The 246,740-nt window shown below is 37.8% G+C and overlaps 1 protein-coding gene and 1 pseudogene across 1 annotated transcript; one reads left to right on the forward strand and one right to left on the reverse strand.

Annotated features, from left to right (window-relative positions):
* Window positions 1-93,620: 93,620 nt before the first annotated feature.
* LOC114199706 (large ribosomal subunit protein uL23 pseudogene) lies at window positions 93,621-93,977 on the reverse strand (annotated as a pseudogene).
* Window positions 93,978-101,069: 7,092 nt separating this feature from the next.
* On the forward strand, window positions 101,070-241,904 carry TYR (tyrosinase). Its single transcript, XM_028091717.2, has 5 exons — window positions 101,070-101,891; window positions 110,675-110,891; window positions 158,932-159,079; window positions 229,880-230,061; window positions 241,678-241,904. Exons 1-5 carry the CDS (start codon window positions 101,073-101,075, stop codon window positions 241,902-241,904), a joined length of 1,593 nt encoding a protein of 530 aa, XP_027947518.1. The 5' UTR covers window positions 101,070-101,072.
* The last annotated feature ends 4,836 nt before the right edge of the window (window positions 241,905-246,740 follow it).

The raw sequence follows: 246,740 nt of genomic DNA on the forward strand, positions 1-246,740 counted from the left end.
GATTCTCCTTCCTTCCCTCTGCACCTTTGCTTCTCCCAATTCAGAGCCCTCCGGTGCTTTGGGGCAGCACAATCTGCATTCTAAACACGCACACCTGGCCTTAGGGAGTGAGAACTCGGATCCAAAGGCATGCAGGATCCCTTTCTCAATCCTTGCATTCATTCCCTCCTTTATACCCCATTGCTCTCGCCTTTTCTCCCAACAGGTTTAACTAAGGCCATCAGCAAATGGAGCGGACTTCAAGCTCAAGGTCTAGCCAGCCCTGCTCCACGCTCTTCCCACTCCCAAACCAAACTGTGAGCTACCCAGAAAGCTGATAGCTCCTACATCCTTCCCGGGAGCGGGGACACTTGGGCACACAGACCCTTATCAAGCTTACCCCCCTGTTGGCTGCGCAGCGGGCAGTGAGATGCAGTCTAGCTAGCTCCCCATAAAGTTGGGCTGTGCTGATCAGCGGGGCAGAGCCGGCCTCTCCATTCCCGGGCTCCCCACCAAGAAGATCTTAAGCTCATCTCCTGTGCTCAGTGCGCACAGAACAGCAGAGCTGAGGGTGGCGTGTGCAGCAATCTCCCTGCTACTGAGAAAGGGGGAAAGGGGGGAAGGGGAGCTCGAGGAGGAGGGAGGGATGGTAGTTTGTATTTATAGAGAACAGAGTTCTCAGCGCAACTTTTTGGTGCCACCAAGTGGCACAGTGAGTTCCTTTAGGAACACAGACTTCGGGTCGAATCTGGATGGGTGAACCAGCTCTGAAGCCAGATGCTCATATGATAAAAGGATCAGGGGCAGCCCTAGGACTGCTGTACAGGACATGTGCACCTTCATATCTCAGCACCTGGGATGCAGATCCCTGAGTTCTAGGAATGAGCTTGCATTGAGGGGAAGAAGAACCTGTACCCGCCTCGGACAAGTGGCAGAGTTGTCAAGGACAATGAGCAGATGCCAGTTGCCTCCTAGGAGTCTAGGAACCCTTGTCTCAGGAAGAATAGACATTCTCCTTTCCCTCCTAACCCCTCTGCCCAGATTACAGTATTCTCAGATCTCACTCTAAAACCTTCCTGCCATCTGGAGTGCCCAACCTTTCAAGTAAGATGCCATTCATTTTCGTTGTTTTAGAATCAATTCCAGATTATTTCCCAAACCCTCAGATTCAAAGAACTTCACAGCTTGCCACCAAACCTCCTTCTTTATTTGATACCTTAAAAAGCAAGTGACTTTGAATCTCTCCAAACAGCACTCAGAACTCTAGGTTCCCTTGGTTATAGTCTAGGTGTCTGATTGTCCTTCTCAACCATTTCCACAAACCTCTCAGCATGCATTACACCAACAGTACAGCCAGGAGCTTGCAAATGTCTTTGATACTTTGAGGGAGAATGCCCTGAAGCTTCATTTTATCTGGATTTTCTGAGTGCTCTTCCTTCCTTGTATGCAGATCCAAAAACCCATATGCTCACCGACAGACAATACTGCATGGAACTTTTGTGCCCTCAAACACAGAAGAATCTCTACATTTTACAGAAATGGAGGAAATGGAGAAACTGAGTACACAAAGGTTAAGGGACTTTTTCAAGGTCACACATTTTCCTAGAGACCAACCCAGGAACTACCCAGGGTGGGACTAAATGAACACAATGATGCCAAACCTGACTTCCAGGCTTCCGCTCCTTCTACCACCCCATCCACTCATACTCAACTCCCTTTCCTCCCCCACCCCCACCCGTCCCTCTCTCTGACCCCATCCTTTGCCAAAGTTCCATAAAGAAACCTAGTGTAAGGATGTTTCCTTATCCCCATTGGGAGTATATGAACCTGAGCTTATAGGTCCAGAGTTACAGTTGTACCCCCTTAAAAATGGCCCCCTGTTCTAGAAAACCTCTCCCTCCTCTAATGCCGTCATGGAACTGTCATTTTAGAAATGGAACACTGGCATTCACACCCAACCAGGGTACTCTTTTCAGGGTAAAGCATTAGCAAATGCTCTTACTAGCCCCCAAACACCTAATGGTCTCAAAGATAGATAAGCGCCCCCCCCGCCCCGTTATGCACCCTTTTGTGCACATGTATCGGTATGCTAGAGAGGGAGAGAGATCGAAATCCAAACGCCTCCTTTGGCTCAGATCTCTATTTTCTCCTCTGATTTTTTTTTTAGTTCGTTTTCTATGGAAACAAACCCACTTAAGTCCCTCACTTATGCAAATAAAAGCAAAATTATCTTCATAAACCTTTCGTTGGAGCGACGCCGCGGTAGCCTGGGCTGCCGACTAGAAATTCGTGTCTGATTCACACAGCACACGTCCTTGCAGGGTGACTTTTCTAAACTTGCAAGGACCTCGCAGCGTCCCTGGCTCCACCAGTCCTCCACCTGCCCACCACCTGCCCTCCTGGGTCCCTTTCGCCCGCGCTCCCGCCCCTCGCCGGAATGCTCTCAGTCCCCGTGCTGGGGGAGGGGCTCCGGCGGTATCCTACATCCGTGGTGACTCTCGAGCTGAAAGAAAGAAACGGCGCTGTGCTTACCAGGTGCGCGCCCTGAACCTGGCGCCCCCCAGCCAGCCTCTCCTCGCGGGCTTCCTGTGCTCGCGTGCCGGCCTGGGCTGCAGCTGGAGCGCGAGTGGCGGCTGCTGAGGCAGCGGCGGCAGGAAACTGAGCGGCTCCGGGGCCCGCGGCGGTGGCGTTCGCTCTCTCGCTCCAGCGCCGGGAGCACGTGCCGCGCTCGGGCAGACGCAGCTAGAAGCGCAGCGCAGGGCCGCTTCCTACTCCTGCAGCGCGCGACGGGGGGGCGGGGGGCGGACCAGAGCACAGACTCTGTGGGTAACCTGGAGCCTGGAGCCTCGTAGTCTCGGGGTGCAGGCGACAGTAGCCTCGGGCTCCCTCTGCAGCTCTTCAGCTTCCCTCTGGGAGCCGCGGAAGGAGAAGAGCTGTGCGTGGAGGCGTCGGTGGTGTGTCACTCAGAGAAAAACCGGGGAAGCAGGTAGATAATAAGCTTCATCCTGACGATGACACTTAAACCCCTGACAGTGATTGGGAGAAGGGGCGTCACTGCTGGAGGGTACAGAGAACCAGGAAGTCAGGGAACCCCAAGATGATTCGGAGGTGTGAGTGCTTAGAAAGAACGGTCTCTTTAATGGCATTACTTATTAATAATGCCATTTCACATTTGTCTGCACTTCTTACAAACGATTATTTCTACATCCATTAAAATTTCTCTCTCCGTAGTAGTTAAGTATGTTTTACTTATTCAAATGACTTTCCTTTCCCTCCCCTCAACCCCCATAACTACCAAGACTGCAAAAAATGCTGAAGTTATCTTTAAATTCCAAAAACAGACTTCATTTCTGCCTCTGAAAAAGAGATTGGTATAAATTAATTGCATGGCATAATTTAAAGAAAAGAAAGACATTGAAGTAATAGGATTATTACTATTCCCATTTTATTTCCCTAGCTGAATTTTAGGAGCCAGGTGCTTGCAGCAGTTGGATGAAAGACTGAAAGCTGAGGACACTCAAGTTGAGGGGGTTGGTCCTGATGAATACATTACTAATGTAGATTCCCACCAGACCCTTGAAAACAAAAGTTGTTCTTTGATAGCTTCGGGATTCAACAAGGAAAAGATATGTTATCTACCACACCTTGTTGATGTTCACAATGGCATCTTTCTTCTCCACATTTTCCTGTGTACTCTGCTGGTGGCATTGTTAATTTCTCAGATTCTTTGATTGCAATCCCGGAAGCAAGCTTTAGTACTTTGTAGACAGGCTAGCAAAGTTGTGGTTGATCTTCCTGAATGAGAAAGATGAGAAATGGTGAAATACAAAATACAAAATATAAAAATAGTGAGAGTTCCTAGGAAAATAATGGGGAGCTAGTGGCTAGCTTAATTCTGCAGATGTGATTAAGTTTGATGTACAAAATGATTTGTTAGCCCAGCTATCTGGGGCATTGATGATAAGGACAAGGTCACAAATTTGATCCTGGCCTGGACTACTTAACTTTGAGTAAGCATAGGACACACTAAGTTCCCCAACCTTCTTCATCAGTTGGAACTAGCTCAAAGCACATCAGTGAGTGAGCTCAAATCTAAGTAAGAAGGGGTTCTCATGGTGGCTACTCAGTTACTTAAACTCTTCAATTTCCTATGCATATTTCCTGCCCAACTATCTGCCAGGGTTGTGGAGAGTATGGGATGAAATAAGACATGTCAGAGCATGTCAGAAATGATAAAGTACTCCATAAATGGAATACATAGTTTACCAAGACATATCCACTTCTAAAAGTTAAAATGCAAAGGACATTCCCCATGTTGAACAATAGTGATATTTTCAGCTGAGAAGGAAAACACAGTTATATAATCATGAATTGCTCAGTGACATTTTACAATATAGCTTTACCTCATAATGGTAATGTGCTGAATTAGGCAAAATAAAAATTTAAAGAAGCAAAGAAACAATGTTTTAAGTCCCCAAAATAAGTTTTTATGGCAAAACGTTCAAAGGTGTTTCTTTTGCCTTAGGATGAGCTATTAATAATCAAAATATTGTAAATCTTATGTAGAATAGTATAAAGGAATGAAAAAGTTATTTATACTTATAACTGATTAAGTATAAAACTTGGAATTTGCATTCATTCCTTACTTTCTCTCACACATGATAATTGGTCAGAAAATAGCTCTACCTTCGAAATGTATCCAAGAATGTTATCACTTCTAACTACCTTCAGAGATACTGTGTTGAATCAAGCCATCATCATCTTTTACCTGCTTACAGCAATAGCTTCCAAACTGGTGTTTCAACTTCTTCACTTTTTCTCTATAGACACAGCAGCCAGAGTGGTTTGTTTGTTTGTTTGTTTTTTAAGGAATTTAGCTTAAATCAAAACCCTCCAATAAATTTCCATTTTACTCGGAGTCAACACCCAAGTCTTTACCATGACTCCACATAATCTGTCCCTGCTTCATTACCTTTCTGACTTCATTTCCTAGTACTCTTCCCTTTTCTTTGCTCCTTCTGCTCCAGCTGCCAAGACTCCCTTGCTATTTCTTAAACATGCTTGACATGCTCCAATCTAATGGTCTTTGCATCATTAGCTGTTTCTTCTGCTTGGAATGCTCTGTTCACAAGTAATCATTGAGCTAAATTCTCTCCTTCAAATCTTTGCTAAAATCTTATCCCAAATAAGTCCTTCCCAGACTACCCTATTTAATACTACAGACTATTTTCCCTCATGATCTCAGTGTCTCTGATCCCCTTTACCCAATTCTGTTTTCCTCCATAGCTCTTAATACAGTCCAGTATACTATATAATTTCTCATTTGTTAGGATTATTCTTTATTGTCTGCCTATTCCCCTCCCTCCCATTAAATGTAAATGCCTCAAGAAAAGGAATCTTTGTTATTGATATATTCCAAACACTGAGAAGAAAATTCTAGCACATAGAAGCCACTCAATAAACATGTTTGAATGTTTAAATGAATCTGTAAATAGAGGTATACATTGCACACACTGCCCTTCATTTTCCTAGTAGGCATCACTGATAGTAAGTCATGGGAATGTTTGCAGGAGATCTGCAAGACTACTGAGGGACAGCCCTTGTGCCCAACCTGGGCACACTTCACCTCTTACCCTCTTCTGTCTTTGCATTTGTGCTTCTTAGACTTAGCCAGCTCACGTTCTAGACTCCAGAAGGATTAGTGTAATCCTAAATGTTTCACAACTATCTGGTTATCTGAATCCATCAACTAACAGATCATTAAGTAGCCTTTTAAAATAATTGGTCCAAGTGAATTTATTTTCATTCCTTTAATGGTAACTCATCAAGCATCTATTTTTTTTTTTTTGGACTGTTACTATAAAAAAGACTGCAATAGAATGATGAACAAAATACTGGCTTGACTTTAGAAAACCTAAAGTTCTTAAGTATGTGTGTATGAGCAAATATATGTTTATTGATTTGTTCATACCATTTATTGTATATTTATTAAACTACAATGTACCAGGCATGGCTAAGTGTTAGAGATGCAATGGTGAATGAACTAGAATGGGTCTTTGTCCTTATGGAGCTTAAAGTCAAGTAAGGGTTGGGTCACACAAACAACCTAATATGTCTTGCAACTTGTGGGACAGGCAATGAAGAATTGAACAAGGTAAGTTATAAAGAATAGCATGGCATGAAGAAGGGCCTGGCTATCTTTCTATAGAACATTAAAAAATAAATGAAACCTAAAAAAATTCTCTCTGAGATAGTAATATTAAAGATCCGAAAGAGTCATCTATGCAAAGAATGTTGCATGTGTGTTTGTGTTTGTGTGGGTTGGAGGTAAGGGAGAAATGGTTGACCAGTGAGAGTGAAAAAAGGAAGGGGTTTATAGGCATAGGGAACAACAACTGGAACTTCTGAGGCAGGAGAACACTTGCCATGTTTTAGAAACTGAAAAGACATTGGTGTCAGTGAACTAGAGCTTGGAAAACCTTCACTGTATCTCAGTATGCTCAACTGCAAAATGGAGGTTGTTATTTTATCAGATTTTATTGAATAAATTTCAACTATTTTCTTTTTTTAATTTTGATTTAAATTTAATTAATTAACATATAATGTATTGGGTGTTTCAGGGTACAGGTCAGTGATTCATCAGTCTTATATAATATGTAGTGCTCATTACAACACATACCCTCCCTAATGTCCATCACCTAGCTACCCCATCCCTCCCACCCCCTCCACTCCAGCAACCTTCAGTTTGTTTCCTAAAATTAAGAGTCTCTTATGGTTTGTCTCCCTCTCTGGTTTCATCTTGTTTTAATTTTATCCTCTCTTCCCCTATGATCCTCTGTCTTATTTCTTAAATTCCACATATCTGTGAAATCATATAATTGTCTTTCTCTGATTGACTTATGTGAACGAGGCAATTATATATAAAAGTCATTAGAAATAGAAAATGAAAGCCATGCAGAAAGAGGAGGTGACACACACTCCAGTATTTTTGACTAGTGCAGGATCTGTGGTCTACCAGAAAATATTTAATTATGAGTTCACTAGGAAACAAAAAGAAGAGGGCAGATGTCTTACCTAATTATTATTATCTAATGTAAGAACATGAGTTTGTTCTTCGAAAAAAATTTTTGTTAGTGAATGCTAATATCATTCCATAGACACTTGTATAAACTGTCCTTAAAGACTCAAGGCCTTCAACAAGGATTTTACAACAAAAATACAAACCTTTTTCGTATTACATGGTCTTAATATAAAACTCCAATCTAGGTTCCAGGCAAAATAGGGAAATTTAACTCAAAGAAGTTGTAACTTATGGGTCTAGTGTTACTTATCTATTCTCTAAGCAGGCCAGATTTAGAATATGGCCCCAGGAATTTTTTTTATTTGTCTGATACTGGGTAAAAAAATAATAAAAGCTTTATTTCTCAGTACTTGAGAAACTATAAGTATTTCAGTCAGTGTTTTCCAGGACAAAGTCCTGTCCAACCAGTGTTCTTGGAAACATCTCCACTCTGTGATCATTGGCCATGCTTCACTCTGTCATCATGATAGGCAAAACACTTTCTTTCCTGGAAGCCCAGAGTGAATAACCAGATCTAATTAGACTTTGAGCCTAAACCGAAAAGGTGTTTCATAGTGCTTTCTGGATTTCAAGCCTAACAGATTCACACTTGAAAACTGGCTCTGGCTTTTTGGGCCAGAGAGGATTGGGCATGCTACTAAACCTCATTTCCTAATGTGGAAATGAGAAAATGGAAAATATAATTAAAAAAATACCTTGTTCTCTCGGTTATATATGTAGTCACTTTGCAAACCAAAAAGTATTATAGCAAATCATGGTTCTTTTTTCTCACATTACTTTACAATCTGACTTTATTGTTCCAGGACAAAAGTATGCATAGGCAAGATTTTTGATAATGATGTTGGATTACTAGGGTCTTAAATAGCAAAATAAAATTCCTCTCCGAGTTATCTTTTTATATTGACTAGAAATTTCTTATTTCCCCTCTCTATAATATAGATAATAATATCTTTCTAGTCAGGTTGCTGCTAAGATATTAGCAATATTGGGGTAAGGCGATTGTACAGTTCCCGAAACATGGTAAGTACATGGTATTTGGTGATGTAATGATACAAATGAGGATTCATTAATTTTAATTTCCAGTTATTTACATCCTGTACATTAGAATGGGCAAAGCAGTAGACATATCGCTTGGAACTTGAGGCTCACTCTTGAAGACACTTGGAAATTTGAAAACCACTTTCTAGTCTGGTGGGGTTTGTTTCTTTGTAAATGCATTTAAATTGCAGGGCAAGGTCTTGTGGTAACTCTTATTAGTTAATACTTTTGGCAAAGGAAGTGATTTGTTTCAACTACAATCAAAAATATATTAAATATAATGGCAGCATTCTCATTCTGTTTTGCATTTAAATGACCAAGTAAAGTTACACAGATTTTATCTTTCAAAACAGGGTTTGGAATCATTGCTTAATAGAATCCCTGGAAACTTTGCACCATATACATAAAAGACAATTATGCTCTTAATGGTATGCATACAACTGTTGCAATTATTCATAATACATTTAAATATAAAGAGTCCTAACCACTTAAAATCTAACATTATATCTAACATTCACCATAGTGATTTAGGAGTTTTCTGTTGTTTTTCAATGTTTCATCTTCTTATAAGTAGTTTATTGAGCTACAATCAATAATTTAAAGTTATGTAGTAATCAGTGCAATGCCAGAAACTTGAAAATTGATGAACTGACACCTTCTTTTATTCTGCTAAATATTTGGTTTTTGTATCTCTTCAAGATTTAGCAGGAATGTTGAGCTGTGCTAGGCATGTGGATCTATCAAGAATATTGACTGATGGCCCAAGAGCCCATGTGCTAGAGTTGAAGGAATAAAGCATTCACTTCTGCTCCTTAACTTCCGCAATCTATAAAATGGGGAAAATACAAGTTCCATGGGTTAATTGTGAAAACTCAATATGCTATACTTGTAAAGCACAGATCTTGGCACATGGTAAGCATTCAACACATTGTTAATCATAAGTACTGAAGATGAGAAGCCAGATAGGCACTACCTGAGTAAGAGCACAATCTCTGGTTTCAATCTGCATGGATTTGACTCTTGATTGTGTTGCTTACTGGCTGTGTATAAAGTAATTATTTAAACTTTCTGTGCCTTAGTTTCTTTATCTATAATGTAGTAAGAGAGGAATGGTGACTATTTCATAAGACCATTGTTAGTATTAAAGGAATTAACTACCGTTAAGTTTTTAGAACAGTGCCTTGCACATTAGTTACCATGTAGTATTCACTATTGTTGGTATAATTTAGTAAGCATTTTAATCCATAGTTACTCATTTAGGTTCCCATCTTCTCTGATATAATGCAAACTTTTGGGGGTAGGCATCATATTTTATGAATTCCCCAACCTTAGTATTGTGCCTAGCTTGCAGTGGTTACCAAACATATTTAATGAATAAATTAACAAATACGTTCTATCAATCCATCCAGAATCTCATAAGCTAGGTTCTAAAGCAGCCTAAAGTGAATTCAGATCCATATACTTTCGAGTTTAGGGGTTCACACATTAGAACATAGGCTACACATTAGAATCATTTAGGAGAGCTTTTTAAAGCACTGATTTAATTAGTATCATGCGGTGGGGACCCAGGGAATTCGTTTTTTAAGAGCACCACAGATGATTCTAATGTTCAGCCAATATTCAGAATAACTGCCCAGTCTATTTAAGCCCTTTATGTTCATTTTAAATTAATATGGCATAAATTATATCATAAATAAGAGTAATAAGAGTATAGGTACCATATTTTAAGCAAAGCATAATTTGAAAATAAGTTCTATGAGATTCATGGCCTGTTAGCCCTTGTTGAGAATGGGAATCTTTTAAAATAAACTCCTGAATTTCACATTTATAAAGACTTTAAAGGCATACTTTATATCAGAAACACATATATCATCTCCAGATATTCTTCATACCAATTGTGGGAAATAGATGGTAAAACCCAGAGAAGTGAAGTAGCTTGCCCTTATCACACAAGTTTAAAATAGCTACCTGAAAAAATAAAATAACATCCTGAAACCCAACACTTGTGCTATTTACAATATTTCATGCTGCCTCTTATCCCTGCAAACACCCCTATACTTGGACATATAAATTGTGTAAATTGTGGATATTGACATACTTGTTTCATATATTCTAGAACAAAATGTTTTTATTATAAAATCTCAATTAAAGGGGTACCTGGATGGCTCAGTTAGTGATGGATCTCACTCTTGATTCCAGCTCAGGTCGTGATCTCAGGGTCATGGGATCAAGCCCTGCTTTGGGCTCTGAGCTGGGCTAAGAACCTGCTTGGGATTCTCTTTCTCCCTCCCCCTCTGTTACCCGCCCTCCACACACACATGTGCACTCACTCACATGCTCTCTCTCTCTCAAAAGAAAGAAAGAAAGAAAGAAAGAAAGAAAGAAAGAAAGAAAGAAAGAAAGAAAGAAAGAAAGAAAGGAAGGAAGGAAGAAAGAAGGAAGGAAAGAGTCTCAAACAGGTATCACTGCACTTCTAGGAAAATAAAAGAAAGCAAAATAAAAACATATTAGCAATTCATTTTATGAATGTACATTCAGGAATAATTGTGTTGAAAATATTGCAAGATCATTGATTCAATGTTGTATGTAAAGACAAAGAAACAAAGAAAAATATTTTTATTGTCCAGTAACTTCAAAATCAACTAGCTTTATTTATTTGCATTTTATTTTCAACTTTTTAAAATTATATATATGTGTGCACGCATGTGTGTATATGTTTTGATGTATTTATAGACTCTCAAGCAAATATTAATTGAGCAGTTGTTACATGTCAGAATTTGCACTGTGTACAAAGGTTACATGGTACAACAACCTCTAGGTTCTGAAAGTCTAGTTAGATTTATATGATACATGAATATAAATTTTATTCTGGTTGTCTTATTTGAAATTTTTCTAAACAATTTCCTGTATTAGTAATTATACTGGATGACAATTATTTTTTCACTATATTCTATTTGTGATCATATGTAATTATATAAGGAAATCCTCAAGAAAGGGTCAAAATTTTAGAAAAACTGTGAGTTCACTCTTACTAGCTGGAATATTCACTTAGAATATTAAATGATCTATTTTCTAATTATTGCTCTCTTTTTAGATTTTAATGTTGTATTATTTTTCTTAGTTCTTAGTAATATTCTTCAGTTAGAAAAGCCAATGGAGGGCGCCTGGGTGGCTCAGTCATTAAGCGTCTGCCTTCAGCTCAGGTCATGGTCCCGGGGTCCTGGGATCGAGCCCCACATTGGTCATGATCCTGGGGTCCTGGGATCAAACCCCACAATGGGCTCCCACATTGGGCAGGAAGCCTGATTCTCCGTCTCCCACTCCCCCTGCTTGTGTTCCCTCTCTTGCTGTGTCTCTCTCTGTCAAATAAATAAAATCTTAAAAAAAAGAAAAAGAAAAGCCAACGGAGTTTTGTCCTACATTCTTTTTTTCACATTTCCCACCATAGATCTTCACCCAAAAAATAAGATGAAAAAAACGGAGGAAGAGAAGAAAAAAAGAAAAAAGAGTAAATAAAGAAAGGAAGAAAAAGAGCTAAGGAGAGAGCAAAAAGGAAGGGATGGAAGGAGAGGAAAAAGAGAAAGAAAACAGTACAAGTAGAATTTCACAAAAATTGTCAAGTCTCAAGACTGCATAATCTAAAATAAATCATATAACTTATAAAGAAGTTATCCTCAAATGAAGGTTAAAATCTATGTCAGCATTCCAAATTTAAGACTCAGCTCAAGACCTCTCTTCTTGATCTCTTAATGTTCCATGGACTCATGTCTGGTTTCCATGGTGACCATTTTCATGAGTCTTTTAAATAATAAGAAAAATTTCTTTTCTCTCATCATTTATTTCCAGAATCTTTGAATTAGAATCTTTCCTCTCTTCCTGGCATCCCAAGGAAGACTGTCTTTAACTTAAACATTAAATTATCATCTCAAGAAAGAAGTGCAAGAAAGAGAAATAAACATGCATTGGGCATTACAAATTAAAGTTTTAGACAGATAGATGATAGACAATAGATGAGTGGACCAGCCTTATCTTTATTTCTCTGATGAAATGCATATAAACATTTATCTCCTTCCATGGAAACATAAGATCTGTAACACCAATAAAGAGCTAGGGAGGAAATAGAACTTAAGGGCATAAGCTGAGCTTCAGGGGAATTAAGTTAATAACCTATAGCTGATTTCCAAGTTCAAAACATTCTAAATATTACTTTCTTGCACCAAATAATATGCAAAATATAATTAAGAAGTTCCCTAGAAACCTTGGCATTTTCTGCTATAAATATATTCTACCTAAATTTAAGCTCTCAATTTTGTCAGATCCATTATTGTTACTTCAAAATTTTAATCCAATCCTTTTTTATTTGATTATATTATGTATTTTATTATGAATTATTGATTTCCAATTGGAAACAAATAATACATTGAATATATGAATATATATGTTTTTGTAGTTTTATATATATAAAACTATATATATATATAGTTTTTATTTTTATGTATAAATGTAAGTATAAAGGCAGAATTCCCAGACAACAATATTTGATAATAGGATTGGTATAATGTTGATTTTTAAAATTATCATTGCTAGTGATTAAACTGTATCCTTTAGTTAAATAACATTTAAAGACAGAATTATAAAACCTTCAGGTTATAAGACATCTTTAAAGTAGTGTTATCTGACAAAACACAGGAAACCAACTTAAATTTGAATTTCAGATTAATGAATTATTTTTTCTAATATAAGTATGTGCCAAATATGTCATGGGACATACACTAAAAAACTGTTTTTGTTTTCCTAAAATTAAAATTTAACTGGGTGTCCTTTTTTTTTTTATTTGCTAAATCTGGCAAACCAATTTTTAAGCCATATACTCAAACTGCCCTGTGTTCTGGGAATCTCACAGTGGAGTGGGGAACATGGGGGAGAAAACAGTGACAAATGGTTGGATGAGTGCTAGGATAGAGCATTGTATAAGCTGCTACTTGAGGGCTGTTTATAGGGGCTTTGAAAGCCCCCAGGAGACACAAATTTAAGATCTGGCAATCAAATGTTAGAAAGTTACAGTTATACACTGTTACATGTTCTAAAAATCAAATACGTGTACCTGGGAAGCAAGAGCAGGATCACAAAGGAAACAGCCCTTTTTCCTCTTGAAGATGCCTCCTGGGCCTACAGTTCATGATATCAAAGAGCCTCCATCCTGCCTTAATTACTTACAGTAGATATCAAAGAGGCATCATCAAAAAGCAACACCCAGACTAATACAATGTAGCTGTTGATGATTTTTTTTAATGCATGTAAGTATCAGTTATGAAGCCTCTGACAGTTTCTATGAAAATCTGAAACTAATTTTGATAAAAGTTTAATATATCTGAGTGCTTGAGAACAGCAACTGGGCCTTACTCATGTCATATTTCTAACACAGCACAGTGTCTGGCAATCAAAACATATTTTAGAATAAATAAATTAATACTTCTTCACTCCCCTAGTGATTCTGCTTATCCGTTCCGCTTTATCTAATTCTTGGCCTGCTTCCTTTCTTATGTTGGCTGGTATTCTTTCAGCCAAGAGGCTAACTCAGAGACTGTAGAAGATGATCATGTGATAAAGCTTGCCTCAAGGAGTCAGTACGACTAGAATCTCTTTCTACCATGACCAGAGAAGGGTAACAAAGTAATGTGGGATTTGGGTGGGCATCACCATCTAGCCATACCTGTCTGGCATGTATATAAGGGCCACCTGAAGTGTCTGATGATCCTTGATGTAAGGTAGATGGACACAGTCTAGTGTCAGATGATCTACTGGGGCTCCGAAGAGAAGCAAACATCCTGTATGCCTCTCCTGAAAATGGTCGAGCCAGGGTTACACAATTGTCACTATTAGACAGGTGTAGTGGGATTCATGGCAAGACTCAACCTAGCAAGAAACTTCAGTATGGATACTACATAGGTAATATGACATGAAGGTACAGGGAAAGAATGTCATCCACTGGATACTGTGTGTGACAAGTTACTGCAGGATGAATTAAGACCTAAAAAGGGTCTCCAGAGAATAAAATGATTAAGGTGTACACCCATAAAAGACTCAAAATAAGATCAATAACTATCTGTAAAAACAGTGTGAAAAGTCCTACAGAGTTCCTATTTATTCCAATGATAGCTGCCTCAACATTTATTTTCCTAGAGCAGGTATAAAATATAAAATAAATTTTAAAGAAGGGTAGATATTTGCCATGTCCCTGAAATGTCCATAATTTGTTTTCCATTTGAGTAACATAAGACTGGGTCTAAGATGACAAAATTAATTTTATCTAGTAAGTCCCTTCCTACTGATGAAGTGACGGTAGTAAGATGACCCCTCCATTGGTTAGGGATGACTCTGAGACAGGTGACTCCAATCAGAGGGTCAGCAGAACAGCCACACTGGATATACTCAGTTTGCTGACTCTGGATGATTTCAGCTACTATGCCTTTATTGCATTTTAAAATTGTGTGTACTCATTTGGAATATTTTTAAATGCATATGATATACCATTTCAAAGGTATGATGAGTGAAAGTGATACATAAAACTAGGTATCCCTCCTCTTATTCATGTCCTTTCAAATGTAGTCTGAAATGCTTGTGTTATTTTTATTTTTACACAGAGTACAGCATATTAAGTGCACTGCTTTGCGCCATTTTTTTCTTTATCAGTACAAATTGTCCTCTTTGACTTTTTTCATTGCTGCATAGTATTTCTTTGTATAAATGTACTATAATTTTTAACCAGTATCTATAAGTAAACAATTAAGTTGTTTACAGAATTTTGGTATTGCCAATCAGATCATAAAAAATACTCTTATTGAACCTAACGTTTCACACAACTGTGAATATGTATTGAGGATATACCCAAAGAACATTTTCAGTTATAATTTTGAAAGATATTCCTAATACTCCTTCTAGTTCTAGTTAATACTTCAGAGGGATATATATATTTTTGAAATCCTCTTAATTTTATCCTCTTCTTTTCCTAATGGGTGCATCTTTATCCTTCAAGATAAACTTGCTTCCCTACACATTTACTAAGATAGTATGTTCATCACACGTACGATCTTGACAAATACAGTAGAAGAAAAAAATGACATCTCAGTATGGTTCTAATTTGCATGTCTCTTGTTACGACTAAGACAAAGTATCGTTTTGTATACTTATGAGTCAGTTGTAGTTCAATCAGCCATCCCTACCCTTTGCTTCCTTTTCCCTTGAGCTCATTATTCTTTCCTTATTGATTTGTAAAAACTCTTTTCATAACAAGAAAAGTAGATCTTTGTGATATGAATTGTAATTATTTTTCCAGTTTTTCGTTTGTCTGTTGAATTTGTTTTTTTGTGTTGATTCAATGAGATTTTTTAAAGATTTAAGGAATCAAATTTGTCAGAATTTTCTAATATCACTTCTGGGTTTGTATCCTATTTTGAAAGATTATTTTTATTTTTTTAAGATTTTATTTATTTATTTGACAGAGAGAGACACAGCGAGAGAGGGAACACCAGCAGGGGGAGTGGGAGAGGGAGAAGCAGGCTTCCCGTGGAGCAGGGGGCCCGATGCGGGGCTCGATCCCAGGACCCCAGGATCAAGACCTGAGCCGAAGGCAGATGCCTAATGACTGAGCCACCCAGGTGCCCCAGAAAGATTATTTTTATGAACCAAACTTCTCCTTTATTTTTTTCTTGTACTTTTATGGTTTCTATTCTATTTCTGCTTTTATTTTAAGCTTTGGATTATCAGACTTTATTCTGCTCTATATTTTTATTTTTTGCTAAATCATGAGGTAGACATCCAATTTTATTTATTCCAGAAAGCTATCCAGTTGTAACAACCATAATATTTAATATCTATCTTTTCTCCACTGATTTGAAAGGCCACCTTTTTCATATACTAAATAAGTAGTCAATTTTATTTGGATTTATTTTTATATCAATAGTTTTCAACTAATGGCAACTTTGTCCCTTGGGGAATATTTGGAAATGTCTGGAGATGTTTCGATTGTCATAACTTGAAGTGGTACTGGCAGGTGTTGCTTAGAGGCCACATTTGTTGCTAAACGTCCTACACGACACCTGGCAACAATTATGTATCCTAAGAGGTCACTAATGCAGAAATTGAGAAACCCTGTTCTTGATTTATATTCTAGTCCATTGAGCTGTCCACGAACCACTCTATCAGAGAAAACTATCACAGTTTTCTGATGTAATATCTGATAAAGTTAATTCCTTTTCAGTATATATCTTTCCTTGGAATTTTACTAGTTATTCCTGATTGTTTATTTTACAAAAAACAATCTGTTTCTCTAAACTCCCCTGACACCCAATAAATCTCAAGGCATTTTTATTGGCATTGTGTTAAATTTTAAGCAACTTGGGCAGAATTGCTGTCTTTATATTTTGCTTTCCTTAAAAACCTAATCCCTTAATTGTCCTCTAATTTTTTTTCTTATCGAAATCGTCTCTGTTGAAAAGTTTACTTTCTTTTAATTTTTATTTGAAATGGGAGTCTTTCACTATATATATGTACATATATATATAGTGTCCTTTTTTTGAAACTAATGGGTTTTTATAAAGTAATTTTCAGGGTGCCTGGGTGGCTCAGTTGGTTAAGCAACTGCCTTCGGCTCAGGTCATGATCCTGGAGTCCCAGAATCGAGTCCCGCATCGGGCTCCCTGATCAGCAGGCAGTCCGCTTCTCCCTCTGACCCAACCCCCTCTCATGCTCTCTCTCTCTCTCTCTCTCATTATCTCTCTCAAATAAATAAACAAAATCTTTAAAAAATTAATTAATTAATTTTCAGCTTAATAAATTCTCTTATTTTTTGTAAATATTTTTATTTGACTTTAAACAGTTCTGCAAAATTGATTTGCTTTTACATAAACAGTTATATGATATCCAGAGAATAATAATTTTATAGCTTTTCTAATTTGTATACCTCTTCTTCCTGCCTTTTTCCAACTGCACTGCCTAATAACTTGCAATGATGCTACATAATAGTGATAACAAATGGTGACTTTGTTTTATTTCTGATTTTAACGAGAAAATGTTTTCCAGCAAACATGATGCATGCCTATCTACTGCTATTCCATCAAGAATAGATGTTGAATTCTGACAATTTTGCAACATTTTTGGAAATTATTTGTCACTCTTGGTAAAATTAGGTAGTGTTACCCAAACATAAGACATTTTTTTATTTCTAGAATAAGCTCCATTTGGTAATGCTTTCTTTTACTATTTTGTGGAATTCTATTTATTAATCTTTTATTTAGAATCTGCGTTAATACTCTATTGGATTTGACCAAACAGAAAAATATTGTTTTCATTGTACTATGCGGGCATGGTACAGCATTAGGTCATATGTTACTAGCAGCATTTTTTCCTTATGAGATTTGAATTCTAAATGGTCCCATCCAATAATGCCATTGCTCTGCAAAAGACCAAGAATCTACAGATAAATTAATTTGTGTTTGCATAACTAACCCTAGCTCCTGTAACAGATAAATCCGTAAACCTCAAAAAATCTTATTGTTTGTTCGAGTTAGTCAGCAGGGGTTGAGAGGCAAGAAGTGGTGTTTTTTCTGCTACATATTAATTTAGGGAGCAGGTAGTTTCTATCTTGTGGCACTGCTATTTTCAATACATAGTTTCCAAAAGTCTATGGAGTGGGAAAGGGGAAAGTGAGGGTTTTATGATCCTAAATATGGTGTGTATCAATTCCACCCACATTCTGTTGGCCAGAATGAAGTCAAATGGCCCAACTTAATTATGAGGGAGATTAGAAAACATAATCTTCCTTTACACCCAGGAGGAAAATGAAACAAGTTGTTGAACACATTGGCAATGGCAAACAAAGCAAAACAAAACAAAACTTTATGATCTAATCCACAAGAAAAGTGAGGGATCTGAGAGTCAATGACAAAACCAATAACAACAACAAAAATCATACACCTTAACTTTTTCTATGTCTGTTCATAATATAGCTTTTTAAATGCTATCTTGACCGAATTTTGAGGCCCCAGCTGGTAAAAATGTACTACCAAGGGACAGGTTTCACTTCAGTACTCAAGTCCATTCCCCAACTAGCTCCGTATCAGATTCTCATGCTCCAGACCACTAACGCCTGCCCTAATTGTCCCAAGACTAGGTACCAGGTAACCAGGAACAGCCCCTATTCCTCAGAGCATGCTGAAATTATCCAAAGTAGCTCATCCCAAATTTGTTTCCCCATGGAAACCACATTAAGGCACTTGCCCACAGTTCTCATCTTTCCTTCTGCTTTGTGGCCAATCTGGTGTTTCCCCTGAGTAGGCCTGTTCAACATGCTGTGTTCTCCCCAGGGAACTGTGAGAAACAAACTGTAAAACTTTCAGTTTTCTCTCTCCTGATCTGTGGTTGGTTTCATGATACCTCACCCAAGATGATATGCTTAAAACACTCTTAAAAGGGCATACGGCGTGGATGGAGCTAGAGAGAATTATGCTAAGTGAAATAAGTCAGAGAAAGACAAATACCATATGATTTCACTCATATGTGGAATTTAAGAAACAAAACAAATGAGCAAAGGAAAAAAGAGAGAGGGAAAAGTCAAGAAACAGACTCTTAACTATAGAGAACACACTGATGGTTACCAGAGGGTAAGTGGGTGGGGGATGGGTTAAACGGGTCATGGGGATTAAGGACAGCACTTATCATGATGAGCCCTGCGTAATGTATAGAATTGTTGAATCACTATGTTGTACACCTAACACTACTATAATACTATATGTTAATAATACTGGAATTAAAATAAAATAAAATGAATTTTTTTTAAAAAGGTCATATAAATATTCGATCCATTTTCAGGAAAGCATTATTCAGTTTCAGAGCCTAATCAGCTGAAATGTCTCACAGCATCTTATTTGTCAACATGACACTATTAGTTAGTCTGGGTCCAAACTGACAAAGGAAATTGAGATATTTACTTCCATTATCCAAGGGAGAAAGCCCAAAAAGTTGAATTAGTTGAATGCCTCTGTCCAAGCCAGTTCTCCAGTGAAAATCCATGCAATGTCATCAGCCTATAGGAGGATTGTTTACAATTCTGAAAAAGAAAAAGGAAATATGTTTCTAACTGACAAGAACATTTATGTTTTGATAGTTTCAAAACTATATAAGAAAACTTACCTCAAATTTGTTGTAAGCTATTTCCTCTAAAATGTGCAAGTGTATCAAACTAAGAAAATATACCACAAACTAAATGAAATAATAACTGTCTAGTTTATAAAACTAGCTGAAGGTTGGGTGCTGGTTCATTTAATGGCTATTTTTCATTTCTTGTTTCAGTGCATCGTTTCCTGAGGTTTTTCATTTATTTGTTTATTTATTATTTTTAGAGAGAGAATATGCAAGCAAGAAGGGAGAGGCAGATAGAGAGGAGAGAGAGATTCCTAAGTAGCCTTCACGGTCAGGGTGAGCCCCATGTAGAGCTCAATCCCCTGAGATCATGACCTGAGCTGAAATCCAGAGTCCAACGCCCAGCTGACTGAGCCACCCAGGCGCCGCTCCTGAGGTTTATCTTTGAAGTGACTTAAGACAAAGGAAGGAAAGAGGGACAGGACATAATTCTTTCCTAGAGCTCTCCTTCAACCTCTTCCGTAGCAGTTGTGTTTCCGAGGCATTGATGTGGTTTCAGGTTTGACATCATAACACCATGAATCACTGTTAAATGTAATTATCAAATTGTGTTATTAACCTAGATCTAAAGGTCTCAGTAAGAAAGTACTACCAAAATAATTTATAATTTGATTTGAATTCTACTCATAACCTGGGTATCAGGTATTATGGATTCCTTACTCTACTAGATAAGCCATATCTTGGTATGTCTAGCACATTTTTGTCAAATATTATTTAGCTACTTTTGTATTTATAGGAATGCTACACCAAGTTCCCTGGAAGAAAGAACAAAGCAGAAGACCTCTAGATTAGTGTGTGGTTAACATCAAGGATCTGACTTGAATTTGAATTCTAGTTCGTAGATTTAAATAGCTCTTGCAAGCTTGATCTGATCACTTAAAATCTATCAATAAGTTTCATATCTTTAAAATATCAACAATGATATCTTTCTTCTAGCCATGTCAGAATTTAAAGAGCTAATGCATATGAAATACTTCATATAAAGTCTTCCAAGCAGGAGGTGCTGGATATTTGAAGGAATTGGGCGCACCCAGTTTGTACATGTCTACATTCTAATGTCAATTTAAGCATAAAGGAAAGATCTGTCTATCAATGCCTGACCTTCAATGATATCCTAGGCCTAAATATGCTATCTCAGACACCCTGCAGACCATGTTTCCTGATACATTGAACATAAGTGCTTGCCCAAGTTTTTGACACAGAAGTAATTGTTGTTAAACAAAATAAAAAATAGTAATGTTACCATTGATTGGGCATACAATAAGTGCCAAGCATTTTACTAAGCATTTTGCTTTCATCTCCATAACAATCCCGTGGTTAGGTATTCATGAGTCAATTCTTTCCCTTTTTCCCTTTCTCTTTCCTCCCTTCCTTTCTTTCTTCCTTCTGTCTTTCCTTCTGTACCTATACCCCATCACCCCCTTTTTATTTTCCATGTAGTGTTCCCACAGAAAAGAACACCTGGCCCTCCTTGTGCACAAGTTAGAACTTGGTTAGAAGCTACTTACCTAATTAACAATCTATGCAAGCTAAAGCACATGGTTCATAGATTGTAACTTTAAAAATGAACAAATTAAAATAGTAAATAGTAAATTTTTCCATTTAACACACCTTCAAAGGAAAGCTGTGCATGTTCCATGAAATAGTTGCCTAGGAAACAAATAATTTCATCTTATTTTCAGCATAGAAGTGTAGGTGTATAAATGCTCTGAATCAGTCCCCACACAGCATGAAAGCTGGTATTTATGAAGCCAGCAAAACAGTAAAGGAACTTCTACCTTGTGGTACCTTAGGAAATCCAGAGAGGAAATGAGGTCTAAAATTTTTCTAAGAATTCTTTGAGAGATCAACTGGACAAAAACATCCCTTCAAGTTACTCAGAGAAGGTAAGAAGGATTACAATAGATATTTCTCCAGAGAAGATATACAAATGGCCAATAAATATATGAAAAGATGATCAACATCACTAATCATCAGAGAAATGGAAATCAAAACCATAATGAGATATCCCCTTTAACCAATTAGGATGGCCAGTATGAATAATAATAATAATAATAAATGTGTTGATGAAGGTGTGAAGAAATCAAAACTCTTGTACACTGTTGGTGGGGTGTAAAATGGTGCAGCCACTATGGAAAACAGATGGAGGTTTCTCAAAAAATTAAAAGTAGAACTTCTTTATGATTCAGCAATCCCACATCTGGGTATTTACCTAAAAGCATAGAAAAAATTCCTAAAGAGGTATTTACACATGCCAGTCTCATTGCAGTATGATTCACAGTAGCCAAGAAGTGAAAGCAACCTGAATATTCATTCTTGAATGGATGGATAAAGAAAATGTGATATATACATACAATGGAATATTATTCAACCTTAAAAAAGGAGGAAATCTTGTCATCTACCACAACATGGATAAATCTTGAGAACACTGTAATGAATGAAATAAGCCTGTCAGGAAAAGACAAATATCACATGATTCTATTTATAGTAAGTATCTAAACTAGTCAAACTCTTAGTAGAATTGTAGTTGCCAGAAGCTGAGGAGAGGTGGAAAAAGGAATAATTAAATGAGTATAGGTCTTCAGTTTTGCAAGATGAAAAAGTTCTAGAGATCCATTGTAGTAACATATGCATATAATTAACATTATTGCACTGTATAGTTAAAAATGGCTAAGAGGGTAAATTTTATTTTATTTTTTTTACCATAATAAAAAAATTATAAAACAATTTTGGACTATTCAGATCCTTTGCCTTTTCATATAAATTATTGTCTCTTAATAAGTGTGGTGTCTTTTTTATTCTTAATATTGATAATTTGTATTTTTTCAATCTGTCTAGTGATTTATCAAGTTTAATCATCTTTTCAAAGACCTAACCTATGGTTTCATTGAATTTCCTCTATTATTTTTCAGATTTCTATTTCATTGATTTTTACTTCATTGATTTCTTCCCTTACACTTATTATTTCTTTCTCTCCAGTTGTTTTGAGCTTAATTTGGTCTTCTTTTAATAGTTTCTTAAGTTGGAGTCTTAGAACTTTAATTTGAGGCTTTTCTTGTGTTTTAGTGCTATAAATTTCACTGTAAGCTGTATCCAACAAATTTTGATATAATATACTTCCATTTTGACTTGTTTAAAATGTTTTCTAATTTCCCTTGAGCTTTATTCTTTATCCATGAGTTATTTACAAGTGTGTTCTCTAATTTTTGAATACTTGGAAATGTACCTTATTTTTCTGTAGTTTAATTCCATTGTGGTTTACATACATACTCTTATGATTTCAAACCTTTTAAATTTGTTGAAACTTTTTTTAGGGTCAGAATCTGACCTATCTTGTTGTGTTCTGCACACAGTTAAAAAAATGTATTTTATGTTTTGTTGGTTATGGGATTCCATAAAAACAATCCTAGGCCAAATTTGTTGATAACTCAGTACGGGTCTTACAAATTTTTGTCAACTTCTTTTATCATTATTATGGGAGAAGCACAAAAGTCTACAGTATAATTGTGGATTTTTCTATTTCTCTTTTTGGCTGTATTAGTTTTTTGCTTTTTGCATTTTGAATCTCTGTGTATGCATACCCATTTCAGATCATTATATATTCTTGTTGAATTGACCCTTTGTAATCATATCATGCCCATCTTTGTCACTTAATTGTGAAGTCAATTAGCATCAAATTTGGCTAATATTTTCCTGGTGTATGAAAACAAATTGAGTCCATCAATATATTAAAAAGCATAACATATGATAAGTAGGTTTCATCTCATAAACAAAGCATTATGTCAACACTGGAAAATAATTCAGTATATGAACAAAATATGAAAAGAGGAAAATTTTATAATGGTCTCAAAAGATGTATTAAAATATTTGACAAAAATTAAACATTTATTTATAGTAAAAACTCTCAGTGCACTATAAATAAAAAGGAATTTTCTCAACCTGAAAAAGAGCATCTATGAAAAACTTTCCCCTAAGAGCAAAGGATTAAATGCTTTCTCCTTCAAAAATCAAAAACAGGTAAAAAATGTCTTCTGTTACTAAATCTATTGAATATTTTACATAGATCTTAACTAAAGCAATATGACAAGATAAAAACAAACAATGCATATGAATTGAAAAGGAAGAAATTAGTATTTATAGATGACATTATAGTCTACATGGGAAAATCACCAAAAATATACCCAAAAAAGCTTCTAGAAATAATAAGTGAGTTTTACAAAATTACAGGACATAATTCAATATATAAAATTTGGTTGCATTTTACATACAATTCAGGGAATATTAAGGTGAGGCAAAAGAGTCACCTAGGATATAAAATTTAAGATGGCACTCATTTTTAGGATTGTGGGACTAGCAATAAAAAATATGAGATTCAAATAAGGAAATAATATTCATAATAGCACCGAAAGTCTGAAATACTTAGTGGTGAATCTAATAATATATATAAGATTTGTATGCTAAAAATTGCAAAACATTGCCAAGAGAAATTAATAAAGATTTAAGTTGAATAAATAGTGTTGATCAATTAGAAGACCCAAATTCTCAGATTGATCTATAGATTAAATTCAAGCTACATAAATCTCTCAGCAAGCCTTTTAACTTCTGGTAGAAATATATTAGCTTAATCTAAAATTTGGAAAGTGAAAGAACTGGAACAGGCAAAACACTCAATAAAAAAACAAAGTCAGAGGACTGAGACACTCTCTGATTTCAGTGTTTACTGTAAAGCTACAGAAATCAAGACACAAAAGGCAACATAAAGCATGATTCCATTTATATAAATTCTGGAAAAGGCAAAACTATAAGGATAGAATCAGATCATCTTTTGGCAAGGGCTCGTGGTAGGGGAAAGGGAATAATTGCAAAATCACACCACGGAATGTTTTGGATGATGGCAAGTTTCTCTATCTTGATTGTGGAAGGGTTTACACAACTACATGTAGTTGGTCACATTATATATGTACTACATGATGATCACTGTGAATAGTAGGTAAACCTAAGAGCAGTAGAAGAATCATGGACTGCAGATTCAGGATTTATTTTATTTAAGTAACAGCTCACCTCTTTCCTGTCAGTGTAAGCTCAGGGACTTATATAGTGGGTGATTCTCATTTTTCTCATCTGTAAAATAATGATGGTAATAGTAACCTCTGTGTAAAGATCTCGTGGCACAGTGCCTGGCACATGCACGTGATATATATATTTTAATTTCCCTTCACTTCCTTTCCTTTTATGCCAGTATTTCTCAAAGTCTGACTTTTGAGCTTCTGACATCAGAGTCACTTGTATATTAAAATGTAATCTTTGAGAATAAGATTGCAGAAAGTATATTTAACAAGGGCTGAAATTGAGCAGGCAATGATGCTCTGCCACCCTCAGGCTTCACTTGTTCCCAGCCTCTGCACCTCCTCTTTTCCATAGGCAAAATTCCCACCTGCAGGATCTTCCTCAGTCTCTAGGAATGATTTTAATCTGGAGCCATGAAGGATTTATTTGTTTTCTCAGAGTGTCATCTGAGGACTTTATGTATCAGAATATCCTGAGGGTGCTTGTTAAAAATCCAGATTTTTGAACTCCAATCCATACCTACTGAATTATAATTTCTAGGGATAAGGATTCAGGAATCTGCATTTAAACAAGCTTCCCAGGCGGTTCTTGTAAACTGTAATATTTAAGAACTCTAGCCAAACCACCAATCGCACTTACTCAAAGTGTGACTAATATTGGGTTCAGTTTGGGTAACTCTATTCATCTCTACTGTCCTGTGGCTGGTTCTCACTTCCAAGCAGCGGGAATGGAGGACTTCTCTGTATTTGTGTTGGGCAGATTCTGCCCCAACCTGCACCCTAATGATCAGGTTCTGATTCCTACTGATATTTCTTTATTCTGCAAGTGTTTGTTGAGCAATTAGTAAGTGTCAGGCCCTAATCTATGTGTTGGGGATACAGCAGTGACTACAAAAAAAAAAAAAAAAGAAAAAATTCCTAAAGAGTATTCTCTAATGCATATACATACAATTAACAAAATTAAGCAGTTAAGGATAGCCTGTTAGATGATTAAACATTACTATGGAGAAAAATGAAACAAGGATGGAAATAGAAGTGTGATGATTATAATTTTATTTTTTTTAAAGACTTCATTTATTTATTTGAGAGAAAGAATGAGATAGAGAGAGAGATCATGAGGGTCAGAGGGAGAAGCAGACTCCCCGCTGAGCAGGGAGCCGGATGCGGGACTCGATCCTGCGACTCCAGGATCATGATCTGAGCTGAAGGCAGTCGCTTAACCAACTGAACCACCCAGGCGCCCCATGATTATAATTTTAAATGGGATGATCAGAAGTCTCACAAGAAGGTGCTGCTCTACCTGCTTCTTGTGCTTCTTAATATGGCCTAAGAAAAATAATCTTTTCATTACCAATGTCAAGCTTACCCCCTTTTAGGAAACATTCCTAAAAGAGGTAACACAGAGGTAACGGTTACCATCATGGGTCACTGGCCCGTTCAGGACTCTTTGGCCAGCCCACCATCTAAAGTCTCTTACCATAGCCTTCAGATGTCAAATTCTGGGACAGGACTTGGTTGCCTAGAGCCTGGAGCTGGGTCTGGCTATAACATCTGCCCCAGGTCATTTTTCCTAATTCAGCCATTGCGAACCACACCTAGAGATTCACCTAGATTTGAAGGACTAGTTGCAGTAATAGACTCCCACCAGAAGAGGGTAGCAGAGGGTTGCAGAGTAAGAGCTTCTGCGGTCATAGGTCTTCCCCCGCGGAGGCTATGTTCAAACAGCGTTAATGTAGTCAAAGTCAAGAGGTGAGTTCACAAAGTAAAGCACTGGCCTGAGAAAAACGTCATTTGTAAGAGCTGGGTCTAATCTGGAATTACACATGCCCTGGAAGAAAGGGAAATCAAAGTGTATCACAGCGACAATTTTAGAGCAGTTTTCTAATAAGATCTCTTACCTGCTAATAAAACTTTGATTTTTTGCTAGATGAAGTAAAGCCCATGACATAAATGTACTGCGGCCCTTATTTATTCAGGTTCCGCTCCTGCCACGCTCACATACTCCACTCCTGTAAGTTCTACCCCATTCTACCCACAATGGCCTCTACACATGCCATGAGATCTCAAGACTCAAACTTTCTTTTCCTTTTCCTCTGTGATAAACATTTACTTCAGTTCTTTGCTTAAGCTGATCATATAAAGGATTAAAACTGAAGGCTCAGAGAGTTCCCTTATTTGAGAATAACCTAAAAAAAAGGAACAAAATCTCCTATGGGGTTCTTGTCTACAACTCCAGCAACTAGCACAGCGCCTGTACATTATAGACACTCAATATTTTTTTTTTATTGTAAGCATTCATTGTATTATTACAGATGGCAATTAATTGAGATGGCAATTTTTACAGCCTTCTTCTTAAGGGGTTGGCAGTATGATGAATTTCATTTCTACCTTATGCTCTACAGAAAACAGATATAATGCCTCCTTTGTCAGCAGTACCAAGCAAAAAGCCTGTCACCTACTGATCTCTTTGGGTAGTAAGCTGACAGTGATATCAAACAGATGAAGCTAAAAAGGCATCACCGGAAGGCAGAATGTTCTTACAACGATCATTCCCATGAGAATTGGTCCAAACAAGGCCAAAGGTCAGTACTATCCCCTGTGCTTCCAATGGCCAGGACACTAACACCTGTCAGCTATAGCAGATTTACCAACATCTCTCTCAGGACTTGAACTAACAGATAATATTCTTGACTCCTAGAGCCAAATATATGAGAAAGGAAAAGGAATGGGATTCACTGAGCTTGTTCTTTTCAACAATGCTGTGAAAAAAATATTCAAAAGCATTATTTTTCTTAGATTTTTTAACAGATCTGTAGAAAGCTATTATTATTTGCCTCATTTTTAGGAGGCAGGGAACTAAAGGGGGGGTAAAAGGACTTGCTTAACATCACCAGTTTTATTGACGTTAGTGTCCATATTTTTTTCTATTCCGCCATGCTTTACCAATTCAATTCAATGTAACCCATGTATCATGTTTTATAATTTACAAAATATGTTAATATTGATTTTCTAATTTATCCGGCATGAGCACCATATTGGAGAGGTAAAATATTTAGTTGTCTCTTTGGATAGATAAGGATATTAAGACCAGAATGGGGATACATGAATTTTGACTCTAAATCTTATCTTCCTTAAACAAATGGCTTGTCCTTGTAAAATAGTTCAGGCTACTCAAATTATAATGAAGAACAGGCAAAAATTTCAAGATAAGATCTGTCCTTTTCATCTTAGATAAGTGCTTAATAATAATTCAACCTATCCACACATAAGGTGATAAAAACCTAAACAAAATTGCTTCTCCCTTACTCAAAATGCTGGGGGGAAAATCAGAAATAAACTTTGTCCTTTTAAACACAAAATAATCATGGTCCTTGCTGTTTTCTTACATGGGTAAGATGGGCTGAGAGGGCAGGGGCAGGTGGCAGTGACATAACTATAATTAGAAAAGGAGGAGAGAGACAGAAACCAGGTAGGGTCAGTCCAGTTGTTTGGCGGAGTACATTAAGGAGTTTTTATGATATGGTTATAAAAATACTGAAATTTAGGGCTAAGTTGGGCAGTAGAGTCTAGTAAGAACTAAACTTGTTATATGAGAAAATTAGGGGAATGTGCTTTGTTTTGCTAAAATTACCACTAAACAGCAATAAAGTAAAAATCCTGAAATTAATACCAAAGGGCAATGTTTAACAGACATGAAATCCAGAGCGAAACATGACTATGAGAATAGACCTCCCTCAGAATTTCAGAAATATTGGAGAAGAAATTTGGTATGTAACCATACCAAATAGCAAGGGGAACTAAACTGATGTCTATATTATACTTGCCATTCACAATATGATTAACCAATGTTTATTGAGCAATTATTACATGTCAGCGTTGTTTAATGCATTTTCATACATGGTTTTATCTAATTCTCACAGCTCTATTAAGTGAATGTGATGATCATCAACATCTCACAGATGAACAATGAGACTTAGAGGTATTATGCAATTTTTCTCAAAATCCCATGAGAAATAGAATCAGGATAGATCAGATAGGTGTATTTGATACCAGTGTCTATGACCTTAAAAACTCTTCCATGACATAACTTCAAGAACCTGCAAATTATAGTCACAGCAGAAACTTCTTATCTCTAAATTATTCATTAATTTAGATTCAACTCTGTCACATAGAGTTAACAAGATTTCTAAGAAATGTGCTAATAGAGCCATTACTTAGGATGCTTCCTTATTATCACCATTTAAAATATAATCAAAATGAGCTATTCTGAAGAAACGCTCACAGTTTGCAAACTTCTCCTTATTATATCCAGGAAATAAATGTATATGTCAAGGAAAAGCTTTGGTTCCTATCTAACTTTTAGAAATGTTAACCCCTAAGAATAAATTAGTGTATAGAATTGTTTAATAAAAACCCCTCAGGTTTTTTGCACTTATATCATGGAAGTGTGATGCAGCTTGACATATGTGAAGGGATAAGGGATGGGGATAAGGCTATGTTTTATACTTGAAGGTAGTTTGGAAATAATTCAATAAGCATGTTCTCTGAGCTGGGCTCTTACCGATTGGGAGGTGGGATTGGGGGGTAAGAGAAATTGAGTAAATAGAAGATTGGGGCCCTATCCAAAAGGGATTTATATTTCAAATAAGAATACTAGTTCATTACATATTAAAATAACTGGGAGGGGGAAGGTTCAAGAAAATCCACTAGGAAATGATAATACAATGCTAGAACACATAAACAGCTACTAATGATGAGTGATTTCTCTCACCAGGCACTATGGAAGAACATCTTTATACATGGTTGTGTTTATTCTTCACAACAGCTTTATAAAGTCATTGTTATTTATTTCCATTGTACCAATGAAATGGCGACTCTCATGAGAGTGGAGATAAAGGGAATGGAAGGTACAGGCTTGCAGTCTGTCCAGGAAGCTGCTGTCTTCTTCCTTACTCCCAATCTGTAATCTAGTGAGCCTTGGAGGTATTATCTTCTGAACCAAATATGGTACTACTGCCCACTATCAAAACCATCATGCCATGTAATGTCTGCTACATCTTAGCCATTCTGGAAAGGCTTTGTTGGGTGGTTACCAGATCATCTAGGAATATTTCTGGATACAAGTAAATAAAACTTGTTAAATAGTGACTTAAGATACATGGATACATGGAGTATGACTCTCATATAACCTGCAGTCTTGCAATAAGATACTGCTGGCATGGTTCAAAGACTCAGTGAAGACAGGGTGGGCGTATCTATCATCATATTTTTCTCTTGGCCTTTTCCCAAAATCACATGGAGGCTCTCCTAACTTCAGATATCATGTTGGCATTCACGGCAGTATAAAGCATAAAGGACTAAGTTCATCTTTGTGGGTCTCCAGGTAGGTAAGAGTAGTAACAATAATAATAACTATAATAGGAGCAGTAATTATAACTTCAAAGCATTTGTTGCTGCATTTGTGCCAGGCTGTATAATATTTCTCCATAGATGGTCGTACATAATCCTTATGACAACCTAGGCAGTATTAGTATTACCTTCATTTTATATATGATAACATTGAGACCCAGGAACTAACACCATATATTCAAGGCCACATAATTAGTAAGAAGGAAAAGCAGGATTCCAGATGTTCTTCTGATTCTGACTGATGTGCTTATTCCTACGCTAGCTACCTTGATGCTTATAATCAATGAATGAGTGATTGAATATATGTGTGTGTGTGTCTACACTTCAAAACCTCTTTCAGATGCCACATTCTCTATCATGCCTTTTATGACCCACAATTCTTCTGAAGTCCTCTTTCTCAGTTTCTATTTATTTGTTATATCTCTTACACCATCTTATTCATCCTTCTATCAAAGTCATTTTCCACATTTCCTTATTTTTGTATTCAATTGTAAGAACCTAATGGGCAGGGTCCATGTCCATTATTAAGCTCAAGCACATGGTAAGTGTTTAGTAAATGTGTGTTGAGAAGTCAACTGAATCCCTCTCCCTGGCCATGCTATTTAATGAAGCATGCTGGAATCAGGGATTCAATTCAGCTAAGTCCAATTGCTTGGACTCTCTTTGGTCATTGCTAAGTATGTCAGTCATGAAACAGTTTATGATCTCTGGAAATATAAATAAGGACCCAACAGTTTTATAACTATTACACTCAACTAGTCCTACCAAAAATCTCCAGAATATAAAACACAGCTCTCCCCCACCCCACAGGAATAAAAGTCCAGTTCTATTCCATAATAAATCAAGTGGTCTGTATTTGTGATATGTTAAATATTTGTAATTTTTAAGGTACTAATATTTTAGAAACAGTATAATAATAATTGCCACTACCGAGTTGCATATTACATCTCTTTATTCTAGAACTTCAAGCTATTAAACCTTTATTGTATATTTCATATTCTTCAGTTATTTTCAGAGTGTTGTCTCATCTTTTTATCTCTGTTTAACCCAGAAAATACTTTATAATAACGCCTTTCCTGTGCATAGCACTATATGAAGCACTGGGAATATAGAGATATAGTATGATAGACATTAGGAAGAATTATATTCAAGGTGCATTAATAGACAAAAGAAGGAGCCAATTTTCTTGAAAGCATTATAGAAGGTGTTATAGAAGAGGAAATATTGGGACAAGGTCTTGGAGGATGAGAAGTTTATCAGCTGGACAAGAGGACATTAGGGTAAAAGAAAAATCAGATACAAACATTGGGGAATTATAAATAAAAGAAGCTTCTGGCTTGCTCACGTTTTCTCTCTCCCTTGCTTGAGTCAGTCACTCTGGGAAAGCCAGCTGCAACTATATTATCTTCAGAGGCCTAAAATTTTCAAAACAATCAAATCTCAGTTTTGCCTTCCCTTCCTTTTATTTACCACTCTTCTTTTTCACTATAGCTACAGAGAAAAAAGGAGGCATTTATAACATTTTGCCCAGAAAACTCCCTAGCTGGATCATCCAGTTTAATAAGCATATTTTCTGCTTTCCATATTACTGTAGACAAAAATGTTCCTCAAATTTCAGCTACCACATAACTAGGATCTTCCTTCCTCTGTTTTCCAATGTTATCCTCACATCCCTTTAAGCCATCACAAGAAGCATTCTCAAAGTCCATCATGTTTGGCAGACAGTTTCCTCATTGGTACTCTTCCTACTATTCCAGCTTCGACCCACTGCCTGGTCCAAAGCCACTCCCATGTTTTTAGATATGTGGTATGACAGCATTCCCACATCCAAGTACTGAAGTTATCTAGTCTGTGTAAAAAAATCACTCCAAAATTTGATGATCTAAAACGTGAAACATTTGACATCTAACACAGTTTCTGAATATCAGGAAACTAGGAGCATTTTACCTGGATGGTTCTGACTTAAGATCACTCATGAGGTTGCACTCAAATGTATGCTGCAGAGGCAATCATCTAAAAGCATGACTGGGGCAGGAGGATCCACTTCCAAGTCACTCATGTGGCTGTTGGCAGGAGACCTCTCTTCCTTGTGACATGAACCTCCCTGTATGACTTCTCAAACAGGTGTAGCTGGCTTTTCCAGAGTGACTGACTCAAGCAAGAGAGAGAGAAGACATGAGCAAGCCAGAAACTTCTTTTATTAACTATTGTCTCCATAGTTACAGGCTGTCATTTCTTTATTTCTGCTTTCCTCTCTTGAGCATACAGACAAACCCTGATATATTGTTGAAGGCAGATAAGCAGGGTCATGAGTAGCAGGAGGGAGGATCCATGGGCTCCATTTGGAGGCTGGCTACTACACATGGACCTAGTTGCACACTCTCTTTGTTACCTTTATATGTGAAGGGAGCCCACTTACATGCGATGTATGAAGCATGGATAAGTCATTCACTACTCTCATTCTGTTTAATTTACGTGCAATTTGGGGAGAAGGGTAAAAGTTGTGAGTCCGGTCCAACAAAGCATAGTGGAAAGTATGTCTTGCTGCTACATTTTTAAGATGAAGATTTTAAGGGAGTGAATTATGCTCCATTCCTTACCTCTAAAAATAATGGCACCCTATCAGCTACAGTGCATACTCAAATTATCCTAATTTATTCTTGAGTAAAGGAAAGGAATAGAGGACAGAAACAAACATTTGTCAAGCCATTAATAAGTAGAGACATTATACCATGTTCACAACATGGTCAATCTCATTTAATCTTCACAAAAACCTGGTAAGGTATCCCTTCATTTTACACTTGAAGTCACAATTTGGGAGGGACACGTACCAGAGCAAAGAAAGCCACACAGAGTAGAGAAAACTATATAGAGGGCTGAAAAAATCTACAGAGAGTTCCCCTTGAATCTTCAGCTAAGTGTGGCGCTGTGTATGAGTGTGAGGAATTCCTCAGGGTCAGGGAAAGGACCGCCCTAAAGGTGGAAGGGAAGGTGGAAGACTCTGTGGAGCTCACAAATGGCCAGAAATTGTTTGTCTTCACTAGCCAGAGCAGAAAAGGTAATCTTCAGGAGGCATCAGGTAGAGGACTTAGAATGATAATACCCAAATAATGTTGAAAAACTTGGACTTGCTCAAGACCAACTCAACAAAGATAAAAAGCAAGTCTCACAGGATGAGACTGATCTTAAGAAAATTAATTGCACCCCAGAATAAAAGTTAGGAATATTTTAAAAATCCAGTTACTCAACCAGATCAAACCTATCATACCTGCCATCTAATAAAAAAAAATAACAGGTATGAAAAAAGCAGAAAATATACACTAATAAGGAGAAAATTGATAGAAACAAAAAAGACAGGTAATAGAATAAATAAGGACATAACAGAGAGTTATAAGTATATCCCATATGTTCAAGAAAGTCGACAAAATCATGACCATGTTAATATGCAAAATTGAATTTCTAGATGTAAAAATATATTGTCTGAGATGAAAACTGTACTAGATTGAGCTAAAAGCACAGTAAACCTTGTAGGGAAAGATATTAGTGAACTTGATGCATAGGAAAAGAAAATACCCAAATGAAACACAATGGTAAAAGTAGTTTTCAAAAAATGGACAAACTAATTCAACCTAAAATTATGCATAAACAGAGTCTTAGGAAGAGGAAAGCATAAAAAGTATTTGAAAAAATAATGGTTAAGGTGTATCAAATTGCTTCAACAGTAGTAAAGAGAAAACTTTAAGAGCAGCCAGATATAAAAGAGACATATTATGTACCGAGACACAAAGAGAAAAATGACAAGGAACTTATTTATTGTCAGAAACAGCGTTAGTCAGAACATAAAGGAACAAAACCCTGAAACAACTATCCAGTGAGAATTCTGTATCCAGTACAAATATCCATCAAGAATGAAGGTGAAATGACAACTTTTTCTGACATACAAATGTTGAAAGAAACTATCGTTAGCAGACCTGCACTACAATGTACAGGAACTTAAAGGAAGTTACTCAGACAGAAGAAAAAAATAACAGATGGTAAATACATGGGCGATTATAATTTTTCCTTTTATTTATTTAATTTTAAAGATTTATTTATTTGATAGAGAAAGAGCAAGAGTGCAGGGGAAGAGGACAGAGGAGGAGGGTGAGAGAAACTCTAAGTAGTCTCAACACAGAGCATGGAACTCGACATGGGGCTCAATCTCATAACCCTGAGATCACAGGAGCTGAAATCAAGAGTCAGGTGCTTAACCGACTTGCTCCTTCCAGGCACCCCTATAATTTTTCCTTTTAAAAAATTCTCTTTGAAAAATAGTTGACTGAATAAAATAAAAATGCATTATAAAATTTATGACCTATTTAGAAACGAACTGTATATTAATAATATAAGGATGAGAGAGGAGAAATGGAGTGTTCTGGTGTTATCACCTCACATATAGTATATTACTAAAATAGTTAAGGAAGTTAAAGATGTGTAATGTCAACCCAAAAGAACAGCTAAATATGCAAATAAATAGTTAAAAGTAATAAGTTAGGAAAGAAGGTAAAATGGAATGATAAAAAAATACTGAATTAATACAAAACAAGGCAGAAGTTGAGAAAAATTGTGATTAATTACAAAGAGGACCAACTGAAACAAATAGCAAGATGGGAGATTTAATCCAAACCATATCAACCAACATTGAATGTAAATGATGTAAACACCCAATCAAAGAACAGAAAAGTCATATTGAATTTTATAAAGAGGCCCAGCTCTTTGCTGCCTAAAAGAAATTCACTTCATAAGGACACAAATCAAATGAAAGGACGGAAAAAGATATATCATGTTAATGCTAGCAAAAGAAAGGTAGAACGGCAAATTTATTATCAAAATCTATTTCACAGTAAAGATTATTACCAGGAATAAAAGGATCATGTTATAATGATAAAGGAGTTAATTCATAACAATTTCTGTTACTAAGTGAAGAAGATATAACAATTTTCAATGCTTTTGCACTTAATAACAGAGCTTTAAAGTACACATGAAGCATAAATTTATACAAATAAAAAGAGAAACAAGTCCACAAATATATTTGAGGATATCTCTCAATTTTTATGGAACAAATACACATAAAATCAGTAAATATATGGAAGAATTTCACTTCCTTATCAACTAACCAAACCTATTAGACATTTATATAACATTCTATCCAATGCCATCAGGAAACACATATTTTATAAGTGCACATGCAACATTACTAAGAGAGACCATATCCTGGTCCATAAGACAAGTCTTATTAATATAAGCATGTTTTCTAATTACAATGAAATTTAAATAAAAATTAATGAGGGACGCCTGGGTGGCTCAGTCCGTTAAGCTTCTGCCTTTGGCTCAGGTCCTGGGATCAAGCCTCGTATCCAGCTCTCTGCTCAGTGGGGAATCTGCTCGTCCCTCTCCCCCTCTCTCTAGCTTTCTCTCAAATAAATAAATAAAATCTTTAAAAAATTGCAGGCATTCTAGCAGCTGTATAGTATTAATTCATTGTGCTTTTAATTTACATGTTCCTAAGGACTGAAATTGAGTGCTCTTTCATGTATTTATTTTCCATATATACATCTTCTATGGAGTGTCTGTTCAAAATTTGCCTATTGTAAAATCAGCTGTTTATTACTGATGTGTTCTCTCTATATTCTACATATAAGTTCTTTGTCAAATGCATGTTTTGCAAATATTTTCTTTCAGTCTGTGACTGACTTTTTTCCCTTTCATTAATGGAGTCTTCTAAAGCGTAAAATTTTTTAAATTTTGATGAAGCTGAATGGATCCTTTTATATCTCTTGCTTTTTCATGTCCTATTTAAATATCTTTGTTGAATCAAGGTCTTCTATGTTTTCTTGTGGATGTTTGATAGTTTTTAGTTCTTAAATTTTAGGTCTGTAATCCACTTCGAGTTAATTTTTGCATATGAAATGAAGAAAGTGTCTCCATCACACATGTTGCAAATATTTTCTTTCAGTTTGCTTTATAAAAAAAGTTTTCACTTTGTTTATAATGGTTTTGTGGATCACAAAAAAATGTACTTTTTAGTTCAGCCAAATTTTCAATCTTATTTTTTATTCTGGATTTTGACTTATAGCTGGAATGCCTTTATCTGCACCTAGGTTAAAGAGGAATGCATTTTAAGTTAAAAAATTTTTTGATAGGGATGAATAAAATCTTTTAAATCATATATACCTCTAGGATTTGTATGGCTTGCTGTTTACTATTATATTGCTGATCCATTTAGAGCTTATTTTTTTGTGTAAGGTGAGGGATGGATCCAAGTTTATAATTTTTTTTTCAAATGGCCACCCAGTTGTTCTGGGCCCATCTTTGTCTTTGAACCAGCAATTTGAGCTGCCACTCTTCTCACGTATTGGAGTTCCACATTATTTGGGCTATATTTTTATATTTTATTTTTCTATTCCACAGGCCTCTTTACTCTTGTTGCCAGTACCACACACACTTAGTCAATTCCCATTAACGCATGATTTGATGTTTCATATATGTAAGATTTACAGTCTTTCCACCAACCTGCAGGAAAGTCTTTGCCAAGTTGACGCTCCTTCCTGGATTACTGCTATAAAACTACATCCAAAACTTAACTTTGTACCTGTTCCCTCTCCTCATTTGCCATGTGAGTCTACAGATTTCCTCTTTAGAGATCCTGAAAAATAGCAGTCCTGTAACTTCACTACTTTACAGTAAAACCACTTACCACAGAAGGAATACTTCTCCCAGGTGAGGTGGCCTCATCAGTAATTAGTGTCTCCTAGATACTCTTCTCTTCTTAACATTGTCGCAGAGTTCCCAGTGGTTTAGCTTCTATCCAGCAGGTTTCTGGAACAAAAATTCAGGGCTGGTGCTTGATGGCAAGATGAAATTTGGAGTGGTGACCCTATCGATTTTGGGCATGTATAGATGGAAAGGGTCTGAAAATCCATACACATCATTCAAAATGACTTTTGTCTGCTTATTCACTGATAGGTGTTACAATTGCTTCTTCAGTTGTTAGCACACAAAAAGGGAGTGGCCAATTCAGCCAGACATTAAGCAGCAGAGAAAATCTTAGATGTGGTATTATTTTCTGCAGTATTGGTTGGTCTCACAGAAGAAATACAGATTACTTAGATTAAGGTGTTAGTTATTTTCTATTTTGTTGTTCAGTGTCTAGGAACCCATGTATTAAATTCTTTTTGAAATTCAGTGCCGGAAAAAAATATTTACTCTTCCCAAGACCAAATAAATACATTGCATCTAAATAGATTATTTTCTAAGATTTGCCAAATCTTTTTTTTTTTCTTTTTTGGAGTGGGAGTATGGAGTATAAAGGAACTAACCAAATAAATAAACTGTTCTTATGGTAACGGGAAATAGGTTAATATTCCCTTGTTTAACATTATCACTGAGAGGAGTACCATGGTAGCAGGACAAAGAGAGAAATCTTCCAAGAGAAAATTAAATGGACCATGAGAGGTAAAATCAGGCAAATTAATTATTCTGACACTACAAAGCCAAGCACACCTAAAGGCCTATATCACTAAAAAAAAATAAATCTTTCTCATAAAACAAAATTGCTCTAGGTTTCAATTCACTGGAAAAGGATTAGTCAAAATGTTAAATGACAAGTATATTAAACTTATTTATGCTTTCCACAATGGTAGAAGGTAGATTTTCAAATTGTTGCATACAGTATCAAGATTAGTGTAAACACAAGAAGCAAAATGACTAATTATGTAGACTAGCTACTTTAGGACTAGACATGTCACTCGATAATTAAAGTGTCAGTGAAATCAAGATTTATAAGTCTTGTGTAATGAAATAATAACCTGAGAAATGTTGATTTTCCATATAAATGGTGTCTTAGAATGACACGTGCATTTGCCACATAAATTTATTTAATACATGTTAATATTTATACTATCAGTGTTCTATACTACTTCAGGATCAAATCTTTAGAATAGAGAGGATAAATATTGTAAGAAATGTTATACTATGTTATCAAAAATGGGGGTGAAGGGGCCAAGATTCTACATCCATATATTTATTCTACGCCCTTTTCATGGAAAAGCTTACCCATTTAATATTACCTCAATCCCATCTTCAAAATTGATATCTTTTGCCTTCATTTTTTGTGCGTGAACTATCAACACCAATTTTCAGTTGTCTGATGGATATCTGCAATAGCGTGCAAAGTAACTCCTGCAAGTTTCACTATAGCAACTTCCAATTTCTGGTCTAGCATGTACGAAGCTTGGAAATCACTCCTACATCCCTACAACCTGTGAAAAACTGAGCAACCTGAAAACTCAAGAACTCCTTTTATATCCATAAGAAAGTGAGGTCACAGGGAAAACCATTGTACCCAGAGTTAGATGGACAGGCAGGCAGGACAGAGAATCACAACTTGCTGGAGCAGAAACCTTTAGAGGAACCAGTACTGGAATAACACCTTCTGTCCTCGGGAGAAACTATTTAACCAGAGTCTAATGTAATGGGGGTTTTTTTGGAGCCTAACTGACCCAGGAAAAGGGAAATACTTAACTCCAGCAACTCTAGCCTTCCAGAGAGAGGAAGAGAAATACACACATCTAAACACTTCTAGCCTTATGTATGGGATAAAGGAAATACACAGCTCCAAACCATTCTAGCCACCTTTTCCCATGTAGGGGGAAGAGGAATTGAGAAGCACTTCTGAAGTTCACAGTGCCATGGCACAAACCAACTAAAAGACCAAGACCTACTCCTAGGACTATAGAATGTTTCCCCTCCCCCAACAACTCACCACCACATTACTAAAACCCTATTTACAGCAGTTCCTAAACCCAGTACATCATGTCCAGCTACCAAGAAAAAAGTACAAGGTATACAAAAAAGGCAAAAAAACCCACAGTATTTTTTTATTTTATTATGTTATATTAATCACCATACATTACATCATTAGTTTTTGATGTAGTGCTCCATGATTCATTGTTTTCCTATAACACACAGTGCTCCATGCAGAATATGCACTCTTTAATACCCATCAACAGGCTAACCCATCCCCCCACCCCCCTCCCCTATAGAACCCTCAGATTGTTTCTCAGAGTCCATAGTCTCTCATGGTTCATGTCCCCCTCCGATTCCCCCCCATTCATTTTTCCCTTCCTGCTATCATCTTCTTTTTTCTTTTTTTTTTTTTAACATATAATGTATTTTTTGTATCAGAGGTACAGGTCTATGATTCAACAGTCTTATACAATTCACAGCGCTCACAATAGCACATCCCCCCTCAATGTCTATTACAGAGCCACCCATCCCTCCCACCACCCACCACTCCAGCAACACTCAGTTTGTTTCCTGAGATTAAGAATTCCTCATATCAGTGAGATCATATGATACATGTCTTTCTCTGATTGACTTATTTCACTCAGCATAAAACCTTCCAGTTCCGTCCATGTTGTTGCAAATGGCAAGATTTCATTTCTTTTGATGGCTGCATAATATTCCATTGTATATATATACTACTTCTTCTTTATCCATTCATCTGTTGATGGACATCTTGGCTCTTTCCACAGTTTGGCTATTGTGGAAATTCCTGCTATAAACATCGGAGTGCACATACCCTTTCTGATCCCTACCTTTGCATTTTTGGGGTAAATACCAGTAGTGCAATTGCTGGTCATATGGTAGCTCTATTTTCAACTTTTTGAGGAACCTCCATACTGTTTTCCAGAGTGGCTGCCCCAGCTTGCATTCCCACCAGTAGTGTAGGAGGGTACCCTTTCTCTGCATCCCTGCCAATATCTGTCATTTCTTGACTAGTTAATTTTAGCCATTCTGACTGGTGTGAGGTAGTATCTCATTGAGGATTTGATTTGGATTTCCCTGATGCCGAGTGATATTGAGCACTTTTTCATGTGTCTCTTGGCCATTTGGATGTCTTCTTTGAAAAATATCTGTGCATATCTTCTGACCATTTCTTGATTGGGTCATTTGTTCTTTGGGTGTAGAGTTTGATAAGTTCTTTATAGATTTTGGATACTAGCCCTTTATCTAATATGTCATTTGCAAATATCTTCTCCCATTCTGTTGGTTGTCTTTTGGTTTTTTTGACTGTTTCTTTTGCTGTGCAAATATTTTTATCTTGATGAAATCCCAATAGTTCATTATTGCCCTTGCATCCTGGCCTTTGGCGATGTTTCTAGGAAGAAGTTGCTGCAGCTGAGGTAGAAGAGGTTGCTGCCTGTGTTCTCCTCTAGGATTTTGATGGACTCCTGTCTCACTTTTAGGTCTTTCACCCCTTTTGAGTCTATTTTTGTGTGTGGTGTAAGGAAATGGTCCAGTTTCATTCTTCTGCATGTGACTGTCCAATATTCCCAACACCATTTGTTGAAGAGACTGTCTTTTTTCCATTGGACATTCTTTGCTGCTTTGTTGAAGATGAATTGACCATAGAGTTAAGGGTCCATTTCTGGGCTCTCTATTCTGTTCCATTGATCTATGTGTCTGTTTTTGTGCCAGTACCATACTGTCTTGAGGATGACAGCTTTGTAATAGAGCTGGAAGTCCAGAATTGTGATGCCGCCAGCTTTGCTTTTCTTTTTCAACATTCCTCTGGCTATTTGGGGTCTTTTCTGGTTCCATACAAATTTTAGGATTATTTGGTCCATTTCTTTGAAAAAAGTGGTTGGTATTTTGATGGGAATTGCATTGAAAGTGTAGATTGCTCTAGGTAGCATTGATCTTCACAATATTTGTTCCTCCAATCCATGAGCATGGAACGTTTTTTCATTTCTTTGTGTCTTCCTCATTTTCTTTCATGAGTATTTTATAGTTTTCTGAGTACAGATCCTTTGCCTCTTTGGTTAGATTTATTCCTAGGTATCTTACGGTTTTGGGTGCAATTGTAAATGGGGTCAACTCCTTAAATTCTCTTTCTTCTGTCTTGGTGGTGGTATATATAAATGCCAGTGATTACTGTGCATTGATTTTATATCCTGCCAATTTACTGAATTTCTGTATGACTTCTAGCAGTTTTGAAATGGAGTCTTTCCACATAAAGTATCATATCAACTGCAAAAAGTGAGAGTTTGACTTCTTTGCCAATTTGGATGCCTTTTTTTTCTTTTTGTTGTCTGATTGCTGTGGTTAGGACTTCTAATACTATGTTGAGTAGCAGTGGTGATAGTGGGCAACCCTGACATGTTCCTGACCTTAGGGGAAAAGCTCTTAGTTTTTCCCCATTGAGAATGATATTCACTGTGGATTTTTCATAGATGGCTTTTATGATATTGAGGTATGTACCCTCTATCCCTATACTCTGAAGAGTTTTGATCAAGAAAGGATGCTGTACTTTGTCAAATGCTTTTTCTGCATCTATAGAGAGGATCATATGGTTCTTGTTCTTTCTTTTATTAATGTATTGTATCACATTGATTGATTTGTAGATGTTGAACCAACCTTGCAGCCCAGGGATAAATCCCACTTGGTCGTGGTGAATAATCCTTTTAATGTACTGTTGGATTCTATTAGCCAGTAATTTGGTAAGAATTTTTGCACCCATGTTCATCAGGAATATTGTCTGTAATTCTCCTTTTTGATGGGGTCTTTGTTTCATTTGGGGATCAAGGTAATGGTGGCCTCATAAAATGAGTTTGGAAGTTTTCCTTCCATTTCTATTTTTTGGAACAGTTTCAGACAAATAGGTATTCATTCTTCTTTAAATGTTTAGTAGAATTCCCTGGGAAGCCATCTGGCCCTGGGCTCTTGTTTGTTGGGAGATTTTTGATAACTGCTTCAATTTCCTTAGTGGTTATAGGTCTGTTCAGGTTTTCTATTTCTTCCTGGTTCAGTTTTGGCAGTTGATACATCTCTAGGAATGCATCCATTTCTTCCAGATTATCTAATTTGCTGGCATAGAGTTCCTCATAATATGTTCTTATAATTGTATTTCTTTGTTGTTCGTTGTGATCTCTCCTCTTTCATTCATGATTTTGTTGATTTGGGTCATTTCTCTTTTCTTTTTGATTAGTCTGGCCAGGGATTTATCAATCTTGTTAATTCTTTCAAAGAATCAGCTCCTAGTTTTGTTAATCTGTTCAACTGTTCTTTTGGTTCTATTTCATTGATTTCTGCTCTGATCTTTATTATTTCTCTTTTGCTGGGATTCAGCTTTATTTGCTCTTCTTGCTCCAGCTTCTTTAGGTGCAGAGTTAGGTTCTGTATTTGAGACCTTTCTTGTTTCTTGAGAAAGGCTTGTATTGCTATATACTTTCCTCTTAGGACTGCCTTTGCTGCATCCCAAAGATTTTGAACTGTTGTGTTTTCATTTTCATTGGTTTCCATGAATTTTTTAAATTCTTATTTAATTTCCTGGTGGACCCATTCATTCTTTAGTAAGATGCTCTTTAGCCTCCATGTATTTGAGTTCTTTCCGATTTTCCTCTTGTGACTGAGTTCTAGTTTCAAAGCATTGTGGTCTGAAAACATGCAAGGAATGATCCCAATCCTTTGGTACTGGTTGAGGTCTGATTGTGAACTAGGATGTGATCTATTCTGGAGAATGTTCCCTGGGCACTAGAGAAGAATGTGTGTTCTGTTGCTTTGGGATGGAATGTTCTGAATATACCTGTGAAGTCCATCTGAGCCAGTGTGTCATTTAAAGTCCTTATACCCTTGTTGATCTTTTGCATAGATGATCTGTCCATTTCAGTCAGGGGGGTGTTAAAGTCCCCCACTATTATTGTATTGTTGTCAATGTGTTTCTTTACTTTTGTTATTAATTGGCTTAAATAATTGCCTGCTCCCATGTTAGGGGCATAGATATTTACAACTGATGCATCTTCTTGTTGGATAGACCCTTTAAGTAGGATATAGTGCCCTTTCTCATCTCTTATTATAGTCTTTGGTTTAAAATCTAATTTGTCTGATATAAGGATTGCCACCCCAGCTTTCTTTAGGTGTCTATTAGCATGGTAAATCGTTTTCCACCCCCTCACTTTCAGTCTGGGGGTGTCTTTGGGTCTAAAATGAGTCTCTTGCAGACAGCATATCAATGGGTCTTGTTTTTTTATCCAATCTGATAGCCTGTGTCTTTTGATTGGGACATTTAGCCCATTTGCCTTCAGGGTAACTACTGAAAGATAGGAATTTAGTGCCATTGTATTGCCTGTAAGGTGACTGTTACTGTATATTATCTGCATTCTTTTCTGGTCTATGTTACTTTTAGGCTCTCTCTTTGCTTAGAGGACCCATTTCAATATTTCTTGTAGGGCTGGTTTTGTGTTTGAAAATTCCTTTAGTTTTTGTTTGTCCTGGAAACTTTTTATTTCTCCTTCTATTTTCAGTGACAGCCTAGCTGATATAGTATTCTTGGCTGCATATTTTTCTCATTTAGTGCTCTGAATATATAATGCCATTTCTTTCTGGCCTGCCAGGTCTCTGTGGATAGGTCTGTTGACAATCTAATGTTTCTACCATTGTAAGTTACAGATCTCTTATCCTGAGCTGCTTTCAGGGTTTTCTCTTTGTCTCTGAGACTCATAAGTTTTACTATTCGATGTCGGGGTGTTGACCTATTTTTATTGATTTTGAGAGGGGTTCTCTGTGCCTCCTGGATTTTGATGCCCGTGTCCTTCGCCAAATTAGGGAAGTTCTCTGCTATAATTTGCTCCAATATACCTTCTGCCCTCTTTTTCTTCTTCTCCTGGGATCCCAATTATTCTAATATTGTTTCATCTTATGGTATCACTTGTCTCTCAAATTCCGCCCTCATGATCCAGGAGTTGTTTATCTGATTTTTTTCAGCTTCTTTATTTTCCATCATTTGGTCTTCTATATCTAGAATTCTTTCTTCGGCCTCACTTATCCTAGCAGTTAGAGCCTCCATTTCTGATTGTACCTCATTAATAGCCTTTTTGATTTCGACTTGATTAGATTTTAGTTCTTTTATTTCCCCAGAAAGGGTTCCTCTAATATTTTCCATGCTTTTTTCAAGCCCAGCTAGGATATTTAAAACTGTCATTCTGAACTCTAGTTCTGATATCTTACTAATGTCTGTATTGATTAGGTCCCTGGCAGTCCGTACTGCCTTTCTTTCTTTTTTTTTTTTTTTTTTGAGGTGATTTTTTCCATCTTGTCATTTTGTCCAGAGGAGAATAGCTGAATGAGAGAACAAAATGTTAACAGGGTAAAAATGACCCCAGAAAAATATACACTAAACAAATCAGAAGAGACCTGAAACCAAGGGAAAAGAAAGGGAAAGAAAGAAAAAAGAAAAAAAATTAAAAAATTAACTATCAAAGACTAAGTATTCATGGGAAAGAAGCCATGAATTCTATGTGCAGTATTCCCCTAGTCCTGGAGTTCTACTGTTCTCATTGACTGGTAAAATTGATCTTGGGGACTGTTCTTGCTGATCTTCTGGGGGAGGGGCCTGTTGCAGTGGTTCTCAGATGTCTTTGCCGGAGGCAGAATTGCCCCCCCCTTGCCAGCTTCAGGCTAAGTAATCAGCTTGGGTTTGCTCTCAGGAAGTTTTGTTCCCTGCAAGCTTTCTGTACAGCTTTGGAGGACAAGAGTAAAAATGGCAGCCTCCCAATCTCCACCCCAGAAGGGCCGAGAACTCGGGGCCCCACTCCTCAGTGTGCCCCCAGAGAAAAGCATTCAATCACTCCCATCTCTCCAGTCTCTGGCTGCACTCCGTGCTCATCTGGCCTGTGACCGAGCATTTCTATCTCCGGCACACGACCCGTGTGGAGTCTCCAAACCCCGCCGATCCCTTTGGTGCCCTCCCGCGCCGCTCCTCCCGGGGAAGGAAGGGGTATCTCTCTAGATCTGCCTTTTTGGGTCCCTGCTGGAAGAGCAGTGGCCTGACTGTGCCGCAGATCACGGTTTATGGCAACCCCGAGCTGAGCGCCCACTCCTCGGCTCCCTCTCTGCAGCTGACCTCCCTGCTCCAATACCTGTGAGCTCTGCCGCTCTCAGTCACCCTTGGTCTTTCTGTGACTCCAAGGGCCCTGAGACCACACTGTCCCACGAGGGTTCCACCCCCCCTTAGCCACTGGAGCGACGTCCCTCAGTGGAGCTGACCTCTAAAAGTTCTGATTTTGAGCTCTGCTGCTCTATCACTTGCCAGTAGTGGCCAACGGAAGCCCCCTCCCCCACCATCTATCTTCCTGAATATCGCCTCGGATTCACTTCTCCTCATATCCTACCATCCAGAAAGTGGTCGCTTTTCTGTTCAGAAAGTTGCTGCTATTCTTTTCTTCGATCTCCTGTTGAGTTTGTAGGTGTTCAGGATGTTTTAAGAGACAGAGCGGATAATACAACCAGATTACAATATAGCACACATTACAGAATGATCAGACTAAGAATTTAAAACAACCATGATTAATATGTTCATAACTCTAATGGATAAAGTAGACAGTGTTCAAGAATAAATGGAGCAAGATAAGCAGAGAGATGGAATTTCTAAGAAAGAATAAAAAATAGTTGTCGTAGAGATAAATGAAAAAATAAAGAATATCTTTCGGGGTGCCTGGGTGGCTTAGTCAGTTAAGCATCCAACTCTGGATTTCACCTTAGGTCATGATCTCAGGGTCCTGAGATTGAGCCCCACGTTGGGCTCCTCGCTCAGCTGAGAAGTCTGCTTGGATTCTCTCTTCTTCTGCCCCTCCCCCACCTGTAGGCACGCTCTCTCTCTCTCTCTCTCAAAATAATAGATAAATAAATCTTAAAAAAAAAAGAATGTCTTTAGTGGGTTTATTTGTAGAATGGACAGCTGAGGAAAGACTCTCTGAACTTGAGATAGCTAAATAGAAACTACTTAAACTGAAAACAAAGAGAAAAGAAAGACTTTCAGTTATATCCCATAACTGTGGGACAACTATAAGGGTATAACATACATGTAATGGGAATACCAGAAGGAGAAGAAAGAAAAGAACATAAAAAAATCTGAAGCAATAAAAACTGAAAATTTCCCCCAATTTAATGTCAGACATCAAATCACAGATCCAGGAAGCTCTGAGAACAGCAAGCAGCATTAATGCCAAAAACTTTCACCTAGGCATATTATAATTAAATTACATGGTGCCTAACTGGCTCAGATGGAAGAACATGAGACATTTGGGGTCATGATTTTGAGCCCCATGATGGGTGTAGAGATTACTTAAATAAATAAATAAATAAATAAATAAATAAATAAATAAATAAATAACAACAACAACAAAAATTTAAATAAAGAAGTCTGAAAGAAGCCAAAGACATAAATATCCAACTTCTCATCCAAAACCAGGTAAGCAAGAAGAGAGTGAAGGGAAATGAGAGATGAAGTGAGAGACTTGATGAGAGGAAAAAAACCTACTAATTTAGAATTCTTTATCCTGCAAAATGATCCTTCAAAGGCAAAAAATGAAAAAATAAAGACTCTTGTGTTTTTCAGTATGATGTGTAAGGCAGAGAATGGTGGGAGACGATGCTAGTGAGGCAGACAAAATCCAGATTAAAGGGGGTTAGGCAAGTCATGTAAAAATTCAGCTTAATCCCGGGATGCCTGAGTGGCTCAGTCAGTTAGTGTCTGATGCTTGGTTTTGGCTCAGGTCATGATCTCAGGATCCTGAGATTGAGCCCCACATCAGGCTCCATGCTGAGCATGAAGCCTGCTTAAGATTCTTTCTCTTTCCCTCTCCCTCTGCCCATCCCCCCTACTTGTGCCCTCTCTCTCTCTCTAAAAAAAAAAATCAACTTAATCCTATAGTAAATGGTACTAGCCAGTACTTATTAAGTGCTTATCATTTCCTGAGTATTGTGGTATTTTTTATATATCTAATCTTATTTAAATCCTCACACAACCCAAGCAAGAAAATTGGGACACAGAAAAATTAAGCAATTTCTTAATAACAATGCAATGGGGAATCATTAGAAGTTTTTAAGCAATAAAATGATGTTGCTATGCATATATTCTTTGCCTCTATTACTGACTCCTTAATGGATTCAGGAAATATTAAAGCTAAAATGGATTTGAGAGACTATCTAGCTCAACTAGTTTAATTTACCCAACAAGGAACAGAAGCCCAGAGAAGCACATTAACTTGGTCAGGCCCTGCAGATTCAGTCGTAGAGTATGATTAGAATCTAGGACTCCAGGCTGACTCTACAACTTCATGGCACATTCCTTCCATTAACAGTCTCTCTTTGGACTTTAAAGGTCATCGATTCAAACCAATAGCAATGACTGTTACCCTAACCCTAATAACATCTTCTTTCCTTCTTTTTCCACATTTACCATATCTGAAATGTACTGTAAGACAGAGAATAAGCAGACATTGGTTTTCTATCATGTGGAATTAGAATAGTTGAAGTTCTTTAATGCTCACTTAGTCATTTCAAAAAGAATTAATTTCATTTTATTACAGCTTTTAGGCTAAACTCTTGATAATTGCCTCATTAAATTTCACTCCTCCAACATGCTCCCTGGCAAACTGTGGAGCAGTTGTCTCTGAAATGGCATAGAGAAAAGATTGTGGACTTAGGAGCCAAGATAACAGGGCTCATGATCAAGTTCCATTATTTGTAAGTCAAGTGATCTTGGACAAATTACTTAAATATTTTGGTGAATTAGTGGCAGCATTAATAACAACCTTGCCAAATTGTTGTGAGGATTAAATCCTATCATGATAAATAGGCATATTTTTGATGTTCAAATGTTTTAGGAAAAAAACTAATTTTTATTTTTCTTTCTTTCTTTTTTTGTAGTCCACTAACTTGCTGAAAGCTAGTGGTAATAGAAGCAGATAATGAGAAAGGATAGCTGGGAATCTGCTAGTTTAAAATCTTTTTTTAATTTACTTTTAAGTTAGAGAATTTGTCACTTTAAAGCTATTAGCTACACAGTGTACAACTTTAGAGTGAGTCAGATAAAATCCAAAATGTGGAAATAACACAAAAATATGTTTTAGATTTTTCAGTGTCATATTCAGGCATGTGTAACAGACCCATCTAAAAGTTCAAAGACTATTTGAGAAATAAAGATGTATCTAGTCAGTAAGAAAACTAATGCAGAAATAAGTTCACTAAATTAAAGGCAAAACCCAGGATTATTTTATTTCTTAGATGAATGTATATTTGACTTACTATTTACTATTGATTAGGGCCCTGTTTACAGATTCTGTGTAGTTGTAAACTTTTTAAAACTTTTAGAAAATTGCTGAATTACAAATATTTTTTGGTCCAGAAAAAATTAAAATAATTCTTATCTAGGAGAAAAGATAACCCCAAAGGTTATAGTTTTATTGACATGCAGGGTATTAGCCACTTTTGTATCTAATACAGCAAATGTATTTATACATTTCTCTTCCAGCTGAATAGATAAATATGTTCTGCACATGTTCTTTGTCTTTGAGGGGAGGGGAATTATGTGTAAGTGTTAGATCAATGAATTTTCACAAATTGAACCTACCCAATGGAACCGGAACTCAAGTCAGGATGCAGACCATGACTGCCATTCTAGAAGCCCCTCCAGTCACAGACGAGACATAAAAGGGTAACCACTATCTGACTTCTAATCACATAGATTAGTTTTTCATTTATATATATATAAGTATTACATGCATTTTATGTATATGTGCAATGCAAAACTTATCTATGTCATATATATCATCATATATACACTATATTTGATTATAGTAATCATACAGTATGTGCTCTTTCCTTTCTGACTTCTTTAAAAATTCAACATTAAATTTGTGCGATTCATCCAAGTTGGTGTGTTTAGTCATAGTTTGTTCATTCTTATTGCTGTATAGAATTCCATTGTATGAATCTTTTTTAAAAGATCTATAATTGATATATAACCTTTTATTAATTTCAGATGACAACATGATTCAATATTTGTATATATTGCAAAATCATCACAATAAATCTTGTTTATCACAATAAATCTTAACATGCATCACCATACATAGTTACCATTTGTTTATGATGAGAATTTTTAAGATGCACTCTTTTAGCAACTTTCAAATATGCTATGCAATATTATTAATTATAGTCACCATACTGTATATTACATCCCCAAGACTTTTTAATCTTATAACTGGAAATTTGTATTTTTCATTTGCCTTCATCCATTTTGCCCACCCCCACTTCCTATCTCTGGCAAACAACAATCTGCTCTCTGTTTCTATGGGATACAATGAGTAAATGTTCTTTGAACCAGCTTTACTATTTTGCTGTTTCCCTTAAATAATCAAATTTTTGAAATGTGTTTGATATATATTTATACAAGAATCATCATTTTTTAACATTTAAAAAATATTGTTTTGAAGGAGTGGGCCTTTTTGATGTAAATATTTTTCTAGGAAGAATCCCTTGAATGTTCCCTCCAGCTAAGGTCACAAAAGGAAAGGAGGCCCTTGCCACTCCAGCAAAAAAGTGGACTGAACCATTGTTGGGGAGTTGTTGTGGTTGATTGATAACCTCTATCCATTTTATATCATTACTATGGGGGTCAACATATCTACATAGAAGCAAAGAGACTCAGAGACACAAATGTAGGCCAGAGCCTATATTGAACCCCTCTCCTTTTGCAGCTCAATTTTATTAAAATCTCTCGATTCCATGGCTTGAAATCAACCAGGTGAGGAATGCTGGCAGAAAGAATATTAAGGTCATACAAGGGATACTCACTTGGAATAGTCAGGATGAGTGAATCAGGCTCACTTCCAGGGCTGAATGACTGTGGAAAAAGGTAGTGTCACAAAGGAAAAACTGTGTGGAAAGGACCAAAAAACCTTCTGCCCTCCTCTTGTTGCTCCCCCAATTGCTCTGATACAGAAGCAGTGCTCTGGGAAGAGTCACTCAGCATATAAGGCTAAATAAAACATAGTAATCCTGGAGACCCAAATGCAGAGTGCTTCTGGCTATTCTCCAGCTCAGCATTACCACAGACTGTGAGGGGATCTACATCCATGGCTTGTTCAGGGACAGTCAACTTGACAGACCAAACTGTCTATACGGCTACCACAGGCAAACATCATACTTAGACAAAATCCTCTCTTTCTCCCATTTCCTATAGCCTTAGAAACTCCTGCCTGACCAGCCACTGGAGTAGTGGACAATGAGAATATCCTGCCTATCTGGGACATCTTACAACAGCAGACTGAGAGCCTGTGACAGAAGAAATGGCAGCAGGAGAGAAAGGCCATTATTAGACTGACTGAATTCATTAGCTTTCTTGCTCTGAATATTCTCAGGCAGTCCCTCTGGACTGAATAAATTGTGGGATCCTGAAAATACGCAACACAAGGGAGGAAGCCTCATAAGAAAAGATCGTACATTTTCTACTAACAGAAAGGGTGAAAGAAGAGTGGATTATTCAGAAGAGATAGGAACTTTAAGTATCTGCAGCTAAAGTTTCAGTGAGACCTATTCTAGTTGTTATGGGTCAAGTTGTGTCCCTCAAAATTTCGTATGTTGAAGTCATAACCCCCAACACCCCAAATGTACCTTATTGGAAATAGAGTCTTTACAGAACTAATCAAGTTAGAATGAGTCATTTGGGTGAAACTTTATCCAATATAACTGGTGTTACACAAAGGAGAAATTTGGACACAGACATTTAAGTGCACAGGGAGAATTGCATGTGAATACGAAGATGGCTATCTGCAACGCAAGGAGAGGGGCCTGGAACCAATCTTTCCCCCACAGCCCTCAGAGGAAACTAATCCTGACAACATGCTGATTTTAGAAGTTCAGACTCCAAAACTGTGAGACAAATTTCTGTTGTTTAAGCCACTCTGTAGTATTTTGTTATAGCAGCCCTAGCAAACCAATACACAAGTTTTTATTTGAACAAGTGAGTTATCTTGATCTGTAAGAAGACATAAATGCATACTGTATAAAATATTAATGTCTAGGGACACCTGGGTGGCTCAGTTGTTAAGCATCTGCCTTCAGCTCAGGTCATGATCCCAGGGTCCTGGGATCAAGCCCCGCATTGGGCTCCCTGCTCAGCGGGAAGCCTGCTTCTCCCTCTCCCACTCCCCCTGCTTGTGTTCTCTCTCACGCTGTCTCTTTCTCTGTCAAATAAAATAAATAAAATCTTTCAAAAAATCTTAACGTCTATTTTTTATATCATTAATATAACAAACTGTATATGTACAAATGTTATCCACTTAAAGTGGAGGGAGCTCACTTACACGAATATGCAGCCCTTTAATCAAAACCGTTTGGGGACTTAGTGTTATCATTGGCATCGAATACTCTTCTTTGCTGCTTCTTGGATCATAGAACAAGACTCAAGCACAAGCACAAATGTGAATATGTGCCCAAGACTAGCCAATCATATTATCCCCAGAACTTAGCCATCACAATCTATCTGGTCATGAAATGTATTTAAAAGTAAATGCCTCCAGGGACACCTGCGTGGCTCAGTCAATTAAGCAACTGACTTTTGATTTTGGCTCGGGTCATTGTCTCAGGGTTCTGAGATCAAGCCCCAAGGTGGGCTCCATGCTTAGCGGGGGTCTCTTTAGGATTCTCTCTCTCCCTCTGCCTCTGCCCTTCCCCTGCTCTCTCTCTCTCTGTCAAATAAATAAATAAATAAATAAATAAATAAATAAATAAATAAATCTTAAAAAAAAAATAAATGCCTTCTTACCTTCCAAGAAATTCCTCCTCCACCTATTTTATTGATTTACTTTAAATTGTGTTTCTGTCACTTACAACTGAAATTACAAAGTTTTATTCAATGCATTTTTTTAAATTTCCTTCAGATTAATACTCCCACTGATTAAGTGTAGACTATAAATCTTAGATTTTTAGAGGGGAGTCATTTGGCTTTATAGAATTAGACATTTGGATGACTCAGCTATGATCACACAGTTGTAAGTGGAATCAAAACAAAAACATAGGCCTTGTAATAGATAAAATAACAAATTAATGAGTTTTGGGAGCTGAAAACAGCAGTGAAACTCACCTAAACTAATTCCATCTAATACTTGAATGTTCTTGATGATATTTCTAATAAGTAACAAATTAAAAAGTGTCATGTTTATTATAACACATTGTTTTTCATAACGATGAGAATAATAAATTGTATTTAATTCTAAGTATACTAAATAAGGGATATAGTAATGTTATTTGGCACCGGACATATGGTATGTCTATAAAATAATGGATTTGCTTTCCTATGGGGTTATAAATAGATTTTATGAAGTTCAGAATCTTCAGAGATGCTGTATTTTCTTGATTGGATAGCTAACTTCCAAGTTCCTCATGTAGAAATAATTAATATACATAATTATAATGATAATGATACTTACTATATCTGAGGCTGAAGCCTCACACAGATGGAATACTTTTCACTTCTAACAAACTAAGTTAGCACACTGTAATTGTGTCAACTAGCAAGTCCTTTATTGCATACCTAGTACTGTGGGAGAAACAGCTATGAATTCCACTTTATTAGATTAGATAATTCTTACCAATGCAGAATTCAAACAAGTTATTTATAAAACAAAGAAAACAATGTTACATGGAATAGTTAATTTATAATTGTGTTATATGTGTATGCAAATCTGAAAAGTAAAATGTAATATACATATATTCATACATCTACATTTAATCAATTAAGTTTGAGTTGAGAACTATACAAAAAAACCTTAAGTAAAGCATAAATTGTACTGTAAATCATTTCCCAAATTGTAATCTGATGATCTGATAGTAAATATATAAAATCTCCTGCAAGTTAGAGATTCTACTACCTGAAATTACTTACAATTTATACCCTAAGCATGATCTACTTGAGGTCTTTGTACATAGCTCTCAACTCAAATCTAATTGATTAAATGCATGTGTGTAGGTATGATTATATGCAGATATAATGTTTTTATAAGGTTAGGTGTGCAACAAAAATTAAGGAAAATGCCACGGCATGTGTATACAACATTAATAAGTTAATCAGGGTTAGAAACATTCAGACACTAAAGAGAATTATTGAATTGCAACTAACATTTCCATGAACAATAGTAATAAACAAAGTACACATCCAGCCACAATCTGCAATTGCATTCACCACAGACACCACAGACTCCCTTTTGCTTGGAGCAAACAGACCACAAATCCATCCCACCAGACCATGTCAGCCTACAGTGACACTGATAAGGCCCCTGCAGTGACTGCTCAGCATGCCTGGTATTGCAAGAATGCACCAGATAAAAAATTTGAGACAGTTGTTCATCAATGTGAAAGAGAATTATGATCTTAACAATTCACAATGTATTTTCTCTTAGGGAGTGAGTTATACAGGCATTTCATATTTTATTTGGTCTATCCATACCTGATTTTAAGTAATTTGTGTTGCTTTAGAGAGAATCTGAGCAGCTTACATTCTCATACTCATAATTATCCTCCTTATTGACAATGAACTTAGCTTGTCAAATGGCCTCTCTGCATTTGGAGTAAGTTCTTTTCCAAAAGGTTCCTCAATGGATCCCTGGTGGGCTAGCTACACTGGCTGTCCAGAAAGTTTAATTACCTTAAATTCTCTAAGGGTAAGCAACATGAAATTCAATCTGGGCTCCCAGTTTGTTTGTTCCCAGTTCCAAAGATGGCCCATGTTTAATTTCTAGAGATTAATCTCATGGAGGTTGAAGAAGTTGTTTTCCTTGTTAATCATGTCTCCCCTTGTAATAGTACTGGGGAGATAGGGATTCAAATTTAACACTTTCATAGAGCAATTGCAACGTGACAACATGTCCAGGGAAAGCAGGCCAGGGGAAGGGATGGGAAAAGGATGGATCGAAAGATGAAATGAGTGTGGATGTCTGTAACTAGGGGAAATCAAAATCAAGGGAGGAAACAGAGATGAAAGTCCGTTGGGTGACGGCTCAGGCGAGATTACTAAAGCAGAGAGGGGAATCCAAATAAGACATCAAAGATGAAGTCAGGACCAGATAAACACAAAAGCTGTCTAAATAGAGATCAAAAAATAAATTTATCAACAGACAAGTTAATTCTCACTTATCCCAAAAGGTGGGATTTCTGGAATACTGGTTAGAGAGTGTGGATTTAAATTGGTATGATAATGAGCGATCTCACTCCCTTCCTAAATCTATAAACCTCGGGGCTTACTGATGGGGACCAGGGATCTGTAGCATAAGCTTTGCTTGGGAACTGCTCATACACTAAATGGCCTGTGAAATGGAAGTTCAAGAATGGCAGGGCAAATTTTAAGGGGAGGTAATATAGTCAGGAGATGGATCTGTCCTTGTCTTATAACATGTTTATTGCATGAAAACAATGCATATTTGAGAAGACAAGAGCACATGAACACTCAGTGTGCCTGAGAGCAAATACAGTTCAAGTAAGAGACCATGTGTTGCATGAGTGGTGAGTTCAAATAAAGAACACCAACTGGTAGAGGATATGTGGCCTATTGAATGACAAATTCTCACCAGTCCAACTATTTGCTCTTATTGCTACAGGGAAGAGTGAGCGAGGGGAAAGGTGGGGTAGTAAAACAGAAATTCCTTTATAGAAATTCCAAAGGAGCTAATGTGAGAATATCAGAAAAACGAGGTTTCTTCTGACGTTCCTCAGATTTTGTTCTTTCATCCCAAGGGCCATAGTTATATCTATTAACCAGGCATATTTATAAACCCATCAAGGAGAAAGACTAGCAAACAAATCATGTTTGATCTGTACTTACCTTCCTCATGCTGCTTCCTAATCTCTGTTACCACTGAGCCTTTCTGTTCTCCTAGGAAAAGACATGGGTAGTTCAGTGTTTATGTTCAGAGGAATCTAAAATAAGTAAAGAAATAATATGAATTATACTTTATTCCAGTTTAATTTCCCATCTTCCATTTTCCTTCTCACGCAGTCCAGTGTGTCTCACCAGGGCATGGAGGACAGTGAGTGCTATGGGACAGATTAAGATTATTCAAAACAATAAAGATTTTGTAATATAAAAAAATCCATATTTAAATAATATTACTTCTGTCCTCTGTAAGAAAAGTTAAATCCCCAAAATGAAATCATCCACCCTTTATAGTTTATAGAAATCCAAATTAAAATTTTCAATGACTTATGGGGCATCTGGGTCATTAAGTGTCTGCCTTCGGCTCAGATCATGATCCCAGGGTCCTGGGATCAAACCCCGCATTGGGCTCCCTGCTCAGTGGGAAGCCTGCTTCTCCCTCTCCTACTCCCCTTGTTTGTGTTCCCTCTCTCGCTGTCTCTCTCTGTCAAATAAATAAATAAAATCTTTAAAAAAGTTTTCAATGACAATATCTTAATATGCTCTGTTTCAACTCAAAGAATTTCTCTCAAGTAATATCTGGATTCCTCTGCATAGCTGTGGCTCCTTCAGCATCTTCAGAGTTATATTAATCCTACTCTAAGACTCTCAGGAGCTCCACTTTTATAAAGAATCCAAAATTCAATAGGACCCAGAAGAATATCACACAATCAGCTCTACAACTACACATGCTCTTCCTCTCTAAGAAAATGCAAAAATATAGGACTTTCACAAATCATGCTAAGCAAAATTGTGTTTCTAGCAAGTAGGCCTTAGTATAGCTCAGACTGTCATTACAAAGAACACAACAAAGACATCCAGACAGTATTTGGGGGGATGGGAATTAGAGAGGAAGAGCATGTGAAGAGTCTCAAATGCTCTTGTATTCTTTCAAAACCTAAAAATTTTCAATAATGTCGCATCTAGAAACCAGCTCTTACTGAGGCTGCCTTCTTCCCCATAGTGTCTTCCTACAACAAGCCCAGATGTCTTCCAACACATCTTAGTTTTCTTGGTCTCATCCTAGGAGTGTCTTACTTAAATGGAACCTGTCTTCCTTTGTGATAGTTGCCTTCTGAAAACCCAAGCTCTCTTATTTATTTATTTATCTTATTTATCTTATTTATTCTGCATTTCTGAAGAATCAGAATCAGTATAACCACAAGATAGCTGCTGCCATTCTTTTTTCCCAGCACTCCCTGTGACCATCACCCTCTAAAATTCCAACATGCTGGAGATCAAGTCAGAGGGTTCTCTACATCTAATGGAAAGTCAAGAATGAAGAAAATAAAACAAAAGTGAAAAACTTTTAATCAGTCAAGCAAGAGACCAGCAACTCCAAAGTACAAGTCTCTCAAGGTAAAAGCAGATTGAAGAATGTGGTTTAAATTTAAGTCTGATAGAATCCTTTTACCACCCACCCATGTTTACAGCTTGGAACATGCACCTAAGGGAGGAGTTGACTTTACCAGCTAAAATAATTCAGGCCTTCTATACTTACCAGTTACTCACAGGGAAAAAATGTAGGAAGACAGAGTCAGAAAGCAACAGAGAACATGTGCATATGGGCAAGGAGAAAGAGAAGACAAAGAGAAATATGGACTCAGAGGGGGTCAGATGGACCAGACAGAGAGAAAGACAGACAGAGGGAGATTGAGGTTACTGTCTTTAGAAGGCAGTTTTAGGACCCTGACTCAAAGATTCTCACCACATAGTAGTAGGAAACAGAATAATCTTTCCATTGGTCTTCTTATTCATCTGTGAGACAGGAAATAGAAGGAAAAGGTAAAATGCATTTCCTAATATTTAGACAAAGTAACCCCACAGCTAGTAGAACAATGCTGCTCATTATAAGCCAGTCTCACAAATTAGATTAACTATATTTGTTCCTATGAGCAGGGACAAGTAAAGCCATTCATAGACAATGAAAGCTGCCTTCTCAGCATGATGCCAGAGGACAAAAAGTCTGCAGAAGTGCTCTCCTCAAAGAGCCCAAAGGCGAATGTAGGGAAGGTAGGAAGATCTCTACCACCATACTTACCACTCATTATAATTCCAGGTGGATTGCTGTCTAGTGATAGGTAGAAATGTTGAGGAATTTTTTGCAGAGAAGGTGACATTTGTAAGATGATTTGAAAGTTAAGTAGGATTTTTATCAGTCAGTCAAGTTGAAAAGGGCATTCCAAGTAATAAGAGCAAAAACTTAGAGATATAAAGCATATATACTTCATTTGGCAGAGAACTCAGTCAGAAAAGGCTCATGTTATTGGAATTGACAGAGAAATGAAGAAATAGAATGTGAATGTGAGTGTACACGTATGTGTGGAAAAGGCAATTTGCTCACATATTATGCCACTTTTTAAATGTCACATGAAGGATCTAGATTTTAATCTTTAGCAATGGGAATTCAATAAAGGATTTTTCAATAAGGGAATTACATAATCTGATCTGTGATTTAGGAAAAAATATCTTTGGTGGACATGTGGAAGGTGGATAGAAGGCTAAACTTGATGTGATCTCAAGGTCTTTCTGGTCCAGGCAATCCCATATACATCATTGGTGCAATGCTCTCCATCAGGCATGAAGTTTTGTGATCTTTGCATAAGACAGGACCGTCTGACAACCTTGGGCCTCAGTGTATCTTACAAATGCTCTAAATGAGGGCTTGACCAATCTAAAATAATGGCATCAGGAGCTATCAATGTTTTAACATAATGGGCCAAAGACAACAAGAAAGATCTAGACCAATATTAACATGGCTGAGAGATTTGCAGTGAAAACCTGATTGGTAAACTTAATCTCCCCTAATCTTTGTGTCTAATGACCAGCTACAAGATGGCTCATAACCTGGGGAAGTACCACCCTCCTGAGAGTGTTTGGTAATTTAGGGGGTATTTTCAATGACCAAAATCACCAGAAAGTGCTGTTTTTAGTGAACAGGGCTCTGGGATGCAAAACTTCCCAAAATGTGTAGGAGAGGCTCTTAAGAATAACCATCATTAACACTGTCCCACATCCAAAATGCCAATAGTTCTCCTGTGAGAAACATTGTTATATCAATATTTACTAAAGTGTGTTCTGTGGAACATTTTAATCTGAGGAAATTCCATGAAAAACAAGACAACAACTCAAAAACAAAACAAAAAACAAAACAAAACAAAACTCCAGGGTATTGTGATAAGTGAGTTTGGTCAATTCTGAATACCCCATCTCTTCTTAGAGAAACTTTTCATACAGTTGCATATTAAAAACACCGAACAGTTCTGTTTAACTTTATGTAATCCAATGTTTCTGTCTTTTTTTTTTCCTGTATAGAAACCATCTTCCTAATCCAGTGTTTCTTAAATATATTTCTCTGTAACATCCCATGGACCACTTTCAGAAATGGCTTGAGAAATACAGAATCCCAGAACACATCCCAGGTTTTGCATTTCTAACTAGCTCTGAGAGTAACACTGTTACTACTGGTGGGAGGATCACACTCTGGGTAGCAAGGGAGACTGTTGGTTCCCAGCCCTTTCTGTGATTAGAATCGACTAGGGATGTTAATATACATATTGGTGTCAGGGTCCCATTGCTGGAGATTCTGGTGAAGCTTATGCATCAACATTAAAGAAAAAAAAAGAAAAAAGCCCTTAACAACTCCTAGGTGATTTTAATATCCATCCAGGTTGATAATCAAATTGCTTTGAATTGTTACTACTTTTTATTTAGTGGGTACCCATTTATCATGACAGATACCAATGGCTTTTATTTTTTGTTACTTCACTTATTTAGAAGAGGTCTGAGTTTGAATAAGTATAGTCAGCATGATAAGCAGAAAAAAATCTGGATTATAATATTTTCAGATCTATTTTCAGATCTAAGAGCAACCTCAGGCTTTTGTCTCTTAAGTTTCACTTTTCTCATTAAAGAAATGACAAAAGAAGCTGGCATTGATTTATCACATGATGATAATGATTTGAAAGAGAAATAGGTCTTATGTTTAGTGGAGCACATTTTGAAGAGCCGTTGCAAAGAGTCTATGGGTAAAAGAATGACATGTTTAGGCCTGTGTTTTGAAAGACTACTCTACCAAAATATCTGTTAGAGAATTGAATGGAGCAAAGAGAAAGTGAAGGTGTGAAGGACAGTGAGGAGAGTGTTTCACATGTCCAGACAAGACATTATGAAGCTTTAAAGAGAAATGAAGCAGTGTATGCAGGTGGACGGAAATGAATCAATTAGAAATATTTTGAGTTAGTCTTGCTTAGATGTTACAGGAGAGGAAATATAATTTTTCTTTACCCTTCTAGGTTCTTGGCTGAGACCCACTCTATAACAAAAAGATTAACAGGAGAAAAGCAAATAGAAGTTTAATAATGTGTACACCTCCTCTATACATGGGAGAGACACAGGAAAATTGAGTAACTCTGAAATGTACCAAGCTACCACCTTAAATATTATCTTCAGATAAAGATAGAAATGCCCCGTTGATTGGGGAAGCCAGTTATGAGAGGCTATTGGGGAAAAGCCCAATAAACTGAAACCCCTTAAAAGCATAAAGTTGAACAAAAATAAAAATAGCTGCACTCATGCTTTAGGGAAGCTCAATTTTAAACTAAGTAACTCTTTTCCTCTCTTCTGAAAACCCCCCTCCTCCCTTCTTAGCCTTTGTTTCAAGAACCTGGTACCACCCTGAAGACATGATCAATGAGGCTGGCAGCAGTACACAATTCCTGTTGAAACCAGCGAGATTCTCTATTTCCCTTATAAACCCCCACCCCCAGCCCCTTCCTCTGAATGGCTTGAAGTTTTTGAAAGCCATAGCCAGCTGCAGCCTCCTTGGTGCATCAAAGCAATAAAGCTACTGTTCCTCTTTATCCTAAACTCTGTCTTCAAATTATATTTTGGCTCCCAAGCAAGGAGGTAAGTTTTCAACAACAAAACAAGGGTATGGTTATCACATAGCTTTTAGAACTTGTCTTCTTCATTGATAAGAGTTATGAGAAATTTAGTCATTCTCCTCTTCCTGTTACAAGAGAAGGAGATACACTTACAAATGGAGATTGCCTTATAAATGTCAATGTACCTTACAAAATGGTAACTTCTACTTGGTTTTCAGAGATTTTTCTGTTTTTTTTTGTTTGTTTCTCAAAAACTAATCAGCTCAAGAGGCATATTTTAGGGTGATAATTCTGCTCCCCTTCAATGTTTATTGGTCCAAATGGAGAGACTGAAATAATGGACAATTTTACAAATAGCTCCCAGATTTTTTTTCTTGGAAAGCTAAAATACAGAAGGAGAAATAATTGAGGAGATATAGATTTGGAAGTATATATTTTTTAAGAATAAGTACTTAAAAAAATAGGTATGTAAGTCTATGGCCATACCACCCTGAACATGCCTGATCTCCTCTGATCCCAGAAGCTTAGCAGGGTCCAGCCTGGTTAGTACTCGGATGGGAGACCACCTAAGAATTGCAGTTGTTATTGGCAAATAAATAAACAAACAACAAACAAACAAATAAATAAGGTAAGTAAAACTATAAAAGTTTAGATATCATCCCAGGGAGAGAAAATAGATTAAAGGAAAACACTAAGAATGAAACCGACATGTTAACAAATGCTTAACAGTTCTACCCTAAGAAAACTCTCTTAACCTGATGGATTCATGACCCTGTCTTACAGACACTGAACATGAGTAAGACCAGCTAGGAGTGGAACTGGGAAGAATTCTTGTGCAGAAGGGAGCAAGAGTGAACGAAAATAACCTCTCTGATAACAAACCCCAACATCTCTCTGCATTGGTCATAATTAACACCACCATTCTTTGAATATCTGTCCTAAGAAGAGGCATTATTTCTGAATGCACATGCCCCAAAAAGGGGCCACCTCTCTTTGTCACTATAGCCAGTCAGCATATTCCACATTCTGACCCTTTGCCCTTAAATACATTCAACCCTAACCCTTTGAGGAGGTTCAAGAAATCTTCCCTCTCCTTGCTTGGTGCCTTGCAATAAAACCCCTTTTCTCTACTCCAAAAACTGGTATCAGTGTTTGTCTTACTGTACATTAGGCAATAGAACTGTGAGAATCCTCCACATAAGTGATGAAAAGCAAGTGAAGACAAGTAAGTAGAATAATCAAAGGAGGAGGAAACCACAAAAAACCAACATGGAAAGATTTTTCAATACAGAGGAGGAAGGTAACAGAATCAGTGTGCAGAGAGATATCAAAGAATGAGAATAAAATTTATTGTTGTAACTATCACGAATCTACTCCTGACCTGTGAGACATATATTTCCTACCGTGAAGGAAACTATAGTCAGATTAAGGGGTGAAAGAGAGTGGGAATCAGGCTGCAAAATGAAGGCAAGGAAAAATAATCCTGAAAGAGTCATGAGAAGGTTTTTCTAGGGAGGAAATACTTGATATATTTAAGGGCAGAATGAAAGGCTGGTTGTAGGGTGTGATATGGCATTGGGGGCAGGGCTTGGGAGAAGATAACAATAGAACAAGTTGCAAGAGAAATCAATGGGAAGAAAGGTAGACAGTCCCATTGTTCTGGAAAAGGACGGATTTTCTAGCTAAAGATCAGGTCATCTGCCAAGAGGAAGAAAGTGTGTAAAAAAAAAAAAAGGTTTGGGGTATCTTTTGTAGGAAAGATGAATAGGAATGCTGAATACTGAAGGCCCAGATGAAATTTAACAAATTCAACTTGTATTTTGACCAGAGGGTCACAGGCCTCTTATCTTTTTTTCCCTAATGGTGTCACCTGGGAATCTTGGAGAGAAATAGTACTGATTAATCTAACTAGATTTCCTGCTTATTTTGAGCATAAAAGAATAGGGAGGAAACACTTATGACATTAATAAGAATATGTTTTCTCTGATTGTGTATTAAAAGATATTTTAAAAAAGAATCCCAAATCTGGGGCACCAGGGTGGTTCAGTTGGTTAAGTGTCTGACTTCAGTTTAGGTCATGATCTTGTGGTCCTGGAATCAAGCCCTGCATTGGGCTCCCTGCTCAGCGGGGAGTCTGCTTGTCCTTCTGCCCCTCTTCCTGCTCAAAATTTCTCTCTCTCTCTCAAATAAATAAGTAAAATCTTTAAAAAACATCCCAAATCAACACCTTCAGCATTCCATCCTCTTCATGACCACAGAACAGATGACAAGAAATATTATAGGCATTCAATTAGAATTGGGTCATTAGTTCAGTAACCAGTCTACAGTTGGTGTGAGTGTGAAAGCTCTTGTCATCTGAGGGAAAAAATAATCCCTGTCATCAACTTGCTACAAGAGTGATTTTGACACCTCCTCAAATACTTCAAAAGAATTTTCAGGTGATTTATTACCTGTCATAACAAATTCAAGCTCAAACTCTGAATACACCTTACTCAGTGTCAATCCAATCTGTAAAAGAAGTTTCATGGACAGGGAGGGAGAAAATCAGGAAAGGGGAAATTAACTATAAATATGGTAAATTTGATTTCTCACTATAGCATGCTTGAATAGAAGTTCAGAAAATAGGGTAGCCCAAGGAGAAAACATTATAGTAAATAAAGGAAACAACATGCACAGGGTAATCATAAAGTCTTCTATGATAGATTTGGGGTATATCAATCTTTAAACTCTCAGACTTCATTTTGAAGTCTTCAAAAGCCTCCATTCCAATTTGCAATTCTTTCACCTGATGAGATTTTACTAAAAATAAGATGAACAATTAAATTTGATTTCATAGTAATGATTGATGCTGTAGTGTCCCTATAGTGAGTAATCACTTGTTTATTCCTCTAACTGGGAATCAATTATAATTCCATTATAAGTACCCATTCCATCCCTTTCCTTTTTAGTAGATGTAGTCTTTTTGAAGGGAGGAGGGACATCCTGGGGTGAAAAATAAATCATATAGAAAGAAATGGAAGCCATTTGCCTTTAGGATCGTTTTTTGATACATGGCCTTGTCTAGACAAAGAGAATGAGAAGATTTCATGAAGAGTTGGTATGTTGAAATAGCTAAAAAGTACCATTAGAATCCCCCGCGTTCCTTCATCTTCCCATCATCATGGCAATTGACATAATACAAAGGATGAAGAGCACAGTTTTCTAGCCTTAACTTCCCCAATTGTCTTCTCTTGCCTTTCTAAGGCTTACTCCCTTACCAAAAATGTGGGCACTGGACTTTGAAGAATAAAGTTACTAAATTTTATTTCTTTGAGGAGTTGATTCTTGTGGAACGGTGGAGGTTAAAAATATGACAAGGGTTTTCTAAGGCAATTTTTTAGAAAAACAGAATTGTGGGACATTCAGATAAACTATGGTTTCAATAGTAGTATTCACTTCTATCTCTTGAGGAATCACGGAAAACTTGAGGGAAGTCAGCTAGCCAACATTAATTCAGAACATATTTCTTTAATATTCTTTAAAATGTATTTGGAAATCATGTTAAAAGGTGATGCTATAATTCCAACACTTATATTTTAGTTCTATAAAGAAGTTAAAGTCACCCTTTCCAGTCCTCTATACCCAGGAGCAAATACAATTAACAAGTTGGATGCATATTCTCAAATTTTTTCTTGAACTCACAGAGGCATAGTTATATTTGTAATATACTTGCACTTGCTAATCCTCCAACAAGATAGAGAGTCCATTTCTCTATTCACTGGAATCAGGGAAGCCCTAAGACTTTTTTTAACCAAATGATTATAAATGAAATAATAGTAGTCTAGTTACAGGTCTGGCCCTTAATTAGATTGGCAGCACCTACTTTGTTTTTCTGGGACACACTTTGAAATACTCCCTCTTTGAACCCAGTTTCTATGTTGTGAGAATCACCTGCCATGTGGAAAGGTTATGTGTGGGCAGTCTATTCACCAGGTACAACTAAGCTTTCATCCAACAGTCAACATCAACTGCCATCCATGTGAATGAGCCGTCTGGGACATCCATCCCAGTGATGCCTTAAATTACTATACTCAAAACTCTCATTTGAATGTAGTTATTTGAGAAAATCCAAGAAAGGATGGCTCAGTTGAGCCCAGCCAACCCACAGAACCATGAAAACTACCAGTGAATTTTTATATTAAGCCACTAAATTTGGGAGTGGATCATTACACAGCAACAGATAACCGAAGCAGCCTTTTTCACATTTTAACATTGCTACTATTCAAATTATAATGAATGTGGTAATAGAAGGCATCATTAAAAATTTTGCAATCGTAAATTTCTCTCCTGGTAGTACATAAGCTAATGGTGCTACTGATAATGCATCTGATAGTGTTTTAGACTTACGGAAATATTCTTTAAGGTGCCATGAATTAGAAAACAAAACAAAAAAACAAAAAACAAACAAAAAATGATGCCATGAATGAACGTCCTAGTAATTGTGATGGTTGAGATGTGTTGGTGTGTGTGAGGAGGATTAGTAAATAGATCATGCAGACCCTAAATATCTAGGGTTTCAAGATTGAACATGCACAGGGAAAAAGAGAGGAATACAGAATAAGGTATCCAGAAGCATAAAAATAAATCATCTATGCCAAAATATCTAGATAAACTTATAAGCCAAATTGTTTGTAAGAAGGTAGGGGAAATGTTAAGAACACTGACTTGAAATTTAAAATGTTATATTCCAAAATAACTGCTATATTGAAGTGTAGTCCCCTAGTTATCAATGAAAGTTTATAAACTGTGAGAACTAGAACTTGAGCAAGGTACTTCATCTTCCCAAATTTCAGTTGCTATGTCTGAAAAATGAAAAAAAAAAAAAAAAGAATATCCCTCCACAAAGTTATCTTATGAAATAATGCTTATGAAGGATTTCACAGTGTAAATTGATAATCAATGCAAGGGATTTTTATTAATATTATTAAAGTTAACAGCAATGGCTTAGAATGAATCATATTCCACATTCTGGGCCAGAATTTAGTCCAGAACTCAATCTTCTCTTTATTCTAAAACACTTAGCCTATAAACTCTACTATCATATTGAGATTACAAGGATGCAAAAATTCCTAGGAAAATATAAGCATATCAAATACAGTATATATAAAAAGTGTATATATATATGTATACATATATATATACACACACACACACACAAAAGTGTGTATATATACACACAAAAGTGTGTGTGTGTGTGTGTGTGTGTGTGTGTATAAATACATGTAAAATGTGCCATGATTAAATGGAGTTTATCTCAGGAATAGTTTTTCCCAGAAATTAATCAAATTTCAAAAATCAAACATTATAATTCACCATACACACCAATTTAAAAAGAAAAATTATATGATCATCCCAATAGATGCAAAAATAAATATTTGACAAAATTCAATATCTATTCATGACTAACATCCCGCCCCTGAAAAAAATTTTCCAATACCTAGGGATAGAAGGAATCTTCCACAAACTAATAAAGCATATCTACAAAAGTCCTACAGCTAAAATCACACTTTATTTTCCCCTAAGATCAGGAACAGGGAATGACATCTATTCTCACCACTCATATTCAAAATCGTATTGCATATCCTAGTCAGTTCAATACAACAGGAGAAAGAGATAAAAACATAGACTGGAAAGGAAGGCATAAAACTACTTTCTCTTGGGACACCTGGGTAGCTCAGTTTGTTAAGCTTTCAACTCTTGATTTTGCCTCAGGTCATGATCTCAGGGTCATGAGATTGAGCCCTGCCTCAGGCTCACTGGCTGGGTGTGGAGCCTGCTTAAGATTCTCTCTCTTGAATGTACAGGAAATCCCAAAGATGCACAATAATATTAATTGAATATTTATGTAATTTGAAAAATGAAATTAATTAAATGGTACCACTTGTAATTGTATCAAGATGCATAAAATCTTTATGGATAAATGTAACAGACTATGTGCAAGAATCACACAAAACTTGAATGCCCCAAACTACAAAATATTGATGAGAAAAATCAAATCTGGCTTCAAACTGCTATGAAAGTCATCTAGGGAACTTCACAAAAATAGTTTCCTGACTTCTCCCTGGGTCCTTGAATGAGAAACTTTGAAAATGAAGCCTAAAAATCTGTACCTGTAGGTGATTCTCCTACAGACAAGTCTGCATTCAGATATGTTATTACATCACTGAACTAAAGTAGGATTATTTTTTCTATTAGTTTGAAAAGAGACTTCTATTCCCTCTCCCCATCAAGTACCTCTTCAATATGTTTCTTGTTTCCCTGAGCATTTATTTATTTTTTAAGATCTTATTTATTTACTTAGAGAAAGAGTGAGGGGAGGGGCAAAAGGAGAGGGAGAGAGACTCCCAAGCAGACTCTGCACTGGGCACAGAGCCCAATGCGGGGCCCCATGCCAGGCTCGATCCCATGACCCTGAGATCATGACCTGAGCTGAAACCAAGAATCAGTTGCCCAACCGACTGAGCCACCCAGGAGCCCCTCTTGTTTCCCCAAGCCTTTAGCAGATGCCCAGATCCAATAAATAAATGCTGACTTGAATAGAGTGTTTTCACAGTAAGCACTAGTAAAAGGGTAGGAACTAAAAAGAAGAGGATATTTGGAGGATCCTGGTATTCAGGATGTTCTATTTTTTTGTCACCCTAAAATTATATTCTGATTTGCAATCCAGAGTCCTACAAACTTGTTGAGAGTGGCAACGCAGTACCCACTGCATGAGGAATCAAATTTTTGCCAGAGCAACATCTGATGGTGAGCAGAGAGGTCTCTGGGAAGAGGTAAAACGACTGCATGGATAGCCGTCACGCTGTTAATTATCATTAATGGGTTTGAGGGAGAAGTAAATGGGGATGGAAGACAATCTTACAATGGCATGGGCTCTGGGGTGGTTCACGAAACATTCACAGAGAAGTTGCTCTTGGTTGGAGAGAAAAGAGAGACGGACAATTTTCAAAGGCTTCAAATCTTGAAGACTTCCAAGTTTTTCACAACAGGTGGGGGGGGGATGAAGAGTTTAAAGAGTATTAAATCGTACACCTAAAACTAATATTATACTGTATGTTAACTAACTGGAATTTAAAGAAAAACTTAAAAAATAACAAAAAATAAAGAGTATTAAGGGTCTAGAAGACTGGATTTTGATGCTCGTTCTGCTTCTATATGACTGTAATCTTGGCTATTTCATTACACCTCTTTTGTCCTTATTTTCTTGCTCTATAGAATGAGTGGATAGCATAAGTGGAAATTATCTTTAAGTTCTTATACTGGTCCAAAGAAAAGTCTGTACTTCAAAATATGGGATGTTTATACCAAATGAAAGGTACACAAAACTGAGATTTGGGTGAATAAGAAATGTGTCACTTAGGGCGCCTGGGTGGCTCAGATGGTTAAGCGTCTGGCTTTGGCTCAGGTCATGATCCCGGAGTCCTGGGATCGAGTCCCGCATCGGGCTCCCTGCTCCTTGGGAGCCTGCTTCTCCCTCTGCCTCTCTCTTGCTCTCTCTCTCTCTGTCTCTCATGAATAAATAAATAAAATCTTAAAAAAAAAAGAAATGTGTCACTTAGTCCTTGAAAAAGGGACACTAAATCTTAAGAAAATTCTTTTAACCTGAATAGGCATAAACATTTTTCCAAGAGAGATGCAAGAGACACAGAGAGACAAAAACAGAGCGACATAGAAACACAGTGTCATAGTAGTGATAATCTGTCCTGTGGCACTGAGAAAGATACAGTGTAATCTAAATCTTAAACAGCTTGAAACCCTGGTAACAGACAACTGAACAAGGAGAAAGAATTTGTTCTCCACACAGCACTGACTGCTGTTTTTATTCTCTTTACTATATCGCTGTTGGTTCATAACTGGCCCCCATAGACAGGGAACAAGGAGAGATGGAAGAAAGAAGCAGACTACTCCAGATTAGGAGGAAGTAAGGTGTCATAGCAAGGAAATCTATGAGGCATCTCTTGGGCAGTCACAAGATGAGTTGATCACTGCACCTTAGTGCCTGAGTCTTAAAAGTTTATATAGACACGTTGATGAGGTTGAGTCATGTGTACCATCCGGACAGTCTCAACAACACATTACCCTCTCAAGGCTACATCCCTCAAATGGCTCTGGCTGTGGGAACTGTGAGCAGAACATCCATTCCAAGTGCTGGGGAGGGGGGAGGTGAAGTCCTGCTGCAAGTCAACCAGCGGTCATGTCCTCTAGATGACCTCCCCCAACAATCCCCATAATACCTCTCATGGTGTGGGGGTGGGAAGGATTGGTGCTCAGCCAGTTTAAATGGAGAGATTTTGTTTCCTCTTTTGAATGAAAGTTGCTCTTGAGTTGTTTATTTTTTTTCTTTTTTAAATTTCTCTTCAACCTGATAGGCCTCTGATCTGAGAGACTCTTTGGGAAGATTTTGGAAGGAGAATGAAGGAGAGTGTGTGTGATATTGTGATTTATAAGAAATAAATATTTGGTCTTTTTCTATGGTTCCAGTTCCTAAACCCCCTGGAATTTCTGAAGTGATGAAAATTTAAAGTTGTCCTCTATACTATATTAATGAGGACTTACGGAACTAAAGTTGGGGGCTGGTCACCAGAGGAACCAACCATGAGATTAGAGGGTCAAAAATTTCGGTCCCACCCTCTGACCTCCAAGGAGAGGGAGACAGGCTGAAGGTTGAATGCTTCTTCAATGGTCGATGATTTAATCAAATATGCATATGTAATGAAGCCTCCATAAAAACCCAAAAGGATAGGATTTGGAGAGGTTTTGGGTTGGTGAAGACATGGATGTTTCGGGAGAGTGGTGTGCCTGGGGAGGGCATGGAAGCTCTGCACCTTTTCCCCACACCTTGCCCTATGCATCTCTTCCATCTGGCTTTCCCTGAGTTATATCCTTTTATAATAAACTGGTGATCTAGTAAGTACAATGTTTCTCTGAGTTCTGGGAACCGCTCTAGAAAATTAATTGAATTGGAGGAGGAGGTTGTAGGAACCGTTGATTGATAGTTTGGTCCAAAGTACAGGTAACAACCTGGACTTTCCATTGGCCTCCCAAATTGGAAGGGATCCTTGCAGCCTCTACTTTGTAACCAGTCAGTGAGAAGCCAGGTAACAGCTTGGGCTTGCTACTGACATCTGACGTGGTATGGGGGTGGCAGGGGCACAGTGGCAGTCTTGCTGTCAACCTGTAGAATCTGATGCTATTTCCAGGTTGAGAGTGTCAAATAGGAATTGGGTCTAGGAACTTCATTTAGTAAGTCCTGTTGACAATGCAATTCAGACCAACAAGAGTTGGTGATAATTTTAATCCTAACCTGTTTTACATCTCTCATTCTCACCACCTCAGAACACAGGTAAAGCAGCTTGAGGAATGTAGCCATGTATCAGTACATCATTCCTTCTTATGGCTGAATACTATTGCAATATAGGGATATGCCACATTTTCTTTATGCATTCATTTGTTGATGGACATTTGAGTTTTTTTCCCACTTTTTGGCTATTATGAATAATGCTGCTATAAATGTTCCCATGCATGACTTTGTGTGAACATATGTTGTCATTTCTCCTTCCACATACCTAGGAGTATGATTGCTGGGTCTTATGGTAATTCTATGTTTAGTGAAAACACTATGCTAAGTGAAAAAACCCAGTCACAAAAGAGCACATGCTCTTTTATATATAACTCCACTTATTCGAAAATACAAAATAGGAAAATCTACAGAGACAGAATGTATATTAATGGTTGTGTAAGGCTGAGGGTAGAGGGGAGGGTATAGGAGAATAATAGCTAAAGGGTAAGGGGTTTCTTTTGGATGTGACAAAAATGTTCTAAAATTGACTGTGAGGATGCTTACACCTATTTGTGAATGTATTAAAAACCAATAAAATACACATTAGGTGAATTGTATCTCAATAAAATTATTAAAGAATAATTGGAAAACACATTCATATTAAACCCAAATGAAAAAAAAAAGTATGTGGGAGCCCTTTGTCTTACCCAGAACTGTCTATCCATGCTTGATTATTCCTTGGTTATTCATTCCAGGCAATCCTAGGTTGGTGTAAGTGAGGCTACTCTGCTTGCCACTGTCATAGCTCCTTCCACTCACACCAGATTTGTGTGTTTCATGGCTATCTTTACATTAGATTGTTATCCCTTTTGGAGGTGAAGTGATATCATACCAATAATTATTTCCCTAGGGCCAGACACAGAGTCTTGAACATAATGGATAAAAAATCAATATGTTATATGGATGAATACCCCAAATCATTTTCTCCATTGGAGAGTTAGAGTTTTCATAAGGAAGCATAAAAAGAAGGTTTCACTTGGAGTTACCAATTCTGTTAAGTGACAACTTAGACTTCTCATTTAAAGTGGTACTCGGCTAGCAAGCTTCAGACACAGCCTCTTAAACTTACCACCAAAATACTTATAAAGACATGGATAAAGACAAAAACTCACACCATCATTTAAATGGATACTGACAGTTTAAGAGCTAAGAATTTCCACTAATTATGACTGAGAGAGTGGGTTAAAATAAACCAATACCCAAACAAGCAGACATCAGTAAGTGTCTGGTTCTTGAATCACCTTCTCAGGTAGAAGAGTCCTATCCACATGAAAGAAGTTAGGGATTGAGGGTTTTAGAGGGGAGGGGGTGGGGGATGGGTTAGCCTGGTGATAGGTACTAAGGAGGGCATGTACTGTATGGAGCACTGGGTGTTATATGAAAACAATGAATCGTGGATCACCACATCAAAAAATAGTGATGTACTGTATGGTGAATAACATAATAAAATAAAATAAAAAAAAGAAGTTAGGGATTGATTTAGAATTCTTTTATTGAGAGGTCCAGGATTTTGTCAACAGGAAAATGGGCAACCACCTCTGCCATCTTTTCAGGGAGGCCATGTTTAATGGGTAAGATTACCATTCCATGCCCTACACCTCCAAATATGAAAACATCCATAAAGATATAGCAAGTCCAAGGACACATAAGGGACTGCTAGTACTTACATGCATCTGTTACCCAAATATAACTGTTTTAGACAGTTTTAGAGACCTGGTATTCCATCACCCCAACTAAAGATTGATGTCAAAATTTCATGAAAACATTATATATCTTTAAGTATTTTAAAGAGGCAGCAAAAGGGAATTACTTTGCAAGACTTCATAATCACCGTTTTTACCAAAAATTCCAAAAAGTCCTTCTAGCAAATCCTCAATGATGTTTCTTATTTTCTTTCTTTGGCAAACTCTTTATTTTATTTTATTTTATTTTTTTATTTTATTTTAATTTTATTATGTTATTTTAGTCACCATAAAGTACATCATTAGTTTTTGATGCAGTGTTCCATGATTCATTGTTTACATATAACACCTAGTGCTCCATGTAATATGCTCCCTCCTTAATACCCATCACTGGGCTAACCCATCCCCCTACCCCCTCCTCTCTAAAACCCTCAGTTTGTTTCTCAGAGTCCATAGTCTCTCATGGTTTCTTTCCCCCTCTGCTTCCCCCACTTCATTTTTCCCTTCCTTCTCCTAATATCCTCCATGCTATTCCTTATGTTCCACAAATAAGTGAAACCATATAATTGACTTTCTCTGCTTGACTTCTTTCACTTAGCATAATCTCTTCCAGTCCCATCCATGTTGATGTAAAAGTTGGGTATTCATCCTTTCTGATGGCTAAGTAATATTCATTGTATATATGGACCACATCATCTTTATTCATTCATCTGTTGAAGGGCATTTCGGAACTTTCCACAGTTTGGCTATCACGGACATTGCTGCTATGAACATTGGGGTGCACATGGCCCTTCTTTCACTACATCTGTGTCCTTGGGGTAAATACCCAAGAGTGCAATTGCTGGGTCATAGGGTAGCTCTATTTTTAATTCTTTGAGGAACCTGCACACTGTTTTCCAAAGTGGCTGTACCAACTTGCATTCCCACCAACAGTGTAAGAGGGTTCCCCTTTCTCCACAACCTCTCCAATATTTGTTGTTTCTTGCCCTGTCAATTTCTGCCATTCTAACTGGTGTAATGTGGTATCTCAAAGTGGTTTTGATTTAAATTTCCCTGATGGCTAATGATGATGAACATTTTTTCATGTGTCTGTTAGTCATTTGTATGTCTTCTTTGGAGAAGTGTCTGTTCATGTCTTCTGCCCATTTTCTGACTTGATTGTTTGTTTTTTGGGTGTTGAGTTTGAGTTCTTTATAGATTTGGATACCAGCCCTTTATCTGTAGTGTCATTTGCAAATATCTTCTCCTGTTCTGTGGTTTGCTTCTTTGTTTTGTTGACTGTTTCCTTTGCTGTGCAAAAGCTTTTTATCTTGATGAAGTCCCAAAAGTTCATTTTCCATTTTGTTTCTCTTGCCGTTGGAGATATATCTTGAAAGAAGTTGCTGTGACCGATGTTGAAGAGGTTACTGCCTATGTTCTTCTCTAGGATTTTGATGGATTCCTGTCTCATATTGAGGTCTTTCATTCATTTTGAGTTTATGTTTTTGTACAGTGTTAGAGAATGGTCGAGTTTCATTCTCTATATAGCTGTCCAATTTTCCCAGCACAATTTACTGAAGAGACTGTCTTTTTTCCAATTCATATTTTTTCCTGCTTTGTCGTAGATTATTTGACCACAGAGTTGAGGGTCCATATCTGGGCTCTGTATTTTGTTCCATTGGTCTATATGTCTGTTTTTGTGCCAGTACCATGCTGTCTTGGTGATCACAGCTTTGTAATATAGTTTGAAATCGGGCAATGTGATGTCCCCAACTTTATTTTTCTTTTTCAACATTTCCTTGGAGATTCGGGGTCTTTTCTGATTCCATACAAATTTTAGGATTGTTTGTTCCAACACTTTGAAAAATGTCATTGGAATTGTGATTGGGATGGCACTGAAGGTATAGTTTGCTCTGGGTAGCATAGACATTTTAATAATGTTTATTCCTCCGATCCATGAGCATGGAATATTTTTCCATCTTTTTGTGTCTTCTTCAATTTCTTTCTTGAGTATTCTGTAGCTTCTAGAGTACAGATCCTTTACCTCTGTGGTTAGGTTTATTCCAAGGTATCTTATGGTTTTTGGTGCTATTGTAAATGGAATCGATTCTTTAATTTCTCTTTCTACAGTTGCATTGTTAGTGTATAAGAAAGCAACTGAATTCTGTGCATTGATTTTGTGTCCTGCCACATTACTGAATTGCTGTATGAGTTCTAGAAATTTGGGGGTGGAGTCTTTTGGGTTTTCCACATAAAGTATCTTGTTGTCTGTGAAGAGAGAGAGTTTGACATCTTCTTTGCCAATTTGAATACCTTTTATTTCTTTCTGTTGTCTGATTGCTGTTGCTAGTTCTTCTAGTACTCTGTTGAAGAATATTGGCGAGAGTGGGCATATTTGTCGTGTTCCTGATCTTAAGGGAAAGGATCTCAGCTTTTCCCCATGAAAGATGATATTCACCGTGGGTTTTTCATAGATGGATTTTATCAACTTGAGGAATGTTCCCTCTATCCCTATACTCTGAAGAGTTTTAATGAGGAAAGCATGCTGTACTTTGCCAAATACTTTTTCTGCATCAATTGAGAGGACCATATGGTTCTTCTCTCTCCTCTTATTAATGAGTTTTTTTTTTATTTTTTTATTGTTATGTTAATCACCATATATTACATAATTTGTTTTGGTGTAGTGTTCCATGATTCATTGTTTGTTCATAACACCCAGTGCTCCATGCAGAATGTGCCCCCTTTAATACCCATCACCAGGCTAACCCATCCCCCTACCCTCCTCCCCTCTAGAAACCTCAGTTTGTTTTTCAGAGTCCATCATCTCTCCTGGTTCGTCTCCCCCTCTGACTTACTCCCCTACATTCTTCCTCTCCTGCTATCTTCTTCTTTTTCTTTTTTCTTAAAATATGTTGCGTTATTTGTTTCAGATCTGTGATTCAACAGTCTTACACAATTCACAGCGCTCACCGTAGCACATATCTTCCCAAATGTCTATCACCCAGCCACACCCTCCCTCCCACCCCCGACCACTCCAGCAACCCTCAGTTTGTTCCTGAGATTAAGAATTCCTCATATCAGTGAGGTCATATGATACATGTCTTTCTCTGATTGACTTATTTCACTCAGCATAACACCCTCCAGTTCCATCCACGTAGTTGCAAATGGCAAGATCTCATTCCTTTTGATGGCTGCATAATATTCCATTGGGTATATATACCACCTCTTCTTTATCCATTCATCTGTCGATGGACATCTTGGCACTTTCCACAGTTTGGCTATCGTGGACATTGCTGCTATAAACATCGGGGTGCACGTACCCCTTCGGGGCTCTACATTTGTATCTTTGGGGTAAATACCCAGTAGTGCAATTGCTGGATCGAATGGTAGCTCTAATTTCAACTGTTTGAGGAACCTCCATACTGTTTTCCAGAGGGGTTGCACCAGCTTGCATTCCCACCAACAGTGTAGGAGGGTTCCCCTTTCTCCACATCCCCGCCAACATCTGTCGTTCCCTGACTTGTTAATTTTAGCCATTCTGACGGGTATGAGGTGGAATCTCACTGAGGTTTTGATTTGGATTTCCCTGATGCCGAGCGATGTTGAGCACTTTTTCATGTGCCTGTTGGCCATTTGGATGTCTTCTTTGGAAAAAATGTCTGTTCATGTCTTCTGCCCATTTCTTGATTGGATTATTTGTTCTTTGGGTGTTGAGTTGGATAAGTTCTTTATAGATTTTGGATACTAGCCCTTTATCTGATATGTCATTTGCAAATATTTTCTCCCATTCTGTCGGTTGTCTTTTGGTTTTGTGGACTGTTTCTTTTGCTGTGCAAAAGCTTTTTATCTTGATGAAATCCCAATAGTTCATTTTTGCCCTGGCTTCCTGTGTCTTTGGTGAGGTTTCTAGGAAGAAGTTGCTGCGGCTGAGGTCGAAGAGGTTGCTACCTGTGTTCTCCTTTAGGATTTGGATAGACTCCTGTCTCACGTTTAGGTCTTTCAACCATTTGGAGTCTATTTTTGTGTGTGGTGTAAGGAAATGGTCCAGTTTCATTCTTCTGCAAGTGGCTGTCCAATTTTCCCAACACCATTTGTTGAAGAGACTGTCTTTTTTCCACTGGACATTCTTTCCTGCTTTGTCAAAGATAAGTTGACCATAGAGTTGAGGGTCCATTTCTGGGCTTTCGATTCTGTTCCATTGATCTATGTGTCTGTTTTTGTGCCAGTACCATACTGTCTTGATGATGACAGCTTTGTAATAGAGCTTGAAGTCCGGAATTGTGATGCCGCCAGCTTTGCTTTTCTTTCTCAAGATTCCTCTGGCTATTCGGGGTCTCTTCTGGTTCCATACAAATTTTAGGATTATTTGTTCCATTTCTTTGAAAAAAGTGGATGGTATTTTGATGGGGATTGCATTGAATGTGTAGATTGCTCTAGGTAGCATTGACATCTTCACAATGTTGGTTCTTCCAATCCATGAGCATGGAACGTTTTTCCAATTCTTTGTGTCTTCTTCAATTACTTTCCTGAGTATTTTATAGTTTTCTGAGTACAGATCCTTTGCCTCTTTGGTTAAATTTATTCCTAGGTATCTTATGGTTTTGGGTGCAATTGTGAATGGGATCAACTCCTTGATTTGTCTCTCTTCTGTCTTGTTGTTGGTGTATAGGAATGTCACTGATTTCTGTGCGTTGATTTTATAGCCTGCTACTTGACTGAATTCCTGTATGAGTTCTAGCAGTTTTGGGGTGGAGTCTTTTGGGTTTTCCACGTAAAGTATCATATCATTTGCCAAGAGTGAGAGTTTGACTTCCTCTTTGCCGATTTGGATGCATTTGATTTCTTTTTGTTGTCTGATTACTGTGGCTAGGACTTCTAATACTATGTTGAATAGCAGTGGTGAGAGTGGACATCCCTGCCGCGTTCCTGACCTTAGGGGAAAAGCTCTCAACTTTTCCCCATTGAGAATGATATTCGCTGTAGGTTTTTCGTAGATGGCTTTTATGATATTGAGTTATGTACCCTCTATCCCTATACTCTGAAGAGTTTTGATCAAGAAAGGATGCTGTACTTTGTCAAATGCTTTTTCTGCATCTATTAAGAGGATCATATGATTCTTGTTCTTTCTTTTGTTAATGTATTGTATCACGTTGATTGATTTGCGGATGTTGAACCAGCCTTGCAGCCCAGGGATAAATCCCACTTGGTCGTGGTGAATCATTCCTTTAACATACTGTTGGATCCTATTGGCTAGTATTTTAGTGAGAATTTTTGCATCCATGTTCATCAAGGATATTGGTCTGTAATTCTCCTTTTTGATGGGATCTTTGTCTGGTTTGGGGATCAAGGTAATGGTGGCCTCATAAAATGAATTTGGAAGTTTTCCTTCCATTTCTATTTTTTGGAACAGTTTCAGGAGAATAGGTATTAATTCTTCTTTAAATGTCTGATAGAATTCCCCTGGGAAGCCATCTGGCCCTGGGCTTTTGTTTCTTGGGAGATTTTTGATGACTGCTTCAATTTCCTTAGTGGTTATAGGTCTGTTCAGGTTTTCTATTTCTTCAAGGTTCAGTTTTGGTAGTTGATACTTCTCTAGAAATGCACCCATTTCTTCCAGGATATCTAATTTGCTGGCATAGAGTTGCTCGTAATATGTTCTTATAATTGTTTGTATTTCTTTGGTGTTGGTTGTGATCTCTCCTCTTTCATTCATGATTTTGTTGATTTGGGTCATTTCTCTTTTCTTTTTGATCAGTCTGGCCAGGGGTTTATCAATCTTGTTAATTCTTTCAAAGAACCAGCTCCTAGTTTCGTTGATCTGTTCTACTGTTCTTTTGGTTTCTAGTTCATTGATTTCTGCTCTGATCTTTATTATTTCTCTTCTCCTGCTGGGTTTAGGCTTTATTTGCTGTTCTTTCTCCAGCTCCTTTAGGTGTAGGGTTAGGTTGTGTATTTGAGACCTGTCTTGTTTCTTGAGAAAGGCTTGTATTGCTATATACTTTCCTCTCAGGACTGCCTTTGCTGTATCCCAAAGATTTTGGACAGTTGTGTTTTCATTTTCATTGGTTTCCATGAATTTTTTTAATTCTTCTTTAATTTCCTGGTTGACCCATTCATTCTTTAGTAGGATGCTCTTTAGCCTCCATGTATTTGAGTTCCTTCCCACTTTCCTCTTGTGGTTGAGTTCTAGTTTCAAAGCATTGTGGTCTGAAAATATGCAGGGAATGATCCCAGTCTTTTGGTACCGGTTGAGACCTGATTTGTGACCTAGGATGTGATCAATTCTGGGGAATGTTCCATGGGCACTAGAGAAGAATGTGTATTCCGTTGCTTTGGGATGGAATGTTCTCAATATGTCTGTGAAGTCCATTTGATCCAGTGTGTCATTTAAAGTCTTTATTTCCTTGTTGATCTTTTGCTTAGATGATCTGTCCATTTCAGTCAGGGGGGTGTTAAAGTCCCCCACTATTATTGTATTTTTGTCAATGTGTTTCTTTGCTTTTGTTATTAATTGCCTTATATAATTGGCTGCTCCCATGTTTGGGGCATAGATATTTACAATTGTTAGATCTTCTTGTTGGATAGACCCTTTAAGTAGGATATAGTGTCCTTCCCCATCTCTTATTACAGTCTTTGTTTTAAAATCTAATTTGTCTGATATAAGGATTGCCACTCCAGCTTTCTTTTGGTGTCCATTAGCATGGTAAATGGTTTTCCACCCCCTCACTTTCAATCTGGGGGTGTCTCTGGGTCTAAAATGAGTCTCTTGCAAACAGCATATGGATGGGTCTTGTTTTTTAATCCAATCTGATAGCTTGTGTCTTGATTGGGGCATTTAGCCCATTTACATTCAGGGTAACTATTGAAATGTATGAATTTAGTGCCATTGTATTGCCTGTAAGGTGACTGTTACTGTATGTTGTCTGTGTTCCTTTCTGATCTCTGCTGCTTTTAGGCTCTCTCTTTGCTTAGAGGACCCCTTTCAATATTTCCTGGAGGGCTGGTTTCGTGTTTGCAAATTCCTTTAGTTTTTGTTTGTCCTGGAAACTTTTTATCTCTCCTTCTATTTTCAATGACAGCCTAGCTAGATATAGTATTCTTGGCTGCATATTTTTCTCGTTTAGTGCTCTGAAGATATCTTGCCAGTCCTTTCTGGCCTGCCAGGTCTCTGTGGATAGGTCTGTTGCCAATCTAATATTTTTACCATTGTAGGTTACATATCTCTTCTCCCGAGCTGCTTTCAGGATTTTCTCTTTGTCTCTGAGACTCGTAAGTTTTACTATTAGATGTCGGGGTGTTGACCTATTTTTATTGATTTTGACAGGGGTTTCTGTGCCTCCTGGATTTTGATGCCTGTTTCCTTCCTCACATTAGGGAAGTTCTCTGCTATTATTTGCTCCAATATACCTTCTGCCCCTCTCTCTCTTTCTTCTTCTTCTGGGATCCCAATTATTCTAATGTTGTTTTGTCTTATCGTATCACTTATCTCTCGAATTCTGCCCTCGTGATCCTGTAGTTGTTTCTCCCTCTTTTTCTCAGCTTCTTTACTTTCCATCATTTGGTCTTCTATATCACTGATTCTCTCTTCTGCCTCTTTTATCCTAGCAGTTAGTGCCCCCATTTTTGATTGCACCTCATCAATAGCCTTTTTGATTTCGACTTGGTTAGATTTTAGTTCTTTTTTTTCTCCAGAAAGGGTTTCTCTAATAACTTCCACGCTTTTTTCAAGCTCAGCTAGTATCTTTAAAGTCATGATTCTGAACTCTAGTTCCGACATCGTACTAATGTCCGTATTGAGTAGGTCCCTGGCTGACGGTACTACCTCTTGTTCTTTTTGCTGAGGTGATTTTTTTCGTCTTGTCATTTTGTCCAGAGGAGAATAGATGAATGAGAGAACAAAATGCTACAACGTCCCCAGCAAATATACTGTATACAAATCAGAAAAGACCTGAAACCAGGGGAAAAGAAAGGGAAAGAAAGAAAAAAGAAAGAGAAAAAAAAAAGAAAAAAAAAGATAAAAACAAAAACAGAACAATACAAAAAAAGCAGAATGTGATCAAATATGATCAGGCTAATGCATAGATCAGTGCCACACACTAGATTTTGGGCGTATTTTGGTCTGTTAGAAAAAAGTACCTCCTAAAATTTTAAAGGAAGAAAGACATATATGTACAAAATAAGGGTTGATACAATGAAGGGATAGAAGATGACTGTAAAGATGAAAATTCTAAAAGATTTTATAAAAGGACTTGTTAAGATAAGAAGTTGTTTGAAAAAAGAAAGAAGATTTAAAAAAGAAAAAAAAAGGGAGATAATGTGATCAGGCAGGAGACTAGAACAGAACCATACACTAGCGATTTAGCGTATATTTTTATCTGTTAGAAGAAACTGTATCTCAAAATTTTAAAGAGAGAACAACTTATATATATATGCCAAAAATAAGGGTAACTACTATGAAGGGATAAAATATGACTCTAAAAATGAAAAATAAAAAATGTTTTTGTTTTTTTTTTTATAAAAAGAGATTGATAAGATGTTGGTTGGAAAAGGGAAAAAGAAAAAGAAAAAAAAAACAGTTAACAAAAATTAACTTTGATGAACTAATGAATCATGGTATAAAAAAGCCATGAATTCTATGTGCAGTATTCCCCTAGCGCTGGAGTTCTCCCGTTCTCCTTTATCGGTGAACTTGGTCTTGGCTTGCTGGCTGTTCGTGCTGATCTTCTGGGGGAGGGGCCTGTTGTTGTGGTTTCCAAATGTCTTTGCCGGAGGCTGAAGTGCCCCGCCCTTGTCGGTCCGGGCTAAGCAAGCTGCTCGGGTTTGATCTCAGGAGCTTTTGTTCCCTGCAAGCTCTCCGTACAGCCTTGGAGGACCAGGGCAAAAATGGTGGCCTCCCAATCTCCACCCAGAGGAGCTGAGAAATCGGGGCCCCGCTCCTCAGTGCGCCCCCAGAGAAAAGCAGTCACTCCCTTGTCCCTGGTCTCCAGCCGTTCTCCGTGCTCACCCAGCCTGTGACCGAGCGTTTGTATCTCTGGCACCCGACCCTGTGTGGAGTCTCCAAACCCAGCAGATCCCTGTGGTGTGTTCCCGCGCCGCTCCTCCCCGGGAAGGAAGGGGAGTCTCCCCGGATCTGCCACCTGTTGGGTCCCTGCTGCAGGAGCAGTGGCCCGACTGGGCCGCGGATCACAGTTTATGGCAACCCCGAGCTGAGAGTCCACGCCTCAGCTCTGTCTCTGCAGCCGGCTTCCCCGCTCCGATACCTGGGAGCTCTGGCGCACTCAGGCTCCCCCGGTCTTTCTGTGACCCCGAGGGTCCTGAGACCCCACTGTCCCGCGAGGGTTCCACTCCCACTTAGCCACTGGAACGACGTCCCTCAGCGGAGCCGACTTCTAAAAGGTCCGATTTTGCGCTCCGTGGCTCTATCACTTGCCAGAAGCGGCCGGCGGAGGCCCCTCCCCCGCCGTCTATCCTCCCGAATATCGCCTTGGATTCACTTCTCCGCACGTCCTACCTTCCAGTAAGTGGTCGCTTCTCTGTTCAGATAGTTGTTGCTACTCTCCTCTTTGATCTCCTGTTGAGTTCGTAGGTATTCAGAATGGTTTGATCCCTATTCAGCTGAATTCCTGAGACCAGACGAAATCTAGGTCTCCTGCTCCTCCGCCATCTTGCTCCGCCCCCTTATTAATGTGTTTTATCACATTGATTGATTTTCGAATGTTGAACCACCCTTGCATCCTGGGGATAAATCCCATTTGGTCCTGGGGGATGATCCTTTTAATGTATTGTTGGATCCTATTAGCTAGGATTTTGTTGAGGATTTTGGAATCCACATTCATCAGGGACATCGGTCTGAAATTCTCCTTTTTGATGGGGTCTTTGCCTGGTTTGGTGATTAAGGTAATGCTGTCCTCATAGAATGAGTCTGGAAGCTTTCCTTCTGTTTCTATTTTTTGAAACAGCTTCAGGAGAATAGGTATTATTTCTTCTTTGAATGTTTGGTAGAATTCCCCGAGGGAATCTATCAAGCCCTGGACTCTTGTTTTTTCAGAGGTTTTTGATCACTGCCTCAATCTCATTACTGGTTTTTGGCCTATTCAGGTTGTCAATTTCTTCCTGTTTCAGTCTTGGCAGCTTATAGGCTTCCAGGAAGGCCTCCATTTCATCCAGATTGCTCAGTTTATTGGCATATAGTTGTTGATAATAATTTCTAATAATTGTTTCTATTTCCTTGATGTCAGTCGTGATTTCTCCCCTTTCATTCATAATTTTATGAATTTGGTCCTTTCTTTTTTCTTCTGGATAAGTTTTCCCAGTAGTTTATTGATCTTATTAATTCTTTCAAAGAACCAGCTTCTAGTTTCATTGATCTGATCTACTGTGTTTCTGGTTTCTAATTCATTGATCTCTGCTTTAATCTTAATTATTTTTCTTCTTATCCCGTGTAGAGTTAGTTGGTGAATTCGGGACTTCTCTATTTTTTTGAGTGAGGCTTGGATGGCTATGTATTTCCCCCTTAGGACTGTGTTTGCAGTATCCCATAGGTTTTGGACTGATGTGTTTTCATTCTTATTGGTTTCCATGAATTGTTTAAGTTCTTCTTTGATTTCCTGGTTGACCCAAACATTCTTGAGCAGAGTGGTCTTTAGCTTCCAAGTGTTTGAATTTCTTCCAAATTTTTTCTTGTGATTGAGTCCAACTTTAAAGCATTAGGTGCTTGAAAAGAATAAGTATTCTGTTGTTTTAGCGTGGAATGTTCTGTATATATCTATGAGGTCCATCTGGTCCAGTGTGTCATTCAAAGCTCTTGTTTCTTTGTTGATTTTCTACTTAGATGATCTGTCTATTGCTGACAGTGAAGTATTGAGGTCTCCTACAATTAACGTATTGTTATCAATATGACTCTTATTTTGGTTAACAGTTGGCTTATGTAGATGGCTGCTCCCATGTTGGGGGTATAGATATTTACAATTGTTAGATCTTCTTGTTGGATACACCCTTTAAGAATGATATAGTATCCTTCTGTGTCTCTAACTACAGTCTTTAGCTTAAAATCTAATTTGTCTGATATAAGAATTGTACCCCAGTTTTTTGTTTTTGTTTTTGTTTTTTTGAGGTCCGTTGGCATGGAAGATGGATCTCCATCCCTTCACTTTCAGTCTGGATGTATCTTTAGGTTCAAAATGAGTCTCCTGTAGACAGCATATGGATGGGTCCTGTCTTTTTTCCAATCTGCAACCCTGTGCCGTTTTATGGGAGCATTTAGGCCATTCACACTGAGACTGATTATTGAAAGATATGAATTTATTGTCACCATGTTGCCTGTGAATTCCTTTTTTCTATAGATTGTCTCTGTAAATTTCTGTTCTCTATCACTCTTGGGGACTTTCTCCTTTTATAGGACCTCCGTTAATAATTCTTACAGGGCCAGCTCAGTGGTCACATATTCTTTCAGTTTCTGCCAGTCTTGGAAGCTGTGCATCTCTCCATCCATTCTAAATGACGGCCTTGCCTGATAAAGTATTCTTGGTTGCATGTTCTTCTCACAATTACCTGAATATGTCTTGCCAGCCCTTTCTGGCTTGCCCCTAGGTCTCTGGGGATAGGTCTGATGTTATTCTGATGTTCCTCCCTCTGTACGTAAGGAATCTCTTCCCCCTAACTGCCCTTAAGATGGTTTCCTTGGTTCTAAGATTTGCAGGTTTTACTATTACATGCGGGGGGCATTGGTCTGTTTTCCTTGATCTTGGGAGGGGTCCTCTCTGCCTCTAGGACAAGAATGTTTGTTCTTTCCCCAGATTAGGGAAGTTCTTAGCTACAATTTGCTCAAATATATCTCCTAGTCCTCGCTCTCCACCCCTCAGGGATCCCAATAATTCTGACTCTGGAACGTTTCATGGCGTCACTTATTTCTCTAATTCTGTTTTCATGGATTATAAACTGTTTTTCCCAGGCCTCCTCTATTTCCTTCTTTTCTATCAATTGGTCTTCTAGGTCACTAATGCATTCTTCTGCTTTGTTTACCTTAGGTGTTAGAGTATCTAGATTAGATTGCATCTTATTGATAGCATTTTCAAGTTTTGCCGGTTCAGCTTTCATTTCTGCCCTTAGAGACTCTATGTTGCCATTAATTGATTTCTCCATTCTAGCTATCATCTTCATAACTTTTACCTCAATTCCATTTCTGACATCTTGGTTATATCTGTATCCATTTGTAAATCTGTGGCAGAAGTCACAATCTCTGAGTCATACCTATTTTGGGGGTTCCTCCTCCTAGTCATTCTGCTGACGGTTGGTTGAGGGAATGTACAGAGTGCACATTATTGACCACAACCCAAGCAAGATGCACCTGTTTTGTAGTGACCTTAGGGTTGTCAGATTTTGTTCTCCCAGCCTGTCTTCTTGGGGAAAGGCCTTCCACGCTGTTACTCAGGCAACCCTGTTTGGGCAGAGTTGCCCTGCCCCCTGTGCATGGGGTGGAATGGACTCAGTGAAAAACAGTTTTGGAGGGCTTTTTTTCTTTGGCAGCTTTCCATGTCTCTTCCAAGAGTCAGAGTAGAAGAGACCATTTCCAATCCTCTGCCTCAGAGCAGAGAGATCACAGTCTGTTCTTCAGTGAGCTCTCCAGGCCACACTATCTCCATTTCTGTCTGTGCTACTATAAACTGCAGTGTCCTAGGTTGTGCACCCCTCAGCAGTGCTCCCAGCCCTTTCTTCCCAGTCAGGGCATGTCTCTGCCCTTTGTGCTTATAAAACCACAAGCTGCCCCAGTTCGCACATGCAGTCCCGCAGCTCCGGGTTTCCATCCCGGGGGCTGCCCTAACGTTCTTTCCCCGGTGCTACCGGTCTGTGAGTCTGTGCACTGTCCCCAGCATGGGAGACTCACCAGGAGTGTAGGATCCCCACAGCCAGGCTCCTTCCCACTGCCGTTTATCCTCTGATATCTGCCCATGGAATCACAGCTCCCCACTTCATACCTCAAAACCAACCACCTGCGATATTCTGTTTGTAGAGATCCAGATCTATATTCTTACATCTCAGGCTGACTTTGTGGGTGTTCGGAGTGGTCTGGTAGATATCCAGCTCAGTTCTGGAACTGGTTGGATTAGGGTCCCCTACTCCTCTGCCATCTTTTTTGTCCTCCTCTCCTGCAAACTCTTACAAAATTCTGATCTTCCCTATAAAGACCAAAAGAACCTTGAATGAATCCTAACAGATAAAATGAGTTATTTGTAAAGAAATAAAAATGAAGCTGACCTCACTCTTCTCTGTAAAACCAAATGTCTGAAGTTTAATGGATACCTATCTTTACATTTTGATGGCAAAAGCTTCAGACATTAAAAGTTTATGGAAAACAAAATTTTGTTTCTATCAGTTAGGATCACAATTACCATTCCCTTCTTGCTTTTGTCTGTTTCACATTAGAGATTTCTTCAGGTATTGTGTGATCTTGGCACACGCACACCTCAACTTGAATTATTAAAAAGCTTATTGGAAAACATGAGCACCTGGGAGGGGCCTGTAGACTGTAGGCTTAAACATAGGGAGGTCTGAAGAAGCTGTTTCATTTGGAAACACCAGGTTGTTTTCTAGGACAGGTCAGATTTCTCAAAGAAAACTTCCAATTCTCCTTCCCAAAAGAAAACAACCAAAACAGCTGCTAGAAATCTAGGAACCAAGTGGGAGATGAGAGTTGGTATTTGGGGGCTCCTCTTTCAGTATGTAGATGGGCTTTTCCCCAGTCCCTCCATTTTTAGTACATTACTCCCACCATCAACTGTGGGCTTCATCCCTTAATGCAGATGTGCATGGGCCCTTCTCAGAGAGTGGTCAGTGCTTATGCAGGCAGGGCAGCGGAGCCCAGAGAAGACATTCTTTCAGAACTGGCTTAGAGATCTTGGATTTAGACTACTTCTTCAAAAGACTCTTGATTAATCATACTGTTTTCCTTTTTCCCTCCCCATGCACTTCCAGAGATAGACTGTGCTATCAGTTACTGAGTCTTCCAGAATTTCTGCAGTATACACTGTGTAGTTTTGTTGATTTCCACTCTTCCGATTTAGGATTCAGCTTGGTCTGACTTGGTCAGACTGTTGCCTTGACCGTCCATCCTTCACGTTGCATCTTCCCAGTCATGTTTCTGTCTCTTCTTTCAATCATGTCCTTGTGATTTTATTCATTTAAGATTCCCCTTTATCACTTATTTGTTTAATCTTAACAGGAAGTGAAATTAAGATCTCTAACCAAATCTATTAATGAATTTATAATTTTAAATTATATATATAATTACTTTTAAATGACTAAGATGAATCCTATTTGGTCATAATTACTTTGCTAATTTTGTTTGCTAAAATTTTATTGAGATTTTTGCATTTTGTCCATAAGTGATATTCCCCTATTGATTTCCTTTCTCATATTGTCTGGGTTTGGTTTTGAAATAGGGTGAATGGGACTCATCAAATTAGTTAAAGCACTGTGTCCCATTTTTATTATCCATAAGGGATTAATATGGGAATATGTATTTCCAGATGTTTTGATAAAACAGAACTGTAAAATCACCTGGGAATGTTGCTTTTTTCAAATACATAGATGTTTCATTACTGATCAAGTTTCTTTAGTAGTTCCAGGGTTTATTTAGATTTTCTATTTCTTATAAAGTCAGTTGTGTTAATTGTATTTTTCCCTAAATGCATATATTTCATTTAAGACTTTAATTTTTTAAAAAAGGTTTATTTATAAATTGAGAGAGAGAGAGAGCATGGGGAGGGGCAGAAGGAGAGGGAGAGAGAAACTTTAGCAGACTCCTTGCTGAGCCTGATGAGGGGCTTGATATCATCACCCCAAGATCATGACCTGAGCTGAAACCAAGAGTCAGAGGCTTAAGTTTCTGCACCACCCAGGAGCCCCTAAGACTTAATTTTTTTTTTAAGATTTTTTATTTTTAATTAGAGAGAGGGAGAGGACAAGCAGAGGGAGCAGCAGCTAGAGGGGGAGGGAGAAGCAGGCTCCCCACTCAGCAGGGAGCCTGACATGCAGCTTGATTCAAGGACCCTGGAATCATGACTTAGGCCGAAGGCAGCTGCTTAACCAACTGAGCCACCCAGGCGCCCCAAGCCTTTAAATTTTTAATGATATTTTTAATAAAATTCTTCTTATGATTTTGTTTAATGCCCTTGCATCAGTAGTTATGCTACCTTTGTAATTTAATAGAGTTACTTTGTGTTTTGAGTTTCTTATCAAGCTCCTCAGAAATTTAACTATTTTAGTTCTCCAAAAAAGATATTTATTGTTTCATTGTCCTAAAAATCACTAATTGTATTTTTTTCTTCTACTTTCTTTGGCTTCTAATTTTTCCTTTAACTTGAACTGAACATTTAAATTACTGTTTTAGTAATACCTCTATTTGTAATGTATATATTTTGAACCATAAATTTTCTTTTTTTTTCTTTTTTTTAAATTTTTTTATTGTTATGTTAATCACCATATATTACATCATTTGTTTTGGTGTCGTGTTCCATGATTCATTGTTTGTTCATAACACCCAGTGCTCCATGCAGAATGTGCCTTCTTTAATACCCATCACCAGGCTAACCCATCCCCCTACCTCCTCCCCTCTAGAAACCTCAGTTTGTTTTTCAGAGTCCATCATCTCTCCTGGTTCGTCTCCCCCTCTGACTTACTCCCCTTCATTCTTCCTCTCCTGCTATCTTCTTCTTTTTCTTTTTTCTTAAAATATGTTGCATTATTTGTTTTAGAAGTACAGATCTGTGATTCAACAGTCTACACAATTCACAGCACTCACTGTAGCACATACCCTCCCCAATGTCTATCACCCAGCCACCCCATCCCTCGCACCCCCGACCACTCCAGCAACCCTCAGTTTGTTCCTGAGATTAAGAATTCCTCATATCAGTGAGGTCATATGATACATGTCTTTCTCTGATTGACTTATTTCACTAAGCATAACACCCTTGAACCATAAATTTTCTTCTAAGAACTATTTTATTCCTGCATCCTCCAAGTTTTGTTACATAAAACTTGTGTGTTTAATTCTAAGTATATTGTAATTTCTATTTTGATTTCTTCTATAATTTAAATATTGATTAGTTTATGCTGTGTGATTTTGGCTTTTTGTAAGTAATTACTACTTTTATTGCAATATGGTCAGAAAAGACATCTGTGTAATTTTGTCCACTCAGTATTTGTTGAGATTAAATTTTTGGCCTGGTTGATAGTCTATTAAAATGTTTCATATTTTATTAAAAAAATGAACTTTGTTGTAATGGTTTCTCAGAAATCCCTGTTATACTTTTGGACATTTCAGCCTCAATGTTCAATTCTGGCAGTGCTCATTTCATAAATTTGGGGGAATATAAAAGTACAGAGTGGGGACCTGGGTGGCTTAGTCAGTTGAGCATCCAACTCTTGATTTTGGCCGAGGTCATGATCTCGGGGTCCTGGGATCGAGCCCTACATTGGGCTCTGCACTTGGTGGATAGTCTGCTTGAAATTTTGTCTCTCCTTCTGCTCCCCACCAACTGAGTGGGCACGTGCTCTCTCTCAAGGAAGCAAATAAATCTTTACAAAAAAAAGTACAGAGAATTTGTATGTTGCTATAAAGATTTAGAATTAAGCAACATAAATGCTACAATTAAAATTTATATTATCAAATAAGATGGTTCTAAATCAAACTGAGGGTTTCAGAGGGCTCGGGGTGGGGGCATGGGCGAGCTCATTGATGGGTATTAAGGAGGGCATATATTTATAATCCAAAAAGGGAAAGGAAAATAATCACACATATCCCGAGGAATCTAATAAAATAAAGCTTATATCTGACATATTCTCTTAACTTTTTTTAATTTAGATACTTAAAGAAAAAAATATGACTTTCATTAAGAAATAAGTCTGCTAATACAAATCTTGGCTGAAAAGATTCTAAGCCACTAACTAGCAGTGTAGACATATAGGTTGACTGAGGTAGGGTCTAGGCTGTCAGATAAAGAAAATCTCCCCTTTCTTCTGTCTTTCTGACACAGCCCTGATGTCCTTAGTTCACCCTTTGTAGAGTATGACCTTCTTTGGACTTTACATTTAATCATTATACCTCAGTGAACTGAACTGAGTCATACAATTGGCATGAAAGACAATCTGAAAGCTGTCAGTGCTCTGCATATTCCTAGTTTATAAAAAAAGAAAAAAAAAAAACAAAAAACTGTCATCTCTTGACAGCGTGAAAGAAGAGAATCAGGTTGGTTTTGTAGTTAGGCTATTGAGAAGACACAGTTGAAGTTGTGTATAACATGGCATAGCTGGAAGTTCCTGCTTTGGGGGAAAACTAGCAGAATTTTCCAGAGTTTCTTCTTCCCCAGAACTACTTTGCAAAATGAATTGGATGCAGGGCATTTGCTTCATCTCCAGCTTCTTTCATGGAAACAAAAGGCCAGTAATTTCAGGCTGCTTCAGAGTTGTTTTTCTAGCATGAAGCATATGTTTTCTCTGTGTGTCAATGCCTCTGATCACATGATATAAATATGCCTTTGTGCACAGCAGCAATTTTCAAAGGGTTTTACAAATATCAAATCTTTGAGGAGTAAGTGATCAGAGAGAATGAGGACTTCAATGCTTGGGAATTTAGTTACAACTATAAAATACTCAGAAGATCAGGAAGAAGTTTCTTAATCCCTTAGACTGTCTGATCCTCGAACATATGAAATAGAAATATTAGGGTGTAGAATCTTAGTAGCACAAAGATATATTTCTTCCTAAGTTTAATGGTTTATAAATTGAGATAATGTGGGATGAAAAAGAAATTGATAACCTGAAATTCTGTATAATTCTTTCATATTCATTGTCTAACATTTTTTTAGAACTGCTTAATATAAGGAACAAATTCAATATATATGAATTCCATTTTTTGAATTTTATCTTTTAAGTAATGGCATGTCCTCCAGGAAATAGATGTGTAAAACACAAAGGGAAAAGGGTATGGAATTTTTGAGGGGCTGAGGATAGAAACCTCTTGTTTTAAAGATATCTAATTTAATTGTCACAGTACTCTTGTTAACTAATTTTATTATCCCTATTTTATATAACTAAATAAAAAAACAAAAAACAAAATAAACTGAAGCTCAAAATGAGGTCAATGGCTGGTATAAAACAAAACTTTGGTCTTGAATGATGGACTCCCTTATTTTAAAGCCTATTTTGGTTTGTTTGTTTTATTTTCCTATGTATCATGATTGACTCTAGATAAAAGGTTTTATTATTGACCACTGGATAAAAGGAAGATGTTTGACAAAAGTAATAGAGTTCACATCTAAGTGGTGAAGGCACCAAGCTATAGCAAATGTGCTATCATGGAACTTCCCAGGCCAGAAGTCTTGCTAATTCCCTTATAGACTTGGCATTATTGATTGATTCTTTTTCACACATGCAATATTTATCATTGATTTAGGCTGACAGCCACTCAAATAGCACAAAATCACTATACTGTGTCCATAATAAGGATTATATATTTTATAATGAGAAAACTTCTGCAAAATGTTCGCTTAGTCCTCAATGGTGATGAATCAAGGGCTAGTGGTGAAGGAACTGGGTTGCTGTAATGAGGAAGCACCTTTTCTTTGTTTGTCATGACCTTGCAGTATCTCCTTTTCTCTTATTTTCACCTAAAATAATCCTATCCATTTGTCCACATGAGCCCTAATATCTATGCACCATGAAGTGTATAGCATGCAGTCTTTAAACTCATTCCTAAATCATGTCAGTTTTTCACACTGCTAGTAGAGAAGTCATATCTTCTCATTAATTCTACTTTTCAACCATAATCCAATACTTGAAGTACTAAATGCATCTTGTCATCTCTGTATTTTGCTGCTCCCTTACCTGGGCTATACTCTCTTCCCCTTCACTTGTGTACTCTTACGATTCTTCCTTCAAAGCTCAATTCAGGCATCATCTCTCCGCAGGAAGCTGCCTGACAATCTTGTCTCCCCAGACCCCTTCACAGGTGAGATGGTGAGATATGAGATGGAAAGCATGTCTCCACCATGTTCCTCTAATTCCCTGCATGTAAATCCTGACATAGAGAGATCTGGTGAGAAGAACAGAGGTACTGTAACTACACTGGTAAGTTCAGACCCTGGATCCATCAGTTCTTAGTTGCATGCCCTTGGGTAAGTCATTCAAACTTTCTGGACTTCATTTTCCATATTGGCAAGATTAGAATAAGCATTTTACTCAGGTTTGCCCTAAGGATGAATGACAATGCAAAAGGCACAGAATAGGGTTGATGCTGGATATCATTCCTTTGGCCTCCTGGCTCCATTCTTTGCCTTTCTACCTCATTCTGGGACACATGAGGCTGACTATAAGAACTGTGTCAATGGGCACCTTGCCCCTCTGGCTTGAGGTTGGCTTCACTCACAGAGGTGCCCAGTCATAAAGATCAGAAGGCAGAAGGCAAGTGAAGTCAGGGGTCAAGGTATTTAGTCCCCAGATCCTATTTTGCCTTGTAGCCAGGGGTTGCCTGTATCCTTCTATAAGGCCACAGCTCCTGTCAGCTGGCTCGGTCAATACAGTGACCTTCTCTGTGTTCCAACAATTGTTCCCTCCCCTTGCCCTTCATGCCCAGGATACTGCATCATCCCTTGTTCATTTCTTTTGACTCTTCTTCCCAAATTGTAAATAGTTCCTTTATTAAACCCTTCTCAAAAAGCTAGCTTGAGTATGTCAGCTGTTTTCTGCCAGGGCCCTGACAAATATCACATTCAATATTATTAACAACGTGCACTTAACGAACTGTTCTGTAATTGTCTCTTGATTTTTTTGAATCTCTTGCCAGACCATGAACTACTGCAGAGAAGGGATCATGGTTTATTTCTCACTGTTATTCTCTGTTGTCACCTACAATGCTTGGCAAACTACAACCACTCAGTAAATGTTTGTTGATTAATTAGATGAGGGAAGGGATGCATATTATTCTGACTCCTTAAGAGTAGACAGTGCCCATTATTCTTCTGAGCAAGGTGCTTCAAAATGGGTGAGATATATATGTGTCTGCTATAATGAATGTGCATTTGTCCAGAAATCAGAATTTAAGATGATTGAAAGGAAAGTTTCAAGGCAAATTATTCTTGGGAACACTCAACGGACCATCAGGGTAAGTGCCATATGAAACTAGCTTAAAAGAATAAGCAGAACTGACTGAACTCTGGAGAGGACCCAAGAGTTGAGTTTGGATGAGTATCTTCATAAATCTATACTTAGTTTAATAATCAATGTAACCATTTGGAGAAAAGGGAGTTGAGAAAGGAAGCATTCCATAGATTATTTAGGTAAACGTTTTTTCAACTGTTGTCTTGCATTGAACATTACTGTGGCTCATCCTTTTGGGAAGATACCACTTGAAGTAAAATCACTAGGTTAGTTTTTTTTTCCCTTCACCATAAGAGGTATGGTAATTATGTTTATTTAGTGGGGGTAGGAATAATTATGGGAATTACATTTTTAACTCTGTTCATCACAGGGATCATTGGGTACCCAGGAACAACTGGAGCAGCTCAGGAAAAGGTAATGGGTTTCAAATGGCCAATTAGAAATTCTGGGTTGTGTTGGGGGCGCTGATTCAGGATGAAATAGTTTAAAAGACAAGGAGATTGAGTTTGTGGATGTACTTTGTTGTCTAAATCTATCAGGATGCCTGGGTGGCTCAGTCGGTTAAGCGTCTGCCTTCGGCTCAGGTCATGATCCCAGGATACTGGGATCGAGTCCCACATCGGGCTCCTTGCTCAGTGGGGAGTCTGCTTCTCCATCTGCCTGCTGCTTCCCCTGCTATGCTTTCTCTCTCTCTCTCTCTGACAAATCAATCAATCAATCTATGAAAAAAGTAGCATCATTCTAACAGACTTTGGCAGTAGACCAGGCAGGCATTATTACTTTCATTTTATAACTGTGGAAGGTTAAAATCAGAGAGGTTAGGTGCTTTGCCTGAAGTCACACAGAGCATGGCAGTACCAGAACTAATATGAACTAATATGTGGCTCAGTGCTTTCCACCTTGCCGGGATGACTCATCCCATCCAGAGTTGACCAGTTGTTTACTGGACTTTATTGTAGACCCATTTATTGTAGGCTTTTTACCCAAAGCTTTTCTTCTAAGAGTTCTATGTGTTTATTTCTTATTATAATGAATTTAACTTATTTATGTTGTTTTTGGCACTTACATGAGATGCTTTTAAAAAAAAAGATTTTATTTATTTATTTGTCAGAGAGAGAGAGAGCACAAGCAGGGGGAGTGGCAGGCAGAGGAAGACTCAGACTCCCCACTGAGCAGGGAGCCCGATGCAGGGCTGGATCCCAGGATTCTGGGATCATGACCTGAGCTGAAGGCAGATGCTTAACTGACTGAGCCACCCAGGCATCCCATATAAGGTGTTTTTTGATAATAACAGATGATCCTTACTGATAAAACACTTAGGGGTTGCTCATGTCAGCTCTCATTTTGTTTTGTTTTGTTTTTTTTCCTTAAAGATTTTACTTATTTATTTGACAGAGAGAGAAAGAGAACACAAGTAGAGGGAGCAGCAGAGGGAGAGGGAAAAGCAGGCTCCCTGCTGAGCAGGGAGCCCAATGTGGGGCTCAATCCCAGGACCCCAGGATCATGACTTGAGCAGATACTTAACTGACTGAGCCTCCCAGGTGTCCCTTGGTTTAAGTGTTGATGTCTTCCTAGAGCCACCCTTGTTCTTAAAAGCACACCCAAACCATTGGATGACATTGCTTTTCTGGTGACTCCCAACTCATTAGCTGCAGAGCCCTTAGGGAAACTAGTTAACATATGGGATCCTGAATGTTAAATTACAAACGATGTTATGTGTAGACGGAGTAATTTCTGAGACTTAAACATATATACTTAATGTTTTACAAATGCATGTACTCACTGCTATAAAAAGAAAATATGAATTTATATGAGAGAATTATTAAACCAATAGGTTTGTATCATTAATTATGTTTAATAAAAACTGAAAGAAAATGTACTTTCTCCCAGAGGATCTGCACTATCTATTGATATGAAAACAAGTTTTTTTCACTTACAAAAGTGCTGTGCATTTTAGTTCTACATATTGGTTCATTAGCTAGGTTTGCTTTAATGTCATCAGAGGCTGTGCTGTCTTTCAGTGGCCACTCTGCAATTGTGTCTTTGTACTAACCCATTTTCTTTTCTTTTCAAGATTTTCTTATTTATTTGAAGAGAGAGAGAGTGAGAGAGAGCACAAGAGGGGAGAGGGTTAGAGGGAGAAGCAGACTTCCTGCTGAGTGGGGAGCCTGATGCGGAACTTGATCCTGGGACTCCAGGATCATGACCTGAGCCAAAGGCAGTCGCTTAACCAACTGAGCCACCCAGGCACCCCCCATTTTTTTATGTGTCTTAAATTATACCCTCTCTTCTTATAATGCAGGTTTTGCTTTTTGTTAATGCTGTTTAGATAATTTCTAATAAAAATTTAATTAAAAGTGGGGTATGCCTTAAGGAATAGCTAAACTAGCTTTACACATAGTATTGTGCACAGTCAAGAAATGGACCCACAAAGATTAAAACCCTATGCCTTTAGGACAATTTATAGACAGTTCGATTGAAGCAAAGAAAATAGGAGTCATTTTGTATCGTGGTGACCATGATTTACCTAACACCCAACAGTTTTATGAGAACAAGTTTTGAAGGGAGATTTAGTGTATGATTGAGGTACTCTATCACAAAAGACCACCTTCAAACTGGAGCAGAGGATGGCTAAGTTCCATCTCTACTCTAGAAGCTTATCAAGGATATGGTCAACATAAAAATAGAATATCTGTGAGATTTGGAGTTATACAGATAGATATGGCCTCTGAGATTCCCTAGTAGTTTGAAGTTAAGCACTCACCTTAATTTTCCTAACTATAGAAGGCTGATAATATGTTCCTTGTAGGCTTGTTATAAGGATTAAATTTTGGAGAAGATGAAAAAAATTATATTTAATTTAGCCAGCTGGACTATTTAGATGATCCCACTTTTATTGGCAACATCCAAAACATCATAGGCAGTAGCACATTGAACATATGCCTTCTTGTTTCCTTTGGGGCTGATCAGCGTGATTACCTTGGCCATGTCAATGTGTCATAGAGCTTCTTCAAAGCCTGTTTGATCTGGTGCTTGTTGGCCTTGACATCCAAAATGAATACAAGTGTGTTGTTGTCTTCTATTTTCTTCCTGACTGACTCTGTGGTCAGGGGGGAACTTGATGACGGCATAGTGGTCAAGCTTGTCTCTCTTGGGGGTGCTCTTTCCAGAATATCTGGGCTGCCTTTGGAGATGCAGTGTCTTGGGTCATGGGAAGGTAGGTGATATGTGGATCTTTTGTGACTCAGTACACCTTTTGGCACCACTTTCTTGGCCTTCAGTGTTTTTGCTTTGGCTTTGGTGTTGGCTTTGGGAGGGGCAGGCGCTTTCATTTTCGCTTTTGGCACCATCTTCATGAAAAGTGAAGATTAAAAAAAAAAAGGTGTGTAAAAAGCCTAGCCCAAAGTAGATATTTAGTAAATACTGTTGCATGAAAATGACTGTTGAATAAATCCTAGGTAAATGCTAATTCTTTCTCTTCAGCTAGGAAGACCTCTGTCAGGATGTTGGCAAATGTGTCCCTACTTCTCCCTGTCAGTATCTCTTCACAGTGGGCCTTCTCACCTTCCCTAGTCTATAATGATATGGCATGATGTGATCTTAAAAGTTCATCCATTATCCTAAACTGCTATGATTTATTAACTCAGTGTAGTGGATTTATGGTTGCTCATTTTATTATTTACCTTTTCTGTATGTTTGAAATATTTCAGAACTTTAAAACACACTTCACAAAATAAGGAAATAAGAGAAGAAGAAATAGATCTACCCATTTTTCAATCCACCCATTATCCCTCTAATAAAGTAATATGTAAAGTGCCAGGAACTATACCAGGTACTTGGTATGAAATCATTATTTTTGCCCTCAAAAGTTTCATGGTCTAAAGGGGGCATGAGACAAACTGACAGATCGTTACAAGGTATTCTGATGAGTGCAATGCCAAAGGTGAAACCAGGGTATGATGGGAAAATAGAAGAAAGTCCCCCCACCTATCCTTGGAGGAGTCCTGTAGAAAGCAAAGGCTTAATTGACATCTGGGCTAAACGTGTACAGTGTGACTAGATTATGCAAGTGAATAGAGAGAAGCATTCTTAGTAGGGAAAAGGGCATGTACTAAATTCAGAATTCTAAGGAAAGCAAGACATCTTGGTGTAATGACAGAAGCTGAGTGTCTTAGAGAATAAGGCTTTAATTAGAGGAAAAGGGCAAATGAGGATGCTGGTTAGAGAAGAAGGGGCAATTTATAATAATGATATCTAATTATATCTAATAAAATAGTTATTTCCTCGCTCTTAACACTGCAAAGTCCTAGACATAATGAGAATCCTGTAGTGATGAACACCATAAGCACCCAATTTGTGGTTTCTAATAGTAACATTTAACATTTATTGAGTACTTCATACATGTCAGAACTTGTATTGAAAGTTTAACATATATCATATCATTTAAAACTTGAAAGAAACCTGTGTGATAGGGCTGAGTCCACTGAAGCCATGATAAGTGAGATTGTTGAACAAATCATAAGTATATGCCTGTGTTTCCCCCTTTATTCTTCCCATGAGGCCTAAGACTAATAACTGGCACTGCTTGGATAAAAACTCAGTGACTCCAGAGCATCAGATCACAGCTGAGGCCTGTGACTTACACAACTTTGCACCCCCCAGGCATCTAGTATATATTCTTGGACATAGTGGAAACTGAACATTTATTGAATGAATGAATGAGTTACATGTTTTTCCCTTCAACTCTACACATGCATACACATAAACACAATGATAATAATCATTACACAACTATCATAATGTAGGTTGGCTGATGTTTACTAATCAAATACATAAAATTCTAGAAGTCTTCATAATAGTTAAAACAAATGTGTAGGTTATGTTTATAGATTGTTAGGGCACTGAATCATTATTGTGAAAATTGATAAAGAACAAGAATTGAGCACCTACCCCACCTTCTTGTATAGAATGTATTTCAGAGTAACCAAATAATTGATGAGGAAAAGTTTTCTTTCAAAAGAATCACAGTTAATAAATGCAAATAGAATTACAAAACTCACTATTCTCATAATCTTGTTTTTTTTAAAGATTTTATTTATTTGATAGAGAGAGATAGTGAGAGCAGGAACACAAGCAGGGGGAGTGGGAGAGGGAGAAGCAGGCTCCCCACCGAGCAGGGAGCCTGATGTGGGGCTTGATCCCAGGACCCTGGGATCATGACCTGAGCCGAAGACAGACACTTAATGATTGAACCACCCAGGGACCCACTATTCTCATAATCTTTAGTAAAATAATGGATATAGGAATTTATTGTCAATGAATGATAAAATTACGAGGTAAAAGTTTGTCAGAGAACTATATAATAGACATGATGGTCTGATATCACCTCAAACTACTGTTCAATTTGTAAAACTAAGAGTGGAGTGACTGGGTGGCTCAGTGAGTTAAGTGTCTGTCTTTGGCTCGGGTCATGGTCTCAGGGTCCTAGAATCAGGCCCCGCATCAGGCTCTCCGCTCAGTGGGAAGTCTGCTTCTCCCTCTCGCTCTCCCTCTGTGCTCTAATAAATAAGTAAATAAAAATCTAAAAGAAAAAACAAAACTAAGAGTGCAAAAAGCAGACAACATGTTCCTCTAATGTCTTTGAAAAAGTAATACATGACAACACCTGTGAAGAAATTCTTAACAAAAACAATAACAAAATTGATCCTGAACGTAATCAAATCTCTAAATCGAATTCCCTAATTATAGAAAATCCAAGAGGTTATTATTGAAAATCCATGAGGTGATAGAAAATACAGGATAAAGAAACGTGTTAGATGATACTACAAGGACAAAATTAGTCGTCCTTGAAGAGTGGATAATTCTACTGAACAAAATCCAGTTTCTTCCATAAGTTTCATTAAAAAAAAAAGATGAGAGGGCACCCGTGTGGCTCAGTCAATTAAGCGTGGGACTTTTGATTTCAGCTCATGTCGTAATCTCAGGATCATAAGATTGAGCCCTACATCGGGCTCTGCATTCAGCATGGGGTCTGCTTGTCCCTCTCTCCCTCTCTCTCTCTTTTTCTCTCTCAAATAAATACATAAAAACCTTTTTTTAAAAAAAATATGTGAAAAGTAGTTTTTTTTAAAGACTTTATTTTTGAGAGAGAGAGAGCGAGCACATGAGCAGTGGGGAGGGTCAGAGGGAGAAGCAGATTCCCTGCTGAGCAGGGAGCCTGATGCAGGACTTGATCCCAGGACCCTGGGATCATGACCTGAGACAAAGGCAGACATTTAACCAACTGAGCCACCCAGGTGCCCAAGAGAGATAGATTTTTAAAAACAAGAAATATGTTAACCAAAAGCAATTTATAGACCTATATATAGACATATTCAAAAAATATGTTTAAGATGATTAAAGTAGATTGAGCATAGACTTGAAATCAGATGATATTAAGGAATTATTGTTCTTTCTTTTTATCTGAGATGTTATACTAGCATTGTAGTTATATTTTTAAATCCTTAATTGTTACTCGTGTATACTGAGACATTACAGAGAATCTATGTTATCTGACATTTATTTTAAAATATTAAAAATGTTTTTTTCTTTTTATGTTGATGGGACAGAAGAAACAATGTCTACAAAAAGATGACAGAGGGTGCCTGGGTGGCTCAGTTGGTTAAGCGACTGCCTTCGGCTCAGGTCATGATCCTGGAGTCCCGGGATTGAGTCCCACATCGGGCTCCCTGCTCAGCAGGGAGTCTGCTTCTCCCTCTGACCCTCTTCCCTCTCGTGCTCTCTCTCTCAAATAAATAAATAAAACCTTTAAAAAAAAGATGATGGAGGTTAAAGTGTGATGATGGGTCATGCTAATTAATTATATTATTTTTTTCTGGTTTGAGTATATTTAACTATCTCCAGAGTAAAATTTATTTTTAAAATGGTAAATGTTCAAATTGAGCTCATTATGTTACTTATATTCAATAAATGGTAGCTCCTATTAAAACTGAGAGAAGGAAGGCTAAAAAACAAAGCTGGGCAAGAGGGTTCAAACTATCATCAAATAAATGAGCAAAGACAAATGATCAGATTAAGGGAAAAGAGCAAAGTTGACTGGCCAAAACCAACGAGTGGGTGAATGATCAGTGCAAACACCAGGAACCAGAGGACAATTGTTTATGGCTAGATTAGGCCTTAAAGTTTCAAATTCAGCATGTCTAAAATTGAACCCATACTCAATTTCCACAAACATTTTACCCTCAATCTCTCCTCGTTTTAGTTAATGACACAAGCTAGAAACCTAGACGTCAGCCCAAAATCTCTTTCCTCTTCACCTCTCACTCCTTTTGAATTCATCACCCCTATATCTTTCAAATCCATTCACTTCTGTCCTTCTCAAGGATCACCACTCTGGTCCCAGGCCAAATTTCTTGCCCAAGTTACTGCAATAATCGCTAACAGTGATTTCTAGATTTAGTCTTGCTCCCATCCCCATGTCTGTTGTCATCTCAGCAGCTTCAGTGAAATGTTTTCAATTCATGTGTGAGAACATCACAACTCTGCTTCAAATCCATCAAGGACTATGATCTCATCCTTATGTACACCTCCATACTTAAATCGCATCTCCACAGTCTCTGGGGTTATAGCTACTTTAACTGTCTTTAGGATCCTTGAACGTGCTATGCTCCTTCAACTTTGTAGTCTTTGCCTGTAATATTCCCTCTGCCTGGGATGCACTCACATCCACTGTTGTCCTTTTCACCAAACAGACTTCTAATCTTTCAGATGTCACTTGTAATGTAACTTCTTCCAGAAAACCTTCCTTGACTATGCTTCATGACTAGATAGGTCCCCCTGCCATCTTCCCTAGTAGCTCTTTTTTTTCTTTTATAGCAGCTTTAAAAGTCATTTAACCAGGAAAAAATAAATTAAAATACACAGTTATAAATCTTATTTAAAATTACTAAAATTAAAATATTTTAATAGACTATATACTTTATGAGGGTAGAAACCATTCTGTTGTGTTTATCATAACATCCCCATCTCTCAGCATATGCCTGATAACTGATAGTCAAAAAATATTTGCAGGGTATTTACTAAGTTCTAATTCTGGCTAATAGAATATTGCATTAGCTTAGGTGTTAACTCATACGAGAATCTCTTAGAATAGGATAGGATACTCTCAAATTCTATAAACTAGAGATACCTAGAGAATGTACATCTAGAGTTCAGGGAAGAACCAGTTTAAATGGGGTTTGCTATGTAGAAAGTTTGTTTCGACAATAAGACCGTTATACATGTGGGCCAGTGTAGATAGTGTTCTATATTTAAGAGTAATAAAGAGGTCTGTCAAGTTAAAGAAATCACTTTTGTGAAGGAAATTAGAGGACAAAGTTCATTTTTGCCATTCATCTAAGCATGCTTGGAAGGCTATAAAAAAACAGACCTAGGAGAATAGACACAGAAGCCCAGCGGAGTGAAGGCTTTATATTATTCACTGGGAAGCCTGATAGGGGGGCAAGTGTAAAGCAAAATTTTTAATTAAATTGAACATTAGAAGTTGAATTCTGTCTGCAAGTAGATGGAATAGAATTAGAAAAGTCCACATGTGGTTATAAGTAATACAGAACCAAGACTCCCCAGGGGCAAGGAGCACTGTGTTAATCTCTTGGTGGCTCTGAAAGGAGGGAGAAAAAAGATTAAGCCTCCTTGTGGAGATCATGTGATGACTTCCTGATCCCAGCCAAAGGCAGCATTTCCATGGAAACTTACTCTTCTCTTCCTCTTCACCCACACACTGCTCCTTCCACCTAAAAAGGCTGCTTTTGAGTCCCAAGAGAGGGATATGGAGACACCTAGATGTTTTTCTAAATAATGAGACAAACTCCAGCAGAAAAGGGAAGAAAGCAGAGGCGGACACTGTGATGTCACGTGGAAAGTGATGGTCTTCCGCAGAACCTCGCAGCTCAGTGACCAGACACAGCTGCCTTCTTCGGAGCTTTCCCTTGTGCTTGATTGTTCTGTATTGTAGGTGGACCACCCAACTTCAAGTCTGGAACAGGATAAAGAAGGAAATCTCACAGGGACAACTGTGGTTTGACTACTCTCATCCTCTAATTCTTCAACTCACCTTAGTTTAAACTACTTAGCTTTTAGGCCCCTTCGTGGACGTGTCCTGGGTTTCATTTCTGCTAGTGTGGGGAGCCTACCTGAATCCAGTTCTCCAGCTCTGCCTCTGTAGTTTCTCCCTGTCTGAAGGATTATCTCCAGTCTCTTTGTCTTTCCAACTTATAGCCACTGCTAAGGTTTTATTCAAGGTTACTAAAAGGTTAGTAAAATTTGAATACTATTATCCAAAACTATGCAATCCTTTTCAGTATCCTCAGTTCACAAAGATGTGCCCTCCATTAAAAGTCTGATGTACATAATATCTATACTGCTCATTTGAAAACTAGCATATGTGGTAGAATTAGATTTTTACCCATGCATTTCAATTTTCTAGCTTTACTATACACAGGGAAAGAGTTCCTGAATGTAGATGATCAATAAATACCTGCTGAATAAACATATTGAAGCTATTCATTCACATCCTAAATTGAGAATTCTTTTATGAGACCCTATGGTAGACAAAATTTCAAAATTTTGATTTCTAGAACTTATGGGTGAAACAGGGTGGCTACAGCATTTAAATAAAAAGAGTTTCCCTTGGGATAGTAGCTAGTAGAAATCTCCACAATAAAGCAGACCACCCACCTATCCCATCCATAGGAATAATCAGAAAATAAATGGTTAGTTTGCTAGCAACTAGTCAACTGCATCAAGATAATCAGGGAGACATAGCAGAAAGATTTCTTTTTCTTCAGATACTTTGTATGAAATAAATAAGCTGTAATATAACCAGAGATAAGATATAATCTCTAGGCTCTGAAAAGCATCTCTTTTTGCAAAGCTGAGTTTTGCAAATTCTGTGGCCTACTTACGGTCTTAGAAACAACTATCTTGCACCCATAATCCCTAACATTGCCTGAACTCTTTTAATAAGAGAAGCTCTATTCCTGACACTACCTCCTATTTTCCAATTCAAATCATCATTAATTTCCTAGTCAACTAACTGCATTTCCTTAGATCAGGCATTATTATTATTATTATTATTATTATTATTATTACCATGTGAATTAAACTACTAATGGTGAATAGTGTTTCTCACTTTAACACAGGCCTGTCCCACTGGTGGGATTCATGCCAACTCCAAAGAGAAGTTAGTCATGTGGTTTTCAGAAGATGAAAGCTTAAGATAAAGCCCGAGAGTGTTTGATGCTGGAGGTAGGACTGGTATTATATAGGTCTTAGCCAAAACATGTGATAGTCACTGTAGGGGTAGCTGGAAAGAGAAGTGCGTGGCTCAGTTAACTGGCTCAAGCAGATCTGTGAGGACTAGAGGAAGAATGCTCCTGGCTGCTTTGTACTGCCTGCTGTGGAGTTTCCGGACCTCCACTGGCCATTTCCCTCGAGCCTGTGCCTCCTCCAAGAGCCTGATGGAGAAGGAATGCTGCCCACCGTGGAGGGGTGATGGGAGTCCCTGTGGCCAGCTTTCAGGCAGGGGTGCCTGTCAGGACATCGTTCTGTCCAATGCCCCCCTCGGGCCTCAATTCCCCTTCACGGGGGTGGATGACCGGGAGTCTTGGCCCTCGGTCTTTTACAATAGGACCTGCCAGTGCTTTGGCAACTTCATGGGATTCAACTGTGGAAATTGCAGGTTTGGCTTTTGGGGACCAAACTGCACAGAGAAGCGACTTTTGGTGAGAAAAAACATCTTTGATCTGAGTGTCCCAGAGAAGAACAAATTTCTTGCCTACCTTACTTTAGCGAAGCATACCACCAGTCCAGACTATGTCATCCCCACAGGCACCTATGGCCAAATGAATAATGGATCAAACCCCAAGTTTAATGACATCAACATTTATGACCTCTTTGTCTGGATGCATTATTATGTGTCAAGGGACACACTGCTTGGAGGGTCTCAAGTCTGGAGAGACATTGATTTTGCTCATGAAGCCCCAGGTTTCCTGCCTTGGCACAGACTCTTCTTGTTGCTGTGGGAACAAGAAATCCAGAAGCTGACCGGGGATGAGAACTTCACTATTCCATATTGGGATTGGCGAGATGCTAAAAGCTGTGACATTTGCACGGATGAGTACATGGGAGGGCGCAACCCAGCAAACCCTAACTTACTCAGCCCAGCATCCTTCTTCTCCTCGTGGCAGGTAAGGAGTCCTGGACATCCAATATCAGACCCTAAAAGAAACTTAGCAATTGCTTCTTCAGGCAGGTCTTCATACACCTCCCTCCCCATCTCTCCTGCCAAGAGTAGAAAAGATCCCCTATTAAAAATCCTCAAAGTACCTTGTATTTTTTCCTTTATAGCACACTTCATAATTGTAATTACATAAGTATTTGTGTGTTTATTTGTCTAATATCGTCTACCAGGTTCCTAAACTCTAATAAACAAAGAGCATCTGGTTCATCACTCTATCTCTCAGCGCCTAGGATGGTGCCTGGGAAGTGGTAAGCGCTCATTAAGTATTTGTTGAATGAATGGGTGAATGAATATTTAGATGATTAAGTTAATGATCTAGGTCAGTGTGTCTGAAATTTTCTTCACAATAAAATTCATACAGTGTACAAATTACAAATCCCTGGTCCTAACCCTTAGACCCATTGATCAGAACTTCAGTGGGGGTGGGGGTGGGGTCCTTGGGAAGGCATCATTTACTAAATGTCTATGGTGATTATTATCACCAGGGAAATTTGGGGAATATTATTGAGAATAAATCTTTTTAAAAAATATATATGATGATCCTGGGGCCCAAATAGGTAAATAATGAAAACAGCTAATTTACATTGAGCATTTAGCCTGTGTGAAGCCTTGTTGCAAGTGTTTCTGTGTAGTTAACTCAGTTAGTACTTTTGCTATCTCTTCCCCTTGCTAAGGTTTAAAACACTGAGCTATAAAGATAACCTGTACAAGATCACAGGATCACTAGGAACTAGCAGAGACAAGTCAGGCTTGGCTGCCTGACCACCTATACTATTCCCAAGGACATGACTGCTATGTTGTCTTCAGCCAAAGAATCTGGCTTACACTGTCTCATCTTTTTTCATTAAGCTGCAGAAGAAATTAGCTTTTTTTCTAAATATGTGCAAACTTTAGAGGTACAAGATAAGGGATTGCAATTCTGAAATTTAATTTCTATTTCTCCTATGCTGAATTTTTCACTCTGGATTAGGGGCAAAATGTGTCCAAAGAAATATGCTTTTAATAATTTATCATTTTAAAACCATAAGGAGGAAGAAATGTTTTTCTGTCTGTATTCCAGACATTTCTAATACAGCACTTTTGACTAACAGTGCTTTATGGAATGAAGCCCAATGTTTAAATGGGATGGGAAGAATCTGGCATTCGCATCTTGTGCTCTGCAGGTTTGGAGTGTGAAGGGCTTCCTACCCTCCACACTAAGTTCACACACCTTCCAAATGGCAACTATTGAAGCTCATTTAAAAATGGTCATGGTGTCATATCTGGTATCACTAATGTCAGCTATTTACCAAGAGGAATGAGTGTATTTATGCACGAAAGCCTGGAAAAGATGAGCTTGAAAAAAAAATCTATTTCAATAAGATTTCAGACCTCCTACCTTAATCTATAAAGTGCAAAACTCTCATCCTCTGTTACTGCTTAAAATACTGTTAAGCGAGGACAGGGATTTTCAGTCCATTATAATGCTTTCCTTAACTGTACAGCCTAGCCTCACTTGACCCAGAAAGCCTGGTGACTTACTAAATTACCAAAAATGTTACAACATCCACATGGAAGCTTAATAGACAGATGCTAATTGATATTTGATTACCTGAGATATATGCTAGTTGGTGTGACTAGAATTATATGTGCATTTTTTTCTAATCATTTATTGAGTGGAAATTCCCTCCCCATCCCCTCTTTTCTTTATGATTGTGGCCAATTTTATTTCTAAATAAATCTTTTTGGGTCTAGTGGGTAAACACTGGACTGAAATTATGACATTAGGTTCCATATTATTCAATGATTAAACTGCTGTGTAGTAATTGGTGTTAAAAATCAAATTCAGAAACAGAGTGAACAAAGACCATTGAAGAAAAACCAGCAAATTATAGTTTAAATAAAAAAGGGGAAATGAAAGAGAATTTGTGGGGGCGCCTGGGTGGCTCAGTTGGTTAAGCGACTGCCTTCGGCTCATGTCATGATCCTGGAGTCCCGGGATCGAGTCCCACATTGGGCTCCCTGCTCAGCAGGGAGTCTGCTTCTCCCTCTGACCCTCCGCCCTCTCATGCTTTCTCTCTCTATCTCATTCTCTCTCAAATAAATAAATAAAATCTTAAAAGAGAGAGAGAGAATTTGTGTCTGCCTACTGTGAGTGGTGTCAATGTGTGAGGTGAAAGTTGCTGTTTCCATTTCTGGTTACTGTCCTTTAAAAACGAAGATCAGTTGTTTATATACATTTAATTCAGTAGTTCTTAGTATCTAAACCACTTAGGGGGCTTAAAGAAAATTGCATGGATCCACCCACCTAATTCCTGCTGGAAAATCCTCTTTAGGTGGTCCACTGGAAAGTCCGGGCATCTGCATTTTTAAACATTTTTAAAAGGATTTATTTATTTATTTTGGGGGGAAGGGGGGGCAAAGGGAGATAGAGCAAGAGAATCCTCAAACAGACTCCCCACTGAGCAGGAACCCCACATGGGGCTCCATCCCACAACTCTGAGATCACGACTCTAGCCAAAACCAAGAGTCTGGCACCCAAAAGACTGAGCCATCCAGGCGTCCCCAGGCATCTACATTTTTAAAACCTTCTCTTGTGGGATGCCTGGGTGGCTCTTGTGGGGCACCTGGGTGGCTCAGTTGGTTAAGTGTCTGACTCTTGGCTTCAGCTTAGGTCATGAGATCCAGGCCCACATCAGTCTCCACGCTCAGCATGGAGTCTGCTTGAAATTCTCTCTCCTTCTCCCTCTGTCTCTCCTGCTCATGCTCCCTCTCTCTCTCTAAAATAAAGAAAAAAAATCTTTAAAAATAAATAAATGAAACCTTCCCTTGTGATTCTAATGTGAAGCCAGCATTGAGAATCACTGATTTAATGAATCTAGAAGTTGTTTTGGTATCTATTTCACTTTATAAACTCAGGTTCTGTAATAAACACACCCCTAGTTTAAATGTTTTCACCTGAATTGTACACTCAAATTGAGAAGTGAGCTACTTTCTGTGAAGTGAGAATCAAATAGCTTCCAGACTCAGTGAACTCATAGAGACCTTCAAAATTAGCTAGACTGCTAGCCCTTTGAATGCCAAGCCTCGATTTCTTCCTCAGTCTCAGATATGTTTTACAACACAAAAACAGAGGTTTTAGAAATTCATAGCATTTATTAACTGTGAGCTAAGAGAAGAGACACTCAGTGGTGTGTGGTGTAGTGCCTTTATTTTGTAAAAGAAGATAGAGGCTCCAAAAAGATATGATTTGTCCAAGGTCACATAGCTGAGGACTGAAACCTGGTGCTTCTGACTCCAATGTTGTTTCTATGTTAATATGGAGCCATTTAGGCTCAGAAGAGATCAATTAAGTCACTAGTTTATGGATATAAAATTTGACTTATAGCCACTTGGACTCCCTTAAAATTCAGTTGCATAGACAACTGGGACAGACATTCTGATATAGTCCTTTTCATTTATTTTATAATAAAAATATTCCATTAGACTCTTACTGATGCACATTCCTTACTAAGGTAGAATTGATCCTCACACCTTTGAGCTTTGTACAGATTTATATGATGGAACCTATAACTCTTCAGTACATGTCATTGTTTTCAAACCTGTTTTTGTCTATCAGACTGTCAGCTGCTCCAAGGAAGAGACCATTTCTAATTTATTTTTGTATCCACAGAGCTCAGAACCATGATATATGCATAGAATGGGCTTTATAAATGTATGCTGAATTGAACAAAACTAAAAATCATAGAAATGTTAGCTCTAATAATAACATACATCAAAAATTAAACTCTGCATGCCTGGATTTCTAGAACCTTAGACCATACTTCTTTATAGTACTGGATTCCCCAAGGCCAAGGACACAACAATGTAAAATAAGCAGTGATTCACTGAACATGTAGAATAAAGCATTTTATGTAGTTCTCTCTGGGCTTCTATATATGTATGTTTATGCATGCAAAAAAATAAGAATATACAATAGAGAAAAAAAGCAAGTTACAACATATCTGAATGTTATTTAAGTGAGATTAATAATATTTACTGATAGGGTTTTCTATTAAATAAAATAATATGTAAATCAGTGTTAGTATGTTTAGAAAACTATTTTTCTCATATTCAGAATGCATGTCTTTTTTGTATATATTTTTTCATTTAGTTCTTTAATGCCAAGAGCTTTTAATGTAGAAGCATGTTTGTCATCAATTAAAACAGTCCAACATTTTTGGAGATGGGGGTCCTTAATAACAATAAAGTACAAATACCTGTGCTCAACACAATTAGATCCAATGTTATGCAAGCAGCTGATAGACCAGCCATAAAAAGCAAAGGTAGATCAGGGTAGCTGTCATGATGGATCAAAATAAAGATAAATAAACATTCTTAGGTGATAGACATGACTGAAATGTGGCCAGGGAATTCACTCATCAGGTGAAAAGCACATCACATGGAAGCGAACAGTGGGAAGAAAAAAGAAAAAATCACATTTCAGCAGAGAGTCATGGGTTTTAGGTAACCATGGCAACAGCTCAGTGAAATAACAGCTTCTTTTTTTTCTTTATGGAAAAGATTCTGTGGAATGTCATATGGTTTACTTTTTTTTTTCCCCACAAATAAATCTCTAATGCCCTAATAGAATCTTTGCTCCTGACAGCTTCTAATAACTGGTAGTTTGTTGCTATTTACTTAACTTTAAGAGAACACTATCTAGGTTCACCTCAATTAATACATCTTTCTTCTTTCTATCTCTCTTTTTTCATTTGACTTGGGACACTTGATTTCCCCCCCCCCATTATATGTTATAAATCACTGGTGTTCAAATAGAAAAAGAAGAACTTCCTCATCAGAGGACCTCTGCCACTTACCAGATGATATTGAACAAATTATTTAGAGTCTTTGACCTTTGGTTTATCTCAACAGAAAAAAATGGAGTGCAGTTATATATGCTTGTTTTCTGTGCTAATGAAAGCACTAAATGCAATGGAAAGCAGAATAATGTACTGGAAAGTATAGTCTTTTGAATCACAGAAACACGAGTTTCAGTGGACTTTTGTAACTTACTTCGCTACAAGATATTGGACAAGTTACTTATTCTGGAACCTTTTCCTTTAAAATTAGAATAATATATCTTAAAGCATTATTGTGGAGGGATTCAATGAAATCTGTTAATGTAAAATGACTGGTTTAGTATCTGACATATTCTTTGAGTTCCATGTGTGCAAATTATTACTATAACATATCTTTATATGATATATCAATGTTTGTTATTACAATAATGAATACTCAATCAGTATTATAGAGCCAGAGTTAAAAACAAATTGGTGGCCTGCCCAATGGGCTTGTATTCAATAATAGTATAATAGCTGTCATTTTTTAAAAAAGATTTGTTTGGGGGGGCTAGGAATAGAGGGAGAGCAGAGAGAGAATCTCAAGCAGACTCCCCGCTGAGCTCGATCCCACAACCATGAGATCATCACCTGAGCAAAAATCAAAAGTCAGACACTCAACCGAGTGAGCCACCCAGGTGCCCCAAAAGCGATTATTATTAAACACTCTATAACTGAAACTGTATACTAAGTGCTTTGCATATGTTAAATTATTTGATCCTTCATTAAAAGCTGTTATAATCCCCATGTACAGATGAAAAACCTTAATACTCAGAGAGCTTAAGGAATTTGCCCAAGGTCATGTAGTTAATAATAGTCAATACCAGAAATCATGTCTGACTCTCAGCTCCATGATCCTAACCATTGTGCTTAACAATTTCTCCTCCCTGACTCTCCTTCTGTATCAAATACAAACATGATTACTTGGAACTAAGTTTTTCAAATTATTTCTGGAACCAGGGTAGATTTCTTCCTTGTTATTAATACATCCAGTCATCTGAACACTTAGTCAATTGGCAGTTGGCATTTCAGCAAAAATAGTTCCATTCAAACCTCTCTAATTTAAAAAAGTCTGCTATAGGAGTTTTTGAGGCAGTAGGATCTTTTGAAAATGTCCTGAGGTGGTTTATTATTCCAAAAGGAATGAAAATGATTTTGTTTATGTACCTGCCATGATGTCTAGTTAATCGACATGATAAAGGAATCCAATATATTATATTCAATGCAAAAGCTAGGTTAGCTTTATTCAACCATTCCTAAGCCATTTACAGGCAGTAATAAATGTAGTGGATATATACATTTGGAATCAGCACTGTGTATTAATGTTCTAGCTCCCGCTCTAAGCATCAGATGACCTTAGACAAGTCACCCAACAGATCTATTTCTCAATTATGCGTGGATAAAAGGATTGAGGAATGTTGTGAAGTGTGAAGAAACCTGGAGAGCGACATTTGCTGGGCAAAAATACTGTGCTACTTTCTATTACTATTTTATTTCATTATTAATATAGTAGATGTGAATTATACATTACTGTGTTACATAATAGTATATTTTTATTATATCCTATTATATTTAATATGATTTCATGTTACATTTGAGAAAATTGAGACTTATCAAGTCTAAATAACGTGATCACTGACACATCGCGAGTTAAGTAGCAGAGCCGGAACTGACGCCCACATCTACCGGAATTTAGCATCCAGTTCTTTTCCAACACACAACGCTTCAATTCATAAGTGATATCTTAGTGACCCAAAACTGAAAGCTTCTCTACGTGTCTCTCGTTGAACATAGTAGCAGCTATTCCTGGAGGGCACGGCTCATTCAGTTCCATCTCATGATAATTGAATTTACTTTTAGTTTCTCTACAGGGCAAACTCACTGCAGCAGGAGACTGATAAGATTGTCTTGATTATTTTTAACTGTGATGCAAACAAGTGACCAGGAAGGCTTTTCACTTTTAAAATATTGTTCCATGTGCCTTGCCTGTTGTCCATAAAAAGTAGTCATCATAATACAGGGTTTTAGATGCTACTAGCCCTTTGTATTCTTCCCTACTCAGACTGCATTTCCTCATCATTAAAATAGGAAAGAAAAATCATATAAACCTACAAGGTGGTTGTGTGAAATTTTAAAAATGTACACAGCGATGCCTTCCTGATGGTCTGGAAAGAATAGGGCTTCAATATATGTTTAAAAAAACGATACATTTAAAAAATACCTTCTAGGGCAGAGGTTGGTACCAATTACAGGACGAGTTAAAAAGTCTGCTTAACACGTTTGTAGTTGAAGATTCATTGGTTCGTCCATTGATTTGTTTTTCATCCATCAAATATTGATTGAGCCTCTATTCTAGATTAGGTGAACAGTAATAATAATAAAGTCCTCATGGAGATCACATTTTCTAAGGGAAGTGATACTGATTGTTTATCAAGGGAGTCTAAAGTAAATGAAGTCTACATTTGACAAAGAATAATATCTGCTCAGTGGGCACAGGCCTCCTGTGGAAGTATGTGCCTGTTATGAACAGTCAGTCATGGCAGGGTAGTTCTGTGCACTTTTTGTTTTGGGTTAGGATTGATATCTTGCTACTTAGTTCATTGCTCTCACTGAATCTAAGGCATCAGTGATTTTAAGATGAATTAATTTCTATAGCACCGAGACCAAAAAATAAAGATAAATTGGCTTATTAAATTATGGGGTAATATTTTTAATCTTTTACAATTTTTATTTTATATTTATACTGAAAGAGCTCCTTTTGACTTCTTTAGTGAAATATTTTTATTGTAGTTTATTCTTTTGCCTACCTATAAATGAAATTATAAGCAAAATAATTCAGTGAAGAATTCCTCAAAATTCTTCCTATTTAGAGTCAGATCCTTTTGAATTACTTTCAAAGTCAGAGTTAACAGTGTCTTTTTTTTCTAAGATATTGCCTTGGCCTTGAAGACGAGGTCAGAGGTCAGATCCATGGCAAGGAGTGAGCATGCTTAGGCATGAAAAAAGTCGTGGCACGGAAAAGAACAAGTAATGTTCGGAGAAGGGTAGCCAACCTGGCTTTAGCAGTCAGATCACATCATTCGTAAACAAATTGAAGAATGGTGCCCAGATTCAAGCTATATTCTGGAGGTAAAATTGACAAGACTGGTTAAAGATTTCAATCATAAGCAAAAGACATAAGAGAATAAAATACAAATGGAAAGTCACCAGTTTCTGGCTTAAAAAGGATGACTCATAGGTTTGAGCTGCAGGACGGTTGGTGTGATAGGAAATATGGGGAGAGGAACAGAGTTGGGGGAGTTTAAATGTGACATGTGAGATGCATGGGAGATAAGACTGAAATAAGTAGTCAGAGATGGATATACAGGTTTAAGGTTCAGAGAAGTGGTTTTGAACTAGAGATAGGAACTAGGGAGTTCTCACCAGGTAGTTGGCATGTAAGCCATGAAACTTGTGAGAGCCAAAAGAGAAGATATATAGAGAGAGAAAACCGGAGATGGCACAGACGTAAACTCGGGACCAGGGCTAGCTTCGTGGGCAGACAACTAGCAAAGTCACACGATGGATGTTTAACAGATGTTCTTCAGGCTAATGTTCTCATCAAATAAACATTTGACAAAATTATATGAAGTCGTTTTTATTATCCTCCTTCGATTGATGAGGCCTAGAAAATTTGACTCATTTTCTTAAGTAGATACAAGACGAGAATTCTGTTCTAGATTTTACCTTTCACTGCTTATTCGGCAACCCTCAGAAGACTGCTTCCTTCAACAATTTCCTTAAAATATGGAACTCTTGGTGAATCTCCCTGCCTTCCCCACTTTGATGTTGAGGCAGCCACAACTCCTTTAACATAAAGGTTTTTGTGTAGATCATCTGCACACGCCTGGAGGAGTACAACAGCCAGCAGGCTTTATGCGACGGAACTCCAGAGGGACCACTACTGCGCAATCCTGGAAACCATGACAAAGCCAGGACCCCGAGGCTCCCCTCCTCTGCAGATGTGGAATTCTGCCTAAGTCTGACCCAGTATGAATCAGATTCCATGGATAAAGCTGCCAATTTCAGCTTTAGAAATACACTGGAAGGTAATCCCCTTTTATCACTCATTTAAAATTTCCTGTTTTTCTGAACTATTTGTAATCTCTTATCCAAAACCCCAGATATGTTTAGGAATTCAGAATTTTGTGAGTAAAGACAAGTGGCATATATGCCTATATGGCCAATAATCCTCACAGAGTCTGAGCGGCACCATAATCCAACGCATACAACTCTTCAGCAAGAGGTACGAATACACCCACCGTCACAATAAAGAAAGACAATTGGCAGCCTAATGGTGAATAAGGTCAGCTTTTTCCACTGATAGAGTATTTTTTTTAGAGTATTGATGCTGAACAAAACATTTCAGACCAATTAGTATTTTGGAATTATAGATAAAAGACTGTGGATCTATCATATTTTGCAAGTTTTAGTATTTTACCTAGTTTAAAATACTTTGAACACTAGGCTTTTTGAGCCAAGTCCATTCTCTTACCTATAATAAGGATTAAATCTATATGTCAGGTTAAATCGCCATCTCATTATCCCTCGAAGTTTCTGTGCTTTGTCAGAGATTCCTTCTCAGAGGCTCTTCTAGGTCTTACTTTTCCTACAAAGTTCTCAGTCCTGCTTGCTCTTCCCTTCAGCACCTGTTGATTCTTCTCTGCTCAGTGCTGTCCTAGTCATAAAACTCACTTTTTTCACCTCAATATGCATTATGGAAACAAACTACAAACAAAACAAAATCAAGATCATTCACTCAAGTCATAGGTTTAATAAGAAGTTTGGGAAGACAAGGGCTAACTTGTTGCAATGTCAACAACTCAACATTTAACACTAAACAGTCCACCTCCTACAAAACTCTTTGGCACCCTACTGTGTAGACAAACCTTTCTCTTATTTCTTTCTTCTTAACTTTCTTGTTTTGTTTTCTTGTCATCGTGGTTGATATTGTATCCTCTAACTTCTGTTGCTCAACTATACAGAGAAGTTTTACTGTCTCTTTCATATCCCTGGGTCCTTCCAACCATAACCTTTGGGCCTTTCTCTCCTCGAGAAGCAGTTTAAACAAGGAGTATATCACCTATAGCACCCTAAAGAGGAATCCTGCTTCCAGCCATTAAAATAAAAATTGTGTTTATCTTCTGAAAGTAATTTTAATGATTAACATTTTCCAGCCAAACACTATCTCAGTTAATTCTTACAACTATCCTCTGAGAAATATAGCACCATTATTTTGAGTTTAAAGAGAGGAAACAGGATTAGAGATATAATATAATTTGGCTATAAGCATTCACTCAGTAAGAGACAGAGCTAAATCTGTTCCGAGAATTGTCAAGTGCCAAAATCCAAGAGTGCTTTCCATTGTATTCTGATGACCCAGAATGGGTTGAGAATTTCTTGAGGGTGAACAGTAATTATATCAAGATGAACCCTCAATAATATAATAAGGCAATGCATGGTGTCAGGAATCTCAAAGCCTATATGCTGAGACAGTGGGGAACACACAAGTTGACAGTCACCATCTGGGAGGATTGGATGTCTCATTGGACTATGCAAGGGTTAACAGCAGGACTCCAAATTCTGACTTAATGACACTGCAAAGCTGCGCCTCATCCTTCTGTTTCAGAAGTACTTCATAGGTTTTTCAGGCAGATTTTCTAGCAGGAAGAAAGCATGTACTTTGAAACTAAGGAACATGGGCTGGTCACAGAAATAAGTAAGGGGGGGCCACAAGTTTCTGGGCCTCAAGGTGAAAAAAGAAAATGGCTGGAGCTGTGTCAACTCAGCCAATGGCTTTTAAATGAGTTTCGAATGCACAGAGGTGGGTGGAGAACGTTAGATTTATCACAAATAATTTGCTGCTACTAATAAATTATGATTGTGAATTATTTTCTACTTAATTTTATTCTTTATTTTATTTTTTCTTTATTATTCTCATTCACACATAGTCCAGTATACTTTCTTGAGGAGGAGAAAAAAGCATATCATAGCACATTATCTGGCACATGATAGGTGTTCAATAAGTTTTTTTCTTTAAATTTTTTATTGTGATGTTAATCACCATACATTACATCATTAGTTTTTGATGTAGTGTTCCATGATTCATTGTTTGTGCATAACACCCAGTGCTCCACCCAGAACGTGCCCTCTTAAAGCCATCACCAGGCTAACCCAACTGCCCACGCCCCTCCCCTCTAGAACCCTCAGTTTGATTTTCAGAGTCCATCGTCTCTCATGGTTCATCTCCCCCTCCAGTTTTCTCCCATTCATTCTTCCCCTCCTGCTATCTTCTTCTTTTTTTTTTTTTCTTAACATATATTGCATTATTTGTTTCAGAGGTACAGATCTGTGATTCAACAGTCTTGCACAATTCACAACGCTCACCATAGCACATACCCTCCCCAATGTCTATCACACAGCCACCCCATCCCTCCCACCCCACCTCCACTCCAGCAAACCTCAGTTTGTTTCCTGAGATTAAGAATTCCATATATCGGTGAGGTCATATGATACATGTCTTTCTCTGATTGACTTATTTCACTCAGCATAACACCCCCCAGTTCCATCCACGTCATTCCAAATGGCAAGATCTCATTCTTTTGATGGCTGCATAATATTCCATTGTGTATATATACCACTTCTTCTTTATCCATTCATCTGTCGATGGACATCTTGGCTCTTTCCACAGTTTGGCTATTGTGGACATTGCTGCTATAAACATTGGGGTGCACGTACCCCGTTGGATGTCTACATTTGTATCTTTGGGGTAAATCCCCAGTAGTGCAATTGCTGGGTCGTATGGTAGCTCTATTATCAACTGTTTGAGGAACCTCCATACTGTTTTCCAGAGTGGTTGCACCAGCTTGAATTCCCCCAACAGTGTAGGAGTGCTCCCCTTTCTCCACATCCCCGCCAACATCTGTCGTTTCCTGACTTCTTAATTCTAGCCATTCTGACTGGCATGAGGTGACTGACCTCATTGAGGTTTTGATTTGGATTTCCCTGATGCCGAGCGATGTTGAACACTTTTTCATGTGTCTGTTGGCCATTTGGATGTCTTCTTTGAAAAAATGTCTGTTCATGTCTTTTGCCCATTTCTTGACTGGATTATTTGTTCTTTGGGTGTTGAGTTTGATAAATTCTTTATAGATTTTGGATACTAGCTCTTTATCTGATATGTCATTTGCAAATATCTTCTCCCAATCTGTCGGTTGTCTTTTGGTGTTGTGGACTGTTTCTTTGGCTGTGCAAAAGCTTTTTATCTTGATGAAATCCCAATAGTTCATTTTTGCCCTTGCTGCCCTTGCCTTTGGCGATTTTTCTAGGAAGAAGTTGCTGCGGCTGAGGTCGAAGAGTTTGCTACCTGTGTTCTCCTTTAGGATTTTGATGGACTTCTGTCTCACGTTTAGGTCTTTCAAACATTTGGAGTCTATTTTTGTGTGTGGTGTAAGAAAATCGTCCAGTTTCATTCTTCTGTATGTGGCTGCCCAATTTTCCCAACACCATTTGTTGAAGAGACTGTCTTTTTTCCATTGGACATTCTTTCCTGATTTGTCAAAGATTAGTTGACCATAGAGTTGAGGGTCCATTTCTGGGCTTTCTATACTGTTCCATTGATCTATGTGTCTGTTTTTGTGCCAGTACCATACTGTCTTGATGATGACAGCTTTGTATTAGAGCTGGAAGTCCGGAATTGTGATGCCGCCAGCTTTGCTTTTCTTTTTCAATATTCCTCTGGCTATTCGGGGTCTCTTCTGGTTCCATATAAATTTTAGGATTGTTTGTTCCATTTCTTTGAAAAAAGTGGATTGTATTTTGATGGGGATTGCATTGAATGTGTAGATACCTCTAGGTAGTAGCATTGACATCTTCACAATGTTTGATCTTCCAATCCATGAGCATGGAACGTTTTTCCATTTCTTTGTGTCTTCTTCAATTTCTTTCATGAGTATTTTATAGTTTTCTGAGTACAGATCCTTTGCCTCTTTGGTTAAATTTATTCCTAGGTATCTTAAGCTTTTGGGTGCAATTGTAAATGGGATCAACTCCTTGATTTGTCTCTCTTCAGTCTTGTGGTTGGTGTATAGGAATGCCACTGATTTCTGTGCATTGATTTTATATCCTGCTACTTTACTGAATTCCTGTATGAGTTCTAGTAGTTTTGGGGTGGAGTCTTTTGGGTTTTACACATACAATATCATATCATCTGCAAAGAGTGAGAGTTTGACCACTACTTTGCCAGTTTGGATGTCATTGATTTCTTTTTGTTGTCTGATTGCTGTGCCTAGGACTTCTAATACTATGTTGAATATCAGTGGTGATAGTGGACATCCCTGCCAACTTCCTGACCTTAGGGGAAAAGCTCTCAGCTTTTCCCCATTGAGAATGATACTCGCTGTAGGTTTTTCATAGATGGCTTTTATGATATTGAGGTATGTACCCTCTATCCCTATACTCTGAAGAGTTTTGATCAAGAAAGGATGCTGTACTTTGTCAAATGCTTTTTCTGCATCTATTAAGAGGATCATATGACTCTTATTCTTTCTTTTGTTAATGTATTGTATCACGTTGATTGATTTGCGGATGTTGAACCAGCCTTGCAGCCCAGGGATAAATCCTATTTGGTCATGGTGAATAATTCTTTTAATGTACTGTTGGATCCTTTGGCAGTATTTTGGTGAGAATTTTTGCTTCCATGTTCATTAAGGATATTGGTCTGTAATTCTCCTTTGTGATGGGGTCTTTGTCTGGTTTTGAGATCAAGGTAATGGTGGCCTCATAAAATGAGTTTGGAAGTTTTCCTTCCATTTCTAATTTTTGGAACAGTTTCAAAAGACTAGGTATTAATTCTTCTTTAAATGTTTGATAGAATTCCCATGGGAAGCCCTCTGGCCCTGGGCTTTTGTTTGTTGGGAGGTTTTTGATGACTGCTTCAATTTCCTTAGTAGTTATAGGTCTGTTCAGGTTTTCTATTTCTTCCTGGTTCTGTTTGGGTAGTTGATACATCTCTAGGAATGGACCATTTCTTCCAGATTATCTAATTTGCTGGCATAGAGTTGCTCATAATATGTTCTTATAATTGTTTGTATTTCTTTGGTGTTGGTTGTGATCTCTCCTCTTTCATTCATGATTTTGTTGATTTGGGTCATTTCTCTTTTCTTTTTGATCAGTCTGGCCAGGGGTTTATCAATCTTGTTAATTCTTTCAAAGAACCAGCTCCTAGTTTCTTTGATCTCTTCTACAGTTTTTTTGGTTTCTATTTCATTGATTTCTGCTCTGATCTTTATTATTACTCTTCTCCTGCTGTGTCTAGGCTTTATTTGCTGTTCTTTCTCCAGCTCCTTTAGGTGTAGGGTTAGGTTGTGTATTTGAGACCTTTCTTGTTTCTTGAGAAAGGCTTGTATTGCTATATAGTTTCCTCTTAGGACTGCCTTTGCTGCATCCCAAAGATTTTCAACAGCTGTGTTTTCATTTTCATTGGTTTCCATGAATTTTCTTAATTCTTTTAATCTCCTGGTTGACCCATTCATTTTTTAGTAGGATGCTATTTAGCTTCCATGTATTTGATTTCTTTCTGACTTTCCTTTTGTGATTGGGTTCTACTTTCAAAGCATTGTGGTCTAAACATATCCGGGGAATAATCCCAAACATTTGGTATCAGTTGAGACCTGATTTGTGACCTAGGATGTGATCAATTCTGGAGAATGTTCCATGGGCTCTAGAGAAGAATGTGTATTCCGTTGCTTTGGGATGGAATGTTCTGAGTATGTCTGTGAAATCCATTTGGTCCAGTGTTTCATTTAAAGTCTTTATTTCCTTGTTGATCTTATGCTTAGATGATCTGTCCATTTCAGTCATTGGGGTGTTAAAGTCCCCCACTATTATTGTATTGTTGTCAATGTGTTTCTTTGCTTTTGTTATTATTTGCCTTATATAATAGGCTGCTCCCATGTTAGGGGTATAGATATTTACAATTGTTAGATCTTCTTCTTAGATAGACCCTTTAAGTAAAATATAGTGTCCTTCTTCATCTCTTATCACAGTCTTTGTTTTAAAATCTAATTTGTCTGTTATAAGAATTGCCACTCCAGCTTTCCTTTGGTGTCCATTAGCATGGTAAATGGTTTTCCACCCCCTCACTTTCAATCTGGGGGTGTCTTTGGGTCTAAAATGAGTCTCTTGCAGACAGCATATCGATGGGTCTTGTTTTTTAATCAAATCTGATAGTCTGTGTCTTTTGATTAGGGTATTTAGCCCATTTATATTCAGGGTAAGTATTGAAAGGTATGAATTTAGTGCCATTGTATTGCCTATAAGGTGACTTTGAATGAATATTGTCTGTGTTCCTTTCTGATCTATGCTGCTTTTAGGCTCTCTCTTTGCTTAGAGGACCCCTTTCAATATTTCTTGGAGGGCTGGTTTCGTGTTTGCAAACTCCTTTAGTTTTTGTTTGTCCTGGAAACTTTTTAACTCTCTTTCTATTTTCAATGACAGCCTAGCTGGATATAGTGTTCTTTGCTGCATATTTTTCTTGTTTAGTGCTCTGAAGATCTCATGCCAGCCCTTCTGGCCTGCCAGGTCTCTGTGGATAGGTCTGTTGCCAATCTAATATTTCTACCATTGGAGGTAACAGATGTCTTCTCCTGAGCTGCTTTCAGGATTTTCTCTTTGTCTCTGAGACTCGTAAGTTTTACTATTAGATGTTGGGGTTGACCTATTTTTATACATTTTGAGAGGGGTTCTCTGTGCCTCCTGGATTTTGATGCCTGTTTCCTTCCCCACATTAGGGAATTTCTCAGTTATAATTTGCTGCAATATACCTTCTGCCCTTCTCTCTCTTTCTTCTTCTTCTGGGATCCCAATTATTCTGATGTTGTTTCGTCTTATCGTATCACTTATCTCTCGATTTCTGCCCTCATGATCCTGTAGTTGTTTATCTCTTTTTTTCTCAGCCTCTTTATTTTCCATCACTTGGTCTTGTATATCACTGATTCTCTCTTCTGCCTCATTTATCGTAGCTGTTACTGCCCCCATTTTTTATTGCACCTCATTAATAGCATTTTTGATTTCTACTTCATTAGATTTTAGTTCTTTTATTTCTCGTTTTTCTAATAACTTCCATGCTTTTTTCAAGCCCACCTAGTATCTTTAAAGTCATGATTCCGAACTCTAGGTCTGACATTGTACTAATGTCCGTATTGAGTAGGTCCCTGGCAGACAGTACTACCTCTTGTTCTTTTTACTGAGGTGATTTTTTTTTCGTCTTGTCATTTTGTCCAGAGGAGAACAGATGAATGAGAGAACAAAATGCTAACAGGTTAAAAATGTCCCCAGCAAATATACTCTATACAAATCAGAAAAGACCTGAAACCAGGGGAAACAAAAGGGAAAGAAAGAAAATGATAGAGAAAAAAAAGAAAAAGATAAAAACAAACAAAAGGAGGCGGAGCAAGATGGCGGAGGAGTAGGAGACCTAGATTTCGTCTGGTCTCAGGAATTCAGCTGAATAGGGATCAAACCATTCTGAACACCTACGAACTCAACAGGAGATCGAACAGGAGAGTAGCAACAACTCTCTGAACAGAGAAGCGACCACTTACTTGAAGGTAGGGCGTGCGGAGAAGTGAATCCGAGGCGATATTCGGGAGGATAGACGGCGGGGGAGGGGCCTCCGCCGGCCACTTCTGGCAAGTGCTGGAGCCGCGGAGCACAAAATCGGACCTTTTAGAAGTTGGCTCGGCGGAGGGACGTCGCTGCAGTGGCTAAGCGGGGGGTGGAATCCTCCCGGGACAGTGTGGTCTCAGGACCGTTGGGGTCACAGAGAGACCGGGGGTGCCTGAGTGCGCCAGAGCTCCCAGGTATCAGAGCGGGGAAGCCGGCTGCAGAGACGGAGCAGAGTCGCGGGCTCTCAGCTCGGGGTTGCCATAAACTGTGATCTGCGGCCCAGTCGGGGCACGGCTCCCCAAGCAGGGACCCAACAAGCAGCAGATCCGGGGAGACTCCCCTTCCTTCCCGGGGAGGAGCGGTGCGGGAACGCAGTGCAGGGATCTGCTGGGTTTGGAGACTCCGTGCGGGATCGGGTGCCAGAGATAGCAACGCTCGATCACAGGCCGGGTGAGCACGGAGTGCAGCCGGAGACAGGGGACACGGAAGTGACTGCTTTTCTCTGGGGGCACACTGAGGAGCGGGGCCCAGAGTTCTCGGCTCCTCCGGGTGGAGATTGGGAGGCCACCATTTCTGCCCTGGTCCTCCAAAGCTGTACAGAGAGCTTGCAGGGAACAAAAGCTCCTGAGAGCAAACCAGAGCAGCTTCCTTAGCCCGGACCGACAAGGGCGGGGCAATTCCGCCTCCGGCAAAGACATTTGGAATCCACAGCAACAGGCCCCTCCCCCAGAAGATCAGCACCAACAGCCAGCAAGCCAAGACCAAGTTGATCGATCAAGGAGAATGGGAGAACTCCAGCTCTAGGGGAACACTGCACATAGATTCATGGCTTTTTTTTTCTTTTGTTACCATGATTCATTATTTCATCAAAGTTAATTTTTGTTTACTGTTTTTTTTATTTTTCTTTTTCCCTTTTTCAACCAACATCTTATCAAACCCTTTTTAAAAAAAAAAATTTATTTTTCATTTTTAGAGTCATATTTTATCCCTTCATAGTAGTTACCCTTATTTTTGGCATATATATATAAGTTGTTCTCTCTTTAAAATTTTGAGGTACAGTTTCTTCTAACAGATCAAAATATACCGTAAATCACTAGTGTATGGCTTTGTTCTAGTCTCCTGCCTCATCACATTCTCTCCCTTTTTCCTTTTTATTTTCTTTTTTTCTTTTTTTCTTAAATCTTCTTTCTTTTTTCAAACAACTTATCTTACCAAGTCCTTTTATAAAATCTTTTATAATTTTCATCTTTACAGTCATCTTCCATTCCTTCATTGTATCAACCCTTATTTTGTACATATATGTCTTTCTTCCTTTAAAATTTTAGGAGGCACTTTTTTCTAACAGACCAAAATACGCCCAAAATCTAGTGTGTGGCACTGATCTATGCACTAGCATGATCATATTTGATCATATTCTGCTTTTTTTTGTAGTGTTTTGTTTTTGTTTTTATCTTTTTTTTCTTTTTTTTTTCTTTTCTCTTTCTTTTGTCTTTCTTTCCCTTTCTTTTCCCCTGGTTTCAGGTCTTTTCTGATTGGTATACAGTATATTTGCTGGGGACGTTGTAAACCTGTTAGCATTTTGTTCTCTCATTCATCTATTCTCCTCTGGACAAAATGACAAGATGAAAGAAATCACCTCAGCAAAAAGAACAAGAGGTAGTACCGTCAGCCAGGGACCTACTCAATACGGACATTAGTATGATGTCGGACCTAGAGTTCAGAATCATGACTTTGAAGATACTAGCTGGGCTTGAAAAAAGCGTGGAAGTTATTAGAGAAACCCTTTCTGGAGAAATAAAAGAACTAAAATCTAACCAAATCGAAATCAAAAAGGCTATTGATGAGGTGCAATCAAAAATGGGGGCACTAAATGCTAGGATAAATGAGGCAGAAGAGAGAATCAGCGATATAGAAGACCAAATGATGGAAAATAAAGAGGCTGAGAAAAAGAGAAACAACTAGAGAATCACGAGGGCAGAATTCGAGAGATAAGTGATACGATAAGACGAAACAATATTAGAATAATTGGGATCCCAGAAGAGGAAGAGAGAGAGAGAGGGGCAGAAGGTATATTGGAGCAAATTATAGCAGAGAACTTCCCTAATGTGAGGAAGGAAACAGGCATCAAAATCCAGGAGGCACAGAGAACCCCTCTCAAAATCAATAATAATAGGTCAACACCCCGACATCTCATAGTAAAACTTACGAGTCTCAGAGACAAAGAGAAAATCCTGAAAGCAGCTCGGGAGAAGAGATATGTAACCTACAATGGTAGAAAGATTAGATTGGAAACAGACCTATCCACAGAGACCTGGCAGGCCAGAAAGGACTGGCAAGATATCTTCAGAGCACTAAATGAGAAAAATATGCAGCCAAGAATACTATATCCAGCTAGGCTATCATTGAAAATAGAAGGAGAGATAAAAAGCTTCCAGAACAAACAAAAACTAAAGGAATTTGCAAACACGAAACCAGCCCTCCAAGAAATATTGAGAGGGGTCCTCTAAGCAAAGAGAGAACCTAAAAGCAGCAAAGAGCAGAAACGAACACAGACAACAGACAGTTAACAGTCACCTTACAGGTAATACAATGGCACTAAATTCATACCTTTCAATAGTTACCCTGAATGTAAATGGGCTAAATGCCCCAATCAAAAGACACAGGCTATCAGATTGGATTAAAAAACAAGACCCATCAATACGCTGTCTGCAAGAGACTCATTTTAGACCCAAAGACACCCCCAGATTGAAAGTGAGGGGGTGGAAAACCATTTACCATGCTAATGGACACCAAAAGACAGCTGGGGTGGCAATCCTTATATCAGACAAATTAGATTTTAAAACAAAGACTGTAATAAGAGATGAGGAAGGACACTATATCCTACTTAAAGGGTCTATCCAACAAGAAGATCGAACAATTGTAAATATCTATGCCCCGAACATGGGAGCAGCCAATTATATAAGGCAATTAATAACAAAAGCAAAGAAACACATTGACAACAATACAATAATAGTGGGGGACTTTAACACCCCCCTGACTGAAATGGACAGATCATCTAAGCAAAAGATCAACAAGGAAATAAAGACTTTAAATGACACACTGGACCAAATGGACTTCACAGACATATTGAGAACATTCCATCCCAAAGCAACGGAATACACATTCTTCTCTAGTGCCCATGGAACATTCTCCAGAATTGATCACATTCTAGGTCACAAATCAGGTCTTAACCGGTACCAAAAGACTGGGATCATTCCCTGCATATTTTCAGACCACAATGCTTTGAAACTAGAAGTCAACCACAAGAGGAAAGTCGGAAAGAACTCAAATACAAGGAGGCTAAAGAGCATCCTACTAAAGAATGAATGGGTCAACCAAGAAATTAAAGAAGAATTGAAAAAATTCATGGAAACCAATGAAAATGAAAACACAACTGTTCAAAATCTTTGGGATACAGCAAAGGCAGTCCTGAGAGGAAAGTATATAGCAATACAAGCCTTTCTCAAGAAACAAGAAAGGTCTCAAATACACAACCTTACCCTACACCTAAAGGAGCTGGAGAAAGAACAGCAAATAAAGCCTAAACCCAGCAGGAGAGAGAAATCATAAAGTTCAGAGCAGAAATCAATGAACTAGAAACCAAAAGAACAGTAGAACAGATCAACGAAACTAGGAGCTGGTTCTTTGAAAGAATTAACAAGATTGATAAACCCCTGGCCAGACTGATCAAAAAGAAAAGAGAAATGACCCAAATCAACAAAATCATGAATGAAAGAGGAGAGATCACAACCAACACCAAAGAAATACAAACAATTATAAGAACATATTATGAGCAACTCTATGCCAGCAAATTAGATAACCTGGAAGAAATGGGTGCATTCCTAGAGATGTATCAACTATCAAAATTGAACCAGGAAGAAATAGAAAACCTGAACAGACCTATAACCACTAAGGAAATTGAAACAGTCATCAAAAATCTCCCAAGAAACAAAAGCCCAGGGCCAGATGGCTTCCCAGGGGAATTCTATCAGACATTTCAAGAAGAATTCATACCTATTCTCCTGAAAGTGTTCCAAAAAATAGAAATGGAAGGGAAACTTCCAAACTCATTTTATGAGGCCAGCATTACCTTGATCCCAAAACCAGGCAAAGACCCCATCAAAAAAGAGAATTACAGACCAATATCCTTGATGAACATGGATGCAAAAATTCTCACCAAAATACTAGCCAATAGGATCAAACAGTACATTAAAAGGATTATTCACCACGACCAAGTGGGATTTATTCCTGGGCTGCAAGGTTGGTTCAACATTCGCAAATCAATCAACGTGATACAGTACATTAACAAAAGAAAGAGCAAGAATCATATGATCCTCTCAATAGATGCAGAAAAAGCATTTGACAAAGTACAACATCCTTTCTTGATCAAAACTCTTCAGAGTATAGGGATAGAGGGTACATACCTCAATATCATAAAAGCCATCTATGAAAAACCTACAGCGAATATCATTCTCAATGGGGAAAGGCTGAGAGCTTTTCCCCTAAGGTCAGGAATGCGGCAGGGATGTCCACTCTCACCACTGCTATTCAACATAGTATTAGAAGTCCTAGCCACAGCAATCAGACAACAAAAAGAAATCAAAGGCATCCAAATCGGCAAAGAGGAAGTCAAACTCTCACTCTTTGCAGATGATATGATACTGTATGTGGAAAACCCAAAAGACTCCACCCCAAAACTGCTAGAACTCATACAGGAATTCAGTAAAGTAGCAGGATATAAAATCAATGCACAGAAATCAGTGGCATTCCTATACACCAACAACAAGACAGAAGAGAGACAAATCAAGGAATCTATCCCATTTACAATTGCACCCAAAACCATTAGATACCTAGGAATAAATCTAACCAAAGGGGCAAAGGATCTGTACTCAGAAAACTATAAAATACTCATGAAAGAAATTGAAGAAGACACAAAGAAATGGAAAAACGTTCCATGCTCATGGATTGGGAGAATAAACATTGTGAAGATGTCAATGCTACCTAGAGCAATCTACACATTCAATGCAATCCCCATCAAAATACCATCCACTTTTTTCAAAGAAATGGAACAAATAATCCTAAAATTTGTATGGAACCAGAAGAGACCCAGAATAGCCAGAGGAATACTGAAAAAGAAAAGTAAAGCTGGCGGCATCACAATTCCGAACTTCCAGCTCTATTACAAAGCTGTCATCATCAAGACAGTATGGTACTGGCACAAGAACAGACACATAGATCAATGGAACAGAATCGAGAGCCCAGAAATGGACCCTCAACTCTATGGTCAACTTATTTTTGACAAAGCAGGAAAGAATGTCCAATGGAAAAAAGACAGTCTCTTCAACAAATGGTGTTGGGAAAATTGGACAGCCACATGCAGAAGAATGAAACTGGACCATTTCCTTACACCACACACAAAAATAAACTCCAAATTGTTGAAAGACCTAAACGTGAGGCAGGAGTCCATCCAAATCCTAAAGGAGAACACAGGTAGCAACCTTTTCGACCTTAGCCGCAGCAACTTCTTCCTAGAAACATCGCCAAAGGCACGGGAAGCCAGGGCAAAAATGAACTATTTGGATTTCATCAAGATAAAAAGCTTTTGCACAGCAAAAGAAACAGTCCACAAAACCAAAAGTCAACCGACAGAATGGGAGAAAATATTTGCAAACGACATATCAGATAAAGGGCTAGTATCCAAAATCTATAAAGAACTTATCAAACTCAACCCCCAAAGAACAAATAATCCAATCAAGAAATGGGCAGAAGACATGAACAGACATTTCTCCAAAGAAGACATCCAAATGGCCAACAGGCACATGAAAAAGTGCTCAACATCGCTCGGCATCAGGGAAATCCAAACCTAAACCTCAATGAGATACCACCTCACACCAGTCAGAATGGCTGGAATTAACAATTCAGGGAACGACATATGTTGGCGGGGATGTGGAGAAAGGGGAACCCTCCTACACTGTTGGTGGGAATGCAAGCTGGTGCAACCACTCTGGAAAACAGTATGGAGGTTCCTCAAACAGTTGAAATTAGAGCTACCATTCGATCCAGCAATTGCACTACTGGGTATTTACCCCAAAGATACAAATGTAGGGACCTGAAGGGGTACGTGTACCCCAATGTTTATAGCAGCAATGTCCACAATAGCCAAACTGTGGAAAGAGCCAAGATGCCCATCGACAGATGAATGGATAAAGAAGAAGTGGTATATATACACAATGGAATATTATACAGCCATCAAAAGAATGAGATCTTGCCATTTGCAATGACGTGGATGGAACTGGAGGGTGTTATGCTGAGTGAAATAAGTCAATCAGAGAAAGACATGTATCGCATGACCTCACTGATATGAGGAATTCTTAATCTCAGGAAACAAACTGAGTGTTACTGGAGTGGTTGGGGGTGGGAGGGATGGGGTGGCTGGATGGTAGACATTGGGGAGGGTATGTGCTACGGTGAGTGCTGTGAATTGTGCAAGACTGTTGAATCACAGATCTGTACTTCTGAAACAAATAACGCAACATATTTTAAAAAAGAAAAAGAAGAAGATAACAGGAGAGGAAGAAAAGGGGAGTATGTCAGAGGGGGAGAGGAACCATGAGAGATGATGGACTCTGAAAAACAAACTGAGGGTTCTAGAGGGGAGGGGGTAGGGGGATGGGTTAGCCTGGTGATGGGTATTGAGGAGGGCACGTTCTGCATGGAGCACTGGGTGTTATGAACAAACAATGAATCATGGAACACTGCACCAAAAACTAATGATGTAATATATGGTGATTAACATAACAATAAAAAATTAATAAAAAAAAAACAAAGACAGAACAAAACAGAATATGATCAAATAAGATCAGGCTAGTGCATAGATCAGTGCCACACACTAGATTTTGGGTGTATTTTGGTCTGTCAGAAGAAAGTGCCTCCTAAAATTTTAAAGGAAGAGTTATATATGTACAAAATAAGTGTTGGTACAATGAAGGCATGGAAGATGACTGTAAAGATGAAAATTATAAAAGGTTTTATAAATGGAATTGATAAGAAGTTGTTTGAAAAAAGAAAGAAGATTTAAAAAAAAAGAAAAGAAAAAAAATCGGAGAAACTGTGATCAGGCAGGAGACTAGAACAAAGCCATACTCTAGTGATTTAGGGTATATTTTGATCTGTTAGAAGAAACTGTATATCAAAATCTTAAAGAGAGAAGAATTTATATAAATATGCCAAAAATAATGGTAACTACTATGAAGGGATAAACTATGACTCTAAAAGTGAAAAGTAAAAATATTTTTTTAAAAAAGGGATTGATAAGATGTTGGTTGAAAAAGGGGAAAAGAAAAATTCAAAACAAAAAAAACACAAAAAAACAGTTAAAAAAATTAACTTTGAAAAACTAATGAATCATGGTAAATAAGCCATGAATTCTATGTGCAGTATTCCCCTAGCGCTGGAGTTCTCCCGTTCTCCCTGATGGGTAAACTTGGTCTTGGATTGCTGGCTGTTCATGCTGATCTTCTGGGGGAGGGGCCTGTTGCCATGGTTTCCAAATATCTTTGCCAGAGGCAGAATTGCCCCGCCCTTATCAGTCCGGGCTAAGCAAGCTGCTGGGGTTTGCTCTCAGGAGCTTTTGTTCCCTGCAAGCTCTTGGTACAGCTTTGGAGGACCAGGGTGAAAATGGTGGCCTCCCAATCTCTGCCCAGAGGAGTTGAGAACTCGGGGCCCCGCTCCTCAGTCCGCGCCCAGAGAAAAGCAGTCAATCACTCCCGTCTCTCTGCCTTCCGGCCACACTCCATGCTCACCCGGCCTATGACCGAGCGTTTCTATCTCTGTCACCAGACCCCGTGTTGAGTCTCCAAACCCAGCAGATCCCTGTGGTGCACTCCCGCGCCGCTCCTCCTGGGGGAGGAAGGGGAGTCTCCGCGGCTCTGCTCCTTGTTGGGTCCCTGCTGGAGGCGCAGTGGCCCAACTGGCCCGCGGATCACAGTTTATGGCCACCCTGAGCTGAGGGCCCGTGCCTCGGCTCTGTCTCTGCACCCGGCTTCCCCACTCTGATACCTGGGAGCTCTGCTGCACTTCAGGCACCCCTGGTCTTTCTGTGACCCCAAGGGTCCTGAGTCCACACTGTCCCGCGAGGTTTCCACCTCCTGCTTAGCCACCGGAGTGACGTCCCTCAGCGGAACCGACTTCTAAAAGTTCAAATTTTGTGCTCCACGGCTCTATCACTTGCCAGATGTGGCCGATGGATGCCCCCTCCCCCGCCGTTTATCCTCCCGAATATCGCCTCAGATTCACTTCTCCGCACGTCCTACCTTCCAGTAAGTGGTCGCTTCTCTGTTCAGAGAGTTGTTGCTACTCTCCTCTTCGATCTCCTGTTGAGTTCGTAGGTGTTCAGAATGGTTTGATCCCTATGCAGCTGAATTCCTGAGACCAGACGAAATCCAGGTCTCCTACTCCTCCGTCATCTTGCTCCGTCCCTTTCTCTTTTCTTTTTGATAAGTCTGGCCCGGGGTTTATCAATCTTGTTAATTCTTTCAACGAACAAGCTCCTAGTTTCATTAATCTGTTCTACTGTTCTTTTGGTTTCTATTTCATTGATTTCTGCTCGGATCTTTATTATTTCTCTTCTCCTGCTGGGTTTAGGCTTTATTTGCTGTTTTTTCTCTAGCTTCTTTAGGTGTAGAGTTAGGTTGTGTATTTGAGACCTTTCTTGTTTCTTGAGAAGGCTTGTATTATTATATACTTTCCTCTTAGGACTGCCTTTGCTGCATCCCAAAGATTTTGAACAGTTGTGTTTTCATTTTCTTTGGTTTCCATTAATTTTTTTAATTCTTTAATTTTCTCATTGACCCATTCATTCTTTAGTAGGATGCTCTTTAGCCTCCATGTATTTGAGTTCTTTTCGACTTTCTTCTTGTGATTGAGTTCTAGTTTCAAAGCATTGTGGTCTGAAAATATGCAGGGAATAATCCCAATCTTTTGGTACCAGTTGAGACCTGATTTGTGACCTAGGATGTGATCTATTCTGGAGAATGTTCCATGGGCACTAGAGAAGAATGTGTATTCCCTTGCTTTGGGATGGAATATTCTGAATACATCTGTGAAGTCCATTTGGTCCAGTGTGTCATTTAAGTCTTTATTTCCTTGTTGATCTTTTGCTTAGTTGATCTGTCCATTTCAGTCAGGGCGGTGTTTAAGTCCTCCACTATTATTGTATTGTTGTCAATGTATTTCTTGCTTTTATTTATTGGCTTATATAATTGGCTACTCCCATGTTAGGGGCATAAATATTTACAATTGTTAGATCTTCTTGTTGGATAGACCCTTTAAGTAAGATATAGTGTCCTTCCTCATCTCTTATTACAGGTCTGTGGTTTAAAATCTAATTTGTCTGGTAGAAGGATTGCCACCCCAGCTTTTTTTGGTGTCCATTAGCATGGTAAATGGTTTTCCACCCCTTCACTTTCAATCTGCGGGTGTCTTTGGGTCTAAAATGAGTCTCTTGCAGACAGCATATTGATGAGTCTTGTTTTTTAATCCAGTCTGATAGCCTGTGTCTTTTGCTTGGGGCATTTAGCCCATTTACATTCAGGCTAGCTATTGAAAGATATGAATTTAGTGCCATTGTATTGCTTATAAGTTGACTGTTACTGTATATTGTCTGTGTTTCTTTCTGGTCTATGTTACTTTTAGGCACTCTCTTTGCTTAGAGGACCACTTTCAATATTTCTTGAAGGGCTGGTTTCATGTTTGCAAATTCCTTTAGTTCTTGTTTGTCCTAGAAGCTTTTTATCTCTCCCTCCATTTTCCATGATAGCCTAGCTGGATATAGTATTTTGGGCTGCATATTTTCTCATTTAGTGCTCTGAATATATCATGCCAGTCCTTTCTGTCCTGCCAGGTCTCTCTGGATAGGTCTGTTGCCAATCTAATGTTTCTATCATTGTAGGTTACAGATCTCTTCTTCCGAGCTGCTTTCAGGATTTTCTCTTTGTCTCTGAGACTCGTAAGTTTTACTATTTGATGTCGGGGTGTTGACCTATTTTTATTGATTTTGAGAGGGGTTCTCTGTGTCTCCTGGAATTTGATGCCTGATTCCTTCCCCAAATTAGGGAAGTTCTCTGCCATAATTTGCTCTAATATACCTTCTGCCCCTCTCTCTTTCTTCTTCTGGGATCCCAATTATTCTAATGTTTTTTTGTCTTATGGTATCGCTTATCTCTCGAATTCTGCCCACGTGATCCAGTAGTTGTTTATCTCTCTTTTTCTCAGCTTCTTTATTTTCCATCCTTTGGTCTTCTATATCACTGATTCTGTCTTCTGCCTCATTTATCCTAGCAGTTATTGCCGCCATTTTTTATTGCACCTCATTAATAGCCTTTTTGATTTCTATTTGGTTAGATTTTTGTTCTTTTATTTCTCCAGAAAGGGTTTCTCTAATAACTTCCATGCTTTTTTCAAGCCCAGGTAGTATTTTTAAAATCATGATTCTGAACTCTAGATCCGACATTGTACTAATGTTCATATTGATTAGGTCCCTGGCAGTCGGTACTACCTCTTGTTTTTTTGTTGAGGTGATTTTTTTCCGACTTGTCATTTTGTCCAGAGGAGAATAGATGAATGAGAGAACAAAATGCCAACAGGTTAACAAAGTCCCCAGAAAATATACTCTAAACAAATCAGAAAGACCTGAAACCAGGGGAATAGAAAGGGAAAGAAAGAAAAAAAAAAAAGAAAAGGTAAAGATAAAAACAAACAAAAACAGAAGAAAACAGAAAAAACAGAATATGATCAAATATGATCAGGCTGGTGCATAGATCAGTGCCACATACTAGATTTTGTGTGTATTTTGGTCTGTTAGAAGAAAGTGCCTCCCAAAATTTTAAAGAAATAAAAACTTATATATACAAATTAAGGGTTGACACAATGAAGGGATGGAATATGAGTGTAAAGACGAAAACTATAGAAAAATTTTATAAAAGGATTTGATAAGATAAGAAGTTGTTTTTAAAAAAGAAAGAAGAGTATTTAAAGAAAAAGAAAGAAAAAAAAAGGGGAGAGAATGTGATCAGGCAGGAGACCAAAACAAAGCCATACACTAGAGATTTAGGGTATATTTTGATCTGTTAGAAGAAACAGTGTCTCAAAATTTTAAAGAGAGAACAACTTACATATATATGCCAAAAATAAGGGTAACTAGTATAAAGGGATAGAATATGACTCTAAAAATGAAAAATAAAAATGTTTTTTTTAAAGGGATTGATAAAATGTTGGTTGAAAAAGGGAAAAAGAAAAATCAAAAAAAAAAATTAACTTTGAAAGACTAAAGATTCATGGTAAAAAAGCCATGAATTCTATGTGCAGTAGTCCCCTACTGCTGGAGTTCTGCCGTTCTCATTGATCGGGAAACTTGGGTCTTGGCTGGCTGTTCTTGCTGATCTTCTGGGGAGGGGCCTGTTGCCGTGGTTCCCAAATGTCTTTGCTGGAGACGGAATTGCCTCGCCCTTGCTGGTCAGGGCTAAGTAATGTGCTCAGGTTTGCTCTTGGGAGCTTTTGTTCCCTGCAAGCTTTCGGTACAGCTTTGCAGGGTAAGAGTGAAAATGGAGGCTTCCCAATCTCCAGCCTGGAGGAGCTGAGAACTTGGGGCCCCACTCTTCAGTGCTGCCCCAGAGAAAAGCAGTCAATCACTCCAATCTCCCTGGTCTCCGATCACACTCCGTGCTCACCTACCCTGTGACTGAGTGTTTCTATCTCTGGCACCTGACTCGGTGTGGAGTCTCCAAACCCAGCAGATCCCTGTGGTGCACTCCCATGCTGCTCCTCCCGGGGGTGGAAGGGGAGTCTCCCCAGATCTGCCACTTTTTGGGTCTCCACTGGAAGAGCAGTGGTCTGACTGTGTCGCGGATCATGGTTTTTATGGCAACCCTGAGCTGAGAGCCCACACCTCAGCTCCGTCTCTGCAGCCAGCTTCCCCGCTCTGGTACCTGGGAGCTCTGCCACACTTGGGCACCCCCGGTCTTTCTGTGACCCTGAAGGTCCTGAGACCACACTGTCCCAGCGAGGGTTCCACTCCCTGCTTAGCCACTGGAGCGATGGCCCTCAGTGGAGCAGACTTCTAAAAGTTCCGATTTTGTGCTCTGCTGCTCTATCACTTGCCAGAAGGGGAGGACGGAGGAGGACGGAGGCCCCCTCCCCCACCATCTATCCTCCCGAATATCGCCTCGGATTCACTTCTCTGAACGTCCTACCTTCCAGAAAGTGGTCGCTTTTCTGTTCAGAGAGTTGTTGTTATTCTTTTCTTTGATCTCCTGTTGAGTTCATAGGTGTTCAGAATGGTTTGATCCCTATCCAGCTGAATTCCTGAGACCAGACGTAATCCAGGTCTCCTACTCCTCTGCCATCTTGCTCTGCCCCCTTCAATAAGTTTTTGATAACTGAATACATAAATAAAACCTAATGCACTTCAAACGGCATCTAACCTACCACTTAGTTTACTTATCAATGTTGTGTGTTGCCAACGTACTGTTGGAAAAATCTTAGCAAACATTGATCTGAGCTATAAGGGCTTTCTCTGATCAAGGGCACATTTTTTTTTTTTTTACTCTTTTATTTCTTTTATTCAGAAATAATTTTAAGCCTACAGAAAAATTACAACAATAAAATAGTACAAAAGACATACATACCCCCAGATTCACTTACTGTTTACATTATATCTGGTTTGCTGTTTCTCTCTCCCAAACTGAACCACTTGAGGATGAGTTGTAGAACTCTTTATCCCTGGATATGTCACTGTATTTTTTCCTTAGAGTAGGAATATTCTCGTACATAATCATAGTTATTAACTACAGTAAATTCTATATTGATATAAAACTTTATTCTAATCTAATATTTCTATTCTATTTTTTTCAATACGCCTAACAATATATTTTATAGCATTTTTTTCCCTCCATAACAGGATCCAGACTAGGGCAGGTAACATTTAGTTGCCATGTCTCTTCAGCCTTCTTTCATCCAAAATATTTTTACTGATCCCTTTTTTTTCTTTAGTGAGATTGACACTTTGGGGGAATACAGTCCTTCCCACCATTTTTTAATAGAGTTTCCTTTTTTTTTTTTAGTTTGTCTGATATTTCTTCATGATTGGATGCAGCTAATGCCTTCTTAGCCAGAATTCTATGTAGGTGGCTTTGTGTCTAAGAGTGTATCCTGTCGGGAGGCACAGGACAACCATCTGTCTCACATTGATGATGTGCATTTGATCATCTGCTCCAGATGTGGCCCAATTTCCCCATTTCATAGTAACTTATTTTCTCTTTTTCAAAATAATAAATTGAGTACATGTAGATATTTTTTAATACTATGCAAATATTCTGCTTTCTCCTGAAGTTGCCATCCATTACAAAATGATGTTTCCAACTTTAGCACTCCCTTTACATTTATTAGCCAGCACTCAGAATTCTACTGTTAGCAAGAGCCCACCTGCTTGCCTGCCTTCTTTCTTTCCTCCCTCCCTCCCTATCATCTATCTATTATCTATCTATCATCTATCTATCTATCTATCTATCTATCTATCTATCTATCTATCTATCTATCTATCATCTATCTATCTATCTATCATCTATCTATCATCTATCTATCTAATCTATCTATGGTATTGAGTAAAGACTTACAGTTTTTTTCAATGGTATATAATTCTTTAAGGTGCTCGGGTGCCTGGGTGGCTCAGTTGGTTAAGCCACTGCCTTCGGCTCAGGTCATGATCCTGGAGTCCCGGGATCGAGTCCCGCATCGGGCTCCCTGCTCGGCAGGGAGTCTGCTTCTCCCTCTGACCCTGTTCCCTCTCGTGCTCTCTATCTCTCATTCTCTCTCTCTCAAATAAATAAATAAAATCTTTAAAAAAAAATAATAATTCTTTAAGGTGCATAATTACCTCAGTGCTCAGATGGTCCCAGATTCCATCGATGGGCACCCCTTCAAGCTGGCTCTTATGTCTCTGTTTCACATCCCCATTATTTTGTTAACATTTTCTTTCTTTCTGGTATAACAAAGTATTCTAGAGTCATCTTATACTTGCAGTGCCTCGGGCCTGAATCAGTCATATTTTTTCAGAAACAATGGTTCCTTTCTGTGGGGAAGGATATTAGAAACAAAGATCTGGGAACAAGTCTTGCCCACTGGACACATTTTAAAACCAGATAAGGTGTGGTGTGGGGTGTCTTGACTACAAGGAGTGCTCAAGCAAGTATAGCTGTGAGGAGTGCAGAGTGGGAGAAGCAGGAGCAAAGGCAACCTATTGCCTTCTGTTCTCAATAATGCAGGTGGAATGGAATGGTCAATTTTGATTGAACCTCACAGTTATTGTTGCCCTTTGATTCTTTCCAGCCTTGTGAGAGGTGTGTAATGTACATCCCACTGAACACATTCTCACAGCCAGTCCTGGGATGGATGATCTGTGGTGTTTTCGTCTGCTGAAGTTATTTATGTAACTTCAGCTTTCCTCTTAGATTTAAATGCTAAAATAAATATCGAAAATGGGCCACTTGTGAATTGTGTAAAAGAGACTCATGTTCTTCGATAAAGTAAAGAAAAAATAAGTATGCATTATAAAAGGTAGTCTTCTGATTAGGCTAAATTTTTGGTTCCCATGCAGTGTGGGCTATTGGATTCAAAGAAGAATCTTCTCACATCCAAATCTCTGACTGCCCAGCGTGCTTGTACTTCCCAGTTTATAATCGTGCTAATGCAAAATTAGCAGTGGCATGTGTGTTGGGGGCTGAGGGAGGAATGCCAATTTAGCGAAGTGGTTAAAAGCAATCAAACTGACTGGAAGTTGATCCAAACTCCACCACTTCCTAGATATATCACATTGAATAAGTTATTTCACTTCTGGGCCTTAGTTTCATCATCTTTAAAATGTAGATAAGAATAATAATCTATAGGATTTGTGTAAAGATTAAATGATATAATGCATGTAAGGAACTTACAACATTTCTTCAATAAATGGCAGCTATAATTGTGTTAAACCGGGATTGGTTGTTGATAACTCAGTTATCACTCATTAATTTTTCTGACAATTAGCTTAGAAACCACGTGTGGACTGAATCCTGAAAAAATAAGTCATGATGGGCTAGGTGTAGTAGAAAAATGGGGAGGGAGAACAAAGGAAAAAATTTCTTGAGGGAGGCCCAGAGATAGATAGCATTTCTGGTGACAAATAATTTTTCAGGGGGAGTTCCCAAAAACAAGGAGACAAGAGAAAAGGCAGCTCGTGTGACCCCAAAAGGGGAAAAGGTAAAAGAACAAGGAACAACTTTAATTTAAAGTTGTGTTCACAACCCTAAGCACAGTGCAACTTAAGATCATGGAAAGTTAGAGCTGAAAGACACTTCTCCATGCATTCACTCCAACATCCCGTACTGTGCTGAGATGCCACTATGACAACATCCCTGGGTGGCCATTCAAGGACAGGGACTAACCTACCTTACAAGAGAGAACAAAAAGCTCCAGGGTGCGGAAAAAAAAAAAACCCAAACAACCATAGTTCTAGTCGATTTAAAAAGACCTCCATGATCCTGGTACTACAGGGGGTTATGGATGTCTAAAGACATGTAAAGATGAGAGTTACACAGTTTCTGACCTTGAGGAGCTTACCATCCAATGAGGAAATGTCACACAGGCACACAGGGAAAACACAATACGACAAGCAGTATAAAATGAGGTAGGAACCCAGAGAGACATATTTCCCAAGAAGGTAAAAATAGAAGAACTGGATCTTGAAATATCAATAATTTCTCACCAAGAAGGGAAGAAGAAAGTCATTTCCAGCAGAGGAGACAATATGCATTGTGGAACAGAGGTGTGAAATTAGTTACCACAAAATAAGAAGGTGTGTATGGCTGAAATATTAAGTTTACAGTGGGAGATAAGAAGAGGTGTCAAGAACTTAGAATAAATACATCATGTATACCCCTGTATCTCAATCTGCTCCAGAGGAAAAAGAGTTATAGGGTCCAAAAAATATGCCCACAGATCCCTAGGGAATTAGGAAACTAAAGTTTGTTCTATGTAAATGTCTCTCATAGCTTCCCTGTAAAAGAGAGATATTTGAAAACCCAGTGTTTAAAAATCATGATACAATGTTTATATCTTCAAGAATATGTCTACATTACTTGTTTTGTGAAACATTGCTCTAGACAATGTGAGTCAGGAGAGGCCAGCAGGAAGTTGATATGATCCTCTCTATATGTCAACAAGGTACGAAGCTAGTGGCCTTAGCAGAATGCGGGATGATTAATCAGTGAGCCACTGGGGGAAATGGATGGTGAGGGCTTGTTTTCAGGTAGGGAGACTGAGATGCAGATGCGTTGGATGGAGTCTAGCAACTTTTGTATACTCTTGAGAATAGAGGATCAGGAGGTCTTGGTAGCCAAATGGGAGACAGACTGATAAGCAACACATTAAGAATAGTTCTAAAACATCTCCCATCGATTTCTCATAATTGGTCCTTGTTTTGTCCTCTCAAGCTATACACCATTTAAAAATCTAGTTTGTCTTCATATAACGGCTCTTCTAAAATAACTGCTATTATGATTCTCCAAAACTTTTCTTTCGGGTAGCCCTTCAACCTTATTTTATTGTGACTGCCAAACACGTCACTGGGAAGTATCTCACCTCTTCATTTGTTAGGATTTCTTGAGGAGCAGTTCAAGAAAGTTAAAAAAAAAAAAAAAAAAAGAGCTCTGAGCTTTAATGAAAGAAAATGGAAGTTTTGACATTTTGAATGATGTTTTATAGCAGCATGCATATTTGAAGAGAAAGGCTAGCAGCCAGTCACAGTGAAGTCTTAAAGAATGACTGAGTTTTCAGTGTCTGTGCTTGAGGAATGGACTTTATTAAGACATACAGAAATGATCACACAGGTTCAAAAACTAAATTCCATTGAGACCAACTGTATAAATCTTAATGCCAAGGAGATGGTTTCAGTGGGATGGGACATTCTAGTGATGGGAAGTTTCCAGTCCTCTCCTGCACACCTTTACCCATTCTGAGGGAATCAGAAAGCTGAACAGCTTGGTATAGATTTGTATTCACTGACTCAGAACAGAAGCAAAAGGTTTTGAGAAGCTCAGAGCAGGAAAACTTTTCCAAGCCTGGGATACTTAACTCCCCAGAATTACCACCTTGCCAACCCTGTTGGTATTTGGATCAGGTAATATTCCTGATCATAATAATAAGAATAAAAATCTCTGTGTGTCAGACATTCTCATTTCTTGCATGTTATATTATTTAATCCTAACAACAGTCCTATGATATTTAACATTCATTGATCAAATTAAAGCACCATCTTAAGTAGTTATTCCAATGAGTTTAGAAATATTAAAGAGGGCATGTACTGAATGGAGCACTGGGTGTTATACGCAAACAATGAATCATGGAACATTACATCAAAAGCTAATGATGTAATGTATGGTGATTAACATAACAATAAAAATTAAAAAAAACTAATGATGTCATGTATGGTGATTAATATAACATAATAAAATAAAATAAAATAAATTAATTAAAAAAAGAAAGAAAACAGTGTGTCTCCTTCCAGTTGAATGAGCTAATTCAACTCATTTGACTCAAAGGATAGCCTTTTTTCTCTTTATTCCAAGTTCTCAGGGAAAACAAGACCCTTCCGATAACATGTAGGGAATTCAAACAAGTATCCTGTGTATTACTTTACAAGTGGGTTTTCTTTGAATGTGCTTCTTTAATCAGGATATAACATTACCTTTTCAAAGGCTGAAATAAAATAAGGACTGCTATATTATGGAGAAGGCTTTGTGGATATATATGTATGTTTAAGAGATCTAGGGCAGAAGCTGTACTCAGGGTAGAGTTAATACTTATGAACTAGGTTCATAAAATATAAGTCAAACATAATTCCTATATATGAAATACATGCTAAATTCTTAATCAGTGCCTTATTTCCCAAAGCAGAAAGGTGACAAGATCAGAATACATTTATTTTATCTGACCGTTAGATACTCTCTAGCCAGGATGCAGTGATCGTCTGCTAGAAACTATGACTGAACATTACAGGGCATTTTAAATTTTGTGGAAACAGATTTCTTCAGACTCAGTTACATTGTTCAGACATCTGGATAGTAGAAGCTTATAGCTTTATCTTTTTTTCAGAAAAAAAAATACCTTAAAAACAGAATAGTTTAGAGTGTGGGGATATTATTTCTTGATAGTAAACTTTTAGCATAATGTGATAATGACATACCCTGAGATCTCTCTGTAAAAACAAAACAAAATTGACATGTTAGTCCTCATATATTTATACAGTTTTAAATGATTCTTCTGTTTTTACCCTCTCTGACTAGTTGTAATGCTATGCATATTGTCCTTGCCAACTGTGAATATTGAGAAAGTAAAGAAATTTATTTAAGTAATGCGTCATCTTTGCTATGAATTAAGAGGTGCTGGTATTATGTACTGGCAAACACCATCTTGGAAAGCTACACAGGAGAGAGAGAAGAACTTCCCGGATCTCTATAAAGTGGATTGAAACACTGATTTTGAAGGCTTATAGCAATATATTTGAGTATTGGTTTTAATATTATAAGCATTCCTCATTTTTAAAATTTATTTAATAATAACCTGTTTAGGCTATTGTGAGAATATACACACACCTAGCTCCTATTATATACACGTTTCCTTTTCTTTGCTCCTGTCTTTGTAATTTTCAATGGTTGTCTCAACTTCCTTTATAATTTAGTAAGCTATTAGTCCTCGTGATATGTATTTATTCATAATAGATAGCTTTTATTTATTTTTTCATCATTTGAATTCACTGTCAAAAATGGCTATTTGCTGAAGGATCATCTTTTTTTCCATTTAAGGTCACAGAAAATCTTTAAGGAGCAAAATAATAATGCACCAGTTCTAAATGGAGAGTCAGGCATTAGACATATGGAAATTGCACTTCCTTGGGACAAATCTTGGGGAAAATGCCAGCACTCATTAGTAACAAACACTGCAAGGAAAAAGCAGGATTCTATTTGTATACATTTATTTATTTAACAAATAAGAGTTGAGAGACTTCAGGACATGAAAGACAAAGTAACTATGTCTCATGTAGGACTGCCTTATAATCATCTACAGTGGTAAATCTAAAATTTTTTGGCTTCAGTATCGAACTACAACTCTTATAAAGTATGGAGAACTCCAGTAAGACTTTGTTTATGTGGGTTATATCCATAGCTACTTACCGTTTTTAAAACTAAAACTAAAAAAATATTTGAAAATATTTGATTCATTAAAATAACAAACATTATCCTTTACATGCATATAAATAACATAATTAAACATATTTTCAAAAAAATAGAAAGTAGCATGCTATGGCTTTATATTCTTGCAAAAAAAAAAAAAAAAGGAAGACATCTGTATTCTATGTCTGCCTCTACACTCAGTGGTATTATGATACGGTGTTTGGTTGAAAACCTTGAAGAAAACCCAGCCTCACACACATATAAAATTAGAATAAGGAGAAATATTTTTTAAAATATTTTCTGATAATTGTGGATCTTAATTTTTTGCACATCAAAACTTGTCAAGTGGTAATCTCTTAAAAGTTGAGTTACACTGTCAAATTTGAAGCCATAAAAGTGAACTTTTTGTACTTGTTACATTGAAATCTATTAAAATACATCTTACATTATGAGTGGATTTCCCCCATATTTATTTTGTAATATCAAGCACAGATCATTTGCAAAATATTGGTTCACCGGGACTTGTAGATCTTTCAAATTTTGAAATATCTCTAATATATCAAAAAGTCACATTCATTAATATCACCAATAATCTCGGGCGCCTGGGTGGCTCAGTTGGTTAAGCGACTGCCTTCGGCTCAGGTCATGATCCTGGAGTCCCGGGATCGAGTCCCGCATCGGGCTCCCTGCTCAGCAGGGAGTCTGCTTCTCCCGCTGACCCTCTTCCCTCTCGTGCTCTCTATCTCTCATTCTCTCTCTCAAATAAATAAATAAAATCTTTAAAAAAAATATCACCAATAATCTCATCAGAAATGTCTGAAGGTATTGAGAGTCTCTTGAGCTTACAGCGATGGAATCAAATTTTTCAGAATTCTGATTTTTGCTTGAAAACTCAAATTTTATCATGGACAAAAAATTGTCATCAGGTGTTTTCTTTTTTTAAGATTTATTTATTTATTTGAGAGAGAGAGTGGGGGGAGGGGCATAGGGAGAGGGAGAGAATCTCAAGCAGACTCCCCGCTAAGCATGGGGCCCAATGTGGGGCTCCATCCTAGAACCCCGAGATCATGACCTGAGCTTAAACCAAGAATCAGAGGCTTAACCGACTCAACTAAGCCACCCAGTCACCCCTATCAGTTGTTTTCTTTTAAGTGACATATTATTTTGTTCAATATCCAGAAAATGTCTGCCAAATGCCTAAGTCTGAATAACCAGAGTTTATGTCTCAGTTGTGCATTCAGGTAGAAATGGATTCCATAAAAAGCATGGTTATTTCAGTTCTCAATATAATGGCAGAACTACTTTTCTTCTAGATAACCATCATACTTAAGAGTGCAGCAAAAGTATTAAATATGTATGTCCCATTCTGGCTTCTCTAGGTTACTAGAGCAGAACTTTGGTCTCTGATACACTCCCAATCCTGCTTCTGTTCTATGGCCCAGCACTAATCCCTCATTCTGTGTGGGTATCTTAGAAGAAATCATTGTGCAAAAACAATGGACTTTTTAGAAGACCCAAAATAAAGAAGAATCACAGTCAATAAACTAATAAAAGTACATAGACTTCCACTTCTGGGAAAGTGGAGTATATATACATTTCCCTATTCCCCTCTCTAAGTACAACTAAAAATCTCTGTATATTGTACATAAAACAGAATAATATGAATGGTGAAGGTAAGGAAGACTTGCTAGGGACCTCTTGCATGGTAAGGAGTCCCTTGTGCTTTCTTTTTGCCTCATATATCCAAGATCTAGAGCTGAAAAAGCCTGGAAATAGTAAGAGGTATAGAAAAAAAAAAAAAAAAAAAAAAAACTAAGGGCAACAAAAATTTGCTCTCTTTAGCCAAAAGGAATAGGGAAGAAAGCTTTTAGGCAATAACCACTATACTCCATTCAAACAATGAAAATACAAAAAAAAAAAAGGAAAAAAGAAAAAAAAGGAAAGGAAAGGAAAGGAAAGGAAAGGAAAGGAAAGGAAAGGAAAGGAAAGGAAAGGAAAGGAAAGGAAAGAAAAAATACTTTATGGTAGAATCCCCACCCATGCCAGTAAATGTTAGTTGGGGTGACTAGACCTCCATCCTTATCAGACTTAACAGTGTGTCCCAATCCCCTGCTTGCATGGTGTCAGAGAAGTCTGAGTAAGAAGCAGAGATTTCCATCCCAACCAGGCAGTAAGGAGCCATTCCCACTACCTTACATGGAGACCATACAGGGGACCTGTGCTTCCACACCTACCTGGCAGTAAAAAGGTGACACTCCTTCTCTGTTGGACTGGTGTTGAAAGAGACTTATGGAGAGGCAGGGCCTCTACTACTACCCAGTGATAGATACTGAGGCCATCCAATCTGTGGTGTTAGTGGAAGCCAAGTAGGAAGCAGTAATGAGGCATTCCTACCTCTCAGAGCCAGGAAATATAGAGGCTTCCTGGAGAATAGGTAAATGGGGAAGCTGGACTTCTATCCCCCTTCCCCCAACAGTTATGAGGCAATGTTTTGTTTCCCCTTCCCTTGCTGGACTTGAGTTAGAGAAGACCAGTTAAAACAGATTCTAATAAGATCCAGAGTTTCAAAACTTAATACCCAAAATGTTTAGGTTTCAAACAAAAATCATCACACCAAGAAAATCTCATGCTTGAACGAAAAAGACCATCAGTAGACAGTAACATTGAGATGACAGAGAGGGTCATCATATAATGATAAATGAGTCATTCTACCAAGAAGTTATAGCAATCCTAAATATGTATGCACCGAACAATGGAGCTCCAAAATATATGAAGCAAAAGCTGATAAAACTGAAAGGAAAATAGACAAATCCACAATTATAGTTGGAGAATTTAATAATCCTTTCTCAATAACTGATAAGACTTGACAGAATATCTACAAAAATATAGAACTCACAGCACCATCAACCAAAAGGAAATGTCAACATTTATAGAACACTTCACCCAATAACAAAAAAATAAACATTCTTTTTGAGTGCCCGCAAAACATATACTAAGATAGACCATATCCTAGACCATAAAACAAACCTCAACAAATTTAAAAGAATTGAAATCATACTGATTGTGTTCTTTTACCAAAATGGAATTAAACTAGAAATCAATAACATTAACAGGAAAATATCATTTAAAAAAAAAGGATAGAAAGAAAACCACAGCCCAACATCCCTTATGCAAGGCTAATTCAATATGTAAGTGTCTTACATCTTGACTCTTACATGGACAATATCTTGGCTGTAATATTATATTATAGTTTTTCAAGGTGATACCATTGGGGGAAATTAAATAAAGGACACATGAAATCTCTCATTATTTTTTATAATTGCATGTGAATCTACAATTATCTGAAAATTGCAATTTTAATTTAAAAATGACAAAACCAAGATACAAACAAAAATTTTTAGGCCAAATTTGAAATTTACTTTTAAATAGATGGATGAGATAAAAGACCTTAATATTGAGTCTTTTTTGGTCAAGCAATTGACAATAGTTGTGTGTATTGACATTTATTCATAAATCAAGAGATGCAATGTGTAGCACTATCCAAGATGATATTACAGTTATTGATATATGGGAAAGCAGGCTTAGGGAAAACATAATATAGATTTTATTCTAAATGTCACATTCCACAAATAGCTATTGTCACTTTCTTTCCTGACAGTTTGAGATTAATAGAATTATTGCCCCAGAGAATGAAGTAATTTCCCAGTAACTGGTATACAACTCACCTGAATCTATAGATTGTTTAGAGAGAATTTCCTTAAATATACCTCATAGTTCTAGTAGACCAAGAACTACCTGCATCTCTAATTTTGCAAATATCTCTAAGACATCTTTATTAATTTTAAGAACCATCCTTAGATATCCTTGCCTTGTTTTGATTTATACAAACAGCATTAATGTTTACTTTTTATTTTATAGTCATATTTTATGGAAGAATAAGTTTCCATATAAATTTGTAATAGCTACTCTTTATGTTATAGTAAAGTTAGAACAGAAACATTTTAATGAGGCAATGGCCAAGTAGGTGACTAGCCTAGCTCACTGGTTAAGAAAAAGCCTTGGTCCTATTTTTAATTCTTGCAGTCATCAGATTCCTGGTTTGAAGAAAAATGTTAAAGGTTATATGTCATTAGCTTTGGGAATCTGATGTACATAGTCTAAACAATCTATGAAATAAGTGATCTATTTTTCCTTCAAAGAGATATGTAAATAGTAGGATAAATAGAAAAGTTGATCATTCATTAGACTTTAGTATTTGGGAAATATAGATGACACATACCTTTTTTAACACATCCTAGAATAAGGACTCTGAGAAGTTCTACAGTATAGAAAGCTGTTTTGATTTGTTTAACTAGAAAAATTTCTGACTAATTTGACCATTGATCCTATTCATTACCATCACCTTTTATCTTTTATTTCTCCAAATACTCTTTAAACTCTTCTGGCTTATAAATTTCAAACACTGGCTCAAAATTAAAATGTTACACCTACAAATAAGAAGGGTTAACTTTAGTCTCCATCTTTTTAGAGCCAATCAATTTCATGCCAGAGATTATGAATAATTATCCTTTCTTTCTTTACTGTTAAGTTTAAGAGGATCAAAGTGATTATTTATTCTCAAACTATTCCAAGAAATAGAAAAGGAAGGAAAACTTCCAAATTCATTCTATGAGGCCAACATTATCCTGACATCAAAACCAGATAAAGACTCCACTAAAAAAGAGAACTACAGGCCAATATCCCTGATCAACGCAGATGCAAAAATTCTCAGTAAAATAGCAGCAAACTGAATCCAACAATACATTAAAAAAAATCAACCACTATCAAGTGGGATTTATTCCTGGGTTGTGCAAATCAATAACATGATCATATTAATAACAGAAAGGATAAAAAAAATCACATAATCATTTCAATAGCTTCAGAAAAGCTTTTGACAAAGTACAACATCCATTCAACAAGGTAGGTTTAGAGGGAACATACCTAAACATAATAAAGGCCATAAGAAAAACCAACAGCTAATGTCCTCCTCAATGGGAAAAAACTGAGAGCTTTTCCACTAAGGTCAGGAATGAGACAGGGATGTCCACTCTCATCATTGTTATTTAACATAGTACTGGAAGTCCTAACCACAGCAATCAGACAACAGAAAGAAATAAAAGACATCCAAGTTAACAAGGAAGAAATCAAACTTTCACTATTTGCCGATGACATGATTCTTTACATAGAAAACTCGAAAGACTCCACCAAAAAACTGATAGAACTGTTACACAAATTCAGTAAGGTCGCAGGATACAAAATCAATGTACAGAAATCTGTTGTATTTCTATACACCAATAATGAAGCAGCAGAAAAGGAAATTAAGGAATCAATCCTATTTACTATTGCACCAAAACCCATCAAATACCAAGAAATAAACTAATCAAAGAGGTGAAAGACCTGTACTCTGAAAACTATAACACTGATGAAAGAAATTCAAAATGACACAAAGAAATGGAAAGACATAATATGCCCATGGGTCAGAAGAACAAAAATTGTTAAGATGTCTATACTACCCAAAGCAATCTACACATTTAACATAATCCCTATCAAGATACCACCAGTATTCTTCACAGAACTAGAACAAAAATCCTAAAATTTGTCTGGACCCACAAAAGGCCCTGAATAGCCAAAGCAACCTTGAAAAAGAAGAGTGAAGCTGGAGGCATCACAAGTCCAGACTTCAAGTTATACGACAAAGCTGTGGTGATCAAGACAGTATGGTACTGGCACAAAAATAGACACATAGATCAATGGAACAGAAGAGAGAACCCAGAAATGAACCCACAACTATACAGTCAATTAATCTCCGACAAAGCAGGAAAACATATCCAGTGGGAAAAAGACAGTCTTTTCAACAAATGGTGCTGGGAAAACTGGACAGTAACGTGCAGAAGAATGAAACTAGACAGCTGGATCCAGGGGAAAACATGTGAAGTAGAAGACTGTTTACAATGCCAAGTATGTGTGAGATAAAAACAATCAAGGTCTTTTAAAAAATTCATTAAGGTTGTTGCTTGCACAACTTTAGGGACACCATCCACTTTTTATTGTATTGTGCTCCAGAGAAGGAAATTATAATCTAAATTGTACTCCCTAGGTTTGTACATTTTTATTATGCTAACTTTAAAAAACTAATAGCTAACATTTATTGAGAGGTTACTAAATGTTAGGTACTTTAGTAAGTATTTTTTCTACCTTTTATCAACCTTATCCTAAGTGCTAAGTTTTATTTATTATCCCCATTTTATGGATTAAAAAAAAGTATGTCAGAAAGGCAAATCATCTGCTTATAGCAACATAGATCATAAATGGCAGAGCAGGAATCCAAAGTCAATACTGAATTCTGAGTCCCTAATCTCAATGGGAAATGTTTAGAAATTTGACGAGTATACTACCATCCTTGAAAAGAGATCCCTAGAACTCATGACATGAGACCGTGGGTAAGCTATTTACATTCACATAGCACATCTGTTTCATCTACAAAATGGAGATAATATTTTTGTACTATCTCTTAGTGTTCATGTGAGTATCAAATAAGAAATGTTTGTTAAATGTAGGAAGCCTCTGTTATACTACAATGAAGAAAATCTTTTTAAAGATTTGTTCATAGTATTTGAATTCCATTATCTTTCTATCAATAATTTTAACCCAAACTATATTTATTTTTCTGTTTTGTACTCCAGTAAATTCAGACTCTTGTTACAGTGGCCTCACAGTAGATGACTTACCAATAGAAGCTTTGAACGTTTATGAACTTGGAATTATCACTTTAGTGTTTAAGTAGATAAGAATAGACTGATAAAAAGGATTAGTTTTATAGGCAGAAATACTTGAAATATGGTAATTAATAAGGATAAGAAGCCAAAAGCAACTATGTTCTAAGTATTCCTTCCAAGATTCCACAGGTCATTAATTCTATAAGATATTGCTGAGTTAATCTATTTATTTCTCCTTCTCTTTGTTAGGGCTCATTTTAGAATATTATAAGAAAGAAAACCCAAGGGGCGCCTGGGTGGCTCAGTTGGTTAAGCGACTGCCTTCGGCTCAGGTCATGATCCTGGAGTCCCGGGATCGAGTCCCACATCGGGCTCCCTGCTCAGCAGGGAGTCTGCTTCTCCCTGTGACCCTCTTCCCTCTCGTGCTCTCTATCTCTCATTCTCTCTCTCAAATAAATAAATAAAATCTTTAAAAAAAAAAAAAAGAAAGAAAACCCAAATAATGCGGCTTAAAAAAGACAGATTTTTTTTGCTATCATGAAACCACAACAGAAGTAGATAATCCAGGATTGGTAGTGCAATTCTACCATCCTCAACTCCCAACATCTGTTTCTAAATCTTCATTTTAATATTTTCATCTTCATCAGCAAGAAATCACAAAGTGGAAAGAGAAATGCGTGCCCATTTTCCTTTAAAGACATACGTTAGAAGTGTCTCTCATCAATTCTGTTTTATCCCTATGGTCAAACAAATATGGCCACACTTAGCTCTAAACGACAACTGGAAAATGTCATCTCCAGCTAGTGGCCATGTGCCCCACTACATTTAAGATATTTATTATTAGGAAAAGAAAGAGAACTAGTACTGGTGAAAAAAAATAGCAGTTTCTGTTACAATCCCTTTCCCTAGTGTTTGTTGAAATAATTTCCTTAGTGTTTGTTGTAAAATGAACATCAAGTATGTGCTGTCTACTATGTTTCATAGAAGACAACAGGAAATCTGTAGTGGTAAGTGAAGTACCAAAATATTCTTTTACTCCAGAACTTTTGAGTTATTAAACCTGGAGAATTTATTATATAATTTAGGAAATTAGAGTAATGTGCTAGAATGCACAGACCAAATGTTTGTGTCCCCTCCAAATTCATATGTTGAAACCTTCCCCCTCGATGTGAAGTGTTAGAAGGTGGGTCTTTGGAATTTAATGAGGATTAGTTGAGGTGATGAGAATGGAAACCTCATGAATGGATTAGTGTCCTTATAAGAGTCACAACAGAGCTTGCTTCCCCCCTCTGCTCTCTGACATGTAAAGATATAACCAGAAGCCAGTAGTTTGCAGCCTGGAAGAGGGCCTTCACCAGAACTTGACTATCCTGGCACCCTCATCTTACAGCCTCCAGAACCATAAGAAATAAATTTCTGTTTTTTATAAGCCACCTGGTCTATGATACTTTGTTATAGTAGCTCACACTGACTAAGACATAAGAGCCATAACAAACAAAGCCCCAAATCTTAGTGGTCTAACCTAATAAAAATTGATTGATTGCTTGCTCACACCAAGTCCAGTTTGGATGTTAATAGTTGGTGAGTAGCCTTTCATGTGGCTATTTTAGTGACTCTACTCTCCCTCAACTCTCTGATGGATATTCTGCATGTTCCTGGGAGACAAGAGAAGAGGGTGTTTGGAGGGTTCTAAGGGAAGAATATATGAGTCAAGCCTGGAAGTGGTCTACCTACCTTCTGCCCATATTTCATTAGCCACAGTTCATTCATAGGGCCACACCTAAATAGGAGGTTGGTTTCACATCCAGAAATTTGAAGAAATAGGTTTTGTGAATGCATTGAATGGCTATGTATTGGAACTTTCTCTTTGAGCCTTTTCAACTTTTTCCTCTCTAGGATTTAGTAACTGTTGGGGGTTTTAGTTTTGGGCTCACATTGAAACCTCAATTCTTAATTTACCTATTCTCACTTGCCATTGCTTTCTTCCTCCCACCGAACTTTCTACAATATTTTCCCACTTTATCCCATTTTCCACCAAGTAGTAAAAGGCCATGAAATTCTGTTTTCTCTAGCCATTATATATTCTTCTTTCCCAGTGGTGTCTCTCAAAATGTATCCCATGATCAATGGATGAATAATTATTTCTATTAATGTGTTTTTTTTCAAATGAAGAATCACCTCTCTCTTCTTTCCTAACATCTACTATTATCTCCCCATGTGGAGCAACACCATAACTATTTTTCATACAACCTGCTCAGGCCTTTCCCTATATACAATTAATTATTGTGTCAGGAGAATATTGAGAGAATGGCCTATTCAATAAAAACATAAGAGCCAGATTCAGAGCCATGATCCATCTCACGCCATCATAAACCTAGGAACATTAGGGGCACATTCTAAAAACTTTAACTGATTTTATTTTTTTTTAGCTTAACTGATTTTAAAATTATGCTAGCAACTGGAGTTACATGTTTTATTTTTATTATTTTTTATTTTTTTAAAGATTTTATTTATTTGTCAGAGAGAGAGAGAGCAGGAGGAGGGGGAGTGGCAGGCAGAGAAAGAGGCAGACTCCCTGCGGAGCAGGGAGCCTGATGCGGGACTCGATCCCAGGACCCTGGGATTATGACTTGAGCTGAAGGCAGGGGCTTAACCAACTGAGCCACCCAGGTATCCCTGGAGTTACATGTTTAAAAAGAGAAATAAATATCATGTACTTATTTATTCAACAAATATTTATCAAGCATCTACTGTGTGCAGTACACTAGGAATGACTCGTGAATATGATGCAGGTCCTTCTCTCTTGGAACTTATAGTCTAATTAAGAATTGGACCATAAATATGTAAATATAATCCAAAGATAATAAATTATTAAGAAGAGGGAAGTATAAGTGTTATTAAATAGAGGGACCTAACCAAGTGTTTATTGTTAGAGAAACTCTGAGGATCTGATATTCTCAAGGATGAGTTGGAGTAGGTCAGGTAAAGTACAAAGAATAAAAAAGGGGAAAATTACAAATTCTTTCCAATATCCTAACAAAATAGTCTTATAAATTCTCAGAGAGTCCTTATAATTAATAACAACTGCTGGTGTCAATATAGCTCCACTTTTTCACTTCTTAAAAACTTTTCAGATATATTATCTTAATTGCTCCTCTCAAAAGATTTTATACCATCTTTATCATTACACTTATTTTGGAAATGAGGGAACTGAGATTCAGAATGACTTGACAAGGTCACACAGATAATAGGTAGCAAAATCGGATCATCAACAGGCGAGGTCATGTCTCCAAGTCTTTCAGATAGAGAGACCAAGTTTTAGAGGAAATAGAGAGTAGAGGTTAAGAATCAGACAGCCTGGGTTGAAATCCTGGTTCTGTCACTTATAGCCAGATGATTCTTGGTAAGTTTAACCTGTCTTTACTTGAGGTCCTCTATTTACAAAGTGAGGATAATCACAATACCAACCTCATGTGATATTACATGGGTTCATATTTATAAATGACTTAAAACAGTCTCTGTAATGGAAACATTTTACTATATAATAAAGTCACTGACTTGCATGCTGATGCACAGTCTTATTTTCTAGCTCCACATACAAACCAAATTCTAAACGATGGAGTGGACTAGTATTGTAGATCTCCAGTGGACAAAAATTATTCCCGAGAGTATTAGTCCCAAACTGAGTTGACATCCAAAGCGTTAACAACATGATAATACTTTCTACGTAAAATGACTTTTAAAATCAACATTTGAGATGCAATTAAACTCTTCTACAAACTTTTGAAATTCAGTAAGGGAATTCAATTTGACAGAAACAAACATGGGACTTAAGGAGGTGAACATCTGGCCTAATATAATGGTGGCACTTCCAAAGAATTCCAGCCTTCTCTGCGTTTTACGACAGAAATCTGATTGATCCAGCTGACTGTAAAACATTTGAAGTCCTGTGATAGGAAGCTTGTAAAGTATTCATCCAAAAAAAAAAAAAAAAAAGAGGGAGAGTGGGAACCACCATGATAGGGCCTTCTCAATCTTGAAAGAGAATATTATGGAAAACTAGACTGGATCAGATGCCTCAGTCTTTTCATTGAAAAGAATTAAGGGAAACAAGGGACTGGAAAAGATGTGTTGTTATCTCAATGATTTTATATTTTAGTACAACTGATAGCTCTATATCAACAAAGAGTAACAGAATGACTAAGAGCAGAGCTTTGAAATCTGGTAGATAATTAACCCAAATCCTGACTCTGCCTCTTACCAGTTGATTCACTTTGGATAAACCACCACATTTTTTTGCATCTTAGTTTTCCGACCTGAAAGTTGGCTTGATGATATCTTCTTTACAGAGTTACTATGAGGATTAAGTTGCATAAAAACATAAGGAATCACTTAGCCTAGTGCCTACCACACAGAAGTTGAAAGTGTTGTAATAGCAAAAATCTTTGTTGCCTAGTGGTAACTAAGTAGTAACAAAGGCAAGTAAAATATATGAATCATGTTTCCATTTATAAGTAAATTGTGAAGAGGAAGTTTTGCCATATGCAAGCAGAAGCCTCTAGTTGAAACTGAAGGTTGAAAATGCAAACACACTTGTGAAAGATTTGAACATATTTTCAAGTGATTTTAATCAAAGTTATCTTAGAAATAATTACCCTGGTACAGCATAGGGAATATAGTCAAAAGTACTGTAATAGTGCTGTATGTAAGAAATGGTAGCTACATTTGTGGTGAGCACAGCATAACATATAGTTGTGAATTGCCATGCTGAATCACTGAAACTGATGTCACATTGTATGTCAACTATACTTCAGTTAAAAAATGTATTACCCTTAATTTAACAGAAGTAGAATCTTTGTTAATTTTGCTTCTCTACAACTAACTTTATTTGATGCTAATTTTTTTTCACCCATGGCATATGTATGCTCTCATACATTCATAGCAATAATTCCTACACACAAATTTATAGATAAGAAAGAAAGAATGGCATAAGGGGAAGAACACAGGATTTAGAGTGAGAAGATTGAAGAGATAGTTTTGGTAAAAACCACTCAAAAGACATGTGACCTTTAATGTCACCTAGATGCCACAACCTCTGCATTTGCACTAGGAGCATGGTGGTACCTATTCTATCTCCCCTACATGAGGAACATCCAGGGTTGTGTTGGAGCTGACTCGTAACTGCTATGAGAGCTGACACCATCTTTTTTTTTTAATTTTTTATTGTTATGTTAATCACCATACATTACATCATCAGTTTGTGATGTAGTGTTCCATGATTCATTGTTTGTGCATAACACCCAGTGCTCCACGCAGAACGTGCCCTCTTTAATACCCATCACCAGGCTAACCCATCCCCTCACGCCCTCCCCTCTAGAACCCTCAGTTTGTTTTTCAGAGTCCACTGTCTCTCATAGTTCATCTCCCATCCAATTTACCCCCCTTCATTCTTCCCTCCTGCTATCTTCTTCTTCTTTTTTTCTTAACATATATTGTATTATTTGTTTCAGAGGTACAGATCTGTGATTCAACAGTCTTGCACAATTCACAGCACTCACCATAGCACATACCCTCCCCAATGTCTATCACCCAGCCACCCCATCCCTCCCACCCCACCCCCACTCCAGCAACTCTCGGTTTGTTTCCTGAGATTAAGAATTCCTCATATCAGTGAGGTCATATGATACATGTCTTTCTCTGATTGACTTATTTCACTCAGCATAACACCTTCCAGTTCCATCCATGTCATTGCAAATGGCAAGATTTCATTCCTTTTGATGGCTGCATAATATTCCATTTATGGATAAAGATATATACCACATCTTTTTTATCCATTCATCTGTCAATGGACATCTTGGGTCTTTCCACAGTTTGGCTATTGTGGACATTGCTGCTATAAACATCGGGGTGCACGTACCCCTTCAGATCCCTACATTTGTATCTTTGTGGTAAATACCTAGTAGTGCAATTGCTGGATCAAATGGTGAGCTGACACCATCTTTTCTCCACTCTTTACTCAAAGACATTAAGTTGGTACCTTGAAATTAACAATCGTGGGAATACTTAAACCCTGAAAATTGACAGAGGTTACAAAACAACATATTCTGCCCCTGCCCCACGTTTCCCCTCGAAGATCTGGTTATTAATCTTTTGCTAACACACTACTGGGAATGTCAAATGAGAAAATGTGCCTGAAGGTGCCTGAAAATTTTATATGCAAACTATAAAATATAATGCAAACATGTTAAAATATTCATTATAGAAAGTCATAGATATATAGGGAATCTGTGACTTGCATATGAAAATATCATTAAATGATCTTGCCTAATTAAAAAGCAAGGCATAATTAAGATAGCAGGACACATTTAAATCATTTGGCTTGTATTTTATAGAATTGCCCTATTCAATCAAGCCAATGAAAGAATGTTATACAGAACCTTTGCAGGGTGACTAACCATCTCTGTTTGCCTAGGATTATGGGGTTTCCCAGGACAAGGATTAGCTATATAATTTGCAAGGCCCAATGCAAAATTAAAATATGGAACACCTTGTTCAAAAAATATTAAGAAATTCTAGATAGCCACAGCAGAGCATTAAACCAAGTATGGGCAGTTCTGGGTGAGGAACACTCAGTTGCATGCTTATGAAACCTATCCTATCTATGACACAGGATTTTCAGTGCTAAAACCAGAACAGTGTGGGACAAACAGGGACTAAGATGGTTGGTTACCATACCTTTGCTTCGAAAATAATTAGCATTAGCATTAATATACCATCAAAGTTTTAGCATACCCAGTGAAATATACCAAATGCACCAACTACTATCAATTCAGTCATACATGAAGAACAGGGAAGAGAATACAGCTTGAATAACACGTTGTCTATAAAGATCTTTGCTTGTTTCAGTCTGTATAATTTGGTTAACTAAATGACTGTACTGTGTGGTTCAACATTCCTGTCTTGCCAAACACACAAATCTAATCTTAGAATATAGAAAGCCATTATAAAATTTTACCTTAAAGTAAGTTTCAGACAAATTTTAAATGAAGAAATGGACAATTATCTTTGATGTATAAGATCATTTTATAGATGTGTCCATAAACTGGAGATAAGATCTAAGAAATGCTGAAAAAAAATCACTGGATGATGTGAATTATATATGTTGTCTATTTATAATATGTATGTAAAGAAAATGATCACATATGTGCATGCACATACATAACACACACACACTGAGGTTACTAACTGGAGAAATTAGTCTGATACTGAAAACAATAAATTTAAAGTGATGACACATGAAATAATTCTGTTGCTCTCTTTTATTGAGTTTATGGAGATGACTATGACTAATTATCCATAGTCTTTGTGCAAGCAACAAAAATAATTAAAGCAGTGGTTCTCAAACTTTAGTGTGCATTAGAATTGCCTGGAAGACTTGTTGATGCAAGTGGTAAATTCCACTGAATTCTGATTCAATAGTTCTCTGGAGGGCTAGAGTATTTGCATTTCTGACAAATTTATAAGTTAATGCTGCTGGCTCTGGGGCCATATTTTTGAGAACCATGGAATTTGTTGAGCATTTGTGACCTTAACTATCCAATAATTTTATGGTAAGAAGCAAAAGCAATAACCCGCTGCTACATTTGTTTCATTGCTCCATTCCCTGTTGTTGAAGGAATTTCCTGAGTCAAATTAAAAGTATTTTCTAATAAACATAAATGCTAATTAATTACATTTATGGCTGTAGAGCTAGTACTTTATTTGAGAAAGCTTGAAATTGGATTGAAAGTTAATGCTTCCATTATACCTAGGGACCTGCTTAGAGCCAAGATCTTTTTTTTTGTTTTTGATCTGCAATATTGTATTTCTGCTGCAAGTATTTTAAATTATAAGCCTTTTTAAAGTACTCAGCCAGCAAATACAACCCCTCAAATTCATTGTGTATAACTCTGTGAGGCTATGCTCTTCATAGTTCCTGAATTAAGTTGCACATTAGGAGACTAATTAGGGGGAATGTAGCCAGGGGGCCCGACAGTCACTTTGCTTCAATCTTCCTATGCACTAACGTACGTTTGTCTATCTTTTTGCTTTTTTTTCTCTATTTATGTCACTAAAACTCTAAGAAATATTAAAAGAGGTTTGAGATGAACTGAAAATAAAATTAAATCAAAAAATGTACTCTGTTCTGAAGTTTAACTACATACTTTTTCACATTTCAAAATCTACTAGGCATGATGAAGTGTATCATCTATAACCCATCTTCCTAGAAAGGAGCATACGGAATTAAATAAGATGATATGTGTAAAAATGCCTCTTCAGTACCTGCCATATAGTAGTTGCTAAATTTTTTTAGACATAATTTTCAAGGGTTTACATCGGAACAGTTATCAGCAGGAAAATATTTTATCTTAATTATTTTTATGAGAGAGCATGAGTAGGGAGGGAGCAGATGAAGAAGGTGAGAGAGAATCTCGAGCAGGCTCTGCTCTGAGCGGGGCTCAGTCTCACAACCCTGAGATCGTGACCTGAGCTGAAGTCAAGAGTCCAAGGCTTAACTGACTGGGTCACCTGGGTGCTCCAACAGGAAAACATTTTAAGGCAGAAGTGTGTGGTGTATGATTTTTAAAGGCAGAAGCATTTTTGGACTTCCAGAATATAGGAGCAGAAAATTTCAAGTGAAAGGAATAATACATTCAGAGGTAAAGTTTTTAAACTGTGAGCTCAGGTTTGGAGGATGGAAAGCAATTTATCCTAAATCAGTGAATTTCAACCCTGGTTGCCCATTAGAATCATTTGGGTGTTTTTAAAACTCCAAGTGACTGAGCCCCACGCTATACCAATTAAATCTGAATCTCCAGGGGTTGGAGAGAGGCTTCAATATTAAAAAGCAAAAAAACAGACAGAAAAACTCTCCAGAGTACTACTGGGGAGGAAACAAAAGAGAAAAGCCATAGATTGATGAGCTGAAGTTTTGTATTGTTAGGATCAGCCGGAAGCCGTGGTCATTAATTTCCCATAGGAATGCAGCACGCAGACATGAAGGCCTAACCCAGAATACGCTCGGCAACCCTCACTGCCCTTCCCGAAGAACTGGCAACCATTTTGCTGTCTGCGACTGCTAACAAGGTCCCTGCTGGCTTACTGGACTTCCCATCCTGGGGAATCCTTGGACAAGAGTGAAGCAGTCACGCATTCTGCATCATGCTGTTAATACAAGTAAACAGCGAGCTCATAAATTCATTTTGTAGTCTACAGGAAAAAGAGGCTTCCGAGGTGAATCAGCAAGTCAGCACAGATACAACCCAACAGTATACCGAAAATCACAGGTTTGAAACCAATCAGAGCTATCTTCGATTCCCTGATTCCTTCCATGACTAGCTTGAATTTAGATGTGTTAAGTAATAGTGTGTAACTTCTATATAAACTTAAGTTTTCTCATCTGTAAATTGGGAAAGTGATACTATTTATATCACAGGTAGCCCAGGGATTCAAATGAGATCAGGTACATAAGAGATATTTCAAGAGCTTGATGTATAAACTGTTTTTATTTGGAGCCTAGAATTTCCTTTTCAACCTGCTCTTCCAAAAGAGAATTAAAATCTCACCAAGACAACCTACTGATATTGGTGTAATCCTTTCTTATTTTTCCAAGGGGATTTAGCAGCCAAAAAATGAATTGTGTGAAGTAAAATAGAAAATCTTTATTCATATTTTCATACTATTCACATCCATGACATTTCCTCTATTTTTCTCTTAACAAGCAAGCAGAGTAGAGCACTTTGAGGGTCCCTTAAGATTTTATGGAAAGAAACGTATCTTTCCTATTCCCAGTCTTTGTAGAATGGGTTAAGTGAAGGATCTAAACATATTTTATGTTTGGTTTTCTTTTAAATACAAAGATGTGAGAGTCTCTGTCTTTGTGAAAAATCAAAGCAAAAGATTTGGTCCCTACTTCGAAGTCATTTCCAGTCTGTTTGAAGAAAGAAGATATGCACAGCTCATTTAAAAGAGTTAATATAATAAGATTATCTATATTAATAATCTAGTACCTATCACAAAGAGGTTGGGGATTTGTTCAACCTCTATCTTTGAACTATTTCTGAGCATGTATCACAATAGTCTGACAAACTCTATGTGCCTCTTATTCAGATGTTCTTTCTTAATAACATTGGAGGCTTTCCCAGATGCAGTATCTGGCAATTTAGCCAAAGAAGTGAGTAAAGAAATACTAAGCCTTTCTGAGAACAGTGATAGAAATGCAGTCCTACTTTCTAAGATCACCCTAATGTTGGATGACGGCAAGCAGCAGGCAGGGTCTATAGACCAATGGAGTTTAGGAATGGGAGAGGTGTCTGGTGTTGGGATGGGTCCTGATGGTTGGTAGTTGTGGCAAAAGAGACTTTTCTGCAGTGGGAGTGCATCATATTCTTGGCTAGTAGCTTCTATGATGAGCACCCATTGATCAAATGCAATGAGCTGATAGAAATGATAGGTACTACTCAGGAAGCATCTATTTTGTGCCAGATTCTGCTTCACACCTGCTATCAAAATTATTCCTCATCAGAATCCACATGGGCATTAATTATTCCCTTTCTTACCAATGAAGAAACTGAGGATCAAAAAATATAGCTATCTTGACAAAATCTGTATGTTTGATGGTAACAGAATTTAAAGTCAGGTCTGCCAAGCTCTAAAAATCTTTTCTCTATGGCAGTAACTTCAAACTGGGATAGACACACTACTGTAGGCTCACTAAGACTTTCTACAGGATACATGGTAAAGAACGTGTTAAGGAAATTTATTTCCAGGTCCTCCTCCCAAGTATATTTTTCTTTTAAAAAAATTATTTATTTGACAGAGAGAGCAAGCGCACACAAGCAGGGGGAGAAGGAGAGGGAGGGGCAGGCTCCCTGATGAGCAGGGAGCCCAATGTTGAACTTCATCCCAGGACCCCGGGATCATGACCTAAGTTGAAGGCAGACACTTAACCGACTGAGCCACCCAGGCATCCCCCCAATTATATTTTTCTAAAATGAATCTTGAATGGGAAAGTTCCTGAAGGTTCTCCTTTTCCTCTGCCCCTTCCCCAATACTTTTCTTCTACTTTTCAGGAGGAAAGCCTTCCTCTCACGTATCCCAAATCCATTCTCAACAGAACACATTCTCTGAAGGGGTAAAAACTGAGAGGGTGCCAAACAAGTAGAACATTCAAAATATTGGTTCCAGTGTTGCAAACATGACTTTAATGACTAGGTGGCGAATAACTTTGAGTTCGAGGTTTGTAAATAAATTCATAATTTATAAGATTGCTTTCATTAAAGAATCCTTGATTGAGTTGTCAGCTGATGAAACACATTATTTTGATGCTGGATCAGTGAGTCATTTTTGACATGTAACTAAAAGAGAGTTCAAATAATTGAGATTACTATGAAAAATCTTTTATTCCATGTGGTTATTTTTGAGAACAAAGTTTTCTCAGGACCCAGATTTAGTTTTTGATATTTAGAATAAGATTTATGTTAAACTTTATCCCTTTGCAGCAATAAACAATATTAATCCTGGACATTAATTTTTAATTAACAATCTTTCACCAATATTAAGAAATAAACTTTCAATAAAATTTTACTTTTTTATATTTAATATTTTATAAAATGTTTTAATATATTTGTATGATTTTGATAAGTTGTTTATGGCTAAAATATTTAGTGATAAATTAACCCAGATTAGATTAATGTTTCCATGAAATTTTTGAAAAGTAATTTTAAGTTTTATACCTATTTTCATTGTAGAAAAGTTTTTTTTAATCAAGCATAACTTGTATAATATTTAGGTATGTTTCTCTGGGAAAGTAGAATAAAAATATGAGATGAAGTCAAAAAAGAAAACCTCATAAAATTTCAGATGATAATAGAGTTTGTTTAGGTATTTTTGATATGGATGATAATGAATGAGGTGGATACATTTTTAAAAAGTGGTATTACATTTTTAGTTTTACATTTATACTATTTGCAATATATCTGAAGTTATATCCTCTGAAAGTATTTACAGTTAGGATTAAAATAATCTGGATCTACTTAACAATAAGTGAGAGCATATATAAAATGTGGTCTTAAAACTTTCACAGATCTGTACTTCTGAAACAAATAACGCAACATATTTTAAGAAAAAAGAAAAAGAAGAAGATAACAGGAGAGGAAGAAAAGGGGAGTATGTCAGAGGGGGAGACGAACCATGAGAGATGATGGACTCTGAAAAACAAACTGAGGGTTCTAGAGGGGAGGGGGGGAGGGGGATGGGTTAGCCTGGTGATGGGTATTGAGGAGGGCACGTTCTGCATGGAGCACTGGGTGTTATGAACAAACAATGAATCATGGAACACTGCACCAAAAACTAATGATGTAATATATGGTGATTAACATAACAATAAAAAAATTAAAAAAAAAAAAACTTTCATTTGGGGGGTGCCTGGGTGGCTCAGTCATTAAGCTTCCACCTTCAGCTCAGGTCATGATCCCAGGGTCCTGGGATTGAGCCCCCAGTTGGGCTCCCTGCTCGGCGGGGAGTCTGCTTCTCCCTCTCCCACTCCCCCTGCTTGTATTCCCTCTTGCTCTCTCTCCCTCTCTCTGTCAAATAAATAAATAAAATCTTAAAAAAAAACTTTCATTTGGTGCTATCAAGGGTAAAAGCTTAAAGACCATTGCTGTACAGAAGTTTGTCTTCCATGATGCAGGATTTATTGCTACATAGGAAAGGCAGTAAACCATTTCATTCAAGAGCCTGAGCTCTAGAAGAAAACAAGCCTGTGTCCCAACCTTAATTTCTATTTCTAAAGCTTACACAAATTACTTGACTTTCTAAGCCCCTTTTTTTCAAACTGATATAATGGAGATGATAAAGGTACCTAATTTGTAGGATCAATCTGAAGGTTATATGAAATTAATCATGTCAAGCTCTTAGAAAAATCCCTGCATATCGTAAAGGCCTTATGTGTATCATCATAAAAGTTTCATAGACGAGAGGGGAGAGAAGTGCATGTTCTTAGGCTAAGCTCCCACTAGGAGCCAGGCTTAGCATGATCTCCTAGAATGAGCACAAAAAGCTCAAAAGGAGAGGGGAAAAACTCACAAACTCAGGGGCAGGAATACTGAGCCACAATGGTGGAAGGGCACAAAGCATCAAATGTGGAAGTCAAGAGCTACACCTTTAAAAATGAACAGGTTGACAACAAAATAATCCTAGTTGCATAAAATTACCTAGACCTCTCTGCCCAAATCATAGTGCCTTCACTGTGTGTATCTTACCTTTATTATTATTATCATCTTCCAGTTTCTGTATGATATTTCCAAATTCTGAAATTTAATAATATGCCTTTGGCCATATTCCCCCAACTAGGTTTGATAAATGGACTTCTTTCTCTGGTTCTGAATCTGAGTTCTATTTATGTTTTATGTTTTGCCTGAATGAACTCTGAAATGCTATCTTCCTCTTCCTCTTCCCAGGGACTGTGTGAAAGAGAAAGCAAAATAGCCAGAGCTCAGGTATTGAAGCTTAGTTGATCAAAGTTAAAATCCCAACTCTACCACTCCCTGTGTTGCCTAGGGGACTTCAACTTCTCTGAGCCTCAGTTTTCTTTTTCTCTTCTTTCCAGTGGAGATAAATAATTTTTAATTGACAGCATTGCTGAAAAGGTTGGAGGACATATGTCACCAAAAGCGTTTACCACGATTAACATTCAGAAAGTAATAGCTTGTATTATCATTATTCTCCCACTATTAGTATTCCTGATGCAATGAAAGGAACCATTTAATGGAGTTCTGATTAATTTTGAAATGAATAGTTTGCAAAATCAAACACATTCTGACCTGATATTCTCCAGGCTGTGATAGGGAAGGTCACAAATTTTCTGTTTTCTTTGGAACGAGAAACCAAAATTAAAAGCTACCACCAGAACTGGGAAACAAGGAGACACGTAACTGGCTGGAGAGATCTGCTCTAAGTGCCTTTAAAGACTGAAGGGAGAGCGACCATGCTGATTAGTATAAAAAGGTCTTATTCCTTTGCAGTATCTAACAGAGAAATAATAGGCAGAAGCAACAGGAGGGAATACGATTGGCTCTACCTATTCCATCTGGTTAATCAATCCACTGTACCCAGATTAACAGCCTTCAATTCCACCAAGATTTCTTAAATACTCAGTGGGCATCCGAAATGTAAGGGATCCCGATGGAGAATGAATTTTATTATAGATTTTTATTACTTGGAGTTAAGTGCTCTAGTGTAGTTGCAAACCAAATGAGATAATCATTGAGATTTTCAATTATTGGTGCAAACTGATTTTTTCTTTCCAATCTTCTTTTTACCAACAGGATTTGCTAGTCCACTTACTGGGATAGCAGATGCCTCTCAAAGCAGTATGCACAATGCCCTGCACATCTATATGAATGGGACAATGTCTCAGGTACAGGGATCTGCCAATGATCCCATTTTTCTTCTTCACCATGCATTCGTTGACAGGTTGGTTGACACTTTTTCATAAATTATGTGCTTATTGGTGTTAAATGTAGTGGGACTTTGTTACATAAAAGCTAAGAAATTATGGTACAGTCTATTGTCTCAGATCAGGTTCTCCTGGAAACAGACCCAAAACTAAGGATTTGGATGCAAATGTTTTATTTAAAGAGAAACCAGTAAGAGAATGGGTAAAGCACAGTAAGAAGGGGAAAAAAAGTCAAATAAGAATATGGTTTCAGCTGAAGTCCCGGACTCAGCCAGATTTTGGTAGAGTGTGAATTACACCTCACTATGTTTTGCCTTAAAACAAGGGAACTGAGTTTTTGTATTACCCCATCAAATAGTCATTGGTTACAGGTTGCCCTGAGGTAGGAGCTATAAAGCTCCCAGGTTCTAGTCCATTCCAGACCAGCTGTGTGGCACTCCAGTGCCCAAAGGCAGTCTTCTGAATGTGGCAGGGCCCTATGGCTAGGAGTCAAGCATGTAGAATCAAGAGAGGTGGGTGCAGAGAGCTGGCACAAGGGATCTAAGGACTCTGGGCAGGGCATAAATCTGCTACATCTCTCTTCAAAACATTTTCTTTCTCTCCGCCAATGTTATTATTATTTCTTCTTTTCCAATCTCAGATCATCACATAGAAGCATATAGGGTCTTTGATCTCAGCCATCGGCCTGAGCATTATATGATTAGCTCTCCAGACATGATGGCCCAACCATCTTGTTTAAAATGATTTAATTCTCCTGGAGCCTTTTTCACCCTTATTATCTCTCTTCCTGTTTGTTACATGTGCAATGCCTTATCTGTAAAAAATTTAGACTTAATCATAGGTGATGATAGCAGAAGAGAAAGTACTTGGAGGAAGGTCAGCTGTCCGTTTCTGGAATTCTTCAAGAAGAGAGGAGAAGGTAAAGCATTGAATCATGACTGATGATTGTAGGACTCTTTTTTATTTTTTGGTCCTCTCTTAGGTAATTTTCTCCATTGAATAAAAGACACAGATTTATACCTGCCATTAAGATAATACTTTCCTTCTCTGTGGTAAATACAACAAGTTCTATTTTTCCTGTTTTAAAGATAAAGAAACTGACACTGAAAATGAGATGTTTTACTCAAATTATCACCATTTCTTTGTTTTTTAATTTTTTATTGTTATGCTAATCACCATACATTACATCATTAGTTTTTGATGTAGTGTTCCATGATTCATTGTTTATGCATAACACCCAGTGCCCCATGCAGAATGTGCCCTCTTTAATACCCATCACCAGGCTAACCCATCCCCCACACCCCTCCCCTCCAGAACCCCCAGTTTGTTTTTCACAGTCCATCGTCTCTCATGGTTTGTCTCCCCCTCTAACTTACTCCCCTTCATTCTTCCCCTCCTGCTATCTTCTTCTTCTTTTTTTTTTCTTAACATATATTGCATTATTTGTTTCAGAATTACAGATCCATGATTCATCAGTCTTGTACAATTCACAGTGCTCACCATAGCACATACCTTCCCCAATGCCTATCACCCAGCCACCGCATCCCTCCCACCCCCCACCACTCCAGCAACACTGTTTGTTTCCTGAGATTAAGAATTCCTCATGAGTGAAATAAGTCAATCAGAGAAAGACATGTATCATATGACCTCACTGATCTGAGGAATTATCACCATTTCTAACTCATTCATTTCCCTAGGAACATGGACATGACATCAGATAAAAAAGTGAGCCTGGAAGATTATTAGGCAGATTGTTATTGTGCAGGACAACTCTAATTTTATAGGAATTAAGTAACAGCCCAAGTCAAGTTTCATTCAGAAATCAGTTTTTAAGAAAGTGTATAAGCACCAAAATTATGAAATTAACATGACATCATAAGTACCTATACCCATATAGAAAGGAGGGAGCAGGAGGTTTGGAAAAACATTTTACCAGAAAAGATAGATTGAGCTCTTTTTATGAAGTCATTTTTACATCCTATTGTCCTTGCCAACTCTTGGCATTTTTTGATCTTTAGTGCCCCATGAACTTTCAAGAATTCTAGATTTTCTAGACACCTTGATGCTCTAAGCAAGAAATCAGCACACTATGCTTTATAGGCCTGATCTGTCTCCTGCCTTGTTTGTAAATAAGGATTGATTGGAAGCCAGCTACAGTCATTCATTTATGTCTTATCTGCAGCTGCTTTCATTCTATAAAGGCCAAGCTGAGTAGTTGCAACTGAGGCCATATTGCCCACAAAGTGGGAAATACTTAGTTTCTGGCCTTTTGTAGAAAAAGTTTGCTGACCCCCGCCAAACCACAGAATTCCATATTTATATGCCAGAAGAGAGAAAAAAAAGTCGATCTTTAGCTAACTTGCCTGTATCTGTCTCCTCTGATAACTTCTTTAATTTCTGTCTTGCCCAAATCAGATCCTAAATATAGAAAAAGTTAAATAAATCTTTTAGAATATCTTTTACACCTAAAACTCTCTGTGATTTCTCAGAGGGCTCCTGGAAAAACCACAAAGCTTTGTTCTTTCATCTTATGAAAAGAGAGAGAGAAATAAGTAGGTTTATTTTTTAGTTATGATCGATGAGTTACATGGGAAGAGTTCTCAAAGAGGAAAAGATATTCAGCCTTCCTTAGGTTAAATTTGTATTAAGTAAATGACATTAATATTCGTTATTATTAATATTCATGTTAATGTTAATAATAAGTAAATGACTATTAATTATCTTTTAGAAACTGTATGCTTTATGGGAAGTTCCTAAGATTCATCAATGCCCTCACTGTCCATGATACCGTTCTATATATGAGTTCTAATGGGGCTTTGCCTGATATTAACAGCAAGAGAACAGTGTCATGTCATAATTTCAGTTATTTAAAATGTTAACTAGCCCATAGCATTCTCCTTTTTTTAGAGAAGTTTTGGGTTCACAACAAAATTGAAAGGAAGGTACAGAGATTTCCCATCTACCTTCTGCCCTGACACATGCATCACCTCCCCCATGAGCAATCCTCACCAGAATGATACATTTAGATGTGTTTAAATACCCAGTAGTGCAATTCCTGGATCGTATGGTAGCTCTATTTTCAACTTTTTGAGGAACCTTCATAATGTTTTCCAGAGTGGTTGCACCACCTTGCATTCCCACTAAGAGTGTAGGAGGGTTCCCCTTTCTCCACATCCCCACCAACATCTGTCGTTTCCTGACTTCTTAATTCTAGCCATTCTGACTGGCGTGAGGTGGTATCTCATTGAGGTTTAGGTTTGGATTTCCCTGATGCCGAGCGATGTTGAGCACTTTTTCATGTGTCTCTTGGCCATTTGGATGTCTTCTTTGGAAAAAGGTCTGTTCATGTCTTCTGCCCATTTCTTGATTGGATTATTTGTTCTTTGGGTGTTGAGTTTGATAAGTTCTTTATAGATTTTGGATACTAGCCCTTTATCTGATATGTCATTTGCAAATATTTTCTCCCATTCTGTCAGTTGTCTTGGTTTTGTGGACTCTTTCTTTTGCTGTGCAAAAGCTTTTTATCTTGATGAAATCCCAATAGTTCATTTTTGCCCTTGCTTCCCTTGCCTTTGGCGATGTTTCTAGGAAGAAGTTGCTGTAGCTGAGGTCGAAGAGGTTGCTACCTGTGTTCTCCTTTAGGATTTTGATGGACTCCTGTCTCCCATTTAGGTCTTTCAACCATATGGAGTCTATTTTTGCGTGTGGTATAAGGAAATGGTCCAGTTTCATTCTTCTGCATGTGGCTGTCCAATTTTCCCAACACCATTTGTTGAAGAGACTGTCTATTCCATTGCACATCCTTTCCTGCTTTGTCAAAGATTAATTGACCATGGAGTTGAGGGTCCATTTCTGGGCTCTCTATTCTGTTCCATTGATCTATGTGTCTGTTTTTGTGCCAGTACCATACTGTCTTGATGATGACAGCTTTGTAATAGAGCTGGAAGTCCGGAATTGTGATGCCGCCAGCTTTGCTTTTCTTTTTCAATATTCCTCTGGCTATTCGGGGTCTCTTCTGGTTCCATACAAATTTTAGGATTATTTGTTCCATTTCTTTGAAAAAAGTGGATGGTATTTTGGTGGGGGATTGCATTGAAAGTGTAGATTGCTCTAGGTAGCATTGACATCTTCACAATGTTTGTTCTTCCAATCCATGAGCATGGAAGGTTTTTCCAGTTCTTTGTGTCTTCCTCAATTACTTTCATGAGTATATTATAGTTTCCTGATTACAGATTCTTTGCCTCTTTGATTAGATTTATTCCTAGGTATCTTATGGTTTTGGGTGCAATTGCAAATGGGATCGACTCCTTGATTTGTCTCTCTTCTGTCTTGTTGGTTTATATGAATGCCACTGATTTCTGTGCATTGATTTTATATCCTGCCACTTTACTGAATTCCTGTATGAGTTCTAGCAGTTTTGGGGTGGAGTCTTTTGGATAGTCCACATAAAATATCATATCATCTGCAAAGAGTGAGAATTTGACTTCCTCTTTGCCGATTTGGATGCCTTTGATTTCTTTTTGTTGTCTGATTGCTGTGGCTAGAACTTCTAATACTATGTTGAAGAGCAGTGGTGATAGTGGACATCCCTGCCATATTCCTGAACTTAGGGAGAAAGCTCTCAGCTTTTCCCCATTGAGGATGATATTCACTGTAGGTTTTTCATAGATGGCTTTTATGAAATGGAGGTGTGTACCTTCTATCCCTATACTCTGAAGAGTTTTGATCAAGAAAGGATGCTGTACTTTGTCAAATGCTTTTTCTGCATCTATTGAGAGGATCATATGCTTCTTGTTCTTTCTTTTGATAATGTATTTTATCACATTGATTGATTTGCAGATATTGAACCAACCTTGCAGCCCAGGGATAAATCCCACTCATTGGTCATGGTGAATAATCCTTTTAATGTACTGTTGGATCCTATTGGCTAGTATTTTGGTGAGAATTTTTGCATCCATGTTCATCAAGGATATTGGTCTGTAATTCTCCTTTTTGATGGGGTCTTTGTCTGGTTTTGAGATCAAGGTAATGGTGGCCTCATAAAACGAGTTTAGAAGTTTTCCTTCCATTTCTAATTTTTGGAATAGTTTCAGGAGAATAGGTATTAATTCTTCTTTAAATGTTTGATAGAATTCCCCTGGGAAGCCATCTGACCCTGGGCTTTTGTTTGTTGGGAGATTTTTTGATGACTGCTTCAATTTCCTTAGGGGTTATAGGTCTGTTCAGGTTTTTTATTTCTTCCTGGTTCAATTTTGGTAGTTGATACCTTTCTAGGAATGCATCCATTTCTTCCAGGTTATCTAATTTGCTGGCATAGAGTTGCTCATATTCTGTTCTTATAATTGTTTGTATTTCTATGGTATTGGTTGTGATCTCTCCTCTTTCATTCATGATTTTGTTGATTTGGGTCATTTCTCTTTTCTTTTTGATAAGTCTGGCCACAGGGGTTTATCAATCTTGTTAATTCTTTCAAAGACCCAGCTCTTAGTTTCGTTGATCTGTTCTACTGTTCTTTTGGTTTCTATTTCATTGATTTCTGCTCTGATCTTTATTGTTTCTCTTCTCCTGCTGGGTTTAGGCTTTATTTGCTATTTTTTCTCTAGCTCCTTTAAGTGTAGGGTTAGGTTGTGTATTTGAGACCTTTCTTGTTTCTTGAGAAAGGCTTGTATTGCTCTATACTTTCCTCTCAGGACTGCCTTTGCTGTATCCCAAAGATTTTGAACAGTTGTGTTTTCATTTTCATTGGTTTCCACGAATTTTTTTAATTCTTCCTTAATTTCCTGTTTAACCCATACATTTTTTAGTAGGATGCTCTTTAGCCTGCATGTATTTGAGTTCTTTCCAACTTTCCTCTTGTGATTGAGTTCTAGTTTCAAAGCATTGTGGTCTGAAAATATGCAGGAAATGATCCCAATCTTTTGGTACCATTTGAGACCTGATTTGTGACCCAAGATGTGATCTATTCTGGCAATGTTCCATAGGCACTAGAGAAGAATGTGTATTCTATTGCTTTGGGATGGAATGTTCTGAATATGTCTATGAAGTCCATTTGGTCCAGTGTGTCATTTAAAGTATTTATTTCCTTGTTGATCTTTTGCTTATAAGATCTTTCCATTTCAGTCTGGGTGGTGTTAAAGTCCCCCCACTATTATTGTATTATTGTCAATGTTTTTTTTTTGTTTTTGTTTTTGTTATTAATTGGCTTATATAATTGGCTGCTCCCATGTTAGGGGCATAAATTTTTAAAATTGTTAGATCTTCTTGTTGGATAGACACTTTAAGTAGGATATAGTGTCCTTCCTCATCTCTTATTATAGTCTTTGTTTTAAAATCTAATTTATCTGATAAAAGGATTGCCACCCCAGCTTTTTTTTGGTGTCTATTAGCATGGTAAATGGTTTTCCACCCCTTCACTTTCAGTCTGGGCGTGTCTTTGGTTCTAAAATGAGTCTCTTGCAGACAGTATATGGATGGGTCTTGTTTTTTAATCCAATCTGATAGCCTGTGTCTTCTGATTGGGGCATTTAGCCCATTTACAGTCAGCGTAACTATTGAAAGATATGAATTTAGTGCCATTGTATTGCCTGTAAGGTGACTTTGACTGAATATTGCCAGTGTTCCTTTCTGATCTATGCTGCTTTTAGGCTTTCTCTTTGCTTAGAGGACCCCTTTCAATATTTCTTGTAGGGCTGGTTTCGTGTTTGCAAATTCCTTTAGTTTTTGTTTGTCCTGGAAGCTTTTGATCTCTCCTTTTATTTTCAATGACAGCCTAGCTGGATATAGTATTCTTGGCTGCATATTTTTCTCGTTTAGTGCTCTGAAGATATTATGCCAGTCCTTTCTGGCCTGCCAAGTCTCTGTGGATAGGTCTGTTGCCAATCTAATGTTTCTACCATTATAGGTTACAGATCTCTTCTCCCGAGCTGCTTTCAGGATTTTCTCTCTATCTCTGAGACTCTTAGGTTTTACTATTAAATGTCAGTGTGTTGACCTATTTTTATTGATTTTGAGAGGGGTTCTCTGTGCCTCCTGGATTTTGATGCCTGTTTCCTTCCCCACATTAGGGAAATTCTCTGCTATAGTTTGCTCCAATATACCTTCTTCCCCTCTCTCTCCTTCTTCTGGGATCCCAATTATTCTAATGTTGTTTTGTCTTATGGTATCGATTATCTCTCGATTTCTGCCCTCATGATCCAGTAGTTGTTTATCTCTCTTTTCTCAGCTTCTTTATTTTCCATCATTTGGTCTTCTATATCGCTAATTCTCTCTTCTGCCTCATTTATCCTAGCAGTTAGTGCCACCATTTTTTATTGCACCTCATGAATAACCTTTTTGATTTCGACTTGGTTAGATTTTACTTCTTTTATTTCTCCAGGTAGGGTGTGTAATAACTTCCATGCTTTTTTCAAGCCCAGGTAGTATCTTTAAAATCATGATTCTGAACTCTAGGTCAGAGATCGTACTAATGTCCATATTGAGTAGGTCCCTGGCAGACGGTACTATCTGTTGTTCTTTTTGTTGAGGTGATTTTTTTTATCTTGTCATTTTGTCCAGAGGAGAATAGATGAATGGGAGAACAAAATGCTAACAGCTTAACAATGTCCCCAGAAAATATACTCTAAACAAATCAGAAAAGACCTGAAACCAGGGGAAAAGAAAGGGAAAGAAAGAAAAAAGAAAGAGAAAAAAGAAAAAGAAAAAGATAAAAACAAACAAAAACAGAACAAAAAAAAACAGAATATGATCAAATATGATCAGGCTAGTGCATAGATCATTGCCACACACTAGATTTTTTGTGTATTTTGGTCTGTTAGAAGAAAGTGCCTCCTAAATTTTAAAGATAGAAATACTTATATATGTACAAAATGAGGGTTGATACAATGAATTGATGGAATATGACTGTAAAGATGAAACTTTTAAAAAATTTTAAAAAAGGAATTGATAAGGTGCTTGAAAAATGAAAGAAGAGGATTAAAAAAAAAGAAAGAAGGAAAGAAAAAGAAAGGGGAGAGAATGCGATCAGGCAGGAGACTAGAACAAAGCCATACACTAGAGATTTAGGGTATATTTTATATGTTAGAAGAAACTGTATCTCAAAATTTTAAAGAGAGAACAACTTATATATATATATGTCAAAAATAAGGGTAACTACTATGAAGGGATAGAATATGACTCTAAAAATGAAAAACAAAATTTTTTTTTATAAAAGGGATTGATAAGATGTTGGTTGGAGAAAGGAAAAAGAAAAATTCAAAAAAATAACAGTTAAAAAAATTAACTTTAAAGAAGTAATGATGTAATGTATGGTGATTAACATAACAATAAAAAATTTAAAAAATTAACTTTGAAAGACTAATGAATCATGGTAAAAAAGCTATGAATTCTATGTGCAGTATTCCTCTAGCGCTGGAGTTCTCCCGTTCTCATTGATCGGTGTACTTGGTCTTGGCTGGCTGTTCGTGCTGATCTTCTGTGGGAGGGGCCTGTTGCCATGGTTCCCAAATTTCTTTGCCTGAGGAGGAATTGCCCCGCCCTTGTCGGTCTGGGCTAAGTAATTGGTTCGGATTTGCTCTGGGGAGCTTTTGTTCCCTGCAAGCTTTCCGTACAGCTTTGGGAGACGAGATTGAAAATGGCGGCCTCTCAATCTCTTCCCGGAGGAGCTGAGAACTCAGGGCCCCACTCCTCAGTGCGCCCCCAGAGAAATGCAGTCAGTCACTCCCATCTCCTCGGTCTCTGTCCACACTCTGTTCTCACCCGGCCTGTGACCCAGCGTTTCTATCTCTGGCACCCAACCCCGTGTGGAGTCTCCAAACCCAGCAGTTCCCTGCGGTGCCCTCCCGGAGGAGGAAGGGGAGTCTCCCCGGCTTTGCTGCTTGTTGGATCCCTGTTGGAAGAGCAGTGCCCCAACTGGGCCGCGGATCATAGTTTATGGAAACACCGGGCTGAGAGCCCATACCTCAGCTCCGTCTCTGCAGCCGGCTTCCCCGCTCTGATACCCTGGAGCTCTGCCACACTCAGGCACCCCCGGTCTTTCTGTGACCCCGAGGGTTTAGGGACCACGCTGTCCCGTGACAGTTCCACCCCCAGCTTAGCCACTGGAGCGACCTCCCTCAGCAGAGCCGACTTCTAAAAGTTCCCATTTTGTGCTCCTTGGCTCTATCACTTGCCAGAAGTGGCCTACGGAGGCCCCACCATCTATCCTCCTGAATATCGCCTCGGATTCACTTCTCCGCACATCCTACCTTCCACAAAGTGGTCGCTTTTCTGTTCAGAGTTGTTGCTATTCTTTTCTTCAAGCTCCTGTTGAGTTCATAGGTGTTCAGAATGGTTTGATCCCTATTCAGCTGAATTCCTGAGACCAGACGAAATCCAGGTCTCCTACTCCTCTGCCATCTTGCTCTGCCCCCTAAAGAACAAATTCTTAACATTGGAATTGAAAGTTGAGAGGTCGAATACATTTAAATTTGTAGGTATTCCTAAATTACCTTTCAAAAATGATTGTGCCAACTACATTCCCACAAGTAGAGAATGAAAGTATTTTCTTCACCCTGTACCTTCACCTGCATGAGAGAGAGGTCATCAGCCTTATTAACCTTTGCTACTCTGAAAAGTAGAAAAATATCTATTTGAATTTCCCTATTTCCTGTACATATTATAGATTTTTTTCCTAAAATCTATTGACATTTGTTGCTATCTTATATATATATTTTCCCTTTTTATTAGTAAATTGTATAGGCTCTTCATAATATTTTTAAAAGCAGGCCCTTTTATCATAAACATTACAAATATTTTCTGCATTTTAAAATTATCTTTTAAGTTTTAATGGTATGTTTGTCACTTAAGAAGTTAATTGTTTTTATATGGCCTTTTGTATTCAATCTTTTGTTTGTGGCATCAGTGTGTTTACTTTCTTCTTCTGCGGTATTCTTATCTGTAAAAAAGAATGGATTGCTATAAAAACTCCAATGTCCTTTCTGGATTCTACAATATTCTGGATATTTGTTTTATTTATTTGAGAGAGAGAGAGAGAGAGAGAGAGAAACAGCATGAGAGGGGAAAGGGTCAGAGGGAGAAGCAGGCTCCCCGCTGAGCCGGGAGCCGGATGTGGGACTCGATCCCAGGACTCTGGGATCATGACCTGAGCCGAAGGCAGTCACTTAACCAACTGAGCCACCCAGGCGCCCAGGATATTTTTTTTTAAGAAATGACAATAGAATGCATTAGCACAATTACTGGGCTTTCACGGGTTTCTTAGTGACAGTTTAATCCTGTTTTTAGTTACGATTAATAGGTGACAAATAATTCCAATTCATAGTTACATTTTTTTCCTCTGACATTCAGAATAAGGTCTCACAAGGGACTCTAGCTGTTCTCATGTTTGTTAAAAACAAAAAACAAAAAAGCAAAACAACTTTCTGGCAAAAAGAGAAGGTTGAGGAGCAATTACCCTAAAATAAAGAATAGGTTGGGGTGTTATTTCTTCTTTTTCTCTAAGAAGACCAGATTTGGGGCATAAATCTGGCTAAAAATAGAGGGATTTGAGACTTTAAACCAATCTAACACTACAACACCCATCAAGCAAAGCCAATGTTTAAACAATGGAAGTCAGAATTTTTATGCTTATAATTTTCTCTGGAAGGAAGAGGAGCATGGGTCCCTGCTGGATGGTGTATGTGGATAAATGTCAGAGCCAGAGAAAAGGAGTTTTGGAAATACTTCCCTTTCTTTGACGCCTAATCACTCAAGAAGGACTCACATGGGCAAAAGCAAGCACACCTCTGCACACATCTGTTAATTCCACAATAAGTACCCTCTTTATTTTGTGTGCTGTATTAGGCCATCAGGCTGCAGGAGTCACTAAATACCTAAAGCCACCCAGTCCAGATATGTGAATAGCTAAGTAACACAAAACAAGATGTCAAAGTCTTGAGTCGAGGTGGTTTAATAGGCTGGGGTATGTGAAAGAGCAGAAAAGAGCACCAAAATGTCAGGACCCCAGGAGCTGTCCTCTTCAACCCCTAGATCTGTAGCACCTGCCCCAAGCCTGGCACAGGGCAGCTAGTCAATGAACACTTCTCAGGGTCTCTTGTTTGGAATACTCTTATGACTGGGGGCTTTGTGAAGAATGAGTAGGATTTTTGACTTGTGAATTTTGGTAGTGAAAACATTCAATGCATAGGGAACAAAACAAGAAAGGCACAGAAGGATAAGGTTAACAAAAAAACAAAAAAACCTTTAGGAATGAGACAAAAGTTAAAACACAGTAAAATGATAAGAACACGGAGGCGCCTGGGTGGTTCAGTTGGTTGGGCGGCTGCCTTCGTCTCCGGTCATGATCCCAGAGTCCTGGGGTTGAGCCCTGTCTCTGGCTCCCTGCTCAACGGGAAGCCTGCTTCTCCCTCTCCCACTCCCCCTGCTTGTGTTCCCTCTCTCACTGTGTCTCTCTCTGTCAAACAAATAAATAAAATCTTAAAAAAAAAAGATGCTAAGAACACAACTAACTGGGCTTACTGTGCCCCAAATGCTAAATGCGTCACGTGGCTTGATGGGCAGTCCTACCAGTGAGGGACCATTTTAATCCTTAGCTGAGGGACGAATAGACTGAAGCACGGAGAGAAGTCATCTGTCAGGATACGAACCTGTATTCTTAACCTGTACTATATGCTTCTTCATAGGGAATTTAGAGAGTTAGCAGAAGACGTGTATAGAGAGAGAAAGAATATTCTCTTCCCTCAACAGGGGAGCAGGGGCTGCCAGAAGAGGTGGTTATTTTGAGCACCAGCAGAGCAGCAGGATTAGTGCAGCAGGAGGGGATTTTAAGAACAAGCTGGTAAAAAAAAAATACTTAGCAAGCTCCAACTGGCGGGGGTGGGGGGCGGGGAGCAGCGGGATGCAGGGGTGTGAAGGAGAACAAAGACAAGGCTGAAAATGGAGGGGGGAGGTTTCCCATTGAGGGTGCCCAGAAGCTTAAGTTCTCACTGATTCTTAACCACCCTCTGAGGTGGGTGGGGCTCTCCATCAGCCTGACTAGGCAGGTCGGGGACTCAGGGACGAAGGACAGTGGAGATGGAGAAGGTGGGTCCAGTACCCAGCCTCTAGGAGCTCGTGGTCTGGTCCCTGGATTATAAGTGGGGAAAAAGGTGCTCTAGTGGATGAACCGTGACACCTGCAATCAGAGGCCTGTGAGCATGTCCTGGCTCTGCCTTGTGATACTTGTGTGACCTTGGGAAGGTTGCTGAACCTCTCCCAGCCTTATTTTCCTCTTATAAAGTGGCAGTAATAATACTGCCTTCCTCATAGGAATATCAGTTTACACTTTAAAAACTATAACACATTATACCATGACTAGCTGTTGTAAAGGGAATAGAGTATAAGGGACTTTTAAAAGCTCATACAGTGCTTTTGTTATTTATTTTCCATGTGTTCCTCAGTATAGATAACACCCCATCCTGTAGCCTGTCTCTTGAGTGCATGGGAATCCCAGCTAGGTACCAACGTGAAGCAGAATATTCCAGGGATGGCAAGCCTGCCTCACAACACATCTACAGATTAATTACATCTTTTGGAGAGACTTGTTGGCTGTATTTGCTGCTGAGGCTTCCCCTCCACTCTACTCCCCAAGCATCTCCTGGGCCATCCTGCAAAGAAGGCTGCCCTGATCCACATGCCCAGAAAGCAAGTGCCTTGCCAACTTGGCAGCCTAGAAATAGTCCAGGCAGAAGGCAGGTCCCTGGAGGTTTAAGAATGAACAGCAGATTGCTTGCCTGCTGGTGACTGCAAGGCTGAAGCTTGCTCAGAAAGGCAGAAATCCCAGGGTTATAGAAGGAGGTGAGTTCAGAAGCCAGAGAAATGTCTTAAAGTCGGCTCTAGGAATCAGATGGAATGGCAGAGGAGGACCTGGCTGTTTCTTGGTATCTTTTCATATTGTTGGATTCTAACCAGCTTTCAAAATGTTCCCTGTTTGTTTTCTAAAGCAGGAGAATTAATTCCCTAGAACAGGGAGCAGCTATAACATCATAGTTATACTTACCCATATTCCCATGGCTAATTTTGTTGTTGCTGTTATTATTCAGTTGAGCTCTTATATCAGTTGGCTTTGGTTAGACCAATTGTAGGTTTGTCTCTCTCTCTCCCAATAAGTCTTGAGCTCCTTGAAGACAGGGTCTACGTATTGACCATCTCTAGCATCCAGCACAGAGTCTAGCACCTAACACAGACCCTGGCACATAGCACACATTCATTAAATACTTATTAGACTAAAGTGTGGTATGATAATACTAAGGCAGGCAGCCATCTCCTGGGCTATCAATAACATTTTGTGGTGGAGTAAAATATTTATCTAAGGGAATTGAATTGCACCCTATTTGCCGATGAAGAAGTCATGTACTATAATAACCTAAAGAATGTTCCTCCTACAATGTGGGACATCTCCCAACTCTTTGCGGGATTAATTTGTTTTAGTAGTAGGGGAATTAAATTGCTTAAAGTATTGATAACTTAAAAATCCTAAATGAAAGAGGATAAAGAAACATGAGTTGTCATCATTTTTGCTGAATTTTTAAATCTGAAAGAGAATGTCAAGATCAATCCAAACCCCTTGCTCGACAAATAAGGAAGCTGGGGACCAGAGATGGTGACCTGCTCAAGGGCACAGTTTTCTGCAAAGTAGAGAGAAAAGTATTTCAAGGTCTTGTGGTGCCAAGCAGGAGGTCTCAGGGACAGAATGGAACTTTTTAACATGACAGGGGGATATTTAACCAGGGAAGGCAGAAGCAGTGTGACTATAGGAAGGTCCTCACCATAATTATTTAGAGAGCCAAAGGTCAGAATGGCTGAAATAGCACCAAATATTAGGTCCAAGGAATGAACAGGGCTATAAAATAAGTCAAAAGGCTGGAAATCAGGAGACTAGGAGGCAATGAATCATGTGATTAAGATCACAGATTTTAACAAAGACATGCCTCATTTTGAATCTCAAGGCTGCTACATCTAGCTCCATGATTCCTGGCAAGTTGTTTATTGTCCCCTAAGCCTTCCCTTTCTCAGCCATAAAATTCTGCTAATATTAGTAGCTATCTGAAGTTGTAGCTTTGATAATTAATATGATATTTTTATAAATGTATACAAAAGTTCTTAGTGCACAATTATAAAACAGACAAGGTCTTGCCATTAAGATGCTTGCATTCTAGAAGGGGAAAACACAAATAAACCAGGAAATAGAGAAATAAACACAAAACTCAATTAAGCACTATAATGTGATATAAAATATATATTTCGTAAGGAATTACTTGGAAAATTTCCAATTTAGATAGACTGGCTTCTCTGAGGAAATGATCTATAAGTTGACACTGGACTTGTGAGGAGTCAGCCAGAAAATTCTTTTGGGAAAATATTTAAGGAAGTGAGAAGAACAATTCCAAAGGGCCTATGGCAGGAAAGAGCTTGGCTTGTCTCAAGGAAACCAGCAAAGCAAAAGATAGTGTTTACCATCTTGCATCTGTAGGGAACCTGGTACAAGATGAGATTAAAGAGATCAGCAGAGATCAGCAGAGGCCTAAGAACAGTGGAAAGATTTTAAACGATTTTATCAGGATACTGCAATAATTTTAAGATGATTGACATTTTCAAAAGTTATTCTGACTACTGGGATAAATGGATTGTTGGGGCCAGAACTTTAATAGGGACATGAATTACTCTATTGCAGTAGTCCAAACAAGAGATGATAGTGATGCCAACCAGTTGGGTGATGACAGAGTTTTTGTGAATGAGACTGAGTCCACATGTATTTCAGAGGTAAAACCAACAGGATGTGTCACTGGACCAGATGATGATATAAATGTATCTAATGCTAAAAAGAAAAAAAAAAGTGAAATCAAGATGAGTCTTAGGATTAGGAGCATTAGGGAAGACAAAGGGGCCATTAATGAAGTAGAAAAGACAAGGCAAGTAATGAATTTAGTAAAGAAAACTGAATCAAGAGTTCTCTTTTGGATATATTAGGGTCCTTTTTGGATATGGTGATGAGATATTGAAGAGAGCCTTCCAAGTAGTCTGTTGGATCTTGGAGTATGGAACTCCAAAGAAAGAAAAGAATTGGACACGTATATTTGGTCATCTTTAGCCTATAGGCATTATTTCACATCATGGGAGGGGAGGAGAACACCCTGGCTCTCAGAATAAACAGAGGAAAAGCCACAGTCTGGCAAACCCTATCGAAAGGATAAGTGGATACAGGTGAGCCATCAAGGAAGGATGAGAATCACTGGTCAATGAGGGAGAAGAGAAACAAGGATAATAATCACAAAGCTATGTAGGCAAAAAAAATGAAGTGAAAAAATGTGTCAAGTGTTCTTAAGAGATTAATACAGTGGGGAGAGAAAGAACCTATCAGGTCTGAAAACATGAGGATAGTTGTGTCTCTGAGAGCAACAGTTACAGTAGAATAGGAGCATCAGGAGCCAGAGTAAGTGGGTTCTAAACAACTCTTTTGAAAACTTTTGACAAGAAAAGGATCAGAGAGATGGGAAGCAGGGAAGGGGATAGGGGCCCAAAGGAGAAATTGAAACTTATTTCTTTTTAAAGAGAGAGGATATTAACAAATGTTTGTATGCCAGTGGAAATGAAAAACTACAGAGGAAGAGACATGTTAGTGAGAGGGAAAATCTGCCAGAGAAAGGTTCTTGAGATTTGAGGTCCAAAGCCCAGTGGAGAGGTGGGCCTTTGCAATGACTAGGGGTGGGTCTTCCTTTAGGTTTGAATGGATATAAAAAATAGGATGTAGGTGCATGTGTATTTGTAAACTTGGTGTTGGAAAAATTAGGGTCTTCTGATTCAATTACTTCCATTTTCTCACTGAAATATGAGGGGAGGTCATCAGCTCTAAATGAGGTAGGAGCTGACTAGAAGAATAAAGATGGGAGAGAAATAGTTTGTGGAAGGTTTAAGAAAAAATATTAAATAAGTTATCTTTAACTTATGTCATTCAATATAGCAGTGGTCTGCTGAATTAAAGAAACATGCTAATTGGACAAAGGAAAGAAAACACAAGTTTCATTAATCTCGGCTCAATATTCTGCAAGCCATTTCCATTTACACTATCTTTCTTAATACTTAAAGTAAGTATTTATTATCCCCTTTTTAGAAACTTGAAAACTGAGGTCAGAAAGACTAAATATTTCAGAGTTACTAATTGATGGAAATAAGATTTTAAATTTAAAAATTTCATTAGTCTGATATGAAAATTCCTATCTTTCAGTTCTATCATCATGCCAACGAGGAGGTCACTGTAATCGTATCAGAAACATGATTGGTAGCGTGATAGTTTAGTTTGCTAGGGCTGCCATGTATCATAGCACAAGAGAAATTTATTTTTCCACAATTCTGGAGGTTAGAATTCTGAGATCAAGGTATTGGCAAGGTTGGTTCCTCTCTCCTTGGCTTGTACATGTCCATCTTCTCCCAGTATCTTCATATGGCCTTCCCCCCCACATGTCTGTGTTAGCATTTCCTCTTTTTATAGAAAGGACACCAGTCATACTGGATAAGGACTAATGATCACATTTTAACTTAACTACCTCTTTAAAGACCCTATCTCCAAGTATAGTCACATCCTGAGGTGCTCGGGATTAGGACTTCAAACTATAAAGGCAGCCAGGGGTGGTATAATTCAGCTCATAACAGATGGTGATGATGAGAGTCAAACTGTAGTAGAATGAAAACAGGATGGAAATTGAAAATGTCAAATGAGACCAAGCTTTTAATAATGTGATGACAAAATAAAATAGGACAGCAAATTGTTTGAAAAGAATTCAAAAAAGAGTGTTTTGGAATGGCTTTTTTTTCCTTTGACAATGAAGGATCCATGACTAAATTTATAACTTCAGAGACATTTTCCAAGGAAATTAGAGGGGGGGGAGGGAAAGCATTAAATGTGAAGCACACTGAAATGCTTTAAAAGTAAACTATGAAAAAAGATAAATGGCTTTGATTCTAATGATTCTCTAGGGAAAAGTATCCCATATTTTTTTCCAGAGGAAAAACTAATCAAAGAATGATAACTGATGTATAAAATATTCATTGGAAATGCCGTCTTGAGAGCTTCATTTGTCAAATTATTCATAAAATGTCTTTTTATCATATGACTTTGTTTTATTAAGTTCCTTTAGATGGTACAAGGGTTTCTGGAAATATCAAAACAAAATTTCTGTATGTAGGGTTGGCAAAGAAGAGAATAGAGAAAACCAAGGGTGTACAATATAAATGTTATTCATAGCCTGGAGTCAAGAAGGCCCAAGATAACTATTATCATGTACGAAATGTCAAAATGATCTACAAATAATGATGAGGATGAGAATCTGTTGGAAACTCAGGAAAGACATACTACTAAATACAAGTCAAAACAGCAGTAATAATGAAAAGAGTTTACTGTAGCTGGATCCTTATACAAAGGAATCTATCAGGAGAAAGTTACATATTATCATTTTTTTCTTTTTTTAATGATTATGTTCAATTAACTGACATATATTACATCATTAGTTTTTTTAATTTTTTTTAAAGATTTTATTTATTTATCTGACAGGGAGATACAGCGAGAGAGGGAACACAAGGAGGGGGAGTGGGAGAGGGAGAAGCAGGCTTCCCGCGGAGCAGGGAGCCCGATGTGGGGCTCGATCCCAGGACCCTGTGATTATGACCTGAGCCAAAGGCAGATGCTTAACCGACTGAGCCACCCAGGTGCCCCTAGTTTTTTTAATTTAATTTAATTTTTTTTAACTTTCTAAATTTATTTTATTTTATTGTTATGTTAATCACCATACAATACATCATTAGTTTTTTAAAATTTTTTATTATTACATTAATCACCATACATCATTAGTTTTTGATATAGTGTTCCATGATTCATTGTTTGTGCATAACACCCAGAGCTCCATGCAGAACGTGCCCACTTTAATACCAATCAACAGGCTAACCCATCCTCCCACCCCCCTCCCCTCTAGAACCCTCAGTTTGTTTTTCAAAGTCTATCATCTCTCATGGTTCGTCCTCCCCTCCGATTTCCCCCTTCATTCTTCCTCTCCTGCTATCTTTTTTTTTTGTTATCATATATTGCATTATTTGTTTCAAAGGTACGGATCTGTGATTCAACAGTCTTACACAATTCACAACGCTGACCATAGCACATACCCTCCCCAATGTCTATCACCCAGCCACACAATCCCTCCAATAAGCCCCCACTCCAGCAACCCTTAGTTTGTTTCCTGAGAATAAGAATTTCTCATATCAGTGAGGTCATATGATCCATGTCGTTCTCTGGTTGATGTATTTCACTCAGCATAATGCCCTCCAATTCCATCCACATGGTTGCAAATGGAAAGACCTCATTCCTTTTGATGGCTGCATAATAGTCCATTGTATATATATATACCACCTCTTCCTTATCCATTCATCTGTCGATGGACATCTTGGCTCTTTCCACAGTTTGGCTATTGTGGACATTGCTGCTATAAACATTGGGGTGCACGTACACGTTCGGATCCCTACATTTGTGTCTTTGTGGTAAATACCCAGTAGTGCAAATTCTGGATCGCATGGTAGGGCTATTTTCAACTTTTTGAGGAACCTCCGTACTGTTTTCCAGAGTGGTTGCACCACCTTGCATTCCCACCAACAGTGTAGGAGGGTTCCCCTTTCTCTGCATCCCCGCCAACATCTGTCGTTTCGTGACTTGTTAATTTTAGCCATTCTGACTGGTGTGAGGTGGTATCTCATTGAGGTTTTGATTTGGATTTCCCTGATGCCGAGCAAAGTTGAGCACTTTTACATGTGTCTATTGGCCATTTCTAATTATTACTTGGAAAAATAACTATTCATGCCTTCTGCCTATTTCTTGATTGGATTATTTGTTCTTTGGTGTTGAGTTTGTTAAGTTCTTTATAGATTTTGGATACTAGCCCTTTATCTGATAGTCATTTGCAAATGTGTTCTCCCATTCTGTCGGTTGTCTTTTGGTTTTGTTGACTGTTTCTTTTGCTGTGCAAAATTTTTATCTTGATGAAGTATCAATAGTTCATCTTTGCCTTTGCTTCCCTTGCCTTTGGCGATGTTTCTAGGAAGAAGTTGCTGCGGCTGAGGTAGAAGAGGTTGCTGCCTGTGTTCTCCTTTAGGATTTTGATGGACTCCTGTCTCACATCTAGGTCTTTCTACCATTTTGAGTCTATTTTTGTGTGTGATGCAAGGAAATGGTTCAGTTCAATTCTTCTGCATGTGGCTGTCCAATTTTCCCAACACAATTTGTTGAAGAGACGGTCTTTTTTCCATTGGACGTTCTTTCCTGCTCTCAGTTTTTCCCCATTGAGAATGATAATTGCTGCAGGTTTTACAAAGATGGCTTTTATGATATTGAGGTATGTACCCTCTATGCCTATACTCTGAAGAGTTTTGATCAAGAAAGAATGCTGTACTTTGTCAAATGCTTTTTCTGCATCTATTGAGAGGATCATATGGTTCTTGTTCTTTCTTTTATTAATGTGTTGTATCACATTGATTGATTTGTGGATGTTGAACGAACCTTGCAGCCCAGGGATAATTGCCACTTGGTCGTGGTGAATAATCATTTTAATGTACTGTTGGATCCTACTGGCTAGTATTTTGGTGAGAATTATTGCATCCATGTTCATCAAGGATATTGGTCTGTAATTCTCCTTTTTGATGGGGTCTTTGTCTAGTTTTGGGATCAAGGTAATGGTGGCCTCATAAAACAGGTTGGAACTTTTCCTTCCATTTCTGTTTTTTGGAACAGTTTCAGAAGAATAGGTATTAATTCTTCTTTAAATGTTTGGTAGAATTCCCACTGGGAAGCCATCTGGCCCTGGGCTTTTGTTTGTTGGGAGATTTTTGATGACTGCTTCAGTTTCCTTAGTGGTCATAGGTCTGTTGAGGTTTTCTATTTCTTCCTGGTTCAGTTTTGGTAGTTGATATATCTCTAGGAATGCATCCATTTCTTCCAGTTTATCTAATTTGCTGGCATAGATTTCCTCATAATATGTTCTTATAATTGTTTGCATTTCTTTGGTGTTGGTTGTGATCTCTCCTCCTTCATTCATGATTTTGTTTATTTGGGTCATTTCCCTTTTCTTTTTGATAAGTCTGACCAGGGGTTATCAATCTTGTCAATTCTTTCAAAGAACCAGCTCCTAGTTTTGTTGATGTGTTCTACTGCTCTTTTGGTTTCTATTTCATTGATTTCTGCTTTGATCTTTATTATTTCTTTTCTCCTGCTGGGTTTAGGCATTATTTGCTCTTCTTTCTCCAGATCCTTTAGGTGTAGGGTTAGGTTGTGGATTTGAGACCTTTCTTGTTTCTTGAGAAAGACTTGTATTGCTATACACTTTCCTCTTAGGACTGCCTTTGCTGTATCCCAAAGATTTTGAACAGTTGTGTTTTCATTTTCATTTGTTCCCATGAATATTTTTAATTCTTCCTTAATTTCCTGGTTGACCCATTCATTCTGTAGTAGGATACTGTTTAGCCTCCATGTGTTTGAGTTCTTTCCGACTTTCCTCTTGTGAATGAGTTCTAGTTTCAAAGCATTTAGGTCTAAAAATATGCAGGGAATAATCCTAACCTTTTGGTGCCATTTGAGACCTGATTTGTGACCTAGGATGTGATCAATTCTGGAGAATGTTCCATGGGCACTAGAGCAGAATGTGTATTCTGTTGTTTGGGATGGAAAGGTCTGACTATATCTGTGAAGTCCATTCGTCCAGGGTGTCATTTAAGGCCTTTATTTCCTTGTTGATCTTTTGCTTAGATGATCTGTCTATTTCAGTGAGAGGGGGTGTTAAAGTCCCCCGCTGTTATTGTATTGTTGTAAATGTGTTTCTTTGTTTTTGTTATTAATTGCCTTATATAATTGGCTGCTCCCATGTTAGGGGCATACATTTTTACAGTTGTTAGATCTTCTTGTTGGATAGACCCTTTAAGTAGGATATAGTGTCCTTCCTCATCTCTTATTACAGTTTTTGGTTTAAAATCTACTTTGTCTGATATAAGGATTGCCACCCCAGCTTTCTTTTGGTGTCCATTAGCATGGTAAATGGTTTTCCACCCCCTCACTTTCAATCTGGGGGTGTCTTTGGGTCTAAAATAAGTCTCTTGCAGACAGCATATCAATAGCTCTTGTTTTTTAATCCAATTTGATAGCCTGTACCTTTTGGTTGGGGCATTTGGCCCATTTACATTCAGGGTAACTATTGAAAGATATGAATTTAGTGACATTGTATTGCCTGTAAGGGGACTGTTACTGTATATTGTCTGTGTTCCTTTCCGGTCTATGTTACTTTCAGGCTCTCTCTTTGCATTGAGGACCCCTTTCAATATTTCTTGTAGTGCTGGTTTCGTGTTTGCAAATTCCTTTAGGTTTTGTTTGTCCAGGAAATTTTTTATCTCTCCCTCTATTTTCAATGACAGCCTAGCTGGATATAGTATCCTTGGCTGCATATTTTCTCTGATTTAGTGCTCTGAATATATCATGCCAGTCCTTTCTGGCCTGCCAGGTCTCTGTGGATAGATCTGTTGCCAATCTAATGTTTCTACAATTGTAGGTTACAGTCTCTTCTCCTGAGCTGCTTTCAGGATTTTCTCTTTGTCTCTGAGACTCGTAAGTTTTACTATTAGATGTCGGGGTGTTAACCTATTTTTATTGATTTTGAGAGGGGTTCTGTGTGCCTCCTGGATTTTGATGCCTGTTTCCTTCCCCACATTAGGGAAGTTCTCAGCTATAATTTGCTCCAATATACCTTCTGCCCCTTTCTCTCTTTCTTCATCTTCTGGGATTCCAATTATTCTAATGTTGTTTTGTCTTATGGTATTGCTTCTCTCTCGAGTTCTGCCCTCGTGAATCAGTAGTTGTTTATCTCTCTTTTTCTCAGCGTCTTTATTTTCCATCCTTTGGTCTTCTATATCACTGATTCTCTCTTCTGCTTCATTTATCCTAGCTGTTAGCACCCCATTTTTGATTGCACCTCATTAATAGCCTTTTTGATTTTGACCTGGTTAGATTTTAGTTTTTTTATTTCTGCAGAAAGGGTTTCTTTAATAACTTCCATGCTTTTTCCAAGCCCAGCTTGTATCTTTAAAATCATGTTCCTGAACACTAGTTCTGACGTCGTACTAATGTCCGTATTGAATAGGTCCCTGGCAGTCAGTATTACTTCTTGTTCTTATTGTTGAGGTGATTTTTTTCCATCTTGTCATTTTGTCCAGAGTAGAATAGATGGATGAGAGAACAAAATGCTAACAGGGTAACAACATCCCTAGAAAATATACTCTAAACAAATCAGAAATGACCTGAAACTGGGGGAAAAGAAAGGGAAAGAAAAGAAAAAGGTAAAAACAAACAATACAGAACCAATCAAAAAACCAGATTATGATCAAATATGATCAGGGTGGTACATAGATCAGTGCCACACACTACATTTTGGCTGTATTTTGGTCTGTTAGTAGAAAGTGCCTCCCAAAATTTTAAAGAAAGAAAAACTTATATATGTACAAAAATAAGGGTTGACACGGTGATGGGATGGAATATGACTGTAAAGATGAAAATTAAGAAATTTTATAAAAAGAATTGATAAGAAGTTGTTTGAAAAAAGAAAATACAGGATTTAAAAAAAAAGAAAAAAAGGGAGAGAATGTGATCAGGCAGTAGACTAGAACAAAGCCATACACTAGAGATTTAGGGTATATTTTGATCTGTTGGAAGAAACTATATGTCAAAATTTTAAAGAGAGAACAACTTATATATATATGCCAAAAATAAGTGTAACTACTATGAAGGGATAGAATATGACTCTAAAAATGAAAAATAAATTTTTTTTTAAAAAAGGGATTGATAAGATGTTGGTTGAAAAAGCGAAGAAGAAAAATAAAAAAAATTAAAAAAGACAGTTAAAAAAATTAACTTTGAAAGACTAAAGAATCATGGTAAAAAGCCATGGATTCTATGTGCAGTATACCCCTAGCTCTGGAGTTCTGCCGTTCTCTGATCGGTAAACTTGGTCTTGGCTGGCTGTTCTTGCTGATCTGGGGGAGGGGCCTGTTGCCATGGTTCCCAAATGTCTTTGCCAGAGGCGAAATTGCCCCACTCTTTCTGGGTCCGGAGTAAGTAATCTGCTCGGGTTTGCCCTTGGGAGCTTTTGTTCCCTGCAAGCTTTCTGTCAGCTTTGGAGGCCAAGAGTGAAAATGGCGGCGTCCCAATCTCCACCTCAGAGGACCAAGAACTAGGGCCCTACTCCTCAGTGCACCCCCAGAGAAGTCAGTCACTCCCGTTTCCCCTGTCTCTGGTCACACTCCATGCTCACCCGGCCTGTGACCCAGCATTTCTATCTCTGGCACCCGACTGGGTGTGGAGTCTCCAAACCCAGCAGATCCCTCAGGTGTGCTCCTGCATCGCTCCTCCTGGGGGAGGAGGGGGAGTCTCCCTGTATCTGCCACTTGTTGGGTCCCTGCTGGAAGAGCAGTGGCCCAACTGCACCGTGGACCGCAGTTTATGACAACCCCGAGCTGAGAGCCCATACCTTGGCTCTGTCTCTGCAGCCGGCTTCCCCACTCCGATAACCTGGGAGCTCTGCGGCACTCAGGCACCCCCAGTCTTTCTGTGACCACGAGGGTCCTGAGAGCACACTGTCCCACGAGGGTTCCACCCCCTGCTTAGCCACTGGAGTGACATCCCTCAACGGAGCAGACTTCTAAAAGTTCCGATTTTGTCCTCCGGGGTTCTATCACTTGCCACAAGTGGCCAACAGAGGCCACCTCCCCCACCGTCTATCCCCCCAAATATCACCTCGGATTCACTTCTCCGCACGTCCTACCTTCCAGAAAGTGGTCGCTTTTCTGTTCAGAGTTGTTGCTATTCTTTTCTTCGATCTCCTGTGAGTTTGTATGTGTTCAGAATGGTTTGATCCCTATCCAGCTGAATTTCTGAGACCAGACGAAATCCAGGTCTCCTACTCCTCCACCATCTTGCTTTGTAATTTTATTTTATTGTGTTATGTTAGTCACCATACATCATTAGTTTCAGATGTGGTGATCCACGATTCATTGTTTTCATATAACACCCAGTGCTCCATGCAGTATGTGCCCTCCTTAATACCCATCGCCAGGCTAGCCCGTCCCCCCACGCCCCCCTCCTCTCTAGATCCCTCAGTTTGTTTCTCCGAGTCCATAGTGTCTCATGATTCTTCTCTCCCTCCAATTTCCCACCCCCTTCATTTTTCCCTTCCTTCTCCTAGGGTCCTCCATGCTTATGTTCCACAAATAAGTGAAACCATATGATAATTAACATGCTCTGCTTGACTTCTTTCACTTAGCATGATCTCCTCCAGTCCCATCCATGTTGATGTAAAAGTTGGGTATTCATCCTTTCTGATGGCTGAGTAATATTCCACTGTATATATTGACCATATCTTCTTTATCCATTCATCTGTTGAAGGGCATCTAGGCTCTTTCCACAGTTTGGCTATTGCGGACATTGCTGCTATGAACATTGGGGTGCATATGGCCCTTCTTTTCACCTCATCTGTGTCTTTGGGGTAAATACTCAGGAATGCAATTGCTGGATCATAGGGTAGCTCTATTTTTAATTTTTTGAAGAACCTCCACACTGTTTTCCAAAGTGGCTGTACCAACTTCCATTCCCACCAACAGTGTAAGAGGGTTCCCCTTTCTCCACAACCTCTCCAACATTTGTTGTTTCTTGCCCTGTCCATTTTTGCCATTCTAACTGGTGTTAGGTGGTATCTCAGGGTGGTTTTCATTTGAATTTCCCTGATGGCTAATGATGATGAAACTTTTTTCATGTGTCTGTTGGCCATTTGTATGTCTTCTTCAGAGAAGTGTCTGTTCATGTCTTCTGCCCATTCTCTGACTTGATTATTTGTTTTTTGGGTGTTGAGTTTGAGAAGTTCTTTATAGATTTTGGATACCAGCCCTTTATCTGTAGTGTCATTTGCAAATATCTTCTCCCATTCTGTGGGTTGCCTCTTTGTTTTGTTGACTGTTTCCTTTGCTGTGCAGAAGCTTTTTATCTTGATGACGTCCCAAAAGTTCATTTTCCCTTTTGTTTCACTTGCGTTTGGAGATATATTTTGAAAGAAGTTGCTGTGACCGATGTTGAAGATGTTACTGTGTATGTTCTCCTCTAGGATTTTGATGGATTCCTGTCTCGCACTGAGGTCTTTCATCCATTTTGAGTTTATGTTTGTGTATGGTGTTTGAGAATGGTTGAGTTTCATTCTTCTGTATATAGCTGTCCGATTTTTCCAGCACCATTTATTGAAGAGACTGTCTTTTTTCCACTGCATATTTTTTCCTGCTTTGTCGTAGATTATTTGACCATAGAGTTGAGGGTCCATATCTGGGCTCTCTATTCTGTTCCATTGGTCTATATGTCTGTTTTTGTGCCAGTACCATGCTGTCTTGGTGATCACAGCTTTGTAATATAGCTTGAAATCGGGCAACGGAATGCCCCCAGCTTTATTTTTCTTTTTCAACATTTCCTTGGCGATTCGGGGTCTTTTCTGATTCCATACAAATTTTAGGATTGTTTGTCCTAGCACTTTGAAAAATGTCATTGAATTTTGAATGGGATGGCCTTGAAGGTATAGATTGCTCTGGGTAGCATAGACATTTTAACAATGTTTATTCTTCTGATCCATGAGCATGGAATATTTTTCCATCTTTTTGTGTGTTTTCTTCAATTTCTTTCATGAGTGTTCTGTAGTTCCTAGTGTATAGATCCTTTACCTGTTTGGTTAGATTTATTCCAAGGTATCTTGTGGTATTTGGTGCTATTGTAAATGGAATTGTTTCTCAAATTCCTCTTCCTACAGTTGCATTGTTAGTGTATAAGAAAGCAACTGATTTCTGTACATTGATTTAGTATCCTGCCACATTACTGAATTGCAGTATGATTTCTAGTAATTTGGGGGTGGAGTCTTTTGGGTTTTCCACAGAAAGTATCATGTGATCTGTGAAAAGAGAGAGTTTGACTTCTTCTTTGCCAATTTGAATAACTTTTATTTATTTTTTTTGTCTGATTGCTCTTGCTAAGACTTCTAGTACTATGTTGAACAATAGTGGTGAGAGTGGGCATCCTTGACGTGTTCCTGATCTTAAGGGAAAGGCTCTCAGCTTTTCCGCATGGAAGATGATATTTACTGTGGGTTTTTCATAGATGGGTTTTATGAACTTGAGGAATGTTCCCTCTATCCTTGTACTCTGAAGAGTTTTAATCAGGAAAGGATGCTGTATTTTGTCAAATGCTTTTTCTGCATCAATTGAGAGGACCATATGTTTCTTCTCTCTCCTTTTATTAATGTGTTCTATCATAATGATTGATTTGCAAATGTTGAACCACTCTTGCATCCCGGGGATAAATCCCATTGGTCGTGGTGGATGATCCTTTTAATGTATTGTTGGATCCTATTAGCTAGGATTTTGTTGAGGATTTTGGAATCCATACTCATCAGGGATATCGGTCTGAAATTCTCCTTTTTGATGGGGTCTTTGCCTGGTTTGGGGATTAAGGTAATGCTGGCCTCATAGAATGAGTCTGGAAGCTCTCCTTCTGTTTCCATTTTTGGAAACATCTTCAGGAGAATAGGTATTATTTCTTCCTTGAATGTTTGGTAGAATTCCCCAGGGAATCCATCAGGCCCTGGACTCTTGTTTTTTGGGAGGTTTTGGATCACTGCTTCAATCTCGTTACTGGTTTTTGGCCTATTCAGTTTGTCAATATCTTCCTGATTCAGTCTTGGCAGCTTATAGGTTTCAAGGAAGGCCTCCATTCCATCCAGATTGCTCAGTTTATTGGCATATATTTGTTGATAATAATTTCTAATAATTGTTTCTATTTCCTTGGTGTTAGTCGTGATTTCTCCCCTTTCATTCATAATTTTATGAATTTGGGTTCTTTCTCTTTTCTTTTGGAAAAATCTGGCCAGTGGTTTATCGATCTTATTAATTCTTTCAAAGAACCAACTTCTAGTTTTGTTGAGCTGATCTACTGTGTTTCTGGTTTCTAATTCATTGATCTCTGCTCTAATCTTAATTATTTCTCTTCTAATGAGTGGCTTCAGCATCGTTTCTTGTTTTCCTCTAGTTCTTTAAGGTGTAGAGTTAGTTGTTGAATTCAGGATTTTTCTATTTTTTTGAGTGAGGCTTGAATGGCTATGTATTTCCCCCTTAGGACCGCTTTTGCAGTATCCCATAGGTTTTGGACCAATGTGTTTTCATTCTCATTGGTTTCCATGAATTGTTTAAGTTCTTTGATTTCCTGGTTGACCCAGACATTCTTTAGCAGAGCAGTCTTTAGCTTCCAAGTGTTTGAATTTCTTCCAAATTTTTTCTTGTGATTGAGATCCAGTTTTAAAGCATTATGGTCTGAGAATGTGCAGGGAATAATCTCAGTCTTTTGGTATTGGTTGAGACCTGATTTGTGACCCAGTATGTGGTCTATTCTGGAGAAAGTTCCATGTGTGCTTGAGAAGAATGAGTATTCTGTTGTTTTAGGGTGGAATGTTCTATATATATCTATGAAGTCCTTCTGGTCCAGTGTGTCATTCAAAGCTCTTGTTTCTTTGTTGATTTTCTGCCTAGATGATCTGTCTATTGCTAAGAGTGGAGTATTGAGGTCTCCTACAATTAACGTATTGTTATCAATATGACTTTTTATTTTGGTTACCAGTTGCCTTATGTAGATGGCTGCTTCCATGTTGGGGTTGTAGATATTTATAATTGTTAGATCTTCTTGTTGGATAGACCCTTTAAGAATGATATAGTGTCCTTCTGTGTCTCTAACTACAGTCTTTAATTTAAAATCGAATTTGTCTGATATAAGAATTGCTACCCCAGCTTTCTTTTGAAGTCCGTTGGCATGGAAGATGGATCTCCATCCCTTCACTTTCAGTCTGGATGTATCTTTAGGTTCAAAATGAGTCTCTTGTAGACCGCATATGGATGGGTCCTGTCTTTTTATCCAATCTGCAATGCTGTGCCATTTTAAGGGAGTATTTAAGCCATTCACGTTGAGAGTGATTATTTAAGATATGAATTTATTGTCACCATGTTGCCTGTGAAGTCCTTGTTTCTATAGATTGTCTCTGTAAATTTCTGTTCTATATCACTCTTGGGGACTTTCTCCTTTTATAGGACCCCCCTTAATATTTCCTGCAGGGTCAGCTTAGTGGTCACATATTCTTTCAGTTTCTGCCAGTCTTGGAAACTCTGCATCTGCCCACCCATTTTAAATGACAGCCTTGCTGAGTAAAGTATTCTTGGCTGCATGTTCTTCTCGTTTAGTACCCTGAATATGTCTTGCCAGCCCTTTCTGGCTTGCCAGGTCTCTGGGGATAGGTCTGACGTAATTCTGATGTTCCTCCCTCTGTACATAAGGAATCTCTTCCCCCAAACTGCCTTTAAGATGGTTTCCTTGGTTTTAAGATTTGCGAGTTTTACTGTTACATGCGGGGGGCATTGTTCTGTTTTCCTTGATCTTGGGAGAGGTCCTCTCTGCCTCTAGGACAGCAATGTTTGTTTCCGTCCCCAGATTAGGGGGGATTAGTTCTTAGCTACAATTTCCTTAAATGTATCTTCTAGTTCTCTTTCTCTCTCCAGCCCCTGCAGGATTCCAATAATTCTGACATTGGAACATTTCATGGTGTCACTTATTTCTCTGATTCTATTTTCATGGATTCTGAGTTGTTTTTCCCTGGCATCCTCTTTTCCCTTTTTATCTATTAAATTTTTGTCCAGATCACTAATTCTTCTTCTGCCTCCCTTACCCTAGCTCTTAGATTATCTAGATTAGATTGGATCTCCTTGATAGCATTTTTAAGGTCTGCCAATTCAACTTTCATTTCTGCCCTTAGAGACTCTATGTTGCCATTAATTGATTTCTCTATTCTAGCTATTGTCTTCACAATTGCTAGCCTGAATTCCATCTCCGGCATCTGGGTTATATCTGTATCCATTTGTAAGTCTGGGGCATAAGTCATAATCTCTGAGTTGTTCCTATTTTGGGGGTTCCTCTTCCTAGTCATTCTGTTGAGGTTTGGTTGAGGGAATGTATAGAGTCCAAATTATTGATCGCAACACAAGTAAGATGCACCTGTTTTCTAGGGACCTTAGGGTTGCTTGCCTCTTGTTCTCCCAGCTTCTCTTCTGTGGGAGGAGCCTGCTGTGCTGTTACTCAGGCAACCCTGTTTGGGCAGAGTTTCCCTGCCCTCTGTGGTGTGGGATGGTCTCAGTGAAAACCGGTTTTGGGGGGCTTTTGTGCTCTGGCAGCTTTCCCTGGAAGCTTTCTGTGTCTCTCTGAGAGTCAGAGCAGAAGAGACTGTTTCCAACCCTCTGCCTCAGAGCAGAGAGATCTAGTCTGTTCTTCAGTGAGCTCTTCAGGCCCCATATCTCTGTCTCTGGCTGTGCTGCTATAAACTGCAGCGTCCTGGGTTGTGCACCCCCAGTAGTGCTCCCAGTCCTCGCTTCCAGGTCGGGGCCCATCTCTATCCTTTGTGCTTCTAAAATCGCCAGCCACTCCCAGGTCACCTGCGTGGCTCCACCGCTCTGGGTTTCCGTCCCAGGGGCTGCCCTAAAGTCCTTTCTCTGCTACCAGTCTGCGAGTCTGTGCCCAGTCCCCAGCGCGCGAGGCTGTCGCTCACTGGCAGTGCAGGATCCTTATGGCCAGGCACCCTCCCGCTGCCATTTATCCTCTGATATCTGCCCGTGGAATTAGGGCTCCCCACTTTGTACCTCGAAATCAACCGCCTGCGATGTTCTGTTTGTAGAGATCCAGATCTTTTTACATCTCAGGCTGATTTCATGGGTCTTCAGAGTGGTCTGGTAGATATCCAACTCAATCCCGAGGACTGGTTGGACTAGGGTCCCCACTCCTCCACCATCTTTTACCCCTCCCACATCATTAGTTTTTGATGTAGTGTTCAATGATTCATTAGTTGCATATGACACCCATTGCTTATCACAACACGTGCGCTCCTTAATACACATCACCCTGTTACCCCACACTCCTCCCTTCTGTAACCCTCAGTTTGTTTCCCAGAGTCCAGAGTCTCTCATGGTTTGTCTCCCTCTCTGATTTCTTCCCATTCTGTTTTCCCTCCCTCCCCTGTGGTCTTCCATGCTATTCCTTATGTTCCACATATGAGTGAAACCATATAGTTGTCTTTCTCTGCTTGACTTATTTCTTTGCATAATCTCCTCCAGTTCCATCCATGTCGATGCAAATGGTGGGTATTCATCCCTTCTGATGGCTGAGTAATATTGCATTGTATATATGAACCACCATTCATCTGTTGAGCCACATCTTGACTTCTTCCACAGTTGCAGGAGAAAGTTACATATATTTATCAAAAGAGAAAAAGGTTTTGAGAAAAGTGCTTTTCCCTCAAGAAAAAAAAAAAAGCAGTAAAGCTCATTTAATCTCAGCAAGAAAAAGACAGTCATACAAGCTTCCAGATTTGTGTTAGGGGGTTTCATCCAGTGTCAGCACAGCATGGATGTTGGCGGCTGAATTCTTAGTCCTCTCCCAGAGGTGGCTAATCTTTTCCTGGCAACAGGGCAGGGACCTGGGTAGAGGTGCAAATGCTTCCTCCCATTTCCCAGCAGCCAACGTCTTTTCCTCAAATCAAAGAAGGATCTGTGACCTGAGCAGGTTTTCTGCCTGTCCCACAGCAGCCAGTTAATACCCTGTGCTTTTGTATCCCAGAGCACAGATGGGTCCTTCAGGGACATCTCTGGTGCCTCAGGGCTAAACAGGCCCAACAGGTCCTCTCTTGGGTCCCCCAGTCTTTCCCATGGGCATCCAGTAGAGGGCTGTGTAAAAGAGCTGGTAAGTGGTCATATATTGCCCTTGTGTCTTGCATTCTCAGGAATTAGATACAACCCATTTTTTAAAATTTCAGTTCTTTCCTCCTTACCCCTTTTACCCCTTCCTCTCATATTCTGGCAAGCTGAAACAGTTCACATTTCCTGTCTCTCCTCAGTGTGTCTTGCCACCCATTGTAATCAATTTGCCTGCTTTCACTGTGATGCTAGCTCTCTGAGGAGGCAAGAAATGTGATTTTTTAAATTATGACTTATTTTTATTGTTAAATCAGGAATAATGTACTCTTGTGATGTTTTTAGACTGTAAGCAGAAGCAGAGCTGATTGATGACAAGTATTAATTTTCTCTTCTCAGTCACAAAGGGAAGGCAATTCTAGTGTTAGTGCTAAGTGTCAAGAGGGAAGTAATCAAGCAAAAACCTTGGGGGTAAATATAGGGCGTGAGGAATGCATCCGGAGAGATACCGAAGTAATAGCTAAGATATAAAAGGGTGTTCAGATGCTGATACAGAATTGATGTCTGAGGAACTGCTAACTAGGAGCATGTAAACCTAAGAATCAAAGTTCACAAGTAAGTGTCAGCTCAGAACTGAAGAAATAAAGAAAGGCTCAAGAGCTTCTGTGGTCCCATTTTCCATCCAGCATAACTCCTGTGCTGCACTGCTATTACCATGGGATTGATTTCCCTTTCTCAGTCAGTTTTGTGGGTAATGCAGAGGCAGAACACAGAAAAAACATGGAAATCCTGTTAAGTAGTTGTATTTTACTTGTGTTCTGAACTTTGGCATCATGCAACTGCTGCATGTATTTGCAAAATTACATCCATAGATCATTGTATCACCAGGATGCAGTGTGAGCAAGAAAGCCTAGTGTAGGTCTGCAAATGTGGCTATTGCGTACTTGACATTTTGCTAGTACAACTCAGGTATGCAATTTTCAATTTTAATTTAAAAATGGATGTGTGTTTCTGTTGTTAGAGAACTTTTAGTATGTTTGGAACAATTTGAGTACCTGAATATGTTTTTTCATCTGTAAAATGTATGAAATCTAAATACACATTGAGTATTTCTGATACTCTCCTATGTCTTATATCTTCAAATTATACTCTATAGTTACTCTCTAGGTTTTTCTTAACTTTTTCTGAAAAAAAAATTTAACCCATGACCAATTAGCCAAGAAAAACTTTATTTTCCATAGTTTATTATCAAAAATTGACTGGGATGTGTGTGTGCATGCAAGTGTGCGTGTGAGTGTGTGTGTGTTCTATATTGGTCAGCATTCAATGAGAGAAAACAAATAATACCAGTTATTTTAACAGAGAGAACTTAATACAAATAGTAGTGGTAGATTAAATAGATTTGAGAATTAAAAAGGAAACTGGAAGAATATAAGGATAGGAGCTGGAGGAAACCCCTAGAGTTGGGAAAAGGCAAGGAAGTGGTTAGACATATTAGAATCTGATGGCTTTGGGAAGGCCTTCACAGAATTTGCCTCAGAATTCTGACAAGGGGATATTGTTCAGTTAGTATTGGTACCTCGTGGTGCTAGTTGATATTAGAAGTGGGGGCTTCATGAAAGCAGGAATTCAAACCTCTGAGTAGGGGTTTTTAAGTCAGTTGGTACTGATAACTCAGGAGTTTAGCAGCATTTTACAGAACTAGATATTAGACTTCTAGGGGGGAATATAGCCTAACCTATGTTGAAACTTCTTAAGGGGAATGATGATGCTGATTCTGGGAGTGCTGATAAAAAGCTGGAGGCTGGACTCTACTGCCTTTTCAAGGTCAAGAGCAGTCATTGAAATAAACAGGAGAGAGCAAGCCCCTTATTCTTCTCCCAGTCTATGTCAACATCTAGGAGGGATCCATCTAGGAAAGGAGATAAGCAGCTTACAAGGGCTCAGCCCCAGTATCACAAAGGGGGTATAGAAGGATAGCTCTAGGGTTGAGAAACACTAGTGAATAACCAGCAGAGTCCACCCCTTGGCTTTTGAGAGTAAACATAGACACACCTTCCCACACACGGTTAAATTTCCTGTTAAAGTTGTACCATGCTGATGTTTTTTTTTCTTTAAAAATAAAGATTCACTCATTCTATCCCCAAAAAGAAATATTCATTTCTGATTAATAGTCACAATATCTCTCTCTGGGAGATGTTATATGATTCTCAAATTCTGTAATAGTCTATATTGAATATTCTGTACAGTAAAAACTAAAGTGTAAAATTAAATATTATTGATAGTCCTTGTATGGAATAAGAAGGAGATCTTAAAAAAAAAGATGTTAGTTAATATGTCAAAATATATGGACATAGATAGACACAAAAAATTAGGGAGTATGTAAAAATAACCTAGAATATACAGGGAAGAAAACATGCAGAGCTGCTGTTGCCCTCATTTCCCTAACAGGTGATAATGCCTTGGTTGTTATTTATAATTTTTTCTACTACCCATAACACATTCTGTTTGCCTTCAGCCAGTATCTCAGCTACCCAAAGCTCTTTACCTAGTGCATGACCCCAACTCTTATTCCTAGAGGATGTGAATTCTAAGTTACTTTGTCTTTCTTTGGGTTCTATAGTCTTCCATTAAATTTTACCATTGAAAATAGAAATGCTAAAAACTCCCCAGAGAATGCCCTGACTTTCATAGCTTTTCCCGCACTACTGTGTAGCAGCAACCCAAACATAACCTTGATGATAGGATCAATTGCATCAACCACTGTAGTATAGTATCCCTCTTGCTCAGTGGCATAAAGCATCTAAAATACCCTTCAATTAAGCTTCCAATCCAATGCAATATTTCTATGTAGTTATGTGGAAGCAGTTCTTCTACTTTGGAAAGTCATACCTGAAAACCAGACAATCTCAAAATTATGGTTATAGGAAAAAAATTATGTAAGTGGGTTGTAAAGTGCAATCATGAAGCAACCATTTTCATTTCCACTCTTACTTCCAGTGCCTGTAAGGATGCACATGGGAGAAATATTACTCAGTAATTCAAAACATGCACTGCCTTTGTAGGACAGAACCTCAATTCTTCAGGATGTTTTCTCCCAACTGGTACCTCAACTGAATCTTCAGTGGTCAATCCACTATTTTATTAAGCCAGAAGCTTTTAGGTGATGGAGTGCATAGTAAAACTAGTGAATTCCACAGGAAATGGCACAATAGTGCATTGCTTTTGCTATAAAATGATTTCTGTAGTCAGAAGCAATGTTGAATGGAATAATGTGATAATAAAGAAACATCGTCTGGGTCCATGGGTGGTGGTGCTGGCAGAAGCATTATCCACAAAGAAAGCAAATCCATATGCAGATATTCATCTGTTTTAGTGAAAGCAGTTGCTATATGCTTTATGACAATAGAAGTCCAATGTAATCAATGTACCAGTTGAGTGAACAATTCCCTGCTCCAAAGACATGGTGTTTTATCAGAATCTCATACACAAGAGGGTATTAACAGAATCTGATACACCAGAGGGTATTAACAGATTTGGCATTCCCTAGTGGTGATAGCTAAGTCAGCCTTTTTGAGAAGGAAAGCTATATCATTGAATCTGTTCCTAGCCTCCACCTGATCTGTCACTATGACTACTGTGCAAAGGGGTTTTTTTGAGCAACACTGTTGCAACCTGGGGAAGAGGCTGAATGCCATCAACAGAATGTATAACTTATTACCAATAATGGAAGGGTCTGTGAGACATTTGGATATGTATTTGGGTCTGTGAGATAATAGCTTAATAATTACCACATGTTCTAAATATAAAATTTTATTATTCTAATAGCATCTATTTTTCTCTTTAATATAAATTCCCTCAGAGACTCCTCCCTTGAGAATTCTTTCTATGGAGAAAGGCAAGTAAATTATTTTTAAAACTATCTTTTACTTCCTCTAAGATGGACAGATCCCAAAGACTTTGGTATGTCATGATTAATCAGAAAGCTCCTTCCTATTTGCATAATAATTACAAAGAAGACCTCTCACTTCAAAGAAGGGCAGTATACATCATTTGAGGAAATAATAAAAACATACCTTAACTCAAGGCCCTGAGAGTTGAATAGAAATACATTCACCTATTTCTCAACTATAGTCTCCACAGTTGAGTGGACTCATTGGGAATGATTGAGTTCTCCATCCTAAGTGGAGTCATTAAGAATGTGCCCCCCTCCAAAGGGTCTTTGTGAAAACTGTTACTTTTTCCTTTGAAATTCTCCAACAGCTTTTCGTTCCTTCCCCATCCACCAACTAAACTACTAGCAACACTTCAAACTCCAGCTCAAATATTGCTTCTTCTCGTTTTCCTTCCCTTCAGAATTGATCACTTCCTCCTTATTACTTTCTTTTACTTATTTCTATCCTAGTGTCTATTAAAATTGCATGTTCCTGTATTTGTCTTCCCTTCCAGACTGTGGGCACTTTTAAGTGCAGGTACCAATATTTCTGTGGTCTTTATGTGCAAGAATCAGTGTAGCCACTCCAAAATATTTGCTGAATTTTGAATGGACACTTCAAGTTTGGGGCTAAACAAAAAATGACTCTTGATTGCAGATGGAGAATGTGCCAAATATAAGGCTTCTATCCCATGCAGAGGTTGGCCAGATACCATATTATTAGCTGCAGCTGAAAGGGGTAGTCTGTTTGGAAACTAAAATTGCCCACTCAAACAGGTTTACTTTGGGATAAGACACCCAACATTCAAAAAAGTTTTATTTTGGTAAATAGGGACTCAGTTCTAGAAGGACTTCACAAATAGGTTAGTAAGATAGTGACCCAGGTCAAGGAAAACATAGCAGAAAAGGAGAAGCACAGTTATTGGAATTTACATAAGTGGTCAGTCCATGATCAATGAGAACAGGTACTGTTATGGTGGTCTACTAATCCTTTCTACTGAGATCACAATTAGTCCTTAAAACTGGGACATGCCAGAGCCTGGGGTAGAAATTAAGCAAAACGTGGGTGAAAAGGGCTTGCAGAGGCTCGAAAAATAAGTCAGTGCTTATTTACTTTGTTAATAATTAAGTGTATAATAAGAACACTATTTTTCTTAAATCCACTCAATATCCATCTACTTACGCTTTGCTTTTATTTGTCCATTTGTTTATTCACTATCTGGATCATAATTTCATGGGAGTTTTCCCCCAATATATTCTATGATGCACATCATCAAAGGTGCCAGAGGAGGTGACACTTAAACGCTCATTTTTTTCTAATCTAATACCTAACTTTAAAATTGTCTCATTTTTCACACTGAAGCACCCCCAACTTATTTCACTGTTTTTCTATTTTTCACATTTTCCTTTCGTCAGATGTTGACATATGGGTGATGGAAGATTTTCCTTATTTTTCTCTTAAAAATGAGTTAGTATGTCCATCAGACTTCTAGCAAAGAAATCAATTTTTTGTGTGTGTGTTTTTGCTTGATTTGATACAGGCAGTTAATATGAAGACACAATTTTTCCTTTTTGGTGCCTTCAAAATATCAGGTGTTATAATTCTCCAAGTTATAAATAATAAAATAAACAAAAACAAAAACACAACTTTTTTCATCTATGTTTGGGTAGAACCCATCTGAGAAGATTTTTTATCTTTCACCATAGCAATTAATATGTACTTCATTGACAAAATGCCACACCCTCAAAATGAATTAATATACATAAAAATCAATATTGTGAAAGCAATTAAAGAAATCTCTTGAGATATTTGTTTTCACCAAAAAGCTACTGCACATTGTTAATGTTATCAAGAATATGAATGGGTTATTTTTTTAAATCAATGAGCCAGTCCCACTCAGCTTGGGATACTTAATACATTCTGCTCAATGTCTATCTTACTCATTTTCTAAATCAGACCTGATAGAAAAGGTAATCTATTATGAAAGTGGTTCTCAAACCTTGCTATAGAAGTCTGAGATGCTTTTAAAAAAAAACCCAGGTACAGGCCCCCCACAGACACACAGCTTCTTATCTAATAAATATAGAGGCCTAGGACTCAGCATGTTAATGGATTGAGGACCACTGTGCTTATGCCCACAATGAATGGGTCTAGAATTAGCAACATGTATATAGCCACAGATGTGCTAAAAGTGAATTCTAAGAACACAGATAGCCATCAGCTTACATCATTCTCTTAACCCCTTCTCTGCACAGCTAGACAACTTTCTTTCAAACTTAGCATTCCTTTTTTCATATTGAAAGTTAAAATTTTGCCCTGTTGTGAAGGATACTTCGCTAGGACACTAGTATCATGCTTAAGTCTTCTAAGTTCCTTTTCCCAAGAAGGTTAACACTGCTTAAACATCTATCACTGACAAAGAAATGCCAGGCAGACAGACTACCTAAAACTACATTACCTAAAACTCAGTACCCCTCCATCCCTGAACCACTAAATTAGGTTCTTCTGTAAAAACAATTTGTAAATAGCACCAAATATAACTATACTGAAGTGCATAATATAACTAGATTTTGGAATAAAGATCATTCATATGAAGGGTTGGAAGAAATAGGACGAAGGAATGAGTTTTCAAGGCCTGTGAATTTGACTAAGCCAAAGTCAAACCAGAGTCCATTATATCCTTTGGAATGCTCATGTTTAGATCCTTGGATTCCCTGTTCAGTGATTTACGTACCTAAGGCCAGAACAGTTTCCTAGACTCAGCTTACTTGTGGCTCTACATCTTTGTCTTCCGACTGTCATTCTATCAATTCCAAAGCATATCTGCTGGTCAACCCTTAATGAATAATAAAGAGAAGGATGCAGAACTTCTTAAAATATATTTCACTATTGTTACACTGAACGTCTCCTAATGTTAATTAAAAACCATTCTCGAGGGGAGGAGCAAGATGGCGAAGGAGTAGAGACCTAAATTTTATCTGGTCCCAGGAACTCAGCTAGTTATCAAACCATTCTGAACACCTACAAACTCAACAAGAGATCGAAGGAAAGAATAGCAGCAATTCTATGAACAGAAAAGCAACCACTTTCTGAAAGGTAGGAAGTGTAGAGAAATTAATCCAAGGTGATCTTCAGGAAGATAGACCATGGGGGAAGGGAGCCGGCTACCAGCAAGTGATAGAGCAGTGGAGCACAAAATCAGAACTTTTAGAAATCTGCTCCACTGAGCCTGGACCCAAAAAGTGGCAGATCCGGGGAGACTCCCCTTCCTTCCCCAGGAGGAGCAGTGAGGGAGAGCACTGCAGGAATCTGCTGGGTTTGGAGACTCCACACGAGGTCGTGTGCCAGAGATAGAAATGCTCAGTCACAGGCTGGGTGAGCATGGAGTGCAGCCAGAGATTGGGGAGATAGGAGTGATTGAGAGCTTTTCTCTGGGGGCTCACTGAGGAATGTAGCTCTGAGTTCTCGGCTCCTCCAGGACGGAGACTGGGAGGTCACCATATTCTTTCTTGTCCTCCAAAGCTGTATGGAAAGCTTACAGGGATCAAAAGCTACTGAGAGCAAATCTGAGCAGATTATTTAGCCCAGCCCCTGACAAGGGCGGTGCAATTCCACCTGGGGAAAAGACATTTTAGAATCACTGCAACAGGCCCCTCCCCCAGAAGAGCAGCAAGAACATCCAGTCAAGACCAAGTTTACCAATCAATGAGAACTACAAAACTCCAACACTAGGGGAATACAGCACATAGAATTCATGGCTTTTTTTCCCCATGAATCTTTAGTCTTTCAAAGTTAATTTTTAAAATTTTCTTTTTTTCTTTTTCTATTTTTTTTAAAAGATTTTATTTATTTATTAGAGAGAAACTCAGCTAGAGAGGGAACACAAGCAGGGGAGTGGGAGAGGGAGAAGCAGGCTTACTGCTGAGCATGGAGCCGGATGTTGGACTTGATGCCAGGAACCTGGGATCATGACCTGAGCTGAAGGCAGACGCTTAACGACTGAGCCACCCAGGTGCCCCTCTTTTCCTATTTTTTTAAAATTTTTATTCTTTCTTTTTTGAACCAACATCTTATCAATTCCTGTTGTAAGATCTTTTTAAATTTTCATCTTTACATTCATATTCTATCCCTTCACCATATTTACCCTTATTTTTGTGTATATATAAGTTTTGCTTTCTTTAAAATTTTGGGAGTCAGTTTCTTCTAACAGACCAAAATACACCCAAAATCTAGTGTGTGGCTTTGTCCTATTCACCAGCCTGATCATATTCTCCCCTCGCCCCCAGTTTTGGGTCTCTTCTGATTATTAAGTATACATTTTTCTGGGGTCATTATTACTCTTTTAGCATTTTGTTCTCTCATTCATCTATTCTTCTCTGGACAAAATGACAAGACAGAAAAACTCACCTCAGAAAAAAAAAAAAAAAAAAAAAACAAGCAGTACCGACGGCCAGGGACTTAGTCAATACAGACATTAGTAAGATGTCAGAAACAGAGTTCAGAATCACGATGATAAAGATACTAGTTGGGCTTGAAAAAGCATAGAAGATTCTAGAGAATCCTTTCCTGGAGAAATAAAAGAACTAAAATCTAACCAAGTTGACCTCAAAAAGGCTACTAATGAGATGCAATAAAAAATGAAGACTCCAACTGCTAAGATAAATGAGACAGAAGAGAGAATTAGTGATATAGAAGACCAAATGATGGAGAATAAAGAAGCTGAGAAAAAGAGAGATAAACAACTACTGGATCACGAGGGGAGAATTTGAGAGATAAGTGATAAAATAAGATGAAACAATATTAGAATAATTGGGATCCTAGAAGAAGGAGAAAGAGGGTGAGGGGCAGAAGGTATATTGGAGCAAATTATAGTAGAGAACTTACCTAATTTGGGGAAGGAAACAGGCATCAAAATCCAGAAGGCACAGAAAATACCCCTTGAAATCAATAAAAATAGGTCAACACCCCGACATCTAATAGTAAAACTCACAAGTCTCAGACACAAGGAGAAAATCCCGAAAGGAGCTCAGAACAAGAGGTCTATAACCTACAATAGTAGAAACATTAGATTGGCAACAGACCTATCAACAGAGACCTGGCAGGCCAGAAAGGACTGGCATGATATCTTCAGAGCACTAAACGAGAAAAATATGCAGCCAAGAATACTATATCCAGCTAGGTTGTCATTGAAAATAGGAGAGATAAAAAGCTTCCAGGACAAACAAAAACTAAAAGAATTTGTGAACACCAAAGCAGCCCTCCAAGAAATATTGAAAGGGGTCCTCTAAGCAAAGAGAGAGCCTAAAAATAACATAGAACAAAAAGGAACAGAGACAATATACAATGACAGTCACCTTATAGGCAATACAATGGCACTAAATTCATATCTTTCATTAGTTACCCTGAAGGGAAATGGGCTAAAAACCCCAATCAAAAGACACACAGTATCAGATTGGATAAAAAAACAAGACCCATCGATATGCTGTCTGCAAGAGACTCATTTTAGACGAAAAGACACCTCCAGATTGAACGTGAGGGGGTGGAAAACCATTTACCATGCTAATGGACATCAAAAGAAAGCTGGGGTGACAATCCTTATATCAGACAAATTAGATATTAAGCCAAAGATTATAATAAGAGATGAGGAAGGACACTATATCCTACTTAAAGGGTCTATCCAACAAGAAGATGCATCAGTTGTAAATATCTATACCCCTAACATGGGAGCAGCCAATTATATAAGCCATTTAATAACAAAATAAAAGAAACACATTGACAATAATACAATAATAGTAGGGGACTTTAACACCCCCTTCACTGAAATGGACAGATCATCTAAGCAAAAGATCAACGAGGAAATAAAAGCTTTAAATGACACACTGGACCAGAGGACCTCACAAATATATTCAGAACATTCCATCCCAAACAACAGAATACACATGCTTCTCTAGTGCACATGGAACACTCCCCAGAATAGATCACATCCTAGGTCACAAATCAGGTCTCAGATGGTACCAAAAGTTTGGGATCATTCCCTGCATATTTTTAGACCACAGTGCTTTGAAACTAGAACTCAATCACAAGTGGAAAGTCGGAAAGAACTCAAATACATGGAGGCTAAAAGCATCCTACTAAAGAATAAATGGGTACACCAGGAAATTAAGGAACAATTTAAAAAAATAATGGAAACAAATGAAAATGAAAACACAACTGTTCAAAATCTTTGGGATGCAGCAAAGGCAGTCCTAAGAGGAAAGTATATAGCAATACAAGCCTTTCTCAAGAAACAAGAAAGGTCTCAAATACACAACCTCACCCTACACCTAAAGGAACTAGAGAAAGAACAGCAAATAAGCCTAAACCCAGCAGGAGAAGACAAATAATAAAGATCAGAGCAGAAATCAATGAAATAGAAACCAAAAGAACAGTTGAACAGATTAACAAAAGTAAGAGCTGGTTCTTTGAAAGAATAAATAAGATTGATAAACACCTGGCCAGACTTATCAAAAAGAAAAATGACCCAAATAAATCAAATCATGAATGAAGGAGGAGAGATCACAACCAACACCAACGAAATAAAAACAAGTATAAGAACATATTATGAGGAACTCTATGCCAGCAAATTAGACAATCTGGAAGAAATGGATGCATTCCTAGAGACATATAAACTACCAAAACTGAACCAGGAAGAAATAGAAAACCTGAACAGACCCATAACCAGTAAGGAAATTGAAGCAGCCATCAAAAATCTCCCAACAAACAAGAGCCCAGGGCCAGATGGCTTCCCAGGGGAATTCTACCAAACATTTAAAGAAGAATTAATACCTATTCTTTTGAAACTGTTCCAATAAAGAGAAATGGAGAGAAAACTTCCAAACTCTTTTTATATGAGGCCACCGTTGCCTTGATCCCAAAACCAAAGACCCTGTCAGAAAGAAGAACTACAGACCAATATCCGTGATGAACATGGATGCAAAAATTCTCAGCAAAATATTAGCCAATAGGATCCAACAGTACATTAAAAGGATTATTCACCATGACCAAGTGGGATTTATTCCTGGGCTGCGAGGTAGGTTCAACATCTGCAAATCAATCAGTGTGATACAAAACATTAATAAAAGAAAGAAAAGAACCATATGATACTCTCAATAGATGCAGAAAAAGCACTTTACAAAGTACAGCATCCTTTCTTGATTAAAACTCCTCACAGTTAGGGATAGAGGGTACACACCTCAATATCATAAAAGCCATCTATGAAAAACCCACAGTGAATATCATACTCAATGGGGAGAAACTGAGAGTTTTTCCCCTAAGGTCCACTATCACCACTGCTATTCAACATAATACTAGAAGTCCTAGCCACAGCAATCAGGCAACAGAAAGAAATAAAAGGCATCCGAATCAGCAAAGAAGAAGTCAAACTCTCACTCTTTGCAGATGATATGATATTTTGTGTGGAAAACGGAAAGACTCCACCCCAAAATTGCTAGAACTCATACAGAAATTCAGTAAAGTGTCAGGATATGAAATCAATGCCCAGAAATCACTTGCATTTCTATACACCAACAGCAAGACAGAAGAAAGAGAAATTAAGGAGTCGATCCCATTTACAATTGCACCCAAAACCATAAGATACCTAGGAATAAATCTAACCAAATAGACAAAGGATCTGTACTCACAAAACTATAGAATACTCATGAAATAAATTGAGGAAGACAAAAAGAAATGGAAAAACATTCCATGCTCATGGATTGCGAGAACAAATATTGTCATGTCCATGCTACGTAGAGCAATCTACACATTTAATGCAACCCCTATCAAAATGCCATCCACTTTTTTCAAAGAAATGCAACAAATAATTCTAAAATTTGTATGGAATCAGAAAAGACAGTGAATAGCCAGTGGATCATGTTGAAAAAGAAAAGCAAAGCCGGTGGCATCACAATTCCGAACTTCAAGCTTTATTACAAAGCTGTCATCATCAAGACAGTATGGTACTGGCACAAAAACAGACACAAAGATCAATGGAACAGAATAGAGAGCCCAGAAATGGACCCTCAACTCTATGGTCAACTAATTTTTGACAAAGCAGGAAAGAATGTCCAATGGCAAAAAGATAGTCTCTTTAACAAATGGTGTTCAGAAAATTGGACAGCCACATACAGAAGAATGAAACGGGACCATTTCCTTACACCACACACAAAATAGACACAAAATGGATGAAAGACCTAAATGTGAGACAGGAATCCATGAAAATCCTTGAGAATACAGGCAGCAATCTCTTCGTCCTCAGCCACAGCAACTTCTTCCTAGAAACATTGCCAAAAGCAATGGAAGCAAGGGCAAAAATGAACTATTGGGACTTCATCAAGATACAAAGCTTTTGCACAGTAAAGGAAACAGTCAACAAAACCAAAAGACAACTGACAGAATGGGAGAAGATATTTGTAAATGACATATCAGATAAAGGACTTGTATCCAAAATCTATGAAGAACTTATCAAACTCCACACCCAAAGAACAAATAATTCAGTCAGGAAATGGGCAGAAGACATGAACAGACCTTTTTCCAAAGAAGACATCCAAATGGCCAACAGACACATGAAAAAGTGCTCAACATCGCTCAGCATCAGGGAAATCCAAATCAAAACCTCAATGAGATACCACCTCACACCAATCAGAATTGCTAAAATTAACAAGTCAGGAAACAAGAGATGTTGGTGAGGCTGTGGAGAAGGGGAATCCTCCTACACTGTTGGTGGGAATGCAAGCTGGTGCTGCCACTCCAGAAAACAGTAAGGAGGTTCCTCAAAAAGTTGAAAATAGAGCTACCCTATGACCCAGTAATTACACTACTAGATATTTATCCCAAAGATACAAATGTAGTGATCTGAAAGTGCACATGCACCCCAATGTTTATAGCAGCAATATCCACAATAGCCAAACTATGGAAAGAGCCTAGATGTCCATCAATAGATGAATGGATAAAGAAGAAGTGGTATATATATATATATATATACAATGGAATATTATGCAGCCATCAAAAAATGAAATCTTTCTATTTGCAATGATGTGTATGGAACTAGAGGGTATTATGCTAAGCGAAGTAAGTCAATCAGAGAAAGACAAGTATCATATGATCTCACTGATATGAGGAATTTGAGAAATAAGACAGAGGATCATAGTGGAAGGAGGAAAAAGTGAAAAAGACAAAACCAGAGAGGGAGACAAACCATAAGATACTCAATCTCAAGAAACAAACTGAGGGTTTCTGGTGTGAAGGGAGGTGGTAGGGAATTGGTGACTGGGTGATGGACATTGAGAGGGGTTGTACTATGGTGAGTGCTGTGAATTGTGTAAAACTGTTGAATCAGAGACCTGTACCCCGATATAAATAATACATTATATCTTAATAATAAAATAAAAATAAAAAAGACATATTAAGTTACCTAATGATACATTTTTTAATAAATATTTTTCAGAAAGCAAAAAAAAAAAATTCTCTTGGGGCACCTGGGTGGCTGAGTCAGTTAAGCAGTTGCCTTCAGCTCAGGTCATGATCCTGGAGTCCCAGGATTGAGCCCCACATTGGTCTCCCCACTCTGTGGGGAGTCTGCTTCCCCTTCTGACCCTCCCTCCTCTTGTGCTCTCTCTTTCACTCTCTCTCTCTCTCAAATAAATAAAATATTAAAAAAATTCTCAGTATTTAAATCTATTATTCCCTTTTGCTAGGAGATCATGGGTGTATTACATTAATTGATTTTTGAATGTTAAACCAACCTTGAATTCTTGGGATAAATCCCACTTGATTGTTGTTTATAATTCTTTTTATATGTTGCTGGATTTCATTTAGTAGAATTTTGTTGAATATTTTAAATTTATGAATGAATGAAATGAGAAATGGAAAGGAAGTATATACCGTGCATAAATGGGGATAAGCAGTGAGGAGAAACTGTGCCTTAGGGAGTCTAGATGTTATTTCTAGACAAATACTGTAATCAACTTTTTAAACATGTGCAATGAGTTAAAAGAAACCATGTGTACAAAACTAAGGAAAGTATGACAATGGCATCTTACTAAATAGAGAATATTAATAAAGAAATAGAAATTATTAAGAAGATTCAAATAGAAATTTTCGAGTTGAAAGGTATAATAACTGGAGTAAAATATTAATGAAAAGGACTTAACAGCAGATTTGAGTCAGCAGAAGAATCATTAAACTTGAAGGTCATACAATTAAATTAATCTGTTTGACAATCAGAGAGAAAAAAGATGAATAAAAATAAACAGAATCTAAGAGACCTGAGGGACACAATCAAAGATATCAACAAATGCATAATAGAAGCCTCAGGAAGAGAAGAAAGAGAGAAGGAAACAGAAACAATATTTGAGAAGAAATAGCCCAAAACTTCCAAAATGTGATGAAAAACACTTATCTATGTATATAAGAATCTCAACAAACTCAAAGTAGTGTAAATGCAAAGAGATCCACCAATAGACAGATCATAGTAAAAATACTGAAAGCCAAAGACAAGGAGAACATCTAGAAAAAGCAAGAGAAGTGACTTATCACATAAAAAGAATCCCCAATAAAATTAAAGATTCACTTCTCATCAAAACCATGAGAGCCAAAGAAACAGAAGACTGACATATTCAACCTGGTGAAAGAAAATATTGTGAATCAAGAATTCTATGTCCATCAAAATAATCCTTCAAAAATGAAAGGGAAATTAAGATATTTCCCTATAAACAAAAACTAACAGATTGCATTGCTAGTTGACTTTTCCACAACAATGCTAAAGGGAGTCAGGCTGAAAAAAGGACACTAGACAGTGACTTAAATCTACATGAAGAACTCAAGACCATGGAGAAAGGTAAAACATAGGTGAATATAAATGCATTTTCAATTTGTAACTACTTTTTTTCTATCTGATTAAAAGAAAAATACATAAAGCAATAATTATGAACCTAGTTGGTGGGTGTATGATATATGTATGTGTAGCTTGAGACAATAATGGCATAAAGATGAGGGAGTGCTCTATAGGAGGAAATATTTTGTGTAATATTAAAATTAAGTTGGTATTAATTTGAAGTAGATTGTTATAAGATGTCAATGGTAATCCCCAGGGCAATCACTAAGAAAATAACTCTAGATAATATATTAAAAGAAATGACAAAGGAACTAAAAGGTTAACTAGAAAATATATATTTGTCATAAGAGAGGTCAGCAATGAAAGAACTGAGTAACAGAAAAGACATAAGACATCTATAGGCATAAAAAAGCAAAATGGCAAGAGTAAGAACTTCCTTATTCATAATTACATTAATGTAAATAGATTGAATTATCTAATTAAAAGTAGAATAAAAAAACAGAAATGACCCAACATATGTTGTCTAAAAAAACCCACTGTAAATACACAGACACAAATAGGCTGAAAATAAAAGAAGGAAAAGAATTCATGCAAACAGTATTCAAAAGAGATCTGGAATAACTATACTAATATCAGACAAAAAAAAGAGACTTTAAAACAAAAAATATTACTAGATACAAAAGAAGACATAATATCATAATAAGAGGATCAAGCAATTAAGAAGACATAACAATTAAAAACATATATGCACCTAACAAGAGAGTAACAAAATACATGAAGCAAAAACTGACAGAATTGAAGGGAGAAATACACAATTTAACTATAAGGGAGACGTCAATACCCGATTTTAAATAATGGATAGAATTACTAAGCCAAACATCAGCAAAGGAAAAGAACATTTTAACAATACTAAATACCAATGAGACCTAGCAGACATACATTGAAATTCCATCCAAAAGCAGAAAATGTACATCCTTTCCCAGTGCACATGGAATATTCTCCAGCATCAGTCATATGTTAGACAATAAAATGAGTCTTAAAACTTTTAAAAGATTAAAATAATAAAATGTATGATCTCCAACCACAATAGAAAGAAATGAGAAGACAATAATGGAAATTTGGAAATGTTATAAATATGTAGAAATTAAGCAACAAACTCCTAAGTAACAACTGGATCAAAGAAGAAATCACAAGAGAAATTAGAAAATACTTCAAGTTAATTTAAAACAAGACATAAAAAACACATGGAATGCAGCAAAAGTGGTGTGCAGAGGAAAATTTATAGTTGTAAATTGCCATACTATAAAATAAGAAATATCTCAAATTAATAACTAACCACCAACATTAGAAATTAGAAAAGGAAGAGCAAATTAAACCCAAACAAGGAGAAAGAAATAAAAAAACTTAGACTGAAAATGGGAATCAGAATTATTACTATAGAGAAGAGGAAAACAATGGAAAAAATCAATAAAACCAAAAATCGATTCTTTGGAAAGCTCAACCAAAATGATAATCCTTTAGTTAAATTGGCCAAGAAAAAAAAGAAGACTCAAATCACTAAAATCAGGAATGATAGAGGGGACATTACTACTGGCTTTACGGGAAAAATAGATTATGAGGAAATACTATGAACAATTGTAGAGCAACAAATTAGCAACCTAGATGAAATGGACAAATTCCTAGAAACACATTAATTAGTAAAACTAAACCAAGAAGAAATAAAAAATGTGAAAAAACCTATGACAAATAAAGATATGGAGATAGTAATTTTAAAAAATCCAACAAAGAAAATCCCAGGATCAAATGGCTTAACTCATAAATTCTAGTAAGCATTTAAAGAATTAACACTAACTAAAGTCTTTCAAAAAATAAAATACGAAGATATATTTCCTAACTTATTCTATGAGGCCAGTATTACCATGATAGTGAAGCCAGACAAAACAATCACAGGAGAGAAAACGGCAGAATTATATCCTTTATATAAATGAAAAATTCTTCAATAAAATACTGGAAAATAGAGTCCAACACTATATAAGGTTTAGACCATGGCCAAGTGGAATTTATTCCAAAGATGCAAGTTATTTTAACATATTACAGTCAATCAATGTAGTTTACCATATTAATAGAATGAAAGGAGAAAAATCACATGATCATTTCAACAGATGCAGCAAAAGCCAACATTCTTTCATGAAAAAAATAAACATTTATGAAACTAGGAATAAAAGGAAACTTTCTCATTTTGATGAAGAACATCTATGAAAAGGAATAGCTAGCATCACACTTAACAATTAAAAACTGAAATCATTTCCCTTAAGTTTAGGAACAAGACAAGTTTGTTTGCCTTTGCCACTTCTATTTAGCATTATAGTGAAGGTTTCAGACAGGGCCATTAGGCAAGAAATAGAATAAAAATTGTCCAAACTGGAAAGGAATTAAAACCATCTCTATGTGCAGATGACATGATCTTCTATGTAGAAAACCCTAAAGAATCTACCCCCCCAAAAAAAGTGGGGGTAGAGCTAATGAAAGAGGTTCAACAAAGTTGTAGGATATAAAATCAATATATAAAATTATATTGTATTTCAGGGCACCTGGCTGGCTCAGTCAGTTAATTATCTGACTTGATTTCTGCTCAGGTCATTGTTGCAGGGTCCTGAGACTGAGCCCTGCATCACTGGGCTCTGTGCTCAGCGGGTGTCTGTTTCTCTCCTTCTCCCTCTCCCTTTGCCCCTCCCCCTGCTTTCTCTCTCTCTCTAAAAAAAAATTAAAAATTAAAAATAAATAAATAAATATAAAATTATATTGTTATACACTAGCAATAAACAGTCTGAAAATGAAATTAAGAAAATAATTCCATTTGCAGAGCATCAGAAAGAATATGACACTTAGGAATAAATTTAAACAAAGTAGTACAAGACTTGTACACTGAAAACTACAAAACTTGAATGAAATTAAAGAAAATCTAATTAGAAAGACACCCATTTCATGAAGTGGAAGACTTGTTAAAATGTCAACACTTTCCAAATTAATCTGTAGATTCAAAGCGATCTCTGTCAAGTGAGAAGTAAAAGGGTCATGATTCAAATGCCAGAGGGTTTTATGCTAAGTAAGTCAGACAGAGAAAGACAAATGCCATTTGATTTCATTTATTATGGGGAATCTATAAAACAAAACAAATGAACAAATCAAAAACCAGAAACAGACTCCTAAATACAGAGACCAAGTTGGTGGTTGCCAGAGGGGAGGGGGCTGGTGGGGGGGGAGCTAAATAGGTAAAGGGGTTTAGGAGGTAAAAATTTGCAGTTATAAAAAAGAAGATTTTCTTGAATAAATGTTTCTTCATTTGTGGTATGACTTCATAAAAGTTTCCGGAAGCTTTAAATTATTGGGGTTGTTTTTTATAATTTTCACAGTTATGTTTGATTTATGAATCAGGTCCACAGAACTTCTCCCACTGCCCCTCAAGAAGTGGAAATCCAGAACTCTTTTATTGTTTAATTAAACTGTGGCACTTCAATATGTAAAAGAGATATAAGCAGAACTGCTCTAATTGTGTTTGAGCCCATCTGGATGGCAAGGCCTCAAACACTGCCATGACCCTAGGCTACTTATGTACCAACTCCCGGCTTAGATGACAGCATTCTTTGAAGTCTTAATATGTGTCACATTAATATTGGTATAATATGTGATTTCTACATCTAAGAAGACTTCTCTCTCCTTTCTCAGGAAAATCACTTTTCAAAAGTGCCACTGTCTTTCTGCTACTTCAAGAAAACAGCCAAATACATTTTTCCTCCCTTCGCTCTCATTTAAGTCCCCAGTAAACAATATTTACGTGTTTAGTTCATGTTAATTTTTTTCAAGCTTCATCGATCCCTACATCAGTTTTGAGTACAAACACATTAATTAGGTAATCAAATCTCTGAGAAACCCTTATATTTTTGAATGAGTATATCTAGTAATATTTTCTTAATAGCTAGAGATTCTCAAATGTTTTAGATACAAAGAGAAACTGATAAAGCCTCATTGACACAGACAAGCTCAACTTTCAAAAGGAAACAAGGAAATCCTAAGAACTCAGGACACAAAAGATAAATGGAATTATTAATCTTCCCTGTCTAGGAGTATATAGACAGTTGAGGGAAAGGCTTCAAACAGGAAATTCATTCCTCTGCTTTTGCAAAGAGAGGGATTGTCAGCTGGACCCAAGGAAGAGTTTGCAAATATGGCTTCATGTCCATCCTGTCCTTCAGAATTCCTCTCTCTCTGCCACATGATTATGGATTCAAATGATCTCCATGGCTCCTGTTTCCCTTGATGTTCTCTGGTAGCATCCTTCTCATTTCATCAATTTTAATCCTAATCACTTGGGGGAAAACAGGCAATAAGTGGTAACAAATTAGAATATTTGTAGAGATTCAAAAATTCTCACTGTCATAAACTCTTTGGTTTATATCCCTGACTCTTCCTGAGATGGTCTGTGTTTGCTCCTTTGGTCTTCAAACCTGTTAGTCATTGTTTTCAGAAGGGGTCTCTAATGTCTCTCCTCTCTAGAGATCATGCCTTAGCTCAGAAGACAGGGATTCCTTCTTTTGTGTTCATTGTCTTCCCATAACAAAGACCCAATACAAATAGAATAATATATTTGTCCCTTGCCTAAAGTGGCAATTTATATTTTTGACCAGATTGTGTGACACTCAGAATCAGTGATCATTGTAAGAAATATATTTGTCACAAACCATGACAGACTCTTGACTCTGGGAAACAAACTGAGGGTTGAGGAAGGGGAGGTCAGGGGGAGGAATGGGGTAACTAGGTGATGGGCATTAAAGAGGGCATGTGATGTGATGAGCACTGGGTGTTATACGCAACTGATGAATCATTGAGCACTATATCAAAAACTGATGATGTACTATATGTTGGCTAATTGAATTTAAATACATTAAAAAAAAAGAAATACATTTGTCAGGTTCTCCCAATTGGAATAGAAGATCAGAGGCATAGAAAAGAAACTTAGAAATTGTGATAAAGATTTTTGGCTACAGAAAAAAATAAAAGGTGTTAGTTGGGTATATAACAACTACTTTAGAGAAACATACTCAGAAAATCTTTTTTTCAGCCCTTGATCTCTCTTTTCATGAGCTCCTTCCTTCTAGCAGTCAGAATCATTTGTTGTGATTAAGATGTTGGGTTATCCGGGGGCAGAGCAAGATGGCGGAGGTGTAGGAGACCTAGATTTTGTCTGGTCCCAGGAATTCAGCTGGATAGGGATCAAACCATTCTGAAAACCTACAAACTCAACAGGAGATCAAAGAAAAGAATAGCAACAACTCTCTGAACAGAAAAGCAACCCCTTTCTGGAAGGTAGGACGTGTGGAGAAGTGAATCCGAGGCGATATTCGGGAAGATAGATGGTGGGGGAGGGGGCCTCTGTCGGCCCCTTCTGGCAAGTGATAGAGCAGCGGAGCACAAAATCGGAACTTTTAGAAGGGAGGGAGTCACTCCAGTGGCTAAGTGGGGGGTGGAACGCTCACTGGGACAGTGTGGTCTCAGGACCCTTGGGGTCACAGAAAGACCAGGTGTGCCTGAGTGTGGCAGAGCTCCCAGGTATCAGAGCAGGGAAGCCGGCTGGAGAGATGGAGCCAAGTGGGCTCTCAGCTCGGGGTTGCCATAAACTGTGATCCACGGCACAGTCGGGCCACTGCTTCTCCAGCAGGGACCCAACAAGCAGCAGATCTGGAGAGACTCCCCTTCCTCCCCTGCGAGGAGCGGAAAGGGAGCACACAACAGGGATCTGCTGGATTTGGAAACTCCACACGGAGTCGGGTGCCAGAGATAGAAACGCTGGGTCACAGGCCGGGTGAGCACAGAGAGCAACTGGAGACTGGGGAGACAGGAGTGATTGACTGCTTTTCTCTGGGGTCTCACTGAGGATTGGGGCCCCGAATTCTCGGCTCCTCTGGGGAGGAGTATTGGGAGGCCACCCTTTTCACTCTTGCCCTCCAAAACTGTACAGAAAGCTTGCAGGGAACAAAAGCTCCCAAGAGCAAACCCGAGCAGATTACTTAGCCCGGACTCGGCAAGGGCGGGGCAATTCCACCTCCAGCAAAGACATTTGGGAACCACGGCAACAGGCCCCTCCCCAGAAGATCAGCAAGAACAGCCAGCCAAGACCAAGTTTACCGATCAATAAGAATGGCAGAAATCCAGCGGTAGGGGAATACTGAACATAGAATTCATGGCTTTTTCACCATGATTCTTTAGTCTGTCAAAGATAATTTTTTTAACCATCTTTTCTTTTTTTTTGAATTTTTCTTTTTCCCCTTTTCAAACAACATCTTCTCAATCCCTTTTTTAGAAAAATATTTTTTATTTTTCATTTTTAGAGCCATATTCTATCCCTTCATAGTAGTTACCCGTATTTTGGTATATATATATAAGTTGTTCGCTTTTTAAAATTTGAGATACAGTTTCTTCTAACAGATCAAAATATACCCTAAATCTCTACTGTATGGCTTTGTTCTAGTCTCCTCCCTGATCACATTCTCTCCCTTTTTTTTTAAATCCTCTTTTTTCTTTTTTCAACCAACTTCATATCAATTCCTTTTATAAAATATTTTATAATTTTCATCATTACAGTCATATTCCATCCCTTCATCATATTAACCCTTATTTTTGTACATATGTAAGTTTTACTTTCTTTAAAATTTTGGGAGTCAATTTCTTCTAAAAGACCAAAATATGCCCAAAATATAGTGTATGGCATTGATCTATGCACCGGCCTTATCATATTTGTTCATATTGTGTTTTTTTCTGTTTCATTTTGATTTTGTTTGTTTTTCTTTTTCTTTTTATTTTCTTTTTCTTTTTTCTTTCTGTCCCTTTCTTTTCCCCCAGTTTCAGGTCTTTCCTGATTTGTTTAGTGTATTTATCTGGGGACGCTGTTACCCGGTTAGCAGTTTGTTCTCTCATTCATCTATTCTCCTCTGGACAAAATGATAAGATGGAAAAAAACACCTCAACAAAAAGAACAAGAGGCAGTACCGACTGCCAGGGACCTAATCAATACGGACATTAGTACGATGTTTGAAGTAGAGTTCAGAATGATGATTTTAAAGGTACTAGCTGGGCTTGAAAAAAAAATGGAAGTTATTAGAGAAACCCTTTCTGGAGAAATAAAAGAACTAAAATCTAACCAAGTCGAAATCAAAAAGGCTATTAATGAGGTGCAATCAAAAATGGGGGCACTAACTGCTAGGATACATGAGGCAGAAGAGAGAATTAGCAATATAGAAGACTGAATGATGGAAAATAAAGAAGCTGAGAAAAAGAGAGATAAACAATTACTGGATCACAAGGGCAGAATTCGAGAGATAAGCGATACCATAAGAAAAAACAATATTAGAATAATTGGGATCCCAGAAGAAGAAGAGAGAGAGGGGCAGAATGTATATTGGAGCAAATTATAGCAGAGAACTTCCCTACTGTGGGGAAGGAAACAGGCATCAAAATCCAGGAGGCACAGAGAACCCCTCTCACAATCAATAAAAATAGATAAACACACCGACATCAAACAGTAAAACATACGAGTCTCAGAGACAAAGAGAAAATCCTGAAAGCAGCTCAGGAGAAGAGATCTGTAACCTACAATGGTAGAAACATTAGATTGGCAACAGATCTATCCACAGAGACCTGGCAGGCCAGAAAGGACTGGCATGATATATTCAGAGCACTAAATCAGAGAAAATATGCAGTCAAGAGTACAATGTCCAGCTAGGCTGTCATTGAAAATAGAAGGAGAGATAAAAATCTTCCAGGACAAACAAAAACTAAAGGAATTTGCAAACACGAAACCAGCCCTCCAAGAAATATTGAAAGGGGTCCTCTAAGCAAAGAGAGAGCCTAAAAGCAAAGGAATACAGACAATATACAGCAACAGTCACCTTACAGGCAATACAATGTCATTAAATTCATATCTTTCATTAGTTAGCCTGAATGTAAATGGGCTAAAAGCCGCAATCAAAAGACACAGGCTATCAGATTGGATTAAAAAACAAGGCCCATCAACATGCCGTGTGCAAGAGACTAATTTTAGACCCAAAGACATCCCCAGATTGAAAATGAGGGGGTGGAAAACCATTTACCATGCTAATGGACACCAAAAGAAAGCTGGGGTGGCAATCCTTATATCAGACAAATTAGATTTTAAACCACAGACCTGTAATAAGTGATGAGGAAGGACACTATATCCTACTTAAAGTGTCTATCCAACAAGAAGATCTAACAAATGTAAAAATTTATGCCCCTAACATAGGAGCAGCCAATTATATAAGGCAGTTAATAACAAAAGCAAAGAAACACATCGACAACAATACAATAATAGTGGGGGACTTTAACACCCCCCTCACTGATTATCTAAGCAAAATATCAACCAGGAAATAAAGGCCTTAAATGACACACTGGGCGAATGGACTTCACAGATATATTCAGAACATTCCATCCCAAACAACAGAATACAAATTCTTCTCTAGTGCCCATGGATCATTCTCCAGAATAGATCACATCCTAGGTCACAAATCAGGTCTCAACCACTACCAAAAGATTGGGATAATTCCCTGCATATTTTCAGACCACAATGCTTTGAAAGTAGAACTCAATCACAAGAGGAAAGTCAGAAAGAAATCAAATACATGGAGGCTAAAGAACATCCTACTAAAGAATAAATGGGTTAAACAGGAAATTAAAGAATAATTTAAAAAAATTCATGGAAACCAATGAAAATGAAAACAAACTGTTCAAAATCTTTGGGAAACAGCAAAGGCAGTCCTAAGAGGAAAGTATATAGCAATACAAGCCTTTCTCAAGAAAGAAGAAAGGTCTCAAATACACAACCTAACCCTACACCTAAAGGAGCCGGAGATAGAACAGCAAATAAAGCCTAAACCCAGCAGGAGAAGAGAAATAATAAAGATCAGAGCAGAAATCAATGAATTAGAACCAAAAGGACAGTAGAACAGATCAACGAAACTAGGAGCTGGTTCTTTGAAAGAATTAACAAGATTGATAAACCCCTTGCCAGATTAGGAAACGGAAAGAGAAATGACCCAAATCAACACAATCATGAATGAAAGAGGGGAGATCACAACCAACAATAAAGATATACAAACAAATATAAGAACATATTATGAGCAACTCTATGCTACCACATTACATAATCTGGAAGAAATGGATGCTTCCTAGATATGTATCAACTACCAAAACTGAACCAGGAAAACCTGAACAGACTTATAACCACTAAGGAATTTGAAGCAGTCATCAAAAATCTCCCAACGAACAAAAGCCTAGGGCCAGATGGCTTCCCAGGGGAATTCTACCAAACATTTAAAGAAGAATTAATACCTATTCTTCTGAAACTGTTCCAAAAAATAGAAATGGAAGGAAAACTTCCAAACTCATTTTATGAGGCCACCATTACCTTGATCCCAAACCAGACAAAGACCCCATCAAAAAGAATTACAGACCAATATCCTTGATGAGCATGGATGCAAAAATTCTCACCAAAATACTGGCCAATAAGATCCAACATTACATTAAAAGGATTATTCACCACGACCAAGTGGGATTTATCCCTGGGCTGCAAGGTTGGTTCAACATCCACAAATCAATCAATGTGATACAATACATTAATAAAAGAAAGAACAAGAACCATATGATCCTCTCAATAGATGCAGAAAAAGCATTTGACAAAATACAGCATCCTTTCTTGATCGAAACTCTTCAGAGTACAGGCATGGAGGGTACATACCTCAATATCATAAAAGCCATCTATGAAAAACCCTCAGCGAATATCATTCTCAATGGGGAGAAACTGAGAGCTTTCCCCCTAAGGTCAGGAACACGGCAGCGATGTCCACTATCACCACTGCTATTCAACATAGTATTAGAAGTTCTAGGCAAAGCAGTCACAGAACAAAAAGGAAAAAAATGCATCCGAATTGGCAAAGAAGAATTCAAACTCTCACTCTTTGCAGATGATATGATACTTTATGTGGAAAACCCAAAAGACTCCACCCCAAAACTGCTAGAACATATACAGGAATTCAGTCAAGTGGCAGGATATAAAATCAATGCCCAGAAATCACTTGCATTTCTATACACCAACAACAAGACAGAAGAAAGAGAAATTAAGGACTCGATCCCATTTACAATTGCACCCAAAACCATAAGATACCTAGGAATAAATCTAACCAAAGAGGCAAAGAAACTGTACTCAGAAAACTATGAAATACTCATGAAAGAAATTGAAGACACAAAGAAATGGAAAACGTTCCATGCTCATGGTTTGGAAGAACAAATATTGTGACGATGTCAATGCTACCTAGAGCAGTCTACACATTCAATGCAATCCCCTTCAAAATACCATCCACTTTTTTCAAAGAAATGGAACAAATAATCCTAAAATTTGTATGGAACCAGCAAAGACCCCGAATAGCCAGAGGAATGTTGAAAAAGAAAAGCAAAGCTGGGGGCATCCCAATTCCGGACTTCCAGCTCTATTACAAAGCTGTCATCATCAAGACAGTATGGTACTGGCACAAAAATAGACACATAGATCAATGGAACAGAATAGAGAGCCCAGAAATGGACCCTCAACTCTATGGTCAACTCATCTTTGACAAAGCAGGAAAGAATGTCCAATCGAAAAAAGTCTCTTCAACAAATGGTGTTGGGAAAATTGGACAGCCACATGCAGAAGAATGAAACCGAACCATTTCCTTACACCATACCCAAAAATAGACTCAAAATGATTGAAAGACCTAAATGTGAGACAGGAGTCCATCAAAATCCTAAAGGAGAAGACAGGCAGCAACCTGTTTGACCTCAGCCCCGGCAACTTCTTCCTAGAAACATCACCAAAGGCAAGGGAAGCAATGGCAAAAATGAACTCTTGGGACTTCATCAGGATAAAATTTTTTGCACAGTAAAAGAAACAGTCCACAAAACCAAAAGACAACCGACAGAATGGGAGAAGATAATTGCAAATGACATATCAGATAAATATAAAGAATTTCTTAAACTCAACACCCAAAGAACAAATGATCCAATCCAGAAATGGGCAGAAGACATGAACAGACATTTTTCCAAAGAAGACATCCAAATGGCCAACAGACACATGAAAAAGTGCTCAACATCGCTCAGCATCAGGGAAATCCAAATCAAAACCTCAATGAGATACCACCTCACACCAGTCAGAATGGCTAAAATTAACAAGTCAGGAAACGACAGATGTTGGCAGGGGTGTGGAGAAAGGAGAACTCTCCTACACTGAATGCAAGTGTCGGAATGCAAGCTGGTGCAGCCACTCTGGAAAACAATATGGAGGTTCCTCAAAAAGTTGAAAATGGAGCTACCCTACGGCCCAGCAGTTGCACTACTGGGTATTTACCCCAAAGATCCCTACAAATGTGCAGATCCGAAGGGGTACATGCACCCTGATGTTTATAGCAGCAATGTCCACAATAGCCAAACTGTGGAAGGAGCCAAAATGTCCATTGACATTTGAATGGTTAAAGAAGATGTGTATATATATATACAATAGAATATTATGTAGCCATCAAAAGGAATAAAATCTTGCCATTTGCAACATCGTGTATAGAACTGAAGAGTGTTATGCTGAGCGAAATAAGTCAATCAGAAAAAGACATGTATCATATGACCTCACTGATGTGAGGAATTCTTAATCTCAGGTAACAAACTGAGGGTTGCTGGAGTGGTGGGGGGGTTGAGAGGGATGGGGTGGCTGGGTCATAGACATTGGGGAGGGTATTTGCTATGGTGGTCGCTGTGAATTGTGTAAGACTGTTGAATCACAGACCCTTACCTCTGAAACAAATAATATATTATATGTTAAAAAAAATAAAAGAAGATAGCAGGAGGGGAAGAATGAAGGGGGGGAAATCGGAAGGGGAGTAACCATGAGAGACAATGGATTCTGAAAAACAAACTGAGGGTTCTAGAGGGAATGGGCGTGGGAGGATGGGTTAGTCGGGTGATGGGTATTAAAGAGGGCACGTTCTGCATGGAGCTCTGGCTGTTATTCGCAAATAATGAATCATGGAACACTGCATCAAAAACTAATGATGTAATGTATGATGATTAACACAACATAATAATAAAAAAAAAGATGTTGGGTTGTCTGCTCCAGTTGAATTTGCTTTCTTTTTTTAAATTTTTTTATTATTAACTTATAATGTATTATTTGTTTCAGAGGTATAGGTCTGTGATTCATTAGTCTTACACAATACATAGTGCCCACCACAACACATACCCTCCCCAATGTCCATCACCCAGCCACTCCAACCCTCCCACTCCCCTTTCCTCTAGCAACCCTCAGTTTGTTTCCTGAGATTTAGAGTCTCTTATGGTTTGTCTCCCTCTCTGGTTTCTTCGTGTTTCATTTTTTCCTCTCTTCCCTTATGATCCTCTGCCTTGTTTCTCAAATTCCACATGAATTTGCTTTCTGAAGGATGTTTTACATTGTCTTCTTTGTTCATTAGGCTAGACTTGCACATAGTATTATTTTTTCTCATCTAAATTTTCAATGATATTGCTATTATTGCTCCATAAATTATTTGCATATTTGTGTTCCATATGTTTCTATAATTGTACATCATAAATATTCTTAGGCATGCATAGAATATTTGCTGTTCACTGGAAAGAAGCATTTGAGCTCATATTGAATTTTTCTTCTGCCAGATAGCATTCCTGGTGTTCAAATTTGTGACCTTCTTTGCTTTCTTGTTTCATTTACAGACATTACATTCAGTTTTTCTTACAGTGTTAGTATAGGCCCTAGTTACTTAGCTACCCCATATGTGTTGGTGGTCCCTTGCCTCTAACCTCTCCAACAAAAATCCTTCCTGGGCAACACTTCCATATACATCTTCTTATGCCCAACATTTTTTCATGTCATTCACCTTCTCAAATGGCAGCAGTGACTCTGATTACATATGGAATAAATTCAACTGCCTTATGCTGACACCCATAGATTTTTGATATTTTGTTCCTGTCTGTCCATTTTTCTCACTACTCCTTCTTTTATCCATATGCACCAAATGAACATAATGATTTTTTTCATTAAATGTTCTGGAAAAGAGAAAGGAACCCAGGAGATATGCAGGCCAGGTATAGGTATTTATGAGTTGGCACCTGTCCTATTAGTGATCCAAGGTGAAGAATGAGATTCGTAGTAATTTTTATTAACAAGGACTCATAGAACCTACAAGGAAAATAAAAGATATCCTATTCCAGTTGAGGATTGGTGAAAACTGATTAATGGAATTATAGCCTTTGTGCCCCCGAGAATGCAGTGTTCTCTAGGCTGTGAGGTAGGTTCTTAGGAGAAGATATAGTTCCATAACCTCTCTGAATTTCCATTGAACAATACCAATTCTTGGTGAAGCTGAAAGCATCTGAAGGGCCAGGTGCCAAAATGGTAGTAATATCTTTTTGTCTGGAGAAAAGAGTTTTCAGTACAAATAAAGGAGTTCTCCATCTGTGTAGGTAATCGACGTGTGGTGAACTCTCTGCTGTAATGCTCAGAAGCAGGTAAAACCAATCATGACTGAGGGAAAGTAGTAAGGCTGCTAACATCACATCGAAAGTTGATGCCTAGGGCCTAGAGACATGGTATTAAAAGCCCAATTTAGAATGTTGGAAACCACAGTGTCTTCTGGTGCTCGTGACAGCAATGCCGGGTCAGTGAAACAGTGCTTATACTAATTACGCCCACTTTGAACTTGATTTACTGTTCTTGCCATAAATGATGACTTTTACTCCATGATACCTAAAGATAATTTTCCACATTAGATACATGTCCTAGAACCTTGGCTAAACTAAAACTACAGAAAATATATATAAATGGTTTAGGTAGATTTCCTCCCAGAAGTTGCTTAAGGGAAGGACTTTGTCCTTTGAGACATTTTATCTTGCACTTTACCATACACTTCCTTTACTTGCCTGTGTGGGTAGATACTCAATAGCTATTTGTAAATATATGTTTTTAAAAGTATGTATGTATATAATATATTCTCCTTCCCATGGGACAGATTCTAGAATAGTCACTTATCAAATATTTATTGGGTGCCAACTGCATACAGGCACTACTTTACCTTTAATGGATATAGCAGTGAGTGGATTAAGCTTTCATTTCTCATAAAAATGCCACAGATTTTTCCACTCACAAGCTCTTTCCCAATATTTCTCTTTTCCTGGCTAAATGAGAAAGTGGGCAAATCATGCAGGTTCACTCTGTTTGCAAAACACGCAATCAGAAGCACTTGTTGTCATGGAAAGAGCGCAGTGCAGTAAACCAGAGTTTGATTTCTCTTGCTCCATTTATTAACTAAAGAATTGAAGGAAGTTACTTAAACTCCTGTTTTTGGTCTGTTCACTCGGTTTGTGTGTTTTCATGTGAAAACTGCAGTGACATAATACTTTGCCAAGGTTAAGAATAGATACTGCGGTGAGGTTGTCTGGTTTTGAATCGTTATTCTGCCACCTGCCCCTGTACTAACTGTGTAGCCTTGAGTGCGAGTCTTTGTGCTTCAGTTTTCTCCTCTGTAAAATAGGGATAATAATCAAACATTTGGGGCACCTGGGTGGCTCAGTCAGTTAAGCTTCTGCCTTTGGCTCAGGTCATGATCTCAGGGTCCTGGGATTGAGCCCTGCATCTGGCTCCTGGCTCAGGGGGGAGAGCCTGCTTCTCCCTCTGCTTCTGCCTCTCCTCCTGCTCATGCTCTCTCTCTCTCTCTCTCTCTCTGTATCTCTGTGTCTCAAATGAATAAATAAAATCTTAAAGAAATAATCAAACATTCCCCACAAGTTTGTTTGGTGAATGAAATGAGTTCCCCTGTGAGAAATACTTCCAGCAGCACCCAGCACATAATGTTGTATAAGCTAATGCTCATGACTGCTACTCTTACTAATACCTCTCTTGCAGTAATTTTTGAGAAATAATACAATGTATGTCAAAATGCCCAGCATAGTACCACATATCTAACTACTTAATAAATGGGAATGATCACTGGATTGTCACTATTTGAGGAGCCTCGGAAGCATCACTATAATGAAGAATAGTAGGAAGTAATGGAAAAGTTTATGTTAAATCAAGAGAAATTTCATAAGGAATGGGGGCAGCATAGCTGTCTTAAGGAAAGTCATAGTTGTCTGCATATGTAGAAGTTGTCTTATTCATTACTGGTCCACTGATATATCATGATCTCCAGTAGATGGAAATTACATGTGTTGACTTATTATTATTTAATATAATATATAAAAATACACATACCTACTGTAATCATATTTCTAAAATTCAAATTCAGTCATGGTCACTCCTTATCTAAAGTACTTAGGTAGCAAATTAACTCTCAGGATCAATCCAAACTACACTCCCCTCCCCCTGTGCTGTGTATAAGCTGACACATCTCACCTTTCTCATTTCACTCCCTATTAATCTTGCCCCACTCTACATTCTATTCCAACACACCAAAAAAAATTTTCAGGTTTCAATTACATAGGTGCCCAGTCTCCCTATGGGTCTCTGTTTTGAACACAAAGCCTCCAGGATAGTCTACTCATCAGTTTAAATACCATCCCTGCCGTGAAAAGCTTTCCTTGACTCCCAACCATTAGCTGCTCCTCTTGCAGTCCCATAGGTTTTATACACATGCTTCCAAGAGCATCATTGACCTTGATTTGGAATTTTATGGTATCTGTTTATCACAACATGGAATAAGATCCATAGAGGATAAGGATCATTCTGATCCATCCATGGAGCTTGACATGTAGTGGGTACAAAATAGAATATTTAATGAACAAATAAATGGGAAATTTAGTGAAGGGGGCAAAGAAAGCTGTATTATCACCGCTTCCTTGGGAAGAGCACTGAGAATCTGGAGGCCAATCGGTAATATCTATTGAAAGCCAAATGAAAATGCTGCCCCATTTACACCAAACATTGTCTGGGAGGGCTGACCCTTTCAGATACTCCTCATGGACCACTCTGAGCAGCTGTGGCCTGTGAGTGCAGCTGGGCTCATTCAACTGGGGTGCAACTTCTGCCTAACACAGTGGTTCTCAGTCCTGGATGCACATTATAGTCACATGGGGAACATGGCAGCTTGCTTTTAATCCTCTCTCAAAACAGCTCGTGGCAGGGTGCCTTGCCACCTGATGACACCCCTACATGTTTATGGGAAAAGGAAAAATAAAACTCTGAAACTGCCTTTCATATACTTCTAGATTTTTGGTTCTTTTTGGTTCATTATCACTGATATTTTGGTTCTTACCTGAAAATTCCTTCAAGTTTCATCATTAGCTTAAGTGATTTTAATCTGGTTTTCACTCCCTTACCCATTCTCCAAGGACTTGGCTGCCCTTTCCCCAACCAAGCTAAGAAGTTGTAGAGCATATATTTAAAATTATGGCCAGTTGAGGTTGGCCCTGGTTGAATTTCTTAGCTGTGGAGCAGGCTTATCATTTGCAGCTACTCATCCCTGACAATCTATGCTCTTAAAGTGTCCATTTCTTTTAAATGTGTTATTTTTCAGTAAAAATTTCCATAATCTCCTTAAATGAGTTCTATCATTAGGCAGATACATGAAGAAAAGGAGCTTCGGGGAACTGTTATTTCAAACCCAGAAAGAGGCTCCAAGTTTTTGTAGGGGTCTCAGCATAAATAAGTTTTGTATCTACTGCCTGGTTACTTCCTTTGGGCCCCCAAAATTCAGCTGTTTATTCATTTAATTACGCATTCATTAAACAACAGGGTTATGTCAATTCCTTGCTTAAAATTCCCCAAAGTCTTCTCATATATTTCAAAATAATTTTCAGACTTTTTACCTTTTTTAATGTGTAAAAAGGCCCTATATAGTTTTGGTTTAGTCACATATACCCACATACATCCTTCCTTCCAGTCCTTTTGAACCACTTGCAGGGCCCCAAAGGCATACCTCCATTTCTTCATGCTTGTGCTCTATTCTTTCCTAAACTGCCTTTCCCATTTAGTAATTTGCCCAGATGCGCTATTCACTTTTCAAGAGTTGGGTATGAGTGTCATCTAAAATGGGGTGTCTTACCCAACACCACCATCATGGTTAATTTATGTGTCAACTTGGCTAGGCCATGGTACCCAGACATTTGGTCAAGCATTATTCTAGATGTTTCTGTGAAGGTGTTTTTAAAGAAGATATTAATATTTAAATTAGTAGACTTTGAGGAAAGCAGATTACCCTCCATAATATGGGTAGACCCCATTTAATCAGTTGAAGGTCTTCATAAGAAAAAACAGACCTCCCCAAGCAAGAATGAATTGTGCTAGTAGACTGCCTTTGGATTTTAACTGTGTCTCTTGCCTCGGTCTCCAGCCTGCCTGCCTACCCGGAAGATTTTGGATATGCCAAGTCTCTACAATTGTATGAGACTCGCTCTCTCTGGCTCTCTCTGTTACTCTATCTTCCTTTCTCTATATTTTTCTCTGTGTCTCTCTCTGCAAGCACACACACACACACACACACACACACACACACACACACACACACACACCTTTGGTTCTGTTCTTCTGGGGAACTCTAATACATCACCCATCCCCTTCTGAATCAGATGCTATCTCCTCTTTCTTTGTTCTCCCAAGATGTTAATGGCCCTGCTTCTCCCATGGCACTCACACCATACCATGCTGAGTGACTGATCAGACTGCAACTCTCTTAAAGATTAGACAGTTTGCCATTTGAACTTTATAGTCCCACCACCTAACCCAATGGTTATTACATGCTAGACACTGTGCTAACTGTGGTGGATCAATGAATAGCATCCAACTCAAAACCATCAGCATCTCTTGGATTCCTCTTTTTCTCAGTTCCGTTATCTAACCACTAAATAAATGATATCTTAATATATTTAATTCACATTCTCTTTGAGAATTTAGTAAAAATTTGTGTGCTCTTCCAAGAAAACTCTACAATTCCTGCTAAATTTCACATATCTTTGAACTATGTGAACCCAGCCCACTTGTTGTGTAGGCAGTATGAGGGACATTTAGTGAAAAATGATCAATAAGACATCATTGTTCTCAGTGTTTTTCCCCATACACTGTTAGAGAGTGACACATAATAAAATAATTACAATATGACAGATACAATAATCAAAGGAGAGAAACATTAACTCTGATTGGTATTTTCATAGAAGTGGCATTTAACCAAAGCCTTGAAGAAGCAAAAGATGTAGTAGAAAATAAAAGTTTAATGAAATCCTATGAAAGGAAAACTCAAAAACAAAGTAATTATAGTTTTAATATCAATAATAGTAATAATTACTCTATTCTATACATTATGCTAAGTGGTTTCACATATATTAACACAATAATCACCAGAATTGCTTTAGGTAAGTACTATGATGTGTTAGTTTTGCTAGGGCCACCATAACACAGTACTACAGCCTGGGTGAATTTGTTCCCCACACTAGACTAGAATTTTGGCTGGCTGGCTGTAGGTATCCCAAGCAGTGTCTCAGAGACAATGTGATGATCACTGCATCTGTCTTGGCCTTCCAGAAAGATGAAACCTGAGAAATATAATCCCAGATTCTCTTATCCTTTCATTGTCTCACTAATCTGATAGCTTCACTTATTAACACAGGCTGGTGGCTTCTTCATTTATATTTCTGGGAGTAAATCTTGCTCTGAAATCCAGACCTAAATATTTAGCTGACCACCTGCCATCCCCATTGGAATGTTTCAAAATTATCTTCAAGCACACAGCACATCAAAAATCATAATATTAAGATCCCTTCCTCATGCCATACTTCCTCTCCAGCTGTCTACATCTTTGGGAATAAAAAATATTTTGCTCTGCAGTATAAGCCAGAAAACCTGGAGTTTTCTATGACACCTCCTCCTTCAGTTGTACTGCTTGGACAGTCACACACCATCTTTTTGCCTAGACCTTGTTTTCACAGTGATTTCTTCATTCCTTGCTCCCTGTAAGGGATAGTTCCCCACAATGCAATCTGTGCAATCCTTTAAAAATGATCATCATATCAATTATTTAAAAATTATCACCTACCACCCCAGAGACAGTGACTTCCTGTTGCTCTTAGGAAAATGTACAAATATTTCTCATGTGTCTTCTGCAGCACTTCATGATGGGGGCCCCATTTACCTCTCTAGCCTGATCTCTATTTTCTTCCTGCTTTCCATAGACCTATCAGTCATTTAGTTCCTTGGACTTGCTATGTACTTCTCATCAAAAGCCCTTTGCAAACTCTTTTCGAGTCTTCAGAAATGTTCCTCCACCATTTCTCTAAATATGCTTTCTTCAACTCGGTTTAACAGACTATCAGAGACTTTCCCAGAGGCTACAGACTAAATGAAGTCTCCTCATTACATCTTACCTTGTTGTTTTCTTGCATAGTATTTACCAGTCTGTAATTATAGATTTATTTTTGAAATTACTGGTTAGTATCTGTCTCCACCCCTAGCCTATAAGTACCACAAGGACAGGAAACTTCACCAAAGGTAACTTGGGGAACTTTTTCTTGCACAAAGACAGTTTATTATAGATGCTCAGAATGTACATATTCATCTATTTCTTAAATAGATGAATAAATGAATGAAAACTTTTTCTGCCAAAGAGGTGTATGTTACTATTTTGTTGTGGTGGTAGAGGAGGTACTAAAGCAAATCAGCTTTTAAATAAATTAAGGCTTTCTTGTTTGTTCTTTTAAAAAAAATAAACTCTCATTTAGAAGTCTTCTAGTTACAAAAATGTGCAAAGATAGAACCAAGTTCCCATATACTCCAGATCTATGTCCCCCTATTATTGTGTCTTACATTGGTATGGAACATTTGTCACAATTAATGAAATAATACTGATCCATTATTAACCAAAGTCCATACTTTATTAAGATTACTTAGTAGTTATTTAATATCTTTTGCAGGATCCCAAGCAGGATACCACATTACATTTAATCATCATATCCCTTAGGCTCTTCTTGGCTGTGACAAGTTTTCAGACTTCCCTTGTTTTGGATGTCCTTGACAGTTTTGAGAAATACTGCTCAGATTTTTGTAGAAGGACTCTCTATTGGGATTTGCCTGATGTTTTTCTCATGTTTAGACTGGAGTTATGTGTTTTGGGTAGGAAGATGACAGAGATAATCACCATTCTCTTCACGTCATTTCAAGGTTGCATGCTAGAAACACATATGATTATCGATGTTAATCTTGATCACCTGGCAGAGGTAGTATTGGTCAGTTTCTCAAACTGTTAAATGACTTCACCACTCTTCCCTAATGTACTCTTTGGAAGGAAGTCACTATGTGCAGAGTTATATACCACCTGCATTAAGTACTTGGAGTATTTACATAATTATTTGAAATTCTTCTGCATGGTATACTTATGTATTCCCCCCATTTATTTATTTATTCATTAATTTATATCAGTAGTTTCAGTGGGTATCTCTGGTTGCTTTTATTGGAGAATATTTCTTCTGCTCTGTTCACTTTTTCTTCTTCTGTAATTCTAATTACACATGTTACCTTTTTTGAAATTATCCCACAGTTCTTGATTCCCCCCCCATTCTTTCTTTGCTTTGCTTTCTAGTTTGGGAAGTTTCTCTCTCCAAGCTTACTGATTCTTTTCTAAGCTGCGTCGAATGATGAACCCATCAAAGGCATTCTTCATTTCTGCTACGGTGTTTTTGATTTCCAACATTTCCTTTGAGTCTTTCTTAGAGTCTTTCCACCAATCTGCTTCACTACCCATCTGTTCTTGCATGTCATTTACTTTTTCTGTGAGAGCCCTTAACATATTATTCACAACTGTTTAAATTCCCTGTCTGATAATTCCAATATCTATTTCATATCTGAGTTGGGGCTTACTTTGCTTTGATTGCTTTGTCTCTTCAGACTGTCCTTTCCTTGCCTTTTGGCATGCTATGTAATTTGTTATTGAAAGGCAGATATATTTTGTGGAGTAGGAGGAACTGAGGTAGATAGGCCTTTAATGTAAGTATGTATGTTAATCTGGCAAGATGTTGAGCTGTGTTTAATGATTTTTGTAGCTGTAGGTGCTAGAGGCTTCAAATTTCCCTAGGTCTGTCTTAGTCTTCACTCTTGGCTTTGGGCTTTCCTGTATACTAGTCCTCTGATACTGTCTCTCTTGTAGCTCTTTCAGTTGCAATCTCTGTCATTATACTGGAGATCTGTTGATATCAAGGTGGGGTGGGGTGTTGTGTTCTAAAATATTCTGATTAAATTTCAGTCTTTTACTTGGCTAATGTCTTGGGGCTCTGACCTTTATGACTGTTTCTCCAATGGTATAGCTTTTCTTTTCCTCTCCTTCCTACATTTTTGGTTACAGTATTTCCAATTTATTTCCTTGAAGCCCTGACCAATGTGGCCTATGTTTTATTTCCTCTTAAGTGAGAGAAAAGCTGGAATCCCCTTCTCCCAGTTGGATAAGGCTCTGGAAAGTTATTTCCTCTGAATGAAAGAGGTTTGTTATAGAGAAGGCTGGGGACTTACTTCATAATGGTACCTCTCTCCCTCCCTCTGACAGAGCCAGGAGAGGATCTTTCTCCAGTCTTCATCATGAAAACCTGGTAGAGTTCCTGGAGTTAAAATCCCCAAATGCATGGGAGTCTCCCTAACACTCCCAGGCTCCCAGGAGTTTCTCACTACCACTGTTAGTCCATACTCAATCTCCAACTGTTCATCAAAATGTTCAAGTATCTCTACCCATTTATGGATACAGCTATTTCTGTTCCTGAAGAGCAAGTCTCAGCTGTGTTCCCCTGGATGTACTTATCTCTGCAGTTTGGGGGCGTGGGTGACTGTTTGTTCTGTGACCTCATTCTCTCATGGTCCAAGAAAAGTTGTTGGTTTTCCATTTGTCTAGCCTTTTCTTGCTGTAAGGATGGGAGTGTCCAGGGTTCTTACACATAAGACTTGAAACCAGATGTCTTGCAGTACTTTTATATATAAAACACACTCCTTCCTATTTGCATCTGCCATCATCTTTATGTTTTCCTAATTCTGGAAAACTTCCTAGATACAGATTATATAAATCTTTTGTAAGAAGATAAGTTCTTGCCAAAATATCAGTGTGATTATCTAAGTTAAGCATCAGTATTCTAATGTGAGTCATTTTAGACATGGTTTGATGAAATTAACTGAAGATGAGAACCACCAATGAAGAATTTAATCAAGATTAATATCTTCCTTTTAAAAGGTTGATAAGGTGGGTGAGCACATTAATGGTTTTATCTATTAAATCTTTTGGTGCTAAGAATTGATGTCCTTGTCTTATCTAGGTAAAGAATTTTTGTTTCTTGGCAGAAAAAAAGATTATTTATAAGCTGAACTATAGTAGTAATTTTTCTCAATTGGTGGAAGGCACAATTTTTGCCTCAAGCCCTTATCTGGTAGCTCATTTAGAAACAGTGGGCTGTTTCTAAATCAAAGTTTAATAGAGGTGGGGGGGAGACTAATTGTATCAGAGAGCCTCCTTCTCATTAAAAAATATAGATTTGCCAGTTGACAAGCTGATAAATATTGTTTAAGCATGTTTAAATATTGTTTAAACATTAAATATTGCATAATGCAATAAAATACCTTTTAAATCATTATAATACAATTCTCTTTTTTGTTAAAATATATGTAGTGTTATTATGCAGATTTTATAAACTAGATATAACAGAAGTATGAAGCGATTATATGAATTCTTTCTTCTCTCATTTTGGCTCATTTATATTTTCTAAATTGCATATAATAAACAAGTAATGCTTTTATGGAAAGTAGAAACCTGCAGAAGTTAAAACAAAAAAACTAATTAATAAAATTTTAGGACTTGAATAGAATGTGGGACTTGTTTGTTAGGCCTTCTTAAAAAGATCCAGCTCAAAGGGGTGCCTGGGTGGCACAGTCAGTTAAGCATCCAACTCTTGACTTCAGCTCAGGTCATGGATCTGAGGGTTGTGAGATCGAGCCCTGCATTAGGCTCTGCACTGGGCATGGAGTTTGCTTAAGATTCTCTCTCTCCCTTTCCCTCTGCTCCTCACCTCCCCACCACTGCTTTCACTCTCCCTCTAAAAAATAAACTAAATGTTTCCCTAATTAAAAAAAAAAAAGAACCAGCTCAAATATACATGGCTTTGGCATTTCTGTAACAGTATGTCTCACTTCTCATGCCAATTTTAACATTCTTCAAAGATAACATTAATAGTGAGGAGTGGGGAGAAGAGGAAGAAGGGGATGTGGATGATGATTGTTTCCACTTACATTTGTCAAGCACTTAACTAGACATCTTACTGATATTAGTTAATCCAGAAATATTATTCCCATTTCACATGTGAAGAAAATGAAAATCAAACAGTTTAAGAAATTTTACAAAGTTCCCTTGTCACAACCCATGGAACTCAGGTTTTTATGCAGGCTCATATTTCTCCAAAATTTGACATACAATAAGTACTCAGTAAACATATTTAATAATTGAGCTATTTAGAGAGCATTTAATATTTATGGACCAGATTTTCAGTGCTTATCAGTGGCCTGCTGATCTCTCAATTAATTCAAAATTAAAAGCCAACTTGAACCACAACTAGTATTTGGAGTCCAGATTCTCTAAGCAAATAAAATTGTTTTTCATCATGGAAAAAATGATCACCATGCTGCCATCCAGCATCATTGTTCTCTTCTTTACTGTACTTCAAAATGTTTTTTCAATTTTTGTTTGTTTGTTTGTTTGAAGCATTATCACTTTCCTTTTTAGCACCATTGCTGGGACCATGCACTTACCCTTTATCTCCTGGAATAAATTTTATAGCTAAGTACCATAGCTTACTTATTTAGCACTTTCCTAAATATTATCACATGAGATCATCCCTTTGGAAATAGGGCAGATATTATTGCTTGCATTTAAAGATGAGGAGGCTAGATCTCCAAGAATTTCATTGATTTGTTTAGAGTCATACAGCTTTTAAAGCACAGAGCTAGGCCTCAAGGGGAGTTCTCTGACCTCAGATCTTATTCTTCCTTCTGTTATATGGCCTAATAATACAAAGCCATTCTCTTTGTCACATTTTTTAGTGACACACTATAAATTCTTCTATAGGTTGAGTATTCTTACTCAATCTTTTTGATCCCTTAATTGTTAAGCTTTCGTTCCAGTCAGAATTTTTAATTGTGCAGAACAGAGACTAACTCTGGCCAATTTACAGAAAAAGAATTTACTAAGAAGATATTGGATAGCTCAGGAAATCATGGAGAAGCAGGTTCAGAAACAGGTGGGAACAAGGGAGGAGGAGGGTGGCAACCATGAGCTCTGCTAAAACCATTCTCTAGAGCACCAGATATTTCCTTGCTGGTTATTCCGGTCTTGCAATCCCTAAAAATTGGATATTGTTATTGCAAATGTCTTTGCCCATGACCAGAATAGTTTTCAATCATCCTTTCTTCTGTGTGTCACTATCTTCTGTTTCAAAGGCTTCATGGGTATATCTGAGTGACTGAGTATGGATCATAATGGTCATACTCTAGTTTCAGGGGAATTTGGGAAACCAGTCCAAGTATTTTTAGTCTCCATTATGGGAGGTGAGCTCTTTCTCTCTCCAAGTTTCATTAAGCATACTCTTCACTAAATATGGCAAGATGGTTGAAATAATTGAAAGTGTCCCTACCATGACCCCCAAAATGACCAAATTCCAGTATGGATTCCAACTTAGTTTTATGTGTCCTTTCTTTGGGTTAACTTTCTTTGAGATAAGAAACATATTTAATTTACAACTTTGACCCAGTTGTCACTCAACCAATAATTACCCTTGCTTTGCAGCTTTCTGAAAGGTCTAAACTTGTCATGTAAGATTCACTTACTTAAGAAATTCCCCTTCCAAAATTATCTTCCCATATTTCTTTCAAATAAGTGAGCTTCATCAGGGCCTGACAGTATGAACTAGTGCTTTACAAAATATTTTCAAAGCATGAAAAATATATTTGGCATCTTTCCATGTCTTGGGATTTTAAGATATGCCTTGTTATTTTACTTTAAGAATTCTAAATATTTTATAAATAGCATGTCTCTAAGTCTGAATAATCCTTTCCTCTACAGTATTTTTGAACAGTGGCTCCGAAGGCACCATCCTCTTCAAGAAGTTTATCCAGAAGCCAATGCACCCATTGGACACAACCGGGAATCCTACATGGTTCCTTTTATACCTTTGTACAGAAATGGTGATTTTTTTATTTCATCCAGAGATCTGGGCTATGACTATAGCAACCTAAAAGAATCAGGTAAAGTTTAATTTCTTTCATATGAATTAGTGAATCTAGTGTGACCAACTTCTTTTGAGAGAGAACCTAACCATATGTATTTATAATGTTATCCCCAAAGCCTTTAAATTGGGAAAGCACATTACAACTCTTAATTTATCACTAATTTATTATTACATGAACTAAGTTGCAAGGATCTTTAAATTCACATCCATTCTGCTTAATATAGGGCATTTTGTATATGGAACCATGGAAAGAACACTAGAATTAAAATCAGAAAGGAAAAAACGGGTTTAAGACATGACCCTATCAGCTGACTGTTAAGTGACTTGGAAATTTTGCTTCAATCCCATGCATCTCAGTTTTTTAACCTGAAGTATTGGGATCAGAATACCACAAAGAGATATTGTGATAATTTTTTTAAAAGACTTTATTTATTTGAGAGCAAGAGAGAGTATGAGCTGGGGGAGAGGCAGATGGAGAGGGAGAGGAAGACTCCCCACTGAGCCAGAAGCCCTATGTGGGCCTCAATTCCAGGACCCTGGGATCATGACCTGAGTGGAAGGCAGATGCTCAACTGACTGCCTTCCAGACACCCCAAGATACTGTGATAATTAAATGAATATGATGTATTAAAGAGTCCAGTATGGTGTGGTACAAGATAGACATCCAGCAGGTTTAGAGTCATCTTTGGGAACTTTCTCCTAGGGTTACCAAGAAAATTTGTGGATATTTTTATTTTAAGTCCAGTTAATAATAATAATAAAAAAGAAAAAGGAGTAGAAGAAAGAATGAACTATTATGATAATTTTTATGACTATGATTAAGGTAATAGTATAAAACTCTAAGATTATAATTCTATCTGGACTTTAAATAATCTTCCTGAGTAGAAATATGTCAATATCTTCTTAATAAATGAGGAACAGTTAGCAATGTCTTCCCCCACCAAAGAGCCTGCTACATGCAGATCTCATACATGTGTTATTAATCAATCATATGTTAGGTAAGTATTATTATCTCCAGAAACAGGTGAGGACGCTAATACTATGAGAATTTAAGTGACTTTCCCAATATCAGACACCAATATATGGAGAAGCCAGATATCAAAACCACAAGGCCCTCTCTTCAACTCAATACATTATGGCTCAGTCGTTAAGCATCTGCCTTCGGCTCAGGTCATGATCCCAGGGTCCTGGGATCGAGTACCACATCGGGCTCCCTGCTCAGCAGGAAGCCTGCTTCTCCCTCTCCCACTCCCCCTGCTTGTGTTCCTGCTCTCACTGTCTCTCTCTGTCAAATAAATAAAATCTTAAAAAAAAATTCAATACATTATGCTTCTACTCTAACACAAGATGGTCAACAACCAAAAACAGTAAAACAGCATATGGCTTTTAGGTAAGAGGTATTTGATAAGCATTGATATTTCATTATATTCATTGATAACTCATAAAATGATAATTCATAACAAGAAGATAAGTAAATTAAACAAATTAATGACATTTACCAACTTCCAAACCTTGTGTTAGATTTTAAGGAAAATGACTGACATAGTTCCAAATCTCAAGGAGCTCCAAGTTCAGTGTGGAAGACAGACAGTTGTGCAAGAAAGTACAAAACATCAGGCTGTGTTAAGTGCAGCAAAAGAGTCATAAACAAAAATCCAACAGGAGCACAGGGGAGAAAGCAATGACTTCTGAATAATTCAGCCTAGAAAGACAAGACAAGACTCTGAAGGATGAGCAGGCAAGTAGCAGATAGAAAAGGGCAGAGAATAAGAGAATATTCTAAATGAAGAAAATAACAGGAAAAATAGAGGTGGAAAGTGTACAGTGTATTTATACAATGTTAATTTCTCCTATTTGAGTAGGAGAAGCAATGGAAAATTTCCCTGTGGAGAGAAATGGAGTCCCTTCATAATAACTAACACATATTGAGTATTTTTTATGTGCCAGGAACTCCTCTAGGAGTGTCCTGTGCATTATTTCCTTTAATCTTCATAACATATATATATATATATATATATATATATATATATATATATATATAAAATTTTCTTTTTCAGGTGAGAAAACAGAGGCTTAAGAATATAAATAAGATGTCCCAGGCCATCTAGCTAGTATGTGGCACAGCAGAACCACAGTTTAGGGCCAACAGGAGAACCTGTATTTTGTCAACTTTTACCTGCCCTTTGGGGGGCCATTAGCTGAACAAATATGGGTTTGATTAACCTGTTTTGTTTTATCTGAAAATCATAGCCAGTGGAAGGAATACTAAAATGTCCAGCATTAGAAATCAGTTTCTTTAAAAACGTTGAGATCACTGAGAACAGGGGATTTTGCAAAGGGCAGAGGTGCGGTAGCTCTGTCAAAAAAGTGGCAGTCTCATGTAACAGGTCTTCCCTTCTGAAAGGGAGGGAAAGGAGCATATTGGTAATGGCTTTTCAGAGATTCACCACTTAGGACTTTATGATTTCCAAAACATGCCAGACTCTTTCATGGGCCCATGCTTTTAAACATGCTGTTCTCTCTGGCTAAATTCTGATCCCGTTTATCCATTTGTCAAACTCTCAGATAGGAAATCATTTTATGCATATATATATATAGTCATGTCTAATCACTCCTTATTAGAGTTATATGATAATTTTTTATGTTTGAACCTTTCCCCTGTCCACCTTGACTATGAGTCCTAAAAGACTAGAATTGACATTTTGCAAACTTCTCTGGTTTAAGTATCAAATGACATTCGGTATCACTGGGGTGAAATCAGTGAGTCAATCTGAGTACAAGTGATATTGATCATGAAGGGTGGTATCTCTTAACCAATATAAGTAAAGATTCTTATTAAAGTGTCACCACTTTTAATATCCAGGTCATTTTTAGATATGTATTTTTAACATATTTCAAGTCTTCTATTACACTAGGTATTTTCTAGGTGGTTTTATTGATGTATTTATTCTCTCTTTTTTTTGTATTTTTTATTATGTTCTGTTAAACACCATGCATTACATCATTAGTTTTTGATGTAGTGTTCCATGATTTATTGTTTGCATATAACACCCAGTGCTCCATTCAATACATGCCCTCTTTAATACCCATCACCAGGCTAACCCATGCCCCGACCCCCCTCCCCTCTAGAACCCTCAATTTGTTTCTCAGAGTCCATAGTCTCTCATGGTTCGTCTCCCCCTCTGATTTCCCCCCCTTCATTTTTCCCTTCCTGCTATCTTCTTCTTCTTCTTCTTTTTAACATGTAATGTATTATTTGTTTCAGAGGTACAGGTCTGTGATTTAACAGTCTTACACAATTCACAGCACTCACCATAGCACATACCCTCCCAATGTCTATCACCGAGCCACAACATCCCTCCCACCCCCCACCACTCCAGCAAACCTCAGTTTGTTTCCTGAGAGTAAGAATTCCTCGCAACAGTGAGGTCATATGATACATGTCATTCTCTGATTGACTTATTTCGCTCTGCATAATACTCTCCAGTTCCATCCATGTTGTTGCAAGATTTCATTCCTTTTGATGGCTGCATAATATTCCATTGTATATATATACCACATCTTCTTTATCCATTCATCTGTTGATGGACATCTTGGCTCTTTCCATAGTTTGGCTATTGTGGACATTCCTGCTACAAACATCGGGGTGCACGTACCCCTTCAGATCCCTACATTTGTATCTTTGTGGTAAATACCCAGCAGTGCAATTGCTGGGTCAGAGGGTAGCTCTATTTTCAACCTTTTGAGGAACCTCCATACTGTTTTCCAGAGTGGCTGCACCAGCTTGCATTCCTACCAACAGTGTAGGAGGGTTCCCCTTTCTCTGCATCCCTGACAACATCTGTCATTTCCTGACTTGTTAATTTTGGCCATTCTGACTGGTGTGAGGTGGTATCTCATTGAGGTTTTGATTTGGATCTCCCTGATGCCGAGCAATGTTGAGCACGTTTTCATGTGTCTGTTGGCCATTTGGATGTCTTCTTTGGAAAAATGTCTGTTCATGTCTTCTGCCCATTTCTTGATTGGATCATTTGTTCTTTGGGTGTTAAGTTTCAGAAGTTCTTTATAGATTTTGGGTACAAGTCCTTTATCTGATATGTCATTTGCAAATATCTTCTCCCATTCTGTCGGTTGTCTTTTGGTTTTGTGGACTGTTTCTTTTGCTGTGCAAAAGCTTTTTATCTTGATGAAGTCCCAATAGTTCATTTTTGCCCTTGCTTCCCTTGCCTTTGGCGATGTTACTAGGAACAAGTTGCTGAGGCTGAGGTCAAAGAGGTTGCTGCCTGTGTTCTCCTTTAGGATTTTGATGGACTCCTGTCTCACATTTAGGTCTTTCAACAATTTGGAGTCTATTTTTGTGTGTGGTGTAAGGAAATAGTCCCGTTTCATTCTTCTGCATGTGGCTGTCCAATTTTCCCAACACCATTTTTTGAAGAGACTGTCTTTTTTCCATCGGACATTCTTTCCTGCTTTGTTGAAGATGAGTTGACCACAGAGTTGAGGGTATATTTCTGGGCTTTCTATTCAGTTCTTATGGTTTTGGGTGCAATTGTAAATGGGATCAACTCCTTAATTTCTCTTTCTTCTATCTTGTTGTTGGTGTATAGAAATGCAAGTGATTTCTGGGCATTGATTTTATATACTGCCACTTTACTGAATTCCTGTATGAGTTCTAGCAGTGTTGGGGTGGAGTCTTTGGGTTTTCCAGACAAAGTATCATATCATCTGCAAACAGTGAGAGTTTGACTTCTTCTTTGCCAATTCGGATGCATTTTTTTCTTTTTGTTCTCTGACTGCTGTGGCTAGAACTTCTAATACTATGTTGAATAGCAGTGGTGATAGTGGACATCGCTGCCTTGTTCCTGACCTTAGGGGGAAAGCTCTCAGTTTTTTCCCCATTCAGAATGATATTCGCTGTGAGTTTTTCATAGATGGCTTTTATGTTATTGAGGTATGTACCCTCCATGCCTATACTCTGAAGAGTTTCGATCAAGAAAGGATGCTGTATTTTGTCAAATGCTTTTTCTGCATCTATTGAGAGGATCATATGGTTCTTGTTCTTTCTTTTATTAATGTATTATATAACATTGATTGATTTGAGGATGTTGAACCAACCTTGCAGCCCAGGGATAAATCCCACTTGGTCATGGTGAATAATCCTTTTAATGGACTGTTGGATCCTATTGGCTAGTATTTTGGTGAGAATTTTTGCAACCATCTCATCAAGGATATTGGTCTGTAATTCTCCTTTTTGATTGGGTCTTTGTCTGGTTTTGGGATCAAGGTAATGTTGGCCTCATAAAACGAGTTTGGAAGTTTTCCTTCCATTTCTATTTTTTGGAACAGTTTCAGAAGAATAGGTATTAATTCTTCTTTAAATGTTTGGTAGAATTCCCCTGGGAAACCATCGGGCCCTGGGCTTTTGTTTGTTGGGAGATTTTTGATGACTGCTTCAATTTCCTTAGTGGTTATAGGTCTGTTCAGGTTTTCTATTTCTTCCTGGTTCAGTTTTGGTAGTTGATATATCTCTAGTAATGCATCCATTTCTTCCAGATTGTCTGATTTGCTGGCATAGAGTTGCTCATAATATATTCTTATAATTGTTTGTATTTCTTTGGTGTTGGTTGTGATCTCTCCTCTCTCATTCATGATTTTATTTATTTGGGTCATTTCTCTTTTCTTTTGATAAGTCTGGCCAGGGATTTATCAATCTTGTTAATTCTTTCAAAGAACCAGCTCCTAGTTTCGTTGATCTGTTCTACTGTTCTTTTGGTTTCTATTTCATTGATTTCTGCTTTGATCTTTATTATTTCTCTTCTCCTGCTGGGTTTGGGCTTTATTTGCTGTTCTTTCTCCAGCTCCTTTAGGTGTAGGGTTAGGTTGTGTATTTGAGACCTTTCTTGTTTCTTTCTATATACATGTATTTAACACTACCTTGAACAAAGCATTGTTTTAGAATGGATACAGTGGTAAACAACATAGCCTATCTTCAGAAGGTTTACATTGTAATGGATGATAAGAACCTTAAACAATTACTTGCACAATGACTTATTTATCTAGTGACGTACCTACCTCTAGGGGTCAACAAAGTGTTAATAAGGAAGAAGTGATTAGTTGAAAAGGGGGTCTTGATTATAGATTTTGGCCATACTGTTAAAATTACAGAAGCCATTGATAAATTTTAAACGGTTTGAATATTCAAAACCTTCTTGTTGCTGTAGCATGTAGAAAATTCTGTAGCAGTTGCAAAGCACCTTCAGGGAAGTTAGTGAAAATGCTATTACCTGCATCCAGGAGAGAGGTGAAGGCAATGTGGATTGCAGTGGTTGTGCTCGGGAGAGGGCAGAAGGCATGAAAGAATTTGACATTATTTTGAATTTATATAAAATATACAGAACTTGGAAAATGATTCATATACGAGGTGAGAAAGAAGGAGATACTGGGGATGCCTGTAAGCTCTCTGGCCTATGAACATGATGGGTGGTGACACTCACTGAGATAGTGACAGTAGGAGCAAGACCAGACACAGAGGGAATCTCCTGGTTGTATTGGCTACACAGTGAAATGGGGTGATAGGAAACATCAGGGCAAATATAGGGCAGGTGGATGCCCCTGAAACTCGAAGACATTTTGGATTGCAGATACTAATGGGCTATAAATTACAGGCATCAGCATATAAATTGTTATCTCTGCTAATCTTCACAACCTTATGTAGTAGTGACTTTTGATTTTGTTTTATAGGTAAATTGAAAACAGAAAGGTAAAGTGACTAATTTATTTTTTAAGATTTTATTTATTCATTCATGAAAGACAGAGAGAGAGAGAGAGAGAGGCAGAGGGAGAAGCAGGCTCCCAAGGAGCAGGGAGCCCGATGCAGGACTCGATCCCAGGACCCTGGGATCATGACCTGAGCCGAAGGCAGACGCCCAACCATCTGAGCCACCCAGGCGCCCTAAAGTGACTAATTCTAAGTCACAGAGCTACGAAGTGGCCAATACCGAATCCCAAACTAATTTTCTCCCCATTACTTCACAGTAGAGAGGGTTCTCTTTAGTTCCCATATGTACTGTCCACTCTGTTCTATCTCATGGTTCCTTCCCTGGTGTCCAAATAGGTACTTTTTACTGAAAAGGCAGAAAAACCATTGGAACAGAGGAGGGGGTAGAGGCTCAAAGAGTCCCATTAGGGGCTTATGGTATTTATTGTTTGTTTCTAGTTAAACATTTAAAAAAATAAAATAGATTTGAAATGTTTTATCTATTTAGGGTACTTTTCATACACCTGTGAATCCACAGTATTAATTTTAGAGAAGTTTGACTTTAAAAACAACAATAGTAATTGCCTATTTTCCTTTTATGAATTATTCTATTGCTTCTGATGCACCTTCAAGGAATTTAAAATTTGTACTTAATTATTGCTAAATTTTAGGCCTACTAAAATTTCTTAAAAACTTCTTGATATAATTTAGTCCTCAAGCAGTTTGTTATTCATCATTCAGGTACTCATGTTTGTAATTACTTAAGTGTTTTTTGTAAAAGGCAGCTGATGTCTGGCATTTGTCAAACATTTTCTCTTATAATTGAATTTAGTGATGCTTTTAAAAATTGAGCAGCAGGTGATTTTGTTGCATGCATAATTGATTAAAAGGCAAGACCAAAAACCTTTGTCAATGAAAGCTTTTGAACTCAATGCTGTTGGTATATGTGATCCTGTTTTCTGTATGGTACTGCTCTGTTGAGAGCTTCCTAAACCCAATATATTCCCAGAGACCTTGACATCTGATGTTAAAAATGAGATGAGGAGACATGATCATGGTAACTAGAATGTCTCATTCTGCAGATGGGATTTGATGATGGGCTTCTGTCATTCACAGATGTGTTCAATAGCTATGCTTGTCTACATAGAATTTTGTCTATGTGTTAATAATCATTTATATGCCAGGTGGTGGTCCTGTTCCCTTTGCCTGGAATGGCTTGCCATCAACATCACATGCTCAAATTCTATTCATTCTTTTACTCAGTGAGAGAGTCTTCTGGGGGGCCTTCCTTGACTCCCCAAACAGATATAAGAGGTCTTTCCACCATGATTCCATTGTATCTTTTTCATACTTTCATCATTGCATTACTCTTGAAAAAATTTGTGTACTTTTCAGTCTTTTTTTCCAGTTATTGTTTCTTCAGGCCAGGACCTTTGCTTATGTATCCTACAGTGCTAGGACCACCACCTGGCATATCATGTGTCTCAGGGAACATTTGCTGTATGAATGAATCAACAAATGAATGGATAGAAGAATGAAAGATAAATCAAATAAGACCTAATACTCGCTCTCAAGAATTTATGATCAAGCCTGAAAAGTTAAGACATACATATAAATAATATTAACACATAGACAATTGTGTCATGTGTCCCAAGAAAGCAGAGAAAAAGTCTGAGAATACAAGAGAGAGCTGACCTGAATCAGTAATAAAAGCAGGTTCGAGAGAGAAAATTCTTATTGGAAGTTGGTTCCATTGAAATATTGTTGAAATTATTATGGAATAACAAGAATCAGTAACAGTTATGAATTGCTTTCTATGTGCTAGGCATTGTACCAAGGGTTATATATACATTGTCTCATTTAAATATTACAGACAAACCTAAGTTACAGATTCCTAATTCATTAAGTTAGGATAATGGTCCCAAACTAACTCATACATTTGTTGTGTGAGTCAGTGAGCATTTGATTTGAACATGATAGAGCACAAGAAAAACAGAAGACCATACTATTATTCTGAAGAGAAAGGGTGACATGAAAAATGGAACTTTAGGGAAAGATAGAAAAATTATGATATTAAGAAAGAATTTAAAGGTGCACTGTTTGGGTTCAAAAGCAGATAGCTGAGAACAGAAGTCTGAAGTTTGGTTTGGAGCCACTGAGAAATATAAAGAGTGTTTCAAAGAAGACCATTGGTGACAGTAAAAATTAAGACCACTTAGAGTAGACTGAAGTAAACAAACTATAAGAGAAGCTGAACAGCAGGACAGATGTAGAAATAGTATTTTGAAATTGTAACTTGGGTTTAAGCTGAGCCAGAAACAGAGGAAATCATATTTCCTATGTAACCTCTCTGTGCTCTGATAGACATTTTAAATGTACTTTATATATTGAAGTGACTGCTAGCAAAATAAGGCAGACGTTTTAGTCCCTCTTTCAAAGTAATTTTAAATATATTGAAAATAGTAACTTTTTGATGTTTCTTTTTACTTTTAGCTTTTTGGCTTTCATTGTTTAGATTTAAATATCAAAGTTATAAATCATTTTTATCATTTATTTGGTATATCAAATATCAAAAAATCATTTTTATAATTTATTTGGTAATGTTTATCCTTTGCAAGTTGTTATCCCTTCCTGATGAAGAGAAACTCTAAATTGCAATACTGTTCAAATTAATGCACTCTAGGAATTTTAGGGGTAACTTAGTGACAGCTGTTTAAAAGAATGGTGTCAAGGACAGAAGAAGAAAATGTAATGGGAGAAATGGATCAGGTTTTAGCCCTATAGCCCCACGTAAGCGAGGGAAGCTCCACTTTTTTCTCCTTTGAATGAATATTGGGCTTTAGTGTTAGCGAAATTAGTTTGTAACAAATTCTCCTAATTAAAAAAAAGAACATTCCTGCTTTAATCATTCTGAACATTATGGAGTTTATGGCCAACAGTGAGACTTTCATTTTAAATTTTATTTCATGTTTCTTTCCAAGATAGTTTATTACCTTTCTCATTGGTTTGTGGATAGCTTTTTTATTATATATGGAGTTTACATATAGTTGCATTCCAAAATTTCCTAAGGTAATTACTCTATCTTTTATTGTGGTGGGCATATAATTAACTTTTAAAAATAATTAGGACTTTCAAAAATGCAAATGGCAGAAGCTCCATAGAAATGAAATTAGATTAAAAAGGGAAATTATTAGTTTAAAAAAATCCAAGGAAGGGATGAACACTCAGACTCTGGGAAAGGCAGAAATGCAGCTGAGACTGAGGAACAGCAGGACCCAGGGAACTAAGTGCTCTAAGGACTCTCTCTCTTTGTATCTCTTTGTCTCTCTGTTCCTCTGTCCCTCTCTCTGTCTCTCTCTCTTTCTCTGTCTCTCTCTCTCTCTCTCTCTCATTCTCTAGCTCTCATCTCTATTTCTTGGAGTGCATCATCCTGTCTTCCACAGGTTGAGATGTAAGGCTGTCATCAGCTCACAAGTCACCTGACAACTCTAGCACAGTGAATTCTGAGTAATGATTCTGATTGGCCCACCTTGAGTCAGTGGTCTACCATGTACCGATCAATTATAGCCAAGGAAAGAGTTTATAAAAGAATGTTATACTGACGCCTGGGTGACTGAGTTGGTTCAGTGTCTGCCTTCAGCTCAGGTCATGATCCCAGGGTCCTGGGATCGAGTTCCACATCAGGCTCCTTGCTCAGTGGGGAGCCTGCTTCTCCCTCTCCCTCTACCACTTCTCCCTGCTCATGCTCTCTCTCTGTCAAATAAACAAAATCTAAACAACAACAAAAATTACAAACAAAAAATATTATAGTTCCTGCATCAGTGAGGGTGGGAAGGTAGGGATAGGGAGCAGATGCAGGTTCAAAGATCTATGGCTTAAATAAATTACTTGATTTATTCCTCAGGTAGCAGTCTTGGTATGTTGTTAAATATAATTTCAGGCACCAGAGCTGCTTCTTTCTTGTGGTTCCATAAAACCTAGGGTTTAATCTGGACCACATGGTCCATGATGGCTCATCAACACACTATCTGTATTCCAGATAAGCAAAAAAAAAAAAAAAAAGGAAAAGGGAGAAGACATAGCTTCTTATTTTTAAGAAAACTGCCCCAAAGTTACATATATTGCTTTTACTCAAGACTTGAGTCACATAGACGTAATTTATTACAAGAAAAGCCTGAGATTCACTCTCTGGTTTTCTTTGTATACAAAATGAATATGGAATACCCTAGAGTATTCTATAATTAGTGATGGATATTTTTAAATCAAGCAAAAGGATACAACAAGTTATTAACTCCCAGGGAAATACAATATAAGGAAAATAATCATAGCACAATATTTGTTTCCACTGTGAATATTTATATACTAAAACTTATGAAAATCCTAGGTGAGGATTTGACCCCAAATCTTGACCTTATTATACCAGAAGGACTGAGGAAAGAAAAGGGGGGTCGTAAGAGAACAAAAATTATTATTTCTATATGAAGAACTCCAGATATAAACTTGATGAATTAAAAGATGGTAATATTTGCCTACTATTTAGAAATATGGAAGCAAATATCAGAATAACAAGCTAAAAGTTACAGTAGTTGACTTGGCTGTAGGCACTGCATAATTTACAGATCAGATGTTATCAATCAATTTTAAAACATTCCAACAAGGTGGTATGTTCCTATTTTCCTATGAAGAGACTAGGGTGTAGGAGTACTCGGGTGGCTGTTCCGAGCTCTTACAGCTAGCAAGTGCAGAGCTGGCACTCAGACCCAAGCATCTGACTGTAGATAATGGTGACGATGTTAATGATAATGATGTTGATGATGATTATGGTGATGCTAACAATGACAACAGTAAAAACATTGGGATGTCTTCCTGTTTCAGATTGGGACATGTTTCAAGATTACATTAAGCCCTACTTAGAACAAGCAAGTCGGATCTGGCCATGGCTCATTGGGGCTGCTGTGGTGGGCTCTGTCCTTACTGCTGTGCTGGGAGGGCTCATGAGCCTATTGTGTCATCGTCACGAGAGAAAGCGGCTCCTTGAAGAAAAGCAGCCACTCCTCATGGAAAAGGATTACCACAGCTTGTTGTATCAGACCCATTTATAAGAGGCTTAGGCAATAGAGTAGGGCCAACAAGGCTGACCTCACTTTAACTCAAATGATGTCCAAGTCCCCAAGGAGATGTCCCCAGAGCAATCCCTGCCATTTGTCTATGAAGTCTATTATCAGAATTGATATAAAAGGTACCTGCCCCTCCTTCAGTTCAGGTAGAATACACCTGTGCTTGCCTTACTGTCTTTTGATCATTCCTTTGACAGTTTTCCTCAAACCCATATTTCTTAGAAAAGGATGCTATTTAGTAATGAGTGACTGCTACTTGTACCTGAATGAAAGTGCTCTTATAAAAATGTGGGAATAATTTTGATCTTTCCTCCTGATTGTTTAATGAAATGTTTCTTTTTATTGTCCCCTTTCTTTGATTTTAATAAAATACTAACAAATTTACATTGACTCCTTTGAGCTTGAGAAGTACATTTTTATCTTCCTCAGAAAGCATAATGTTGCCTTTATATTTTACATTCTTGCTCCAAAATGTGTTAAGGACTTCAAATAGACAACAATCTTCAGCTCTTTACTGCCATAATTCTATGTGTTTGAAGGTCGGTGAAAATAAAGACCCCACCCCTACAATTAATCTGGCTAAGTACCTGTCTCAAGATATACTCATTAAATATGTTGATAACAGTGATAATCCTATTAAAAGCTTTTTTTTTTGGTTTTCTAAGAAGAATTTTATTAGAGAATGTTTAAAATGCTACAAAACATTTGAAGTTTGGGAACAATTATGTGAATTGCCCGCTTGCAGTTCTAGTAAAATCACATTTCTGTTTCTCTTGGCTGTTAAAGCCTTAAATTAGGATATGCAGATAATCTTGCTCCTTGAATTTTTAGTTCCCATTGAAATTCTAAGAATAATATAATTGATATTACATTTCTATTATAGCTATGTATAGCATAAAAGACAAGGACCAGCGAAATAAGTCAATCAGAGAAAGACATGTATCATATGTTCTCACTGATATGAGGAATTCTTAATCTCAGGAAACAAACTGAGGGTTGCTGGAGTGGTGGGGGGTGGGAGGGAGGGGGTGGCAGGATGGGGATAGACATTGGGGAGGGTATGTGCTCTGGTGAGCACTGTGAATTGTGTGAGACTGTTGAATCGCAGACCTGTACCTCTAAAACAAATAATACATTATATGTTACAAAAAAAGAAGGTAGTAGGAAGGGTAAAATGAAGGGGGGAAATCGGAGGGGAAGACAAACCGTGAGAGACTCTGGACTCTGAGAAACAAACTGAGGGTTCTAGAGGGGAGGGGGTGGGGGGATGGGTTAGCCTGGTGATGGGTATTAAAGAGGGCACGTACTGCGTGGAGCACTGGGTGTTATATGCAAACAATGAATCATGGAACTCTACCTCAAAAACTAATGATGTAATGTATGGTGATTAACATAACAATAAAAAATAAAGAACTAAAAAAAAAAAAAAGACAAGGACCAGTTGTTGGGAGTTACAGGGGGCCCTTTTGGTCCAATAAAAGGAAAAATTGTCCAATACTCAGAGCTTTCCAAAACCTAAAGAGTCATCCTTAGAAAATTGTAAGTGATGGCCACTATAATTCTTCACATATAGATTGGATGGCTAATTCAAGTTGAATTCTACAAAGAGAATTTAAGTATTAAGTCTGTAGTAATACTAAAATCTCCTCAGGACTCTTAACAACTCCCCGTTTAGAAATAAGACCAAGTATGTGTACAGAAAGTCCCTGTGATTCTTCCACAGTATTCCAGAATGTTTCACCAGATTCCAATTTCCACTCTTACTGGATATCCAACCTCATTTACTCTGTCCTGGTATCCTCCATCTCTTCATTTCTTTTATGGCTAGTTAACATTTGTCTGCTCAGTATTTTCCATATAACTTTAGATTTACTACTTGATTTGCCTTTCCTTCCTCATCTCTGGACACTGTCTTTCCACTGTCTCTTGATGCCAAGGTTTAAAGACAGACTCGTCTCATCCAGGCTCACATAAAACTGTGTGGGTCTGGCACCTGAACCTCTATATCACTGGGAGAGTATTTAAAAGGAGACCTACTGACCTGTACAGTACCTTTCAACTAAAATATTCTACAATTCCTGTTAAGCTCTGAAGCACAGTGTTCAGATTGGTTATGAATGAATTTAAAAATGAGTGGACTGAAAAATTTGAGCTCTTAAAAATGCCTTTATCTGGAAGACACTGACTAGAGAGTCAAGATCACATAACTTTAAATGATTACATTTCACTTAGTTTGGATTTCAAAGAAGAGCAAGAATTAACCTATTATACACATTGGTCAAATGATCTTGGAGAATTTTCATCTAGAATAAATAGAAATTCATGATTTTATTGAAGTAATGCCTTTGACTCTCAGAGATTACTAATAGTTAATAAACTCAGTTAAATAGAGTAATATGATCTTCTAACTCCCATTAGTTGTCAGACTTATTTACTAGCTTGTCTAACTTCAGATGCTTAGTGGAGAAAAGTCAGGCAAGGGATGGGGAACAGCATATTTATTTAGACAGTGGGGGTTTGTGGGACTCGAGGACAAATACAAGGGATTCTCTCCTCAACTTGGTGCATAACCAGAAAAAAAAAATTTTAATAAATTAAAAATGGCATCTGAGGACTGGATTCAATTTAGCTGGGAATTGGAACCAGTAAAATGAGAACAAAAAGTGGGAAAAGACATTTGGATAATGGTCTTCAGAAGATTCTGAAGAAGCAGTAGCAGTGAATGCGTTTGGTTGCCTTTAGTCTAATCTCAGCACACAATACAGTTACTTAGCTAGGTTTGATATGGAGGCAAAATTTTAGTCCAGGAGGTATTTTTTAATCAAAGCACCTCAAATAGAAGTCCACCCCAGGAATTTTCATTGTTCTTGATAGTGATCTTAGAAAGAAAAGATTCTTTTCTTTATCACAAGACAATTCCCTCCTTTATCACTGCATTTCAAGATAGAATATTGTGTTGTTTCTTTAGAGGCTCAAGGTATTTACTTGTATAGCATTAATACCTGTGATAAAACCACCACCACATTGATTGTCAATAAGGTTTTCTCAATAAGGTACCTAAATTACCTGCCCGATATATGAAGATACCTGGCATTTTCACTAAATTCTAAACAACATTATATTCCACAGCATTGTTTTAGAGTGTGGCTTTTATAAATTGCTTCATTTTTGGCTCTGCTCTTTTTCCACTGCTACACTACAAGGCACATTTTGTTACAGAGAAAGGAATAAGCAGCTGCCATTCTTTTTGTTTCTCTTTCTGTGTTTTATTTAAAAAAAAAAGTATTTTTAGTAACCAACCTTTCCAACAAGTCAAATATATAATTCTCCATCTGTAGAAATAAGTATGTGATGGGTACAAGTCATTTCAACCAATGTCTCTAGCAGGCTGACAACTGGCATTGATGGTGGATATTTTTAAATAGGCTTTTCCTTGTTTATATGGGCTTTGATTTGTAGGAACGCTTTTCTTTGTCATCATAAAAAGGGCCTCACTGGGGCCTCCTATTGTTAGCCTGTGCTATTTTGGAGGGCATGTCAGTAGAACAAAGTTCCACTCCCCTTCTGATTAGGCTCCTTCTGAAAGCTGCTGAAATGCAAGTAAAAAGAGGCGTTTTTTTTTTTTTTTTTTAACTTTAGGCTGCTTATTTTCAAAAGCATTTCCTAGTTTGTACAATATCTTGAATATAAAATTGCCTATGGCAACTACTGGAGGTCTTAAGGACTTTCAAATCATTCAGCTATTTAAAACTATGCGGGAATAATTTGAGTATTTCTTTAAAATGTAAACCTTATTAAAACTCTAGATAGCCTGTGTTTATCTAATTGTTTCATAAGTTCTTTTCTTAATTAGCAAGGTAAGAAATTATTCTTATAACTTCATGTTAATGTACCAATTCTTGTGTGCTTTACAATCATGATCATAGTGATTTCTAATTCTTAGTTAAAAATAAATAACAAAGATGTTACAATCTAGTGAGTAGTTATGATGTTCCAAGAACTGTGTTGAGCACTTCATATTATGTGAACTCATTTACTCGTCATGTCAATATGGGAATAAGTATTATTTGTGTTTTCAAATGAGGAGACAATTGCTTAAACAGGAGACATACTTTGCCTAGGTCAGTTCAGTAGTTTAGGTAATTTAGCTAGGGTCTAAATCCAGTTCCTTGTTCATAACTATAAATGTCATTGTTGTTTGTTACTCAATTATATTGATGTGCCATAACTTGCCAATTCCTTGCTATGGGACATTTAGGTTTTCTCTAGTTTTTTTTAATTAAAAATTTTAATTCTAGTATAAATGCACAGGGTTACATTGGTTTTAGGTGCACAATATAATGATTCAACAATTTATATGCTTTATCTAGTTTTTAAATTATGTTTAGTGCTGTATGGAATATCTGGGCATATTTGGCATCTAATTTCTCTTAAATTATCTTCCAGGAGTTCAATCTCTGGATCAAAGCATACAAATAATTTTATGGCTTTTCTAATGAATTGCCACAGTGCTTTTGAAAAGGGTTGTATGGATTTAAAAATGCAGAGATGAAGTCTAAAAATAAGAGATCAAAAGGAATGAAGAAGAAAATGAAGTGGTGAAGAACTTTGAAGAAGGAAGAAGAGTTGCAATTCTCTTTGAACAGAACTGAAGACCCTAATTGCCACTTGGAGTGTTGCTTCTTTTCATAAATCTTTTTAGAATTATAACATCAATTTAATGGGCATTTTTTTTGTCTCACAAAAATTAGAAGAAAATTCAGACTCGAGCAATTTTAGAGAGATGGGGAATAACATGCATGTGAATTGGTCTCAAAATAA

The sequence above is a fragment of the Eumetopias jubatus genome, unplaced genomic scaffold, assembly GCF_037043125.1.
Source record: "Eumetopias jubatus isolate StellerSeaLion01/CBP00866 unplaced genomic scaffold, mEumJub1_p1.0 scaffold_13, whole genome shotgun sequence".
Classification (NCBI taxonomy): domain Eukaryota; kingdom Metazoa; phylum Chordata; class Mammalia; order Carnivora; family Otariidae; genus Eumetopias; species Eumetopias jubatus.

Coding starts and splice junctions, on each gene's coding strand:
- TYR (XM_028091717.2), top strand. CDS start 101,073: ATGCTCCTGGCTGCTTTGTACTGCCTGCTGTGGAGTTTCCGGACCTCC. Junction 159,080..229,879: donor CACCATGCATTCGTTGACAG/GTTGGTTGACAC, acceptor TTTCCTCTACAG/TATTTTTGAACAGTGGCTCC. Junction 230,062..241,677: donor TAGCAACCTAAAAGAATCAG/GTAAAGTTTAAT, acceptor TTCCTGTTTCAG/ATTGGGACATGTTTCAAGAT.